Genomic DNA, 251,806 nt, shown 5'->3' with positions numbered 1-251,806 from the left:
AATGAATGGAGTGGGGGCAGCTGTGGGCTGGCACTGAGCTGGGCACAGGCAGGGTGCTCCTCCAACAGGATTGGCAGAGCCTTGTCTGGTCTAGGGTTGTCTTCTCCTCATGGCAAACATGGTGGTTCCAGAAGCTGGGGTGGCTGTTGGTGCAGGGCATACCATGAACCCAGGGGTCCCAACCTGGTACTGCATCCCCACAGTGCTGGGCAGGCGTGTTGCTGGTTGTTGACAACAAAATTCCCAGCTCCTCATTAAAAAAGCAGATTAGTTCCTGTGGGGCAGAGGCCCCATTTCCTCTCCTCAGGAGGGAGAAAATTGATCCCCAGCTTTAATGGGCTCCTGGCCATAATCCCTCAATCCCCCTTTCTCCCAGCTGCAGCTGTCTTTGCCATGGCTTATCTCCACTCTGCCCTCGGCCCTCCTGCTGCCTCCAGACGGTACAGGATCCTGGGTGCTCGCTGTGGGGCTGTGGAGCTGCTGCACCCTCGATGAAGAGCAGCCAGGACAGGTGCCCCCAGCCTCCAGGGTGTCCCCAGGACTCTTTGCTGGAGGTTCTCTTCCCCCTCTCCTGCTCTTTCTGCAGTGCAGGGATGCTAACTGCAGATCTCTGCCCTGTGCTGCTTCTGGGGGTGCCTTCCTGCATCCTGCATCTTGGGGGAAGAAGAGGGAGGAGGGTCCTGGGATCAGTGCTGGCCCTACAGCCAGCTGTGGGTGCAGAGCAGGGATTCTCCATGTCCCTGTTGGGGCTGTCAGGGAACTGACCCAGCACAGGGTCAGGACGTGGGGCTGTGGCCAGAACAGGCAGCCCCCCGGGGTGTCAGGATAAGGCCAGGTGGGCTGTGCCTGTCCTGGGGATGGATCTGCAGGCACTGCCAGGGTCTGGGGGACAGGAGGGAAGCTGCCAATGTTCCCAGCATACAGTTCCAGCTCCTGGTGTACTGCCAGGTGTCCCACATCCCTGCCACACCTGGGGCTTTCTATTCTCTCTCACTCCCCAGCCCGGCCTGGGCTCTGCCCGGGCAGGGAGGAGCCTTGGCACCGGCTGCCCCGGCTGACGGTGCTGCTCTGCCCGCGGCAGCCAGGCCTGGCACATGCTGCCCCTGGGCACAGCCTGGCCCTGCTCCTGCTTGGAGCCAGCAGCTCCTGGGGCATCTCTGTCTCCGGGACTGCTGGAGGCCGCTGGGACAGCAGGTCTGCTCCTGCGGGGCCAGGGGACACGGAGCACCGCGGGTCTGTAGGTGTATGTAGGACACGCGGGCACCAGCCCCCCCAACCCCTCTGTGGGCGTCTGGGGGTGGTTGAGAGCAGATACAAACTAAATCCCTTCTCCTGCACCGCTGGAGAGAGCAGCGACCCCGAGACCTGCAGGCTTTAATCCACGGCTTGATTACAAACCGCCGCCACGCCACATCTGCTGCGGGAAGCGCTCCGACCCCCCCTGCGCGGGGCTGCAGGAGCAGGGGAGGCTCGGGGAGCGGCGAGCACCAGGCACCGCCGAGGAAGCGACCGGGGCCGCCCGGGGAGCTCCGTACCCGCACCCACAGGAGCCGCGTCCCGGTGCAGCCCGCCGCGGCTCGCCGTGCCGAGGAGCGGGGAAATCGAGCTCCCGGGCGGAGCATCTCCCGGGGGCGGGGGTGGCCGGGACTCTGCGCCGCTCCCGGTCCGGCCCGGCTTCCCCCCCGCCCCGTGGGCGGAGCCGCCGGCCCCGCTCCGCCGCGCGGCTGCAGCACCGGGAGCGGCGGCGCCGAGGGCGCTCGGGGCGCGCAGCATGGGCGCCCGCCGCCTCCTCGGGCTCCTGCTCGCCGCCTGTGCCGGCTTCCTGCGCCCCGGTCCCGGCTGCCTCGCACGTAAGTGGGGCCGCAGTCCCGGAAGCGGCCGCTCCGCACTGCGGGACCGCGCCCGCCGCCCCGTCCCCGCATCCCCGAGCAGTCCCCGCATCCTCCGTTCTCTCGGGCGTCCCCCCTTCTTCTTCCCCGGGCAACCCCGGCATCCCTCGGTATCCTCCGCTGCCCCTATTCGCATCGTTCCCAAGGTCACCGCCGGACACGGGAGCCCGGGCTCTCCCGCCGACCGCGCCCCGCCCGGGGCGGCCCCGCCGCAGCCCCCCCGCCGGCAGCGGCCCCGCGCCTGGCCGCAGCCTCTGGGGACCCGGGACAACCGGAACGCCCCGAGGATGCGGGGATGCCCCGGGATGCCCCGGGATGCCGAGGAGAGCGGGGCCGCCCCGCGGGACTTGCCGGGCTCCGCCAGCACCTCGGCCAGCGCCGCCGCCCGCCGGGCTGGCCCCGCCGCGGGGCTGCGCTGGGCCCGACCCCATACCGGGGCTGGGGACAGCCGCTCGGGAACGGAAATCGGCGAGGCTCTGGTCGCACAGGCAGCTCCCCGTGGCCCCTTGAGCCGGCGCCCGGAGTCCCTTCCTCGGGGCCGGGCAATCGAGGCGGGGGTCATGGTACAGGGGATGTCGGCGGGCGGTGGACTGGGGGTTGATGCAGCACGCTTCCTACAGTGAGAGCTTGGGATGCTCCTGAGCGCCCCAGGCTCTCTCTGACCTCTTAGGAGACCCCGAAAGCGGTTCGGGACCCCGGCCCCTCCGAAGGGTCTTTTGCCAGTGCCGCGTGGGTTTGCACGGGATCCCCCGGGATCCCACTCGGGATCGTTCCCCCCGGGGCGGGGCAGAGCGGGGGTCCCGTCGCCCACGTCAGTGCAGAGGCGGCTGGTGCCGGCGCCGGGGCCCGCAGAGGTGTGTCAGCTCCGCTGCAGTGGGAGGGGAGAGCAAAGCGGGCCCGCCGCTCCGCCGGCCCGCGGGAGCCGCGGGTCCCCAGAGCCCTCAGGGTCCGCAGGGCTGGGGAGCTCCCACAGGGGCACTGCCCAGCTCAGTGCTCCGAGGCCGCCCCCAACTCCATTCTCCCCTCAGGACCCTGCTATGATGAGCTCGTTGCTCCCCTTTACTCCTACTCCATCGGTGCCTCCTCCAGATACAGCATCTTCTACTCGGCCAGCTTCGCCCGTCTGCACAGTGAGTCCCCCCGCTGGACTGGGATGCAGGTGGGGCAGGGGAGGTGGGCAGGGGGTGTCCCTGGCCGGGTTTTGCCTCTCGCGGGGCTGAGGGGTCCAGTCAGGTGCTGTGGTGGGGCCGAGCAAGCAGCCGCCGCTCCGTCGAGAGCCGAGCCGCTGAGCTGCTCCCCCCGCAGGCACCAGCGGCTGGTCCCCCGACCCTGCGGACAAGCAGCCCTGGCTCCAGATCGACCTGATGAAAAAGCACCGGATCAACGCAGTGGCCACGCAGGGAACCTTCAATACCTATGACTGGCTCACACGCTACATTGTGCTCTATGGAGACCACCCTACGAGCTGGAAACCCTTCTTCCAGCAGGGCAGCAACTGGGTACGGGGGAGCCCAGGGTTCCCTGTGGGAGGGGGCTCTCTGAGGTGGGTAGAGACCCCTGACTTGGAATAAGGTGTTGACAGTGACCCTTCATCCTCAGACATTCTTTGGGAACGTGAATGAGAGCGGGGTGGTGCGGCATGACCTGCATTACCCCATCCTTGCACGATACATTCGCATCATTCCTGTGGCCTGGAACCCACGTGGGAAGATTGGACTGCGCCTGGGCCTCTATGGCTGCCCCTACCGTGAGTACCTGGCCGGGGGCTCCTGCAGCCCTGCGTGGTGGAATGCTGGCTCTGGCACACCTGGAAAACTCTCAGAGGGGGTTGTGCCCAAACAGTTTGCAGCCATGGCAGAGCCCTGTGCCAGGGCACCTGCTGCTGCAGGCACTGACGTGGGTGGGGCTGCTTTGCTCTCCCCAGGGTCCCATGTGCTCTACTTTGATGGGGATGATGCCATCTCCTACCGTTTCCGAGCCAGGAGGGTCAGTACCTTCGAGGATGACATCTCCTTCAACTTCAAGACACTGGAGCAGGATGGGGTGCTGATGCATGGGGAGGGCTCACAGGGTGACTACATCACAGTGGAGCTCAAACAGGCCCAGCTCCTCCTGCACATCAGCTTAGGTGAGCCGGGGCCAGGGGCTGGGGGCGTGGGGCCAGGGGGCCACCGGCTGATGCTGGTCCTCCCCAGGCAGCAGCCCACTGCACGCCAGCGAGGGCCACACAACGGTGGCGGTGGGCAGCCTCCTGGATGACCAGCACTGGCACTCATTGCACATTGAGCGTCTCGGCCACTACGTCAACCTGACGCTGGACGGGGAGGTCAAGCGCTTCCGCTGCCGTGGCACCTTTGACCAGCTTGACCTCGAAACTGAGGTGGGTGCACTGGGCAGGGGGCTGCCAGGATGTTGATGGTGTCCTCCAGAGAGGGGTTGACACCTTCTCTCTGCCTCCCAGGTATTCTTTGGAGGGGTGATCGACCACGACAAGCAGCACCTCACCTACCGGCAGAACTTCCGGGGCTGTGTGGAGAATATCATGTTCAACGGGGTCAACGTCGCCGAACTGGCCCGGCACCGGCGGTCCAACATTCGCTTTGAGGTCCAGCCTGGGGGGTGGCCCCTACTCTGGGAGTTCTCTCCCTGCTGTGGGGGCACCCCTTTCCTGGCTGTCCTTAGCCCCACTGGGGGGTAACCCCTTCCCTGGGGCAGGCTCCCTGCCTGCTGCAGGGTGACACGGGGCTGGGCAGCGGCCGTGCTCAGCCAAGCGGCGCCGGATTGACCGTGCAAGGTTGTCCCTGGCCTGGGGCGCCTGCCTGGCTCTGCCAGGCATTGGGATCAATTGGGCACGACTGAGGCCAGGACTGTGGGGATGAGAGGGCCTTCCCTCTATGGGAACATTCCCTTCCTCACCCCTCCCATGGTCACTCCCAGGGCAAAGTGGGCCACTACTGCCAGGACCAGCTGACCAGCCCCATCACCTTCGCTGGCATCAACAACTACGTGCAAGTGCCAGGGATCCCACGGAGGAACCGCCTGGCTGTCAGCTTCCGCTTCCGCTCCTGGGACACTGTTGGCCTCCTGCTCTACACTGGCTTTGCTGACCGCCTGGGCTCCCTCGAGATGGTGCTGAGTGAGGGGCAGATCAATGTCTCCATCGCCCAGCCTGGCAAGAAGAAGCTGGAGTTTGCTGCAGGTGGGCTGGGGAGCCAGCGTGCGGCTGGGGGGCCAGTCTGGCAGTGGAGCGTCCCATGCACCTTCCTCTCTGCACAGGGCATCGCCTGAATGATGGCTTCTGGCACTCGGTGCACCTGGTGGCACGGGAGGGCTCAGCTGTGGTGACCATTGATGATGATGATGGTGCCGAGTTTCGGGTGGCCCACCCCTTCCAGCTACGCACTGGCAGCCAGTACTTCTTTGGAGGTGGGCAGCAGGGCGGGGTCCGGGGCAATGGGTGCCTGAGGGCTGCTCACCCCCATCTGTCTTGCAGGCTGCCCCAAGCCAGCCTCAGTCACTGGCTGCCGGTCAAACCAGACAGCTTTCCACGGCTGCCTGCAGATGCTGAACGTAGACATGCAGCCCGTGGACGTGGAGCTGCTGACACTGCAACGGCTGGCGCAGTACCACAACGTGTTCTTCAACGTCTGTGGGATCACAGACAGGTATGGACCAGGATGAGGGTGGTGCCTGGGAGTGGGGGGCATTGGGGAGGTCTGCTGGTGCTGGGACAGGAGCCCTCTGTGTCCTCAGGTGCACACCCAACCTGTGTGAGCATGACAGCCGCTGTATCCAGTCCTGGGATGACTTCATGTGCATCTGTGACCTGACAGGGTACAAGGGGGAGACCTGCCACAAATGTGAGTTTGGAGCCTCGTGCGTCAGGGACAGTAGGGGCACCTGCAGCTCCTACTCCTGCCTGGTGCCTTCCTTGCACTGACCTCCACCCCATTCTTCTCTTCCAGCCCTTTACAAGGAAACATGTGATGCTTACCGGGTCAGCGGGAAGACCTCAGGCAACTACACCATCGACCCTGATGGCAGTGGGCCACTCAAGCCCTTCACGGTGTACTGTGACATCCGAGGTGGGGGTAGCAGCAGGGCAGAGGGGACCTCTTTCTCTGGCATCACCCTGGGAACCAATCCTTGCCTGTGTATTGGAGCTGGAACAGGATAGAGGGAGCGGGGGTGTCCTAGAGGTCAAGTCCTAAAGCTCCCCTTTCACTGCAGAGGACCGAGCGTGGACCATCATCCGGCACAACCGTCACTACGCTACGCGGGTGACGGGCTCCAGTGTGGACCAGCCCTACCTGGGGGCCGTGGACTACTGGAACGCCTCCTGGGCTGAGGTCTCAGCCCTGGCCAATGCCTCTGAGTACTGCGAGCAGCGCATTGAGCTCCACTGCTACAACTCTCGCCTGCTCAACACCCCCTGTGAGTGCCAGGGAAGGGGTTTGGTGCTGCATGGCTGCGCTGCAGGGCTGTGACACAGAACAGTGTCCTGACCCTCCTCTGTGCCTGCAGCCGGGCTGCCCTTCAGCTTCTGGATGGGTCGGAATGATGAGCGGCACTACTACTGGGGGGGCTCACGCCCGGGCATCCAGCGCTGCGCCTGCGGGCTGGAGAAGAACTGTGCTGACCCCCAGTACTTCTGCAACTGTGATGCCGACCATGCAATTTGGTGAGTGCTGGCAGATGTGGAACAGGAGCTGTGGGGTGAGGACTGCAGTCATGGGGGGCACAGACTGGGGTAACAGGGCTGCGGGCTGGCGAAGGGACAGAAACACCTCATGGCCCCTCTGATGCACTCACGTTTGCAGGAGGACAGACAAGGGTCTGCTGACCTTTGTGGACCACCTGCCCGTCACCCAGGTTGTAGTTGGAGACACCAACCGCACTGGCTCTGAAGCCCAGTTCGTGCTGGGGCCCCTACGGTGCTATGGAGACCGTAAGTGACCGTTCCACAGAACATCCCCTGCCTGCAGAGTGCCTACACCTGCCTGTGGTGTCCCACATGGAGGTACACTGTCCATCTCTCATTGCCCCTCCTGTTCCCCACAGGCAACACCTGGAACACCGTCTCCTTCAACAGGGGTGCAGCCCTGATCTTCCCCACCTTCCAAGCCAACCACAGCCTTGACATCTCCTTCTACTTCAAGACCACTGCCCAGTCTGGAGTCTTCCTGGAGAACCCAGGCTACCGAAACTACATCCGCATTGAGCTGAACAGTACGGGGGGGCAGAGGGTGCAGGGCTGTTGGGGGCAGAAGGGCTGGGGCCTTTTCTCAGCACCATGTCCTTGCAGCCACTAGGGACGTGGCATTTATATTTGACATTGGGAATGGGGATGAGAACCTGACGGTGCGGTCGGTGGTACCCTGGAACGATGATGAGTGGCACCAGGTGAAGGCTGAGCTCAACGTCAAGCTGGCACGGCTGCGGGTGGACAAGCTGCCCTGGGTGGTGCGGCCATTCCCCCCACAGAGCTTCGTCCGCCTGGAATTTGACAGGCCCCTCTACGTTGGTGAGAGCCCCTGGCCACATCCCTGCACCTCCAGGTCCCCACGTGCCACACGCCCCACAGGGCACTCAGTCTTGGCCCCGCTGCAGGCGCAGCAGAGCACAAGATGCGCCCGTTCTTGGGGTGCCTGCGGGCACTGCGGATGAACGGGGTGACGCTCAACCTGGAGGGCAAAGCCAACGAGACCGAGGGTGTGCGGGTCAACTGCACCGGCTACTGCCAGGACCCGCCGGTGCCCTGCCAGAACAGCGGGCTCTGTGTCGAGCGCTACAGCCACTACACCTGCAACTGCAGCATCTCGGCCTTCACCGGGCCCTTCTGCAACCACGGTGAGTGGCAGCGCTCTGCGGGTGGGAGGGGCCGAGGAGCCGGCGCTCCCCTCACCCCGGAGACTCTCCCACAGACATCGGTGGGTACTTCGAGGAGGGCACCTGGGTGCGGTACAACATCCTGCCCATGTCGCTGTACGCCGCCCGCGAGTTTGCCAGCATTGTGAGCAGCCCCTGGCAGCCCCTGCCTGGCTACAACCTCACCAGCGAGGAGGTCAGCTTCAGCTTCAGCACCACCTCAGCACCTGCTGTGCTGCTCTACGTCAGCACCTTTGTCAAGGACTATATGGCCGTGCTCATCAAGGATGATGGTGAGGGCAGGGTCCCCCGCCCTGGGGCTCACCCAGAGCCTGCATGGGGACCCCTATCTGGTGCTGGGGCTCCACGTGATGCTCCTCTCTGTGGATGCCACTTTCCAAGCCTATAGATGGGCTGAATGTGCCCACTGAGAGGTTCAGCCCTGCTGACAGCCCTGTGCTGCCCACAGGGAGCCTACAGCTGCGCTACCAGCTGGGCACCAGCCCCTATGTCTTCACTCTCACCAACAAGCCAGTGACGGACGGGCGGCCCCACCGTGTCAACATCACCCGCCTGCACCGCACACTCTACACCCAGGTTTGGGCTGGGACACCCTCCCAGTGGGGCCTGGGGGCTTCAGGTCAGGCTGGGAGAGGTGACTCTCCCATGGGCAGGGTGACTCTGTGGGCACTAATGCTGTGCACCTACCTCCCAGGTGGACTATCTCCCCATCATGGAGCAGCAGTTTTCCCTGTTTGTGGACAGCAAGCTGGACTCACCCAAAAACCTGTACCTGGGTCGTGTGATGGGTGAGCTGGGTCCTGCCCTCAGCTGGGATCCCATGTTGGGGTGTCCTCTGCACAGCATGGCCCTTGCCCTCTGAGAAGGTGAGTAATCTCCTTCTGTGGCCCTACAGAGACTGGCGTGATTGACCCCGAGATCCAGCGCTACAACACACCTGGCTTCTCAGGCTGCCTCTCAGGGGTGAAATTCAACACCCTCGTGCCCCTCAAAGCCATCTTCCACCCCACCAGTCCCCTGCGGCCCTACAGCATCCGGGGAGAACTGGTGGAGTCGAGCTGTGCCTCAATGCTCCCCCTCAGCACCATCCTCATCCCTCCTGAGATGGACCCCTGGTACATGGCCACAGGTGGGTGCTGTGGTGGGACCCTGGCGGGGATGGAGCCCTCGTCAAGCACCAGCTGCAGAAGGGAAGCTCCAGCATGAGACCTTGCTGCAGCCTGGTCTCAGCTGCCTATTTTGTCTCTGCAGAGTTCCCCCATGTGCACGACGACGGCTGGACTGGGATCATCATTGGGTGTAAGTGAAGCCTCTGGCTGGTATTTCACGCTAGCACGGCCCTGTGGCCCCTCCCCAATCCCTCACTGCTGTCTCTTCCCCGCAGTCGTGATCTTCCTGCTCCTGCTGCTGGCAGGGTTGCTGGTGCTGCTCTACTTCTACCACCACCGCTACAAGGGCTCTTACCACACCAACGAGCCCAAGGCCATCCAGGATTACGGCGGTGCGACCAAACCGCCATCGGCACGCAAGGAACAGAACCTGCCCCAGATCCTGGAGGAGCCGAGAGGGGACTAGTGGGGCCGGGGGTGGGACGGGCTCACAGCCCCCACAGCCCCGAGAGCCGCCCGGGAATGAGCGAGCGTCGCGGGACCAAAAGGCCGAGCACACCTGAACTGCCAACACCCGCCTTGAGACTGACCGGACCGGAGCGACCGCCACCTCTTCCCCACGGCCGCCACCGACCGGCCCCGGAGTGCGGCCAGGATCCGCCGAGCCCCAGCCTCGCTCGCCCGGATAGGCCGACAGCCCCTATGCCAGAGGCAGGCTGCTGCCTCTACAGCTGCCAAATCCTGCCTGGCCTCTGTCGGGGAGCCCCAGGCCTGGTGCCCACCCTCCCTCTGGCCGGGGGCACCCGGCTGCTGCCGCCCGTTAGTGCTGCCCGCATAGATGACCCGCTGCTTTGCTCGCTTCGCCAGCACCGCGCAGAGCCACGAGCGCCGGCCCCGCTCCGCCGGGCTGCCAAGCAATACTCCACACCGGCACCGCGCATGCCGCCACCGCACCTTGCTGAGATGCTGCTTTCATAAGATCAGGTACAGATCCTTTCTACCATTTTTGTTGCTGGATATTCTACTACACTCTGGTTTTTTTATTCTCTCGGTTTGTATAAAAAACCAAATGGAAGCTCCCGCGGGCGTGACGCCCCGCGTGTCGTGGTATGTGGTCTGTAGTTTGCTACTTCTCTGTACGAAGTGCCAGTCCTGCCAATTACCTCCAGCCCAGGGAAAGCTCCTGTTCACTTGCTGTGTTGTGGTAAGACAATGTTACAGAAATGCATTTATCTACCCAAAGGCCTGGCTCCACTGGGCACTTTATTTTTAAAAAGTCTGTTCTTTTGAATGAGATGTGAAGATAATCAAATAAAGGCAGAATGATGGCATTTGACACTCCCCAGCCTTCACCTTGGCAGCCTGGGCAGATCCTCTCCTCCCACCCTGGCTCATCCTGCACCAAGGGAGGCACCACATTGACAACAGCAATTCCTGGTCCCGGAGTGAGATGCAGAGTGTAGTGAGCTGGGGCTAGAGGCAGCTCAGCTGCTTCTGCACACACACATCATGGCCTGCTCTCCCCACCACGCACCTCTGCCCCTTCCCACCTTGAGCCAGTGTGATTCAGGCAGCTGGCAGCACCGGGTCCCCCGTGATTCCCCTGGACCCTGGGAGCCAGGCTGGGGACAGCCGGGCAGAGCCCAGCAGGCAGGGGACAGTTTGGGGACAGGCTGCTGCCCAGGGTAACAGAGGCCAGGAGCAGGGGAGGGTCTTTGCTACCACTTTATTATGACAAAGGCTACAAGCCATGTTATTTAAAGTGCATTATTATTACCATTATTCACCGTCAACAAACCACAGATACAAGCCTGGCATAGTGCAGATATGGCCGAAGTGGCAGAAGACGCTTAGGCAAGAGCAGGGTTGGCAGGAGCTGGGTGGAGGGAGGTGGCAGGGAGCAAGGCTCAGGCTGGTGCTGGGATACAAGCACTGCTCCAGACAGATCTAAACACCTCCATGCTCCAGGGAGCCATCACAGACAGTGGGAAGGACAGACAGAGAGCCTGGCCTGCCGTGGCAGGGGACTGGGAAAGCATGGTGAGGCCTGGGCCAGGGAGGGCTTGGCTCCCAGGAAACCCAGAACCTCTGTGTGTTCCTGGACTAAACAGCTGGGAGCAGGCTGAGGCCCTGGAGCCAGGTCAAGGCTCAGTCAGGCTCCCCATGTCATCCTGGGAACCCAGCCCTGGACATTGGGAACACAGCCCAGCACCCAGCACCTGGCCAGGCAGGAGGCTGGTGGCATGTGTGGCTCTCAGGGGACAGCCCTGACCTTCAGGTCACCCCAGGCCCCATCCAGCCTGCCCCATCCCAGGCCTGGAGCACCATCCCAGCAAAGGTGCTGACAGATGCAGGACATCTGGGATGCCTGCAGTCCCTCCACCCCAAAAATACAGGGCCCAGCCACTAGTTGAGGATTAGTTTAAAGTGCTTTTTTCTTTCCTTTTTGCATGGAGTGCAAGGCTAGACCTCACCCTGCCAGAGAATATTTCCCCTTTATTGCCAGGGCCAGGGGGTCACAAAGCCCAAGGAAGGTTTCTGAGAAGCCTCCCCTGGGTCACAACAGTGACTGTAACATCATTCTCTACCCAGCTCAGTGGCACCCCTACTCAAAGTATCATGTTGCATAGTGCTGGTCTCCTATCCCCAGGCATCCCTTGGTGCCACTCCAGCCACAGCTGGGCAGTCCCCCTTTCCCAGCCAGCTGGGGCAGAGGGGAAACCACCCTGGGACAGTCATGACCCAGGGGCTGCTTACACTCCTGCCCCAAATCTCTCTGGTGTCTGGATGGAAAGTAGCACTTGTGACACACACAGCAGCAGGAACAGCAGCAGTCATGTCAGCGTGAAGCAAACATGGCATTGCTTACAAGGTGCAGCAGCAAGGTGTGCCAGAACCACCCCAGAGCTTAGATGATGTCTGTCTCCCTCTCTATGCCGACATACTTCAGGGCATCTGCCTGGCTGTACCTGCAGGACAGGAAGTCATGGCTGCAGCGATGTTCCCCCCACAAACCTTCACAGAGGGTGGGGTCAACCCTGCAGCCCAAGGTCCCCGCTGGCCAAGGTACCTGTAGTCAAAGAAGAGCTCCTCTCCTGCCTGGATGGCTCTCTTGGCAAAGATACCAATGCGGTGGTCTCCGTTCACCATCACAACTGCAAGCAGAGATGCAACATCAGAGATGCAACACCAGAGATGTGCAGCCCCAGCCTGGGCTGGAGCTCTCACAGCACCATGTCCTGCCTGGCCTGGCTGGGCAGGGGGACCTCACCTTTCGCATAGCAATTGGGGTTCACTGAGTGGTTGGCAAAGCGGATTTTATTTCCTTTGCGAGTAGCGTCAACAACAAAATCTATTTAGAAAAAAAAAAAGAGAAGGAAACCATGGTATAAGGCCAGGCTTGTCACCCAGGCAAGAGGTGGGCTGAGCCTGCCCACCTGGCCAGCAGCCCTGGCTTCTCTACCCCTGGCAACCTCAGGAAGTTACCATTGTTGAGGTTGAAGAGGAAGCTGGACATGTACTTGTCGTAGACCTTTCCTCGCCTGTCAGCCTCATCCTGTGAAATGAGCTGTAGAGGGAGAACATCTTGAGAGACTCAGCAGCAGAGGGTTGAACCAGGTTCCAGGGCTGCCTCCTGGAAACACCCTCCTGCTCTCCCACCTCATGGGCAGGAGCTTGCCAGGGCTCCCAGGGATGGGGCAGGGCCAGAGCAGGGCTCCCAAGCAGCAGCACACACACAACACATTCCTCCGCAGAGGTACTGAGATGTGTCCCCACACAGCACGAGGCTCCATCTCCAGACCTGGTCAGAGCGAGCCCATGGGCACAGCTGAGCTGGGAAGGCAGCTGACCCCACAGCCAAAGGAAGCTCTCCCACCACACACAGCCCCCATGTGCCTGGCCAGCAGCTCCAGCACAGGCACAGCACTGACCTCCCCACAGTACTCGGAGATGAACTCGTTCTTCTGCACAGCCTCCTTGATGAACGTCCCCCAGCCAGCCACGTCTGATGGGGCCAGCAACAAATGCTGGAACCAAAATGAAAGGAAATGGGGAGAGTTGGCAGGTACAGCACACAGATCATGGGGGCAGCAGGGAGTCAGTGTCCATCCAGCATCCCCTTTTTATGGTGACACACAGCGCCCTACAGACTTACAGCACTACATGGAGCTGCACAGGTCCTGACACACACTAATTCGCAACTTTCTCTGAATTTCCTTTTTTTTTTAATGCTCAGTTCCTTGCTCTGACCAGCCGAATTAAAGATTAAATGTTTCTCTAGAGTCACTTTACACACTCCCTTGCTCTCACCATTCCTCACTCCGGTCTCCTGATTTTCACATCCACAATCCCTACTCCAGAGTAAATGCTGCAGAGGCCCAGGGCAGAGCAGCTTCTTTTCCAGACCCTGGCAGGTCCAGGGAAGCCTGCTCCCCCCACACAACAGCAGCAGCTGTGTGTCAGCTCTGCCCCTGCCAAACTGCTGTCAATACCTTTTTGAGGCCTCGCTGGATGCTGCAGTTCTTGCAGGACACCACCTTGCAGTCCCAGTGCTCTGAAGCACCGCAGGTGAGGCAGAGGTCTGGGTCACACTCCCGCACTGCCAGGTAGCAGGGGCACTGCTTGGTGTTGCACTGGGTCTTACAGCGGCAGCCTGGGAAGCGGTTCTGACCTGCAGCAACACAGACCATGGGTTTGCACTGGGAGGTTTGGCAGAGAACAGAGGGGCCATGCAGGGTCTCTGCCCCAGCTGCTCCTCCCAAGCCCTAGCAGGCCTTGGGCAGGAACAGAATAAAGACTGGCTGTTTTCTCCACTGCAAAGCTGGGAATGGAAGCCCAGACAGGAAAAACAATCATGGCAGAGCAGTGACCCAATCCCCACCCTAAACAGGGACATCCTGCTCACAGGGGACCAGCAGCAGCACCCACATGATACAGACACAGGGATGTGCACTAACAGGAGTGTCTCCCAGCTGCCAACAGCTGCATGGCAGCACAGAACCATTTCCTTTTGGAATTTAACAGGTTGCTAACAGAACTGCTGTGGATGGACAGAGCAGCAAGTGCAGGAATAAACAGGCACTCAGCAAGCCCCAGCTCTGCACCCTCCCTGTGCTTTGTGCCAGGAGAGCTGGCTGCTTTCATTCCCAAGAGTATTTCACTTCTTCTTACAGTCAGGATTGCACTGGCAGAACTTCTCACAGAAATTCTGAGTCATGATGCAAGGGCAGGAGCTGTCACAGGGATGCTCAGGGTGGTCACAGGGCTGGTAGTTGTACACCTGGGTTGGTGAATTATCTAGAACAAGAAGAGAAATGCCAAGATTGGAAGCTGCATGTTGCAGGAACCTTTTCAAAGCAGCAAGTACAGGGCCTAGGAGGCGAGAAAGTACAAGCTGCCCGTCTGCCTGCACTGGGCAGGGAGCCTGGCAGCACCCAGCTCCCACAGACACACATATGGCTGTGCTCACTGACAACAGCCCAGCCCACAGCAGGGCTGCACAGCGGCCCTCAGCCTCCCCTGGCTGCAGCAAACCCTGCTGCACATGCAGCCTCAGTGGGCACTGGAATGGCCATGATGCCCCTGGCTCCCCAAGGAGCCTGGCCAGGGGTAGTTACTCCCTCCATGCTGCTGGACATGCCAGGCTGGTGAGCAGGACATGGCCACCCCACTGGGGAACTCAACCCTTGCAAACCTCCCATGACACAGCCACAGCCAACTCTACCTTTTTTCAGCTGGATCTTCCTGCAGTGTGCAGCCCACAGCCTGCAAAAGGAGCAGAGGAGGTTGAGGGGACGTGTAAGCCGTCAGGGAGAGCCGGCTAGCACTGCGCAGCACCAGGAGCCAGCACAGCAGAGATGGGCCTGGCAGATTCATGCATTAATGATCAGCAGCACTATAAACTGGAGAGATATGACAGTGATGCAGCTGCAGCAGAAGTTCTTTAAGCCAAACACCAGAGCCAAAATAACACTGGACATATTGAGATCAACACACAAAGTGGGCTACAGGTCAGGGAGCTGAAGCTGAGGCTGCTGTTAGGGAAGCAGCACCAGGATCATCAGCCAGCACTGCCCTATCCTTGAGCTGATCCTGGGGCTGCAGGGCCACTGAGCCCCCAGACAGAGCAGCAGCCCTGGAGCTGAGCCAGGGCCAGCACCCAGCAGCAGCACCAGCAGCCCCATGTGACAGCAGGACGTGCACACAGATGGGAGCCAGATGGGGATTACCAGGAATGTGTTGGCACAAAAAGCAGCGGATCTGGTTGCATTTTAAGAACAAAACAAGCTTGTCCAACACTTGCCTGTGCTTCCTTTTCTTCTTCTGGGATGGATTCATTAACTCATTTGTTGGCAGTTTCGTTATAAGCGATTCCTTCACTGCAAACTGAAAGACCTACCAAAGAACACAAGCAAAAAGAAGAAACAAGTTCAGTGCACTCAAGTTGTTTTATCAAAAGCATAAGGAGAGTGTGAGTAAGCACAGCAAGGCTCCCAGGCCTGGGCCCAGAGAGCAGCAGCTCTGCCCCATTTTCCTGCCTATGGCACACTGCCTCCTCCTGCCTGGAAAACGAGTGCCTGCACAGCTGGTTGTGACACTGCACATGGGAGGGAACCCACAATACCAGCACACAGGGCTCATTCTGACAACAAGAACACTGCTGCAGAATAACACCCTGAGTTCCAAAAGTGTTGATGTGGCACCTTCCTTGGGGAGATTTGTGGCAGAGAAATAAAACCAATAGGCACTGGCTCTGGCCTCAGCCCCTCTCTTGCAGCTGCATTGCTTGGTCTGGGCACCCACCTGCTTGCAGGTCTTTGTCCCCAGCAGCCTGGCAATTGAGCAGAAGTTGTTGAAGTAGGTCCCATGGAAGACACGGAAGAGTGACTCCTCGGCTCCTGTCCACTCCACGGGCTCCTGCGGCGTCTCCACCGCAAACAGCTGGGAGGAGGCTGGGCTCAGCTTCTGCTTAGTGGGGGTCTGGCAGCGGGAGTTGGCCTCTGGCAGGAAAGGCAGATGTTAAGCCAAACACACCCTGGAAGAAGGTACCCGGTCATCATGGTTCTGGGGGGCAGTGGTCATCCCCTAGTGCCCTGCAACCCTGCACTGCACTCCCGGCCACACACTCCTGCTCCTGGCCAGTCACAGTGCTCAGGAGCTAAGGGCTCGCTCTGGCCTTTGCAGATCCCAGCAAAGCTCTTGCTTTGCCTGGCAACATTCCTCCTTCCTGGGAGAGGACAGTGAATCCCACAGCAGCAAGGGCAGGGCTGGTGTCCCTCAGGTTGCTGGGAACACTGACTGCTAACTCCAAATTCTCCAGCTGTACAGGAAGCAGAGGGGAGCCTGGGAGAACTCCAGCTGCGAGGAGCTGCCTGCCCCCAGAGAGAGGAGTGGGGTGTCTCAGGACTGGCACCATACCCGAGGAGCTAGAGGCCCACTCGTTGCCTGTGTCCCGGTCGCTGTCGCCCTCCCTGGTCTCAGTGACAGCCGGGGTGCTGGAGCAGGATGCACCCACCACGTGGTGCCGCCGGCGGCGACGGCCTGAGCACTTGGATCGAGGGTTGTGCAGTGCAGCAAACTCCTTGGCTCCTTCCTGCAAGCAGAGCAGAAGACAACACAGGTGGCAGATGACCAACGAAAGCAGAAAGGCTTTTCCACAGGCCCTGGGACAAGCCCTGTCCTGCCACCACCAAGAGCAGGCAGAAGAAGCTGGCCACGTGTGGTCCCTTCAGCAAGTACCAAACCAGCTGTTTGTGTTGCATGTTCCCACTATGTTCCCTTTGGCATCGCTGCCCAGTCAGACCCTGAACCCCCAGCCCACTCCTCTGGATCCTCCTGACTTCTTGCTCTGCTCCTTTTTAGCATGGACTTAATTTCTGTAACACTGCACTGAGTCTAGAGAAATCATCTGTCACACAATTTCCCATCTGCCAGCTCTAGAATTAGTCTTTGTAGGAGATGTGCTATAATATGCATCTGGTAAGGTCTGCATTTGCAGTCATGCTCCTCTGAATCCAGCAAGGACCAGAACTAATTCTGAAAAGATCATCCAAGTTGCGAAAAGATCCACAGAGCTCTGCAGAGCAGAGCTGGCCAGGGCACTTCTCTCATGGTTTCTAAAGCAGTGACACAGAAACATACCAGCCAGAGGAAACAGTCTGCGCCGCAAGGATCTGGCTCAATCTTGGTCTCTCTATTCTTTCGTTTGTACACATTAGGAGTAGCATGAAAAGCTGAAAAAGTAACAGTTATCTTTACTATTAGCAGTCTCCAAGAGTCTCTCCCCACTCTGCAAGGGACAAGAAGCAGGAGCCTGTGTGCCTGAGGGTTCCCCTGGCAGTGGGGCCTGAAGTGACCAGACCCACAGGGTAACCCTGCTCCAACCCACAACGGGGACTAGGCAGCTTGGGAAGGAGATGCCAGAGGAGAAGGATCAGCTTTCACACTGAAACAAAAAGACCACATCATATTAATATTATATCTTTTAATAAATAATTCATTGGAAAAAGTCCTGTGACTTCCCAAAGAAGCCCTTAGACCTGGAGAACAGCAGGTCCAGCAGCTAATCAGTATCCAAAAGGCTTTGGCAGGACCAACCGCAGGAGCATGACTAAGACGAAGCTGTAAGTTCCAGGGAGGCAACAAAACACAGGGGCATGTCCAGACTTTGGCAGTGAAACATTCATGCCTTTCACTGACGAGCTTCTGCAAAGCAAGAGCAAAGTCTGGTGGTGGCAGGACTACTGCACAAACTGCCAGGAGCTTGGACGCGGCGTGCTGAGCGTGGAGAGGGGACGGCCACGCGCGTCGGTCTGCCATCCGTGGGAGCAAAGAGCGGAGCCGTCTGTGCAAAAGGCTTCTGGGCACCTGTCAGCTCCTAAGGCCTCACTGCAAACTCATGAGGCACCACCCTCCAGAGACTCCAGCATGGACTAAGCAAGGTGTGCAGAGGAAAACTGAGGAGAAAGGGCTCTAGGGAAGCGTCCGGCTGAGATGGCACTTACGATGCAGAAAGCAGTCGTACTTGAAGCAGCGGCGGCAGAAGAGGGTGTGGAAGGAGTGCAGGGACTGCTCCCGCTGCACCGACTTGGCGCATGGCCCATCGATATTGGGAGTGCACTGCGGCGGCAGCACGTTGGGGTCTGACACCTCCGTCAGCTCCCGGTACCTGTTGACAAACACAAACACCCAGGGATGTGCTTTCCCCATCTGTGACAGCTTCACGTGCCTGCAGCACCATCTGGGCCCATCAGGCTCTGGCCCAGGTAAGTCATGGCCAAATTGCAGTTTGTAACACTCAAAACACACTCTGCTCACACAGCCTGCAGGCACTGAGCTTTGTGGCCCAGCCAGCCCACAGTGCTGGTCTCTGAAATAAAGATTTCAACTCTTGCTAAGAAAGGGAAAAGACAACCAGTGCAGGGATTTTCTACCTTTCTTTCATATCCTCTGGGAAGCCATACTCTGGAAACATGGAAGAAATAGCAGTGAATATCATGTCATTGGGGAACCTCTTCTTTGAACACTTCTTGTTTCCTACAAAGAAGAGGAGACACAATTCTTCAGCAAAGTTGACGTGGATGGGTCTTCCCTTTTTGCACAGAGCAACTCCAGAGATGCTCAGGATTGTATTTTAAGACAGAAATGTAATCCCATGCACAACAGATAAACTTTGTGTCCTGCAACCAGGCTGAGGTGACTGAACAACCCAGAAGCAGTGCTAGGACACTTTCAGTGCAGCACGATGTACTGCTGGAAGTACCAACTTCTCTTAAGTGCTATTAGTATTTATTTCTGTAGGGGAGAATTTGCAGACAGTTTTCTACATCCACTAAAGTGCTGGTGTTTGTGCTGCCCGCATCACTACAGATCAAGGACAAAGACAAAATTACCCATCAGCATTCAAAAGGTCATCGAGGACACATGAAAATCCCACAAACCAGAGCTTCCTCTAGGCAACAAGAGCTCCAGGTGGCACAGGAGAGGGAAGAGGAGCACTAATACATAGAAAGCAGGTCTGGAAGGGATTTAAAAACATCCATCTCCCTGCCTCCCACAGAAACAGATCCACCCACACCTCCCTGACAGGTGCTTGCCAGACCAGCACTTGAAAACATCTCATAACTTCTCAGATAACACCCAGCTCTGCTAATCTCACCAGGAAGTGGGTTTACAGATGACTCATCTAAATTACTCCTCACCACACTTTCAGATGGTGATTTCTTCTCCTGTCCACAGCAGACAGTGAGAACAAACCATTTCCCTTCTGCCACAGAACTTGTCAAGCTGGAACTGCTCTTGGCACATTAACAAGAGCAGTGATGGTAGGATAGCAGTGCCCAGTGCTCAGGCGGGGCAGGACAGAAATGTGACCAACATCATCTTCACTTCTCTGGGGGCCAAACCCACCTTCCACTGCAATTCGCTTTCTTTTCCTTGTCACTGGCAGCTCCTCTTTTCCATCCTCCTGTTTCACCTCAGAATCGTTGTGTCCTTCCTCTTCCTCATCTGAGTACTGATTCAGAGCATTCACTAGCTCCAGGAACACGGCATCACTGATGAGGACTGACCCTGAGATCATTTCTGAAACACACAGAAGTGGGAGTGCCACCATTTTTCTTGTTTCTTGCCATGGCAAACCACAAGCCTCCGTGCTCTGCTACCCACCAGAGCCCTTCTTTCAGTTTTTTTGGGGTAGGTGGGATTTTAGCACTAAAGTCAGTAGTGGTCTATCATTTTCAGCAATCTGGGAACAGGCCACACCAGTTTTCCCTGTCTTCTTCCCCACTGGCAATTTTATGATGGGGCAGGCAGCGCTTTTCATTGATTAAACTCTTGGCTGAGGCAACAAGCAGAACAGGGTTGCTGAGCTACTCCCCCTCTAGCAGATTTTCAGCATCCCAGAGGACACCTGTGAATTCCCTGTACACAGCAGGACTGGCTCCAGGGCACTCCAGGCATTAAAATGGAGTGAGGTACCCAAAGGCAGGAATGTCCAAAGGAGAATGACAGGCACCATCCTGTTTCCCTGCTCTGAGAGCTTCTACAGAAAAGCTGGTTGCTGCTGCCACCTTTTGACTTCTGAACTACTTGGATATGTTATTTGCAAGAGACTGAATCACAGAACCATAGGAAGGTTTGGGTTGGAAGGGATCTTAAAGCTCATCTTGTTCCACCCCTGCCATGGACAGGCCACTAGGCCAGGTTACTCCACGCCCCATCCAATGTGGCCTGGAGTGGACAGAGCTGGTTGCTCCCAGGTTACCTTCCTCTCCATGAACTTTCCCATCATAGTTATTAATAAGTTCTTCAATGAAAGTTTCATCTTCTTCCTTCACCTCGTCGCCCATGTAAGGGATATTGCACAGAACTGTTTCATCCTCTACCTGAAGAGAAATCAGACACAGCTCAGAAAAGCAGAGTTTGCTGACCCCAACGAGGCTGTGCCCAAGGCTGCTCTGGTCCCTTAGGTCTGCCAACAACACGGTGCACAGTAAAGGTTCAGATGTCTCATCACTGACACATCAGTGTTATCCCATTGTAACCCAGTCACAAATGAAAGAACCTGCCTAAGAAATAAAACTCTTCATATAAAGGGAAATAAAAATCTTAGGAAAAAAAACCACAAACAAACAAACAAAACCCCCAAAAAACATATTTACTCCTTGATTTCTGTGAAACAATGGTGACTCTGTCAAGAAGACACATGTAAAGGAGACTACCTGGTGAGGTAGTGTGGACACAAGGCTGTCTGGGATTCTACAAAACAAGCAACTAAAGAAACACTTCATCATCTCTCAAGCAGATGTTGCCTGAAACAAGTGGGATGAAGAACCACTTCCCAGCTGTGTAACAATCAGATGCTGACCTCGCTGAGACCCCACGCTTCCCACGTACCATGAAATTCTGCTGAAGAGGGGACCAGGAGTACATAATGGGCACCAGTGCCACTGTGTTCAGGGTCCTCATGTACAGTGTCTGGCTTGAAAATCCTGGGAAAATGCTCTCAACAGTGCACTGGAATACAAGTACAGAAAAGGTCAGTGAGGAACCACTCTGGGAGGCTGCCACAGCCTGAGGAAAACTGAATTCAGGACAAATACAGAAGCCCCACATCCACTCTGTGGACTCCATCCAGGGAAAAGCCTTGGGGGTACTTTTTGTCCATTTCTGCATTCCAGAAGTGTGAGGCATGGCCTGACACTGATCTAGGACAACACAGACAAAAACTCATCCATATTCCCAAAGCTCCCTGCAGTCCCCACTTGCTGATGCTGCCCCTTTTCCTCTGCACACCTGTTTCAGGAATGGGTGCCCACTGACTGGCTTCATCAGCTGCACTGGCTGCACTCGAAGCTTCTTCCAGTCTTCATTAAGGATTTGAGTCTTTTCATGAACCTTTGCAAAGTTGGCCACAAAGAGAGCCTGAAAGGAGAGAAAGGAGCTCTCAAAATTTAAGAAAACCCATTGAGAACTCTCACAGCACTGAAACAGTTCAGCAAGGAGATCCTGTAAAAACCAGCTGGAAATCAGCTCTCCTGCTGCAGATACACCAGTGCTTGTTCAATGGCCTCGTGCATGTGCCAGCTGCTGCCCACAAGCTCAAGGCAGAGCACGAGCAGAAGTGGCATCTCTTCCCATTGATCCAGCTTGCAAGTCAAGTACAGCTTATCAATTCATCTTGCTGACACCCTCTGGCACCATTCACTCTGAGCTGAAATGAAGCTTTTTGGTGCATCTCAGCCCAGTCCTTGCTGTGGCTGTACCTTTGCTCCCATGTTTGCCTGGAACCTCTTGAGCTGCCGCAGACGCATGTACTCGGACTTGACTTTCCTTTTCCAGTACATGATACACTTGGATGTCGGAGGAGTGGTAATTTCCATTTTTCTGTAACAGTACAGAAAGAATAAGCATTAAATAATGGAGAGCTCAACCTCGAAACAAGTGGTATTAGAAAAACGCCCCTGTGGATGGGAAAAACACTCTATGCATCACAGACCTAAACCAAGCAAAATAACGCCGTAGCTCTGCAGTGCTCCTGACTGCGGAACACCTCCAGCCCGAAACAGGCCCGGGACAGCAGCGAGGGGCGGTGCTGACCAGAACCGCCCGTCCTGCTCCCCGAGCCCCCGGGGCAGCACGTGAGCCCGGGGCTTGCTGCGATCCCCGCCCTCCCCCGGGACACGCCGCCGGAGAGCCGCGGCTCCACTCCAGCCGGGCCCGAGCGCTCCCCACGCCCGCCAACAAGAAGCGGAGCGAGCCGAGGCCGGCCGCGCCGCCGGGCCGGGGGAGCGGGTCCGAGTCCCGCAGCTCTCCGCCCCCGGGGCCCGGCTGGTCCCACGGGGACCCGCTACCCCCGGGACCCCCGGCCCCGCCCGCACTCACTGTTCGGCCATCGCGACAGGGGGAGGCCGCGCGCCCCCGCCGCACTGCGCACGCGCCGGCCCGCCCCGGGCCCGCCCCGAACCCGCCTCAGGCCTCGGCCCCCGGCCCGCCCCGGCCCCGGCCCGCCCCGGGCCCGCCTCAGGCCTCGGCCCCCGGCCCGCCCCGGGCCCGCCTCAGGCCCGGACCCCGCCTCGATCCGCCCCGGGCCCGCCTCAGGCCCCGGGCCCGCCTCGACTCGACTCGACTCGGCCCAGCCCGGCCCTGACCCGGCCCGGCCCCGGTCCCTCACACACCAGGCCCCACCCTTCCCCGCTCATACCCAGGCCCCGCCCCTCACATTCCCCAGGCCCCGCCCCTCTTATCGCCAGGCCCCGCCCCTCACACCCCAGGCCCCGCCCCTCACACCCCAGGCCCCGCCCCGCCCCGCGCCGCCGCCGGTGCCGGTGCCGGTGCCGGTGGGGCCGGGACGCGTGGCCTGCCCCGGCGGAGCGGACCCGTTCCAGCCTGGAGGACACCCCTGTCGGCCGCGGGGAACGGGCTAAACGCGGCGGCTCGGTGCCGTGCCCGCCCATTCCCGGCGTGCCTGGGCCCACCCGGCCCCGGCCCGGTCTTGCGGGAAGCACTTGGCGGCAGCGCCGTTCCCGCCCGGTTCCACCGCACTCCGAGTCCCGGGACAGCCCTGCTCGGTGTGGGCGCGCTGCCCGACGAGCCGTCCCGGTGGTCCCGGGTCCCTCTGGCCCCACCGCCGGGCCTCCCAGTGGCGGCGCCGGGCAGGAAGCGGCTGCTGGCGGCAGCTTTCCTGCCCCGGGGGCCCCGGCGCTGGGGAGCGGACGGAGCTGGCTGCTGCCCCGGCGCGGCCCCGGCCGTCCCCCGCCGGCTGCCGGCTGCCCCGGGGCACCTTTTTGGCAGGGTGACTGCGGGGGACGAGCAGGGCCGGCCGCGCCCGCAGCCCTGCACCCCGCCCGCATCTCGGAGCTCCGCCGGGTCAGGCGGGGCGGGGGCCCGGTGTCCCCCGGCCCTGCCGGGCATTGGCTCGGGAGCGGGTCGCCAGCGCTGGGACGGGCCGGGCTCCGGGATAGGTGACCGGGTGAGTCCCAGCCCGGGCGCTGGGATCCCGCTGTCGGTAGGATGAGGATGCTCCCTGGGCTATGGCTGCTCTGCTGCCCGCTCCTGTCTGTGCTCCCCCGGGTGCGGCACAGGCAGCCGGGGGTGCTGCACGGAGGCCCCAGGGGGTTGGGCACAGGGTCTGGCACACGGCGAGTCCCCACAGGGCACCTGGCGTATTTCTCTCCTCTCCCAGTGCAGCTGTGCTGGAGGACAGCTTGCCTGGCCCCTCCTGGCCTTCTTTGGAAGGATCTCTGAGCAGGGTTTGCCACGAACTTGTCTGCCCCCAGGGCTGGTGTTGGCTCAGAAACTTCTCTTCCAGGTTGCAAGGACCAAGGCAGAACCAGGAGCCCTCTGCTCCCTTAGCCCCTTCACCTCTACTGTGCTCAGCTCAGCCTGGGAGGAGGAGGAGGGGTCTCTGATGTACTGGGACCAGCAGCTGGGCACCGGGGCTGTTCCTGGCTGTGCAGCCCTGGCATCCTCTGTCTCCTTGCTGCAGGCCATGGGAACACTGAGCACGGGGATCTCAAAGATGAAGGTAATACCCTGGTGCCATATCCACTGTGGCTCCAGCCCCCTCCAGCAGTGCTATAGTGGGGGGCTCTATCACTGGCAAGGCAATGTCCAGCACCCCTTGGACCTCACATGGTCCCACTGGTCCCACCTCCACCAATGTCCTTCTGGGTGCCTTCTGGATAAGGATGGTGAGTAGAGCTGCCCTCTTGCCATCCTAGCTGTCCTCCCCATCCATCGCAGACCTTGGTGAGACCCGTGCAACCTCTGCTGGGCTTGCAAGTGCCTCAGAGGCTCCCTCCTGTCTAGGCTGATCCCATGGGACCCCTAGGGCTGTGTGTTGAACTGCACAACAAACAGGAGTGCCTGTCTCATCCTGGGCAAAGTCCAGGGGTGACCCCAAACAGCCCTCCTGAAACCACAATTAGTGGGGGAGAGCTGGGAGTGGGGGAACATCCTAGGGTCTGTCTGGTGCTCTGCAGGACCTCTGGAGGTGCTGCTGGTGCCAGCCCACTGCCAGGACACCTACCAGGGCTGGATCTCCTTCTACTGCTGGGCCCCTTCCATGCCACCCTCATGGCTATCCTCAAGGGAAGTCACTGCCACTGGGACCAGATCAGCAGGTGGGTCAGCATCAGCCCCAGCAGTGCCACATGCACCCTCGGAGCAGGGCCATCGCAGGGATGTGTCCCCAGCCCTACAGGCTGGCCTCATGCTGTCCCCTCTGCAGCACCTACAGTGAGCTCTCCAGTGGCATCCAGCTGCTGGCCAGCTGCTCTCCTGCCTGGGCCTGTGGCCATCCTTGACACCTTCTGTCCACTGAATACTTCACCAGCTGCACTGAGGCCAGGCTCCCCAGGCTGGGCAATTGGCCCCCAGCGTGGCTGTGGCCAAAAGGCTTGGCTGCCTCGTGCCCCTCGCAGCTGCCCTCACACTCAGCAGAGCCCAGACAGGGGTTCAGATCCCAGGGAGAAGCTGCCCATCTCCTGAGAGCCCCCAGCTCTTTGAGGGGCCAGTGACAGCCTCCTTCCCTCGCAGACCTGGCAGCTAATGAGTGGGAGGAGAGGACTGAGGGTGAGGGTGACAGGTCAGAGCAGGGATGGAGAGCTTGGGATTCCCTGGGAATGGAGTGGGTCCCATGGCATGAGAGGGGAGGCTGGGCATGGGGTTCCAGATGCCTGCATCTGCCCGGGGGAACACTGGGAAAAGAGTGTCAGGCAATGGGCCGATTCCCTTCCTCGGCACCCCAGATGAAGGCTGGCAGGGAATGCCGGGGATGCCAGGCTGGGTGGGGAGCCCAGGCCCTTGGCAGGCAGCCACCGTCCCGTCCCTGCCCATCCCCTCCGGACGCCCCGGGAGGGGGGCGGCCGTCCCAGCCCTCGGGCTGCACTGAGATCATTGGGTGTCTCCCTGGCAGAAGCTCCTGCCACCCGGCTGGAGGCTCCGCCGGCTCCACCAGAAAGAGCAACCAGTGGCTCCAGCCCTGCAGCCACTGGAGTGCTGGGGATGACTTCCAGATGTGGCCACTCGCCCGCAGAAGGTGGCTGCTGCAGCCTGGGAAGCATCAGACAGCTCTGCCAGGACTTTTGCTGGGGAGCTGAAGCCCAGTGCGATCCACAGCAGGGAGGGTCCCTCCGAGCTGCCAGGCACTGCACTCCAGTCCCTGCTCTGCGTGCCTGCCGGCGGCTCCTAAAGGGGAGGCTTTGGGCTGTGCTCTGCCCCGGCCAGGCGTGAAAGGTCCTGCGCAGGAATGCCGCAGAGCCGCGGGCTGAAATCACCCTCTGTGCGGGGGACACGGGCCCCTGGGCGGGAGCTGCTCCAGGAAGGGGGGCTCTGGCAGAGTCAAGCAGGCGCCAGGCTGGACAGTGCAGGAGGAAGGCACCGGGGCCAAGGACTGGCAGGGTCGGCCAAGTGTCTGCCCTCTCCCCACCTCCTCGGCCTCGTGCCTGGGGGTAGGTTGTGTCATCACCCTTCCCTCCTTGGCCATGGGCAGGAGCTGGGCTGCCCCGGCAGTGCCGCCTGTGGGGCAGGTGCCCGGCTGAACCAGAAACTGCGGTTTTGGGGCCGTGGGTCCCCCCGCCGCCCCCATTCCCGGGCGGCAGCACCCGTCCGGGGACATTGTGCTTTCCCGTCCACTCCCCCCGCTGCTGGGCTGCCTGCCCTCCACGCAGGAGACGAGGGATTTCACAACCCAGCCCAGACAGGATTAAAGAGAAATACACAAGTAAACAAATCGCGGCCTCGTAACGCTGGACGTGCTGTGCAGGGAGCGGATCCTCCAGGCCGGTGGGTGAGGCGCGGGCGCCGTGGGTGCCGGGGGTGCGGGAGCGATGCCCGCGGGGGCCGGCACCGCACGGGACAGCGCAGGGTCCGGCCGGGAGAGCCGCTTCAGAGCAGCACTGAGCAATCTCATTTTTCACACGTCTCCTGTAGTCAAACTGCCCCTGTCAGAGGAAAGGAGTTGCTTCCTGTTATTTCCATTGAAATCCTTGTCCCGGTCGTTAGCCGGCGGGCTTTGGCAGGATGGCACCGCGCGCGCACATGAGCTCCGGCCGCCTCTCCCGAGGGCTCCTGCTGCTCTGCGGTAAGTGCGCGGGGCGCGGCCCCGGGGGCTCCGCACCCCGCACCACCCCGCACGTGGCCGCCCTCCCACTCGTGGGGCCCGGGGCCAGGGTCTTGACTCAGCCCGCCCCATCGCCCCACCCCAAAATGGGACCAGCCTGTCAACGCTGAGGTTAGCTGGGGCAGCCGTCGCTAGCATGGCCGGGGGGCACTGGCAGGTGGGCACCAGGTGCTGTGGGCAGCTCCCACCACGCTCAGCCACGATCTGGCAGGGAGCCCTGCGAAGACCCGGGCTGGGACAGGAGCTGTAGCACCACACATGCCCAGGCAGGGGGGTGGATGGGGCCATCAGGGACAGAGATCGGGACAGGGTGGGCTACCCTTACCACAGCCAGTGTACCAGCCCAGGAGCACCCCGTGGCCGGCGCCCAGCTGTGCCAGAGCTCCCCACAAGCAGCCCAAGGAGGGCCCAGTCTGGCAGTTCAGCGTGGAGCCAGCATCAGTGCCCCACACTACGGGCCTGCAGCTGAGGGCAGAAGATGGATCAGGCAGTTTCCGTGAGCCATGGGGCTCCCGTGGGCCAGGCGAGACGTGCCCCACGCCCTTGGCAGGCTGTGCTGGGTGTGGAACTGATGGCAGGCGGAGGGGCTCTCCAGCGGTTCTGTGCTGTGGCCAGTGCTTCCTCTTCCTGCCCCAGCCCTGTCCGGCTGACACGCAGCACTACGCTGGCTCCCCATGGGTGGGGGTCCCAGTTTGTCCCCATGCTGTGACAATGGCCCGGGGTTTGTAGCCCCTAAACAGCCCCTCTGAACCTTTGGATAGCTGCCTGCAGCTCCCACAGCCCCTGCCCATATGGGGGGCTGGACGCCTTAGCTCCAGCTTGTGCCAAGCTCTGTTTCCCTGTGCCCCACCTGCTGGCTCTGGTGCCCCCTGAGGGACGCCCAAAACCAGTTATTTCCTGTAGACCCAGCCTCTGCCAGGGCAGCTCCTGCACATGGAGCCCTGTCAGCACCCTTACGCCCCCCCCCACCCCCAGACCCTCTGTCCCCTCTCACCCTGTGTCCCTCCCTCTGCAGTGCTCCTGGGGACTGGCCTTTGTCACACAGACGCCGTGAACGTGAGCTTCATCCAGGACACTGTGACAAGCCCACCCACGGCCATGTCCAACTGGGCAGACCAGTCCATGGGTGAGTGTTGGGGTTTAGCGAGGGCTGGGCAGCACTGCAGTACAAACGGTGCCCTGGCCAGGGCTGGCCCTGTGCCACAGAATGACCCCTTCTTTCCCCTAGCCATCCCAAAAAGAGCTGGCCCGTGCTATGAAGCTCTCCCTGCCACTGCCCACAATGGGGGCAGTCAGCAGCAGCCCGGCCTCCCTATGTGCCCCTGGCATTGCCCTGGGCTGCTGCAGGCTCCAGGCAACATCCCAGGGCTGCTGTAGGGTCCATCCCTCACTGTGCTGATGTCTCTCCCACTGGCCTGGGCAGTGCTCCAGATGCCAGGTGTCACCTGGCAGCACGGGCAGGCAGGGATGCACTGTGGGCAGAAGCACGCTGCCTGTGCTCAGCACCTTTCCTCACAGAGAGGAATTATGCCGACATGACAGAGGAGTGCTGGAAATACTTCGTCTCCCTGATGGGGAACGTGATGACATCGGAGTTGTGCGAGTGGAAAGTCATCAGCAGGTATGTGGCAGCAGGACCTTCCCCTCTGGCAGCAGGGGCGGGGGCTGGGCAGTGCACAAGGGCGGTGCTGCTCCGGGCTCTGTGCCCCCGGTGTCCCATCCCCTGCCGCTGTCCCGGCTCTCTTCCAGGCCCTACAGCGCGCTGCAGCGCTGCCTGGAGGACTGTGCCGAGAGCTTCAACTACAGCTACCCCAACGCCCTGGCGGAGCAGTACATCTTCCAGAGCCACCACCGCTACTTCCACAACTGCACCCTGGAGCAGCCAGTGTACTTCGACCCGCCCGAAGATGTGCTCCTGGCCATGATCATCGCACCCATCTGCCTCATCCCCTTCCTTGTCACCCTGGTCATCTGGCGCAGCAAGGACGGCAAGGCGCAGGCCTAGAGCTGCCCTCCCGTCCCGCCTCGGGGCACGGACGCGCGGCTGCGGGGCCGCCCGGCCACCCGAACCGCCCGCGGGGCTCTCGGGGCCACCAAGCCGCGCTGCTGAGCCGGCCGGTTCCTCCTGCGCCTTCCCCCCGCCGCGGCCCGGGATTAAACGCTTCTCCCCCCACGCCTGGCGCTGGTTCTTCGGCCGCTCGAGCCCTCCACGGCCCCGGCCCGGGCCAGCTCCCACCGCCGGCGCCCCGGCAGCTTCCTGCCGTAGGGAACGCTCCGGCGGGACACCGGGGCCAACACCGGCGCCAGAACCGGGGCTGCCGACCGGGAGGGGCGGGGCTATAGGAGGGGCGTGACAATGCAAATGAAAGGGCGTGGACATGCAAATAGGATGTGTGGACATGCAAATAAAACGCGCGGTCATGCAAATAGAGGGCGTGCTCATGCAAAAATAGGGGGCGTGGTCATGAAAATAGAGGGCGTGGTCACGCCGGGAGAGCGTGGCCCGCGCGGGGGCGTGGCCATGGGTGGGGACGTGGCCCACGGCCGGGCCGGAAGCGGGGCGGGCGGGGCGGAAAGCGGCGGCGGTTCCGGCGGTTCCGGTGGCGGCGATGAGCTTCGTGTGGCCCTGGCAGTACAGCTTTCCTCCCTTCTTCACGTGAGCACGGCCGGGGCCGGGACCGGGAGTGTGGCTGGGGGAGGCGGGGCGGGAAGCGGGGGAAGCGGGAGCGCGGGCCGGTGCCGCCGGTGCCCGCCCGCCGCCGTGCTGACCCGGCCCCCGCAGGCTGCAGCCCAACGGCGAGACGCGGCAGAAGCAGCTGTCGGCCTGGTGCGCGCTGGCGCTGGCGTACAGCCAGCAGCACCGGCTGCCCGCCATGACGGTGCGGGAGGCTCAGGACATCCCGCTCTTCGCCAACCACCGCCTGCAGCGTATCCTTTGCGCCCGGTGCCCGCGGCCCCGCCGCCCGCGCCCCCCTCGCCCCTACCCCCCGCCTCCGTCAACGCCTCCTTAACCCGCGCCCAGGGAAGCTGCCGCTGGAATCCATCCAGGTGGTGCTGGAGGAGCTCCGCAAGAACGGTGGGTGCCTCGTCCGTCCGACCGTCTGTCCGTCCGTGCTCCCGACCCGCAGGGCAGGGAGGGCAGCAGCCACCGGGCAGCTCCGTCCCGGGGCCCGGGCTTGCCCATCCGGGGCTGCTCGGGGCTCCGCGGGACCCAGCCCTGCCCCAGCAGGCAGGGAGGAGGGGGCTGCAGAGAGAAAAATCACTTTCTGACACGGCAGTATTTAGTGTGCAGGGCAGGGGCTGCTCCGTGAGGCTGCCTTTGGCTGCAGTGTCTGGCACGTGTCCCGAAATCTGCATGTTTGACCCTTATTTCTGACTTGTGCTCTGCTTCAATCCCTGTTCTCCGTTGCTTCTAGGGAACCTGGAATGGTTAGATAAGAACAAAACCAGCTTTCTGATCATGTGGAAGAGACCAGAAGAGTGGGGGAAGCTCATCTATCAATGGGTGAGAGCACAGGGGCTGCACACCCAGACCCACACTGTGTCCATGAGGATGGGGGGTCCTGGCTGCCACTTGGGAAAGATCACTGCTTGCTTCCTCACTGCTTTTGCCTTTCTCCTTGCACTTCTCTCTGTTGCAGAGAGGTGAGGACTTGTTAACAGCTTGCACTTGCTGTGAGCTGCAGGGTGAGGGTGGTGTTGTCCACCCTCGGTGCTGGGTGACCTGTGGTGAGGACAGGGCAGCATCACTGCCTGGCCCAGGTCCTCACTGTGGAACACACAGGCAGGAGGAGCAGACCTGTCCTCATTCCCCCAGGCTGCACCTCCTGTCCCCTCTGCCCCACGTGTGTCCAGGGTGCTTATCACGTGCTGTGCACACTCTGTGTTACACTCTCCAGGATGTGTGAGAGATTGGACAAGGATGTTCAGCCACATGGATGAAATTTGCTATTTGTGTTTGCAGGTGTCAAAGAATGGCCTGACCAATTCTGTGTTCACGCTGTACGAGCTGGTCAGTGGAGATGATACAGAGAATGAAGGTAAAGCTGGGGCTCGTGTTCTGGAGCAGGTTTTCAGAGCACGCTGGATTGGAGCATGTAAACAGTTGATTGTCAGATTACACTTCTATAGATTAAATATTTTAAAATCCCAGATGCAAATTCACCCTTTCCCACCATTGGCACATGCTGCTCCAAAGGCTTTTATCATTTTGCAGGAACATCCCCCTGTGTAATTGGATTTTCCCTTCCCCAGTGCCTAGCACTTTATCTGGTGTGGTGAGGGGTGTTTTGTTTTCAAGCCAAGCTCCAGCTCTGTGTGGCAGGCTGCTGTGACTCATCCCTGCTGCCTGATGACCTCTAGGCTCTGTTCCCTAAGCAGAGGTGATGAGCCTGTCAGTGTAGCCATGACTTTGGATTTGCTGTAGTGTTATGATGTTCTTCAGAGCCCTCAGCATTGCTGCCCCCACTCCCTGGACCTCACAAGCCTGTAGCTCATGGTGGCTTGACCTTTCCCTGTGTGCCATGGGGTCATGTGTAAATCAATTCCTTTGCCCTGACAGGCGATGACTTGGTGTGGTGTGAATCAATATATGTCCTGGAAGAGCAACTTTGAAATACATATCTCTTTAATGTGTGTGTAGATGGGGAATTATATCACGTAAATGCTAATTTACACACATTGGAGACATGGGTGAGTAGTTAGTTCATTCCCCGACACCAGAGGAGAGTCCTGGATAAAAAGTGCATGAGCCATTAAAAAGAGATAACACTTAACCTTAGCTGGTGATGCATGTGAGAGTGACACCGTTACTGCCTTGGTGGTGGTGGAAGAACAAGATGTTCAGTGGTGCTTTTGGTTTGTGCTACAGTGTTAACAGGGTGTGTGTGTCAAGGTTCTTGTACCTTAGCCATGGGAGCCCTTTTACTGGTTGGAAATTAAAGAACAGGAAACACAGAAAAGCTGCTGTGATTATAATTGACTAAACTGTGATAAAAGAAGGTCTGTTTGTGGGCTGCCATAGCCCTGCTTCTTATTTGCTTGCTGTGAGGCAGTGGCATGCTCCCCTACAGTATGGAGGGTCATAATGGTTTCTGGCAAGTTTTTCCTTCCAAAAGGAGACTGAGCCAGTGGAAGAGAGCTGCTCAGCTACATGCTATAGAACTGCATTATACATTACATCATTCAGCAAAGTTCCTGATGGGAAACAGGAGAAGTGGGGCTCCATTAATTGGAAAAATGATGTTATTTTTTCTTCCTGTTGATGGGGATCTTTGTCCTTCCCTAGAGTTTCACGGCCTGGATGAGGCTACGCTGCTGCGTGCCCTGCAAGCCTTGCAGCAGGAGCACAAGGCTGAGATTATCACGCTGGATGACGGCCGAGGCGTCAAGTTCTTCTGACAGGAGCCTCCTCCCCTTCCCTGCTGCAGTCTCGGGTCTCCCTGCCAAGCATTCCTCTCTGGGCCTGGCTTCAAACTGTGACTGCAAGTAGCTGCATCTCGGGATTTCTTGGGTCAAGATGAGTCTGAGAACCCTTCCAAAGATTTAGGAACATCCTGAGATCCTCTCTCTGGCTGTTCTCCCTGTTGATGTGTTTGAGAGGCTAAAGCTGCTCTAGGCAGTTCCGAGAGGGACCACCCAGAAGTGAAACTGGACTGCTGCTGGTCCCTGTTCCTGTGATGGCCTCGAAGCAGTCCCAGCTGGCTGGTCAAGCTTGACCTCAAAGAGCCCCCCTGCATCCCTGCCAGCCACGTGTGTGGGTCCTGCAGTGCTGCTGCAGTGCCAGGGGATGAGGCAGGAGCAGGGCACGGGCCATTACTGCTACGCTGTGGAAGCCCTCAGTGGCAGAAGGAAATGCACTTGCTGCCAAGCAGGCTGGGGGAAGCCAGGGAACTAATTTCAGGTGATTAAAATGAGATGTATTTATAGAGCAGCCTGGCTGTTTTCATCTATCTTTATTTTTCCATCAGAGACAAAACAGAGCAGCGTACCAGATTTTTGTCCTTCAGTCATATTTCCTTGCTGCCCCAGGGAAATGCAGTGGTTCCAGGGTGGGAAACACCACAAGAATAAAGGAGAAGGGGACCCTTGCTGCCCTTCTCAGGACAACATTTACTTTAAATTTGCATGTGCAGCCTGCTGGAAGCCCCTGGGTTTGTGCAGAGGTGATGGGGTAAGCTCTGTACCACTGTGGCTCGGAGAGCTTTAGGCTCTCAGTGCTGATAACAAAGTCCCCAACTTGTCAGAAGCTGTGGCCAGGTGCAGTTGCTGACCCTGTCAGCCCTGGGGAAGCAGATGGCTGTGCTGGGGCAGGGTCACCTTTCCCTGATCGTTGTCTGTATGTCACTGGCAGAGGTTGGGGGCAGGCTGGAGTGACCTCAGGTCAGACCAGTGTGGTCAGTCTGGGGGTCCAGCAGAGCAGATGGCACTTGCACGCCACAGGCTGCCCCTGTCTGGCATTCCCTGCCCTTGGGGCAACCTGGCACTGGCTCACCTGCTCCTGACAGCTGATGTCAGCATGGGGGAATTCTCAGTGTAGGTGAGATGCTGGAGTCTAGGGGCTGTGAAATGTGAAAATTTGTTCTGTAGCAGGAGCCCGTTGACCTGTACACTTGGTGGGATGTGCTGCCCTGGTGTGGGCACATTGCTCTGGAACTGTGGCAGGAGCCCAGGCTTCCTCTCCATGCCAGGCTCAGCAGTGCTGTGGGGGAATTCCTGAGTGCCAGCACTTCTGTGCTGAACAAAGGCACCAGCAATGCTCCTGAGTCACTGACATGATGGGCTGGTGGGGTCTCCTTTCTGAGGACCATCACCCCTGGGAGCTCTGTCATGGTCCTGCCACTGAGGGTTCTGAGCAAACCCAGCAGCAGAGGCTGTGCCATGAGCCCTGCAGTGCATCTGTCCCCACAAAACTGGCACAGCCTCTGCTTGATCAGGGATCATCCTCTCTGTCTGCAGCCACCAAAGTCTCTGTGTAGGATTCATGTGCTCCCAGTGTCTGCCCTGGGTTTGTTTCCATGTCCAAGATCTGCCTCTGCTTTCCTCCCCATGCCACCTGCATTGCCCCTTCCCTCCCTGGCTGCTCCTGTAGCCCTGCAGGGAGCCAGGGTGCTGTGCCTGAAGGTGTCTGCCTTTGATCCCAAACAATGATCCTTCAGCAGCCGGGCTGGAGTGTCTGTTCTCACTGCCTGTGTGCACGATGCTGACCTCCCAGCACTGTGTTCCAGGCTGGGAGTGCTGTATGTAACCTGGCTGTCCTTGAGGGAGTCTGTGTTCTTAATTAAATTTGCTCCCTTCTTAGGAAATGGCTGATGTGACATTAGATAAGCCTAAAACCAGCTTTTCATTCCAAGGCACTCCTGGCAGCAATTCCCGTCTCTTTTTCAGCTTCCTATTTAGTTGCTTACTTAGTTGGGGGGGGGGAGAAGGAGGAGGAAGAGTACGTCCCCTTTCCAGAGTGGACATTGTATAAAATTCCTTTTCCACACCCTCTGCTCTGGTTACCAGAGGCCACATCCAGCCATGCCTGTGAGGACCTGTGGGATCAGCTTCCCTGGGCTGGGCAGGGCTGCTGCAGAGAGGTGTCCCTGCTGAGGCCAGGGTGTCCCTGCTGAGGCCAGGGTGTCCCTGCTGAGGCCGTGGGATGGGTCCTGAGAGTGGCAGAGCTGCTGCCAGCCTGGAGGGAGCAGATGTCCCTCTGTGAAGTGCTGTCCAGCCCAGCCACACAGCCCTGGGGAGGGGCTCGCTGGAGGAGGTGGCTCAGGGTGGTTTTGGGGGGGTGGGGGTGGCTAGTACAACCCCCCCCTCCAGCCTGTGGCCCCTCAGAGGCCCTTGCCACATCTGGCCACGGTGATTAGGGCTCGCTGGCCAGGGTGAGGCAGAGCTCAGAGGGGCTGGTGCCAAGATAAGGCACTATCAGGCTGGGCACACTCAGATCCCACTGGTCAAGGAGGAAAGATTCTGAGAAAGATTTTCTTTAATGCAGCTGCTTAGGAGCAGGAACTGTTTCAGTTTGATAACTTTATATGTTGGGAAAAACGTGCAGGCAGGTCCCATCTGTGCCTCTGGGCTGAGGAAATCCTCTGCAGTGATCTGCCCAGGGTTACAGCCACAGCTGAGGTTTCAGTGCCATCGCTGCCTCCCTGAACTCACATGAGTTAGAGTGAGAGAGAGAAGGTCCCGTGGGTATGGGGTGGTGAAGGTAACAGTGAAATAAGCCCTGGGTGTCCCTGGAGCATCCCAGGACAGGCACCCTGTGCTCTGCAGCCCCAGCTGTGCATCCCCTTTGTCCAGACCCATCCTGGCCCCTCTGTGATCCTGCCCCAAGCTCTGGGGTCAGAATGGACAATTCCTGGCAGGGCTTGGCGGAGCCTGGAGCTGAGCAGGGCTTTGATTCATGATCTAATTCTGAGGAGGGTGATTACACAGTGCCTTGTACTCCTGGCAGCCAAATGTAGGCGAGAAATGGGTTATGTTCCCTGATTGTGGCGGTTCCTCAAAGTGAAGCCTGGCACTGGCACCTGCAGCCCAGAAATGTCACCCTGATAATGCTGGGGAGCTGCAGTGGGCGCCTGATTGTGGAACAGGAGCCTTCTGGTTTCAGGCCAAGCTGGCTGCAGATTGGTGTTCCTGGCCAGGTCAGGAGAGGATCTGTTCCCCTGCCCGAGCTGCCACCTCTCTACCAACTTCTGGTGTGGAGTGGCATTTGGAGAGATCATTTAGGGAATTTCTCAGACCACTCACAAGGGAGGTGTGGGAGGGGAGCACTTGGAGCAAACTTCTCCCCTAATTTCCTCCCCTGTCTGCAGGGGCCTCACTGGACCGGGATACTCCCCTGCTCCTCTGGGATCTTCCAAGGCATTTTGTTTCACGATGGAAACCCTTGATAAGGAGATATGAGCCTGCCGGGGACAAACTGAGGTCCCTGCCTGGCTCTGTGTCTCCTGTTGGAGAAGCAGGGCTCCCTGCCAGCCTGAGCAGTGCATGGGCCCTGGCAGGGACCTCTGTGTGGGGGCAGCCAGAGTCAACCAAGAGGGCCTCGAGCAGCTTGCCCCACTGTCTGGCCATGCTCAGAAGGTTCTGGGTAAGGCTCACCTGAACAAAGAGCATTGTTTAACAGAGCTGAGCCAAGCCATGTTGCATCTTACAACCCAAGAGTCACCCATGGCAGGGCCAGTGCAAGCACTGCACCTGTGGCCTCTCAGTCTTGGCTTTTTGGCTCCAGTGGCCACGGGCTCCCGGTGCCCCAGCAGCAGGCACAGCCCTGCAGGGGCTGGACACGGTGTTCTGCCAGCGCTGCTTCTTCACCTGGGACCAAGCCCCTGACATGCTCCAAGGAGTGCAGGGCTGAGTCGGGATGTGGTTGCTGCTCCCTGCTCTCCGGCCAGTTCTGCTCCAGCAGCTCTTGGCAGGGTGGCATCGATCAAACTCCTTGTTGGGAAGGAGGTACCTGTCTCCTGGGGCAGGAGGAGGTGGGTCGGGTGGGGTTAGCAGAGCAGAGATCAGCGAGACGCAGGTCGGCCAGGAACATTTCATTAAATACTTGTCCCTCCCTCTTGTCCCCGCCCCAGCGGGGATTTGTGGGGAGCAGCCGTGCGGGACGTGGCCACAGCCGAGCTGCTGACCGCAGTCACCCGGCATCACCCTGCGGGTGCCAGCTTGGCGTTTGGGAGACCACGACTGCGTTCCCTTTTCGATCCACTCCTTAATGTTTCCGGTATCGTTGAGTAGAAACAATCTGGCCTCAGGGAAAAGAAATCTGCGGTGGCCTCAATTGCTTTGTGTTTTATGTAAACAGCCTCACCGGCAGAACAACCTTCTCCTTCAGCCTGGAGAGACAACACGCTCTTGTCCGGCTGTTGGCTCCCGCGGGGCTGACACACACCTTCGACTCTTCCTATTTGCGTGACCCTAATTTCAGGATTTCGGACCGCAGTGAACCCGAGCGGGATTGTCTGGGGGGGAACCGGCGTCCCGGCAGCGGCTCTCCGCTGCTCCAGCACACGCTGCTCCGGGTCCAGGCTCAGAAACTCCGAGGAAATGTCTGAACCGGGGACATTCCTGCGTTAGTCACAGCAGCCCCGGAGCCCCGCGGGGGCGGCGGCAGGGACGGGGCTGTCCTGCGGGGAGGGGACTGCGAGGAGCCCCGGGGACAGCGCGGACCCGGTGGGCGCCAGGCGGTGACCCCCGGCTGGGAGGGGACATCCCGGGTGCTCGGGAGCGGTGCCGGGGCGCGGGGCCCCGCTCGCAGCCCGTGTCCGCAGCTGCAGCTGGGCGCCGTCCCGGGGCCGTGCCCGGTGCGGTGCCGGTGCGGTGCCCCTGCCCGGCGCGGGGCCGGTGGCGCAGCGCGGGCGGGGGGCGGCGGTCGCTCGGGGGCGGACCCGGGCGGGGCGGGGGCGGTGCCGCCGGGCGGGGCGGCGGCGGTGCCGGGGCCGGTGCCCGGAGCGGGTCTCGGCGGTCGCTGCTGGCTGCGGGGTGTCGGAGGCCACGGGTGCGAAGCTGCGCGGGAGCGGCCGCTCCCACCGGGCCGGAGCCGATGCTGGCGGCCGAGCCCGCCGCTGCCGGAGCCATGTCCCATCCCGAGGCGGAGCGGGCGGACAGCGGCTCCGCGCCGCAGCCGGAGCCGGAGCCGGCTCCGGGGCTCACCGGACGGGCCCCGCACCGTAACCGCAGCCGGCGGTCCTCGGGGCGCGATTCCCGACGTGCTTCCTCCCGCTTCAACCGGCGGAGCTCGGCCGAGCTGGAGCTGCTGGGGTACCCGGCGCCGGACGGGGAGCGCGGGGGGTCGCCGCCGCCGCCGCCGGCCGCTGCCGGGCTCCGGGAACCCGAGGAGACGGAGAGCGAGGAGGTGGAGACGCGGGCGGTCGCCACCTCCCCCGACGGCCGGTTCCTCAAGTTCGACATCGAGATCGGCCGCGGCTCCTTCAAGACCGTCTACAAGGGGCTGGACACGGAGACCACCGTGGAGGTGGCCTGGTGCGAGCTGCAGGTACGGCCCCTGCCAGCGCCTCCGCCCCTGTCTGCCCGCACCCACAGACCCCCGCCCCGGGGCAAGGGGCTGGAGAGAGGCACCTGGACCCTCTTCTGTCCAGTTTCCATGTGCAGCCCTCCCCGGCCCTGACCCTGCTGCTGTGTGGGACCCGCGGGGCGCTTCCCGGGCTGGAGCCTGTACCGGCGAGGGCGGGCACCCTCGAGCCTCTGCTTCTGCCCTGCGCTGTGCCCATCACTGCCCGTGCCTCGGTGCTTCGTGGGTCTGCTGGCCCGCACGCAGACTCCTGCCTGCTTAGTGCCGCCGCTCCTGGCCCTCCTGCCCATCACGTGCTGTTTTCCATTTGCTTTCTTGCTGCCTGCACTATGGAGCATGTGCCCACGTTCTTGATGCCAGTCCCTGCTCTGGCACTTAACAGGTGGATCTGGGGCTGAGCATCCATCCCACTGTCTTTCCGATGCTCAGCAGCTCGCAGCTTTCCCTCCAGGAGGACAGCGAGGGCAGCAGTGCCCTCTCTGCATGCCTGCCTGTGCTTGTGCTGGAGCTGCCTCCAAGGTTTGCTCCGATAGCCCTTGGTGTGCCCTGGGGCAGCGAGCTGGGGCTGGCTGTCAGCTGGGAACAGGGTACAACACGACCTTGGTGCTTTCTGCCTGCTTGACCTTGGCTGAAGTCGTGTACATGGCCACCTGTGAGTGGTTTCTGTGATGTTGCCAGGGGATGGCAGGATACTGGAAGAGCTGGACCTGTGGTTCCAGGTCTCTGAGGAGCATCCCTGTTCTCCTCTCTGCTGCCACACTCCTCCATCTCCTTGGCTGTCCTGCAGCCTGACAGCAGCATGCTGAGAGCAGTGGTGATAGTGTTGCCTCCACAATGCCTTTGCTCACTCAAGTGCTTTTGATGGGCCTGATCTTGTCCATGGAGGTGCACAGGGAGATCTGTGCTGTGGGGCTGCCTTTTCTCCTTGGAGCACCCGGGGAGGGGTTTTGGTGAAGTCCAAAGTCTCCCTCAGGCTCCTGAGCCTGGGATGGCTGCTGTGGTGGGAAGGTCCAAGTCCTTGTTGACACAGAAAAACGTGTCTTTCGAGTTTGTTGTCTTGTTCCTAAAAGCTCAGTGCAATTGCAGGTGGCTGCCAGGGCTGGGTCCTTGGAGTGGCTGCAGCCCAGCAGAGCAAGAAGAGATCCTGAGAGACTGGTGGGTGGTTTTTAGAGGGCTGACTATGGCCTCGTAGTGAGGAAGGTGAAGATTTGCCCCTCACCCCCATGGATTCCACAATTGCTCCTGTTGTTGAGAGTTCAGTTCAGAGCCAGCTCAGTTCTCACAAAGCCTCACAGCTCTGTCCAAAGGCCCCTGAGCTCTCTTGAGTCCTACATCCCTTCAGGTGGCAACCACTGACTGGAACAGGCTCTCCTTGGTGAACTCAGGACCTTCCTCCCTGGATGAGTCAGTTGTGCCCAGCACTTCCCATCAGCTGGCTCCGTGTCCCTCCCTGTGGGTCTCAGCCCCATGGCCCAGCCGTGGCCCAGCTCCCCTGCCCTGGGGCTGGCACACAGCTGGCAGGGCTGGCAGCAGGTCTTGTTCCTGCTCCTCCCTGCAGGCAGTGCTGCTGTCTTGGAGGGGCTGCCAAGGGGATGAGCCTGCACCACTCAGGTGGAAGGGAAAAGGGAGCTGGGAAGCAAAATGCTTCCGTGTTCCAGTCCAGTGCTCCAGTCCAGCAGGCACAGGCTGGGCCCGTTGCTGGTCCTGCGAGCCAGCCAGGCAGGAGTGGCAGAACCACTCACTTGTCCCCTGGGGGTGGCTGTGGAGAGGCTGGGGTGCAGGCTGAGCTCCTGCCAGGGACCCTCCTGTGAGCATCCCATAGTGCTGGGTGCAGACCTGACCCCTCTGGTCCTGCACCCTCCCACGGGAGTGCAGTCACATCCCTGCTCCCACCCGTGCCTGCCCCTGCCCTCCCCACCCAGTGTTTGGCTGAATTCCACTGACTGCTCTTTATCCACTGTCTCTTGTACCCAAATCTGTGTCCCACAAGGGGCTAAGAGCACAGATGCAGACATTTAGAAGTTTGTTTTTTTTCTGCAATCGTGCAAAAATTGGACACTGTGACACAAATACGGGATTTGGAACCACAAATAAAAATGGTTGTGGTTCTGCTATTTTAAAAATAGCTTTGTCGTGTGCACTTCACAGTTCTCCTTCTATTACCTTTCAATTCCAAATGAGTACTTAACCTCAGGCCTGACCTGTTCTGCACCAGAGAACCTGGTTCAGTGCTGTGATGGATCCCAGTCCCCAACCCCAGCTCTCCCTGCTGTCCTTGCCCTGACCTTCCCTCCTCAGAGCTCGGGAGGCAGAGGTTGGTTTTGCCTGTCTTGTGAGACCCCTCGGGGGACCTGCCCATCCCTGTCCCCTGTCCTGAAGGCAGCGTCTGTCTGTCCCTCCCGCCCGTGTGCACAGCCCCACTGTTTGTGCTTTCCAGCTTTAGCCTGGCACTATTTCTGTCCTAGGTGCTGCGGGCGGTGGGGAAAGAGGAAGCAGGGAGGAAACCAGAGGCCCAGAGTGGGGTCGAGCTGTAAATACCTGACTGTGTGATTTTCTTGTGGAACCCCTTGGGGTTCCCCAAGTGGGCAAGAGCATTCTGGGCAGCAGGCACTGCTGTGCCTCCCCTGGCTGGGCAGGTAACCTTAGCCAGCAGCCCCGGGGCTCAGGGCACCTTGTGTGTGTGCTCACATGGCTGGGAGCACACAGGAGTTCCTGCTCGGCGGGGCAGACCCATGGGGAGATCAGCGAGGTGCTGGAACCCACTGCTGCCAGAGAGCTGGCACCTCTGTGGGGGCTCACAGGGGGCTCCCTGTGGCTGTGGGCATGGCTGGAGGGAGTGCTGGGCACTTTCCAGCCCTGGCTCTGTGCCCCACCGTGGTGTGTCTCTGAATGCCCCTCCAGAGTGCAAGTGCCAGTGCAGAGGCAGGGATGCGAGAGCCCTGAGAGTGCTGCAGTGAGCTCTGAGCACGGGCATTGCCAGGCTGGGGACTGCTGCAGAGACAACAGCCGTCCTCAGCCACCCAGCCCCACCCTCCCTTCTCCTGCCTGGCCTCAGCTCCTGCTGCTGGCTGTGCTGGGCTCCTCAGCAGCCAGCTCCTGGCTCACAGGATGGGCTGGACCATTGCCACCCAGCTCCTCATGGTCCCCATGCCACCACCCCCAGCGTCCTCCTCCACCCTGTGCGGGTGCTGTGAGGAGAGGACACGATGTGCCCATGCTGTGTGCCATGTCTGTGCTGGCAGCCCTGTCTGCCCTGCCCCTGCTAGGCCCAGGCTGGGCTTTGATGCCCACACTCAACGGGGAGAGTATCAGCACAGGACTGGGAGCTGCTGCCACTTTGGTCATGTGGAAGGAACGATGCCAAGCAAGCCCACCAGCCCTGGCACAGGTCTGGGGGACAGGCTTGGCTCCCCCAGACCTTACTCCAGGCACTCTGGGAGAGGTGGCCTTGTGTTGGGGCTCTGCCTGGAATTGGGCATGGCACAGTGAGGGCAGTGCTGGCACAACTGCTCCAGTTGGGGTCCAGTCTCGCTGAGCTGGGAGAGCCATGGCCACCTGTGACTCCCCAGTTCACAGCCCGTGTCAGCTTCCCCATGCCCTTGCAGGTTTGTGGGGTGCAGGGAAGCCTCTGGACACCTCTCAGTGGGTAGGAGGGGGCCATGAGACAGCAGGGCAGCTGGTGTGTGCTGCTGGCCCTGCAGGGGTTCGGGTGCTGTTTTCCTCCTTCCCTATGAAAGGTCCCATTCATGCCGCTGCAGCAGGCTCAGGTTCTCATCTGGGCTCAGCCTGTCCCTGAGCATGTATTAAATGTGGGGGGATTATGGAGCAGCTCCAGCCAAGCCATGGGGCCGCCTGTGATGCAATGAAAATGTTACGAAAGCCGACGGGATTGATGGATGGTGGCCACTGGCCAAGAGGCCGAGACAGCTCTGGCAGCACTGGTGGTGGGAGCTCTGTGGCAGCTCCAGTTTCCTTGGCCTCTGAACGTGGGCTGGGCAGGGGTCCCAGCTTGGAGGCCCCAGGCTCTCCAGCAGCTGAGCTCCGCAGGACCCCAGGCTGTGGTGGAGTTCTCGCTGCTCCTGCCCAGGGCTGAGCACTCACATGGGGCTGGACCTGGCTCCTGTAGCTCTGGCCTGTCAGCTCCCCTCTTCCTGCACCCTTCAGCATTCGGGGGCTGTCCCCTCCACTGGCCCCTGCCCCAGCTGCAGTCAGCACCCTCGGCTTGTGTTTCCACTTTAATTAACTCGAGCAGGAGGAACATGGAAAAACCTGGGCTGGAGCCTCCCCCGCCTGCTTTCCCCAACAAAGGCCTCATTGAGGCTGGCCCAGCACTCGGCTGCACAGAGCCCAGTGCTGCTGGTGCCCCGGTGGGGCAGAAGAGCTGTGGCCATCGACTCTGCACAGGGCAGGATGGCAGCAGCTTCTGCAGAGCCTCCACAGCTGCAGGCTGGATTCCCTGTCCCGAGGCAGCGTGGTGGGCTCCAGCTGGGAGCTGAGTGAGGGGAGCAGGGTTGGGTGGTCCCAGCACAGGGTAATGGGGAACTGCTGGGGTTCCTCGGTGCCTCGTCTGTCGTGCACCCAGCCAGAGTGGTGGGTGCACAGAGTGGGGGGACCACAGTCCAGGGTGGCCCCAGCCACGTGTGTGCCACTGCGCTGGGGGACAGCAGGTCTGAGCCGAGCTCTGTGCCACAGGAGCCTCCTCTGCCTCTATGTAGGGAGTGGGGATGGGGACCTGTGGGACTTTTGTGGCCAGGGCACCCCCTGTGCTCGGCAGGACCCCACGTGCCCTCCTCACACCCACCCTGGCCCCCACAGACGCGGAAGCTGTCCAAGACGGAGCGGCAGCGCTTCAGCGAGGAGGTGGAGATGCTGAAGGGGCTGCAGCACCCCAACATCGTCCGCTTCTACGACTCCTGGAAGTCAACTATCAAAGGGCAGATCTGCATCGTGCTGGTCACAGAACTCATGACGTCTGGCACCCTGAAAACGTGATTGGGGCGTGCAGGGGAGGGAACGGGGTCCCTGCTCTCTGTTGTGTGGTCATCTGGGTCTGGATGGCAATGGGAGGAGGGTGGGCTGGAGCCAAGGCTGGGCCGTGAGTCTGAGCCCCACAGGTCTGAGCCCCGCTGGTCCCTGGCAGGTACCTGAAGCGCTTTAAGGAGATGAAGCTGAAGGTGCTGCAGCGCTGGAGCCGGCAGATCCTCAAGGGTCTGCATTTCCTGCACACTCGCTCGCCCCCCATCATCCACCGCGACCTCAAGTGTGACAACATCTTCATCACGGGCCCCACAGGCTCCGTCAAGATCGGGGACCTGGGCCTGGCCACGCTCAAGCGAGCCTCCTTTGCCAAGAGTGTGATAGGTGGGGCTGGGCTGGTGGGAGCCGTGGGGGCTGTGGGGGGTGGGCATCCACGGGGTTCTGAGCTGCACTGCTGCCCCCAGGCACCCCCGAGTTCATGGCGCCGGAGATGTACGAGGAGAAGTACGACGAGGCGGTGGACGTCTACGCCTTCGGGATGTGCATGCTGGAGATGGCCACCTCGGAGTACCCCTACTCCGAGTGCCAGAACGCCGCCCAGATCTACCGCAAGGTCACCTCGGTGAGGCCCGGCCCTGACTGATGCCAAGGGAGGCAGGGCAGGGGCTGGGGGCATGGTCAGCTGGAGCTGTCAGGCCTTGCTGCTGACAAAATGTGTCCCCGTGTGGGTTGTGTGAGCGGCTAAAGATAGTCTGGGCAGTGAAGGGTTGCTCTGCCAGCCCATGGAGCTGTGGGTGGTGGTGGTGGGGCCGTGGCTTGGCCAGACCCCCCCATCCCTGGCTCTGCAGCAGCCACTGCCAGCATGTTAATGGGGTGGAACGGGAGCAGTCTGCTGGGTCACCCTGGCCTGGGGCACTGCAGCTGCCCAGACCAGTCACACCCGGTTCCTGCCAGCTCCTGCCTGTTGGGGTGGAAACTCAGAGCCCTGGGGCATCCTGGCCCACACATGGCCTGGCCACAGGAGCCACTGCAGAGCTCGTGGGGCCGGGGCTGGTTGTTCCCTAGGCCCAGGGAGTCCCACACTGGTGGGTTGGCACAGGAGGTGCTCACTCTCATCACCCCCAGGGCCTGAAGCCCAGCAGCTTCTACAAGGTGAAGGTGCCCGAGCTGAAGGAGATCATCGAAGGCTGCATCCGCATGGACAAGAACGAGAGGTGGGGGCAGAGCGGGGCCTGGGTGGCAGGGTCCCCCCTGGCCCCGAGCCCACGCTGAGCTGTACCCTCTGCAGGTACACCATCCAGGACCTGCTGGAGCATTCCTTCTTCCAGGAGGACACAGGGGTACATGTGGAGCTGGCTGAGGAGGATGATGGAGTCAAGTCTGGGCTCAAGCTCTGGCTACGCATGGACGACACAAAGAAGCTGCACGGCAAATACAAGGACAACAACGCCATCGAGTTCCTCTTTGAGCTCTACAAGGATGTGGCAGAGGAGGTGGCCCAGGAGATGGTGGGTACAGAGATTGGGGAGCCCTGGGCGCTGCGGGGTCCCTACAGCCCGAAGTGACGAGCTCCCTCCCCTGCAGGTGGTCCTGGGCTTTGTCTGTGAGGCCGACTACAAGCTGGTGGCCAAGGCTGTGCGGGACCGCGTGGTCGCCATCAAGCGCAAGCGGGAGAAGCTGAAGCGTGCCCAGGGCGCTCCATCAGCCGCAGAGCCCGGGCAGCCGCCGGGCGTCCTGCGGCTCCTGGAGGAGCTCAAGTCCCCGCTGCCACCTGGTGCCCCCACGCCTGCCCTGGCCACCCCTGGCTCTGGGGACTCGGCCTTCAGCAGCACCTTCCCCCTGGAGCCTGAGGAGCCCGAAGCTGACCAGCACCAGCACTTTACCTACCGGCACACCAGCTACTCCTCAGCCACCTGTGAGTGGGCACCAAGGGGGCAACAGCCGGGTGGGCAGCAGGGGGCCTGGGGTGGGAGGCAGGTTGGGGGTCTGTCAGCTTCTCCCAGCCCCACAGGCTAGCCCAGCCAGGGAAGGGACTGGCTTCGGTTCATGCCTCACTCCTCCGCAGCCGACTGTGAGACCGATGGGTACCTGAGCTCCTCTGGCTTCCTGGACTCCCCGGACCTGGCCCATCGCAGCTTTGTGGCAGTGGACCCCACCAGCCCACCGCCCACCCGGCCCGTGCGCCGCTTCCCCACGGTGAGCACGGCCCCACGGGGGGGTCGGGGCAGCCGTGGGGCCGTGCTCATCCCGTCCTCTCCCTGCAGAGCATCGCCGTGCAGCTGCCCACCGAGCACCTGCCCCCTGCCAGTGGCTTCTCCTCCTCGGTGGACAGGTGAGCCTGGGGGCAGGGGTCAGGTAGGGAGTGTGGTGTTTGGGAATGGCCATGCTAATGCTCCAGAGCTGGGGCTTCCTGCAGCTACACCTCGGATGTGGCATCGGGCATGAGCGACGGCTGTGAGGGGCTCTCGGCCAGCGAGCAGAGCTCCAAGCTGCCGCCCAAGAGAGCCTCGGGGAAGCTGCTGCGGCGCCGAGCCCGCTCCAGGCTGCGCATCACCAACGTGAGTGCCACAGGGGCCAGGCAGGGCCAGGCAGGGCCAGGCGGGGGCCAGGTGGGTTCTCCTGGGCTGAGCCAGCCCTGCCACCCACAGATCTCTGACAAGAATGACCGAGTGGTGGAGTGCCAGCTGCAGACCTACAACAACAAGATGGTGACCTTCAAGTTCGACCTGGATGGGGACAACCCGGAGGAAATTGCAGCCGCCATGGTGAGAGCAGGGGGAGGGTGAAGGTGGGGCCTGCCCGGCAGGGCTGGGTGCTGACCAGCCCCTCCACCCTCAGGTCCACAATGAGTTCATCCTCAAGTCGGAGCGGGAGAGTTTCATCAGCCGCATCCGGGACATCATCCACCGCGTGGAGACCCTGCTTCGCAAGGATGGCCGCAGTGGCACCGAGCTGCCCAAGGGCCCCGAGGCTGACAGTGCTCTGGGCAGCCCCGTGAGTGCCAGCCTGGCCCTGCCAGTGCTGGGGAAGCTGCTGCTGCTGCTGCTGAGCATGGCTTGGGATGCTGCCTGGCCCCAGGGAGTCCGGGGTGGGGGCTGGGGTGCAGGGTCCTCCTGTGGTCACTTGCCTGTGACAAGTCAAGGCGCTCCATAGATCAGAAGAGACTCCAGCTCCTGTCCCCACAGGTGGTGGGGCCAGGGTGGGACCCAGTGGGGGCTTGGCACAGCCTGGCTGGGGCCTCTGCCCCAGTGCTGGGCTCAGCTCACCCTTCTCACAGGTGGACCTGCAGCTGCAGGGGCTCTCGCGCTCCATCTCCTCCTCATCCTCACTCAGTGGTACGTGTGTGCCCCTGTGCAAGCCCTTCCTGTCTCCCCAAGCCCCATGCAGGGCAGGTGATGGCCTCAGAGGGTCTCAAAGGACATGTCCTGCCCTGGCTGAGGCTGGCTGTCACCCCTATGCCACAGACCTGAGCTGCACCAGTCCCAGCCTGTCTGTCCAGTCCCCTGTCCTGCCGCTGCTGAGCCGCTCCCCATCAGAGACCAACCTGGCCAGTCCTGTGGAGCCTCTGGCAGCCCCGGTGGCACTGGGGTCCTCCACAGGTACCGGTGCTGGCAGGGTGGGCGTGTTCATTGCCCTGGGGCTCCTCCTGATGTTTCTCTCCCTGCAGGCTCAGCACAGACCTGGCCCCTCGTCTCGATGACTCCCTCCTGGCTCACGTCACCAGTGCTGACCCCAACACTGACTCCCCAGGGGACCCCAGGGGGGCCTGTCCCCCCGGCCCTGCCCCAAGCCCTCCTGTCCCCCCAGCCTCTCCCCACATCCCCCGTTCCCTGTGAGCCCAGCAGTCCCCTGAGCCCCCCTGTGACCAGCACACCCTTGTCCCCCAGTGCCCCTCTCTTGTCCCTCGCCAATGTCTTCTCCCTGGCAGTGATGACCGTGGCCCACACTGTCTCCTCCATTGCCAGCTCAGGTGGGCACCTCTACCCACCACTGCTGTCACGGCCGCAGAGTCTTGCCCTGGGTGCCCCACGCTTTGTCTACCCTGAGCCCACCAGCACAGACAAGCCAGTCCCACCTGGCAGTGGGACCCTGGAGTCAGTGGGAGCTGATGTCCCCACTGCCAGGGTGCCCATATCCCCCCTTCCCTTGGCACCAGCCCCAGTGTGCCCCACAGGCAGTGAGGCCATGGGGAGCCCTCTGCAGCTGCTGAGCACATCCACATCTGGGGGTCCAGAGGGCAGCACGGTGAGTGTGGGTGCACAAGGGCTGTCCAGGGCTGCTCCAGGTGCAGCTCAATGTCAGCAGGGCTGGGTGGTTGCTGCAGATGCTGCACTGGGCTGGGATGGAGCCTCATGGCTTGTGGAGGGCTGGGATGCTGGGAGGGCTGAGCAGGTGGCAGATCCCAGGGCACAGAGGGGAGGACAGGAGATGTGGCAGAACCTGGGGGGGGGCTGCTGACGGTGCTCAGGTGCCCACAGGTGCTGCCCAGTGCCCCCAAGCCCAGCCACTCTCTGATCATCTCGGAGGCACCAGCCCCCAGCGTGCCCAAGGCCCAGCTCTCGCCCATCAACGAAGGTGAGGTGGGGCAGGGCCGAGGCTGGGCCGTGTGCCCGTGCCAGGGCACCCAATGCCCCGGCCAGCCCCCAGCAGCTGCCCCTGTCCCCAGCAGAAGCCAAGCCCCAGGTGCTGGGCCGGTTCCAGGTGGTCCCAGCCCAGGACCTGGCTGTGAGCTCCGCGGTGCTGGGCGGCAGTGACGGAGAGCAGCACGGCACGGAGCCAGCAGCCAGCGGCTCCCCGCCTCCCGCGATCCCCGACACGAGCCACAGCTCCAGCAGTGACTCGGACGTGGCACCGGAGGCACCGGAGCGAGGCCCCAGGGCTGAGGAGGTGCCAGCCGAGGGGGACGCGGTGCCCGCTGCGCCGGCGGGGAGCGACCCGGGGGAGGGCCCCGGGGAAGAGAGCACAGAAAACGTGCCGCAGGCCATGCTGAGCCAGGTGTGGCTGAGCTACTCCCGCAGCTTGTCCTACGTGAGCAGCGATGACACCGAGAGCGAGGACGAGGAGATCTGGGAGGAGCTGCAGAACCTGCGCCAGAAGTGAGCCGGGGCTGGGCTGCACCTGGAAGGAGACAGATGTTCCCCACCCACCCGGGTGGGAGCTCGCTGTCCCTTCCCCGCGGCCCCGCTGCCAGCTCCTGCCCTCTCCCCAGGCACCTGGCGGAGGTGCAGCTGCTGCAGAGCGCCCAGAAGAAGGAGATCGAGGAGCTGTACCTGCGGATGGGGAAGCAGCCACCGCTGGGCATCGTCTCGCCGGCTGCCATGCTGTCCGGCCGGCAGCGCCGCCTGTCCAAGGGCAGCTTCAACCCGTCCCGCCGCAACAGCCTGCAGCGCCTGGAGCTGGCGCCGCCCGCAGGTGCCAGCCCCGCTGCCCTTTCCCCGCGGGCTGGGAGGGGGCGTGGGCTGAGCTGCCCAGCCCCGTGCCCTCCTCATGCCGCTGTCCCGCAGGCATCATGCGGCGGAACTCGCTGAGCGGCAGCAGCACGGGCTCGCAGGAGCAGCGCCTCAGCAAGGGCGTCACCTTCGCCGACGACCTCGGGCGCCTGGTAAGGGCAGGGGCGGGTCCCGCGGCGGTCCCGGGGCCTTCCGCCGCGCCCGGTTCACGGCCGCTTCTCTCCCCAGTAGCCGGCTGGCCAAGAATGACTCCGTGAACTACCTCAGCCAAGTGCCTGCTGCCCCGGGGCGGGCAGAGCCGGCCCTGCGGAGCCCCTGCGCTCCCCGCAGCAGGGAAGCCGCGGGCCCGCTGGGCTCCCACGGGTGTCTGCCCGCTGTCCCAGCCCCTCTGCTGCAGGACACGTGCGAGGTGTCTCCGTCCTTCGTGCTGGAAGCAGCTGAGCCCGCCCTGAGCACCCCCGGCCTGTGGCAGCCCTGCCGCCACCCCAGCCCCGCTCCGGACCCGCCCACGCTCCCTGCAGCTCCCTCGGCTGCAGAGCAGGAGCCGGGAGCACTTTGTTACGAACTGGCGTTGGAAAAGTGTTTTCATAAACAAGGATTGAATACAAACCACGGGTCTGCGTGTGTGTCTGTCGGGCAGGATGGCGGCTGCTTGCCTCACTGTGTGAGGATAAAGAGTAAACACAAAACCCCCCCTCATCTGCCCCGAACTGGGCTCAGCCCAAGAGATCCGTGACAACGGGCGCTGACGCGGTCTCCAGGGAGAGGATTTATTGTGGGCAGCGGTGGGACCGGGCGCCCCCGTCCTTCCCATGGGCACGGCCCGGGGCGGCTCTGCCCGCGGGGTCCCGGCCTGCGGGGAGCCCCGGGGCCTTCTCCGGGCCAAAGCAGAGCCCGGGGCAGGCCCGAGGCCCTCAGGCGCATCTGCCTCGAGGCCCGTCGTGCCTGGCGAGGGCGGCAGCTCAGTCACGGGCCGGGCCGGGCCGGGGATCCCGCTCAGCTGGCGGCGCCCTCGGCCCGCGCCCGGGCCCGCGCCCGCGCCGCCTCCGCCTCCTGCTCCAGCTCGTCCAGGAACCGCTCCTGCGACACCGAGTAGAAGGTGTAGCCGTCTGCGGGGGGAGTTAAGGAAAAGCTGCGGGCGCGGCCCCGGAGGCCCCCGGCCCCACCGTTCCCCAGAGGATACAGATGCCAAACGTCACCGCGCCGATGCCGAGCGCCAGCAGCACATTGCGGCTGCGGAGCCGGCGCTGCAGGACGCGCTGGCGCTGGGCGTGCTCCACCTGCGCCATGAGGCGGCGCTGCTCGGGGCTGAGCCCCGGCTCCCGGGCCGGGTCGATTCTCCGCGCGAACGCCGCCTGCCCCGGCTCGCCGGGCGCCGCCATCTTGCCCCGCCGTCTCCGCGCGGCGCCGTGACGCCACATCCGGCGGGGGGCGCCGGCCAATCGGAGGGCGCGGGCGGCGCGCGCCGTCGAGCGGTTGGTGCCGGTCGCGGCATCGGCGCCTGCTGATTGGCGGTGCGGGGTCACGTGACGGGCCCCGCGGGCCCCGAGCGCCCGGCCCGGCCCGGCCCGGCCCGGTTCGGTTCGGTTCGGTTCGGTTCGGTGCCGCCTCCCGCGGCCATCGGGAGCTCTCGGAGCCCTGCCCGGCCTCTCCCCACAGCGCTGCTGAAATCATTGTCGCTACAGCTTCGGCCCTGGCCCGCTCCATGGGGTCTCAGGTGCCCCTGGAGCCCCGGGGCCGAGACTCGGGCCCCGTGTTCAGCGGGGTTGCTCCTGAAATCATCGAGGACACGCTGATCCACTTGGCCACGGAGAACGAGCAGTACCTGAGCGAGCTGCCGGAGCAGGCTGGCTACTTCAAAGAGACACGGATCGTGGGTGAGAGTTGGCCACAGCCGCTCCCGGGGCAGGTGATGGCTGTACCGGGAGCCTGAAATGAGTGACTGCTGTGCTTTTTGCAGAATTTATATTCCTTTTGTCTGAAAAATGGCACTTGGACCAGTCGACGCGGTACCAGGCAGTGGAGTTACTTGAACGGTAACGAGTCCTGAGCAGTCAGCACATTTCCCATTCCTTGGTGGGGTTCTGTTGCCCATGCCCTGTCCCACTCTGTCCCAAAACCACACAAGGCCAATATGCGTCTTGAGGGCTTTGTCTCCTCATTCATTTAATCCGAATTACTACTTCCACCTACACTCTTAAGCATAGGTGGAATTGCCTTTGTTCATTTTTCTCAGCTGCCAGAACGTTCTCAGAGCAATTGTGGGTTTTGCAGGTTTATGATCAAGCAGGTAGAACAGATGAGGGATGACAGAGAGAGCACTGAAGGTCGTGACCAGGGGCAGAGGAGCAGCTGGAGCTCTGTGAGGGATCAGATCACCAACACCTTTGTCCTGAGACTCGTGTCCTGCGTTCAGCTCGCCAGCAAACTCTCTCTGCACTACAGTGTAAGCCAGTTCAGCCTGTCCTTGCTCTAGCACTGTGGTGAAATCTGCAGTCTATTAATCTCTCTTAAAAATAGATTTCCTTGTTGGAAGGCAGTAGTGATAATGAAATGCCAAGGACACAACATTCCCTTTAAGGTAGGTAAATTGCTCATCCAGTAACAATTTGCTGGGAAGTGTTCCCAGTTCTGAGGGGATAAAAAGCACAGGAACATCTCAGCCTGTGGTTGTCAAAAATCATGTGTCCACAGGGGTTCACACCTGCCTGGGGAAGGTTTATTGAGGTGAAAGCTGTGGGGAAGGTCAGAGCTGGATTTCCTATGCCAGCTCGGCAGGAGGACAGAGGTGACAGAGCACTTTGTCCCACAGAGTGCCTTACTCCTGGAAGACATTTTGTCTCTCTTTTTTTCCTCTTTAGAGAGTGACCAATGACACAGCTTTAACATTTCTGCAATCCTTAAAATACTCCTACACTAAACAGGAATTGCTGGAGTCGGAGCTTGCTGTTTTAAACACTCTGCACTTCCACATCAATGTGTCAACTCCGTTGGCCTACGTGGAATTGCTTCTGGAGGTTCTAGGTGAGAGTAGCAGTCAGAGAGAAAGGGAAGTTTTTTAGTAGGGTCACAGAGCTCTTCCTGGTCTGAAGCAAAATGTCTTGTATTAATAGATTTTTGCACATGGAAATGTTCGGATTGTCCAGAGATTCACTTTTTAGATGAGAACTTCGCCCTTTTTAGAATGTGATGAATGTTGTTGGACAGCCAACATGACTCGTTCAGTAAAAGATTAAGAGTTTAAAGCCCCCAAATGTGGTGCCAGGCCACATTTTTTACAATCACTCAGCATTTTCTTGGCCCACATCTGACAGCCTGAATTTCAGAATGAAATTATTTTGAGGCTGAGTGATCCTGTGGCATTCTGAGACAGGGCAGTTGTCTCAGAATTCTCTCTCCCTTATGGTATCTAAGACTCCCAATTCAATTTCGTGACCCCAAACGTGGCACTGATGGTGTGATCTCCTCCAGGATACAATGGCTGCTTGCTTCCTGCCAAACCCTTACACCAGCTGTGCGTGCAGCTGCTGGACTTCTGTTACCTGACCAGAGAGACCATCTATGACACTCTGCTGAAGATCGCCATCGAAAACTCCACCCCAAGCAAACTGCAGATGTAAGACCTGACAATCACTTAAAATACCCCTTTGAAATTAAAACCCTTGACAAAAAGCTAATAAATGGCAGCATAGCTCTCATTTTGGGGGCATTAAAAAATAACTAGTTTGGCAGGGGGGCATTCACCATTGACTCTAAACATACCAGTTCAAAGCAACATGCTTTTCCACAGCTGCTTCAAGGGCAAGGAGAGTTTAATTTGGTTAAAATCCAGCCTTGCACTGTCAGTTTCAGCTGCTGGTGTTGGGCTTTGGTTGGCCTGAATAAGCCAACACGTCCTGGGCACTGGCAACTGCACCAGCAGGAGGTTTTGAACTGTGAGGCAGCGTTTTACACCTGAACACGCTTTTCCTCCTGCAGAGCCAAGTTTTTAACAGTGAAGGAAGATTTCATGCTCTTGGCTGTTGGAGTCATCAGTACAGGTGTGTTCATCCTGAGCCCCGGGCACTGGGAGCAGGTACAGTCACTGCTGAAGGCTCCACAGGAACACAGTGCCAAGGTGGTTTATCTGTTCCAGCACAGCAAGTGGGGCTGCACGAGGGAGGGGACACCTCTGGCTTTTTAGTAGGAGGCTTCTGTCAGAGCTGAGGGCATGGGGAAGTTCTGTGTGGTGGCACTGCTGAGTGTCCTCACCTTCAGTGCTCCACAGCCACAAGAAAACCCCACAATGTTTCACTGGCAGGTAGAGCAGCAATCTCGTGGGACAACTCCCTGTGAAACTGCCCATGGAGCAGTTACACTTGTCAGTCTGTAAATTCATAGCATTTAGGTGCTCTATGTTTTTTTTTTTCCAGGTTGTGGAGCATTTAAACTTCATCACTGGCATTACCCCACAAAGCATCCTGGAGTTCTCCTACGCTGTGGTGAGGCGCATTGTTGGCAGCACCACACCCGAGCAGCACCGTGGCAAGTGTGGGACCAAATCTCCTGAGGACAGAATTCCTCCTCAGAAATAGAACCACCCTGTCCATCCACTCACTGGCCCAGCAGCAGGAACTGCCCCACTGCTGACAACTGTCCCTCCCTCTGTGGCACTGCCCAGGCACCCAGCACAGCTCGGGGCTACCTGAATTCTGGAAGAGCCCATCAGTCTCGTGTTAATCAGCAAAGCTCGTCCTGCCAGGCATCACAGTCATGCCCAGGAAGGAGGCCCAACAGCACCATTGTGTTCAGAAATGCCCTAAAAGCTTTATTGTAAAAGCTGCATCTTTTAAAGTTTTGAATCTTAAGTTCCCTTTAGCCAAAGAGACCTCTCAGAGTAGTTGTGTTTGAAAGGTGCTGCCATGCCTGGTGCTTGGCTGGGGCCAGCTCTCACAAACGGGGCTACTCTGTCCCCTGCTGCTGCTTTTGTAAAACCCCTGTCTCAGCTGCCTGTGATTGTCCCCTCTGTGACTGTCACCACAGCAGTGCCCAGGCTGGGTGTCCCTGCAAGTGCCAGGAACTGCTGGCTGCAAACACCTGGAGCCTGGAATAATTTCAGTTTTGCCTCAGCACAGCCCTGTGCAGGAACAGGCTGCAGGAGGGATTACACTGCTGTCATGGTAGCAAACCTTGCTAAGTGCAGCAGCACAAAGAAGTGCTGATATGACTTAGTAAATATTTTATTTTAAACTGTAGTCACTCTTTAATGACCAGGCAGAGTTCTGGCAGTTTTCCCACATTATTCACTGTGTTTGTAATGCCCTGCTTTTCCAAGCTGGCATTAGCTGTAACAGAGCAGCATCAAACTGATGGGTGTTCTGAAGTTTGAAAATTATTTACATGCGTGGCCATAAATCCCAAAAATAACAGTTTTGAATCCATTTAATAGCTGGGTTTTATTCTGTTCAACTCAATGATACAACTTTGCATATTGCTTTTCTATAAACTACTTGTAATAATGGCATTTAAAATAAAGTGTCTTGTGGATTTTTGGTATTGTAAACATTTTGTACTGGTTAATATTAAGAGACATCTTAATTTGCCTTTCTCCAACACAATGCAGACACTCCACAGCCAGGCCAAGTTCTGATCACAGTTACTTGTTATAGAATTGGGATGAGACCCAGGCAAGGCCCCATTTCAGGTTAGTTAACATGAATTTCAGTGCTTTTGTCCACTGCTCTTCAGAGTTAAATTGTGTTTTAATTGAGTAGGAGCCACCACTGCCACCTGTGTCTTCGATCTTTCCTTTCTCCACGTCCATCCTGTATCACAACAGCTTTAATTAGTGTAATCCTATTGCAAATTTAATCTCAGTATGACACCAAGCACTAAATTTTAATTCTGACAGTAACATTATCCTGATTTTAAAGGGACTTGAGCAAGCCCCAGGGCTCCACCCAAGGGGCTGGCTTTAAGTTTCATTGTAACTAGCAAACACACATCAGTAAGAATTCTGTATGATTTCTGAAAAATCTGAAACAGCAAGCAGTGCTAGGGAGAGCATACAGGGCTGAATTTGACAGTTTTGTGGCAACACTTACCTGTAAGGCAAACAAAACCGAGTTTCACCTTTTTCCACTTCCTCTTTAAACTGCTGCACACAGTCCAGGAATGCCACCATGGCGTGATCAAACTTATTGTCCCAGAAGAACCTCAAGCCTCCAGAGCAGTACAGGGGAAGCTCCTGGGAAAGAGATTTGTATCAGGCACTCCAAGCACTTGTTTTTGATATGGTAACTGCAGCTTTTTAGCCTCACATGAGGCTTAAATTTGTCATGGGAAGCTGAGAAATGGCTTGTGGCACAGGGCAAGTGTGGCTGGTATTGTGCAAGTGCCTACCATGTGCACGCACGTGTTCCTGACTTCCACCAATCCCAAATCAGGCCATCTACCTGCAAATCACTCCAAAACATGCCTCTGCCTCTGGCCAGGTGTGCCATTCAACAGTTCTCTCACTTTTAACACTGCTGGCTGGCAGCACCAGTGGCTTCGTGCAGGATGTGAGATGTTACACGTTGGAGGAGTGGGGGCAGCCACCTTTCCTGGACTCCACATCCACAGAGTTTTGCTTCCTGTAGATTTTGTTTCCTGCATCCCCAGCGTGCCCAGGGCTCTGACACTCAAGGTCAATGTCCCATGATTTGTCTGGGATCTCTTACCTTGGATTTGTCCGTGAGAGACTCCAAATAAGAGTGGTTGCCATAGGGAACAAGGCGGTATCTGAAAAAAAGACAGAATTCACAGGCACCCGAGTCTGCCTGTCTTCCTCTGGGTCATAAATGATCTGTGTGAGGTGTTGCAGGTACCTCTGAAACTTCAGGCCCATTTTGTTGGCCAGGGCATGCAGCAGCAGCACAGTCTGCCCCCAGGCAGCGTTGATCTCGTTCCATTCCACAGGAACGCTGGGGAGGCGGCCAAGCCTGAAGTTATTTATTGTGCCAAACTGCCCACTGTGCCTGTGATAAGAATTATAAATAAGTGTGCTAGGCTGGGAAAAGCTCCTGGCCTGATAACCAAAGAGAGGCTGTGTCCCAACAGCACAGGGGACACGGTGCCAGCCAAACACACGGAGAGTTTGGGGCTATTCTTAACAAGTGTCTGTACATACCAAACATTTATTCTCTTTCTGTCATAAAAACACAACAGAAACCCTGACCCAGCCTCTCTTAGCTGCCTGCTCAGTGAACCCCAATGCCAGTGTCACTGCTGGCTGGCACAGGGGTCCCCAAAGTGTTACTGGGGCTGCTGAGGGAGCCATTGCCCACAGCCTGGCATACTTGACTCACCTGCCACCCCTGAGAGGTGGCATTCATTGCTTTGCTGGGAGATAAATGCGAGCTGGCTTGCACCTTTCCTGTCAAATGCAGTGACTTAAACAGCTTCACACTGCAGATTTCAAGAAAATAGATATAATATTCCAGTGTCTACATTACCAGATATGAAAGGTTGCATTGAACACGTTGGTTTTCTTTAATTTATCCAACTGCATCTGGGCATAGCGCATTTGGTTGTCCACACTTTTCAGCTCATCATCCAGCTCCAGCTGCTGCCTCTTGAACTCACAGTATTCCTTCTGATACCTTTGAGCAGAAACGAGACAAGAAGTGCTGAGTGCTGGCTTCTACCTCAGAGTGACAGCTCTGCAGGCCAGTTTGGTTTTGCCACCTTTCCTTCTGCACAGAGCAGAAGAATACACCGAAATACACTGGTATTTGGGCACGTTGACAGGTTTCTCATGTTACCATCTACGTGTTTCTCATTTATCTACTCCTCCAAGCCCTGCCACAGCTGCAGGTGCAGCTCACTCACTGAGCCTCCTCCTGCTCCAGCCTCTCAGCCTCTGCCCTGACTCTCTCGAAGTCCTCAGCCACAATCTTGCGGTTCTTCTCAACATCCTCCAGCTCCTGAATCAGCTGCTCTTCCTCCAGTGCCAGTTCCTTCAGTTCTGTCTGCAGCTTCTCTTTATCATCCTCATTCATCTGTTCCAGTATCTCCAGACATCTCCTAGAGGAGAACAACAGGATTAGCAGAACAAGTGCTGCACTGCCAGTCCCCAGTTCTGTGGCAGCCCCTGCAGCTCTTGTCAACCCCGAGCTCTCCACAGATTGTGCCTCAGGCTACAGCAGCTCTGCCGTGGGTCACTGTGATCACTCACTTGTAGTTCTGGCACTCGTTCTCTGTGATGTTGAGCTGTGTGTCCAGCTGGTCCAGCAGAGTGTCCGTGCACTCCTCACACAGCGGGTGATCCACATCTGTCTGCCCAGACATGATGTCAAAGAGGTCACCAGTGACCTGCAGGAAGGGCTCACATTAGCACAAGTGAACCCACAGGCAGCTGCCTGCTGGTGCTCAGCAGCTTCAGCTAGCAGGAATCTTCTTTGCAGGCCAAATACTGATTGAAATAATTTATCTCTGCTCAACTACTCACCAACCAAGCCCCTGGCAGGCAAATGCCGTGGGAAACTTTGCAGTTTAGTTTTGCAGAGCATCAGGAAAAGCTAATGCTCTGTCCCCAAGGACCCGAGTTTGCCAGCTCATGACCCACTTGCCTTCAGTCTCCGGCTGAGGTTCTCCATGGTGCCACCATCCGAGGCCTCTCCGATCAGCGTGAAGCTGTTGGCACTTTCTGTTGACATCATTCTTGGAGAGAACGTGACTGACATGAGTGCCAAGTGCTGAGGGGGGCAGCCTGAGCACCAGACCACAACCTGGGGCTGGCTCAGGGAAAAGGGAGGGCAGGAGGCTGGGGTAACCCGCGTTTTAGGGGCTCTGTCGGGTCTGGGCTGGCCCACAGTGCCCCGAGGACTCTGCAGTTCTGTGTTTGCACTGCCAAGGAGCCCGAGGGTCCTGGGGATCTGCAGGGGGAACTCTAGGGGCTCAGAGGAGCTATCCAGTGTGACCCTTCCCCATGGGGGGACATTTCTGAGGCGCTGACACAGCGCAGCTCAAGCTGCCCGGAGGGGGAGGCCAGGCCTCCAGCCGGGCCGGGCATGCGGCAGCGGCTGTACCTGGCGGGCGGGATGAACCTCCGGGACACGCCATCCTGCCGGTGCTCCACGAAGGCTTCCTGGCGGCAAGAAAACAACATCGTTACCGGCAGGCCCGGGGGAGCCGCCCCCGCGCCCCGCCGCGCCCGGCCCGGCCGTACCTCGGTCAGGGCGCTCTCCTCTTCGTGCGGCTCGCCGGGCCTGGCGGGGGCGGCGCTCACCAGCGGGGCTGTGCGAGAGAAGGCGTCAGCCGGGCCCGGGCCTAGGCCCGTGCCCCCGCCCGGCCCCGGCCCCCCACCCCGGCGGTACCGGTGAGCTCCTGGATGGTGAGGCGGTCGAGCACCTTGAAGGAGGTGTCGAGCTTGAGCGGCTGGCAGCAGCGCTGGCACACGAAGCTGACGTGCGCGGTGCCGCCGCCCGCCCGCGCTGCCTCCATCGCGCCGCGCGCGCGCGCCCCGCCATCGCCGCGCGCCGGACGTGACGCGCGCGCGGGGCGCGGTCCCGGCGGGGCGCGCGGGGCCGCCCGCGCCGCGTCCCCGCCCCGGGCGGCGCTCGGCGGCCCGGACCCGGCGGCGCGCGTGCGCGCGCGTCACGCGGGCGGCGGGCGCGCGCGGCATTGGCGGGCGCGCGGCGTGAGGTCATTTCCGGTGCGGGCCCCGGGGAAGCGGAGCGGCCCCGAGACCGGACCCGCCATGGCCTCGCTGCTCAAGGTGGACCCGGAGGTGAAGCTCAAGGTGCGCCCGCCCCGCCGCTCGCCCCGCCCCGCGCGGCCTCGCCCGGCCCCGCTCCGGCCCCGCTCGGCGGCCGCCTCCGCCCCGCCGGCCCGCGCCGGGCTCTGCGGGCGCCGGGCCGGGGCGGGGCGGGCTTGGGGCCGCCCCGCGGTGCCTCCCGGCCGTTCCGCCCCGGCCGCCGAGCGCGGCCCGCCCGCCCCGCCGAGCCTCCGGTGTCTCCACCCCCGCCCGGCCCCGCGGCGCCGGGGGGGCGGGGATGCGGCCGGCGCTGGCCGCGGCCGCCCCCGAGCCCAGCCCGGCACAGCGGGGCCGCCGGCCCGGGCCGCCCCGCGGATCGGCCCTCCCGGCGGGGGCCGCGCCGTTTCCATCTCCCCGCGGCGCCCGGAGCCGCTCCGGGCCGCTCCCGCCCGGTGTTGGCGGCTCCTCCCGGTCCCCCGGGACAGCGGGAGCTGTGCGGGAGGGTGGTGCGGGACTCAGCGCTGTGCGAGAGCGACCCTGACCTGTCCCCGTTCCATTCTGCAGGTTGACTCCTTCAGGGAGCGGATCACGAGTGAGGTGAGTGCCACGGGTCGAGCAGCAGAGAGGTTTTTTGGCCTTATCTTTCTGGCACACTCGATTGTGTGTTGAGCCTGCCCTGGAAGCTTCACAACACCCAGCAACACCCAAGTGATGCCCCATCAGTCACCCACTGCAGTGAGATTCCTGAGCCTCGTGGCTTTCTCCTCCCCTGGGCTTTGTTTGGGGTTGGCAGCAGGAAGAACTTGTGTTCTCTCTGCTTCCTGCTTGTGCACAGATGATTTCCCCGGTGTGCTTGCCTGCTGGTGGGAGCCACGTGGCCTTCTTCCACATCACTGTTTGTTCTTTCTTTCTTAGGCTGAGGACCTCGTAGCAAACTTTTTCCCAAAGAAGCTGTTAGAACTGGATGGATTCCTTAAGGTAGGGTGTGCCCTGTGCTCTGTATCCTTTTACAATTTCAGCTGCATTTGAAAGTGTTGTGGCAGGTCTCTTCAGGGCTGCTTTCTGTGCATTTCACCTTGGTGCAGAGACACAAGGCAGCAGCTAGTGGCTCAGCTGCACTGCAGTGCTGTTGCCTCTGGAGGGGTGCTGCCTTCTGCAGTTTGCTTTGTGTCATCTCTCCCGTTTATCTTTCTCCCCAGTGGGCTGTCCCTGGCAGTGCTGGGCTCTCACAGGGACACCATGGCCTGGCATTCCCGGGTGGGGTGTCCACAGCCTATTGCCAGACCTTTTATCTTCATTCAGCCTAATTTTGGACGAGATGGAGTCTTGAATCTTTTGTCTTATTGTGTTTAGTGTGGCAGAATTTGTTAGTTCATGATCGAGTAACAAACCTGCTTTACTTTGCAGGAGCCCATCCTGAATATTCATGATCTTACTCAGATCCATTCGGACATGAACCTCCCAGTGCCTGACCCAATTCTTCTCACCAACAGCCATGATGGACTGGATGGGGTAAGGTTACTCTCTTGGCTGTGATCCCAGCTTCTGTTCAAACTGCATGGTTTGTTCTGTGCTGGGCTAGGATATTCTTATTTAATAACAGGCCTTGGCCCAGAGGCTTTTAGAGATTGATCTCTCAAGCCTGGGAAGTCTGCTGGAGGTAACACTGGTCTGCAGCTCTTCCTGGGATTTAAGGAAGAGTGCTTAGAAACCAGGAACATGGCAGGGCTCTAAGTTTTCCTTTTTTTTCCTTTGCAACGCTTCTACAGCTTACAACTAGTTTGTGAGTAAAACATTTTGTATATTTTAGCCAAATATGAAAAAGAGGAAGCTGGAAGACCATGAAGAGACCTTTCAGGGTAAGAATCCCCGAGTCCTTTGTATTGCTGCCTGCCCCCTGAACTGCTGCACTGAGCCTTGGAGATGCAAGTTGTGCAAGCCCCACTTGCCCTGCCCTGCCAGCAGCTGCTGCTCACACAGGCCAGAGCCTGACCTACGGATGTTTTGATGTGGAGGAGTCAGGTTCCAGCTCTTAGAAGCATAATTAGTACTTCTCTGATAGACATAAGTAGTACTTGGCTGGATCTTGGCCTGCTGACAGAGGCAGCTGATCTCCTGGTGGCTCTGTGCAGTTCCTCTCTTTGCCTGGAAGAAGATTCCAGGCTTTGCATTAAGCTGAGACAGAAACTCCTCGTACGGGTGCACCAGGAAAACCCTCTGTGCTCAGCATCCTCGAGCTCTTCAGTCTCGTCCTGCTCTGTGTTTTCTCTTTTCCTTCCCTTGTGGTCACTGCTTATCCCGTGTCCCTTTCCCCTTCCCTACAGGTGGCCATAGCCTGGCTCAGTCCCTTTCTGGCCTTGGTGGGAGATGAGTGAGGCTCAGGTGGCCCCTCAGTCCGACCCTGGTGCAGCTGCTCCTGCGAGTCCCTGACGCTGGGGGTTTGTCTCTGCCACAGGTACCAAAGTGTTTGTGATGCCCAATGGGATGCTGAAGAGCAACCAGCAGCTGGTGGACATCATTGAGAAAGTGAAACCAGAGATCAGGCTGCTCATTGAGAAGTGCAATACGGTGAGTGTGAGCTGGGAGTAAGGGGAGGCAGCGGGGTGGTTTTACTCCTGGAGAGGTGGAGCTGTGGAAGGAGCAGGTCCCTCTGTGCTGTAGATGAGGAAAAGCAGGACTTTGTCCTGTCTGATGGGCTGGGAGGCAGGTGAAGCCCTTGGGGAACTCCATTGTTCACCTGAAGGAGAAGGATGTCTGTTATCAGGCCTCAAGGCGTTGCTTTGCCCTTTTGCCCAGGCACAGACACCTGCCAGGGTGAGGAGAGCTTTCCATGGGAAGCTGGGCCTGTGCTGGCTTGCATGCACTTCCCATATGGCATCCCAGCCATGTGGGAAGTGATCTTGGAAGTGTTACAGGTGCATAAGGGACCTGCAGCAGTTGATCATGAGCTCTGTTGCAAAGGCGGGGTCCTGGGAGCTTTTGCTGGCATTCCTGAGAGAGGTCTTTGTGCAGATGTTGGCATTGGTCAGTGCTGTGATCTCTCCACTGCAGGTCAAAATGTGGGTGCAGCTTCTCATTCCCAGGATAGAGGATGGGAACAACTTTGGTGTTTCTATTCAGGTAAGGCACTGCTCTGTGCTCCAGGGACATGGATCTCTGCAGCTGCAGTCGTGGGGTTGGCTAGATTTTAAAACTCAAACCTGAACTTGATGTGGTGCTGCTGAGACAATGCTTCCTGAGCCCTGAAGGCCAGCTGCAGCCTAACAGCTTCCTTGTCTCCCCTGCAGGAAGAAACAGTTGCTGAGCTTCGGACTGTGGAGAGCGAGGCAGCATCTTACCTGGACCAGATTTCTAGGTAGGCATGCAAGAGCAGACTTCTTTTTTGGGATCAGCTTGGAAGAAGAATCTGTTAGGGAAGAGTCACCCAGCTGTTGTTACAGGGCAGCTTGGAACTGAAAATAATCGTGGTGCTGTTTATCTGAGCTTTAATCTCTCTCTTTCCCTGCCAGATACTATATCACAAGAGCAAAGCTGGTTTCCAAAATAGCCAAGTACCCTCATGTGGTAAGTCAGCAGGGACATGGAGATTTCCATGTTGATGCTGCTGCTGCTTCTTGGGACTCTTTGAGCTGCGTTGTCACTGTCCCTTCTGAGCTGAGGGTCCTGGGGGAAGAGGGGGGATGAGACAGGGACTGGGGCTCTGTGGAGGGCAGGGTGGGAGCTGGGCTGAGCCGTGTGTGCTCCGGCAGGAGGACTATCGCCGCACCGTGACCGAGATCGACGAGAAGGAGTACATTAGCCTGCGCCTCATCATTTCAGAGCTGAGAAATCAATATGTGAGTGAAAGCACACTGCTCACACTGTGCTCCTGCTGCTGCTCCTCTCCCCTTTCCCCCTGAGCATGGCCCCTCCTGGAGGAGGACTGCCTGCTTCCCACTTTGGCTCCAGTGAAGTGCTCCCCACCATCTCCTAGAGGGGCAGATGGTTTCAGCAGTTTTCACAGGCCCTAGTGCTAAATATTTGTGCCCCCTCTGTGGGAATTTGATCCTAAGCTCTTCATACAGTACAAGCCAGCCCTAGGGTTTCTGAATCAATGTTTTTGGTATTTTATGTACTGGCTTTTGTAAGGGGTGGCTGAAGGAAGCCCATACCTTAACCATGTGTGTGGTTGCACACAGGGATTGAGGGTGGTGGGAGTGGTGCTGCTGTGGTAACCAGTGCTTATGGTGAAAGCTGGATGGCTGGCTTCCTGTCTGAGTCCTGTTCTTCCTTCTTGCAGGTCACTTTGCATGACATGATCCTTAAAAACATTGAGAAGATCAAGAGGCCTCGGAGCAGCAATGCTGAGACCCTCTATTAAGTGTCAACGTTTGAACTTGAGAACTGTTCAGTCAACTAAAGACCGTCATTGCCTTGGTTTGTTACGTGACTATCGAGATGGGAAACTGGCTGGAAATAGTATTGCATTCTTAGTTAAACTTTAAAGAAATTCTTGCCTAGTTTTGTGATTGGTTTTGTTCAGGTCTCAGGAGCTCTCCCTCTTCCTCTAGTCACTGGTAGTAGAGGCCATGCTGCACTGGACACCCCAGAGGCTGCTGCAGCTAGGCAGGGACATTCCTTCATGCCTTGCTTCCTACCTGAGTGGGAACAACACTATAGACCAAGCCCTTGTCCTGTCCCATCTCTTGTCTGGTGGCTGCACTGGGGTTTCTGGGACAGGGCAAACAGCCCAGCACAAGGGCAGCCTGGCAGTGCCACAGCAGGGAAGCTCTGTCCCCACTGCTGGCTGTGGCCAGGTCCCTCTGCCACCAGCTCTGCACTGACCAGGGACCCTGCCCCTTGGCAGCTGTGCTCTGGTGCCACTGAGCCATCTGCACTCCCTTTTCTGGCTCTCTCCTAGCTCAGCAGAGCCTGCCCCACAGGTCTCTGCCTCACCAGTTCTGTCTGGATCAGTGCAGAGCATGAGGCAAATGCTTGGAACTAGAGCTGGTGCTGCCCTGGCTATTAGGAGCTCAGGTGGCTTCTGCCATTTGACTAGAGCCACTTTCTTGGCTAAATCCAATGTTCTTTCACATCCCAGTTGCCCCTTCAGCATGGGTTGCTTTGCCTGGGCTGAGGGAAGGGAGGGGCTGGAGATCTGATGCTAAAGTCCTAAAATATCTCTGCATGTGATCACACTGAGTTCCCCTGTCCCTGGCAGTGCTCCCTGGTGCCTGGGCAGAGCAGGCTGGCTGCCACAGCTGGTGCTTGATGGTGAGGGTGGCTGATACCCACCTGGTACCTTGCAGACCTTGCAGTCTTTCCCCTGCAAAGGGCACACTCCTGTGCCTCGTGACTCCTCGAAGCTGCCAGAACATTTCGTGGTCCATTACAAACCCCTTTGGAAATGACTGGTTGTATTGCGTCAGTTTTTGTGTGTGGCAAGTGGGCCCATAACGCTGCAGGCTTCAAATTTTTCTTATTTATAGTATTTCTACTTAAGTCCCCTAATCAGGGAACATTAAATCATTTGTTTCAGGAACCTCGCTGTTTCCCAGGTCTCGCTGTTACACCTGTATATTCTTATTGTGCAGTAGCCTTAAGAGTTGTGTTAATCTCATTGTAACAACAGTGACAAATGGAATGAACTTTCTTCCCTTATTTTTTTATTTTACTTTGTTTTTAGTTGTTTTTTTTTTTTCTCTGCTTCCACATCTAAGAGCCATGTTGTCTCTTGCTGGTTTCCCAGGGATTTGCCCAGAGTGTGGCGGGCTGCTGGCCCTTGCTATAGACTCTTTTGTTGTTGTTTGTAGTAAGTCAACTCTTAGTCTTCCCGCTAATAAATATTCAGTAACAAACCAACTGCGTTGAGCTGCTGTCTGGGAGCAGCACTTCCCCTTGTGTTTCTTTGTATTGATTCCTTTTAATTTGTTCAGCTTTCTTTGCGAGATGAACGTATGTAAACTTTTACCATGTCAAGAAATTAAAATAAGGTACTTGGAATTCTTTCAAGGCAGCCCCCTGTGTGTGATGCTGGGCTCTCAGGCCATGCAGTTTTAGTGTCCAGTTCTGGCTCTGCCTTTCTCACATTCAGTTACTCCTTCCCTTCATTCTCCTCATTCCTCTTTGTTATAAACTAGTCTGCTGGGTAGGTTGTTTCTGTTCCATCAGCACGCCTCAAATTGGGCATGACTTTGCCGATGGGCTTGGGTTTGATGCAATCTGCTCCATCTCAGCCCAGTGTGGGGCTTGGGCTGTCCCAGTTTGAATAGATGTGGTGTTTCTCTGAGCCTGCAGTTGCTCCAGGGTTTCTCTGCCAGGCAGGTGTCACTGTGTCTATGGGGCACACATCTCTTGCTCCTGGCTGCTCCCTGTGTGTGGCACCCAAGGAGAGGCAGCTGCCCTGCTGTCCCCAGCCACAGTGCCCTCTGCTCTTCTGGGGATCATCCTGTTCCTGCCTTCCCTGCATGTTGGGACACAGAGGCCTCTCAAGGGACACTCGAGGTTTTCCTGAGTGTCCTACCCCTGGCTGCAGCCCCTCAGAGGCAGGCCCTGCTCCCGGGCTTGGTGCCTGTTTGGGGTTGTGCCTGTCCTGGTCACGCTGCTGCCAGCAGAGCCTGTCACACCCTGGGAGCAGCTCCTGCAGCCGCGGCTCCGGCACCTCCGGCTGTCGGGAACGGGAGCAGCCACTTGTGCAGGGAAGTTCCTGCAGTGTGGGAAAGCCCTGCAGGTGCCAGGCCCAGGCAGGGAGGGGGCACTGAGCTGCAAACAGACCTCAGGGCCAAGGCAGCTGGAGCAGAGCCCAAAGGAAGGACTTGCTGGCAGGACTTGGTGTGGTGCAGCACGAGGGGCTCCTCACCACAGTCAGAAAACCTAAACTCCCAGGGAGCCAATGCCAGCACTCCCATGGGAGATGGAGCATCCAGGACAATTGTCTTGGCAGGTGTTGGCAGGTTCATCTGTGGGAGCAGGGGAGGGTTTGTTTTCTGGGAGCAGTTGCAGTGTGCAGTCAGGGCTCCGCTTCACCAGTCCTTGAGTCATCCCAGCTTAAGTGCAGGGGAGGAGAAGAATGGCTCAGCAGCTGTGTGCAGGCACAGGCACTGCCAGCAGCACAGCTGGAAAGGAAGAAGGGTCAGGCAGGTCCCACTGTTGTGCTTTGCATAAGCTGAGCCCATGAGGTGAGGAGTGGGAGCTTTCTAAAGTCTGGGCTCTGGGGCTTGCTCAGTCCTTGTGTTCAGGAGTGTTGGCAGGGGTTTTCCTCCTGTGCCCTTTCTCCAGCTGTCACAGTTACTGTCTCTGAGTTTCCCCAACCCAAACCTGTCTGGTTTGGGTTTCAGTAAATTTCAGATGCTATTTTTTGCCACCTCTACCTTTCTGTGTGCGTGAAAAACAGCACTCCCAGCTCCCTTGCTATGTTTGGGGAATGTAGGCAATTTAGCAAATACAAGATGGGCAGTGCCTAAAAGCAACCACGTAGCCAAAATAAAACATGGGTAGGATGTGAGTACTCCATATGGGATGTGGGTCAGTGATGGGCTGATCACACTGGGACCTGGCATGTGGGAAGCAGTACGTGCACTGGCAGGTCATAAACAAGTTATGCTGCTGTTACGGAGACGTGCAATTTCTTTAATTCTAGGTTAGCTTTAAGCTGCTGCAGGCTACTTTTGGAGAAGGTACATGAGCAATCCCATGGTGTGTGTGGCCCCCAAAGATCCCTCATTGCTTTTCATCAGGCAGCTATTGACACGGGTTCTGGCTCTGCAGACTTAGTTAATTACTCTGCTTCCTGAAATTCCTACTGCAAGATGAAGGTGGATTTAGGGCTGTTTTGCTTCTTCTGAAACAGCTCTAAACCAGAGCTAGAAAAGTCCAGCAGAAACAGACAGTACTAAAAAACCTGGTATCAGACAAGGCCTCCATGGCACAGGCTCTGCAGTGGGGCAGAGGCAGTGCAGAAAGCTGCCATCCTTATCCAGCAGCCCTGGGGTGTGTGCTGTGGTTGGTTTGTCATGGGGATGTCAGTACAGATTAGGGTTTCTCCTTCTTTCCAAGCCCCCAACATGCAGAGAGCCAGGAGTGTTCCCACAGTCTATTTCTGGATGTCTCTCAGCCCAGCTGCAGGGTTGAGTTGTGATTTGTGGGGCAGGAAGGCCTGTGGAGTTCTCCTAAACTACTGCTGTGCTGCTTGGAAAGGGCCCTTCTGTAATTGCAGCCTGTGCCGTGGCTTACAGGAACTGGAAATGCAAACCCAAGGGGCAAAGTCAAACCTGAACGATCTCTTTGTGTGCTTCTTGAAGGAAAGGTCCACAGGAGCTTTGTTGTGCAGCCATGGAGGTTCTGCTGCAGTCTCACCTTGGCTGTGCTGGTGTGTGTGGCAGCAGAAACATTGTCCCTTTCCTGGGAGGCAACAGGCAGGTCCTGGATGTACCAAACCTGCACCAGGGCAGCAGTGCTGCTCCTCTGTGCTCAAAACCTGCACCAGGACAGCAGTGCTGCTGCTCTGTGCTCCAGACCTGCACCAGGACAGCAGTGCTGCTGCTCTGTGCTCCAGACCTGCACCAGGACAGCAGTGCTGCTGCTCTGTGCTCCAGACCTGCACCAGGACAGCAGTGCTGCTGCTCTGTGCTCCAGACCTGCACCAGGACAGCAGTGCTGCTGCTGTGTGCTGAAAACCTGCACCAGGACAGCAGTGCTGCTGCTCTGTGCTCAAAACCTGCACCAGGGCAGCAGTGCTGCTGCTGTGTGCTCCAAATCTGAGCTAGGACAGCAGTGCTGCTGCTGTGTGCTCCAGACCTGACCCAGGGCAGCAGTGCTGCTGCTGTGTGCTCCATGTGAAATGGGCACCATGTTCCAGGCCAAAACCAAAAGGAAATTTTTCTTCCAAGCCCAACCCCAGGTTATCCTTGAAGCCTCGCTGACTTCATGGATTGAAAGACTGACCTAGAAATCAGTGCTGCTTTGCCTTGTTTGGGGTTACTCAGAGGCATTTGACTGTGCTGCTGGGAGCTGGTGAGAACAGGTACTTGCTCCTGCTGTGTCCATGCAGCCATGGCTCTGGCTCTGTGCTGTCCCTGCCCATTGCTGTGTCTGTGCTGCAGCGAGCCCCTTTGCTGGCACTGGGACTCTGAGCAGCCAGTGCTGTGGCTCTGAGGCTCTCCTGGCGTGGTGGCAGGCGAGGCAGAGCCAGCCCTGTGTGCTGGCACAGAGAGGATGAGTGTGTCTCTGGCCTCACAGCTGCAGCCTGCCCTGAAGAAGGTTCAGGCTGCCAGTGGTGGTGAGGATAATGGAGTGTGTCCACGGCAACGTGGCCTTCTTCCTCCCAGCGTGGTGTCTGAGCAGAGGGGACAGAGAGGGCTGAGCCCCAGGCAGGGTCTGCTGCACAGGGAGAACCAGGGGCTGGTGGGTGCTGTCGCCCATCAGGAAACTGATGCAAGGAGAGGAGAAGAGGAGGGTGAGGTGAGGTGAAGCTGGCAGCAGGAGTGGAAATACTGGGTTGAATCTCCAGCCCTGGTTCTCTTGGATGCCTTGTCCTACTCAGCACCAGCTCCGGGACTGTAGCCAGGGTGGTGAGTCTTGTCTACCCCGAGCATCTGCTGCGTGGCAGGAGGGAGCACCAAGCCCTTCTGGCTGCCTTGCCCTGCCAGTGCCTGTGGGCAGCACTGTGAGGCCAGCAGGGACTGTCCCTGGGGTGGCAGAGAGCAGCTGTGGCTGCCCAGCCTGGGCACCATGGCTTGGCAGCACTGAGAGCGGGCACTGCCCTCGGCTGCTGCCAGGTGCAGGTTCAGGGTGCTGTCCTCGAGGGAACCTCTTGGAAGCTGCACCTCAGTTTATTTGTGAATTGGAGGCAGAGACAAAGGTTGGATGGATGATCCTGTGGCAGTGCAGTGCTGGGGATTAATTGGCTCACAGCTGTTCTGAGGTGTGAACTAAGAGTTGGTTGTTCACAGCGCGTTGGGGCCTGATTCTCATCCTGAGCTACATCACCATGCCTGCCAAAGTTTTTCTGCTGCCACACAGAAGGATGTGTTTCCAGCAAAGGCTTCCATGTAGAAGACTGAAAAAAATTAAATAAGAAGCAACTCCAAGCTTGGAATAGTGTTGCCAAGGAGAATGTTTACAAGGAAGCAGCCTGATAAACAAGGAAAATCGGTGAGTTTAAAGAGGTGAAATTGTAGTGTGGCAACAATTCCCAGCTTGTCAGAGCGTCACAGTGGTCACGGCCACCTCAGGCTGACTGCAGAATCTCCGTTTTTACAGGCAGCCTCAGGAAAGCAGGCTGGACTGAAAAAGTAACGGAATTATGTTCAACTTGTCTGAGTCACTGACCCTACATCTCCACAAGTTCTTTCAGGGCACTGCCGTGAAGGAGGACAGAAGAGGCTTCAGCTGAGAGGCGATCTGCCCTTTCTGGTCACCAAGGGTTTCAGATCTCCTCCCCTAGCCTCTCCCATTCTTTTGTACTTTCTCTGCTAATCCATCCAGTGCAGCATACACTGACAGGGGCAGGAGCTGGAAAGCTGCTCTGAAAGCCTCTGACTACTGCTGGACCAGCCACAGGCATGAACTTGAAAACCGTGCTTGTCCTCCTTGGTCTGGCCTTAGCCACAATCTTCGCCTTGGTCTGCGTGTTGCTGACCAGAGAAAGGACCCCCAGAAGCTGCCAGCACCTGCCCCCAGAGCAGGGGGACATCGAGGATGGCCAGAGCCTGGTGTTTGCTGACCTGACACCCGAGGAGATGTCCCAGGTGGTGCGGTACCTGCAGGGACACCTCGGGGTGCCGCTGGTGGACGCCTCCCGTGCCAAACCCTCGGACAACTGCATCGCCTCCGTGGATCTGCAGGTCCCCGCCAAGGCAGAGGTGCTGCGGTTCCTGGACGGCGGCGGGGCTCGTCCCCCCCGGGAGGCTCTGGCTGTGCTGTACTTTGGGAAGCAGCCAGAGCCCAACATCAGCGAGTACGTGGTGGGGCCGCTGCCGGGGCCGGCGTACCACCGGGACGTGACGGTGCAGAAGTACGGGGGCAAGGTGCCCTACCACCGCAGGCCGACGCTGGCTGTTGAATACAAGCAGATTGGAGAATTTCTGAAGAGCCAAGTGTTTCCCTCGGCTCCAGCTTTCATGCAGCAGGTTATGGAGTATGATGGAACCAATCTTGCAGTTGTGACAGCTGCTCCCCGTGGATTCCAGTCTGGCGATCGGGTCACCTGGTTTGTTCTGTTTCAGAACGTGAGCGGGTTCTTTGTGCACCCGGTGGGGCTGGAGGTGCTGGTGGACCACAGCAGCCTGGACATCTCGCAGTGGGCGGTGAGCAGGGTGTTCTACAACGGGCAGTACTACAGGGACATGGTGCAGCTGGAGAGTGCCTACGTGCAGGGCCGGATCAGCGTGGAGAAGGTGAGGAAGGCGCCGCGGGACGGGGACTTCTCGTCCATGAGGCCTCGAGCGCCTGGGGCGGCGCAGTTCCCAGTGCAGTTTGAGCCGCAGGGTCCCCGCTACAGCGTCAGGAAGAACCAGGTGGTGTTCCAGGGCTGGAGCTTTGCCTTTGGCATGAGCGTGAGCACAGGCCTGCGGCTGTTTGACATCCGACACAGGGGGGAGAGGGTTGCCTATGAGATCGGTGTGCAGGAGGCGCTGTCCGTGTACGGCTCCAACTGCCCGGGAGGGATGTCCACGCGCTACATGGACGGCAGCTTCGGCCTGGGCCGCTACGCCTCGCCCCTGGTGCGAGGGCTGGACTGCCCCTACCTGGCCACCTACGTGGACACACACTCTCTGTCGGACAGCCTGAGGCCCACGAAGAGGAAGGCTTCGCTCTGCATCTTTGAGCAGAACCTGGGCTCCCCTCTGAGGCGCCACTACTCCAACTTGCAGGCGCTCTACTACGGGGGGCTGGTCAACTCCGCTCTGGTCGTTCGGTCCATTGTCACCGTGGGCAACTACGACTACGTGTGGGACTTCATCTTCTACCAGAACGGGGCCCTGGAGGGCAAGGTGCAGGCCACGGGCTACCCCAGCTCATCCTTTCTCCACGGGGATGGCCTGAGATATGGCAATAGGCTTTGGGAGCACACCCTGGGTACGATCCACACCCATTTTGTCAACTATAAGGTGGACTTGGATGTCGGAGGTAGGTCTGGATCTTCTTTTAATGTCTGCCATTGTTCTGGTAAGCCCCAGAGCTTTGAGGTTGGCCTCCTTGTCCATACGGTCCCTAATATCTGACATCAGAACTCTGCTTCTTTATTCTCCTAACCTCTTCTTGCATTGCAAAATTATTTTTCACTATATAAAACAGTCTGTCAAGGTCATTGAGTGGAAAGCAGTGGGAATTTCTGGGAGCTGTGTGTTCAGCTCAGGGAAAGTATGAAAGGTAGCGGCTGGAAAATGTTTGTGTTTCCTTGAGGCCTCACGTCTGGCACGGTGTGTGTTGCCATAGGCATGGGCGGGCAGACAGGGAGGTGGCCCTGTCTGAGCACAGACAGAGTGAGCCTGCTTGCGCAGCGCCTGCTGCTGCTCCTGGCACTCCTTCTCCCTTGGGAAAATCCTCCTCGTGTTTCACTGCCCCATGTAAAGCAGGGCAGCTGTCCTGGTGCTCCGTGGGGCTGAGCTCCTGCAGGTCTCTCCCCTTCTCTTGAGGAAACACTCGGGCATTGGATCCCGAGCTGAGAAGCCACCACAGCGACCCAGTGAGCTCCTGTAGTGAAGTCACATTCTGGCACTGGATGTCTGCACAGCGTTATTTGAGCCCAGAGCAGCCCCCTGCTCACAGCGAAGTGCTGGCAGCCCCCCTGGAAGTGCAGGGATGCTCAGCCTCAGGGGCACCTCTGAGTCCCCCGGGAGGCGATGGCAGCACCTGCAGTCCGGGGACAGTGGGGCCACACACGGTGCCTGTTATTGAAAACCTCCTCTGTAAAAGGCAGAGGGAAAATGTTTTACATCTGCATGGGACCAAAGAGGTCGCTGGTGCGCAGTGGCTACATCTGAACCAGCCCAAAGAGAAACACAGCCCCAGGGATCCTGGCTGTCTCCTGAATTGTGGAAAGTAACCTCAGAGCTATGTTGGTCAAGCTGCAGCTAACCCCAGAGCAAGAATGTGGTCCCAGCATGTGTCCTCCTGCAATACAGGGGTTCGTGTGGCCTTGAAAGGTGCTGCTGCTGTTGTTACGGTCAAAATCGGGGCTGATGGTGGTTCCCTCCTGCAAGCAAGGCTGGAGAATGTGCTAAAATACAGTTCCTGTTGGGGGCAAGGCCCTTTCCTGTGACTTCAGTGCTCCTCTGCTTACAGAGCCTGAGCCCTGAGTGCTGTAAAGCTCTCTGGAGCAGGGTTGTGTAAATCTCAGACTTGTTCCCTGTGGTGAGAGGGGAGCCGTGCTCAGGCAGGAGGGCTCGGGGCCGTGCAGGGAGCTCGGGCAGCTCCCACAGGAGCTGCACCTCCAGCGCCGGGGCACGGCTGGGCCACAGCCAAAGTGGCTCATTGCCCACACAGGTTCTTGGAGCCTGATCTGAGGCTGATCTGGGGCTTGCAGGGAAAAGGGGCAATTATTGCCTAGTTGGAAGTGGGAAGGAAAACCTAATTCCTAAATTAACACAGATGCAAACGGAGTAAATGGCAGCAGTGCTGTGGTGGTTCTGGCCCCTCCTGGCTGTGCCTCAGACTCTCCCCAGCAGGAGAGCCCTGATCTCCAAAAATCCACCCTGTCTGGTGGGCCCTGATCTCCAAAATTCCATCCTTGCTGTCGGTGCGTGTCGCTGCCCTGCATGGGGCCAGGAGCCATGGCGGAGCCTTGCAGGAGCTGGTGGCCCTGCAGGGGCAGCTGCCTCACACCATTTCTGTCCAGGGCAGCTCTTGTGCAAAGATCACCTCTGCTGGAATGGGACAGGAGTGGTTCAGCAAGTGCTGCCCTTTCTCACCATGGAGCTGCCTCTGGTCTGCCCACAGCCAGAAGCAGGCTGGAGCTGCCAGGTCCCTTCCTTCAGGGCTGGGAAGGTCTTGGAGGCACCAGAGAATGGTGACAGGAAGAACTGGCATGTGGAGATGCTGGGAGCCAGCAGGTCTCGGGCTGTGCCAGCAGAGACCGGCCCCTCAGGGCAGTGGGGCTGGTCTGGGGGCACAGGGTGCAGAAGGACCAGGCTGGTTGAGCCTTCCCCCTTGGCATCACCATGATCCAAGAGGCAACAGAGGTAGAGCATCCTGGGAGACAGAGAAAGAAACAAAGGCCCCTGGGACAGATGAGACTGGGGCTCTTTGTGGTGTCACCGTGCAGCAGAGAAACCCATCAGTAGCTTGGTGAATGAGCCAGGCACTGGCTGCCAGGCTGGCTCCTTTGGTGCATCTGGGGTGGGGAGAAAACAAGCCAAACTGGCTGGGGCCTGTGATCTCCTCTCAGAGACCCACAGGACCTACAAGTTCCCTCCCCACCTCACAAGCGTTGCCATTACGCCCACGGTTGCAAATGAATAAAGAGCCTGGTCTGCAGGTGAGGGACGTGCTCTGGATCCTTCAGCCACCCTGCGAGTGCTGTCACTGCACCCGGCGTGATGAACCCCAGACTTCCCTACGTTCTCCTGGTCGGGGCCGCAGTGATAATCTTCATTCTCTCCTGCATGCTGCTGAGCAGGGGTGGGCGGTCGCCCAGCTGTGAATCCCAGCCCAGGGTTGAGGAGAAGACAGGATCCGTGAGCCAGAGCCTGGTGTTTGCTGACCTGACACCCGAGGAGATGTCCCAGGTGGTGCGGTACCTGCAGGGACACCTCGGGGTGCCGCTGGTGGACGCCTCCCGTGCCAAACCCTCGGACAACTGCATCGCCTCCGTGGATCTGCAGGTCCCCGCCAAGGCAGAGGTGCTGCGGTTCCTGGACGGTGGCGGGGCTCGTCCCCCCCGGGAGGCTCTGGCTGTGCTGTACTTTGGGAAGCAGCCAGAGCCCAACATCAGCGAGTACGTGGTGGGGCCGCTGCCGGGGCCGGTGTACCACCGGGACGTGACGGTGCAGAAGTACGGGGGCAAGGTGCCCTACCACCGCAGGCCGACGCTGCGCAGCGAGTACGAGCAGCTGCGAGCATTCCTGGAGACGAAGGCGTTTGCTGCAGCACCGACCTTCCTGCGAGAAGTCCTTGAGTATGACGGAACCAACGTGGCATTTCAGACCACAGTCCCTCATGGATTCCAGTCTGGCGATCGGGTCACCTGGTTTGTCCTGTTTCAGAACGTGAGCGGGTTCTTTGTGCACCCGGTGGGGCTGGAGGTGCTGGTGGACCACAGCAGCCTGGACATCTCGCAGTGGGCGGTGAGCAGGGTGTTCTACAACGGGCAGTACTACAGGGACATGGTGCAGCTGGAGAGTGCCTACGTGCAGGGCCGGATCAGCGTGGAGAAGGTGAGGAAGGCGCCGCGGGACGGGGACTTCTCGTCCATGAGGCCTCGAGCGCCTGGGGCGGCGCAGTTCCCAGTGCAGTTTGAGCCGCAGGGTCCCCGCTACAGCGTCAGGAAGAACCAGGTGGTGTTCCAGGGCTGGAGCTTTGCCTTTGGCATGAGCGTGAGCACAGGCCTGCGGCTGTTTGACATCCGACACAGGGGGGAGAGGGTTGCCTATGAGATCGGTGTGCAGGAGGCGCTGTCCGTGTACGGCTCCAACTGCCCGGGAGGGATGTCCACGCGCTACATGGACGGCAGCTTCGGCCTGGGCCGCTACGCCTCGCCCCTGGTGCGAGGGCTGGACTGCCCCTACCTGGCCACCTACGTGGACACACACTCTCTGTCGGACAGCCTGAGGCCCACAAAGAGGAAGGCTTCGCTCTGCATCTTTGAGCAGAACCTGGGCTCCCCTCTGAGGCGCCACTACTCCAACTTGCAGGCGCTCTACTACGGGGGGCTGGTCAACTCCGCTCTGGTCGTTCGGTCCATTGTCACCGTGGGCAACTACGACTACGTGTGGGACTTCATCTTCTACCAGAACGGGGCCCTGGAGGGCAAGGTGCAGGCCACGGGCTACCCCAGCTCATCCTTTCTCCACGGGGATGGCCTGAGATATGGCAATAGGCTTTGGGAGCACACCCTGGGTACGATCCACACCCATTTTGTCAACTATAAGGTGGACTTGGACGTCGGAGGTAGGTCTGGATCTTGTCTCTGCTTTTTAAAAAGTTCTCTCCAAATACCTTTAGACTGAAAAAACTTTACGTTTTTGGTGGTTATATAGGTTTTCCTTTCCATTTGTGGGGCAGGGTGATGTGCTTGTAGTGGGGGGGTGGCAGAACTGCAGGAACAGTGAGAAGGCAGATAAAATCAGACTGTCACTGTTTATTCTGACAGGGAAGGTGTGGGCTTAGAAGTTTAGTTCATGTGAGAAAAAGAAAGGAATTTAGCTCCGCTGTGTGTGGATCTTCTTCTGTGGGGCTCAAGGCTTCACAGATGTCCATAGGTTCAGCTCTGAAATAGCTTTTATGAAAGCTGAGAATTCACATGTTAAAGGAACAGAACACAGAGGGGCTTCATGGTGGGACAGGCAGGAGGTGCTGGGCCATAATCCCTCTGCCAGACCTGCACAGGCACTGGCCATGAAATGCTCTCAGCAACTTTTTGCCACCTTGTCTCCAGACTGATTTGCTCCCATGCCACTCCTGTTGCTCCAAACCTTGGGTCTATGTCTCTTCTTTGTGGCAGGGCCTGAGAACAGCACAACACTGATCTTGTCTGTGATGTGCAAATGTGTGCAGCACCCAGGCTGCTCCAGGTGCCCCACTGTGCAGGATGAGCAGTACCAAAGCTCGTGCTCTACTTAATTAGACTATGCTTGCATGGGAGACAAACCTGTTCTCCTGCCCTGGGGTGAGGCTCATCCCTTGTCCCCTCTTGTCTCTCATAGCATCTGCTGCAGAGTGGTGCTGCCCCGCTTGGACAAGTGTCCAGCCATAGTTCCACACATGGGTGTTGTCATGGCATGTGGAGCTGAGGAGCAGCAACTGCTCCTGGACTGGGTCGGTGCTCAGAGCCCAGGGTGCAGGGAGGGAGAACAGGGGGAGCAGGCACTCTGATGTCCTTGGGGAACAGGACACTGTGGGGACTCTCCTCAGTGACTTTGTTTTGGCTTCGCAGGGGTGAAAAACTCCCTCGTGGCCCATGACATGGCATTTGAGATGACACGGGCTCCCTGGAGCCCAGAGCAGCAGATAGAGCGGCCACGACTCACCAAGAAAGTCCTGGACACAGAAGACCAGGCTGCCTTCCGGCTCCACTCCAAGATGCCCAGATACATCTACTTCGCTGCCAACAGCAAAAACAAGTGGGGCCACCAGCGCGGCTACAGGATCCAGATCAGCAGCTTTGCAGGGGACCACATCCCTGAGGCCAGTTCCATGGAGAGGGCCATCAGCTGGGCAAGGTCAGGCTGTTCTGGCTGGCATGGCAGGTTCTCAGAGACCCCCTCAGCCCTGCCAGCTGCAAAGGCATTGCTGGATGTCCCTTGATGGGAGGCACAGGGAAGCACTCTTCTGGGTTTGCTCCATCTGAGCAGGCCTGTGCTCTGCAGACTTTCAGGAGCTGATTTAGCTCTGCCCTGCCTCGGGGGCTGCTCCCCTCTCTTTTCTTGTCCTCAGGTACCAGCTGGCTGTCACCCGGAGGAAGGAGGAGGAGCCCACCAGCACCAGCATCTACAACCAGAATGACCCCTGGACGCCCACTGTGGCCTTTGCTGACTTCATCAACAACGAGACCATCACCAACGAGGTAAGCTGGGGTCCCTGGGATGGAATTTAACACCCTGCCCAGGCTCAACGGGAACCCCAAGGAGCAGAGAGACTCCAGCACCACCCCTGGGACAATGGGCCCAGATTTGAGAGCAGCAGCCCAGAGGAAAGAGGAAATTTGGTTTGAGCATCCCCTTCTCTGTGTGTCTGCTTGGTACTTTGGTCAGAGAACATAGAGAGTGTGTGCAGAGCAGAAGCTTGTTTCTCCATGTGGAGAAATGCTGGCAAAATGTCATTAAAATCTCTGTGAGACCAGAGTGAGGCCATGGAGGTGAAGGCAAGGGCCCTTCTGCTGGGTGGATATCTGCTGCCATGGCTGTGGCAGGTCTTTGGGGAAGGGAGGAGCTCTTTCCCAGGAGAGGGAGGGCTTGGTGTGTGGGAATGCAGCCAGCTTTTGCCCGTTGAGGTCCCCCTCCTTCTCTTCTGTCACTCCCCACTGCCCCACATGTATTTTGGTCACTGCTGCTGCAGCTTCTGAAGTAATTCTGGGCTTGTGGCTCTTCCCTGTCTAGGACCTGGTTGCCTGGATAACTGCTGGCTTCCTCCATATTCCGCACTCTGAGGATATTCCCAACACTGTGACCGTGGGAAACTCGGTTGGTTTTCTCCTGAGGCCCTACAACTACTATGACATGGACCCCTCGATATACTCCCACGATGGTGTGTTTTTCACCAGTGAGCAGGACTTTACAGCATGTGAAATCAACCCTCTTGCCTGCTTGCCCAAAACTGCCTCTTGTTTGCCAAACTTCCCCCCATTCACCTATGATGGTTTTCGAAATATGAGCAGGCTTTAATGCTACAGGATGGTGAGATGTGGTCAGAGACACCAGGCTGACTGTTCTGTCTCCGATTTTCAGCTTTTTAGTGAAGTTGTCTCAATTTTCAGTTGTCCAGTGACTTCACATTTTATCACGGCTTTTGAAATAGTGCTCTCGAAAAGGGAAACGTGATTTTCCTAGTATGAGGTGAGATGGAAGTCTCTGTTATCTGTTAATTCCTGAATTTGAGTCTATTGCCAGAGGAAAGTCAGGAGAGGATCCTGTTCCTCTGCTGTAGAAGCAAGTGCTGTGTAGTGCATATCTCAGGTTAAAATAATGAAAATGGTGCTGGTCCAACTCTCTCAAGTGTCTCATTCTTACAACTTTCAGCCGCATCTCCTGGGGGATGATGCTGCTCTCTGCCATGTTTGCTGTGCCCACAAAGCAGCCCAGCAATGTGGCTCTGGGTGTTGTCAGGGCACGGGGACGTCCAGCTGGAGTGCAGGAGGGACAAGCTGGGGTGGAGGTGGGCACTGGCACCAAGCCCTGTGGCCGTTTGGGGGAGGCTGGGTCATGGCCAGGACTCTGTGGGTTGTGGCTCTCAGGCCCTCAGTGCTGGGCACAAGGGGGGGATCTGGACAGGACCTTGCAGGGGAAGGAGTTTCATGGCTTTAATGGTTTCACCTTTCATGGCTGCTGGTGATGCAGCATGGCCAGTGCCCCTGCCTGTTTTCCAGGATACTGGCTGGGCTCTGACACCCCTGATCCCCTCCTCGCAGCCCCATCAGTGCTAGGCTGTAACTCGGGAGGAGTGGACACCTTTGCAAGGTGACAAACAGCTGTCCCCTCTCTCCTGGCTGCAGGACCATGGGGATGTTGGCAGCAGCAGTCAGTGCTGCTTGGTGATGGCAGGGCTGTGTCAGTGGTGCTGTGTTTAGCACTGCTCTGCACAGGGAAGCTTTATCTCTACAGCCACTGCTGCCTGCCCAGCATCTGCAGGGTTAAGAGAAGGAGGAGAAGGGAGAATGTGCTTATTTCCCCTACGTGACTGGATCCATCCACTCCAAGCTCTGGGAGTAGGATCTGAGACCAGAGGGGAAGGACAAATGTACAAACACTGAGTTTACTTAAAATTATGGCCCTCTAGGGAAGCAGAGCAATGTTGCCTTTTATAGTTCCCAGCAAATCCTGACATGTGTGAGAACATCCCCTTGCACCCTCCCTGTGAGTAGCTCCAGGCTGTCTCTGCTGAGGAAACAGGGGAGGAAAATAAACCCCAGCCAACCCAGCCCCTTGTTCTAGTGAGTGGCTGGGAGGATTCCACAGCTGGAAACGTGTCCTGCCAGACTGTGGGAGCGCTCAGTGCCCCAGCAGGCATGAGCCTGAAAACCGTGCTCGTCCTCCTTGGTCTGGCCTTAGCCACAATCTTTGCCTTGGCCTGCGTGTTGCTGACCAGAGAAAGGACCCCCAGAAGCTGCCAGCACCTGCCCCCAGAGCAGGAGGACATCGAGGATGGCCAGAGCCTGGTGTTTGCTGACCTGACACCCGAGGAGATGTCCCAGGTGGTGCGGTACCTGCAGGGACACCTCGGGGTGCCGCTGGTGGACGCCTCCCGTGCCAAACCCTCGGACAACTGCATCGCCTCCGTGGATCTGCAGGTCCCCGCCAAGGCAGAGGTGCTGCGGTTCCTGGACGGCGGCGGGGCTCGTCCCCCCCGGGAGGCTCTGGCTGTGCTGTACTTTGGGAAGCAGCCAGAGCCCAACATCAGCGAGTACGTGGTGGGGCCGCTGCCGGGGCCGGCGTACCACCGGGACGTGACGGTGCAGAAGTACGGGGGCAAGGTGCCCTACCACCGCAGGCCCGTCACTGGCAAGGAGTACGCGGACATCAACACCCTCATTCAGAGGGAGCTGAAACAGGCGCCGCGCTTCCTCGCTGCGTGCTGCGAGTCTGACGGCACCAACCTGGTCGCCCTCACCACAGCCCCACGGGGCTTCAAGTCCGGTGACCGCGTGACCTGGTTTGTTCTTTTCCACAACGTGGCTGGCACCGGCTACTACCTGTCCCCAGTGGGGCTGGAGGTGCTGGTGGACCACGGGGACCTCCACGTCTCCCGGTGGAAGCTGCACAAAGTCTTCTACAGTGGCCGGTACTTTGCCAGCACGGGGGATCTGGAACAGGAGTTTGTGGCCGGTGCGCTGGAGGTTGTCAGGCTGAAGCAGCCCCAGGCTGATGCAGTGCTGGGCTCAATGAAGCCCCGGCGCCCGCCCGGGTCGCCGGGCCCGCTGCAGTTCGAGCCGCAGGGTCCCCGCTACAGCGTCAGGAACAACCGCGTCACCTTCCAGGGCTGGAGCATCGCCTTCGGCATGAACCCCAACACCGGCCCACGCCTCTTTGACATCAGGTACCGTGGGGAGAGGATTGTCTATGAGCTGAGTCTCCAGGAAGCCTTAGCCCTGTACAGCTCCAACTGCCCTGGGGGAATGTCCACCCGCTACCTGGACGGCAGCTTTGGCATCGGCCGCTTTGCCTACGAGCTGATCCAGGGCCTGGACTGCCCCTACACAGCCACCTACGTGGACCGGCACTACCTGGCAGAGACAGATACCCCCAAAACCAACCAAAACTCACTCTGCATTTTTGAGCATGACTCTGCCCTCCCTCTCAGGCGCCACTTCTCTGACTCACAGTCCTTCTACTATGGCGGGCTGCGGAAGAACACGCTGGTCATCCGTACCATCTCCACACTCATTAACTATGACTACATCTGGGACTTCATGTTCCACGCCAACGGGGCCGTGGAGGTCCGGGTGCATGCCACTGGCTACATCAGCTCCTCCTTCTTCCATGGCCGAGGCACTGACTATGGCAACAGGGTTGGGCCCCACACGCTGGGGACGATGCACCTCCACCACATCCACTACAAGGTGGACCTGGATGTTGACGGTAGGTCTGGCCACCTTTGTGCATGGCTGTGGTTACTGTGGCCTGGGGTGCAGAGCTTGAGCGGGTTTTCTCTTCTGTTTCACAGGGCAGCTGAACTCCCTGGAGACCCAGGATATGGAGTACCAGTTTGTCAAAGATCCCTGGAGCACACAGAACACCATTGAGCGGCCATACCTCCACAGGGAAAGGCTGGAGAAGGAGGATGAGGCAGCATTCCCACTCAATGTCCCCATGCCCCGGTACCTCTCCTTTGTCAGCCCCAATCCCAACAAGTGGGAGCACCCACGCAGCTACCGGATCCAGATCATCAGCTTTGCTGGGAAGCACCTGCCCACCAACAGCTCCATGGAACGAGCTGTCAGCTGGGGCAGGTGAGGCCTCAGCTGCTCCTGCTCCTGGTGGAGGGAGGCTCTCACCCCTGGGCAGGCCTGCACCAGGCAGGGAAGGGTTAAACAGCAAACATTTGTAGCTTTTGGCTCTGAAATTTCCTTGAGATGTTGCTCAAGAACATCTGCTAATGGCAGTTCACAGGCAGGAGTCTGAGGCCTTTGTTGCAGGGGGTTGTAGGCACATTTGAGCCTGCAGAATGAATTCCCAAGGGAAGCACTGGCATTGCCAGGTTGTGGTATCTTCCCAGGAGGACAGAATGCCTTTTGGAAAATGCTTGGGATAAGCACAGAGCAGTCTCACTGCCAGGGTGAACTGATGGAGCTCATTCTGGGGAAGTCTGTGTGGGGAAGCAGCTGTGGCTTAAGGGAGTGCATTGGGCATTGAGTGGCAGCATTTGCACCTGGATCCATCCATGCTAGAAAAGCCACAGGCAGCAAAGGATCCCCCACAAAGCTTGGAGATGCTGGGGCTGCTGCCCATTGCTCCTCTCTTGGCCCTTTCCCTCCCTGCCCCAGGGCAGACCGGGGATGTCCAGCCCCAGTTTGGCAGCACATCCCAGCTGGCAATGCCATGGCTGGCGTGGACGAGCCCCTCTGACCCCTGTGCTGGCAGGTACCAGCTGGCTGTCACCCGGAGGAAGGAGGAGGAGCCCACCAGCACCAGCGTCTACAACCAGAATGACCCCTGGACGCCCACTGTGGCCTTTGCTGACTTCATCAACAACGAGACCATCACCAACGAGGTAAGCTGGGGTCCCTGGGATGGAGAGAAGCTGAAGCTTGTCAGGCCATCCTGGCTCATGCCCTGGAGAGAAGCTGCAGCCGTCCCAGAGCCAGACTGAGCAGCTGATGGGCTGGCAGAGCCCTGCTCAGCCTGACAGATTCCTCTTCTCGCAGGACTTGGTTGCCTGGATCACTGTGGGGTTCCTGCATGTCCCTCATGCTGAAGACATCCCCAACACAGTGACTGTGGGGAATGGTGTTGGCTTTTTCCTGAGGCCCTACAACTACTTCAACGAGGACCCCTCGGTGGATTCCTCTGACAGTGTCTACTTCAGCAGTGAACAGGATCTCGGGGCATGTGGGGCCAATCCTCTCGCCTGCCTGTCCTCCGCTGCCACCTGTGCCCCCCGCCTGCCTCCCTTCCACTTTGGGGGCTTCCTCAACCTCAGCCTGGCACCGCCTCTTGGCGGGCTCTGATGGGCCAGGGGCTGCTGCTGGCTCTGGGGTGGGCACTCAGGGGGGCTCTGTCCCACAGCAGGACCTGCCCTCCCCCTGCCCAGGGCGTCCAGTGCTCGGGGTTGGGTTTTGGGAGAAGCTCAGTGCACTGCAGCACTGTCAAAGGAGGACTCAAAGCCTCTGAAAGACAGCCCCTGGGAGTGATTTTTTAATTTCATCCTGGATGTCAGCCTGTGTACTGTGGGGTGCCCACAGCCACTTCCCTCCTCTGGGATGGGGCATCCACCACTTTCCCATCATCAGTGCACACAGGGTGACAGTGCTGGCCAAGGCTGCAGCTGCCCTTGGAGCCGTGTTCCACCTGAGGTTTTGCCCACAGTGGCAGGAGTGAGTGGTGTGGTGTTGGTGTGGATGCCCAAACCTCCTCCCCAGCCACGGCACCAAGCCCTGGCTGCTGCTGCAGTGCCAGCTCTGCAGAGGAAGGGCAGCAGGAGCTGCCTGACCACGCAGGCTCCCATTGCTCTGGGCTTGCTGGGAGGCTGCTGGAGGAGCCCCTGGCCGGGGCTCCAGACGGGCACTCCCCGGGCTGGGCTGCCCCTGTCTGCCCTCCCCAGTAAACAGGCACTCGAGTGCTTTTCCTGAACAAACTCACGGGTGCTGCTCTGTCTCCTGTGGCCGGGGCCAGAGCCCAGCACGGCTGAAGTGCTGTTAGGGATGGTCCTGGCTCAGATCTGTGGGGGTCCGAGGGCTGTGGGGCCACCCCAGTGCCCGCCCCGTGCCCGGCATGGCTGTGTGACTTGTCCTGGATGCTCCTGGACCCCGCTGCTGGCAGGAGGCTCCGGCCAGGGAATATGGAGCAAACAAGGGAGTTAATGTTTAACACTTGTTCCGAGCTGTGTTAATCAGTTCTGGGCTTGGCTGCAGCCCAGCCCGCTCAGCCCCCCTGTTTGGGGACCCTTGGTTCTGCTTCCTTAGCTGCATGTGCAGCTCTGGGCTGCAGGATCCCACAGCCCACAGGACCCCTCCCCACCGTGCCAGGCTGGCATGGGGACGCCAAGAAGCTTGGTGAGACCAGTGCCAGCCCTGGCCCATGGCTGCAGATACTAAACACTCACCAAAGTGTCCCTGGGAGCATGGTGGGTGTCCATCCCCCCTGACCCCTCGCTGTAGTGGATGGGTCTGTCCAGAAGATGCTGTGAGGGGCTTGAGGAGCACTAAAGGCTGTGGCACATGCCCCAGGAGCTGGCCCAGCTTGCTGCAGCACATGGGAGAGTGATGGGAGGAGAGGGCAGCTCAGGCCATGGCTCAGTGTGAGGCTGCAGTGGTCCCTGGGTGCCCTGGGGTGACATCAGGGGCTGGCCCAGAGAAGGAAGGTCATGTCCAGCCAGCTCCCTGCCCCCTGTGTGCCCACATGTGCAGCGCTGCCCAGACTCTGCTCTGACGCAGTGACCACGCTGCCACAGCCCAGCCTGGACCTTGCAGCTGTCAGGAACATTCTGGAGCAAACACGGGCACTCCACGTGGCACGCTGCAGCCCCCACGGGTGCTGCACTGGCCAGAGCTGCATCCAGAACCTTGGGAATCACGGGCACGCTGTGTCCCAGGGCCAGCTGCTGCCACAGCACTCACACAGCTCCTGGGCTGCCAGCTGAGCCTGGGCCTGCTGTGTACAGACCAGGGCACAAGCTGGGCTCCCCCAGCCTGGCCCCACTCCTTCCCTGGGAAGGCACATCCCCAGCGGTGCTGCTGGCAGGGCTGCACGGTGCAGGGGACGAGCGGGACCCTGAGCAATTGTCAGAGCAGCCAGAATGCAGAACCCTGCATGCCCAGGCAGCTCCTGCTGCCCTGCCCTGCCCCAGGGCCACACAGTGACTTTGGGGCTGGGGATTTGGCATGTGCAGCTGGCACTGCCCAAACACACTGAGGTACTGGGCTGAGCCCCTCTGTGCTGGGAGGGAGGATGTGACTGCTTCCATCCTGCTCTCACCCCCCTATGGCCCCAGTTATCCTGCAGTGACTTTTTCCTAGGGGACTGGAGTGCTTATCCCCATGGCCAACACTTTTTGCCCCAGTTTCTGCTGTGAAATTTCCTGTGAAGGATTTATTGCTGATAGTTTCAAAATATTTTTGGAGGAGAAGCCAAGTATGTTGCATTCCTTCACGCTGGCCAAAGCCACTCTCAGTTGAAGACCCTGGAATGAACTGTTGGGGAATTTGCTTTGCAAGAGTAATTCTGTTTCTGTGCAAACTTCTGTTTTGTTGGGATGTTTTGCAGGTCAGGAGCTCAGTCCAGGGTCTGGGACCACCTTCCTTGGGTGCAGCACGGCCAGGCTAGATAGGACATGCCTGCAGCAGGGCTGAGGCTGTGGCCTTTGCTGCTTTCCTCCCAGGCCATCCCAGGGAGCAAGGTTTGCTGGTGTTCTGCCTGTCAGACCCCATGGCTCCCTGGGCTCTGCGTGGGCAGAGGGGCAGGATGGGGCCTGTAACTCCTGCTGTTTGTCAGCAGGACTCAGCACTGGACACAGCTCTCACAGAGACAAACAACATAGGGCAGGGGTTCAAGGATCCTGACATGAATTTTCTCAGGAGGGAGATAAGTGATGCATTTCACTGGCTGTTGATCATTAATGCCTTGCTGTCTGCTCAGCTGTGCTGCTGCTGGCTGGGCACCCTGTGCTGCTGCCACAGGGCAGTGTCCAAGCACTGGCAGCTGTGGATGGTAAGGCTGCAGTGCCAGCACTGCTACCAGGGACAGCAGAGTGCAGCTGGGGTGGATGGGATGGCCGTGGGCACCACAGGATGAGTTCTGTGTTTGGCTCTGTACCCACAGCTGGGGTCTGATGGGGCAGGAGGGATTAACCCAGTGGAGCAGTGCTGGGAGAAGAAGTGCAGTCCCTATTTGCAAAGGTCCTTCAGCCCCCCACTAGAGATCAGAAGAACACAATTGGCAGCCAGGAGCATCCCAGGCCTGGCTGTCTGGGACTGCAGGGACCTCCAGGAATAGCTTTGAAAGTTTCCCATTATGCAAAGTCCTGGTTAAATTAGCCTGGCAAATGAGGAGGGGGTGGGCAGTCTGCCCTCTGCTCCATGCACCCACTCCACACTCCTGGGCATCCTCACCATGCTCAGGTGGTGATTCACGGGGGGATGGCAGAGAGAGCAGAGCAGTTGTCAGCCCTGGACAGGGCAGCTCCTCAGGGCTGGCACACACAGAGTGTGGGATAATGGAGCCAGGGCTGCGTGTCAGTCAGAGCAGCTGGGCTGTTGTAGTGGGTAGCTGGAGGAGCCAGGGCTGCAGGATCCCCCTGGGCAAGGGCATGGTGAGGGGCAGGGGATGGGTGTTGGGGTTGGAGCACTGCACTCCACGTGCCCTCGGAACCTGTTCTCCCCTTTTACGTAAGCTGTTCCAAACATGTTTGCTACAACCCCCTGGTGATGTACCTTTGGAAAGAGTGGTTTTGGGTCCAAAGATCAGTGCTGGGACAGTGACCTGCCTGCTGCAAACAAGACCCTGCAGAGTATAAAACCCCAGTGGCACAGTGGAGCACGGGACAGCCAGAGGCACGCCGAGGGCAGCAGAGGAGGATGGAGGCCAACATGAACCTCCTGCACGACGTGGGCATCCGGACCACACACTGGCTGCAGCAGCACTTCCAGGGCTCCCAGGACTGGTTCCTCTTCATCTCTTATGCTGCTGATCTCAGGAATGCTTTTTTTGTCCTCTTCCCCATCTGGTTCCACTTCAGCGAAGCAGTGGGCATCAGGCTCATCTGGGTGGCTGTAATTGGAGACTGGCTCAACCTCGTCTTCAAATGGTGAGTAGCCCCAAGCCAACACTCCCACCGTGTGTTGGCACACCTGGATTAATGTAGGTGCTCTCAGCCCCATCTGTGCTACTCTGCTGGAGTAGAACAAAGAGCAGCTGGGCAGTGACAATGGTCACTCCTTCCCAAGCCATGCAGCAACAGCTCTTCCCCCCCTCTGCTCCAAGCAGAGATGGAGCCTCCTGCAAACAGAGCCTCCTATCAGCCAGGGCTGTGGTGCTGAGTGGGGGGATCTTTACAGAGCCCCTCACCACAGAACGTCATATTGACCTGTCCCAGGAAGTTCTTGCTCTTCCCCCTCAGGGCTGGGGGACATGGACAGGCAGTGTCAGCTGTCAGAACCAAGGAACCAGCTGGGTGCTGTATCTGTCAGGATGCCCTGGACCACTTGTGGGTCTTTTGCTTCTTCCATGTCCCAGGACAGATCTAAAGCTGCAGTTATGTCATGGACCTCCCCAGATCCCTTCTCTTTTCTTTTCAGGATCCTCTTTGGGGAGAGACCATACTGGTGGGTCCTTGACACAGACTATTATGGCAACAACTCTGCACCAGAGATCCAGCAGTTCCCGCTCACCTGCGAGACTGGCCCCGGTAGGGTTCCCCAGGCCATGGAAGGGGCTTGTAGCCAGGGGCAGGGGCTGCTTGCCCATGGTGACCTGAGCAGACAAAGAGGGGGGTGCTGGCCTGGTCTGCCTGGCAGTCTGCAGGGAGCATAAGGCCCTGGGGACACCCTTGCTGCTGTGCTCCTGGGGACGCTGGCTGTGCCTGCAGGGGAAGGAGGCAGCTCCTGCACGGAGCAGACCTTGACCCTTGGCGAAGCTGTGGTGGGTCAGCACAAACCCCTGCGGGTGCTCAGCTCTGGCCCATGCAGACTCTGACCTGGGTCTCTCTTCTTGCCCAGGGAGCCCATCTGGCCATGCCATGGGTGCAGCAGGCGTGTACTATGTCATGGTGACAGCCCTCCTCTCTGCTGCTGGGGGAGAGAAGCAGTCAAGGACACTCAGATACTGGTAAGCTGTGTAGCTGTGTGCCAAAACCACCTGTGCCAGGCAGAGGCAGCTCCAGCACTGACAGGCACAGCCAAGCCCATCAAGGCACAGGGCTGTGGACTGACAGCTGGGGTTTGCATGGAGACAGGCTCAGTGACAGCCAGGCATTGTTTGGAGCATGTGATGGCAGTGCCACGGGCAGTGCAAGCTGGCCCTGGCACTGATGTGGCCACCCATCCCTCACAGGGTGCTGTGGACAGTGCTTTGGATTGGGTTCTGGGCAGTCCAGGTCTGCGTCTGCATGTCCCGAGTCTTCATTGCTGCTCACTTCCCCCACCAGGTGATTGCAGGGGTTTTCTCAGGTTTGTATCAGCTCCCCCATCCCTTTCCTACAGCAGCACAGTGCTGGACTGCAGTACCTGCAGCACTGACCAGTGCTCCCACTTTGTTACTGGCAGGGATGGCTGTGGCCAAGACCTTCCAGCACGTCCGCTGCATCTACCAAGCCAGCTTCCATCGGTACCTGGGCATCACCTTCTTCCTCTTCAGCTTCACCCTGGGTTTCTACCTGCTGCTGTGGACATTCGGCGTGGACCTGCTCTGGACGCTGGAGAAGGCACAGAAGTGGTGCAGCAACCCCGAGTGGGTCCACATTGACACCACCCCCTTCGCCAGCCTCCTCCGTAACCTGGGCATCCTCTTCGGGCTGGGGCTGGCCCTCAACTCCCACCTGTACCAGGAGAGTTCCCGGCTGAAGCAGGGCCAGCAGCTGCCCTTCCGCCTGGGCTGCGTCGCTGCCTCCCTCCTCATCCTCCATGTCTTCGATGCCTTCAAGCCACCCTCGCACATGCAGCTGCTCTTCTACGCCCTCTCCTTCTGCAAGAGCGCGGCTGTGCCGCTGGCGACTGTCGGCCTCATCCCCTACTGCCTCTCCCAGCTCCTGGCCACGCAGGACAAAAAGGCTGCCTAAGGCCGCAGACACCCCAGGGTGCCCTCAGGGGCAGCTACCAGGCCCTGGGTGCACCTCAGCCACTGTTTGCTTCCCCCTGAGTCTGCACAGGCTGATTCTGCACTGGGAGCAGACCATGGAGGCTGGGCTAGTGGTGCTGCTGGGTGGCTCCCACAACAGGGACCCACAGTGCCAGTCACGCTGGGCTGGGCCTGGCTGATGGCACAGAGCCCTGCATGCCCACAACTCCCCTGCTGTCCCTCCTGCACCCACAGGTGGGGGTCACCTGCCCAGGACCCAGCAGCAGCAGCAGCAGTGGGAGGTCCTGCACTCCCTTGCAGCCCGTGGGGACAGGCCACCTCCGTGCTGCAGGGCTGGGGACAGCACCATTGGCAGCAGGGCCCTCACCTTGGCGTGTCTGGGCTCTGCTGAAGAGGCAGCTCTGCCAAAGGAAGGGCAGGCTGTGACATGGAGATCAAGTGCCTGTGTGAGGGACCCCCAGCCCTGGGACGTTTGGTGTTCACCTCAGTGTGGTCAGTGTGGGGTGCACACACCCCTGTGTGTACACGCATTACATGTGTCTGGGAGGGGCTGTGCACAGGTGTTTTATTAAAGCTGAAGGTTGTTTAGTTTGTGAGTTTGAGTGTCCTGCCTGCAGATGGAGGAAGGACATTTCTACTGGGGGCTGAAGACCCTCAACATCTGCAAGACATGTTCAAGCCACTGGGAAGGGCACTGCCTAGTGCCCTGGGTCTTTATCTTTTGCCCTGAGGTGCAGCTGAACACTGACAGCACAGGGGGAGCAATGAGCTGCTTTTTGTGCTGTTTATCCAAGGTTTTTGGGTGCACTTTGTGCCAGGAACAGGGACAAACTTGTGTCACCTCACTGCTTACAGAAACAAGCTCAGCTTTGGGACCAACTGGCTCAGTTGGGGCTGTGCTGAGGTGTAGGGGACAGAAGCAGCATTTTGCCCTGGTGTGGAGTTGGGGTCACGCCCCTCCCACCTCAGGACCCCAGCCCAGTGCTCACCCTGCAGCAGGAAGTCCTGTGGGCCCGCCAAGCTGTGCAGGCTGTTCAGCCCAGCTATCAACCTCCTCAGGAAATATCCTCCCTCAGTCTGAGACAGTCCAAAATACACAGGGAGGTGCAGAGACTTTGTTCCTGCCAGACTCTGTGTGCATGTGTAGGAGTGCTCCCAAAGCACCACCCCTGCAGCTCTGAGCCCACACCCAGTGCCAGGCCTCAGTGGTGGTCCCTGTGTCCTGATGCCATCCCAACAGCTCAGCCAAGGCTGTGGCCATGCAGCAGTCACAGCAGCCATGGGTGGGAACCTGATCTACTGGGGCTGCTCCCATCCCCATGTTCATGACAGATAAACTTCCTTAGCATGGAGGTTTCTTTTATTCTGTTTCTCTATTTATTACCAACACCTGGGGTAAACCTGTCATGCCATTTATAGCAAGAAAGGGGAGGGTAAATTCTCAAATTACCTGTTAAGCCCCGTTGTGGCTCCAGAGTGCCCTTAAGTTCCTCCAGAGGAGACTGCAGCAGCTCAAGGACTTGCCTGGGCAGGAAAGGTGAGCTGAGGGAACACCAGGGACAGCTCTGCCTGATCCTGAGGGAGTTTACAGCTGCATCAGCCCAAGAAACTACTGATGGTCAAAAAACGACCAGAAACAACTGCACCCCACCAAGGGAAAGGACTTGGTATGTGGTGAGGAATGATCTGCATGTTGGGTACCTGCTCTCCCTTACAGCTGCTCTCTGCCCTTGTCCAGCCCAAGGTGCCCTTGCCCAGCCCAGCTGCCTCTTGCTAGAGGGTTCGTGCCAAGCAATTCCTCCTCAGCAACTGGCACAAAACAAAATACCCCAAAGTACTGCCAGCAGGCGGCCCGTTCTGGGTTTGGGAACTCTACAAAGTGGTTCACTAAGGACTACTTTAATCCCTGCACCATTTGTCTTGAGAAATGAGCCCTTGCAGCAAAGCCTTGATGGCAGATCCCCTCCCCATTTCTGCGAGCAGCCCACGCAGAGCATGTGCACACCAGCTGTTGGGTTCAGGTCTTTATTCTCTGGTAGAGAAGCTAGTGCAGCCTATGCAAACAAATGTAAGACAAACCTACTCTGAGAATTGTTTCTTATGCTCCCGGGTTTTGGTTGCTAATGAATTCCTGGAGCAGAGCTTGCACTTCTCCTCGCCGGCTCATCTTGGCTGCCTTGCCCTGGAAGCGGCCGCGCTTCCCAGCTCCTTTCCCACCCAGCAGTTCTGCCACCCTGCAGCAACAACAGCACAGGCTGGAGCCAACCTGCTCCAGACAGCACACATGCATCTGGGCCTGCATCACACTGTGCAGCTGCTCAGTCTGCAACATCAGACTTCTTATTCAAATTAAACAAATCAAAAACCACGTTACCTGGGACCTAAATTTTCAACTGCTTCAACAGGTCCAGCTAGAAGGAAGAGTCCTGCTTCTTTTTCATCTCCCACTGTCAGGAATAGCAGGGTTTCCTGTGGACAAAGATGGGCCTTGCTCCAGATAAGTCAGTGCTCTCCTCATCCAAGAAGAGGACAGACACTGGCCAGAGGACACAAACAGCAAACTGACAATTTGGAAGTCTATGTGCATTACCGAGACTTAGACTGCTTGAAAAAAGTAAAAGGGAAGTGGCATGTGAGCCTTTTCTGCCCAGTCATGTGCTGTTGGGACACAACAGTACTGGGGTATCCCAAGTTAAAAGGATACAGTTGGCAGTTGAACTAGGTGATTGTGACTGAACCCTTCTTTCTCTTCTACTGCTACCTAATCCTGTCCTAACCCATTTCAGCCAGTGAGGCTCTGTACAGCTCTTGGGGGCTAAGGCTCTTCTCCAGTGCTCTGAATTCTCACTGTTGAGGACTGCCCTACAGACTGAGGCTGCTGGGGACAGGTAACCTCAGGTACCTGTCACAGGAATGAGATCTGCAGATCATGACTGTGGCAGGAACAGCAGCCTGGCCAGCCCCTGTCTGTGTATAACTGGGGTGAAAAACCAGTGGTGCCAGTTTAGTCTTCATCAGTGACTTACCTCTGTCCCAATCTCATTAGCGATGATGTTCATAAATTCAGAATCACCCTCTTTCCTGTATGGATGGATTAAAAAAACACTTCAGAAAGAAGCAAAACCCCCCTCCAGAGTACAAAATCTCAATCAGAAACCAAGTGCCTGATGAGGATTTTGGCCTTTTGCTCTTATCTATATATGTAAATCCTCGCTGGGCACTCCTGTGGACACTTTAGGAATTATGCAAGTGTTATTTTTAAGAAATAGAGCTCCCTGGTACTATTTGAAAATATCAAGTGCAGAGGGAATTGGATGGACACAGTAATTTCTCAGCTCCAGCACCAGAAGAATTCAGTGAGTGAATTACAGATTCCTTTAATTGCACAACTTTGCAACAGGCCAAGTCTGTTTAATATTCTATTTACTTTGTTTACACCCTTCCTTGAGAAAACAAACTGCACAAGTGCGAGAAATCCAGCTGCCATAAAACATGTGGGAAACTGTTGGTCCCTCTTTCCTGAGTTCCCCATACCTGTGCAGTACAAACAGCTGCTTTGGAGCAGGTTTGTTCTTGAAGTCCCGGGCTATCAAAACAGCAATGTCTCTAAGCAGGTTCAGGTTATTCTGAAAGAAAAGGAAATGAAATGTACTGCAGCTGGAGAAGTCAGTGTGAACACAGCTGTGTTCCCAGAGGTTTGAGCACTTTTCACAATATCCAGAAAAACTGAAGCCAATGATTTGACTCCCAGTTACCACAACTGGTCTACAGGAAGTAGTGATAACCCACTTTTCCCAGACAATCTTGTACCTTCTGGAGCAGCTTCACAGAGCTCTGCAGTCTCTTCACAGCCTCTACGTGCTCACCTGGTCCATTTCTGAAAGAAATGGAAGACTTTGGATGACTACTCTGAAGGACAAAGGAAGGATTTCCTAAAGGAGCAAAACGGGCAATATCACACACAGCCCTGAGGCTTATGTGGTATCTCTCAGGAGGAAGAGTGAAAATGAAATAACAGAAGTGGAAAAGGCATTACTTGAGCAGGGAGGTTAGAGCCTTCTCAGTACTGTGACTTTGTTCAATTGACTTCAGCACTCTGTTTCCTGCCAAGAAGACCAAGTTGGTTTTGTTCTTTTTCCCTTTTTCCACACCAAGGAGTTTAATAACCTTAAAAAGAAAATCAACCTGGTCAGATCAGCATTTTAGTAATTCACATAGGTGGTCAGTTCCTGCCAGATTATGCCCGATGGTGAATATTGACTCTCTGCTAGTGAAAATAAATAGATCAAAATCAGCCATAAGGTCAACATACAAAAAAAAGGGATGGTGGTTAGGTGGAATTTATGCAATCTTTTAGCCATGGGATGTACTCTACAGGGCATCTGGATGTATCTGCTGGGAAACAGACTCCAACCAATGACTTAGAAAGTACTAATACTTAAAAGCATGTCTAGAATTTTATCACAATTTCCCTGCACAGAAGGATTTCTCATCCATTATATCCAAAAATATCAGAACTTTAAGCAGAGGGAACATGCCCAACACCCCTGGCAGTGCAAAAACATCACTGCTGCATACAGGGCTGAGTTCTTCAACAAGGAAACAAAAGCACCTGTGGCACCCAGCCCGTGTGTGACCCTCCTGGGGCTCCCTCAGCCTGGGACTGCTGCCACCCCCTTCCCCATCAGCACAGTCTGGAGCAGCCTGTGGATCCCAGGGACTCTGGCTGTACTTCATGTGGAGTGTGGCTCCCAGAGGCAGCCCAGCTGCAGCAGCCCACCTGGAGGTCACTCAGGTTGGAGACATGAGTCCCACAGCACAGGTTGGAGTCGATGCCTTTGATGTCCACCACACGCACTGGCCCTACGTGGTCATCGGGCAGCCCCCGGCTCCTCACCTGGCAGAGAAGGGTGACAAAGAAGGTGACATCTGTGCTCAGTTATTCTGTTCCATGAATACCATCAGTTCTCCCCCACTGCTCACCGTTTCAACCTCAGGGTCATCTGCAGCCAGTTCCCTCACTGTCACAGGGACCCTGTCCCGGATTTTCTCGTTCACGCTCTTCTCCAGAGCCTCGACCTGCTCTGCTGTCACCAAGGGGGTGTCCAGCTCAATGACACTTCGCTGACGGCCCAGCTCCCTGCACCATGGAAGAACATCTCCTGCTGTAGCTGAGACCAGCCGGGAGATCCCTTTGTGCAGCACCACCATCCCACTGCTGGGAATGTGGTGACTGAAACAAAACAGACTTCCCTCCTCTCCCTGTTATGTTCCAAGCACCAGGCGTAAACCAAACACTTAAGGAGGACAAGACAGAGCAAACACTTTGTACAGCTTCTCTCCAGGTCAGTCACCTCTCCTGCCATGTCCGAGTTCAAACGAAATAGCCAAATTGCTTATGGTGTTTCAGTGTTCAGGCTCTGTGCTGGGTAGCATGGTGGCACATGCTAAACGGGTCAAAAGGAACCTTTATCCTGCTCACCATGAAGTCGTCTTGAATCCAAACATCTGTTCTGCAATGGCACTGATGAGATGCTGTCCTGGAAGAGATGTGCAAGCACTAGCTCTGAGTGCCACTGGTACTTTCAGTCAGGCCGTGTCTTTCCTGTTGACATTCTCCATGACAGGCGAGTGCTGGGCACTGAGGGGCTCCAGGCAGTGCTCGGGAGGAGCAAGCTCTGGCTTTGTGAGCCTCGGCTCCGGGCACTGCAGCACACGCTGGGGCTGCAAAGCAGGCTGAACTTTCTCCTCCAAACGTGTTTTCAGTGCGTTTGTTTACAAGACAAGGAGGGCTCGCAGAGGGGCACCTGCTGGAACAGACTGTGCACACAGCTGTCGGGGTTCTCCCCACCCTGACAGGGGTGCGGGCACGTCGGGCGCTGACCGCCCCCCTGCCCCGGTGTTACCGGGCGCCCCCCGGTACCGGCACGGACCTGAATGCTGCTGCATGTGGTCGAAGCGGCGCTCCCAGTCCAGCGACAGCAGCACCTCGGCGCCCGGCTCCAGCGCGGCCGGCACGAAGTGCACGGCCTCGGGGCCCCGCCGCGTCACGCGCAGCACCGGCACGTCCCCGATGAGGCCGCGATCGTCCGGCTGCGGGCACGGGACGTCAGCGCCGCCGGCACGGCCCGGTGCCCGGTGCCCGCCCGGCCCGGCCCGGCCCGTACCTGCCCGCCGCCCTCGGGGAAGAGGATGGTGTCCTCCAGCACCACCTGGAAGCCGCGCACCGGCTCCCCGCCGCCCTCGGGCCGCAGCTCCGCCGCCCGGCACGACACCACCCTGGTGGCGAACTGAGACAGAGACGGCGGCGCCGTGAGGGCCCGCCCGGGCCTGCCCCGGCCCCGCGCCCCGCGCCCGGCCCCTCGCTACCTGCCGGGCCCAGCTGTCCCGCTGGCACCGGAACACCATCGCGACCGCTCGGCACGGGCGAGCCGGGACCGAGGGTGGCGGCGGCGGAGGAGCGGGGACCGGCGGCGGCGGCGCCGTGCCGCGAGCGGGCGGGGCCTGCTCGGTGGCGCGCGCGCGCTCCCGCCGGCGGCGCGCGCTGCCGGGGCCCGTGCGGGTGAGCGGCTCCCGGTGCCCGGCGCGGCGGCGGCCCGAGCGCACGGCACACGGCTGCGACGGTTCACGTTTATTGCCCCGTGCCCCGTCAGGGTAACCGGCTACGGGAGACCGGACCGCGTCCGCCGCCCAGGGCCGGGAGCGCTGCCCGCGGCGACGGAGGAGCGGAGGCGGCTCCGCTTCCTCGGAGAAGCCTGCCCGCGCTGCTCCCGGTGCGTGCTGCCGGTGCACCGGCTGGCCTCCTGCGGCGTCCCCAGGGGCCTGGGCATCAGTCGTCCTGCGGAAGGGAGGAGCGAGGTGCCAGGGACTGGGCCGAGACCGGGCCAGCCCCGGTGGCAGCGGGTGGCGCCAGCCAGTTGTCCCGGGGAGCGTTTCCACGCTGCCTCCAGGACAGGCTGCCGAGGGGTGCAGCTGCCGGTGCCCCGGAGCCGGCGGGAGGCTGAGGCTGAGGTTTTGCTCGGCAGGGCATCAGGAAGCAGCTGGCAGGTGGTACTTACATCCAGGTCATCCATGGCTGGCGGGGGACCCTTTTCTGTCACCTTCTCCAGCATCTGGATGGGAAACAAACGTCTGGATCCCCAAATACCCGGCGTCCCCCCATCCCACACACCCATGCGATGTGTCCCACGATCATGAGGCTGGTGGCCCAGCTCACCTCTGCATACTGTTCCACCATGGCCCTCTCCACCTCCTCGTCCCCTTCCCAGTCTCGCCAGTTGTCAAAGTCCACGGAGAGCCAGGCTGGCTGTGGACACAGAGAGCATCCCCTGAGCAGGGAGAGCAGCACTACAGGGACCTGCAGCCCGGGGGCAGCTCCTGCACAGGCAAGAAGCCTTGTCTGATTGAGAGGGGCAGGAAGCAGGATCCCTTTTCCTGCAGGCACTGATGCTGATCCTGAGTATGTCAAGGAAAAGGGGTGCCACGTCCTTCCTGGAGGGCAGAAGTCTGTGGACTAATGGTGATTTATCAGATATGGCTTTTTGGGAGCTCTGTCTTAAGTCCCCTGTGGGGGCCTCTGTGTCTATCCTGGGGGCAGGTTGGTTCCTACCAACCATGAGGTGCTGAGTGGGGATAGCACAAGCACTGAGGCACCAGGCACCACACACACCTTGATGTTCTCCTTGGTGATGCGTGGCCAGGCCACTTTCTCCTTCCACTTCCTCATAAAGCATGTAATGGAGCGGTCAGAGCGCTTCTCCCGTGAGTCCTGCAATGAGATCAGGGGTGCCTCAGTGTCTGCTGGGCTCCTCTCTGCACAGGATTAAAGCTCAGCCCTGTTCAGGCTGTGGGGTCACAGAACCACAGAGACAGGTTGTTTCTGGCCAAGGCAGCAGTGTGAGTATCAGCTCCAGGGCTAGGGCTCTCAGGCTCACCCCACTGACACTGTCAGGATGGGCAGCATTCAGTGTTAAGCAGTATTGCTCAAGACTGCACAGATTGGCTCTGAGCCTGACAGGCTGTCAGAGAACAGTTTGTTGGCGGGAAACCTCACCTTGGAGTTGACTCTGGCATACAGGTTGATCTCATTGTAGAACTCCACACCGTCTGCATTTTTGCAACTGCCAAAATATCACAACAACCAAGCTCAGGAGGGAGCTGAGGCTATGCGTGCTCTCGTCTCTCAGAGTCCTCCCCGTCCTCTGAACTACCCCCAGAGCAGAGCCGTGTCGGTCGGCAGGGCAGCGGCAGCTCACCTGAACACCAGCCGGTGGTCCTCGATGACGACCTTCACGTCCGTGCTGTCCTCGACACAGAACTCCAGGTACACGTACCGCGGCCGGTCGTACCACAGCGTCTTTGCGGGTTGCCTTGGGGCAGAGCAGAGCAGCGGCTATCAGCAGCGGCTACCAGCAGCGGGCATTTCCCGGTGCCCTGCAGTGCTCGCCCAGGGCAGGGGGCCAGGGGCGAGGAAGGGGCTCCGGACACGGGCTGGGCCGAGCCCCGGGACGGGCAGTGGGAGCCGGGCGGGTGCCGACCGGCCGGTGGGTAGCGGACCCTGGCCCGTGACTCTCCTCTGCCGTCCCGCACAGCCCCGGCCGGGCAGGCGGAGGGGCTCGGCCGGCCTGTGTCCGCTCCCCTCTGCCTGGCCCGGCGCCGCTCCCCGCTGCTCCAGGTCGGAGGCTCCTGTCGGGCGGTGCCTTTGCCGGGCACCGTGCACCGTGCATGGGTTCCGTGCGCCGCCTGTCCCGTCCGGCCGTGCTCACCTCGCCATGGCGGTGCCGACCCCGCCCCGCGCTATTTCGGGCGGGGGGCGCGGGCAGGGCAGGGCAGGCATGGCCGGGCCGGGCCGGGCCGGGCCCGGGGCAGCCAACCCGCGGCCCCGGCACCGCCTCCGCCCCCGGTGCGCGGCCCCGGGGCCGCGGCCGCGCCGCGAGGGGGCGCGCTGGCCCCGCCCGTGGCCCCGCCCGCTCCCGCCCCGCAGCGCCAAGATGGCGGCGGCGCCGCGGCGCCGGTAGCGGCGGCTATGGACGGAGAGAGCGGCTCGCTGGGCCCCGGCGAGCGCTGGGCGCCGGTGGGCGCCGTGTCGGCGGAAGAGGACGAGGACGAGGAGGACGAAGAGGCGGCGGCCACAGGGGGAGAGTCGCCGGAGTCGGTGCCGCAGCTGCGGGCCGAGCGGCGGCGGCTGCACGGGGCGCTGCTGGCGCTCGCCTCGCACTTCGCCCAGGTGCAGTTCCGGCTGCGGCAGGTGGCCCGCGCCGGCCCGGCCGAGCAGCAGCGCCTGCTCCGCGACCTCGAGGACTTCGCCTTCCGCGGCTGCCCCGCGCCGCTGCCCCACGGCCTCGGCGCCGCCCCGGTGAGCCTTTGCTGGGCATAGCCCCGAGGTTGGTGTGTGCGCTGAGCCCCGCCTGGAGCCCGGCAGCGGCTGCGGTCCCGCTGCCGGGAGCGGCTCGGCGGCTGCACCGCCTCGGTGCTCGGGTTTGCACAGCGCTCAGCACCAGACGTGCACAGGCTCCTGGTGACTCGGAGCCAGCTCGCAGGGATGTGCCCTGGAGCCCTGAGCGGTGTGTCACCGCTCCACGCCCTGGTACAGCACGGCTGACTCAGAGGATCTGTGATATGTACGTGTTATTTAGCTGCTTTCTTCCTGGATCCTGGGCTTGTGGGACAGGACATGGGTGCAAGCGGTCTGGAGAGGTGCTTCTCTTCCCTTGTCAGATGAGGTGATGTACCTGATACCTCTGCTTGGTGCTCACATTTCTCTCTCAGACTGGTTTGCAGTGCTGGCTAGTGTACATGAGTACATGAGCTGCAGGAGATACTCCTCACGTCATAATCCTGTTCTCTGTGGCTTAGGTATGACAATAAGTCTTCAATTTTATTTACTCGTAACTTTTTTTCAGGGTGAGCGAGAGAAGCAGGAGCAAATTGAGGTCCAGAAGGAGAAGCAGAGAGAGCTGATCCTGCAGCTCAAGACACAGCTGGATGACCTAGAGACCTTTGCTTACCAAGAAGGCAGCTATGATTCTCTGCCACAGTCTGTGGTTATGGAAAGACAACGGGTAAGGCTCACAAATCCTCCTGCTGTATTTCCTAGCCCTTGTGAGTGTCTTACAGACTGTCATCAGTCCGTATTTCTCAACAGCAGCTATAATAGAGTGTCAGGAGTTTGTCTACACGTGTGAACCTGTCATGTGTCTTTTGCAGTTATTTCTGTGCAGCAAACGTATCCTGTTTCTGAGGAAACCTCTGGGAAGGGAGTACTTAAAGCTCCCAGGCAGCAGTGCCACATGATGAAATCTCACTGCTCGCTTGTGTTCTGCAGATGATTATAAATGAGTTGATAAAGAAGCTGGACATGGACTTGAGTGAAGACTTTGCAACTCTCTCTCCAGAGGAACTGCGGCAGCGGGTGGATGCTGCCATAGCACAGATTGTGAATCCAGCCAGGGTAAAGGAGCAGCTGGTGGAACAACTGAAGACCCAGATAAGGGACCTCGAAATGTTCATCAACTTCATTCAAGGTCAGTGATGAGTTTTTGAATGAGCAGACTGAATTGATTTGTAATTCCCTGACATAGTAATGAGGAGGAAGGTCACGGATGTCAGGAGATGCAGGAACAGCTTCTGGGTCACAGAAAAGTACAAATCTCTCTAAACTGATGGTGAGGAGAAGTATTGATAGAGTGACAAAAGAGGTCTGGAGGAGACTGAGGAATGTTGAACTTAATACTTGGGATATGCAGCTGAAATTCACAAGTGTGAAACAATGATGTGAAATCCTTTTTGTAGATGAAGTTGGAAGCTCTGGAAAGGCAGAAGATGGCCACTGTGACTGTGGAGGCTCCTACAAACCCAGCACCCAGCCTTCTGGGAGCAGAGGTGAGCACTGCTGGGCTCAGCACTGTCAGCAAAGCTCCAGCTCCTCCCTGGAGCTTTGATAAGCATGAACCAGTCAGTGTGTGCTTTCTCCTGGCAGCTGGTTTCTGTGCTTTGGCACTCCCTCTGCTGAAGGCCTGTGTCCTGTTCCTTTACCCTCCTTCCATGGGATCCTCAGAGTAGTCACAGAGCTTGAGCATGTGGCATGGAGGGTGGGCTCTGTCCTCAGTGGGGGTCAGGAAGAGACTGCTGATACTTGGTGCAAAACACACTGTAATTTGTGCTCTTCAAGCTCTGAGCTCTGTGAGCTGGTACAGTGAGCTGGGGGGCATCCAGTGTTCTTTAGAGTCTGAGACATCCCTACTTATCCCTTGAACCTGCTGGAAATAAAATAATGTAGCATGATGAGGCATCTGCTGCTACTCAGAATGCTAACCTGAAGAGATTTTCAAATATTTGCTCTCCCTTTGTGCGAATGAGCAAGCAGAGTTGTTGACTCCCTAATGAGAATATGTTTTTCTCTTTTCTAACCTGGTCAGTGAACCCAGAAGATGCCAGAAGGATGCAAGAAACGGGCCTGCAGCTCATGCGCCGTGTGCTGGCCGTGCTGCAGATCTTTGCTGTCAGCCAGTTTGGCTGTGCCACGGGCCAGATCCCTCGCACCCTCTGGCAGAAGGACCAAGACAACCAGGACTTCTCCCCCTTAATAGAGAAACTGGAGTTGTCGGTGGAGCGGGTGAGGCAGCTTGCCCTGAAACACCAGCAGGGAGAGCATGTTATCTGCTCCTCTGAGCTGCAGGACGTTCCCCTGGGCGGCAGGGACGAGCTGACCCTGGCTGTGCGCAGGGAGCTGACGGTCGCTCTGCGGGACCTGCTGGCCCACGGGCTCTACGCCTCTTCCCCAGGCATGAGCCTGGTGTTGGCCCCCATCGCGTGCTTGATTCCCGCCTTCACACCCTCACCGCGGACCATGCACCCCTGGGAACTCTTTGTCAAGTATTACAATGCTAAAAATGGACAAGCCTTCGTGGAATCCCCAGCTCGCAAGCTGTCCCAGTCCTTCGCCTTGCCTGTGACAGGAGCAGTGGTTGCTACCCCCAAGCAGAGCCTACTGGCAGCCATCCACACGGTGCTCACGGAGCACGGCCCCTTCAAGCGCAGCGCGGACTCGGAGCTGAAGGCACTGGTGTGCATGGCGCTCAACGAGCAGCGCCTGGTCTCGTGGCTCAACCTCATCTGCAAGTCTGGAGCTCTGGTTCAGTCTCACTACCAGCCCTGGAGCTACATGGCCAACACGGGCTTCGAAAGCGCGCTCACCCTCCTCAGCCGCCTGAGCAACTTGAAGTTCAACCTCCCGGTGGACCTGGCTGTTCGGCAGCTGAAAAACATCAAAGATGCGTTTTGATGTGTTTTTATTGTACTTCATCCATTTTCCACTAGCAGGCAGCTGTTGGGCTCAAGAAGCCTGGCTTTTGTAAGACCAAGTTCATCTCTTTGGTATTTGCTTTTAGGGAAATTGTAGGGTGTCATGAGGTTGGCAGTGTATTGTCTGATGCTGCCCCTGCAGAGCCGCTGGAGCCCGCAGGTTGGGCAGCACCTCGCCCTGCGCACTCCCTGCTGCTCTCAGGCCAAACTGCCCTGCCCAGTGGCCAGTGACTGTTCGGGGGTAGGAGGCAGAGGCCTGACCACGGGGCCTGCAGGTGGGAAGGCCCGTGGGATGTGCAGCTGAGCTCCTTTGTGATTGTCTCTCACAGTCTCTGCTCTACCTTGCACACACGATCCCTCATGGAGGAGGGAGCTGGCAGGTGTTGAGGCACCGTCACCGGGGGCTGCTCACTCACAAGGGACTTGACCTTCCCCAGTAGGAGAAGATGGGGGCCTGTGCCCAGGGGCTCCTCCAGCAGCTCTGCAGTCTGTGTCCCTTGGGCTGCCGGGGCACTTTGTCCAAGGGACCCAGCTCCTTGTTCCAGGCTTTTGTGGGGGGTCAGAGCAGCCCGGTGTCCCGCGGGGTATATTAAATACTGCTGTACTCTGTGGGCTGAACCCGCCGCTGTCCTGTGTGCTCTGTCCGTTACCGGGGTTTTGACGTGGTGCACCACCATGCGCGGGGTGGGGGCGGCTGAGGCGGACACCGGCACCACCGTGCCCGGGGAGGGGGTGGCTGAGGTGGGCACCGGCACCGCCGGGGCGGGGGTGACTGAGGACTCGGCACCGCCGTGCCCGGGGTGGGAGTGGCTGAGGCGGACACCGGCACCGCCGTGCCCGGGGAGGGGGCGGCTGAGGCGGACTCGGTGCCGGCAGCAGCTGCCGGCGGCGCGGCGGAAGTGACGTCGGGCGGCTGAACAAAATCCGGGCGCGGCGTTCCCTTTGCCTTCCGGCCCGGCGCCATCGCAGCGGAGCCTCGGTGGGTGCGGGCGAGCGGGCGCGGGATCCGCCGCCATCCGCGGGGGCGGCGGCCGGGGCGCGGGTGGCGGGCACGGTCTGACCGCCGGCTGCTGTCTCCGCAGAGATGGGGAAGTTCATGAAGCCGGGGAAGGTGGTGCTGGTGCTGGCCGGCCGCTACTCGGGGCGCAAGGCCGTCATCGTGAAGGTGAGCGTGGGGCTGGGCCGGCGGGGCCACGCAGTCCTGCCGGGGCGGGCGGGAGCCCGGGGGGAGGTACGGGCGCGGGGCCGCGGTTCCTCGGTGCTACCGCCGCCGCGGTTCCTCGGTGCTACCGCCGCCCCGGCCGGTTTGTTTCAGAACATTGACGATGGCACCTCGGACCGGCCGTACAGCCATGCCTTGGTGGCCGGCATCGACCGCTACCCGCGTAAGGTGACTGCTGCCATGGGCAAGAAAAAGATCGCTAAAAGGTCCAAGATCAAGTCCTTCGTGAAGGTTTACAACTACAACCACCTGATGCCCACCCGGTGAGTGCTGCTGCCGGCAGGGTCTTGGCTGTTCTCTGCTGAAAACCGAGAGTTACCAAGGCTGTTAACGCCGTGGTATTAGTGTAGTAAGTAAATGTGAGGCTCAGGCTTTGCAAAAATGGAGTTGTGGTCTGAGGCTGAGTGGAAATATTAATGAACTTTTGGGATGAGGCAGCTGGCTCTTGTTTTAGCCACACTGAATTCCCTATGCTCAGGGAGTGTCAGCCGGTGAGCAGTTTGGGACAGCTGTGAGGGTCTGGAGCTGGCAGAGCCATTTCTCACTGTGCCTCAGAGCTCCCAGAGCAGCTCCCAGGCACTACATGGAACAGAGCTGCATATCCCTCAGAAAGGATGTGGCTGTTTCCTATATAGGCTGGATTGAGACTGCTTGGTTTGGTGATTCCTGAACTGAGGAGACTTTACGAACTGTAACTCCTTGACTGAGCACTAGAATGAGTGTTTGGCAGATCCTAGCTCTGCTTGGTTATCAGCCCTGTGCCAGGTACCATGTCCCTTTTGAATTGTTTTGCTCTCTCCCAGGTATTCTGTGGATATTCCCCTGGACAAAACAGTGGTCAATAAGGACGTGTTCAGGGATCCTGCTCTGAAACGCAAAGCAAGACGTGAAGCCAAGGTGAAATTTGAGGAGAGGTGAGTTGGGAGTTTGACTCTTCAGTGGTGTTGGTGCTCTTAGCCAGTATGAAAGGTTGGTGTCACTATGCTATAGTCTGTGCATTTCCAAGTTGGCACTTCTACCCCGGCTTCTTTGTGTGTGTGTGTTTGTTGAGGGTGTTCTTTTCACCTGTGTGTGTGTATGCACCGTCGTGCCACAGGATGATCTGACAGGATGCTGCCAGTTCATCCTTTCTTTTATCGCTGGGCTGGGTGAGCCAGGGCAGTGCTGATGCTTTGTGTGGGAGTGCTTGGGTGTATGCTCTTTCTTTATGGTTTTCTGTTCAGAAGCTCCTTTAGAGGAAGGAGCTGTGTAGCCTCAGTGGGACACAGAGTCTCAGGCAGCCCCTGAGCTGTTCTCCAAGGACGTCTCCCCCTGCCACACGAGGTGTCCAGTGGGATGTCCATGTACTGTGCTTGTGTCCATTGGGGTGGAAATTGCCACAGTGCAGGTGTCCTTCATGAGAAATCTGGATCTTGAAATACGGCTCTTGCTTCCCTTGGAATTTCAATATTTAAAGTGGATTTAGTTGTAGCCCAGGCCATAGAGACCAGGTGTATTGCCTCTGGGTGAGTTAGGTGCTACAATCTGTCTGTCTGGGACAGCTCAGGTACAGGTTTGGTGCTGTTACCTGCTGGTACACATCCTGTAACCTGTGTGTTTCTTTCAGGTACAAAACTGGCAAGAATAAGTGGTTCTTCCAGAAGCTGCGATTCTAAGGGTGTAACAAGGTTCCATCAATAAATGTTTATTAAAAACCATGGGGTTTTTTTGTTGTTGTTATCTAACAAACAAGCAGTGGCCTTTGTGGTGTGGTCATGCTTGCTCTGTGTCTCTAAGAGCTGAGAAAGCCATTGCAGTCCAGGTGAGTGTCAGTACATTTGTGGAGCCTTGTGCAGCCCGAGCCATGGGTGCAGGTGTCACCTCTGGGACTGCTCCAGGTGTGTCCAGGACTGTGCTTCCCTTCTGCAGCTGCAGTGTGCTTGATGTTCCTGACACAGCAGGAATCTCTTATTCCCAAAACTGGGGTGATCCCTGTGAAAAAAAAAAAGGGTGAGAGGGAGGGCAAATAGTTGATTTGGGTGTTGGATTTCAGCTTCCCAAAGGGTGGTCCTGGCTGCTGCCCACTCGGGGAGCAGGGGCTGGGTCGAGTTTATTTCTTTATTAAGTAGTTGGTCCGTTCGCAAGTTTATTTCTATAGTAGCTGTTCCGTTCCTGGCTGGCCAGGTGGGTGTTGACGGACGGCGAGTTAGGCGGGGCGGGGATGGGGGAAGAGAGGCGACGGAGGTATCGGAGGGGCTGGGCGGGCCCGGCCTTCCACCGCCCCCGGGCCGCGGTCGGGGCTGCGCTCGGAGGGGCCGGGGCGGGGCGAGCTGCCGAAAACGAAAGCGAAAGGTGAGAGCGGGCCCGGCGTTCCTGGTAGCACGGTCCCGGTGGGCTAGGCAGGACGGGGCTCCCCGCGGGACCGGGGCTCCGGGCCGTGCTGCCGCCAGCGCCGCGGGGATGGATTCGGAGGAGGTGAGGAAGAGCCGAGCCACGGGGAGCGGCGGGCGGGGCGCGGCCAGCGCGGCTGAGACCCCTCCTTGTCTTTAGGAGTTCGTCCGGCTGCAGGACGACGGCTCGGAGAGCCCCGAGCAGCTCCGGCAGGAGATCGAGCGGTACAAGGTGGGTCCGGCTGTGCCCGAGAGGCGTTGGCCGGCCGCATCCCCGCTGGCCGGGCTCCCCCGGTCAGCCCTAGCCAGGAGCTCGAGTGTCTTCTCTAGGAGTCAGAGGCGGCAGAGAGGAGTAATCCCATGGAGAGGAGAGCCTGTTCTGGGGTCCAGGCTCATTCCCACAGGCACAGCCTGTGCGGGGGCTGGGTGGCTGGTGGGGGTGATGAATGTCCTTAGGGCCTTGCTGTTTGATGGTGCTTCTCACAGGAGCTTTACAGTGTTCTGGAGCAAGACCATGCAAAGCTACAAATGGCCAAGGAAGCTGCAGAGCAAAGGACACAAGAGATGAATAAAGAAGAACTTAATAATATTTTTGAGCAACAATTGTCTTTAGATGGAGATGAAGAAAGAGCCCAGCAGGTCAGTGTTCAGTAGATGTCTTAGATTTGGAAGAGTGGCAGGGGCTGCATTATGCAGGTCACTGCTCTGAGATCACTTGCTTGAGATCCAGTGGAGATTTAATGGGAAATGTAAGGCCTGTGCCGAGAAGTGAGACAGTGCTGCAGCGAGGGGAGGGCTGTCCTCAAAGGAGAGGAGCCAGGGCAGAGCTGCAGACAGTCAAGAAAGGGAGAATGGGCTGGAGCTGTGTGCCCAAGAACAGTGCTGTGCTCAGAACAGAAGTGTACTGCAGCCCCTTGTGTCCTGATGTTCCCTACTTCCCACTATTTCCTTCTTTCCTTCCTGCCAGATTTCTGCAATAAAGGAGGAGAACAACAAACTGAAGCAGGAGAAGGAGATTCTGAATAATAAACTGGAAGAATTGAAGAAGAGGGCCTTTTGGAATGATCCTGTGATGGTAACAGAGTGTGTGTGGGCACTTGGGTCTGCTGACAAGGGCACAAGCCTGGCTGGAGAAGCTGCAGGTGAATGCAGCTGGGCACTGTGCGATGACTGGCACAGGTCCTCTGCCAGGGCCAGGAGCTCTGCTCATGGCTTTGGGCTTTCAGGCACAGCTAGGAGAGATTGTTGAGGTTTTCCAGCTGTTATTTTGAGCCACGAGTTTTCTCCTAGTCTGTGGATTGGCAGGGACATGCCCTGTGCAGGGTCCAGTCTCCTTCAGGGCCTGTCTGTACTTGCACCTAGATGCTGTCTGCCTTGCCAGAAAAGAAGATGATCTTTAAGGGACTCACAGCAAACAAGGAGGACATGAGCAAGCTGATGCTCAACCCCTTGATCTACTACCCTGTGCCAGGGGGCTCAGCTCTCATCACCTTTGAGGAGGCAGAGGGTAAGTGTGAGAAGAGTACTTCTCCAGCCATGTGTTCTTGATAATTTTGGGACCTGTCCTGTGTTCCCTCCTTGTGCCAGTTTGGCACTGCCCCCCTCCCTGCCTTGTGTGGGGCTGTGCCACCTGCCCGACACCTTTGCTGTGCCGTGTCCTGTCCTGGAAAACGCTGGGAGTGGGCAGTCACTGTGCTCGGGGCTCTCTCTGCCCGCAGTGGCCCAGAGGATCATACAGAAGAGGGAGCACACGGTGGAGCTGAGCTGTGGGGAGCTGGAGGAGCTCGACCAGTGCAGAATGCGAGTGCAGGCAGTGCCAGTGGACATCCTGCTGCCATCTGCCCTGGAGGTAGGGCCCGTGGGTCCCTATGCCATGGGGCTGCTCTGGGCACGCTGTGAACCCCATCTGAGCCTGCCTTAACCCGGGCACTGCTACCAGCCACACCCAGCACTGCTCCCCCGAGCTCTGGGGCCAGTCCTGCCCTGGCACTGACTGACCGGTGCCACCACAGATCAGGATGACTCACAGCAGGAGGAGCATCCTTGTGTCTGACTTGCCCGACCTGGACATTTCCAAGGAAGCACTGCTGGACAAGCTGGAGCTCTTCTTCAGCAAGACAAAGAATGGGGGCAGCGAGGTGGAGAGCAGGGAGTTCCTGGAGAACTCTCGCCAGGTGGTGCTGACCTTCACACAGGATGGAGGTGCGGGGGGTGTGCTGAACATGGGTCGCGGGCAAGGGTGGAGCAGCCTGACCTGCTCTGGGGAGAAATCTGAGAGCAGATGAAGCTGTGTTTGAGAAACAGGGAAGGTAGAGTGAGCCTCAGGCTGTCCTGCCTCCTCCAGAGTGCTTGTGTGGGTGAGCTGAGCAGTGAGCTTGGCTGCGTCAAGCCTTGGTGCCTATGCCAGGGACAGAACCTCCCCTGGAGCTTACCTGGGACCTGGGCAGTTCAGGGCTTTCCTCTCCATATGCAGTGGCAGAGCCGCTAATTGAAAGAGGACATATCGAGATGCCCATTGGGAAAGGGAAATACAAAATCAAAATATCACCGTGCATGAGTGGAGACATCTCTAACCTGCAGGTAAGGGCATGAACCCTGTGCAAGCAGCACCTCCCAGCCTGGGTTGAGGCAGCACAGGTTGGGGGGCTCCTGAAGCCCCTCTCCTTGTGCTGCTCTGCACCTCACCCGCTGCTCTGCCCAGCTGCAGCCCTCCCGCTGCCCCACGACCGTGCTGCTCCTGGGCATCCCCGACGTGCTGAGTGAGGAGTCCATGAGAGACGCCCTGGAGATCCACTTCCAGAAGGCCAGCCGCGGCGGCGGGGAGGTGGATGCCCTCGCCTACGTCCCAGCGGGGCGGACAGGGGTGGCCGAGTTCGTGGAGGACACGGGCTAGTCCTGGCCAGCTACGGGCTAGTCCTGGCCAGCCGGGGCTGAGGAGCTCCGTGCGTCCGTTGACCCGCGGGCAGGGGGGGAATTAAAGCGTCTGTTGGGAGCACCAGAGTGTCTGTTGTGTTGGGGCCGGGGCGAGCCGGGCCGAGCTCCGAGGGGCCGGGCCGAGCTCCGAGGGGCCGGGCCGAGCTCCGAGGGGCCGGGCCGAGCTCCGAGGGGCCGGGCCGAGCTCCGAGGGGCCGGGCCGAGCTCCGAGGGGCCGGGCCGAGCTCCGAGGGGCCGGGCCGAGCTCCGAGGGGCCGGGCCGAGCTCCGAGGGGCCGGGCCGAGCTCCGAGGGGCCGGGCCGAGCTCCGAGGGGCCGGGCCGAGCTCCGAGGGGCCGGGCCGAGCTCCGAGGGGCCGGGCCGAGCTCCGAGGGGCCGGGCCGAGCTCCGAGGGGCCGGGCCGAGCTCCGAGGGGCCGGGCCGAGCTCCGAGGGGCCGGGCCGAGCTCCGAGGGGCCGGGCCGAGCTCCGAGGGGCCGGGCCGAGCTCCGAGGGGCCGGGCCGGGCCGGGCCGAGCTCCGAGGGGCTGGACCGAGCTCCGAGGGGCCGGGCCGGGCCGGGCCGAGCTCCGAGGGGCCGGGCCGAGCTCCGAGGGGCCGCACCGGGCCGGGCCGAGCTCTGAGGGGCCGGGCCGAGCTCTGAGGGGCCGGGCCGCGCCTCCCGCGGGCCCGGGCGGGGCAGCTCCGTTTTCGCTTTCGTTTCCTCGTGGCGGCGGGCCCGGCGCGGAGCCGAGGCCGCAGAGCCGCGGTGGGAGCGGGCACGAGGGCCCGGTCCCGGTGCGGCGGGGCCCGGCAGCCGCCGCCGCGGGCATGGCGGGCCGCACGGTGCGGGTGCAGGGCTTCCCCGCCGAGCTGCCTCCCGACAGGGCGGCCGACAAGCTGACCATTCACTTCCTGCGCTCCCGCAACGGCGGCGGGGACATCGCCAGCGTGCGGGTGCTGCCCGGCTCCCTGCCCTGCGCCCTCATCACCTTCGAGGCGCCGGAAGGTAACGCTGGGGGCCTGGCCTGCCCCACCATCCCCAGTCCCACTCTTCCCTGTCCCACCGTCTCCAGCCCCACTGTTCCCTGTCCCACCATCCCCAGTCCCACTCTTCCCTGTCCCACTTACCCCTGTCCCACCATCCCCAGTCCCACTCTTCTCTCTCCCACTATCCTCTGCCCTTTCTTCCTTGTCCCACCATCCTCTGTCCTAGTGCCCCTGTCCTGCTGTCCCCAGCCCCACCATCCCCTGTCCCACTGTCCCTGGCCCCACTGCTGTCCCTTGGCTGGGCTAACATGAGTCCGGGTGGCTTTTCCCACCAGTGGCCCAGAGGATCCTGAAGGTGAAAAACCACGTGCTGGCAATCGGAAAGACACGGTACCCGCTGGAGGTGACACCACACGCTGCAGAGCTGAGCCCCAATGAGGTACTGAGGGGACGTGGCAGCCCCAGCTGCTCCCACACAGACTCTCTGCCTGGCAGACAGCTTGAGAAGGGGGCCCTTACTCTTGCCTTTCATCTTAATTACACTTAAATCTGTTTTCATTCATATTCAAATGAAGATTTTTTTTTTTTTTTGCTGTGCTAATAGCACAGGGACAGGCAGGCAGGCTGTGCAGCTCAGTCATCTGGCATTTGTGCCTGTCAAATGGAGGGTAGTCAGGCTGGAAGAGAACAGGCACTTTTCCCCAGTCCATCTGGTGCCACATGGGGGATCCTGTTAATGCCTCTGCCGTGTCATCAGCTGGACTTACAGTGTATTGTTCCTCTTTCCTTCTCAGGAAAGCTTAGCATACAGACATGCTGGTGTCTAGGGAGCACAGGAGAGTTCTTGCCTCTTCCTGCAGTCTCAAGAGACCGTGACTGTAGCCATGTGCCATGTTTTCATGTCTGAGTCCCAAAAACAAGGGCATGGGAATTAGCCTGGCCTTGCAGACCTTTTTGCAAGCCTGTGGTGCCAAAACTGCTTGAAGAACTGGAGCTGAAGGTCTGCAAAGGCAAGAGAGCAACTGCATTTCAGATGCAGAAACAATAGTGGATTTCTTGGGTCTGGGCTTTTTGAAGAGCTCTCAGTGTAGAAATGTGACCCTGTCTCTGTGCAATTTCACCCTCTGAGTCCTTGTTTGCAGAAAGCTTTTGACAAGTGCACAAGGTCAATGAGTTGCTTAGTCTGGGTTTTTTGGCCCTGTCTGTGTCAGGGTCCATCTCTCTTGAAAGCAGGGTGCTGAGGGAGAGGGGTGGAAGAATGTGTCATCTCTTCTGTCACAGTGATGCAGGGGCTACTTGCCTTCTGTGCCTTTAAAAGGAGTTGATTTTGGTCCTTGCTCTCTCACTCCCTTGCTATCTACTTGCAGATCTTCACACATGTGAACATGACAATTGACTATGGCAAACTACCCACTGGCAAAACCCTCCTGAAGGACTTGCACAAAGGCTACAGCAATATACACTTCAGCTTCGACTCACAGAATATGCAGTGCATAGTCCAGGGACCATTCACTGAACTGCAGACCTTCAGCAGAGACCTGCTGGGCAGCCTGAACCTCAAGAGAGATGCCACTGGCCAGATCCTCCTGCCAGCTTCCAGCTGTGAGGCCAAAAAGGTGGGAATGCATGATCAGCAGCAAGTTCCTGACTCCACTGAGTCAGTACAAGAGGCAGCAAAGCTGCCAGACTGCGACCAGGTGCATGAAATGGCAGCTAAAGCCCCATCATCTCAGAGCCCAGTGAGTGGGAAAGCTGTGGAAGCTTTGGGGAAGCTGGAGGACTGTTCCCTAGCAGTGGACTCGGACATTTACTTGTACATGCAGAGGTTCTGTGCTGCTGAGTACCAGGGTGTGCTGCACCAACATCACGTGGATGTGGTGCATGTCAGTGGCGATGGCATTGCTGTGTTGTACCTCCACCCATCCGGAGGCGTGCCTGGGGACATGGATGCACTGCGACAGGCCCGCCTGGCCCTGCAGCAGCTCTACCAGCAGCTGGAGGCGAGCCTGTGCAAGGAGAAGATTGCTAAGGAAGGGCTGGGAATGGACAGCCAGGCACTCAGGGCTCTGACGTGTGAGCTGCAGAAGCTGTATCCCCAGCTGCTCTGTGACGAGGATGTGAAGCAGCTTTATCTTGTTGGAAATCGTGTTGATGTGTCCAAGGCCAAGCAGTTCCTTGAGGATTCTGTCACCAGGAGAGGTGCTGCACACACGGTTGACATGCTGAGCAGCTCCCAGCCCTCTGGCACCACAGAACATGCACTACACCTGGCCAAAGCTCCTGTGCATACTTCATCCACAAGGCTTAGCTCAAGCAGACCGGAGCAGAAAGGTGAGTTCAAGCTAGCTGCCAACTTCAGCACCCTGAAAGATGACAGGTCTCAGGCTGGCCAGGGCCTCCTGATGAATCAGGACTCTCCACCAGTGGGACAGGTGCAGCTTTCTGGGAAGCATTCATCAGAGATAGATGCTCCTGGTCAGAGTGACCCAAGGGCACGGACCCAGCAGTATCGGCCTCCCAGCCGTGTGACAGATAAAGTTCTGGGGTCAGCAGCAGAGCCTCAGCAGAACGACCACAGAGAAAGGGGCCATGTGGAAGGAGGTGCCGGACTCACAAGAGAAAAGGTGCAGTTGCCCGTTGAAAGCAAAGCGAACAGCACTTTTCAGCATCCTGAGTACTCTAAAGGCTCAGGTCCCATTGGGTACGACTCCTTCGCTGGCATCAACAGCAACTGTGATGTGACATGGACCTCTTTTGTTTTAGGCTGCAAACCCTCTGCATCCAGGTCTGTGCTGCGACGGTCCAACAGCTTCACCCTACCAAGGTCAAAGGAAAGCAACAACTCTGGAGACATCAGCAGCAGGGTGAGTGAGGAGATAAGCCTGGACACTCTGCAGTGGTTTTACCTGAAAGATGTCTGCCATGCCACTATTGATGAGCTGTGCAGGGCTGGAGGAGTGCACATCTTGGAGCGCCACGCTGGGGACTACACAGTGCTGACGCTGCAGGCAGAAGACAGGAGAAGGCTGCTCCAGGCTAAATGGAAGATGGAAGATCTTGTGCAGAAGTGCCCTGACTTGGTGTGTCAGAGTGTGAGCTACTCAGAGCTTGCTGTCAGTGGTCCAGATGACAGTGACCTGAGTGAACTGTGCAGCCTTTTGCGAGGAAAATCCTTCCAGGTTGGACTCAGCAAAGACAAGTACAAGCTCTATCTTGCCTGCCCCAAGGAGATGCTTCCAGGAGTGGCTGAGGCCTTCCACATGTTTTCTTCTAGGAGGCTCTGTGCCATGAAATCTTTAGCCATGTTTCCTGAACCAGAGAGTACAGGGAAATCAAGTGTCATCCAGCCAATCAGAAGCCAAGACCCATTGCTGGAGGCAGCCCTTCCTGGCAGCCTGAATTCCCTACAGCACCTGAACATTGATAAAGTAGACTCTAAATGTGTGCTCCGGGTTTCCTGGTTGCCAGAGGCAGAGGAAAAGAGGTCCCCCAAACCTTGGAGGTTCCAGCAGGCTTGGGGGCAGGAGGAGGCCAGGGGCTATATTGATTCTGGGTCTGGGAGAGGAGGAAGCAGCCTTCTGAGCCTTGGTGCATGGGATAAGCCAAGTTCTCCTGGCCTGAGGGAGTTCCAGGAACAGCGGAAGACAAAACTGTCTCTGGGGGAGCCTGACAGCACCCGGCTAAAACAACTCTTGCCAGACAGATTCCAGTTTGCAAGAGACAAGAGCAGAGGAGGCCACAATGAAGCAATGGGACAGCAGCACTGTCCAGTCCCTGCAGCTGATGAAGCTCCTCACTCTCTGCCCACCTGGCTATCCAGGGCCGTGGCTGCTGAGCCACCCCCAGCTGTGGCCCACCAGGCACCTGCAGCAGAGCCCACAGATCAGGGAAGGGCCCAGCTCCCAGGGGGCAGGAGCAATGAGCAGGAGGAGCCTGACCTCCCATCACAGCAGAGAGGAGACCCAAGCCTTGGACAGGAAAGCAGCATGATCCCTTTGGACCAGTGTGATTCTTGCAAGGACTCAGGTGTGACCTGCCAGGGCTCCTGTGGTCACACCTTGTGCAGGACATGTTTTGCAGCAGACAGTATGCAGCCAGCTTGCTGTGGATCCTCCTCAGCTGCTGCAAGCTGCAAAATCCTGGGGACACTGAAGATCTCCTCCCTGTCTCAGAGCCTGCCTGGATACTCTCAGGACCCAACACTTCAGCTTGCTTACAGCATCCCTGATGGCGTGCAGGAGGTAGGTACCACCACAGAGCTTCCCCATCCCACTGCAGCCCACACGGGGAGATATCTGTCAGGATGGTTGCGGGAAAAAGAGCAGCCACAGCTCCCTGCCCCACAGGCAAAGCAGCAGAGATATTAACCTATGAAAGGCAAAAAGCTCCACAGCAGGATTTGGAGCAGCTTCCTGCTTCTCAAGAGCATGTGTGACCTGGTTTTAGTTGACAGTGACTATCAGCCCATGGGGATCATGGTCATCAGTGTAGTTTTCAAGCTAGACAAACCTTAGAAATCCCCTCAGAGACAAAGCACTCCAGCCATTGTTTAAAATATCTTATTCCTGTTCTAAGGTTGGGCACCCTCGCCCAGGACACCCTTACAAAGGGGGGAATTTTTGTGCCTTCCTGCCTCATAACAAGGAAGGGCTGAAGACAGCAAAGCTGCTGAAGAAAGCATTTGAATGTGGGCTGACATTCCAGATCAAGTCCTGCAATGGAGAGGAAAGAGTAACATGGGGCCCTATCCCCCACAAAACCTCCTGTGATGGAGGCAAAGCCAGGTATGGCCCAGCTCATTCTAAGCTTCTGGGTATGGTTATGGGTTTTTTAGCAATGGGAGGAGGAGAACCATAGGTTCCGGCTCTACAAATCCTGGCAGGGATGGGTCTTCCACTCTCCCACAGTGGCAGAGTTGGTGCTTTTCTTTGCTTCAGCTTGCAGGGCAGCTATGGCATGGCAGACCAGCCCTGGCACTCTCCAGCTGGAGCAAAAGCCCCTGCCCATCCCACATCCATAAGTGGTGTGGAAACCTGTAATTCCCCATGGACAAGAACTGTGGCCCCTGTTCACTTACAGCCTTTCCCATGCCAGTGCTGGCTGGGTATGAGCCGTGCCTGCAGGCAGCAGGACACCCCAGAAACAGGACTTCCCCTCTCAGCCCCTGCTGACAGGGTGGGACAAAAAGAAAAGGCTGCTTCCCACATCAGCAGGATTTACAGTGCTTCCTCTCTGCCCCACAGGAATGGCTACCCGGATGGCCAGTACCTCTGTGAGGTTGGCACAGTTCTCAATAAACTGGGCCTTGTGTGATTCTCTCACAGCCACAGCCTGTGCCTTCCCCTTTGCCTTCTTCTCCTGCTGAGAAAACTGCAGATTAACAGAGACAGCTCAGGAAAAAGCAGGTGTTTGTCAAAGGAGCTCCTGCTTTCCCCACGTTTCCAGAACTCTGCACATTGGCAAAGAGCAGCACCTCCGTCCCTGCCCCATGCAGGCTTCAGCATGGATCCGTGCTTCCCAGAAACTCCAGCTCCTCTTGGATGCATGTCCTGAAATCACAGAACTGAGCCCCCTTTGGCTTTCAGTAGCAGACACAAACCTGGGCAGGAGTCTACACCTAGTCCAGCCCCAGCTTCTGGAAGTCACTTCCACCTCCTGCCACTACAGAGAGGTTCCAGCTCAGCTGCTGCCAGGGCTGGGGTCAGAGATGAACTGTCTTTACTGTAAGCTCTTCACACTGACAGCTCAGGCCCCAGCAGACAGCCCCATGCTCCAGCACCTGCTCTGAGGCCAGCAGGTGACCTGGTGCTCTCTTGAGAAGAACATTAACAGCTTTCAGCACCCACAGCAGTTGGCTCCCAGGGACAGTCTCTATGCTGACAATAAACAGGATTTATTCTTACGTTTGACAGTGGCTGTTCATGCCTTCAGTCCCCACCTGGCTACTGATACACCCAAATAGGAAGTGCAGAGCCCAGCTAAAGGCTTCACAAACAAAAATCCTCATGGCTGCCCTCCAGGACGAGTGTCGGGAACAACACTCAAGCTAGTAATTAACAGTTGTCACTGAGAGCAGAGGCATCTCCTCCTGCTGGGGGCATTACGCTTTGTCAACTGAATCTGCTGTGGGCAGAGGGTTCACGACAACAGAAACCTGAGCAGCATAGTGTGGAAGGTTTTGTTATGCTTTTAATTAACATTTGAAACACATAAGGCATATGGTAACATTTGACAGAGGAGCAGTACACATTGTAGTCATGTAAACAGCAGTGGCACAGTTGTCTTCTGTCCAACTTGGTTACACGCACAAAGCGAAATATATTTTTTAAACAAAAGATTTGCTATGTGTCTGTAGGATGAGCATCACTCATATCACAAATCTGCAAATCAACACACTTCAGACAGTACAGACCAGACCATATGCTGTAAGAGGCTCACTCAGAGTCTAACACGTTTCACATCATGCTCATGTACTACTTGCCAATAACACTTTGCCATCACAAGGGCTCAGCACACCAGAGACTTCAGGCAACCCGAGTGGTTTAACACCTATGATAGCAGCTGTCAGCAGGCCAGAATCCTGCACCAGCTGAAGCATCACACACACAGTGCTTCTTACTTCTCCCTGGCCAATCAATTCTAGTTTAATACAGGTGTCTGAAACAAAATATAGAGCTGAACTCCTTCCCAAAACACTTGGCAGGGGCCACACTCTTCTGTGCAAGCAGAGGCCACCTCTGCTCCCTTCCCCTTCTGCAGTCAGCTTGCAACACAAGTGAGCTTCAGAGTCAAAAAATGTGGCAACTGCTGCCTGGTGACAGCGAAGGAGTTACACTTTGTCCAGAAGCAGCAGCACCAGGCTGGGAGGCCACTACAGCAATGACAGGAGAGGCACTGGCACCGAGCCCCCTGCAGCGGGCAGGGCTGTGGGTGCCTCCTCCACTCATCATCTCCTTACACTTCCACTTGGACTCCTCATGGCACAACCTTTCAGTCAAGACAATCAGTAAAATAAACATTAAATTGCACTTCTGGAATGGCACACATGATTAAGTACAGGAATCTCCCAGTTCCTCAGTAGCACAACTTTGCCCTAAACAAGCAACATTGAATGAAATGATTTTTATCTTAGGGTTTTGTTTTGGTTTTTATGCTTTGGTCCTTAGTATACAAACCGGCTGGTTAACTGGATTAAGACACTTGAAGTTGTTGTACATAGGTTCTATACTTACTGGCCCATAAAAAAGAAAAGTAAAAAACCAAAACACAACCAACCACACCCACCTAGAGCGGAACTTTGAGCAGCGGCAGAGGATTGCAAGGTTACATTTAATCTTGCTCTTCCTGTAGAAAACACTGTTGCTACCAAGAGACACAAAATAGTCAGTGCTGACCTCGAACAGGCAGTAACTGCTTGGTGTTCCTGCCTTGATAAGAGCTTCAGGAATTTCTACGTAGAAGACATGTGAGAAGACAAAAAGAGCCAGGAGCTAGGATTGTTTCTAAAGAGCCAAGGCTGGAGCAGCTGATAAAGTCTCACTCTGGAGCTGCCCTGGGAAAGACAAGGGCTTTACAACAGGGACTGGGGGGTACAGAAGCACCAGGTCAGCCCCAGAAAGGCTGGAACACCTGGGGAGAGAACAGCTAATTCATGGAAAGTCCAACAACATCACCAGAGTTCACAAAACAGAGTTAATAAGAGTCAAAACCGTGTTTTGGCAATACTTTGAAAGGCCAGAATGGAAAAGGCCCCAGTGACTTCCTAGTCATGTAGCAGAAGGCACCAAGATGCTGTTTGCTGTGGCACACAGGAGGCAGCAGGGCAGAGGGGTCTGATGGGGAGCTGTGAGAGCCCTGCCACACTGCCTGACCCAAGGCCATCCACGTAAGGCACTGAGCACGAGATTGGCTCAGGATAAAGCAGGGAGAGAGAGGATGTTACTATGAAACACACCATAACAGCTTCCCTTTTACAATCTTGCAGAGCCAGATGTGCAGGGTTGTGTGTGCCTTTTGAGCATGCTGCCCTGGCATCAAGGTGAAGTCCAGTTTCTCAGAGGAACAGGTCCAGATTTTCCATTTCAGCAATTTAGACAGTCTGTTTTCACACCTGGTAAAGCAGCATTAGACACTGTTGGATTAAATCTAAATTAGCACAACAGGGCAGGTTGAAAGAAGCAGCAAGATTTTGGATTCAGAAAGGTAAAAAGTTGTGCTTGAGAGTTCCATCAGCCTGTGTTTATGAAGTTCAAGAGATGAACTGACAAGGATCTGTGAGAGGACTCCAGCACTTCTCTGAGGTTGTAGGGAACAGGATTGTTGCAATATTTAAAGTTAGCTGGGGCATGACCTCTGGAAGCTGTGCCAGTGCATTGTTAAAGAACTCTGAGCCCAGGCACCTGAACCACAAGCTGCAGTGGCAGGCAGGAGTCCCACTAGAGGAGGCTGAGGGAGAAGCCAGAGAGAAACTCCAGCCCTGGGCTCTCTTGGGTGGTGATGGGGCTGCATGCCCGGCCCTGTGCCCAGTGGGTACCTGCCCTCCTTGGGCCCTGGGCCCTCCCTTTGGGCTAGTTAAGCAGGATTCTAGTCTCAAGGTTTTGCTTCTGAAGCACAGGTTCTTCCATGATGGGCAGCTCTTCTTAGTGCCCTTGGGTTTACCATTTCAAATCCAAAATGAAGCCCAAAAGCCCACCACACCTACAATCCATGCCAGGTAAGCACTGACAGCACCAGAGTTGCTCAGTGCTGCAGGCAGGATCCAGTGGGAAGGACAGCATCATCCAGGGCTCAAGGTGCTCACAGAGCTGGGCTTGGGTCTCTACACAGCTCTGTTTCCAAATGCACACAAGGAAAGAAAAGAAGAGGAAACAGTTCTGGTATAGAGAGCAGCATCCCAGGCAGCTCCCAAACCCTCAGCGCTTGAGCCCCAAGACACAGATTCAGAGGAAGAAGAGTCAAGCCCTGCTGCAGCAAATGAGCCAGGACACAATGGGAAACTGCTCAGAATTGTGCAGGTCAAGAGGCCTGACACACAGCTGGGCTGTTTACCATCTAACTGCTACCCTGGCAACAGCTTTACTAACCAGTGTGCCACAGCCAGAGCCAGCCCACGCTACTGGGCAGCCAGCCCACAGGAGTGGCTCTTGAAAGTTCCTTCCCAAACTGCAACACCTCCTCAGTGCACAGGGCACTGCACAAAGCATTAATAGGGGATTATTCTGTTTCCATCTCAGTGAAGTCCAATTCAATACTGTAGCCCTTGGAAATACAAAGAGAAGGGTGAAGCCCTAAAAATACCAACTTGGAGCCCAACATAATAAAGCACAGAGCCAACATCAATTGTTCCAGTCGTTTGAGACACAGTTGAGTCCTTACGGTCTCTAAGAATCAGACACTGCTCAGATCTCTCTATACAATTTGGAAATAGAAAATGGACAGCATCAGGTTATCTAATTGAAACTTTTCTTCTGTAGTCAGACATAGCTCAGCCCAGCCTGTTTGGGGATTTTACAGACTGCACAGAGAAGTGACTGCAAATGAAGTATGATCTGCCATACACTCCAAATTGCCAGGATGGTCAAGGCAAAAACAACATGAGCTGTTACTATCTGGCTGTGTTAGTGGCATACAAAACGCAGAAGGAATAGAGCTGGGTTAGTGTGAACAGAAGGACAACCTCTGCTCCAATTAAACTAGACCAGCTGTGGTTTTCCTTTGGCTGTGGAGGAAACATCCTACATTTGGCCAATCCTCTGCTGAACAGGCTTCCCAAAGCTGACAGTGCAAACAATTCAGCAGGGCTCAGTTTCTGCAGAGACACTTGGCAGTTGTTACAGTACATTGTGCTGTGACTTTACAGTGACAGGCTGTGCAGTTGTTAGTCACCAACTGCTTGGAAGCTTCAGCCTCACTGCCAGAGAAAAAGATTAATCTGGAAATTCAGTGGAGTAACAAGTGGTTAGAAAACAGTATGAAATAAACAGGCTGCAAAAGAGAGAGCAGGAGGCATATCTGGCAAAGGGTCAGTCACAACAAGAGCATGCAAACCTCGTCTGAATGATAACCATGATGTTCTTGTACTGGTGAAAGATGGAAGATACTGATCTGTCCATTTCCAGGTCCCAGAGAGATCAAGGAGTTAAACCATGAATTCATAATCTGCATACATCTCTTCTCCTTAGTTCTCTACTTTTTTAGGTTCTTCCTTGGGTGCTTCAGGAACCAGGATGACTTTTCCAACATTCTTCTTTTCTTGCATCTGCTTCATAGCCTCTGCCACCTGGAAGCAAAAGGAGTCTGTAAGGTCCCCACCCACTGCAGAGAGCATCCAAGCCCTTCCTGGGCCCCTCAGCACCCCCAGACCAGTCTGATAACTGGGAGGCAGCTTTCCTGGCAGCTCAAGCAAGTCCCAAGCATTCAGGTCCTCCTGCACAGGTGTGTTTTGGACAGACTCAGGCAACTTCCCCAGAAGGCCTATAGGAAACTGTCCTCAAGAATTCACACAGCCCAACCTTAACACACACAAGGAGGCTCTGCTCACACAAATGTGGAAGTGCAGTGTGTGTCACCACAACTTCCTCCCCAAAGGGAGGAATCCAGCCACCTGCCAGCAGGACAAAGCTTCCACCAGTTACACAAAACAATATATGCACAGAATTTATCATTATTATTTTAAGCACCTAGGCCAGGCCTGGAACCAAAACTTTCCTTAAGCCTTTGCATCAGACTAGTTCTCAGGTATGAACACTGACTATCACTTAATTCTTTGCTCCCCTGCAGCAGATCCTGCCCAGCACAGGATTCCCAAGGGAAGAGCCTGACTCTGCCTGGACACATCAATGCAATAACCCTGAGCAGAGCAGAGCTGCTGGAAAACCTGCTGCTCCCTTCTAATATCCTCATTCTGCTTCACTGCCTGGGCTCTTTTGCACTCTTGGAAGGGCAGCAACAGCCTTCCCATCTGTCTGTTTAATTATGGGGTGCAGACTTCTCAGGGCATGCTGCAGTCTGGTGTATAACCCAACCCCCTCCTGGCTGCTGCTGCCCTTGGAGCACAGCTGAGCTGCCCTGCTCCACAGGGACACTGTCTGGCATTGCCCAGCCCTGTGCATTGGAGCACAATAGCCCAGCCACTTTACTCAGCCTTAATATTTTAAAATAAATAAGGCACTGAATGTTTGAGAACAGATGGTCATTAGACATTTTCAACAATTCAGGCCCCATGGACAAGGTGCTTACTCTGTACCACTGCCTGTATGTTAGCTCAGACTCACCTGGTCAAAAGGCCATACAGAGTCTATTTTGGGCTTGATTTTGCCTTGACTGTACAGGTTAACCAGCTTGGCTACAACACTTCTGAGAAGCTCAACTTCTTCATCCATATATCCAAGATGGTAGCCACACACAGCCTTGTTCTGGTGTAGGAGCTGCAAGGCAGTGATGCTGAACTGGTTCCACCAGGTTTTAGCCATAGCCATGAGGTTCTTCTTCTGCCCAGTGAGCAGGTTTGCTACACCTGAAAAGAAGGCAAGCCTCAGGTGAGCAGAACACAACACAAGAGGCAGTGGGCATGCCATGGAACAGCTCAGACAGGGAAACAGCCACTGAGCAGTGAGGGACAGAGCTGAGAACTGACCACAGCAGAACCTGCCCAGTCAGCCTTCAGTGGAAACAGGCACCTGCCTCAGCCTCAAGATACACAGAATCTGTATTATCAGCACTCATGTGGCAAAAATGCGGAACTACTCTCTTTAGCCCTCCTAAGGCAGCAGCAGCTAGACTGGAGGGCTGGCAGAGGTAAGAAAGGGTTACAAGTGACAACCTGCCAGGCTGGCAGGACAGCTTTCCCCTTCTCCTCCAGCCCTGCTTCTCCAGGGGAATCACACGCTGCAGTGGCTGGGACAACCAAAGCAGCACACTGGTGCAAGTGTCTGGAATCCCACTGGGGGTTGTGTGAGGGCTTTGTCTGTGGGACAAAATCACAGTGTTCCAGGGCTGGGGAATGGAGAGATAAGTATTCAGTAGCCTCAAACCTCATCTCCCACACATCCTCTAAAAGAAAAGCAAGGCTGTGCATTAACTCAGCCTAGACAAAGCAGCTATGCCAGTATTCCTCCCTGAGGACATTCCAGCTTCCCCTGCAGGCCCCAGCTTTTACTCCAAGAGATTTCACCATGGGAAGGAAGAGCCTTGCAGCCTGTGCACACAGCTCTGGGGACAAGACACAAATCTCACTCCCCCTCAGTCTCTCACCAATCCAAAGCATCCTGAAGACCTTAATGAAATAACAGAGCTACAGCACAGGGTGCAGTGAGGAACAGTGATGGTTCCTGCATCCAGACACGGAGCATTCCTGTGTAGATCCCAATCCACCACCACACAGTCCCTGGGTTTGGGCACCTTGCTCACACTCACCGTAAGTGATGAGTTTGCCCATCGGCTTCAAGAGGTTAAAAGCTTTGGATGTATCAGATCCTCCCAGAGGGTCCAGGACAATGTCAACACCTGGAGAGGGAATTGGAAGTAAACACAAGTTTCTGTGTAATTGAAAGAAATACAAAACAGCTGCAGAAGTCCTCCACCACATCATACCTTTGGGAGAGATTTTCCGGACCTCCTCTGCATAATCCATCGTTCGGTAGTCAATGGGGTGAGCAACTCCACTCTCCTTGAGTGACTCGTGCTTGGAGGCAGATGCTGTGCCAAAAATGGTGACATTTTCTACAGTCTTGCACAGCTGGATGGCAGCAGTTCCCACACCACCTGAAAATCCGCAGTAAGAAAGATTTAAAAGCAAACAGCCCCAGCAGTCAGAAAAACCTCTGAACGGGTAAATCATCCCCGCCTGTACCAATCACACAGCACAGCAGCAGGGAAATAGAGGCTCTGCCTGGTGAGGCTGATGCCTGGGACACACTAGGAGGGACTGATCCCAGCTGCTGGGAAATGGGGTCAGCATGAAGCCTCCATCTCTGCCAGGTGACATTTTGTCAGTCTGGCCCCATTCTGATAATTTCCTCACCCATGTCACTCTTATTCAGAAGCTGTGTGGTAAAACCAAGAGTCTCAGCATGGTCTGGCAAGAACTATTTACCTGCAGCCATGTGGATGAGGACACTCTGGTTGGGTCTCAGGTTTCCAAAGTCAAACAGAATCATGTAGGCAGTGATGTAGTTAACAAGAAGAGCAGCGGCCTCCTCGAAGCTCATCCCCTCAGGCATTGGGAAGGTGTGACTGGCCGGCACATTCACCACTTCTTGCCAGAGCCCTGACCTGGCCAGGACCATCACCTTATCGCCAACCTAAAATCAGAGGACAAGGTGGTCTGAAACAAGCCCCCAAGGCTAGCAGAAGCCATCAGACCCTTACCCTTGGTTATGTCAGAGCCAGTGCATACACACTGTTCTCTGCAGAAGTCTGCAGGGATTGCAGCACCCCTGGACTCAGGCAGGAGACCACAGCCTGCTCCTCCTCATCGGGAGGAGCAGCACAGCGCCTCTCACCACAGACCTGGGCACACACCAGGAACCTCAGAGACCACAGGCACCCCAGGCTCTGGCTTTGTAGAGGTACCCAAACCCAAACTGTGGTTGCCCAAACCAACCACTGAATCCATGCTAGACCCCCAACAACACAAGGGGGGGAGGATCATGTCCTGCCCTCCTTGCCCAAGCTGGGAGCAGAAGCCTAAACACCGAAAAATATTATTGCTGCTCCTTGTACGGATCACCCTGCCAAGAGGCGGGAGCCTTTGGGAAACGTTTAGTAGCATCAATCATGCAAAATGCACGTCCAAACTTAAAATCTCCTGGATCTAAGGCACACGGCCGTCCCCAACTCCGCCCCGCGGCTCCGGCCCGTCGGGCGGCAGCGCTCCCGTTCTCCCGGAGCAGCAGGGCCGGCCCGGGGATGCTGCCGGCCCGGGGATGCTGCCGGCCCGGGGATGCTGCCGGCCCTGCCCCTTTGTGCACGGCCTTTGTCCGCCGAATCCCCCGCGGGTGGGATCGCTCGGGTCCCCGGCGGGGGCTCAGCGCTGCCGGGGCCGACCGGGAGTCCCGGGCCGCCGCCAGCGCGCCGGGGCAGCGGCCGGGGCCGCGCCTGCGGGCGGGTCGGGGCCGCCGGGCCGCGCTCACCTGCCGGTCGCGGACGCCGTCGCCGAGGGCGCGGACGGTGCCGGCGCACTCCATGCCGGGGCAGACGGGCGGCGGCGGCAGGCGGTCGTACAGGCCCTGCCGAGCCATCAGGTCGGCGAAATTGAGGCCGCAGGCGCGGACGCTCACCGAGACCTCCCCGGGCCGCGGCTCAGCGCCGCGCCGCGCCTGCACCTTCACCTTGTCGTAGCCGCCGAACCCCGTCAGCACCAACGCCCGGTGCTCCCCCGCCTCCCCGCCGCCCGCCGGCTGCTCGGGGCCGGGAACCGGCTCGGGGGCGGCGGAGGCCGGGGCCGGCTCGGCGGACATGGCGCTGCGGAGCGGCGGGAGCGGTGCGGGCGCGGCGGCGGCGGCGGGCGGGGAAGAGCCGGGCGCGGCCGGGGGCGGAGCGGCGGCGGCGGCGGCGGCGGCGGGCGTGGCGGCGAGCCCGGCCAGCCCCCGGGCCCGCCGTCCCAGCCGTACCCAGCCCCCGCCGCCACCGAGCATCTTCTCCTCCACGCTGCCTTTTTTAATATTTTATATTCCCTTTTCAATTTTATTTTATTTTATTTTTTTTTTTTCTGAATGATTCCTTTCGAGCAAACACGCTGCTTGCGTCCTTTCCTGGCGCATGGTTGAAATGGCAGTTTTGCTGGAGCATCATTTCCCTGAGTTACTTCTACAGTTTATAGTGCGGAAATCCTGACACTTGCGGGGTCTGCGATGGCTGCGGGCCACAGGGAGGAGGCACGGGCTACACGGCGGTCGGAGGGAGGAACAGAGTTCCAGTCCTGCAACTAGAGACAAATAAATTAGGCAGCGGGTGCAGACAAATCGCTGGATCCAGCCTCTCTTTCTGCCAGCAGACATCAGCCTCCTCCGCCAGCTCATTGCTCATGTCCCCCTTCGGCTCCAGATATCACACTGGGAACGTGTGAACAATCCCTTATCCATCAGGAATACCGACTTGGTGCCTTTTTGCGTGTGCAGAGCATAACAGAATTCACACCTCACTTGTCTGGGCTTGGTGAGCCCATCCCTAACATGCCACAGGCCACTGCAGGTGACTGCTCAAGTGAGCAAATCAGAGAGCCCCCAAAACACACAAATATCCCTGCCCAAAAAGAAAACACAAACCACCTAGAGGATAAGCAGTGTGCTGGGAAATTTCTGTGTTATTCCCAAGCCAAGCAAAACCCAGCACAGGGCAGGGCACTGCCAGCCCTGTGACAGCTCTGGCTGGCCCACGGATCAGCAAAACCGGGCATCTCCAGGGCTTTGCTGGCTGCAGGAGCTCTGCATGGCTGGGGCTGTGTCCTGCAGAGCCACAGCTCCGGGCTGGGCTGCCCTGACCCTGGCAGTGTCTGGACTGCTCAGGAAAAGGAGCACAAAGACAGGAAAGGAGGCAGGAGGACAGAGCCTGGGGCAGGCTGCACATGATGTGTGGCAGATTTATGGGTGTTGGAGTGGCTGCAGTGGGAACAAGGAGGAAACTCATGTCCAGTTGCACGGCAAGATTACAGTACAGCTTCAGCCTTTGCTTGCCGCTGGTCAGCTCTGAGAAATGCAGATGTGCCTTCCTGATGTGTGGGCATGTCCCACACCCCAGATTAGAAAGAAGCAATCAAAACAATCCTCTATCTTCTACTGCTCTTCCTAGGAGCTTTCCTAGCCTTCCTTCTTTCAGTGATTTACATTCACAGCTGTCAGGGCGCTTGTGGCGGATGAAACCAAAGGGGGATGCTGGCCCAAAGGGAGCCTCTATGGACCCCAGAGTTCAGGGAATGCTCCCCAGAGACTGAGTGGTCAGTGAAGGCAGTGGATTTGGGAAGTCAGATTCCTCCTCTGTGAGACTGCTCTGGCTGTGTGAAGCTCTGGAGCAGATTGGACAGGACAGGGACATTTCTGCACAGTGGCAGGTGCCTGTGGTAGGGCAGGATGCTCTTCCTGCCTTGGTCTCTTTTTTGTTTCTGAGTCAGATTTTCCTTATCAGCTCAGTCAGTAACATTGTCCCTGTAAATCCTCCCCAGGTCACTCTGTGTGCTGCTGGGGGGGATTTCTCACTGTGCTGAAGCAGCAGGGTTAAGGTCAGTCCTGGCTTGCTGCTGCTGTGGAATTGGTGTGAGTGAGGCTGTTTTGGGGAGCAGCCAGGGAGGTGCTGGTGTGCTGGTGCTGGGCACTGGCAGCTGGCACACTCTGAGCTGCAGCCCAGCACCTCAGGGCACTGCCCACTGGGGACAGGGCACTGCTGCACATCTGCAAGGGAGCATGAGCTAGACAGAACTCTTTCCCAGTGGAATTGCTGCTCACTGCTCTAGCCCATTTCCCAGCAAGCTCTCCAAATGTGAGCTTTTGCTGCCCAGAAGCACGTGGGCCTTTCTGAATAGTGCTGACTTGTGATTTACAGGCAGAGGTGGGCACAGGCCACCGAGGTAGCTGCTGTCATTCTCTCTCTGCCACACACTCAGCTTTCCAGCAGCCCTGCACCTCCCTGTAAATCTGCTGTCCTGCTTTTTCTGGCCTCTGCAGTCCCCCCAATCCCCTGAAAGGGGTTGAGGAGGATGTGCCACAGTAGGAGCAGCGCCAGCTCCCCTGCCTGGCCCTTTGTTCCTTGTCCTTTTATTTCTACGAAGGGCTCTAGCACTCCCTCTCCTCTGCTCTCAAGGACATTTCAACAATGACCAGGCAGAAGATTAAAAAAAAAAAAGAAAAACCGGCAGCAGTTTTCTTGTCAGCAAGCAGCTGCCTGTGCCAGCTCCCAGGGCTCTCTCAGGATAGAACCCCAGAGGCTCAGGCCCACAAAAACTATCCTGCAGGGCAGGGCTCCCTGAGACCCCACAGGTGGCCAGGGGCTGCTGATGGACATGGGGTAGCTCCACACCAGGGTGAGGTGCTCGGACCTGGGGTTCCCCATTCCAGCTCTGGCCCTGACCTGGTGCCACCATCCCCCTCTCCTGCTCTGCTGGTGCTGCCCACGCTCCTCGAGCCCCCTGCTCTCTGTTCCCCCAGCTGCAGGCCAGGGCAAGGGCTCAGCCTGGGCAGCAGCTGTGGGGCTGCAGCCAGCCCCCATGGGGTGCTGGGACCCACACATGCTTTCAGGGCTCTGCACTTTGGTATCCTGGCTCTACAGCAAGTGTTGGCCTCCATCCATCTACCTGGATTTGTTGGGAACTCAAGAGAAAGATTCCTCCTGCCTCTGTTCTGCCTTTTCCTCACCCATTTATGCAGCATTAGGATGCACAGAGAGGGAGACACAGACAAGATGTCCCACCTGCATCACACGTACCAGGAGTGCTGTGCCTCCTGGTGACACTTACTGTGCCTGGATCACAGTAAATGACATTTCCATTTGACAGCTAGAGCAGCAGGTGGAAGAGATCTGACACAACCCCTCAGACAAAGCTGCCACTCACAGCTGCAGCTCCCTGCGCTGCTGGTTTGATCACAGACAAATTGAGGCACTTGTCAAGTGCTGCCTGAAGCTCAGTGGATGGTGCTCACTCCTCACACTGGCAGCAGACTGAAGAAATCCTCTCAGCACAGAGCAACATTCCCACAGTGCATGGGCTGGAATTCTCCAGCTTCTTCCCCTGCACAGCCTTGTGGGAATCCAGAGCTTCCCTCTGGCTGCCCTGGGACCCTGGCAGGGGTCAGGAACCCCCCTGGACAGAACCCCCAGAGACACTGGCTGTGATCTCTGGCCATGGAAAAGAGTTTTCAATCCTACAGGATGAATCACAAGCTCTGAGTGTTTGATAGAAGTAATAATTAAGTGTGGCATGGGTGCAAAAGTAAAATTTTAGGATTCTAGATAAGGGGTCCAAAGGGGACAGGATGCAGGAAATTGGGTGTGTCTTCTTCTTCTCCTTCTTCATGCCCTCCATGTTTCACTGTGGTGTTGGCATTTTTCTGTTGGTTTAGGCTGGTGACACACTGTTCAACGTAGGTGACAGATATTGGCATGTTATTGTAAATCCAGCCCAGGGAGTTTCTGGTATTTAATGTTTGTCACATCCCACTGAGGGCAGAGCCCCACACGCTGCCCTGCAGGACAGAGCTGGGCAGGGCAGCAGAACATGTGAGAGATAAACAGAATAAACAACCTGGAAACCAGCACAGATGAATTATGACTTCTTCTTTGGCAGCGGGGCAGAAAGAGACTTTTACAATCTTGGAATCATCAATACCACAGATTCTGACAGAGCCTCAGCAGCAGAGGCTGCGGATGTGCAGCACGAGCAAATGGCATGAGGCCAGTTCCAGGTGTGCACAGAACAGCATCCCACCGTGTCCCCCTCTGGAAGGAGGCACTTTCTCCACTGCAGTCCTTGGAGAAATCGTGTGAAATGAGAATCAGTCTCCTTAGCTTCAACCTTATGCCACAGCATCAATAATTTACTGACAATTCTAGTCCCAAAATCACAGGCTTAGCACATCCACATGCTGTGCACACACGAGAACACCGTTATCTGCTCAGCTGAAAATGCACACACTTGCCTCTGTGTGCTGGGGCTTTCTGGGGTGCAGGGGCAGGAGTGGGCAGCGTGGCTGTGCCTTGGATCCAGATCTGGGTTTCTCTGCCCCACCAACACCTCTGCTGCTGTCTGAGGGCTCTGGCTGCTGGAAGGTGCTGGCACTGCTTCAGCAGCACCAGCTGCTCGGTGCCTCCCTGCCTCACCCCAGGAACAGGAGCAGCTCTGCAGAGAAAAGCGAGGCAGGCACTGACACATCAGCAGTGGGTCTGCAGAGGCAAAGCCCTCACCTGAGCCCAGCCTGCCTGCAGAGCCCCATCCCTCCGATGCAGCAGGGACCTGCCCAGCACCCTGCAGCCCCACAGGCATCCACAGCCTGGAGGATGCTGCCTCGCTGTGCTGGGCCTGCAGAAAGGAAGAGTTTCAAACCTGCTTTTTCTCCAATTTATGTTTAGCTTATGCAATTCATTATTTAAATTAAATTGAAAAGAAACAAAAGGTTTGAGGGTTTATTTCTGTTCATCCCTTGTCCATCCCACCTCCACCACTCTCCACATGAGAAATAATTGCAAAATGGTATGATTTCAAATATGAAGGCAGTGAAGATAACTCCTACTGCTGAAGGAGCCATTTCCACTGAGCAGAAAGGAAGAGTTTAAAACCTGCTTTTTCTCTAGTTTATATTTAGGATATGCAATTCATTTTTTAAATTAAATTGAAAAGAAACAAAAGGTTAGAGGGTTTATTTCTGTTCTTCCCTTGTCCACCCCACCTCCACATGACAAAGAATTGCAAAATGGTATGATTTCAAATATGAAGGCAGTGGAGATCACTCCGACTGCTGAAGGAGCCATTTCCAGTGAGCACCGCTGCCAGGGGCCGCTCAGCTGGGCATGCTGTGCCAGTCTCACAGCTGGTGCTGCTGCTGGAGCTGCAGCCCTGGCAGAGGGGAGGGTGGGAACGATGTGTGGGTGCTGCACGGCTGCACCCAGAGCGAGGGGAGGGCAAGGCCAGCACAGCTCTGGCAGCTGCAGCTCAAGGGCTGGATCCAGCCCAGGACAGGACGTGTGTGGCGAGGAGGTTCCCACATGCAGCAGAACAGAATCAGTCATTTTCCTCCTCACATCCCGAGTCTGGTTTTATGCCTTCATGCTGCAGTGCCCTCCAAGGAGCCTTCTGTTCCCTGGAGAGAGAAAAACCAGATGTGGCTGCCCTACAGAGTCCCCCAGACCCCCCATTTCTGTCCTGCTGCTCCTGGGCCTGATGAACCCCGAGGAAAGATGTCTGGAGAGAGAAACTGGGAGGCAAGGGAGCTGCTCACCTCCAGTGAGTGCTTCAGAAGCTCAGACCACTGCCTCCACACAGAGAAATCCGCAGCAGAAACGGAGGCATTGTGCTTCCTCAGCCTCCAGCACACACGCTCCCACTGCAGGCTTTCCAGCAGAAGCCTTGGCACTTGAATGCCTCCTTCCTTTAATCCCTGAGATTGCTGAAGGATGCTGCTTTCATCTGATAGCATTTATGGGCTGTTCTAATGAGCTTTGGCTTGCTGAGATAAATTAAATTGCTCACCCAGAGGTGCAAACTTCATTAATGCCAGCGGTGAGTCAGATCAGCACTATTCTAGCCCAGAATGTAAACAGGCTGGACACATGAAAGGGGATTTGGCTGGGAATTTTTTTTATCTTTCTTTTTTTAACCTTCCTAATTGCTGCTGACTTGTATTCTTTTGCTGCATCTCTATTGTAGGAAAAAATCAACTGAGACTCCATTTTCTTCATACAGAAAGCCAATTCTTTATTCACCAAGCTCATATTTGTAGGAAATATCAGAAGTCACTGTGTTAAAACTAATTGGTCAGCAATGCAGTGAAACTCAGTTCATTAATATTGTGTATGTCTATCAAATTTTCTCTCTCTAGATACGTTTACAATTTATCTTTGTGGGTTCTCATGGGACAAATCTCATTGTTTACACAGGTGCATTTTTTTCCACCCTCAGAATAGATTGTTGTGTTAAATGAACTTCTCATTTGCAAAATAGCTGCACATGGCAACTTGCAAATTGCTTGTTAGCTGCACTTAGAAGAAATGACAGGCCAGCTTTTAGCAATTTTAGCAGAGTGATGCCTGATTTCAGGCTTCTTTAAGGTCTTTCTTTTATAATTCTTCTACCTGTCTATGACATCTCACCCTTTTTGTTAATTTTAAAAAGGCTCATATGTTCTGATGTTAAGACTATCACTGGTTATCTGTTAGATATGGGACAAGATACATAAAAGTCTGATTACAATCACCAAAACGTATCAAATTCTATCATGTCATTGACACAGGGTTTTGCAGCATGAGCAAACAAAAGAATAATGCCCAATATCTCTTAGGGAAAAGGAAATAAATGACCATTGTTTTAAAATCCAAATAGTTGAGACTCAGGAGAAAGTCCATTAGCTGGAAATGTTGATCTTCGACATCGCTGATTGTCCTCCTGGATCCTGGAACAGGGAGTAGCTGAGGAAGGTTAGCAGGAGCACGACACCATGATGGTGAGATCAGGTTTTGTTGGCAAATTGCCTCTGCAGTTTGCAGACACAGTTGTTTTTTTTAAAACAGGTGACAGCTTTGAACTTGCTGCTGATAAAACACAAGCACACCCTCTCTTCCAGTCAATGACTCCATTAGGCCTTGCTGTGGCACACTCAATTGGCATTTAGATTTGATATTTTTTCCAACTTTCTAATGCAAATATTGCATTATTCGAAAGGATTTGTTGTCTAAATTTCTAATGTACATATTACATTATTTGGATGTTCTTAAGGCACTAAATTCCCCTTCTTTTTGTGTTTTTCAAATGAGATGCATGTCTTTGGTTATGAGCATGAAGAAACATCAAGGCAAAATATTACATGTAGTGAGCAAGAAACTGAATCAGGAATAAGTCAGGTACAACAATTAAGAGTATTTCAGATAATACACATAATTAATAATACATGTGAAATCAGGTAATTAGGAATCTCTGAATTACTGTACCATCATCCCAGAGTCTGTGAACAGTTGACAAACCTCAGTTTAGTGAGGGCTTGGAAAATTATTTCCAGATAATAATTCCCAAGCTAAAAATAGGTTCAGCTGTCATATATAAAGGGTCAAACTGCCAAGTTGAAGTGACCTGAATCTAGTTTTGATGCAGAAAACACCTGGGTTTATTGGCAAATTCTCCATGAAGGTATAGGCAAGGCCTGGCTACCTTCAAAGCTCCAACTAGGAGGGAATTCCCTAAACACATTTTAAAACAAGGCTCTAAAAATATCAGTTATGAATAAAAGCCTTGGGATTAAGGACTAATCAAACCATCCAGTAGTTGGATCCCTCTGAAGTTTCCTTCAGGATAGAGATGCTTCAAACACAGCAAGCTGCTGCAGTGCTTCTGCAGTAATAACTGGAAAAACCACCAGATTAGTAGTTCAGAGGAGGCTTTCAATGAAGCTCAGGTATCTCTTCTTGGCACTCTGAAAAATACTTAAAATTGTGAGACAGCATTGGGTCAAAACACAGAGCCAGTGCAGGGACCAGACAGAGAGCCCAGCTGGTCTAAGAGATGCATAAACAGCTAGAGAACAAAAAAGAAGGATCCTGAAATGACACATGTCTTTTAGATAATTACACAAAGAGATGTTAAAGCCTACAAGAAGCTGGCTATAAATACAGTAATAGCATCTTATGAATAATACCTTTCATAAAATCAGTAAATTCACCTCATGTAATCAATATATCAGCAGTAACTGTCTTAGGAAGTTGAGATAACACCTTTCTAAGCAGTCATGTAACTATGACAGCAAAATGAAACAGAGGAAAACACTGAAACAACTTACAATCAATAACAGCCATAATGCAGACTCATAACTGACTCTCCTGGGTTATCTATGGAGGATAAAACAGCAGAGATGGTGACAAGCAATAGAATGTTTGATAAAACCAAGGGTGAACACGCTGTATCTTCTTTATCCACAAACAGGTGTTTACCAGTGTTCCATCACAGCTGTTTTAGTCAGACTCACCTCTTAAAAGAAAACAACCATATATCTAAAAGATGTACAACTATACATCTTAAAAGAAAACATCTATACATCTTACAATGTAGAAAAGTGATATTTAACTGTCTTGCATTGCAATGCAAGATGTAACCAGGAGTATGTCTTCTATCCCCAGCTGTTAAAACCAGCTGGGGCAGTTTTCTTTATCTCCTGCACAACCAATCCTTCCTCCAGGAGATATCTTCTGTTCATGGGCCATTAAATGTTAATTATCTTCTGTTCATGGCCATTGAGTGTCCCTGCATGGCTGATAAAATTCCATCATCCCACTGGGAGATGCTCTGCCCAGGGGGAGGAGCCAAGCATTCCTACCTGGATATAATCTGGCATTTGGAACATCACAGTCAGCCTTTTCCCACAGATTCCCAGAGGAAGACTAGACTCTTCTATGCCTCCACTGGACCTTCAGAGGAAAACTCCACCCTTCTACAGGATCCCTGCTCCAAAAAACCCCACCTGCCACTTCAGGAGGTTTGCAGCCACCATTTATTCAGACTGCTACCAACACCTGACTCACAGGGTGTCAGGCTGTATGCTGACTTCATCTGCTTCAGCTGTAAGTGAGTTAATTATTTCTAAACTTGAAAGAACTGCTGCAGATAAAAGTCAAGGTCATAGGAGTTAGTTAAGATCTTGAAATTAATTGCTGCAAATAATCTTGGGAGAAGAGGAGAGTGCAGGCACACAGGGGAGTGAGGTGTTGTGGGGCTGTGCTGTGGCTGGGCAGGAAAAACCCAAACGTCCTCAGGTGCAGGAGTGGCAGATGGTGTGAGCCTGGAGGAATCAAAGAAGATGACAAGGGAAGATTGGAGGAAAAAGAAAGAATTAGAAAAGCAGAGAAAACTAGGAAATGCACCTGCTGAAGTGGATGAAGAAGGAAAAGATATCAACCCTCACATTCCTCAGTACATCTCCTCAGTACCATGGTACATAGATCCTTCTGAGAGACCCACACTAAAGCATCAGAGAGCTCAGCCAGAGAAGCAGAAACGGTGCAGCTCCTCTGGAGATTGGTGCAAACGAGGAGTCCAGGAGCACGCTGTGGCCACGAGGTACCGCAAAGGAGCCCGTGAGAACTGAGGGGCACTGACACACAAAAAGAAAGACTGCATGGAGAGGCCCAGGAAAGCTGGAGCTAAGCTTGAATATTGCCCCAGATGAACTTGTGCAGCCTCAGCTGATGTTTGATTACGATGGGAAGCGAGACCGGTGGAATGGTTATGACCCAGAGGAGCACATGAAAATTGTTGAGGAATATTCCAAGGTTGATTTGGCCAAATGTGCACTGAAAGCACAGAAGCTCCAGAAGGAGTTGGCATCAGGAAAGCTGGAGCAAGTGAACTCCCCAAGACACCAGTGGGGAGAAGAGGAATCAAATTCACAGGCAGAAAGAGATGATAGCAGTGAAGATGACGTTGATATGCCTGGGCAGAACTTTGGCTCTAAAAGACACAGCACAGTCCGGAATTTGCATATTCGGGAAGATATTGCTAAATACTTGAGGAATCTAGATCCAAGCTCTGCTTATTATGATCCCAAAACAAGAGCAATGAGGGAGAACCCTTATACCAACACAGGCAAGAATCCAGGTGAGGTTGGTTATGCAGGTGACAACTTTGTTTGCTACACAGGCGATGCCATTTCAATGGCACAGACTCAGCTCCTTGCCTGGGAGGCTTATGACAAAGGCTCTGAAGTTCATCTTCAAGCAGACCCTACAAAATTAGAGCTCCTTTATCAATCTTTCAAGGCAAAAAAAAAAAAAAAAAGATTTCAAAGCACAGCAGAATGAAAGCATCCCAGAGAAGTATGGGGGACAAGAACATTTAGATGCCCCCCCAGCTGAACTGCTGTTAGCTCAAACAGAAGATTATGTGGAGCATTCTAGGCATGGAACAGTCATCAAAGGACAGCAGAAAGCTCTTGCTTGCTCTGAGTATGAAGAGGATGTGAAGATCAACAACCATTCATGCATTTGGGGCTCGTACTGGAAAGGCAAGTGGGGTTGCAAGTGCTGTCACTCCTTTGTCAAGTACTCCTACTGTACAGGAGAAGCTGGGAAAGAAATTGCTGATACAGAGGCAATTTTAATGGAAGAGCAGCCTGAGGAGGAAGAACACATGACCAAACCCAAAACACTGATGGAGATCCACCAAGAGAAACAGAAAGAGACAAAAAAGTAGAAGCACAAGAAGAGCTCAAATTCCAACAGTGAGGGTGAAGAGAAAAAGAAGCAAGAAAAATAAAAAAGGCCCTAAATGCTGAAGAGGCTCGACTTCTCCACACCAAAGAAATCATGCAGTTAGATGAGAGGAAGAGAGTATACAACAGCCAGTGTGAAGCCAGGGAGCCAACAGGAGAGGAGAATGGAAGCCTACAGAATGAAAAGACAGAGGCCTGATGACCCCATGGTCTCTTTTCTTGGGCAGTAATCACAGGAGGCACCATTCCAGTACACAAAGCTTTTCCCACTGTTATTTACAACTCTCTAGACACTTAAATTTGCACCCATCTGAAATGGTAGAAACCTTTTTGTGCTCTAAAGAAATTTGTGGAAGCTTCTTTCAGCAGACACAAGCAGCCTAGTAGTTACTGGAGTTTTGTAATTGTGTATGTATACAAACACAGAAACGTATGTACACACACATATATTGTGGCAAGCACATTTTTCTCCCTCTCAGGATTTTCATAGAGGTGCACAGAGAGAAATGAAAGAGAAAACAATTTCTATTTCCGCTCCTTGTTTTTCCTATGTGGAATGGGTTTGGAGAAATGTTTACCTGGAGTGACTGCTTGGTTGGATTCTGATGAGGATTGTTTGAGCCTGAGAGTCAGAGAAAGTCCTATGTAGTTTTAGTATCCTCCTTTTACATAGTTTATTAATGTATTTTAGCATAGTTATAATAAAGAAATAATTCAGACTTCTGAATTGAGTCAGACATTGTCATTTCTTCCCATTGGGTTCACCTGCATTTACAATAACATATGTATAGATAAAATACATACACCTACTCTGTAAGCTCTTGAAGGAGATCTGACTGAAATCCTACATTTATTTGGCCAACTGATACACATATATATATTTGACCAAATAGTGCATAAAGTTGTGATACAGTAAAACTGACTAGTCAGCAGGTATCAATATAGAACATATATTGTCAAAAATAATTGACAAAAATTGCCACAACTACTACTAGAGCTTCTTACTTGTAAAGCCTGTCTCATGACTGTAAAAGAATACCTAGTTTCTTGATCACTTTGCAGTGGAATATCCCTGTCAGAGATGAAAAATGAAATTTCACAAACACAGCAGCAGCATGGGGAAGCAAACGAGGAGAACATCCAGCAAGACTTTAGTGACTTAATCCTGACTTGTCTGGATAAAGACATTTTTGTGCAGCATGTGTTAAAAACTACAAACCAGAAAGTTTGGAGATGCTGTGCAGACACCTCTAGCTGCAGTTGTTTGAGGTGGTAAAAAGGTATTTTTGTAGTTTCTTTTCCTTAAGTTCTAGGAGGAGGTAGGGTGGACTCAATGTTAAAATCCTGTTTAAAAGTTGCACAGGCACCATTAAATGTACAGTGAGATGTTTTGCTTTTTTGTATAGCTAAACCAGGAGCTCTCGTGTTGTTGTGTTTTCCCCCACGCCTTTAATAAATCTTGTTTTGCTAAAAAAAAAAAAAAAAAAAAAAAAAGAGGAACAGAACTGCAGCGGCCGAGTCATATCTACAAGAGGTCTCTTAGATGAACAGCAATTAAATATAAATCAGCCAGTCCCAAGTGGGGAAGGGAAAACTCTGGGCACTGTCCTGTGCCGCTGCACCTCTGTTCTGCCCCCTAAAAACACTTGTGGTTGAAAAAGAGGGCAAAGGCAATAAAAAACAAACCCTAAAAACTGCACAGCGTAAGGGGGAAAATACCAAAAGACCGAAGTAGAAAACGCTAGGACGGCACAAAGCGCCCGCGGCTCTCCTGCTCCGGAGCCCGCGAGTTCCGCGGGGAGCGCTGCCCGGGGCCCGGCCCGGGGGGCCGCTGGTCCCCAGAGAAACTTCGCTAAAAACCCTCTCCGGCCCCGCTGGAGCCGCAGGACCGAGCTCCGCCGGAGGACGGGACCCGCTCGGGCGCCGCCGCCCGCGGTGGCCGCGGGACCGGGATCTGAATCCGCCGGGGGTAATCCTGCCAGGGCACGCGGCTCAGTTCTGGTCCCGAGGTCCTGGTGCGTTCTTTGTTTCTCCACGCGGTTTGTCTCGCCGCCCCGATCGCCCCTCACTTTCCTTTCTGTCCGGCCCCGGGATAGCGGGGAAGGTAAAAGACACGGGGCTGTGTGTCCGTGTGTCCCGCAGCAGGGACACACGGACACAGGGACACAGACGGACACACACACACACACACACACACACACAGACACACACAGAGACACAGAGACACACAGACGGACACACAGACAGATAGACGGACACACAGACAGACACACATAGACACAGACACAAACACAGACACACACACACAGACGGACACACACCGACACACAGACACACCGACACACAGACCCACAAACAGACAGACACACACAGACAGACCCACAGACAGACACACACAGACACACACAGACACACAAGCGCTGTCCCGGAACCGCTCCCCTAAATGCATTTGCCGAATCGTTGACCAGCCCCTGGACCACACAACAGAGTAACAGAGGTATCAGCCCATACTTACCGCACTTTCTTTCTTTTTCCCCAACATATTTTGCCACTTCTAACTCACAGCTGGGCTTTCTTTCCGTCACGCGGACGTTTCCGCGTGCCATTTCCACGGCACGGCTCTACCCGCGATTTGTTCCCCACGCTTCAGCAGTGACCGCGCACTCACGGCTCTCCTTGAGCCCCGGTCCCCAGCGCTGGCTCTTCTCAAAACCTCGGCAGCTCCGCCTGCTCACCTCCCGCCGCTCTCTTTTGGCCGCGCATCTCCCGCGGTTCAGGAGCTCAGGACCGCGCATCTCCCGCGGTTCAGGAGCTCAGAACCGCGCATCTCCCGCGGTTCAGGAGCTCAGGACCGCGCATCTCCCGCGGTTCAGGAGCTCAGGACCGCGCATCCTCCGCGGTTCAGGATCTCGGGACCGCGCATCTCCCGCGGTTCAGGAGCTCAGAACCGCGCATCTCCCGCGGTTCAGGAGCTCAGGACCGCGCATCCTCCGCGGTTCAGGAGCTCAGGACCGCGCATCTCCCGCGGTTCAGGAGCTCAGGACCGCGCATCTCCCGCGGTTCAGGACCGCGTTTGCAGCTCGCAGCTCTACTCTCACCGGCTGCTCGCTCTCTCCCGGGCGCTGTGTTCATTGCCCCGAGCATTCCCTGTTCGGTCCCGCTTCACTGGCCCTTGCCTTTGCTTGTTCCCTGATCCCGCGGCTGATTCAGCCTTTTGCTGCTTGGCATATTCGCTGCTTGAATTTCTTTCCGTGCTGATGCTGCGGCCAGTGCTGTGTCTGCTCTCGCTGAGGCTGCTGTTCGCTGCCGCCTCGGCCGCACTCGGCTGCAATCCTCCTTTTCGATTTCGTGTATTCCGGCTCTAAATCCCGTCTCGCCGCCGCTCCTGTGGTCGCCTGGCTCATTTTACCACCTTTTGTGACAGGATGTTCGTGCGGCGTCGATCGCGTCTTCGGATCACCGTATGTTGGAATAAATCAGCCGAGACTCCATTTTCTTCATGCAGAAAGCCAATTCTTTATTCACCAAGCTCATATTTGTAGGAAATATCAGAAGTCACTGTGTTGAACCTAATTGGTCAGCAATACAGTGAAACTCAGTTCATTGCACAGTAAGGGCTAGTGTGTCTATCAAATTTTCTGTCTCTAGACATGTTTACATTTTATCTTTGTGGGATCTCATGGGACAATTTCATTATTTCCACAGGTACATTTTTTTCCCCGCCCATTGTTGTGTTAAATGAACTTCTCACTCGCAAAATAGCTTCACATGGCAACTTGCAAATTACTTGTTAGCTGCACTTAGAAGAAAGGACAGGTCAGCTTTGGCAATTTTAGAAGAGTGAGGCCTGATTTCATAAGGTCTTTCTTTTATAATTCTTCTACCTGTGTATGACACTCTACTGCCTTTTTACCTTTTTGTTTTCTAGGGGAAAGCATCAAATAGCACCTCTCTGGGCTGAATTATGTAACTCCAAGTGTTCATAGTTAGCAATACTCTGCAGCTTGGCCTGGGTGGTTTCTTTCCCATATTCGACAAGTCCAAAAAGATCTGGTGAGACACTAAAGAGCATCCCTTATTTCTGTCCCAGGTTGGGAAATAAGACATTGCACGGTGAGAAAAATGTCAAAGAGAACAATCATAAAAATGCAGGAAACTGTCACTGCATGGTGTGAGGAGCAGGAGCTCTGTCCCTGATCCCAGGATGACACCAGGGCATCTCTCACCAGGTGTGTCTGGGCTTCTCACAGGGACCATGGCCATGGAACAGACTCCAGGACATTTCTCACTCAGTAATTCACTTGCTCACCACGTTTGAAGTTCAGTCCAGAGTCTCTGATTTGCTGTACAGGACCAAACTCTGGGGCTCTGCAGACCAGAACGAGATTTCACAAGCTCCAATTTTCAGGCTGTGGGTCCTTCAGTGAAAATTGGCTTCTCACAGTATAATTTCCCAGTGCAGAATATATTCCAGTTTCTGTATAGAAAATGGCATCAATATAGCACAATAAATGTAATCCATATTAGCAATTAAGACCCCGAGAGGGTGGACCAGCAAGGGAGGATCCAGGCGCTGGGGAAGCTCTTCCAGGAGCAAATGTGTGAGAGCCATCTGTCGCCTCTCCACACACAGTGACAGTCACAGCGTGTCTCTGCAGCCTACTCAGAAAATTCACACCATGAGGAAGGGTTGGTGACTATATTCTGCAAGTGCTGCCTGCCGAGGGGTGCTCTGCACTGAGGGGATGTGAGGCTCAGCCATGATGGTGCCCAGCAGCTCTGAGCAGGAGGGGCAGCTTGCTGCCTCTCCCTCTCCTGAAGGAGAATGTGGCTGCTGGGTTTGCAGAGCTCTGAGTACTCCCTGCAGAGAGCGTCCTGCCTCCACTGGAGCAGGGTTTCAACAATCTGATGGTTGAGAGCAAAAATCAAATTCCTATTGAGAAACATGGTGAAGTGCTGTCAGAAAGGGGAAAACCTTGCTCCAGGTGATGCTGATGGATACCCTGCACTCCTTTACCTGCAGTCACAAGACAATGAACTTTTATTTCCATTCTTCTGCATAAAAATGGAGTGACATGCGCACATATAAGAAGGCAAAAAATCACTACAGGCCTTATAAAACCTGTCAGTGCTGCACAGGCTCCTTTCCCCAGGGAGAGTTGGAGGAAACAAGTATGAGAGAGTCACTCATCATTTTGCTTAAATAAGGCTGGGAGGCCCAGGGATGCTGCAGCAAACCCCACAGCAAAGCTGCAGAACAAAGAACTGACTGAGCCAGCTCCTGACCCACAAAATCCAGGAATTAGATCAGTTGAGGACAGGAGCTGCAGGGATTCCAGGACTACCTTTGCAGGGATTCCAAGACCGCCTTCTCTCCTCGGACCACCTCATCCCTTCAGCTTTCAGGTCTTCTCTGGTATGTGAGGATGAGGTGAGACCTGAATTCCCGTTTGGCCAGCTGAATGTGCTTCAGACACACCTTTAGCCCTCCTTGCACTTGGCTGCTGTCCTAGGGGTGCACCCTGAGATGTGGAACCTGCATGGTTTGTGACCACGGGAGGCATCCAGCTCACCAAAGTGCTGACTGAGGCTGGTGTGTGCCTGGGGGCTCAGCTGGCAGGGGTGTCAGAAAGCCAAGAAGCACCTGAAACCACAGGGTACCTGCATGGCAACCCCCCATGCCATGCACCCTGGTTTTGCTCTTTACTTGTTCCAACACCATTCACAGCACCAGTATTTATATGCATAATATGCCTGTGATTTCAGCAAAAACAATCTGCCCCCTCAGTCCATTAATAATGTTGTTTCGCTGCCAAAACATTTTCATTTCCTTTTCTCCAGGCCTTCTTTGTCTTCCTTGTGTCTATTTTTACTGCATTTTGTGACAGCCAGTTTGCCATTTAGGTGAATCTTCCTGCAGCGTGGCCAACAAAATACTAGCAGCAGAGAAGCCTGCTAATTAAAATATCTGCCTGTAATTTATAGATGTGCTGTCAAGGAGGGATGGAGAGCAGAAATCGCTGCCCTCTCTGCAGAGGGCTGTGGGGCCAGCCTGGGGTCACGCAGCTGCTGCAGACACTGCTTCCCTGCCCCGCTGATGTCCCTTGGCCGCGGCCATCGGGGCTGCGGGGTTTTTGAGCACGCCGGCTGTCCCCGTCCCTGCCGAATTCCCCAGGGAACAGCTCCGCTTCCCCGGGCAGCACCGGCGCTGGGGGCGCCGCTGAAAAGAGCATCTCCCGGGCCAGGGGAAGCAGCGCGGGGCCGGGGGCAGCCCCGGCGGTGCGGGCGCATCCCGGGCGCGGACCCGCATCCTCCGCCCGCCGTGCGCGGGGCCGCGACGGGCGGCGGCGGCAGCGCCGAGGGGACGGCCCGAGGGGCGGCGGGGGCGGCTCCCGGGGCCGCGGCCGTGGCGGCGGGGCCCTGCCCAGCGCCGGGGCCGCTCCGCGCCTGGTTGGTGCCGTCGGGGCCGGGGGCGCGGCCAGGCCGGGGCCGGCCCGGTAAAGCGGCGGCGCGGGCGCGGCGGCCCCGCACCATGGAGGGGCACCTGGAGCGCTGCAAGATCGTGGTGGTGGGGGACACGCAGTGCGGCAAGACGGCGCTGCTGCACGTCTTCGCCAAGGACTGCTACCCCGAGGTGCGGGAGGGCTGCGGGAGGGCGGGCCGGGCTCCGCATCACCTCAGCTCACCTCTGCTCTCCCTCCGTCCCCCAGAGCTACGTGCCCACCGTCTTCGAGAACTACACGGCCAGCTTCGAGATCGACAAGCAGCGCACGGAGCTCAACATGTGGGACACCTCAGGTGGGCCGGGGGCTGCGCGGGGGTGGCGGCGCCGGCCGCGTCCCTCCGACCCGTGGGATCCCCGTTCCCGGAGCCGCCGGGCCGGGCCGTGCCTGGGGCAGCGGCTCCGAGCCCTGCGAGCCTCCCGGGCAGCGCCGGTAGCGCCGGGCGGGCGGGCGCTCCCGTGTCCCGCAGCTCTGCGGGGCTGCACCGGAGACGGCGAACGGCGAGAGAACCGGGAGCGGCTGCGGCGGGGCCGGAGGCGAGCGGGGAGGAGGGAGGCCTCGCCTCGGGAGGGATGCCCTGGCGCTGCCACAGAGCCTCTGGGGCTCGCTGGCGGCTTCTTGGCTTGGTTTGGTTTTGCTGCTTTGTGTCCTCCCTTGCGGTTCCGCTCAAAGCGCCGGGAACAGTGTCCCAGCCCACCGAGACCTGTCCCAAACTTCGTGCCTGCTCATGCCTCAGTGAAGGCATGAGTCGGAAGAGAAGTGCGTGATGCAGAGCTAATAGAAATATTAGCATCCCACAAAGTTCGCATGCACTTTGTAATTTACCTTTGGATCCTTTTGTACAGGCAGTGCAGCTGAATGCTGTGCTCTGCTGATGAATATACATCGTGTACTTGCTGAGGCTCTTTCCCCACATTCTCATAATTTCTGGAATCCTGATGACAAATAAGTTCCTCTCAGTGTCCAAGAACAGGAGTAAATGAAAACATGACGTAGGACTTTCTTTTCCTCTTGTTCATTCAGATTCCTTGCTGTAATTTTGCATTCATTAAATGACAGCTATAGGATTAGCATAGCTCTACCTAGAGTAGTGCTTTACTGAGTCTTGGACTAGCCCAAACATGTAAAATATGTTTGAGTCTTCTTCTGGAGCTTCCTGACCCGGGAGACCTTGCTTTGCTGATTTTTATTCCCTGAGACAAAAAGGGAATTCGATTCAGCTTGCTGGCAAGCTGTGAGCTGTGATGAGCCGTGAGGACACTGGCTCCTGGGGCAGGGCTGGGGATGAAGCGTTGGCTCTCGGTGTGTGAGCAGGAGCTGTGCTTGAAGCACACAGTGGTGGTTACATGGAAACCCTTGCAGAGTGGTTGCTGCTGGGCTGGTGTGTGTTTGGAGATTCTCAGATGTGGCCACAGTGAAACCATCCTGGCTGGTCCTGGGCTCCTTGAAGCTGCTCAGGGCGTGCCAGGACTCAGGGGTGGCCGACCTCACGTGTCACTGGGGTGCTCATGAGTGTTCACCCACATCTTGTTCACCCCACGGCTGGGGGAGTTCAAAACTTGGGCTTGGGGATGTGGTGGGTTATCTTTGCTAGGCACTGAATGGCTTTGCTCCTGAGTATCTGTGTTTGATAGAAAAAATGTCACCTTTGCGGGGTGTAGAAGCATGTTTGAAGCATTGCTTGCTTTTTAGGAATCCTCCAGAATGATCTGCTTTGGTCTTACAAATGTTTAAAGAGAAGGACATGATAAAAAGTCCTTTAAGAATGTATCTGGCACCTGCATCTGATGCTGTCACACGTTCATTTTTCCCCCTTGCAACAAAAGATGTTTTTCCAATATTTGTCTCTGCAGCCAAAAAATAATGGACTTTGATTTTTTCTCTTTTCTCCTGTGAAAAATGTCAGACCTTTTTAACAGCTTTGCTGTAGATGGAGTTCATCAGGTGGTTTTCCAGATAAATTCCCTTTGATTTGAAATACACAGGAGCTAGTTCTTAATAAACAATCCTGCAAAGCACTTCACAGCAGTTTTCCCTGGTAATCAAACTGAAATTTTTAGCTGTAGACTGCAAACCTGTATTAAGTTTCCACTAGCCTTCAGAGGCCCTTATGAATGGCAGCTTTGGCAAAAGAAGTTTTGCATCATAGTGAGTTGAACCAGCTGAGCTGAAGGATCAGGAGTAGCTCATTGCCCACCCCCCCATGAATGACAGGCATTGGTGGGCACTTCCCTTCTCTCTGGGCTACCTAACTCTTTATTTTAAGCTGATTTTCATGTAGGGGTTTATTGTTCATGATAAATTCCATCCTAGCAAGAGTGAGAAAGGGCAATCCTGACATGAGGAGGGGAACACTTTCTATTTTAAATGCTCTCCATCTCTTAGATAAGTGATTTGAAGTGAAATTCCCTGAGAAATCAGCAGAGACCTGGAGAGAGGAGGTGGATCTTGTTTTTTACTTTTTAATTAATTTCCCTTGCCCCATACTTAGTTGAGGAAGCAGTTGGAGACTCTGGAAGCTGCACAGAGGGAGCTGAGCATCACTCAGCAGTGGGTGATGGGGAAGTGCAGGCTGGCCTGGAAAACTCCTTTATGATGCCTGAGTGTGGCTGCAGCCTGCCTGGCCACTCAGCCATCCCACTGGTCAGCCCTGTACAGCCCAGGGTGTTGCCTTCTCCCCGTGTCCTGTCATCCTGGTGACAGCAGAGTGCTGGAAAATGCAGCCTTTGGAGCTGAACTGACCCCTCCTGCTAAGGGGCAAACACAGGCTGTGACACTGGCAGCTGGCAGGCAGGAGCTCTCATTAGAGGAATATTGACATCGAGTGCATGGAAGTGATGGAGAACTGAATGGCCCCCAATTTGTATTGTAACCTCTGATTTTCTTTAAATGTCTTTTAACTCTTTGTCCATTGACAAGGTTTTCTGGGGCTGGAGGGTGACTCTGGAGAGTTTCCAGCTTTGAGAATTGCGGGGTGAAACCTGTGGTGCTCTGGCAGGACAGATGCTGGGACTCTGCACTGTCTCAAATGTGCCTTAGATCCAGGGATGTACCAGGGAAAAAATCCGCTTGTCCAACATATTCTGGTTGAGTTTTGTGTTTGTTTCCATTTTTGTGCCAGCTTGGGACAGATCATGGGAGTAAAATTGCTTCAGGTTCCTTTTCACAGCATGTCAGGGATGTCCCATGCCTCCTGTTCCCAGTGCTACGTGCTGTTTGCTAGAGCCTCCACAGAAAAGCAGTTTGACATCTTTGTCTGTGAGGGAAGGGCTGCAGAGCCTGGATGGGGTAGGCATGGCTGCAGCTCCAGGGATTGACTCGTGAGCCTTCTGGAGGACACGGTGCTTTGCTGCCTTTCTTGTCCCTGTTCCTGTTCTGGCAAATTCTTTTGGCTGAACACGCTCAGCGCGGAAGCAACTCCTCTGCACAGGGCTGGTATTTTGTGGTGGGGGAAACTCCTGTTCAGTGGGAATTCTGCTGGCTTGGGAGTGCTGTTCCCAAAGGGCTGGGAGCCTCCCAGACCCGCAGTGCCTGTGCCGGGACCCAGCAGGAAGAGCTTTGTTCCTCGCGGCAGGTGGAGGATGCCTGGTGATCATTAGCGATGCTCCGCAAGGAGTGGGCGAGTTTCGAGTTTCGTTTGAGTGCGTCAGGTCTGGGAGGGAGCATTGTTACCCCCAGGCGTGCCGGGGCAGGGAGCTTCTCCTCAGCAATGCAATACTTCTTTCCCCGTGGGATCAGGGAGTGTCCCCGGGTCTGCCCAGCTCCGGGAGGTCTGGAGGTGGAACCACTGAGGTGCTCGGCAGGTGTTTGGCAGAGAGAGCCTCCAGTGAGCAGGGTGCCCTGCTGCCCAGGACTGCCCTGCTGCCCAGGGACCAGGTTGCCCAGGACTGCCCTGCTGCCCGGGGACCAGGTCTGCCAGCTCCAGGAGATCTGGAGGTGGAACCATTAAGGTGCTCGGCAGGTGTTTGGCAGAGAGAACCTCCAGTGAGCAGGGTGCCCAGGACTGCCCTGCTGCCCTGGGTGTCCCTGTGCTTGGAGTGTGTCCCACCACTGCTGGCATTGCCAGTGCCCCCGCTGCCCACGCTGGACTGGCCCAATGCCCTGCCTGTTCTGCAGCATTTCCCTGGCACTGAGAGCAAGAAAGGGGAGAGGAGCTCAAGCCATGCTGCTGCCCACAGTGCCTCAGCAAGGCCTGGGTTGGCAGCACTGGTGCTGGCAGGTCTGAGGCTTTATCCTGTATCTAGGTGGACTTTTTGTTCTGTTTTCAATAATGATGGTGAAGAGCCTACACTGTACCTTGCAGCTTGGACTGAGTTTTTTGCTTTTGGCTCAGCCCCTCTATGCTGGGAGGCTCTCCTGGTGTGCCTGTGGCCTCAAAGTGCAGGCAGTGACCTGAGGCCTTGGAGCTGCTTGATGCATCTTTTGCTGATGCAGACTGAGCTGCAGAGTAGAGCTGCCTGCTTCTGGTTGGGATATCTTTGCCAGTGCTCAGTGGGAGACCCAGGCTGGCGTTGTGCCTTGCACAAGGTCATTGTTGCCTTGGAAAGCTGCTGGAGGGGACTGTCCTTTGTGGCCCATCAGGATGCAGCGTGGTGGAGAGTCGCAGTGCCTGCTGCAGCCTGCAGTGTTGCAAGGGTCAGTGCTCGGGTTCAGCAATGCCTGCTCAGCTCAGAGCAGAGGAGCTGCGTGGCTGCCAGCCCTCCACAGCCGCTGTCTCTTCAGCAGATGTGCTTTCAAGACAAGAATAACGCTGTGAATTGCAAACCCCCTCCGCCTCCCTCTTTGCCTGTGCTCAGCAAACAGTCTGCCTTGGAATGGCCTGTGTGGGAACCCACAGGCTGTGATAACAGATCCTTCTTTTAAGGGAACTACTGAGGAATGTTGATGAGATTAGAGAGCTGAAAGGGGCTGAGTTTAGCAATGGCATCTCCATGGATGCTGTGGCTGTCTGTGCCTGGATTCCCAGCGTGCAGCTCCAGGATTGCCATGGCTGCCTCTCCCAAAGTGTCAGAACAAGCTCTGTCTCAGAAAGACTTCAATGCTACTTGCACTCTGAGGCACAGAGAAAACGTGGAGCTGCCCTTTCCATACCAAAAGAGCTCCTCCCATGCTTCCTGTTCAGAGAGCCTAAAACCAGCATGCTTGTGTTGTGCCTCAGCAGAAATATGTAGTTAATCCTAAAAATACGTGCAGCTGGGTCACATTCTCACGCAGGTCAGTAACCAGTCAGACAGAACTTGAAAGGGTTGCAGCAGAAATGCTGATACTGAAGTGGGTGGAGGATGGACCTTGAGGAGACATGACAGGACAAGACAGGGCAGGGCAGTGCCCAGGAGAATCATCCCTCTGGGCTGTGCACAGTGTGGGGGGCATGCTGCAGTGCTGTGTGGCTCAGGGATGGAGGCTGGTTCTGCTCTGATGATCCCTGTGGCATCATCCATCCTTTGTCCCCTACACCACATCCATCCTTTGTCCCCTACAGATCTGAGAGGCTGAAGCCTCTGTGGGGCCATGAGATGTCCTGGGAGTTGTGGGAGTTGCTGAGGAACGTTGCCTTTAGGGACAACTAGCTGGCCCTGCTGGCTGCTGTGACCTTGTGGCCAAGGAAGGATGTTCTGTGGGGTGGGTTTGTTCCCATCTCAGGTGCAGAACCCTTTCCCACAGCCCAGAGGTGATCTGCTCCCTCCTATGCTCTGCTCTCCCTGCTCCTTTTGCCCCAGATTCTGAAGATAAAATCTCCACTCCATTAAACTTTGCAAGTGTACAGGCCCAGCCTTCCCTGTGGGAAGAAACCTTATCTGGCAGCCAAATGCTTGGGGAGGGATCTGATGCCTGTGAACAGTGAACCTGAAATGTGCAGCACTGCACCAAGGGAATTGTGTTCATTCAGCCCTCAGCCCTGCTCCCTGAGGGCAGAGTGTGTGCTGGCTGTGCTGCAGGAAGCTCTTGCTGCTCTAGGTCTCTGTTGTACCCTGCAGAAAGCATGACAGGCACGTTGTGGCGATGCCAGCTGTCCTTGTGACATGGCAGGAGTGCCAGGAAGGGGCTTGTGACCCCGTTTGTCTCCCTGATCAGCTGCTGCAGGCATGAAAAGGCTGGGAGAGCTCCTCAGCTGCATCTGCAGACACAGTCCTGCCGTGCCAGACACCCCGTGGTGCTCCCCCAGGAGCCAGCAGGAGCTTCCAGGGGCTCCTCACAGTTGCTGGAGGGAGGTTTGCACCTGAGCAAGCTTCTCTGGACCACAGGTAGCTGCATATGTGAGGCAGGACACAGGAGTACCTCAGTGCCTGCCTGAGCTGGGGATTCCTGCACTGGTAAATCCAGCAGAACAGCCTCCTCCTGAGGGGCAGGCTTCAAGTGATGAGATCTGGAGAAGGGCCCAGAAGTGCCACCTCAGCCTATGCAAATACCATTCCCTTCATCCTGAAGGTGTGCCAGCTGGGCTCTTTAGTAATTCACTGATTTTTGTACGTGCACTGTAAGAATTAGGAGCAGAGGTTAATTGTCCAAACTGATGAGCTGTTTTTTTCAGTTGTGCACCTCCCAGAAGAGTGTTCATTCTATGTCACAGAGCAGATTCCTCCTTTCCTATACTTCAGGGGTTTGCAGTGATGTTGCACAAGCAAAAGTTCAGCCAGGACAGAAGGTTGTGGGAGTCCTGGGGCTGTTGACAAAGCTGCCAAAGCAGGACCAAGTCCTCTTAGCCAGAGCTTGGCTGAACCCTGGCTGGGATCTGTCTGGCAGAGTGGACATCCTCTGTCATCTCTAGGGGCTGGTGCTCATCTGCCACCTCTGTGTGGGGAGGTGACCCAAACCTCTTTGTTTTGTCAGTGTAGCCCTCCAGAAAGCTGGGATGAGTTTGTGTTTCGTTCCATGAAGGCTGCTCTTGGCAGTCCCTGCAGAAAGCAGCATTGCTGCCCCTTTGGGGAGAGTTTACAGTGAGCCCCCCAAGACAAGTGTGCTGCTGAGAAATGGAAGTTTTGGCAGTGCTCATCTCTGTTTTATGCCAGAGCTGGGCTGTGGGAGCCCCTTGCAGAGCAGATCATGGCTCTGCAAGCAGTCTGGCTTTCCTGGTGTGTAAAGCCCTATTGTTGGATGGAGGGTGTCTGTGTGAGGAGGCTCATCATCTCTAGAACAGCTAATAAAGATCAAATGAAGATTAGCACCCTGTTGGTATAGATGAAACAGCATATTTCTGTCCCCTGCCCAAGAGTGGCATTGAGCTGCACTGCCGGGCACTCCAGGATTTACCAGCCAAGGGGAAAGAGGAGCTACTCATGCTTGTATCCACCCCTGAATTGTAGACAACAATGTGGATTTTATTTTTAAGCTGGTTGTAGGCTTGCCCCAGTTTTCTCTTTAATCATGAACAGATGCACTTAGGTCCTGTTTCTTGCAGACCTGGATGCCAAGTGGGAGAATGACTCATGCAGTAAAGGAAGGCTGAATCTGCAGACACACCAGCCTTGGGCTCCTCTCTGTGTTTGGAATTGCCAGACTGGGTCTCTGGAGTGTCTTGCTGGAGTATCTGTACGGTGTCAAGTGCTCATAATCCATAAAACTGAAGAGCTTGAATTGAAGGCTCTGGCTTTTTTGGCTTGCTTAGGTGAGGTTTTGGGGGGGTGTTTTGTTTAGTTTTTGGTGTTTTTTTTAATTGTCATATGCAATGAAAAAGTAATAGATGCAAAACCTAGAAGATTAATCACCCAAACAATTCCCTGATTCAGTAGAGATGTCTCCAGAGCAAACTGGGGATTACCTTGGCTGGGAGCAATGCAGATTTCCTGCCCCACAGAGCAGCGCTGGCTCTGGGTCCCCAGGGGTTTCTCTCAGTCTCCTGGGGCGGGCAGAAGCTGCTGCCTCTGGCTGGGAGCTGAATGCCAGCTCAGGTGCCAGGGCTGACTCCTGCCCTTTGGAGCTGGAGCAGAAAGTTAATGAATGTGAAGCAAATTTTGATCACATTTAAAAAGAGAAGGTTCTTTACCTCGTGCTTCCCTCAGCTCCTCCTGCCAGCGCAGGAATCTCTCCCGCTGTGGTCCCAGGTGATGGGAGCAGGATTGCTGGCAGGATTGCTGGCACTGGGTGACCCATGGGGGTCCTGTGGGGTGCTGGGGCTGCAGCAGCGCTGTGGGCTCTGTGCTGAGGGGCTGGCTGGCTGCTGAGGAGCAGCAGGTTGCTATGATACAGTTTGCTGTGGCAATGTCTGTGCTGAATGAGCCAAAGCTGCCCCTACAAAAGGAGCATTCCTCGGCTGGGAGGGGGTAGATTTATCTGAAGTGTTTATGTAAAACTGAGAAGCTGCAGGGAGAGGATGTGCGTGGGAACGTTTCCTCCAGCACCAGGGCCCCTGTCTGGAGGCAGACAGCCCAGTGTGCATGGGGGAGAGGGCAGGGCTCAGATAAAGGACCGGGCTAATTCAGGCATGCAGATCAGCCCTGGATCTCCCGTCCTGTGCTGTGTTGTTCTGTCAGCCCATGGCAAACGTGAGACTGAAAAGATGTTCAAAGGGGAGCTCAGCACTGCTGTGCTTGGTGCTGCCTGTGAAAGCAGCCCCGGGCTGTGCTGGGCTGGCTCATCTGGCTGTGACTCTGCCCAGGTGTGACTGACTCTGCCCAGGTGTGACTGACTCTGCCCAGGTGTACCTCTGCCAGGTGTGAGCCTGAGGCGAGGTCAGAAACTCTGTGCTCTGGACACTGGGTCACCCTGGCTCACCCTGCCTGCCTGTCTGGCATCCCTGTCCCCAGAGCTGCCCAAGATGCCACAGGGACTGACTCCTTTCCATTATGGAGCACGACTTTCCCTCTAGGAAGAGGGCTGGGCTCTGCAGGGGTCAGGGTCTGTTTCTTCTGTGCTGATCCCAACCCTTTCCCTTCCCAGTGACTTTGCAGGGACAGAGCCCCATCTCTCCCCAAGAGGAGCAGGGGGTGCAGGTGCCTTTGCTCTCCTGGGCTGGCTGTAAAAGCTGGAGACACCTGTAGCCAATTTTGCTGGGAATCCAATTGCACATCAAATCCAGGGCACCTTCCCCTGGCTGCCTGGGAGTGGCAGGGGCTGGGCTGGCCCTGGAGCTGTGCTGTTGTTGGTACCATGGTTTGAGCTGGATGGCCAGTCTCTGGCACTGGGCAGGGTTTGGGAAGGCTCCACAAATCCCTCAGCCTGCCCCATGTGGGCTCTGGGCAGAGGCAGGAGCGTCAGGCTCTGCTCCCCAGGTGTTTGCAGAGCTCCTGCTGTGCTGGGGACTGTGCCCCACTCTGCACCTCAGCTGGGAGCCCCTGTGCACACAGGACCTGGGGTTGGAGCTCCTGCAGAGCATCAGCCCATTCTCCTCTGGTGCCCAGCCCAGGCTCATTTCCATCCTTCCTGAAACACAAGCCACCTTCATCCATAATTCATCAGGTGCTGAACTTCATCAAGGAGCCACCTGACACCTGGGCTGCACCCTTCTCCCGGGGTGGGAAAGTGCCAGGTCCAGACATCCCGAGGAGCTGCAGCAGGAAGCAGGTCTGGCTTCCTCAGCCTAGGGTGGGCAGTCCTGCTTTTGGAGGAGGCAGATTCAACAAGGACTCTGGTGTCTCTGTTTCCTCTTTCCATAAATAAAATCTGCTTCTCATCCCTCCAGGAAGTTTAAATCATTTGTCTTTGCAATATAAAACCAAAACAGTGTTTTTAAGCAGCAGTGAGGCTGATTGCTCCATGATTGTTTGCTGAGGTGTCTGCACTTGCCAACAGAGTGCAGTGCAAATAAAAACGCTATGGCACTGTGACTTTCCTGCCCAAAATTTGCATTGAAGGGGTGTGTGTGTGCTCATGTTTGTAGCAGAAGCCATGCAGGATTCAGGCTGGGCTCTTTGCCGGCTCTCAGTTCCTGTGGAATGCAGAATCATCCCCTTCCATTTATAGCTCATTCACCAAATCCTGTCACTTCTTTTATATACCAAAAAGAATCTGACTTTTCCCAGCACAAATCCAGAAAGAAGGCAACTCATTTTTACCTGCCACAAATTCTCACAACCTCTGTCAGCAAGCTGTCCTGTATAAAGACAGCAAGGGAGGATAAAACCCAGCAGCAGCATTTGCTGTCTTTTCTCAGCCACACCTTTGCACTGCGAGGGATGCAGCAGTGGCATGACAAGTGATGGAATCCAGGCGTGAGTGGTGAGCCAGGCGTGTGCGGTGCTGAGCCTCCTGCGTGAGCAGCATCCCCAGCAGCACTGCTCCACCAGGGAGGGAGAGGGATGCAAAACTTGCCTCTTCCCTCTGTCAAGGGGCAAATATAAGAAAACAAAGGCAAAATATCCGACTTCCATGCCTAAACAAAGGAACTAAAATCCTCTGCCAGTCCAACCCTGCTGAACCTTCTGGCGTGTGGTCACCGCTCCAGCAGAGCTGTCTGTGGCGTGGCAGTGTCTCCAGTGAAATGAGCAGGGCTTATGCCTTTATTAATGTTCAGCTCTTTATTAAAAAGATCAGCTGGGCAGGGGGCTTGACATGGAGCTCGCCCCTGCTGTTGTAGCTTTTTCCCTGGTAGCTGAAGGGGAGAAGGCTGCAGAGTCTGTCCCTGGAGTCTCCATGGCACGCTGGTAGCTGGAGGTGCAGAGCTGTGCAGTCTGTATCTGAAGTGACCAGAGGTGCAGAGCTGTGCAGTCTGTATCTGAAGCAGCCGAGGTGCAGAGCTGTGCAGTCTGTATCTGAAGTGATCAGAGGTGCAGAGCTGTGCAGTCTGTATCTGAAGTGACCAGAGGTGCAGAGCTGTGCAGTCTGTATCTGAAGCAGCTGAGGTGCAGAGCTGTGCAGTCTGTATCTGAAGTGATCAGAGGTGCAGAGCTGTGCAGTCTGTATCTGAAGCAGCTGAGGTGCAGAGCTGTGCAGTCTGTATCTGAAGCAGCTGAGGTGCAGAGCTGTGCAGTCTGTATCTGAAGTGATCAGAGGTGCAGAGCTGTGCAGTCTGTATCTGAAGCAGCTGAGGTGCAGAGCTGTGCAGTCTGTATCTGAAGCCCCAGCACACCGTCCTCTCTCCTTCCCTCCTGGCTCACTGGTAGCCGCAGGGTGAGGGGATGTGCAGAGCCTGCTGCCAAGTCCAGCAGCAGCTCTCCCTCTCCTTCCCTCTTGCTGACACCAGGAAGAGCTGAAGGGTGAGGGGATGAGCTGGGATCTGTTGCCGAAATTCAGCAGCAGCTGTCCCCTCTCCTTCCCTCCTGCTGTTCTTTTGTGCCTGCTTCCCACAGCCCCGTCCAGTCTGGTCCCCTGCAGGCTCTGGTGACAGGTCAGACACAGACCAGGGATGTGGTTCCCTTTTCCCCAACCAGCACACCCATCCAGCCCCTCCACTGTGCCCAGCCTTCCATTTAGGGGTGTTTTCATCCCCCAAACCCCCTCCCACGATTCCACTGGTCTCCCTATTTTGCATCCCAGCCTTAGAATGGTAGCGAGGGTGGGTGGGGGGGGTAGGTGATTCCCAGGAGCAATTAGCTCATTAACATTGTGTCCCAGCAAGGCTGTTTTGTTCATCACAAGTTGTTACTGGAATTAAAGCCTGCTGGGGGTTTCGGGCTGCCCTTGGTCCTGCTGACCCCTCTCCTCTCCGCAGGCTCGGCCTATTACGACAACGTGCGGCCCTTGGCCTACCCGGACTCGGACGCCGTGCTCATCTGCTTTGACATCAGCCGCCCCGAGACCCTGGACAGCGTGCTCAAGAAGGTGAGTCCCAGCAGGCAGAGGCTGCTCTGCCCCAGCACGGCCGCCCTGTGCCCTCGGGACCCCGGCAGGGCTCACAGCTCTGTGGCTTGCCTGGAGCTCTGTGCTCTGCTTGGGCTGCGCATGTCGGAGCCCCGGCCTGGGTCAGGGGCTCCGTGTGGTGGGAAAGTCTCTCCTCCAGCCCGTGCTTCCAAAGGAAAACTCTGCAGCCTCTTGTTGTTCGGTGTCAAGGCAGTTTATTGCAAGTTATCTAAAAGATTTTCTTCTTGGGCTGCTGTGGTTTGCTCACAGCTCAGGCAGAGGCACACACACACCCTGACATCCTCTCTGTCTGCTGTCTTCTTCTTCTCCTTCCCCGCCCAGGGCTGCTGCTATCTTTTATATGATATATTACATATTACATGTTTATAGTTTTCCCCCAATACCTACTACCTTTATTACAAAGTGCTTTTCTACTCTAAACCAATCCATAAGTGCCAACATCACCAAGAACATGGAGGCAAGGAAGAAGAAGGAGGAAGAACAGGATCAGCCCACTTTCCTCCATCTTAGAACTTCTGACCCCCATGTACAAAGTAAAAACCGCCCTGTACAGGTGCTAAAACCCCCCTGTACAATACTAAAAAGTTTTCCCCTCTACTTTGCAACTACTTCTACTATATTATCTAACCCTTTGTGACTGCTTGTTCCACCTTCAAAGTTGGTAACTCATTCCATGGCTCAAACTCAAAATCACAGCTGTTTCCAGCTGCCTGCCGGGGTGTAAAATACTTCTGACCAAGGTATGGAACCTCTAAAAATGTCAGAGGGGCATTTTGAGTTCCAACACGTGCAGAATGCAAAATATTTCCATTTGGAAGGAACCTAGGGAATGGTGAAGCTCACAGCAGCTTGCACCATGTGTGTGGGGTCTGGCTGTGTTCACATGTACCAGTGTGAGCGCTCAGAGAAATGTTGGGCATTTGTTCTGTTTTCCATCAAGACCTTGGAGGGTACTATGGATCTCTGTCAGCAGAACAACCAGTGCCTATGGATTGCCTGCAGCAGCTGGGAAGTAGCCCCTGGTGCTTGTTTCCAAGCAAGCAGTTTGCTGTTTTTTGGCTCTCCCCTCAGTTCAGCATCTGCATAGCAAAAAAGACAGCAATCAGTTCTGTATAGCTCGTCAACAGAAATGATGAGCTGTGGTGCTGAATGTGAAGTGAATTAATAGGATGAGATGGCACAATGCCACTGGCCTGGAGAGCAGGCAGGGCCCCAAGCCTGCCCTGGCACAGCTGAGCGGCCGTGCTCTGTGGGAACAGCTGAGAGTTCTCTACCTGCACCTTAGTGCCTTTCAGCACAGCTGATATTCCAGCTGGCAGGTCCCAGAGAGCCTCACAGGGCTGGGGATCTGCTTGGAGCAGCCCTGGCTGGTCTCCAGTGGGTCTCTTCTGCAAGAAGGTCCCACACAAGGCTTTCCTCTGAGGTGAAGTCCAGCAGCTTGGAGTGCTGCTCAGAGGAGTGAGGCTCAGTGGCTTCCTCATCGCATCCCTTGGTCCTGGCTGTGCCCTGCTTCCTTCCCTGCATTCAGGGAGCTGTGGTTCTGCTGTGCAGGAAAGCATCTGGCAGCTGCATCCTGTCCTGGGGGGCTGGCATCTCATTTGTGACACTCGGAGACACCAAGGCATGAAAAGCACCACAGAGCAGCAGCTCCCGTGGCTGTTCTCCTCAGAGAGCCCCAGGGCTGGGATGGCCACAGCCTGAACATGTCACATTGTGCTGGCTGGCCTCTTGGCCTCTCCACATTTTGCCAAATGTTGTGCTGAAGCAAGTGCCTCTTACTCAGCTGCTGGCAGGGCTGAGAAGTGGATCTTTGTCTCAGGAGTGTCCTGGTGAGGGGACAAAGACCCTTCAGATAAATTGGTCAATGGCTCAGTGTTGGCTTCCAGAGCAGGTCCCGGGTACCAAGCAGGCTGGGTGGAGGGAGAGTGTTTCATGTAGACTCAAAGAATTCACTGCTCAACTTGGGAGTCAGCAGAATAATAATTCAAATGAATCACTTACACCTTAATGAAATATAAACCTCTCAATAATTAGGTGGGGCTGGAAATTATTTGTCTCTCTGCACACTCTTCATGTGAGTCCACCCTACTCAGTGCATGCCTTTCCCTGTACAGCCTCACAGATGTTTTGAGTGCTGCTAGGCAATGTTTTTTTGATATGGTAACTTAAAATAAACCCTAAATCCCAGGGGATTTCTTAAGTGCCTCTGAGTTGATGCCTTGTTTCCTTTGGTGCAGGCTCACAGCCTTATGACAGTGAGGAAAATTCCTAAGACACCATGAAGTTGAAATGGGTTTTAGCTTGTGATATCAGGCAAATAAGGAAAATAACATTTCCTGTTCATGCCTCAGGCCAAAATTCAGCAGAGGAAATCTTTATTAATGCCTCCCCTCTGATGCCTGGGCTGCTGTACAGCATGTACAGTCAAAGGAGCAGAGGCATCTGAGGGAGGGCAAGCAAGCAGCTCTGCCTTTCATGCTGAGCGAGGTTTCATGGAGTGGTGCCTTGCTTCTGACAAGTCTTGATAGCACAACAGGGTTTGGGCTGCCAGAGGTGCAGTCATGCAGGAAGAGGGTCACAGCTCTCTGCACAGACTAGAGAGCCCTGTGTCACCACAGAGGTTGTGGCCTCTGCCAGGTGTGAACAGACCTTGTAGCTCAAATCCCTCACGTAAATTAGGGTGCTTGAATTCCAGCTCCAAAAGAACTGGATGTGTTCACTGGGGGGTTGTGTAGGCCTTTGGTGCTCTGTGGCTGCAGCACCATGATCTCCAGCACGCTGCTCAGGGGGTGTTTGAGTCCTTGGCAAGCAGATACCTGAAGATACCCAAGATAACCTCCTGATAGAAAATAAGATTTTTCATATTTTGCAGTTGCTTTGGTCTGATACTGGTTGAATGACATTTGGGTGGTTCTTGGCACTCCCTTCCCCACGAGGTTGTGGACACTGGGTTTGGTGGCTTGGCTTCCTTTCTGCTTCTAATTGCCCAGGGTATATGCTTAACCCTGAGTTATCATAGCAGGAAATTGCTAATTTCAAGTGACACTTCAGTTGGTGTAATCTCTATTTATTATCTGCTTTCTACTTCAGCACCACTAGATAAGTAACTGGAGCATTGACATGCTGATGGAGCCGTGCAGGTCTCCCCCGGGGGAGGTCACAGGTGATGGATTTATTTACTGCTGCAGACACAGCTGACATCAGGCATTCACTTTGGGAGCTCTGAAAGGAGTCATTTATATGAAGGACATGGATGTTTGCCCTGGCCTTCTCTTTCCATTGCTTCAATTCTTAATTTCCCTGGCTATAGCTACGCTCTGAATATCATAATGTCTCTAACAGGTGGTTCCCGGTAATAAATAGTGTGTGAGTGTGCAAAGAGCTCTCCACTGGCCATGTTGACCCTTGGGGTCCCAGATCTGAGCACCAGACTGTGTGGCTGTTGTTTTCCCACAGCCAGGCCTGGCCTCCTGTGGCCTTGCAGAGGGGACCACACTTGGATGGGGCAGGTTTGCAGGGCATAACCTGGAACAGGTGAGCATAAAGTAGTCCAAGGGGAACTCTGGCCATTCCCATTCTTGACCTTGGCAGTCATTAAAGAGCCCTGATATGCTAACCAGTGTTTGAAGAGTTGTGACACCCCGTTTGGAAAAGCCACACACACCAGAGGCTCTCCTTTCCTCCGCAGTGGCAAGGGGAGACGCAGGAGTTCTGCCCCAACGCGAAGATCGTGCTGGTGGGCTGCAAGCTGGACATGAGGACAGACCTCAACACGCTGCGGGAGCTCTCCAAGCAGCGCCTCATCCCCGTGACCCACGAGCAGGTGAGCTTGGGCAGTGCCCAGGGAGGGGAGGCTCTGCTCTGGCACCCACTGCACCCAGGACTTGCTCTGCAGCTGCTTTGATCGTGGCTCGGGGGCTCGGAGCTGCTCGTGTTTCCACCACTCTTGTCCCCAGCTCTGGAAGACCCTGACTTATTCCTGATGCTCTGCTGAGCAGCCAGCCAGTTAGTAGCCAAAAAAAGTCATTCCTCAAAGCAGGTGGAAGTGCCTGATTTGGCAAGTTGGACTGGCTAAAGGGGATTGTTGTCCTTCTGCATCTCCAGTTCAGTGCAGCTCTTTCTGCTCCCAGTGATTCCTGCTTGGGTTCTGCGTAGGGACAAAACTGCAAGAGGGAAGAAGCCATGGCTGAAGGGCTGAGGGGATGGTGCCAGTGACCTCCAGAGGAGCCAGCAGTGTCTCCAGGCTGGCAACAGCCCCAGACTCTGGTGCAGGGGCAGCTGCACTCTGAGCTGCTGCTGTGCCTGGCTCTGTGCTGTGCAGAGCAGGTGACTTCAGGCAAGGGGGGCTGCCCAGGTGTCCCAGCTGCAGGGGTGGCACCGTGTGAATGACAAATGCCAGTAACCCAGTGAGGAAAATAGCACGCTCCTTGCACGGTGTGGATGAAGGGAGGCAGAGATCTCTGAAGTTTGCTCTTGGGGAAAGAGGTTTATTGGGGGTGCAGGAGGGTCCTGCCTCGTGCTCCCAGACACAGCACGTGGCTGGGCCTGAGAGGATGGAAGAGGGGAGAGACAAAAGGAGGGTTTAGGAGAGGGGAAGCTCCAAGGGATGGGAAGTTCCAGGAGAGGGGAAGAGGTTCCAAGAGGGGAGGAAGTTCCAAGGGACCGCGTGGCCCCTCGAAGCCTCCTTATCAGGGGGGCTTCGAGGTGGGTTGGGATAAGGCATATCCAATGGGGTTGCATGCACTAATGTTTTAGGGGAGAGTACAGAGGTGTGGGATGAGCCATACATCCCATCACCCCAGGACCCATCCAAAGGCAGGGGTGTCATCCAGCTAGCTGGGAGAAATGTTCTCATCCTAGCTGTATTATTTATGAACAATCATATCTATGTATCATCTGCAACAAGCCAGGGCCCAGGGGTCTGCTCAGGAGGCTGCCCTCACCTCTGGGGCTGTCCCAGAGCCTTGCAGTGCTGGGGAGCCGCTGTGTCCCCGTGGTGCCGCCGTGCTCTGGCAGGGCTGTGGGGGAGGCCAGCGAGGTGTCCTGACCCTGTCCTGTCCCTGGTGTGTGTCTGGCCTGCAGGGCAGCGCGCTGGCACGGCAGATCGGGGCGGTGGCCTACGCAGAGTGCTCCTCCAAGGTGTCGGAGAACAGCGTGCGGGACGTGTTCCATGTGACCACGCTGGCCTCGGTCAACAGGGTGCACAAGAACTTGAAGCGCAGCAACTCCAAACGGGGACTGAAGCGGGCGTCACAGATGCCTGGCAGGACAGACTTACTGAGTGACACAGAGATCAGGAAAGACCGAGCCAAGAGCTGCTCCATCATGTGAAAAATGGGCTGTAAATAATGTGTGTGTGTTGTCCATTTGTACAGTGACCGGCTGAGACAAGGGCGTGGTGCTGGCTGCAGGAGCCAGCCTGCCTTTCCAAAGCCTTTTTCTCAGTCTCCAGGGCTGAGCAAAGGTCCCAGCTGCACGCAGGGCTGCACGAGTCGCCCTGCACTGTGGAGAATTCTGGGCTGGCTGCTGCTGTGCAGATTGCTTGGGATGAAGGAACCACTTGGCAGAGGAGCATTCGGGTGCTGGAAGGTCTGTGACTGGGTGAAACAAAGTAAAAGGGAGTGATACCCCTGTGTGCCACTCTCCTGTGCCCACAGCCCAGGCCCTGCCCGTGTGCAGCTGTGCAGCTCACAGTGTGGGGTGGGGGCTGCGTGGGACCTGGGCTGGAGGGAGCAGGGGCACTGTGAGCAGCAGAGTGCAATCAGGAGAAGGTATTCTTCCAATCTTCCTTGAGAAGGGAAATGATGTTTGAGGTGATGCTGCTCAGCCAGGTTGGACAGCAGATGCCATGGAAGGTGCAGGTCTGGGCCAGAGCTGGGAGGGAGGGCAGGCTGGGAAGGAACCTTACCCTGATGAGACACCACAGCAGTCCACCTCCTGCAGAGAGAAAAGACAGATGTCTCTTCCCACAGCATTTCAGATACTCAAACTGCATTTGAAATGCAACCAAGTGGATCTGGCTCTAAGGGAGAGGTGTGTCCCACTAGATGCATCCTGAGAATCGTGGTTCCCTTCAGCAAGCAAATGCCCCTGGGGAGCTTTGCTGACACCTGGGCACTCCCTGGGCTCTCCCCTGTCCTGCACACATGGCTCCCAACAATAACTGCAATAACAATCCATATCCTGCTCCTCACCCACTCCCAGCTGCAGATTGTGTTGCATGGTGCTGTGTTTGTCTGGTATCAATGAGAAAAAATGACTTTCTGCATATCTGCACCCTGTCTCTGCTGTGGCAGTGGGAGAGGAGGTGCTCCCTGCCCTTGTGCCTTGCTGTCTGGCCTCCTCCCAGCACCTCCCATTGCTTCTGCTGCTGTCCCCTCTGAATGCCTTTGATGACAGTATTAGCCTGGGCTTAATGTCACATGGACACTTTATGGAAAAATAGAATCTGCTCTGTTGCCAGATCCAGCTGTGTCTGTGGGCTACAGGAAAAATAAACATGATTGGAAAATCTGTGGTGCTTGGCTGTGTTTGTTTTTAAGTCAAACCACACATCCTCTCAAAACCTCTTACTGCCCAACTTACCTTTGTATCCTAATGTCTCTCTAGCTCTTGAAATACACTTGTGCACCCCCTTCAGTGAAAAACCCAGAGGCCTTATCTGCATGTACTCATTTTGGAGCTGAAACACCTGCCTTGAATAGGCTCTCCCTCTGTCCCGACTCCTGAAATTTTGTGCAGCATTTGCAAGTTGTCTGTGCCTGATTCAGCAGCCTGAGCTGCCAGGAGCTCTGTCCTCACTACAGAAATAGCTTTTGACTCAGTATTTTGTGTGTGCTCTCACACCCAGGTCTTAGGCTGCAGCTGCACGGTGAAGGAGTTTTGGGGAATGGGAACTGCTGATTTATCAGGACAAGAAAAGCTCCATCAGTGACTGGACACTCGTGCTGTGTGCAGGTTGCAAGAGCGCGAAAATTCCCAGCTGCAGTCTGAGAGGAGGAGGAACTGAGCAAGGCAGTGTGTTGAGAGCAACCCTCAGCATCTTGGTGCTTTTCTTGCACGCTCTAGGTTCCCCAGAGCCCTTGCAAACATTATTGAACAAAACCAGATCCCTGCTTGCATCGTAGCAGTCAGTGGCACACGAGAGTCACTGCCTGCTCCTCAGAACCTGTTTGCATTCTCACCATCCCCATGTCACACAGCCACTGGGACTCCCTCCTTTCCACACAGCAAGTGCATCCCCTTTTACTGTGCTCTAGCAGCTTTCAGGCTTTTGAATTTAATGTGGCAGTCTCTACAAAAGCAGGTTGAATTTAATGTGGCAGTCCCTACAAAAGCAGTTTCTGGGTCACTGATCAGTTTAAACTCGTGCTGGCTCTACCTTAACTTGTTAGCTCGCCCTGTAAGCAAATCTTAGTTCCAGGATCCATCCCGAGGGGCTGTGGGGGAAAGAGGGCAGAGGAGAGTTCATGGAGCCCTGCAGCTCAGTGGGGCACTCATGAGCAAGGCTGGTTACAGTCAGGGCAATCTCCAGTGCCACAAGATGCTCCCCAGTAAGGGGAGTAGGACATGGAACCCTAAATTGCCTCAATGAGGAGGCAGCTGCATTCTCCATGGTCTTGCCTCTACTTTCCATGGCCACATGAGCTCTCCCATGCACACCCAGTGCCAGAAAAGCAGCTGTTGTTTGGGGTTACACAAAAAGGATGGGATCTTGAAATCTTGGTCTGATTTCGTTAATTTATTTTCTGTGCTGGAGGGAAGTGTCATTTCTACTCACCTCACACCCCCTCAGCACAGCTCTAACTAGCTGGAGACCTGTGGTATGAAAATAATGGTGTTGGAGTGAAAGTAATTTGTGCCCAGCTGCTTCAAGAACAGCCAAAAAAAAGATGAAAAAAATTTGTATCGGCCAAAAAAAGTGCATTTTGCCAGAGCGAGCAGGGCCAGACTCAGATGCAGACATGTCCAGAGTAGGTTTGGACACAGAAATATGCAGCTCATGAGTAGCTAATGAAAGCCAAAATGCAAATGCTGCCACAGCTGAGCTGAACCCAAAGCATTCATCTGTCACCCTTCTATACAACCCAGACATGGACTGTGGGAAGCCTTGGGCTTGTGGCTTCAGAGTGGGACTGAATTCTGGGCAAATGGGTGTCCCTGTCCCCTTGTCTGCCCCTCCTCAGAGGAGTCCAAGGCTGCTCTCTGCAGCCACAATTCAGCACGCAGCTTAATATTCTGGCACTTGCTTCTCCACCAGCTTTCTTGTCTAATAAAGAGTGCTTGGACTCCCACAGTAGCTCATTTAACCAGACTTTTCAAAGGAGCTCCTCTCCCTCACTCTCCGTCTCTACAGAGGAATAAACAAGACAAAACAGGAAGCAAAATCAAAGGAAGAATAGAAAAGGCAAAAAAAGAATAAAGTCTGAAGCAGGAAAGGAGAGCTACAACCACAGGAGAGATCAAATGAACCCATTGTTGGGTCCCTTCTCCTCCAAACCTAGCCAGAGCCTGCTGGGAGAAGTTTGGGAGTCTTTTGTGTGTGTGTATACATACATACATGCATACATACATACATACATACATACATACATATATATATACACATAATGTGTGTGTATATATATATATTCTCCTATATATATGAGAATATATATATCTATATAAAAATATACATATACATATAGATACACAATATATATAGTCATATATCTATATATATTAAAATATATATAAATAGGAGTGGATAGCAAAGTAGTTAATAGAAATTTTGGGATTGTCAGCATGGGAACAGCTCCAAAGCACCAGCTGAAGTTAGTGGCAGGTAATTTGGGATAAAAAAAGCAGCAGTAGATGTGTGGGGGATGTAGCCCTGGCCCTCACTCGAAGCATCAGAATTCTGTTCAAAAGCACCAGGTAACCCAAGAATGTCACCCGGGGCTCCCGCTGCATCCCAGGGTATGGGACTGTGGCTTCTGCAGCCACGGAGAAGGCTCAGAGCCTGCTGGGGGCAGGGAAGGTGCCCAGGGCAGCCCCTCTGGGTGGGAGGGAGGCTCCAGCCTGCCTGGAGGGGACAGGGACTGTCCTGCTTGCAAGAGGGAAACCTCAGGGTCAGCTGGGGATGGAGTTTCCCGGGGAGTCTGGATGCCCTGAGCCCCTGCATCGCCAGGGGAGGGGCCAGACTCCCCAAAAGAAGCCCAAACCAGCTGCTGGTCTCAGCTCCAGCTGTGCTCAGCTGGCAGTGCTGGAGCTGCTGAGAGCTGCCTGTGGCTCACATGGGGTCAGTCCCTGCTCCCTCTGAGCTGCCCGGATGCCAGCTGCACCCCGTGGCTGCCCGAATGCCAGCTGCACCCCGTGGCTGCCCTGGCGTGGGGCAAGCCCTGGATCTGCAGGGATGGAGGAGCTGCTGCTGCAGAGCTCCCAGAGGCACAGCCAAGGATGCCTGGCCCGGGCAGATGAGTCAGCACAGGAAAGAGAGAAACAAAAACAAGCAGATGGAAGAGATGGAGCTGACACATGAAACACACAGCAAATGAGGAGGACTTGAGGCCCCTAATTAGTGGCTGCAGACAAATGAATGAGCAGCGCTGCCAGTGCAGGTGTCCTGCCAAAGAAAGCATTGCCCATCCCTGGGGAGCAGGGCAGGGACAGCCAGGGACAGCAGCCCCTGTGGTCTGGGACACAGCAGAAATTGTTCTGCTCCCAGGAGTGGTAACTTGTGAATGTTCTTGCAGTCCCAGCGTGTGTGCAGGCCTGGCAGGGCAGCAGGGGCTGAGCATGGGAGCTCCAGTGGTGATAAAATATATATATACACACATATAGATACACAATATATATAGTTGTGGCAAGCACATTTCTCTCCCTCTCAAGGTTTTTCATAGAGGTGCACAGAGAGAAATGAAAGAGAAAACAATTCCTATTTCTGCTCCTTGTTTTTTCCTATGTGGAATGGGTTTGGAGAATTGTTTACCTGGAGTGAGTGCTTGGTTGGATTCTGGTGAGGATTGTTTGAGCCTGATGGCCAATCCAACCCACCTGGGGCTGGGCTCTCAGAGAGGGGCACGAGTTAGAATCAGAGAAAGTAGTATGTAGTTTTAGTATCCTCCTTTTATATAGCATATTAATGTATTTTAGCATAGTTATAATAAAGAAATAATTCAGACTTCTGAATTGAGTCAGACATTGTCATTTCTTCCCATTTATATTTACAATATATAGTAATATATCTATATAAATAAATAAATAAATAAACACACAGACAGACACAGACACAGACACATATATATATATATATATATACACGTATGTATATATATATATCCTGGGGAAGCAGGGGCAGGGCAGGGGCTGAGTGATGTGAGCCAGCACCAGGGCTCAGGGAAGGGCTGCAAGGCCGTGGCACTGGGTCACCAACTCCTCAACAGTGCTTTTACAAGGTTGCTAAATGAGAGATAATCACTATCATTGTCACTGCTGGAAATGAAGGGATGGGACTGTTTTCAAGCTCAGAAGGATTTATTGCTCAGACAAACATCACTCTCAGGGGCTGTGAGGTTTTAGAGGAGCAAGCATTCAGCCACAGCTCCAGAGCAGTCACAATTTCTCTGTTACAAGGCAATAGAGAACTTTCTAACCCAAAGGACAGCTGCCACAGGGTTTATTTGGCTTTTCTAACCTACCACCTTTACTCACCTCTGCTGCACTGGGGGTACTTTTGTCCAAAGGGCTTTGAACTCACGTGCACACATTGGCTTCTGTGATAATTCTGAACTCTCAGCTTATTCCACACAGCCACACCCTGACACTGTCACCCTTCACCATCTGCTCAGCACAGTTTGGCACTCACTGAAGGCATATTCTCACCTACACCTATAGAAACATAAATTTATGATTTTTCTTCTTAATATCTGTGTATTGTATTTTTACACCAGTCTAAGCTTCTTCCAAGGCTGCAGATCAAATCCTTCAGTGTCTGTGGAGGTTTCTGTTTTTCCATTCCCACAAATCACTATATGTGAGATGGCAAGAAAAAAACCCTTATTACTCCAACTTGGGCTTTAAGTGTTAATTAATGGACACCTTCCAAGTCAGGATAACAGTGCAGTGACAATTCCCTGTCAGCAATCCCATCTGTACTAACTGATCTGGTGTTTAATGTAATAGCTTTGACCATAATGAGTTTAAATTATTGAAAAGAAATACATAAAGCCTTCATTAATAATTAACAATGTCTTCCCAGTGTGTTATTTTAATAATGCTCCATGACCTGTAAGATTAACAATCAGGGGACCCAAGGGAAAAGGAAGGAGAATGGATGATCAAATCAAGAAAGAAATCAAAAGCAGCTAAGAGTTCATTTCTTCTGCAACTGCAGCAACAGGAGTTAGAACTGAATGTCTGATACATGTGTGTGTGTGTGTGTGTGTGTGTGTGTGTGTGTGTGTGTGTATATATATATATATATATATATATATATATATATATATATAATGTATTTATATATTGCTACATACATAACCAAATGTAAGTCCTCCCTCTGACTTCACCCCTGTAGTTCTTTATTGCAGATCTGAAATTTTTAGGCATGTTATTCTTCCAGTGTAAGAATGCAACTTTCTTCAGTGTATTTTGTAATGTTTATATCCACTTCCAGACTGTTTAGACTTCTACCCTTCCAGGAATGACATGAGATCACTTGCTCCAAACCCATCAGCCTGACAAGTTTTGTTCTGATTTGACCTTGCAATTTCCAAACTCTATAATTTAATTATGTATTTTTTAGTAATGGCAGGTGCCCCTGTACCTCTGGGTACGTGCATGTCATGCTTAAAATCACAGAATCACAGAGCTGGCTGACATCACTGAGTCTGTGAGCCTTGGAAAACCAAATGTTCCTGGTCTGGCTTCCACTCTGGTGAGTTACCAGTGATGAAAATCTTTCCAGCAGCCCCCAAGTCCATCACCAGGACCCAGGGGCTCAGCCCTCTCAGAGTGATGCCTGTGCCTGGTTTGTAACTTCAGCTTTGATTTGAGTTACTGGAATGCTATTATGTCAAAAAAAGTCCAGAAATTAACAGACTAAAAGTTTGTTCACAGAACAACTAAATAGTCTCACAAAAAGAAGCGTGCCACGTGTACCAGAAATCCCCAAAAAAACTCAAAATATCTGACTTGTGTCCTGTCTTTATTTTGTTTTCCTTTGGTTATGGAAGAAAAAAAAAAAAAAAAGGTTTTATCATGCCTACTCTCACTTGGTATATGTAATGATTTTAGCAATATATACTTTAAAATTATTTTAAACCTATGAACAAATCTTCATAACATAATTTTGTAGTGACACTGTGGCAAGAAAATGGTGTTGTGCACTGGAAACATCCATCCAGAGGTGGATATTAATTATTGCTGATTGTCCAAGCATGTGCAGGAGCAGTCAAACAGCAAAAATCACAGACTAAGGACTCAGGGTTATTTGCCTGTGATTTTTTGCTCTTCACTTCATGGCAGAACAGCCTTTTTAGCAGTTTTCAAGTGTAAAACACCTTGGTAGTGTGCCTTGGTTGAAATGCAAGAAAATAAAACTGAAGGCAGGTCTCTCTCTGCAGCTCATCTGGGCTCCCCAAGCAGCTCCAAGAGCAGATTTGACCATGGTCTTTGTCTGAAGAAGGAATATCAGTGTGAGAAGCTCTGTAATTGCTGTCAGAAATGGTTTAGCTCATTAAATGTCCACATGAGGAACCTCCTTCAGTTCCTGGTGTTGCCAAGTGAATTTTAGGGAAATTAAAATCCTAGGACTTTGCAGTCATGCTTAGAGGCAGTGGGGTGATAATTTGGGACCACTGTTAAGCCAGGATGAGTTTCCATGAACTGAAATGTTGATGCTGAAGCCAGAATTAACCCCAAGGGTGGCAGAAGGGCAGCACTGGCACCTCTGAGGGAGGAGCAGCTGGAAGCAGCTGAGAGCTGAGCTGCAGAAACCCCATGGGCTGGAAAACACAGAATGATTTCAGCTACAAAGCAGGCAGCTCTCAGTGCTGCTAACCATTGCAAAGCCATGAATTTATCCTTAAAACCCCTCTAGAGGTGTTTCCCATGCCTGTTTCCATCTGCCCTCTTGCCCTACCTACACCCACTCAGTTTGGCAGTAAATGTTTGCTCTGTGCAGCTTCTCAAGCTGGGCTTTTCCCTTTCCACCTGGCCTAGCCTAGGGCTTAATTCTGGGTTTCAGGTCTCTAATTAATCACCAGTCATTTGGTATTTATATGAAAAGTGTCAAATTCTCTTTCAGAAAGAAAGAACAGCAAGAAAGCTCTGCAGGCACAAATAGGTTGAGGTTCTGTTCAGCCAATTCTTTTCAGAGGCTCCTGGAGTGCAGGGCAGTTCCCCCTGTCTGCATCCCCTGGCAGCCAGTGCTTCCCTGTGGAGCACGGCAAGCACAGAGATCCCACAGCAGCTGCCAGTCACAGGAATGAGGGATATCAAGCACTGTTCTGCTTCTTGGCTTCTTTTCTGCCTCTGCCAAGGTCGGGATTGAAGCATTTGAGACAATATTTCATGCTCAGACTCGGGTGTTTATTATTACTTGTCTATGTTCCAAGTCTACAGCGTTCTACTAACAAGCTACAAAATGGGTAACTATCTTTCTATACAAGGTCTTTTAAGGCTAAACTATCCAATTAAGAAATGACACCTAAATTATTTTCACTTTTAACCCAATAACTGATCACTCGAAGTCTGCAATGCAGACTTTTCTGTCCAATTACACAGAACCACCCAAACCCATGGAGAAGAAGGAGGAGAAGAAGGTGGAGAAGGACCAGCCTCCACCCTAAAACCTCCATCTTGCTTTATATCTATTACTATATTCTAAAACCCCAAACTCTACGTTTTCCACCATGTGATGTTACACACTTCTAATCAACTCCACCCTCACAATCCCAGCTCCACCATTCCATTTTGGAAGGTTCCCACGGCCTCAGGTCAATGCAGTGTTCTCCTGGGGGTCAGTGCCTGGCAGCACAGAAAGGCTGAAACTCTCAGCATCAAAAAGTCCAACAGCACAGGACCAGTTTCACCTGTTTAGGCTCAGATGAAGACCAGGTCAGAGCTCTGGGAGGTGCTGAGAGTGAAGGAGACGTGGCAGGAGCTGGTTTTGGTGTGTGGGAGCAGTGCTGGTACTGCAAGGTGGGGCTGCAATTTCCACCTGCATGTGGATGGGAAGAGAGCAGTACAAGAATCCAGCAAGAATCCACTCTGACCATTAAGCTTCCACAGTCATGAGGAAAAGAAAATGTCAGGCAGAGCTGCCCAGTTCAGTGTGGATCTGAGGCCACAAGCACAGAGGAGACACCTGGCAACAGCCCTGCTTTGTTTTTCAGTGATTTCTACCATAAATCTTTTTCCTCTCTCACATCCCCTGTTCCAACCAGGTGCTCAAGCCTCCTACGTAAAAAATGACAAAGAACCACTGATGTAAGGTGAAAACAAGCTGAAAGTGAACCACCTGTCTTTTCCATGTGTTTACTCTGACCCTAGCTGATTTCTACAGCTGTCAATTAATCACTTTATTTCATTTAATCAATCAACCCATTGTAATCAATTGCAATGAATGTATGTATGCAAAATGGCAAATGCTTCCCCCAGAAAGGGCCTCAGGGGAGCGTGCTGTCAGCAGCCATGCTCTGGAAAGCTTGTTTCATTTATATAAGCCAATAAATACTGAGGACTTCAGGACCTGAATATTAATGCAGGTAATTAAACATGTTTTTTCTGGCAGATGATTTTATGCCAGGCCCTGGCCTGGAGAGGCTCCATGAGCAGAACCTCCTCCCTGAGTCTCTTGCCTGCATTGCATGAAGAGATCCTTGGCCCTTGGTTTATCCCCATGGAAAGGTGGGAAGGAGCACAAAGGACATCCTTAGGAAAGACAGTCATGTGCAAAGCACAGATAAAATTTCCTCCTTCTTTTTGACTGTGCTTGTTAATATCAAGGTCGTGGAACAAGCCCAGCGTGGTTTGAGATTGTAACTGAGCCTGAGCCGTGCTTGCTGCTGCCTGTGGTGTTCGTGGGCAGAGCAGCCCCAGCCCTCTGCACTTCACCCTGGGCCCCTTCCCGAGGAAATCCCACCCAGGGCAAGCCAGCAGGACTGGGCTTGGAGCACCTTGGCCACCAGAGTCCTGCTGGGCTCTGCAGTGCCACCTCCCCTGCGTTGCTGCAGTGCCACCTCCATTGCAGCCAGCTCCATTGCATTTCTGCTATGACACCTCCCCTGCATTGCTGCTGTGCCACCTCCATTGCAGCCAGCTCAATTTAATTTCTGCTATGACACCTCTATTGCAGCCACCTCCACTGCATTTCTGGAGTGCCACCTCCATTGCAGCTCTGGTGTGCCACCTCCCCTGCATTTCTGCTGTGCCACCTCCCCTGCACTTCTGCTGTGACACCCGCCCTGCAGCCTGCAGTGGTGATCCCTGGCTGAGAGGAGCAATACAGGCTTGGGCTGCTTTGTAATAATCCTCTAAAATTTTGGCGAGTTAATTGAATGCCCGTCAGGTCAGGGTAAATCTGTCTTTACCCAGGTGTGTTCTCCCCACCCCAGTCAGATTCTCAGCCTCTCCTTTCTAACAGCAGAAAACATTTTCCTTGCTGTGGGAGCAGGGAAACTCTGTAGTCTGGGTGCTAGAGTCAAACTAGGATTAAGAAAGGGTCAGTGGTTTCAGAAAGCTGCCTGGTGATCAGCAAATTAATGAGCTGCTCCCACAGCCCCGAGCTGTCTGTGCAGGCTCTGCCAGCAGTGCTGTCATTAGTATTGCCAGCACACACTTGCACAGATGCACTGCTGCTTGCTTGGCTGAGGGCTGAGACAATTCACTCTCCTTTCCCCCTTCTCTGCAACTCTCAAGAGAAATATTAGCTGCAAGACTCACCACACAGGTCTCTCTTAAATTCACTGTCTACATAGGAACTTTAGTTTATAATTTAAAAATGAAAATTAATATTTCTGTGCTTGGCTGTTCTCAAGGAATGGGTACAGGATTCTGCAGGATGCACCGAACAGCCCGTACCCCTTATGGGGAATGGAACTGAGTTTTCTCCTTGCAACAAGGGGAAATAGGTTTTCTTCATTTGCTAATCTAGAAAAAAAGTCTGGCAAGGAAAAAAGGCATCCTAATGGGCAATGGGATTGGGTGCATGAGCTATAAAAACAGTTCCCCAGAGCAGCACCATGATGCAGCTTTTCCCAATCAGCCTCTGCAATTCTGTGTGTCACAGCCCCCAGTGCAAGTGAAGGCTCTGATTCCCTGCCTTGACAAATAATCACAATCACCAGGTGAGGAACAGGTTATAGAGAATTATTTCATGTTTTTCCTCACCCACACTTGGTTCCAGCCATGATGACAGTCTGCCAGTACTTGGCTCCTGGTGAAGCTTCCTCTTCCTCTAAAGTATAAATTTTGATCTGTTTTTCTAATCCTGAACTGGTTCGAGGTGCTTCTCTCACCAGCACTGGTGATTTTTCTGCAAGAGAATTCTTTACCTGAAATAGAGCCTCAGTAAATCAAAGTCTTTCAAGCCAGGAATGAGAAACATGTCAGAGTGCAAGCAGGGCAGGAAAGCCTCCACAGAGCTCCTAAGAAAGTTTCTGGAGAGGTTCTTATGAACTGGGGAAGAGGAATAAAGGAATTACAAGCTGATGGGAAATGGCTGACCCAGCATCCTACAGGGGTATAAATAGCTGCCCTGATTCACTGCATTCCCTCTGGACCAGCCTGCCCTTTGTCAAACCCTGCCTGGTAAGTGCTTGGAAAGGATCTTGGCAGCAGCTCTGGCAGCTTCAGGAGAGGCTGATTTTAACTCTGGGATTTCTTCCTTTCCTGCACCTTTGCAGCACGGGGGCTCCTGGAGCTGCAGCCCCGGGCCAGCCCAGCCCAGCTCAGGCTCACTGCAAGCTGTGCCCACCACAGCTGGAGTTGAAATGCTCTGACCTGGCCTCCCCTGGCATTTCAGCAGCATCCCCCAGCAGGACCCAGCCACGTGCTGGTGGCTTTTCTGCCCCTGAAAGCTCCTGAAGGTTTTCTGGCACACTGAGACGCATTTGGCTTTCCTGCCCACACAGATGCCCACATCTGGAATTTGCTGTGGCTTCCCTGCGTCCCCAGGGCAGGGCACTGCTCAGAGTTTGGAGCCTGCTGTGCAGGTGTGTGTGCCCTGTGGACACAGCTGAGTGCACTGCACACACCTGCAAGGGCCATGCCTGGAGATGCTTTGGGAATGAGGCAGAATTTGTATTTCTGGACTTTCTGGTTCACAGGGAAGGGAATCTGGAGGCTGCTCGGGCACAGTCTCAGATTTCATCGGCTGATCCAGGCTGACAGAGCAGGCTGCAAACGAGGTGAGGGCAGTGACTGCATCCTGCCAGATGGAAGCACAGCACACCTGGGACAGCTGGTTCTCCAGAGAGGCAGAACAATTAATTACCTGTGCACCTACACAATTTTTTGTTGAGCAGTAGCACAGTCCAGCAGCTCCAGGGCAGCCATCTCTCACACTGCATCCCCACAGGGAGCAGAAGGAAAGAACTGATCCTCTGCGAGCACAGCCTTTCTTTTGGACTTTTCACCCATGGATTAGGTACTGACCTGGGGAAGAGAAAGAAATCCAGTAAGATCAAAGGTACGTCATTAAAAAAAAAAAAAAAAATCTATCAAAAGTTTATTCTTCAACCTTTTAACTTCTGACAATTTCAGTACTGGAATTGTTCCTCTGCAGCTGGGTTAAAGCATAAGGATGTCACCCTAACATCCAAAGCCCATGCCAAGACAGATGAGTGCCTTGAATTCTACTCAGGCCTTCAGCCCCTCCAGGAGCTGAGTGCTGCAGGATTCAGCAGGGATGGCAGTGAACAAGGAGGAAGAGAGAGCCTGGCTGCTGAGCTGATGGTGTGATTGTGTCACCTCCTGCTGTAGAGAAAAGGACTTGGTGTTCTGCTGAAAATCTGAACTTGACAGTAAATCACCTCCTGAAAGCTTTATTTGGTTATTTTTTTTGTTGTTAATTAGATGTTACAGCAGCCCTTGACACATGAATAAGCCACAGGCTGTGGAACATGCCCTTCCTCAGGTGCCTGTGAAGATAAATACTCATTGCCTTCCAAATCTTACCAGCATTCTCAACATGAAAGGCTCAGAGCCTGATGGGTTTGGATGCCTTTGCTTCCCAGCAGAACCAGGAGCTGCCCTGCAGAAGTGCTTTTTACATTAAATAAACAAGGAAACAAGAACTGATGCTTTTCCAGTCTGAGCTGAGGCTTGGAAGGGGCTGGCTGGCAGCTTCACCACTTGGCCTCAGCTCACACCCCCTGTCCTGTGAGCCAGGTGGGGTCATGGGCATCTCCTACCAGGAGGGATCATTAGGGATTATGCACAAGTGTTTTATTCATCACATCAGCAGATAAAACTGACAGCAGGCCCAAGATGAAAGCAATCCCACAGAAACAACAGAATTCACAAAGCAGGGACAGCAAACCCAACCTCAGTCAGGAGGGAATGATCAATCCCACCTGGAAAGGGTTTTAGTACCCACCATTCACTGGGATTGCTGTGTGCTGACCCTCACAACCTGGGCAGTGCCAGCTCAGCTCCCTGCCAGCATCCTGACCCTTCACTCAGCTCACAGCAGGGCAGAAATGGCTCAGGCACTCTCTAACTCAGGGAGATCTCCTCAGTCTGTGCTCCACTGCGGGGCTGTGTAAAGATCCCAACCACACAGTGCAGCGGCCCTGCTGGAACCCAGCTTTCCCTTCTGCAAGTTCTGTGCCACAGCAAGCACACACCCCAAATTCTGCCACCCATCCCATGAGCAGGGAATTCCCTCTCACTCCTCAGAGGGAATGAGGTAGGAGAGTTGGAGTTCCAATAAATTAAAGATGCACTTTTGCACTTATTTCCATTTCCAAACCATAATGGCCTGTGCAGTGTCACAGCAGGGAGTGGAGCAGAGAGAGCTCCTCCACCAAATCCCTGAGCAGGGAAGAGAGCCTGCTGTGGGAATCCCAGCTGCTCCTTCCTTCCTTTGCCTCCTACATGAGAAATGGATTTGCCACTTTCATATTCTTTTAGAGCAAGCCTCACTGCTGCTCATTTCCAGTGCATAATGCTGAGTGGATGTGTTTAAAATCTCTCCATTACAGCAGAGAGACCAAGCCCCTCTCAGAGAATTCACAGAATCACTGGGTTGGAAGAGACCTTCAAGATCATTGAGTCCAACACCTGAACCAAGCCCTGGCACCCAGTGCCACCTCCAGCCCTGTTAAACACCTCCAGGGATGGTGTCTCCACCACCTCCCTGGGCCATTCCAGAACTTTATCACCTTTCTGTAAACTTCTTCCTGATAACCAGCCTAAATTTCCCTTGGGGCAGCTTGAGACTCTCCTGTGAGCAGAAGCTGCTCTCCATAACCTGTCAGGGATGTTAAGGGTTTCCTGCCAACAACCACAACCACCTTTACCTTGTGTGCTGAGTCTGTGAATCAGGATGCAGAGTGGGGAAAGTGTCCTGGATGTTCAGGCTGTATCAAAAACTGACATAATTTGGCAGAGGTCTTACAGATTCTCCATTATCCCCCACCCCCCAGGGCTTTATCCTTCTTCAGGCCAGGTAAACCAGCATGTGGGTTCTTGCAGCACATCTGTCTCCATGTGCTGTGCAGATGTTTCCAGTAGCTGCAAACTTGAGAGTTCTGAGCAAGGAACAAGGAGGGCAAAAGAGAAGCAGCAATGTGGTTCAGTGTCAGGCAGAGCAAGGAGAAAGGCAGGGAGGCACTGCTCAAACATTTCAGGCACAGATGTGCTCCACCCTGGTCCAGGAGAAAGCCTGCTGTTTGTCCTTCTAAAGGTCACAAACTCCCCTTGAGAAGTATTAAAATCCTGTGACAAAACTCAATATTGCCAAAAGCAAAGGGCTATTAACTATCAAATTGTTTTTACTTTGCTCTTTAATTACCCCCTCAGCCCACAATCTTCTCCCCATTGCTTCAGTCTGCAGCCTTCACAATAGGAGCAAAATCAAATATTGAGCAAAATCAAATTTTCAAATATGAAAATATGGAGGTTATGAACAAAATCAATTACAAATTTATCCCAACAACACAACTGGAACCCAAGTGAACTCTCAAAGCTTAGCAGCAAAACGAAAAGGACAGTGTGAACTGGGAACAGGCTGCTGACCACATCATCACAGCTCAGAAGAATGCAAGATAAAGTTACGCCTTAGTTTCTAATTAATTAGAAAAATTCGTGGACAGCTTCTGCCTCCCTGTCCCCACAGCTTGTTAACAGATTTTGGTAGGGTAAGACAGCCCCAGAGCAATACTCAAACTCATTTCTGCTGCTGAAAAGGCAGAAAAAAAGCCCCAGAACATCTCAAAGGCTTTGGGCTGTTCCAGAACTCAGGTGCTACACCAGACGAGGTCCAGGATAAATATTTCTGAAGAGCCTGCCTGGTACTACAGGTGATTGTTCCTCTGCACAGCTTGGGGAAGTGAAGGACAGCAGAAAAGGGCACAGCCCAGCCAGGTACAAACATTGTGGGGAGGATCAGGTGCCAGGGGTTCTGAGCAGCACCCCAGGGGGAGGGAGACAGGGCTGCAGCAGTGCCAGGCAGTGGGTGCTACACAAAGGCAGCCCTGCCCCGAGCAAGGCTCACTGTCATTAGCTTGTAGATATTCTCAATTCAGTCAGAGAGAAAACAGAAGGTTTCTACCCAGGCAGGAGCCTGGGAAACAGTTGAGAAAGAATGTAAAGAATTCTTTATCTCTCTTCTTCACATGGTTTATAGATTGGTTCTGCCACTGAGCATCATTCACTGCACACCAATGGTGTCAGATGTTTTTACCCTGAGACCAGAATTGGTCTGGATGATGCTCTCTATAAAAGAGAAATATATTTGAAATAAATCAGAGTTCTACTCTCATTAGCTCAGGAGGGACTTTTGTGCAGAAAAATCAGGCTAGGAAAGGGCAGTGCCCATAAAGGGACAGAGCAGTCCTGCAGCTTTATCTGAGTGCAGGGGAGGCCAGCGGGGCACATGCCCGCGGGGTTTTCTCTCTTTTAGCCCAACTCCTGCCTGGCAGCTCGGTGCCCTGCTCCTTTCCCCATGGCTGAGGTACCTGGAGGCTGCAGCCTTCCCAAAGCACCTAGCCCATATCCTCCCTTGAGCCTGGAATTTCACCCCAAAGTTCAGAAACTCAGTGTCTTGGTTTGGAAAGACAGGTGTCTGCTAAGGAAGGCAGGAGCCTCCCCTAAAATGGAAAAAAAAAAAAAATAGACCTCCCTCTGAATTGATATAAATTTGAAATTCAGGGGGCTCTCAGGCAAAAATATGGGAGAAGGAATAACAGTTCTTTATTAGGGAAGAACATAAAAATATAAAATAAGCAATGCAGTAAACCAAAACAACACTGACGAGTCAGAATACAACCTGACACCCTGTTGGACAAGGTGTTGGCCACAGTCCAATTGGAATTGTGGCTGCAGTCCTCCTGGAGTGGCAGGTGTGGTTCTGTTGGAGCAGTGATCCTGTACAAAAGGGTGTCATCTTCCTCTGAAGATGCAGTGGAAGAGGCAGCTGAGATTCCCAGAGATTTCCTCTGGGAAATCCAGCGCAGGAAAAACCGTGCTGGTATTCCACAAACTCAAGATTATATCCAGGTAGGAATGCTTGGCTCCTCCCTCTGGAGGGGTTATATCAGGATTATATATCATTATATACCAGAAACTCAAGATTATATCCAGGTAGGAATGCTTGGCTCCTCCCTCTGGAGGGATTATATCAGGATTATATATCATTATATACCAGAAACTCAAGATTATATCCAGGTAGGAATGCTTGGCTCTCCCACCTCACAAAGGGATGCTGCAATTTTTCTCAGTCATGCAGTGACATTCATAGGCCATTAACAGCCGATGTCTCCCCAGAGGGAGGATTGGTTTGTGGAAGAGATAAACTGTCCAATTAACAGAAGATAATGGCACACCTCTGACAGATGGTAATTGAACACATCCTGCCGTGCAATCCAGGACACTCAGCCTTGTGCAGACCCTTGCCTGTGCCAGGAGTCAAACTGAGTAACAAACCTGCTGAAGTGGATAGAGACACACCTGGTGGAGCTCTAGATACTAAGAATTTTAAACTTTCTGTGCTGACAAACTCTTAACTCCCAAGAGAGCACTACATTTGACCTAAAGCCATAGAAAAGGCTTCCAAAATTAATTAATAACACTGGGATTACGAGTATGTAGTTAATTAATATCACAAAGTAAAAAACTTAAGAGTTTGACATTTTAAAATATAATAATCTATATAAGAACTAAAGTAGACGTTTTAGAGCAGTGGCTAATCCTTCTTCACAAGTTTAAATACTTTTTTTGTAATTAAACAGAAAAGTCTGCATTGTGGACTTCAAGGAATTAGTTAAGTTAAAAGTAAAAATAATTTAAATGTAATTTCTTAATTAGAGAGACATTAACAGCCACTTCTCGCCCATCGAAGTGTTTGTAGAGACATTAGGACACATCTCTGTTGTGCCTAAGTAGCCAATTCCTCTTCTTTTCTTTAGAAACGAGTTAAGCAATTAACAGCTTGGAGAGAAGGCAAGGAAAGAATTCAGTGTCCCGGTGTAGGGACCTGCCCAGCCAGGGAGAGCCCGGCAGGAAAGGCAGGGGCCAGACCCCGCGTCCCTCACCCCTCCTGCAGCTGGACCCCAAACAAACACCAAATCAAACAGAGATCTCAGGCTTCTGCCATTCCACCGATGCAGCTGCACGGAGGAAAGCTCGAGTTGCAAACCCAGAACAGTTCTGAACACAGACCCGGTGCTTATCTGATGGCAAAGCCTCAGGCAAACACAGGTTTCCTTCCCAAAGCTGGAAATGTGACTGCAGAAGTGCAAATGGATTCCAGGACAGAATCAGCTCCCCTGACCCTCCCTGCTCCCCTGGAAGCATTCCTTGGCTTTAGCTCTTTGGAAGTCATTTCACTGCAAATCCTACACCAGATGGAGATGACTAGGAAAGTTCACTGATAACTCTTTATAGAAACAGAGTTTCCACAGCTCTAGTCACCTCCAAGGAGGAACAGCAGCACCGTGAGTGTCATTCCTGGAGACAATTATCCAGCTGGAGCTGGTACCTGACCTGATAAAAAGAATCTTTGCATCGATACCTGGGGGACAATTTCACAATGGCCAAAGCAAAGCAGTTTTACTTGGCCTTTTCCTTGCATCCACCAGGCAGTATTTAGTCCTTGCCTCCAGCTGTTCTTTGAAATGTAGATTATAAAATACCCACTGCCAGCATGGGCTGTGGAGATAAGAGCAGCAGGCTGCAGGCTGTGCTGAGCAGCCTGGCAGATCTGGAATATTGTCACACAGGAGGGAACAGCAGCGTGTGGCAGCTGAGCAAAGGCTCCCAGCTCTCCCACTGCCAGCAGCAATGCCTGATCAGCCCACCTGCACCTGGCAGCTGCAGGAAAGTTGATAACACTTTCACTTCTCAGGGTGATAGCAACTGCAATGCTGATTGCATCTCTGAAACTCTCATTTACATTTTTACTTTCTCTACTTCCTTCTCCATTTCAGCAGGCTGAACTAAGGTATTTTTTCACATATGCTTCAATGCAGAGACTGAGTGACTGGTTCACATAAAAGCTAAACATTTAGGTAAATATTTGCCAAAATAATTTTATTTCTTTTGTGCTTTCAAATATTTATAAACATACTTTCTCTGTAACTTTCCAAGACAGCAGCATCTTATCACAAAACAATTTTCTGAACTTAGCTACATTTTATTTTTCTTTTTAAACAAACAGTTCTGCCCCCATAAGTACAAAATTAGGTATGAAATAGAATTGCTTGGCAACAGAAACAAGCAAGATATTTTCTTTCATAAAAAGCCAATTTCTTTGCAGCCTCATTTTACAAGCAGGGACTATTAGGAGCAGATATTTTCGGGCTTATCATGGGTCACCAGGATACTAAAATGCATCTATTCATTATCCTTTCACAGTGCCACATACACTCCTCAAAAATCAGCCTGACAGCACTGGCACAGGCTCCTGGGTTTAAGCCTTCCATTCTGTTTGGATTCAATCATTGCATTTCTGGGGACCATACCTGTGCTTCTGGTTGGCACTTTGATGCACAACAGGAAAGCTGTTTGTAGAGCTTTCAACACAACCATCATCAATCAATGGCCAAGGCTGATGCATTAATAATCACAAACCAGTATTCAGGGTTTGTATTTAAGCAAAATGAAAATATGGAGGTTACTCCAGAGTGCAGGTATGTTTTAATTGAAACCCTGAGCCCAATATTCCTCTTTAAATGACTGTCCTCAAGTATTTAAACAGAAACTGGCTGCAGTGGCAAATAATATATCACCATTTCTTTGAGGAGACCATATACTACATTCTTTAACTTTTAAAATTTGTTTAACATTTATAATCTCATAGTCCTTTAAGCGAATGTAAAGTTTTAAAGGAGAGTGGGTAATTCCACCTTCAGATGGTGATGTTTCAGCAATTTTATTACTCCTAAGAGCTGCTGTGCACCCTCAGGACACGAGGTAAGCACTGAGCTCCTGGCACTGGTAGCAAGCCACACTGTCCAGGACCCACTCCCGAGTTACCACGGCAACGCTGCTCTGCTGCTGCATTGCTGCAAGACAAAGACACAAATAAATAAATGATGCAGCTGCTATCAAAGAGTCCAAACAAGCTTAAGGTGAGGCCACTGATGGCTTTCAGAATAAGCTGTTTGCTTTATCTGTGATGTTTTAAAAGGTTTGATAAAAGCCAAGAGTGTAAAAGCAGAGATGTGGCACTGCCAGTCCCTGCAGCAAGGCAGGTAAAGGTGCTGCCCCAAGAGAAGAGCTCTTTGGCAAGTGGTAAGTAAGAAGCAGTGAACACCACAACATAAACACTAAAACAAAGAATGCAATTGTTATCTTTTCATTTAGGATCTCAGAGATAGAGCTTTGGTTCCTGTCTGTCCAGACACACTGAGTGTGTGACAAGCAATGAGTCTCATTAAGACAGAAGCAACAGAAAAATTACTGAAGTGTTTTCAGACTGTTCTTCCTCATTCCAGGATCTTTTTATTTTCTCCTTTTTCCAGTGCCATGGAAACAACTGGGGTTTTAACATCATCATGCTGCTCCACTGTTTTGTTGGACTTCAGTGTAGCCTAACTAGCTCCCATTCCTTCCAGAACCTCAGTTGCACTTCTCAAAGCCTCATGGTTTCTCCTGAGCATTTTGCTTAAAAGAAAAAAAAATGCAAAGCTACATCTGTTAAGGCTTTTTAACATGACCTTTTCAGACTAAGGGAATCTTGTTCCATCTGAGGCTGTCTCCTAGATTTTACTGGTCCTCCAAGGACACCCTACCCCACCTTTTAAAAACTATTCAATTAGAAAAGTTTTTGTAAAGCTGATGGTACACAGAGGACAACTGAGGCAACAGCCTTCATCTGCCAGAGTAGCTCTTAAGACTATTGCTGGTTCTTGAGACAGTATACTTTGACCTTCTAGATTTTTCTTACAAGACTTACTTCCATCTCTAGATGCAGAGTTTTGATTTCTCTACAATGCTCTGATATTTAGCTATTAAAAGGACAGGTGTGATAAAGACACAGAAAGCAACTCAGTATTGCTTTACCTCTATAATCCACGTTTTTCTTCCAAGCATCTGGCTGCACAACCACAACAGCAGCAGAATTCTAGGATTTTAAGATAAAAACCAAAAATGCTATTGTTGTCTGTTTTTACATAATTCTCACATGTATTTACAGAGAACATTAACTGGGTTAACTTCACAGTTTCACTTCAGAGAGGAATTTAAGCAGAGGGAGAAAGACATTAGTTCCGAAGATTCTTCTGTGATTTCCCTCCAGAAATTCTGTGACTACACTCAGTCACTAAAAGGCATTTGAAGCTAGAAAGGAAAGGCTAAGTGCTAATTTCATGACAAATTAGTGATCTGGCCAGCACTGCCAGGCTATGCAGACAGCTCTAGAAACTGTGGGAGGGTAAAAACTCCTCAGCACTTACTGCTGTGGGTGTGAACAGGTCAGGCTGCTTCACCACAGAGGCACCACAGAGCTCCACCATCCACTCCAGATGCTCTGAGGAAATCAGATGAAATCAGTCAATCACTTCAGTGTTTTCTATCACATTGAAGCTGACACTGTTCCCTAGGCCCTCGTGTGGTTGTTCCAATTCACAGGCCAGCATCATTTGAAGGAGATGTGAGCTTCAGTAGAAAAAGAGTCCTTTCACTTTCAAACCTGCCAGGGAACATCAACTCCCCCTCCCTCACCCCCCAGACAGGTCTGCACAAAACAAACCCCTGAAAAAGTCACAGTTTATTTCCTCTTATCATAAGGATGCAAGATGTGAAATGGAAATTAAAAATGAGAAATTAGAACTGTGATTAACTCTCATTAACAAAAGTAGCCAAAGTACTTAATTTGCACCAATTTGTTGAATTGGTAGTGAAGAAGATTAAGTCTCTCAAGTATAAGAGCCAAAATTGAGGATCACTGCAGCAGGTGAAAGCACTGCATTCTTTGCAGCAATTACTGTAAATGTCAAGAAACCTGAGTATATTTCACTCAGTCAAAAATAAAGTTATATTGGACAAACCAGAAAGTATCTGCTGAAGAAGCCACAAAAATGGAAAGTCAGGTACAAATATTTGAAGTAGAAAATTTATAAGTTAAATTTTCAAAAACTCGTAATATACTTTATTAAATTTTAAAGGTAAAAAATAAAGCTATCCTGAACAATTTTTCTTTATATATTAACTTCTAGCTTTGTTAAAGTGTTTCACTTTTAATACTTGCTCCTACAGACAAGGATGTGTCAACTGCTAGGAAAAGGATACTTAGGAACTGCTTACTAAGAATAAAAAAAATGCTCAAATATGAGTGATCAAGAGCATCAATAACAATTACCAGACAACATGACATTAATGCTTTTCCTAGATAATTTATCCAGAGATAAATTAGATAAAAGGCCTAGTTTGAAATGCAGCAAAATTGCCAGGGGGTTGTCTGAGGACATCCAAATAGAAGAGAACACCATTTCCACTCCATTTGGAGATAGAACTGGATAAAATCATTTATCTACACCTTTCCCCATGTAGGTATTTTAAAAGTTACAGAGCAAACGAGGTAAAAAATTATCCAAGAAGAGGTCAAATGTACAATTCTGGTGAATGCACAGTGCCCCTCCAAATATTTTTTATGTTAACCATTCATCCAGCTCCACTAAAATGACACACCTGTAGTCATATCAGTGAAGGGTCCACAGCAACAGATCTCAAAGTCTTTAAAGATCTGAAAAGCAAGGAACATGTTAGAGTTCATAGAGGTTTTTAAAGGACAATGCTTTATATGCTGTTCTCATTGCACTTCCAGGGCTTGTTAACATGTTATGACTATTTCACAAAGCTCTTTGTAACCCAGAAACCAAAATAATTTAAGAATAAAACTAAAACAATATTAAAGACCACTAACTCTGTGTTATAAAAAGACAGCATTCACTTCAAGCTTAGTGAGCCCCTACAGATTATCTGCTCTGCTGCTGACAGAGCTCACCCTTCCTGTATAAAACTGCTCAATTTGTACAACTCTGTGTGTACAGAATAGCAGAGAAACTGGAAGAGGTTCCAGATACTCAGCCAGCACAGCCACACATCTGCAACAGCCAGAGCAGGACAGAATTTGAACCCCTGAGGTGCTTGTACCTTTCCAGTCAGGGCCTGTCTGGCCCTTTTGGGACCTTGATGGTTTCTCCCATTGATTACATCTCCTCTGACTTCAAATTTCTCCTGGAACATAACAAAAAGAGACTGAGAACTCTTTCCTGTCAGAGTTCTGCTTCAAAACAGGAAGGTGTCAGATTTCAGAACTGAAAATCTATGAGTGTGTTCAGAATATGAATGAAAAGGTTTTGCAAGAGACATGCTGGAGTAATAAAACCCCTGCAGCATCAGGGAATTTTTAAAGAAACAAATTGTACTCAAATTGTATGGTAATCTAGCAAACTAAATAAAAGAAGCAGCACACTCCAAGACTATAATTGTCTTATCAGTAAAGTCTTATTTGATAGAAATGATCTGTATATAACATTATTTCCTTAAGCAAAGAATAGATCTTTTGCTCTATGCTATAATCTATTAATACCATTAGGAACACTTATAAAAATATGTCTATAATCTGTTAAAAAATAATAGGGATTCATTATGTCTTCAACATCAATGAGTGCATGGAGCCCAAGTGTGACTTTTGGTCCTAGCACTTGGTAAAACTAGAACCCCAGGTTTCAGAGCTAATATTCCACATTAAATGTTTATACAGTATCTGTCTGTACAATACAAATAAGCTCATAAGGCCATCATGTAACAGCATTTGACATTTGACTCAAGATAAAAGACCTACCTCATCCAATATTCTTCCTTCTTTAAAAGACTGAATTATCCCTAAATAAAAAGAACACAACAAGAAAAGTAATTTTATCCAGCAAAATGGCTCTTCCACTTCCAAAATGGTTCTTATCCTGACTTCAGTGCTACATTCATGTGAAGGTATTTGTACTAAAGGAATACAGTATAACATTGAAAGTAATTAGAGAATTTATTACCATTTATTACCATTTTTTTACCCTTTAGAAAAAATACTCATTTTACACTAACTGATACCATGCAATGCAAAGGTTTAAATTAAGAGAGACAAAAGGCTTTTGCCACGGTGGGGCAAAAGTGTGGCTATCTGAAAGCAGAAAAAGAAAGAGTAAGAAGCTTGATATTGCTGTGTTTCTTAATTCTAATGTCTTTTAATGTATTTAGAAGAAACACTGCACAACATCAGATGGCAAGGCACGAAGGGATCCCTTTTCTTTACTGTATCAATGAAGGCTGCATTCATGGTAGAAGGGCAAAAACCACCATTTCTCTCCAAAATCAGGATACACACACTGATAACTGATAACTATACACTGATAACTATACACTGATAACTGTCAATGATACATACACTGATAACTAACAACCCATTTTCCTCCTGCAATGCCCAGGAAATACTTCAGTGTCCGTTCACATACCAGCTCCTCATCTGCAGAGCAAACAACAGGAAGAGCTCTTTTAATTTTGTCATTAGCAAAAAAACCTAACCAAACAAAAAAACCAAACCAAACCAAAAAAAAAAAACAACACAGGTCAGGGTATCTGTATGTAAAAGCAAACAATTTCTGCTAAGTGCAGCAGCAAAATATCAGAACTGTACAAAGGTTCTAAAAGCCCACTGTCATGATGATACTAAACTGAAGGAAATGAGCAGAAACTAATCACATGTACCAATTGTGAGCCCTTTTTTAGATTATTCAATAAAGAAAAGAGGCAAGAAAAAGCATGACTTCTTTGGGAACTATCTTTTGTTTCCTTTTGGTTGGTTCTGAACTACTTCACACTAGTGTGCTATCAACACCTGAAAATTATGAGCAAACAGCTGAAGAAACAAATAGCAAGTAACATTAACTTTGAATTACACAAGGGAAAACATGCACTCACTCTGATTCCGTGAAATAGAATGAGAAAACTCACAAGCTTAAACAAAAAACTTACAATAGAGAAAACTTATTAAATTTATTGCTGACCTGTATGCTTGTTTAAACTGAAGGTAAAATTCTATACAGTCTGTCAATACAGGATTTGGTCCCCTAGCTCCCAACAAACCTGTTTTCATTATGACATGGGTTGTTCCTTCAGTAATGTGATTAGATAAAGTGCTCTGAGTTTTTTTCACAAACTTCTGGACCACCAACTGAAAAGTAGTTAAGAAAATAATAGTTACCAACAGTTTTAACCCCCTCAACAGCCCCAGTTTGTAGGAGCATAATGTAATAGGATAGTTAAAGTACCAGTTTTATGTGTTGGCACATAGAATGTACATTTCCCTAAGTCAGTTTTGGTACCATTCAACAGACTGAAGAAATGCAGAGCTCTTGGTGTGTGTTTTATAATCCAAAAGCCAAATCCTCTTGGAAACTGAGTGCAGAAACAGGTTTATTAGCAACTCAGAATTACTATTTACAGAATGCTCCCTATGGATCAGAATTTGGGTGAAGCAGCATCATCTGAGAAGAGTGACTGGACCAAACACCCACACAGCCCCTCCCCAACCCCAAGGCTTTCTACAAAGCTTTGCAATATAATGTGTTTTCCCCCCAGACATCAGGGATTGTTTAAAAAGTTCAAATTTCACTAAGCTTAACAGTGCCATTACAGGCAGCACTGTTAATCATTGTTATCACTGTTTTAGGAGTGATATAGTTTGAAGGTGCTGAATTACTCACCTGCAATTCCTGCAAGATTAGTTTTATTATACTTAGAGATCTCTAGTTTTATTATACTTTGAGATCTTTATATTAAGGACTATAGTGGTAATCAGGAATTATTAACTAGTGATCTCAAATTCCTGAAATCTACTTACGTGCTCACTGTGATTTAGACCTGATACTACAATTGACATTTTTTTCCTCTTGGTCACCACTGGATTTGTAGTATTTTCTTTCCCAGTTGCATTGTGCAGAACAGGTGCAGGAAAACATTCACTTCTCTTCAATGTCTGCCCTGGGCCACAGCTTTTATCAGTGTTCTGAGCCAGAACAGGCCCAGCTGTGGCTTCTGCAGTTTGAGGGGTAAAAAGCCTTACAGAGGAGGAAGAGTTTTCTGGACTCTCATTTCCAAAAAGATCTGATGAGACAGATGCACTGTTTTGCCTGGTCCCAGATTTCTGCTCCTCTGCATTTTCTGAAGGAAACAAAAAATTACTCTTTGAGAAAACTGCATTTCTTTCTTGCAGTCATGGTAGAATGTTGTTGCTCTCTCTTTCAGGTTTAAATTCTGCAGTTACTTCCTCTCCTTATGTGTTTATTACTTCATCTTTGCCTCTATCATTACTTTTTGCAGATCTATAGGCAAGACACTAGAACACCTGTGGAACTTTGAATAGTATATTTGTCAGACTGTCTGAATTTAGAAGAGAGATGGAAAAACTCCTATTACTGTCAAAAAGCTGCCACACCCCTTTTGATGGGCAGCCATACAGCTGGGCTACCAAAGCAGTAACACCTTTTTAAAATGACCAGGAACATATAAATAAAAATACAGGGGAAAATTGCATCTTGCTGATACGTAAAAACATGAAAAGAACAGGAGAAAATCACCAGAAGTCCAAATGTACTGAATTTCTTTTAAATGTTACCTGCTCCAAGCTGACACTGCCCATGTTCTTGCACTGCCTCTTGCACAGGTTTTGTCTTTTCAGAGGGAGTCTTGTTCTTTAGAACACTGTCACACTCAGGGCCTTTCTCCAGATCTGATTTCTTTGTTGAAGAGGATTTAGAAGATGAAAGCAACAATTCTGGAGACCTTGAGAGAGTGAAATTGATTTTAATACCCTTTTCACTCTTTTAAGCATCAGAAAAATGTAGCAACAGTGAAACTATTGTAATTTCCCAGAAGCTCAGAGATAGTTAAGATTTTGGTTTTTAAATAAAAATTTAGAAATAAACAAAAAAAACCCCAAAGCTCTAAACAAAACCATTGACCTGTTATTTTCTTTTCTCATTTGATCCATTTCAAATGCTCCTTCAGTACTGGAATGTGGCAGTTCCCTGTGGACAGGTAAAACTTCACAGTTCTGACTTCCATTCTGCTTTAGCACTGCTTCAAGTGCAGCCATTTCTTGCTGAAGTTTTTTCAGGCTATTTTGCATAGCATTCTTTTGCTGCAAAGGAGTACAAGAATGCCAACATAAGCAAACTCAGGATTAATTTGTTTAACAAACGTTTGAAAATTAGAAATAGCAAAATGGTTTTGAATTAAGTTTTTGCCACATGTTCAAAAGGTGACTATGGTGCTTTCACTGTAACAAATAGTGAACACATCCCACATCAGAAGCAAAACCACCCAAACAACAACGGACTCATTTTGCCAGTCATGTTATTTCAGTTTAGATGCCTCAGAGTTTAATCAATCAGAAAACAACATAATTCCTGCACAAATTTATTTGAAAGTAATTTTGTCCAAACTCCATTAGTAGCTAAATCCATGATGTTCATTATTAAATTTTAAATAGAGTCTTCATTTTCCACTGTTACTAAAAGCCCCAAAGATTATTTAAGGGACTCAAACATTTCATAATATTCTTCCTTATGTTCCTCCTCAAAAATTATATTACATGATCAAAAACATGCCCTAGGCAGGTCTTCTTAAGAATAGCTCAGAGTTTCAAAAGACCTTTTTAAAAACCCAAACCCTTTACTTTACATGATGAAGCAATTTCCACAGAACTGAATATTCCATCTGTAGCTCCAGCACTGGCACCGTGTGGAGCCTCTTTGTTACTGAACCCATAAAAACTCCCAAGCAAACAGAAAACCATCACCACACCACAAACCCAAATCCCTCATCCACATGCCATTAATCCACTCAGCACCTTTTTTTTGGACATACATAAAGACCATAGGGCTGAAAATGCTGAAGAGAGAGTTGGCATAAGACTTACCTTAAAGTCACATAGGACAAAGGAAAACCCCAAAGCAAAACAAAAAAACCCAAGCCCTTAACCCCCAGCCAAATCACCCAATACATAAAGTCAGGCCACTAAGCAGAATTCAGGATTTTAACAGCAGACAGAAAATTCACTTGTAGACACACCTTTCATTAGACACTGCCTGTTGGGACTTGTATCTATAATATTCTAATATGGAATTATTTTATTTAATCTTTACACAGAGAAGACAAATCTCTGTGCTTCTAAATATCATACTGTAATTTATTGTAATAAATCTACTCCTTATCACCAATCCTTATATATTCCTGTCATTAAGGTTTTTAAATATAGGGAGCTGACATTTCCAGTGTTGGCCAAGTGTGGAGATGCATTAATTAGCATCTCCCATAATTAAGCCCTGTAACCAATAGCACATAACAAGTTGTGGCCATTGCTGTGTAGGTCACCAGGGGAGGAAAAGTTGGACAAATAATGGCATAAAAGCAGCTCTACAGTTCCTCATTAATTATACTTTTGGAAGTAATTTAGTGACAAAGAATTATTATGAAAGAAATTTTCCACTGTATTGACTTCACAGCTTTCTTATCTTCTGGAATGCAAGCTGCTTCTAGCACTCAGTGCATTAACTCACTCACCTGTGTAGTGAGGATTTCACCCTGAGAGAATGGTCCACAGGAATCTTCTACAAGACTTATTTCACTGTCATATCCAGATGCTTCACCTTGAAGAAGGTGGAAAAAAACTGCCTGGGTTAAAGGAAAAACCCCAACAAACAACAGCAAACCAACCAACATTATCCATCATTTCTTAGCATGTAGAGGATTTAGAGAACTAATAATTACAACACTGAAGTGACAAGTTTTGAAAATGTTGAAGTTAGGACAGATCTCCTTTAAGTGAACATTTGAAAGAACAGCATATCACACACATGACAATGTAAAGAGAATTCAGTGTTTCAACAGGGATGAAAGAGTCCTAAACATTTACAAAGGCCATAAAAACGGCAAAATATTCACTACAAAATTCTACAGCCAATTTCAACAAACATTTTGTTTGGGGAAAAAGGTTGGATAGGCTGTGAAATTTTGCTGACAATGCAAGTATCACACTGCAGTAAGAACCAGCATTTCCCTCAAACATTGATTCCCATCAGACAGTCTCTAGTGCCCAGTCTGTTCAGCTATGCTCTGAACAAAGAATAGAAGAACATAATTTTCAGGAAATAAACCACTGAGGGTTTTTTTTTGTTTGATTGTTTAAGATTGATACACTATTCTAGAAGACCAAGCACTCTTTAAATACAGAACAAAGTTTCCATGCAAACACCAAAAACTTTGCTGTAAGAACATTATAAACACAGCTGCAAAGAGAAAAATCTTGGTCTGTACCTAGCTTTGCTCCTATGTCTGGGACTCCTTGGCATTCATCTTTGGTTTCCTTCAGCCCTGCACTAGAATTCTGAGAAGTTTCTTTACTGTCATTTATGCTGCTCATTTGTTTGGACTCATGAGCTTGTGGTAAATGTTTGTTCAGTTCTTGTGCTCCATTGAGTGATTCTTCAGACATGTTGGACTGGGAAGAAAATAAGTTGACAGAGCATTCTGACTCCTGGCTTGGTGAAGCACACACATTACTCAGGGCAGCTTCAGGCACCTTCTGCACGATATTGCCATCATTACTCACACTGTGAGGCAGCACATTTGGGCTCGCTGGACACTCTGCCACTGGAGACTCGACCACAGATGCCATTTGTTTATCAGTCTGCAAAGGTGTGCTTGCTGATTTGCTGAAGATTAATGTCCTAAAGCATGGTAAGTCCTCATCCTCACAGGACTCTTCATCCGAAGATGGCAGTTTCTGCACTCGTCTCCGAGACTTCCGAGTACCTCGAGATCTTGGCTTAGAGCTTCCATTTCTCTTGCGCAGTTCTTTTCCCAGAGCATTGTCACTTTTTACAAACACTGCAGATTGCTCTTTCCTATCAGCTTCACATAAACTGGTGTTCTCCTCAATGTCAGTATCAGAGCACTGTAAGGCATTAGGGGTTTCTGACAAACCTGTAAGATCATGATTCTCTCTGACAGGTTCTTCCAGAGCCTCTACAGCTGTGCTAACAGTTTGGGCTGCTTCTTCTTCATTCCCCTTTACACGTTTTCTTTCTCTTTTGCTACTTTTTGTCCTAGTGACTTCACAGCTGAATTCAGCAGGGCTTTGCTGACAGGTTGCAGAACAAATCGTTGATGTGGATTGAAAACATAGAATTGGTTCTGTGCAATCAACAACTTCAGTCTTTCCTGCCTGATTGCTTCCTGAACTGAAGCTGTTTTCCTGGCCTGTGTTTAAATCATTCTGTCTGGAATCCTGCTTCTCTGTGTTACTCTGATCACTTTGGCTTCCATCACTTTCAATGGGATTCTGTCTCAACTCACTTTCTATCCCTATCTCATCTGACACTGGCTTTTCATTGACCTGCTCTTGTTGTAGCAATCCATTTTTGTGCTCAGTCTGAGCAGTTCCTGTTCTTGCTGGTGTCAGAGCCCGTTCCTCTGCAGCCTGTGAAATGCCATCCCTGTGCTCTCCTGTGCTGACAGCAAAGCAAGGCACAGGATTGACACATGCAGACTCACAGGGCTTAAGCTTCTCTTTCTCAGAAAGCCTGCTCAAGTTTTGAGCAGCTGTTCTCTCCTCTTGCAAGATTTCTGTTTGTAGTTGTTTGCTAGCCTTATTTTCTACCTGAGCAGCACATGATAGATTTCGGGTTTCAGAAGGAGGATCTTCCACTGCACGTGCCTGCCTGGGAGCCTGAAAAAGGCTGAAGGATGAGCGCTTTGAATGCCGAAATATATTCCGCAGGTACTGGGTGTCCAAATCACTGTCTTCAGCTTCCTTAGTCAATTCCAAAACATTTTTAGCCATTGGCAACTTTTCAGTTTTGAAGTCCCCTGGAACATTTTGTGAATCATGCCCACATTCCAGGGGAAATGCAGTAGGTGATTCAGTCCCCTCTTCAGTCTGGTGAGAAGCAGTTTGCTTAGCAGACATTGAAGGAAGTTGTAGGAGGAGGGGGCTACCTAGAATTTTACTGTCTTGAGAATCTGTATCAGGCACAGTGGAACCACAGTTTGAAGGCAGGCATGAAGGTCTGAACAGACTTTTTCCAGTTTCTTCAGTGTGAGATAAATTCTTTAGAGTAACCTGCATCTCATTTGCTTCCAGATCACCTCCCTCCTTATTAGTGACTGGCCTGTAACTCAACTCATCTTGAGGCTCACACACGTCTTGGCATTCAGCAGACTGAGTTGCCACATTCCTTTGGTCTCCAGAGACAGACCTCCCACGACCACTGTTAGTTTTTCTTGCTCCCTTTACTCCTTTCCTTGTTCCTTTTGTTATTTCTTCAGAGAGTAACTGAAGCCTTCTGCTGCGTCTGACTGGATTTTGCTCAGAATCAGCTTGCCTGGGCTCTCCACTGCTTGGGTAGCTGTCAATCTGTGGCTCAGCTGCATCAGGGAAAACAGAGCCTCTGTCCACTACTAACTGTAGAGCACACATAGTTCTACTAAAATGCCTGCATCTTTTTGCTGCAGAACTTCTTTTTTTGCTGCTTTTCTGATCACAGTTATACATTTCTGGTTCCCCATCACAGTGCTTGGTAGTGACCTTCTCAGTACCTTTCTTCCATGTGGACTCTCCTCCTTCCTCAGGTTCTGTTAATGCATTATTTGCTCTATTCTGAGAGAGGTGACTCTCATTAACAGAAACACTTTCATCACTTCTTTTCTTTTCAGCTTCTCCAAGGCCCCCATTAACACTCTGAGGGCCCCCATCTGCCTCTTCTGTATCCTTTTCCTTGGTGAAATCCTCAGGTTGCAGGACACAGGCAGTTTTCCTCTTTCTTTTGAGTCTGTCTTTGCTGAAATCATTCAGGCACTTATCAGCCGACACATCTTCCTTTTGCCTAGTAGGCAAAATATCTCTCAAGGTAGAAGGGGGATTTGATTTCCTCTCTCTCTTGTATGTTTTTCCAAATATTTTGTCTTTGATGTTTTCTGCTGTTTGTTTTGACCACCTCTTTTTTCTTTCCACTGCTGCAATTCCCATGGAATCTGCCACAGGGTCAGTCTTTGCTGAAATACTGGACTCTTTATCTGATGAACACAGGTCTCCTTCACCTGAAACATCAGCTGATGCAGCAGATTCATCCACTGAAGAACTGGAAGACAAAACCTCATTGCTTTTTGAAAACCATTCGTTGACTTTCTGAATGCTCTGCTTCAGTCTCTTCTTGGAGACTTTATTCAGGGTGGCAGAGTGAAATGTCTCTGGCTGAGGTAGCTCCTCCAGAGGATGTTCTTTGTCATAGGAAGAGTCATTTTCAGGTTCAGGTTCATATCCCTCTACAGCTTCTACACTTTGCACATCAGTATCCATGTCCTTGCTTTTACCCAGCCTGCTCTCTGAGCTATCTTCTAAATCAAACTCTTGGTTTTCACTGCTATACTGGGCTTGCTGTTCCTCCATTTCTTCTATGTTCTTAAAGAATGATGTGTCCTCATTCACTGTGGGACTGGCATCACCTGTTCTGTCACACTGCTCTGGGAGCAGGTCTGCAGCAAGAACCTTCAAAGGAGAACTCTGGCATTCAGTCACATTCACTTGGTCAGCTTTGGCACATTCAGTGATGCTCCGAGTGCTTTTTTTGCTCAAATATTCGATTGAGAAATCACTTTCACCTGTTAGATTTACAGGTATAATGAATTATTAACCTCTAGTTTACATACACAACCACAATAACAAGTTTTATGGCTACTTTGCTTTTAAAGAACTGCTCTTATCTCCCCCCTAACCAGAATATTACACTGCAAAAATCTCCCTCTAGAGAAAGGCAGGAGGATCATATTCTAAATTTTTACATGAATTATTAGCCAGTGCTTTTTCATGTGTCATATGACTCATGTAGAATAAATTAAGTTTTGTACTCAGATCAAGTTACTTTTCTTGCTTTCTGTTCCCATGCATACAACATCCATATTTGGTATCTAGGCTACAGGAACAGTCTTGTATTAGCTGTAGACATCAACAGAACTACTTTACACAAAACTGCATATATATATATATATATGTATAGACAATCATGTGAAATAAAAATGTTAATTTGTGATGTCTTTCAGGCTTAATCACCTTTGTCACCAAAATAACACACCTATGACGTCTGGTAGTGTTATTTCTTTGGCACACAACTTGTCAGGCTGTGCATTACAAGAATTTTCATTTCCTTTCTCAGCACTCTCAAGTTCTTCCAGCCTTACTTGAGAAGAACTCTGAACTGTTCCCTTGTCTTCAAACCTGTTGGGAAAGGAAATCTGTTCTCATTACAGATAAAACATAATAGACAGAATAGAAGTTGATACTTATTTTTCCCTTTTTGCTCTCTGAAATAGTTTCTGGAGAAGTCAAGCTGCACAACTGACACTCACCACAACCAGATCTCCAGGCCATTTCTTTAAAAGATTTTCTCTTGTAATCCTGAATTTAGTATTTATTTTTCAAAGCACACTACCTACTTCTCTATGGAAGATCTATATCCACAACAAAACAGTTAGAAAACAGTTTTTAAGCATGTAATATGGTAAACTGTTGGAATTCAGCTATCCATTCTATTCTAATGCCCTCAAAGTTGAAAACCATTTGTCAGCTTAAGAATTATATCCGTCCTATGCTAAGAAACTAGAACACAGGAAATGAGAACATTGAACTACTGTCTGTAGAAAATGTGAATTCCTTAATCACCTTTACTTACCCAGTTTTGCTTGCCTGTTTAAAAAACTCTTCAGATGATTCAGAGCCTGAAAACAAATAATCTGTTACTCTGGTTGGAACAGTTCAGAGAAAGGTGACTTGCCAGATTCAGTGGTTATCATCACATACATACCTACTCCTTTCTAGAGCTAGATGCTTTCAACTTTTAGCAGATGAAACCAAGGTCAATTGTGAAGTATTTTACCTAATTATAATGATTTATATATATAAATATCTACATGGCTCCAGCATCAAACTGTGTTTAAATACAGTGATGGGTAACAGACTGGTAACTAAAAGTTAATTAGCTAAAAGTTACTTTTTAATTTCTAAATTTGTACACAAAACAGCTACTAGTATTTAGAATTATAGAAATGCATTCAAATGTCTCTCACAGATCCTTTGATCCTGGCAGATGCAATAAGGAAAAAAGTGAGGAAACAAACTCTACCCATTGAAAGCAGCAATTCCTTCCTTGAAGGAACAGCATAAAAATAAGCTATGCATGGCATGTGTCTTGTTTCTCACAGCAGTCAACAGCAGATAAAACAAAATTCTGAAAAGCTAGGATAGATAGCAAAAAATATTAATATCTCAAACAGATTTCACTGTCATCTCAAGCACTGGTGACAAGGCTTAGTATTCTTCAGAAAACAGTGGCTACATTTAGCTGTAACAGCTGTAAATACCTTCTCTGGATCATGTACACCAAGGTTTAAGGGTTCACTACAGCAGCATTATTTGCCATTATAGAATTATGTAAAAAGCCCTTTTGATTTACAACTTGGAATTGTCCACAATTTGTCCCTTTGTTGTAATTTTGGGTGTTAAGTAGAAATTAGTGTTTCTAAAGACTTTGAACAGTATCACCTTTCATTACTTTGTAAGCATTGTACATAGGTGTGGACTTACAACAGATCTTACCAAACTCTATATAAATACCCTTTTGAGAGTCAGATTTCTGGGGTTTGTTTCTTGGGCGACACATTTTGCCATCTGTAAGGTGAATATTCACACTAGCTTCCTGCTGACAGGAAAACAGAAAGGGATAGTTATTTACAACAGTGGGGTATTAAAAAAATTCATAGCTATTTAGACTTTAACAGGGAGCTGATACAATTACTTAGTTCATATGCATTGGTAGTTTCTGTGCACAACACAAGTAATGGATCATTTTGACAGCAATAATGAAATATGTCAATAGAAACAATGTATTATGCATTTAACAGATCAAATCATTAAGAGCTTGATCTTGCACTCTGTATTGTCTAACATTCTATTCAGCATTAAGCAGGTGAAAACAGAAACAACATGCCATGGACACTCACAGCAATTACCCCAAACAGGGTAGTGCCTCGTGAATCCTAAGACATAGTTATGATCTTACCCCTAATAAGGTAAAAACCCTACAAAGTTTGGCAGCTTCATGAAACAAGGAGGTGGAGCAAGTTTTCAATCCTAGTTTCAGTAACAGACTGTATTATGCCAATATTATGTTTAAGTTCAGGTCATTTTTTGCAAACATCTTTCTCAAGCAGGTTAGGAAGACAAAAATAATATAGATGTCCTTATCCAGATTACTCAGCTCAAACAGCAACCTGAGATCAGCCCAAAATCTCCTACTTCATTCTTTTATATACATGCATGTATACACATTCCAAATACATTTTTAAACAATCCACAAAAATAAAATGGGAAAAACCAGTTACCAAGGTGAAGTTTTCTTGTCCATTTCCTTTAGCACTTTTTCTCCTGTTTCTGAAGCCCTTGCTTTGGATGACAGAACTTTCTTTACTCAGGGACTCAGCAGTGGCTTCTGTGGATGTCTTAGGAAAGTGACGATTCTTTAAAACTAAATGATGTTGTTAAGTAAAAAAAAAAAAAAAAATTACACTGAGTACAACTCAAGTATTAGATATTAATGAAATTGACTTGTGTAGACTCTGTGCACTTAGTGCAAATACAGCTAAAATATGTTTATCCAATAAAGAAATCTTGTTGAATTACTAGTCTGATTATTCTTTTTGAGCACTCTTCAAGTAATAATTAGGATCTTGATCCTGCCAACTAATTTTCTCAACCAATTTTGGTTATATAGATAATCTATCAAGAGCAGGATCTAATTCTAGTTATTTTAGAATGGGATACCTTATAAATAATCATGATATGTCAAAACCTTATTTAAGAAAAAAAATTGGGGACATACATTCACAACACTTACACTTCACTCCAGTGTCAAGCTCAAAAGCATGAATAGCTTCCAACAGTCCTTCAATTAGTTGCTTAAATCTGGAATTTTCTTTCAGACTTCTGAAATAATGTTAAGTATTTTAGTTATTTTAAGACAAATGAACAGGCTAACTATAAATATTTCTAGAATTTTGAATGAACCAAAAAAGGGGTAAAACTCCAAAGTGGAAGATGAGACAAGAAGAAATTGTTGCCAAGGAATAACAAATTCCCCCAAAGAACCATTACTATGGGAATTGGAATTATCACAAAACTGAGCACATCATTTTCTCATATAGGTTTTGTAGAGGGAAATCAGTTGTAAGGATTAAACACCAATATAGCACAGACACTTGTTGAGAGAGGAGTGTTCACCTGGAAAAAGCTCACATTGAGGTAAGATACTGCATTTTCTCCTTTAGAAATAGGCAGCTTACTAAAAAACCACCTTTTCTTCTGTATATATGCTAAAATATTTTAAACCTATGTTTAAAATATATGCTAATGCTAATATATTTTAAACCTATTGTTAGTCTTTCCTCAGAGTTCAAACACCTCATCCTCCAGCCCCCTTACAAAGATGATTTCCTCACCTCTTGGTAACTTCAGTCTTGCACAGAGGACATTCTACCACACCTTTTTTCTTTTTGTTTATAAGTTTGAACATGCAGAACCTAGAAAGAAAGAACACTTGTGATGGTAACAACAGAAGGATATTACTTTCCCTAAAACTGACTATGCACATTCACCACTTAGTGACTCAAGATGTATTTTTGTTCTGGTCTTACAATGAGTTAATTGATCCCCTTTGACACATTTGCAAGCTGCAGTTCTTTCTTCTACAGAATTGAATTTTCCCCTCATGTAGTTTCACATGAAGTTACCAAAACACAGTATAAATACATGATTAGCACTGAAGAAACATACATGGCAGGTAAAACTGGTATATTTGGAATTAAAAATTATAAACACAAACCCACTATATATGGAAATTAAAAGCTGCATTGCACTTGCAAGTTTTCAAACTTACCTGCAGAATGTGTGATCACATTTTGTTGAAACAGGCTCTTGTACCACATCCAGGCTACAAAGAGGGAAACAAAAGAGCACAAGAGGTTATAGAATTCAACTAGAACCTTTGCTATTTCAGCATCTGTTTGCATTAAAGAAATGCAAAACATTAAATGAAACACTAAAGAACTACAAACCTCATTCATTTTTCAGAGACAAGGGACAAAAACCCCCACAGCTTTATAAACAATTCTCTAATCCAGATACATTTTTTCTATCTGAGAAGGGGACCGACACATTCAGGTTTTAGTAGAAAAGCAAAATATGGAACATAAGAGCAAAATGTTTTTCCTTACAGTTTATCATTTGAGCCTTACAATCATCAATATGTTTAGTCCCAAGCACAAATCTCCTTGCTTTTTGGTGAGCCATAGAACTGTCAAAGCATTTTCAAAGAAATGAGAATAAAAAAATATATCTCTAAAAAACTATCTATACTGATATTACTTCCTGACATACCATATTGGGCACTCCAAATTCTTCTGCATAGCTGAAAGCACATTTTGTACTTGTCCAATAGTAATTGCTGAGAAGTCCATCCTTCACATCAAAAAATAGTCTACAGAAAAAAAACCCCAATATTATCAGCTTTGTTTCTGCAAAAAACTCTACCTCCCGTGACTGCCCTCTCCCACACGGCTCTGCTCAAACAGCAGAACGACATCAAATTGTTTTTACTTCAACGACACTTGACAGTACAGAGTGGTTCTTAATCTGAACGTTCGCAGTTAAAACCTCTGGAGTCTTGTACCCAAAGGAGCGCCCAGAAAAGTGAAACGCAGCAAAGCGCAGAGCACAAAGCAGCGAGAGCGAGGGGCTGGGAGGGAGGGAAAGCGCGCCCAGCCGGGGGCACAGCCGGTGTGAGGGAGCCTGGGCAGAGCCGAGAGCCCGCAGCAAAGCCTGAAACAGAGGGAAACCGGCGGGGCAGCTCGGGACCGGCCCGGCAGCGAGGCCTGGCCGAGGCTGAGGAGAAGTGTCCCGGCACGGGCGGAGGGAGCGCGGCCAGGGCGGTCAGTACCGGTGCCAGGGCGGTCAGTGCCAGTACCGGTGCGGTCAGTATCGGTGCCAGGGCGGTCAGTGCCAGTACCGGTGCGGTCAGTATCGGTGCCAGGGCGGTCAGTGTCAGTACCGGTGCGGTCGGTGCCAGCCCACGGCCGGGCCGTGCCCGTCTCCCCTCAGCCGCTCCGCGCTCCCCGCGCCGCCGTTCGCGCCCTTCCCGCCCTTCCCGCCCCGCCGCGCGCAGCCAATCCGGGGCCGCGGGGCCAGCGCGCGCCGCTGCAGCGCCCCCTGATGGACGCCTTCCCCTCGGCGGGGCGGGGCCGGGCCGGGCCAGCCTGATTGGCTCTGATTGGCTCTGATTGGCTCTGATTGGCTCTGATTGGCTCTGATTGGCTCTGGTTGGCAGCTGATTGGCCGCCGCCGCCGCGGTGCAGTCGCCGGACGTGCGTGGCCGCGGTGCGCGCGCGCGTGCCCGGCTCTGTTATTGTTGTGGTTCCACGACCCGCTTGGCTCCACCCTCTGACCAATCAGAGGTGAGTTTTGAATGAGTGACTGGCAGTTCCGCCAATAGCGGCGCGCGGAGGGGGCGGGGCGGCCCGCCCCCGGGCCGCCATGTTGTGGCTGTCGGCCGGGCTGGCGGCGGCTCCGCGGGAGCGCGCCATGGAGCCGCGGCTCGCCCTGCGCGTCACCCGCCGCGGCGACACCCGCACCTTCCTCCTGCCCGACCCGGCGCGCACCGCCTGGGCCGATGTGGAGGCCATGGTGAGTGCGGGTCAGCTGCGGGAGGCGAGGCGGGGTGTCCGCCGCGGGGAGCCGGCCCAGCCCGGCCCGGGCAGCGAGGCTCTGAGGGCCCAGAGTCCTCCATTCCACAGGCTATTAGAACTGCTGGGTTATACGGCTGCGCTCTTGAGTTTTCATTTTCCTTTAGTAGTATGGGTTACTCTTGCTGTGTGCTTACATTGCCTGGTTTGGAAAAAGATTCTCAAGGGCCATTTTTTCTGTGTGAGCAGCTGGTCTCAGCTGTGTTCTTTGCCTTTTTCTGCAGGTATGGGCGCTCCATAAATCCATTCTGTTCCTATTGTTTCCTGTTCTTGAAGTAGCTGCGGTGATAACCCCCGTCTGTTGCTTTTGTGAAGATTCGTCTGTGCTCTTTGTGGTCACGAATAGATTTTTGTGTGGTCCCTTGGTTCCCGGGGCTTTGTGTGTGCTCGTTTGGGTAGAGCAGGGTCTGGGCGGGCCGTGCGGGCCTGCGCAGCTCCTTCTGAAGGTCTGCGTGTCCTGCACTTGGTATCGTTAAGAGTTCGTTTGCGTGCTTGTTTTCAGGGCTCTTTAGTTACAATTCCTGATTGGCTTAGGGTGAAATTGTGTTGTAAGCATTTCCTTAGCTATGATGAAACTAACATTATTATTGTTATTTTTATTTATTAATTCTGTAGTAATTGTGTTCTAGTTGAGATGGAGACAATACGAAACAACTCTATTTTCAGAAGGCTTCGAACTGTTTTCATTATAGCCTGCATGCTTTTTATCCATTCTTACAGAGCTCATAAGTTTGCACTTTACTCATTGGTCATGAAAGACAAACAAAGTGCTGATTGGAATAGACAGTTGCAGGTTTCTCTTATTTATCCTTCTTTCTTTCTTGGTTTTTATGTCAATGACCTTGGTAGGAAATTCTTTCAGGGGTAAACATGCATTCTCTTATCAAACTTCTCTCTGGCTCACAGAAGTCACTGTAAAACCTCTTCCACGCAACTGTTCTATTTTTTCAAAGTTGCATCTGAAAATATCTTGTTGCTGTCTTATTTTCTGTCTCTCAGCTCTTTTTCTGGCCAGTATATTTCAGTAACCATGCAGGAGGGTTTTGTTTTATGAATTGCTCAAGTTCAAAGTTTGAACTGCATCATCTTCACTTGCTGCATTTCAGTCCTCTGAAAGAGGCACTGGTTCAGTGTTTAAATACTTAGTGCAAGTAGGCCTGCAGGAATGTCTGAGCTGGTCAGAATCCTGCTTGCATCAAAGCTGGAAGCAGATTACTGTGTAAGCACTGTGCTGCCCTTAATCTTAAGTATTCTGAGAGCCAGGGTGTGTTTGTTCAAGGTGTGGTGTTCTATTACAGTATTTCCCTGAGGTAGAGCCAAGGGTTTCTCTGTTCTGTGAATTACTGTTCCAAGGGAATATCAGTTAAACTGGTGTCTTTGTTATATTTTGATATTTTATTCAATGTATTTGATGTTTATAAGGAATAAGGTATTCTGTTATTCTGCTCTGAGTTTAAGGGAACAATCTGTGGTATCAGACTGTGTAAGTACTGACCACAGCTTCTTCCTGACAAAACAAGTGGGTTCTGTCACTGCACTCACAAAATTTGGGATGTGTTGCTGGAGGAGCCTGCCTGGAGCACGTTCATTGCAGAATGTGTCTATGGGTGCCCTGTGTCCACGTGTGGCTCCCCGGCAGCCACTCTTGGCTGAGGCTGCTGTTCTGTTGGGTCTGGCCTAGCAGGACATGTGTCAGTAGCTTCAGAGAGTTTCTGTTGGGAAAAATACAGCTTTGGTAGGAACTTGGTAGAAAAATGAACTGTTATTTCTATTTCCATATCTTTGCCTGAGAGCCCAGTAATTTAAAAATTATCATAATTCAGAAGGAGGGGGTTTACATTTTCCATTTCAAGGGAGCCTCCTGCCCTCCTTAGCAGACACCTGACTTTTCAAACCAAGGCAGAAAAATACAGCTTTGGTAGGAACCTGGTACAAAAACATACAGGAGCCTCAAAGACTCAGCATATGGAAACAACTGCTTTCATTTCATGGTTCATTTGGTGCTGCCCATTCTGCCTTGTTAATGTAAAATGCAATAGAACTGCTCAGCTTTATTCTCTGAATTTTGATAGGCTGAGAAAAGGCTCATCACCTTTGTGAGCTGTCACCCAGGTGCGTTTTAATGTAAAAGATAGAGTTTAGGGATTGTTTGCCTTTGTCTTCATATTTTGCAGTGTTTACCACGACTGAGTTTGTTAACCCTGAGCTTGTCCTCTTTGAATGGGAAGGTTATTATTATTTATTTTGGAGAAAACATTAACTGGCTGAGGTGCAAGAGGAAAAAAATGTGTTTATTCTTTTCATTAGAGAAAGTCAGTAAAGCTTGGAGGGAAGGCACTGGGAAGAGTTCAGCTCCAGAGGAATGGATTTGGTAAAACAGTGTTTGCTTCAACTGAGAAACTGAAAGGAGGGATAGAAGGGTTTTTATGTTACTCCTAATTAAGAATCGTTAACAGAGGTCCTGCATCACTATGGTTTTGTGGTTTTTTTTTTTTTTTTTTTTTCATTACAGGTTAAAGTTTCATTTGACCTGGACAACATTCAGATCAAATACATTGATGAAGATAATGATGAGGTAAAATACCTGCCACTCCACCCTCCCAATAAGTCAACCAAAAAATTGCTGGTGGCAGAAATTATTTTCTGCCTCATGATGATTTGTAGTGGGTCCTTTAGGAGAATCTTTTATGCAGATTGGGGTGGGGGAATGTTTGCCCTTTAATAAGAAAATAGCTGATAGTCTTGTGATTTTACTCTTAATGCAGCATACGTATTTCAAAATACTTTTTTTAGAAACTACTGCCTTTCTTTTTCCCACCCTATTGGAACACGCAGTGGTTCTCTGTGCTCTGAGGGAGGAATGTTTCCATTGAGGAACTTTTTTATTTTTAAACTTTTTTTTTATTTTTAAATTTTTGATAAGGTAGTTGTAACTATTTGTGTTTCCAGCTGTGGTAAAGCCCTGTCTCTTCACTCTAGACACCTGCCGCTGGAAAATGTAGGTCCCCTGTCATTAGCATATGTTTGCTTCAGTGATCTGGTGTACTCAAATCCTCTGCTTGCTTTATGCAATTGCTGTAATCTCCAAGCAGATTACTGACTCAGAAAACAAATTGGTTACTTCTAGTTGTCCTTGTTGAGTAACTTCCTGCTTGGCACAGTCTCACCCTCTCATATTATTTTTGTTTATCTAGAGATTCAGAGGGGAATGTAACTCTCACACAGAATGACCTTTTGCAAATACAATGTTCCACTGCTTGGATTATAGCTCTACTAAATGAGATGGGGGCTCTTGTCCTTACTTCTTTTTTCCCTAAGGGAAAATATCAAGAGGCTTTTAACAACCTTCCAGAGAAGGATTTTCCCCTTATTTTCTAGCCTGTATAATATATAAATATATAGATGTATCTGTGAAAGCTTTTCTTCTGAAGCACTGAGCAAACATTGTTCAGAATCCTGCAATGCTGTGGGGAATTAAATAGCTCCTTGTGTTAGTGACTTCTATGTACAGAATTGATAATTGATTTTCTATAGAAGAATGGCTTTATGGAACACTTAATTGGTCTTTTGAAACGCTTAACTGGGCATTTAAAGCAACTGGGGTCAAGCTCTGGACTTGTGCAGTGAGCCCAGGGGTACAGGCAGTGACTTTCTGAGGAGAGCAGCAGTGCCAGAACTGCCTCCTGTGCCAATCCAGTAACAAACATGGGCTGCTTCAGAGCACCACAACTTTGGGTAATGATTAAACGTGGAACAACAAGTGTCTACAGGACTGCTGTTTTAAAAACTGTGAATGAAAGTATGTTTATTCTGATGTGTGTTGATTTTAAGAGAATTGCAAAAATGTGTCTGTGGCTCATGCTCACTGTTACTTCTCTTTGCAGGTCTCTGTGAACAGCAAAGGTGAGCTGCTGCTTTATTGAGGTGAAATCAAGATAAGAGACCCCAACTGTTGCTTGTGTTTTTTGAAGATGCAGTTGAGAATGCTTGCTTTTTGATTTTTGTATTTTATATATGATTTGGCATAAAATTCTTCCCAAAGGAAAGAATTCTTCATCCACAGGAAAAATTAGAAGTGACTAAATTAGTGGTGTGTTGTGGCTCTTAGCTGTGAAATTATGTGCTTGTTCCTGTATATACAATTTCCTGCAGTAATTTAAGAAAATTTACAGGAGGTGGGGGAGGCCCCTTTTCATGTGAGGGTTTCTCAATACTGTGTGATAAACTTACATCTGTTGTGTGAGATAGGGGCCATTCACATTTCTTTCTATTTTTCTTTAGAGGAATATGAAGAAGCTCTGAAGGTAAATGTGCTTTTTGACTTTCTTCAATATACTCATCCTTTTCCAATTCAAATTGGCGTAGCTGAGAAAAAAATGGCATTACCTGGCCCAGGAAATCAGAATTGCTGTTTTCCAGCTTTGGACAGTAGCTTGAATGTCTTACTACATTTTTCTTCTATCCTTTGTTTTTATAAGTTAGTTGAATCCTTTGTTTTTATAAGTTAGTTAAATATATATATTGGCAGTTAGGATTCAGGACCCTGAGCAGGAGTGGGTTGGTTAAGGACTGATTTTCTCAAACCCTTCAACAGTAATCCCATATTTGGAAATATTGAGCTTTAGTGAAACCCTTCAAAAATCTTGCCACATAGACTCTGCTGCCAGAGTATATTATTAAAACTTTAATTAGAGCAAATGCTTAGTTACTTTATAAGCAGTTGGACAAAATAAGAATTGCATTTCTTTTCATTTCTGTTTTACATTATTAAGTCTTTCAGAACTTTTTTGCTCATGGTTTGAATTTCAAATCTGATAATTTCAAAATAATAATGAATTCCTGGACAGAATCTATTGTTTGCTGTCTCCTGTGAACACTTTATTGTGGGCTGAAAAATTCCAGTAGGATATTTGCATGACTATCCTCTGGCTTTTAATAAACTTTTGTAATAAGTATATTAATAATCTTTCAGAAGTAGAGTATCAGCTGACTCTACCTTGGCATCTCTCTCAGTTTTTCTTTTTGTGTCTGTTAGACTTTCCCCACTCTTTTGCCAAGCTCTCCAATGTAGTGTAATACTGTATTTTTACAGATTGTGTATGCTGATTATAAGTGAAAAACATGGTGTGTGTATGTACTATTTAGATTGCAGTTAAACAAGGAAATCAGCTTCAAATGAATGTCTATGAAAAGAACCCTTCTCATGCTTTGCAACTACATGAAAAAAATATGACAGAAAAGCTGGTGCTTCTTAAAGATGAGAAGAAACCACTTTTGCAGTATTCCACGATAGCTCAGGGATTAGAGGAAGAATTAAAAAATAACCAGGAGCTGACCATTCAGGTAAGAAGCTGAGCTGCATTAAAATAAAGAATTAATAAATGTAATTCACTTTGTACACTGATTGTCCTCTTCAGCCATATATAAAAACTGAGCTCAGAAGCTGGTCTCTGTTTTCAGCTACCTGCACCTGTTGAAGCTCACCAAGTAGTTTTAATGTCTTCAAGAGGATAATTTGATGCTGTCTTTAGAAATACCAGTGCTTGCATGTTGACCATTCTTAAGTATTTTGATAAACAGAGCAATTCTTCTCCTGAAGTAGTCATTGCCATCTGGTAACTTCTGGCTGACTTGACTTCTTTGGTGTGTAATTACACACAAATGCTAACGAAGCAGAAATGTTTCAGGAAAATGCCAGTGGCTTTGTGTTGCTTCTCCACTGTTTTCTGAAAAACTTTAAATATTTTTCTATGAAGACACTTAAAAGCTATTTCAGCAGTTAACTTGCTGTGTTGAGGGTTTTTTTACAACTTTGCATTTTTTTTTCCCCAGCAAAAGTCAAAACAGACCGGAACAGAAAGCACAAATGAAAATCCTCCAGAATGGTTTACTAGCTACTTGGAAACAGTAAGTGTATGGGCTTGCAAGTTTTGATATACTTAAATACATAAAAAGTTGTATTGTTGTTGGAAGAGATCTTTGTGATGCCTGACTGCACATCTGAACACTCTTGAGATCAGCACTTGTGACCAGGATCTTGATGAGGATTAGACATTTAACTGTCTGCAGTGAAAGGGATACCTTAAAAACCCCAAAACCATTAACTTGATCCATACCACTTGTGAAAAGTGGAATGTTTATGTATTTGATTTAATTTGCATGTAGTTTTAAGTAGCTCCCATAACAGAATCCTTGTGGCACTCCAGCCAGCCATAGGAATTCCAGACCACTCATTGTGGGAGAGCATGAACAGTGTTGCTCTTGACTGCCCAGTTTCACCAGGGCAATACTTTGTGTTCCTGTGATTGAATGCAGAGCATTTGATGACTTTACTTTTCTTGGCTGGTCAGTTTGAGAAAATACTTCCAGGAAGCCATTGACAATAAGCTACAGTTAAGATATGGGTGTTAATTTGTTTTGAACAGCTCATAAGCATCACTGAAAAGCAGTTTGATATCACTGCAATGAATTAATGAGCTAGCAAATTCTTGAAACTATGTGCATTTTATCTTTTTTTTCCTCTAGAATCTCCTTTCCTTTGCCACCTATTTATACAAACTAAAAATAGGAGAAGTTCATGGTTATGTTTAAGACATCACTGATGGGCAAATCAGAACTTAGTGGCAGAGAGTCCAGAGGGGTTTGGGAGGTGTGGTAATTGTTTTGGAGATGAGTTTCTTTCCCTTCATATAGGCTTGTGGAAGAAAAACAATATTGTAAACACAAATATGTGATTTTTAACTTGCCTTCTTAAAAGCTCTGGGTTGGTATTTTCTAAAATACAAGTCCTTTCAGAGGAATGCAGTATTTGCTTATATATTTTATATATTATATATGTTGTATATAATATATATGAAAATATTGTAATATTATGACAATACTATGATATTATGTGATATAATATGATAATATTATATTAATATAATATATTATGTATGTTATATGTATTATATATTATAATTTTATGAAGAGTGTGCTGAGGGTAGGGGAAATGATTCTGAAGTAGTCTATGGCTACTGACAGATTGGGAGACTTGTGACAGTGTAACTCAACATTTCAAACTTAATAGCTGGATCTCATTCATGACTGCTTTAATTTCTTTCCAGTTCAGGGAGCAAGTGGTTAAGGAGACTGTTGAGAGGCTGGAGCAGAAGCTGTATGAGAAGCTCGTTCACTGCAGTCAGCCTGCAGATGTTTGTGAGAGCTCCTTTGCAGCAGCGCCTGCCGAGAGCCCGTCGGGGAGCGGCGGCAGCAGCCAGTGTGACTGGCTCATCTCCTGCTGCAGCTGCCAGGCTCGCATTGTCGGGGTGCGCTACCAGTGCAGGTAGGTGTGCTGGGAGTGGGAACCTGCCAGGCACAGCCTGGCACTGACTGAGAAGCTGTCTTGGGGTTAGCTGCTTCTGGGTTCCTGATCTGTAGCCTGCTGGACGTTTTAGTGCAGGTAGAGTGTGCTGGGAGCTGGGTATGTGGGGAACCTGCCAAGCACAGCCTGGCACTGACTGAGAAGCTGTCTTGGTCTTAGGTGCTTCTAGGTTCCTAATCTGCAGCCTGCTGGACATTTCAGTACAGGTAGAGTATGCTGGGAGCTAGGACTAGGGGAGCCTGCCAGGCACAGCCTGTGAGTGAGAAACTGTCTTAGGGTTAGGTGCTTCTAGGTTCCTAATCTGCAGCCTGCTGGACATTTCAGAATGTCTGCTATGTGGACAGCTGATGTTCTCTTCTGTGGTTATTAGACTTTATATGAAGAAAAGCAAGATTAATGCTGTTTTGAGAAAAGGTGATTTTTAAAGTGATAGAACTTTATAATGCTGTATTCTCAATGAACACAGTTCGGAGAACTTTATAGCTGTGTCCTCAAAGACTCTCTATGTTATCTATTTTGGACATGCAGTAATTGTAATGGAGAAGGTTTTGTTTGATTAGCTAAACAAAAAAGCAAGACTTAGTCTCACTGACTCAGAACTAAACATCTATTACAGACTAGTAGTTCTAAGGCAGGTCATATTTTTCTTAATGATTGCACTGTTGTCTGTCTAATAATATGAAATAGATTTTGATGAATGTCTTAAGTGAGGTGTTTTATTTGAATGAGGCAACTGCTGTAAAGATCAGCATTTTGGGACTAGGCAGAAGCAGTGGATGAAATGAAATCAAGAGTTTTTATTTGGATTTTTTTTTTCCTTGCTGGCAGGAGGTGACAGTCTGGTTTTTATCAGCCCTGTTCCTGGAGGAGCAATCTGCTTTGCATTCCTGAATGCTTGTTGACTTTGCCTCTGTATTTTCATAAGTATGGTGCTGTTTCTGGCACTGGATTTTGATAAAATGTTCTGCCCTTTGTAGTAAAAATTTTAGTCACTTGTGCTAAAGGAAGCATCAATTTTTTTTCTGATTGTGTTCAAATAAGTGGGAACTGTGTTGCAGGTTTGCCAAGAAGAGCGATAATCATGTAGGTATTCCACATAGCTCCAAATACTGATCTGTGAGACATCCAGCTGCTGTCACTTGGGAACTGCTTACAATGGTAGCATGATAAAAAGTTTTTTGTCTGCAGAAATTCTTTGCCTCTTGATGACCTTCTATCTTTTCTGCTTTGCAGCCTTTGTCCAGCCTACAATATCTGTGAAGAGTGTGAGGCAGGAACGTATGCACATGACCCAAACCACGTCTTGTTAAAGCTGCGCAGACCCATCCCCTGCAGCGCTGACAGTTACAGCCTGGCAGAGCTCACCCCACGCCTGCCTGCCACTCTGGAGCAAGTCAGGTAAATGCTGGCACCTGGCAATGCTGGCAGGATTGGCCTGATTGCAGGTGGAAACACCTGTCTTGGAGTGAGGTTCAGCTTTTATTTTAGAGATAACGAGAAATGGAAATGGTACTCTGTAGGAACTCAAAATGTCTCTCAGACATTTTTAGAGGTTCTAGGTCTTGGTTAGAGGCATTCTAGACCCCAGCAGGCAGCTAGAAACAGCTGTAATTTTGAGTTTGAACTATGGAATGAATTACCAACTTTGAAGGTGGAACAAGCAGTTACAAAGAGTTAGATAGTATAGTTAATAATTACGAAGTAGAGGGGAAATTTTTTTAGTAGTGTACAGGGGAGTTTTAACACATATACAGGGGGGATTTTACTTTATACATAAGAGTCAGAAGTTCTAAGATACAAGAAAGTAGGCTGAACCTATCCTCCCTCCTTCTTCTTCCTCCATGTTCTTAGTGATGTTAGCATTCACAGATTAGTTTAGAGTAGAAAAGCACTTAATAATATAGGTAGTAAGTATTGAGGACTAATTATAAACATGCTATACGTAATATATCTTATAAAAGATAGCAGCAGCCCTGGGCGGGGAGAGAGAAGAAGACACCGGACAGTCAGGGTGTCAGGAGTGTGTGCGTCTCTGCCTGGGCTGCTGATCAAACAGCCACAGCCCGAGAACATAATCTGTTAGATAACTAGCAATAAATCGTCTTGAGACCGAACAACAAGAGACTGTGGAGTTTTTCTTTGGGAGCACGAGTTAGAGGAGAAACTTTACCACCACTCAAGACCCCAAACCAAACCTGGGGTTCTCACAGTACTCAGACTTTGTTGTGAGTAGCTAGAAATAGCTGCATACTTATAAAGTCATGAATCTTAGTGTTTTTAATAACAGAGACAGAGTTTTGTGTCATAGATGTGTAGCAAACTTTGAGAGCTTGCTTTTTCTTTGAGCATTCTGTGTATGTCTTTTTTTGTTCTTTCAGAGACCATTCAAAATGGTTCCACAAGCAACTGTGAAGATGTTCTTTTAAAACAATTTGGTATCCAGCCTAGAAGCATGGGACATTTCCTGAAGGGTTCCCTTGAGACTAAGACTGTGTTGGCTAAAGATAAATTCTGATCAGTTCAATGTAATAAGGTGTGTTAATTGTTTTACAGGCTCCAGAAACAGATGGACAAAAGATTTCTGAAGGCAGAAAAGCAAAGATTGCGAGCAGAAAAGAAACAGCGAAAAGCAGAGGTCCGAGAGCTCAAAAAGCAGCTAAAATTGCACAGGAAAATTCATTTGTGGAACTCTATCCATGTATTGGAAACAAATGGCTCACCTACTCTGAAATCTGAGAGTGTTCAGCCTAACACCTTCCTGTAAGGCTTGTTCTTAACTGAGCATCTGATAGTTCTGCTGTCTGACTTTTTGTTATGAGACCAAGTTAAAGTAACAGGAGGAAAGTTATGGAATTGCTCATTTGAAATGTGATTTGTCATTTGACTGGGTGAGAATTTTGTCCAGATGCCATTTGCAAGATAGAGTGTTTTTAATTAAGAGGAGAGTAGGAGAAAGGAAAAAAAAAAAAAGTGACTGATGGTTATTACCAGAAATTTAGTGATTTATGTAGATTTAGGAGGGAGTGCCTAGGATTATGCATACACATGCATGCTCACAGAGTGTAAATTAACATTTACTGCCAGTTTTAAAAAAGTCTGTATCTTCCTGTTTTATTGTGTCTGCATAAAGTCAAATACATTCTGTATATTTATGTTCAGTGCTAGGTTTTTTATGTGCTCTTAAGCTGAGGTTCATTAGACAGCAGCCTTTGCAGGCAACTGCTCTGCATTTCCCACTCCCTTTGAGTTTATGAATGTGCAGTGTAAAACTTGTATAGTTTGTTTATTTAATTAATCCCTTCCATTTAGGGCATTTAAAAGCCAAATTAACATCAATCAGCAGCTGAACGTCAGTTTTGGTGTATTTTTTTTTGTTTCCTCTCTCCAATCCCAGGAGTCCTAATCAACCCTTCCAAGCAATTGTCCCAACACTAAGTGCAGTATTTGTGGATGAGAATTTGCCTGATGGTACTCACTTGAAACCAGGAACAAAGTTTATTAAACATTGGCGAATGAAAAATACTGGCAATGTGGAATGGAGCTCAGACACAAAGGTATCTTGCCTTTGTTCTTCCTTCTACACACTAAAATCATTCTGGGAGATAATATTTGTTAGGTGAATTCTCTTTTAGGACCTGTTTAAGATTTCCTTTGGCCTCTTGATTCACAGCTGGGAATTCTGGGGCAATAAACTGTAGCTACTCTTTACAAGTGTAGACTAGAGGAAGGAAGGGATTCAGAGGAACATCACTGAATGTGTTTCCCATTAATAGTATGTCCCTCATGCTATAATGGTACAGTTTGACCCTGTTTACAACTGCTCTGTTGCTTTTCTGACCTCCAAAACCCTTTGTTCTGAGAGTGGCTGCCTTTGTGTTGAAAGATGAGGGTATCTTTGTGTTCATAGTGACTGCTGTGAGGATGTGTACTTGCAGCCTGTCTTCTCCATGCCTGGTACCTACAAGACCTTTCAGCAGAGGAACTGCCCACACTTTGCAGAGAAGCTTGAGAAGTTAACTTTTGGCTTTTTCTGTTGTATATTTCAGTTGAAGCTTATGTGGGGTAATCTGACCTTGGCATCTGCTGAGAAGAAAGATGTGATAGTGCCATCCCTTCCAGCTGGACAAGTAGGAACTGTTTCAGTTGAGTTTGTAGCTCCCAACATAGAAGGAACTTACACTTCTCACTGGAGACTGTCACACCGAGGGGAACAGTTTGGGCCAAGGATCTGGTGCAGTATTGTTGTGGATCCCTCTCCAGCTGCTGACTATGTAGAAAATGATTGGAAGGATTCTGACTCCTGTCAGAAGAGTAATGCTGCCAGAACCAAACAGGCAAGTCACTCATCTGGTATTTGGGGCAGCTCAGAATTGCCTAGGGAGAAGGAGCACTGTGTATTATTTGGCATAGTATTCCAAACTGACTCTTCAAGGGGATTCTTTTAGCTGTTTGCTTTTAAATTTTGTTTTTAATAGGAAAGAAATACAACATGTATTGCATTTATAAGTTCTAAAGTAGTTGTTCTTTTTGACAGGCATGACACTAGTCTGTTGCAGCTGTTTGTCTACTTTGAACTGAACCACTGCAGCATTTCTTTTTGTTTGTCCTTTTGGCTTTGTAATGAGTTGATTTAAAGGTCTTTCAAATTACTTGTGTGCTTACACAAAATGCAGCCTTTAGAGTTCATGTGATGTTTTCTTTACTGTGGCTAAGGTGTGTTTTTTTTTTTTTTTTTTTTTTTTTTTTTGTAGGATGCTTCCTCAGAGACAGAAACAGGTGCTCAGCTGATAGGTGAAATTGCAGAGCAGACTGAAATATCTCTGCCAACTGTTCCTTTAAAGATCAAAAATCTGCCAAGTGAGAGAGAATTTTATATCCCATCTGTTGATCTCCTCACTGCACAGGTAAAGTGCTAAAATTCAGGTAAATATAAAACAAACCACCTTGTGTTTGATGTCTAGGTAGGTAGACATCTGTAAGAATAAAGCTTTTGAGCTCTAAAAATGGCCACTCTATTTTCAGAAAGAGTATATTGCGTTTTACATAGCAGAGCTGTTTTCTCAAACTGGTATTAGGCACTGTCATTATGTGGAAGGTATGTGTAGGCAGTTTAAGGCTCTCAAACAAGAATCAGCATTGAGTCTTTCTCTGGCCCTCACAAGGGAGTTCCTAGCTTTGTCCCTTGCTGCCTAATTTGTGCACCATATTCAATGATGTAAATATGTTGTGGGAAAGCTGCCCCCTGAGATTGTGTTGAGGAGCAAAGTGATATTTGTACATCAGTGGGATCTGTGCTGCCAAGTACAGATATGATTCAGTTTCAGAGTTTGCTCATGTAAACTGTGTCTGTTTTTTCCTGTAGGATTTGCTGTCCTTTGAGCTGTTGGATATCAATATTGTGCAGGAATTGGAGCGAGTGCCCCACAATACTCCTGTTGGTAAGGCTCCTGTGTTCTGTGTGCTCCCTTGAGCACAGACAGCTATCCTTTGTGTCTTTCAGTCTTGGCTTCTTTTCACCATCATATCCCCAAGAACATAACATTTCCAGATGTTGAGGAATGCTGTCATTTTCTTTGCACAGCCAGTGGCAGAGTAATGCAAGGCTAGTTGTTTATTCCACCAGATCATCTTTTTAAATAATATAAGTTTATTCAGTCTTGAAAGAATGTCCCTTAAAAAGAATAACTTAAAAATGTTACCTCGTGGAGGCTCCTTCTCCTTTAGTGCCAATTATCTTTGCTCCCTGTGTTTTCCAGACATGACTCCATGCATGTCCCCTTTGCCACGTGACAGCCCCTTGCTGGAGAAACCTGGCTTAGATCAGATAGAGGAGGAGAACGAGGGGAGTGGATTTAAACTAGTGCCTGGTAAGCAGCAGTCCTGAGGAGCTGGGGGGTGAAGGGAGGATATTGTCACTTCTCTGTAGTCAGCAAACCTGATGTCTAAAAGGAATTCTAACTACTGTCTTCCCCTTCTTTGGAAGAAAAAAAAAAAGGTTGTTTGGATCGTCAACCTGGAGTCTCGCACTAGTTAGTGATTATAGAGGTTGGAGCATAATATATATAGATATATATAGATTGGAAATAGAAATCATAGAATCACAGGATGGTTTGGTTTGGAAGGGACTTTAAAGATTATTCAGTCCCACCCTTTGCCATGAGCAGGGACAGCTTCCCCTATCCCAGGCTGTTCCAAACCTCGTCCAGCCTGGCCTAGGACACTTCCAGGGATGGGGCAGCCACAGCTTCACTGGGCAAACTCTGCTAGGGCCTCCCCACCCTCAAAAGGAAGAATTTCTGCCTAATATCTAATCTAAATATACCCTCCTCCATGTTAAAGTCATTCCCTGCTGTCCTATTACTGCATGCCCTTTTATAAAGTCCTTTCAAATGCTTCTTTTGATTTTTCTGACCACTAGAATTGTTGGGAGAATTAACCATCTGCCCTTTATAGACTAGGTTATACTCCAAACACTCCAGGTGTGCTCCCCATACTTCTCAATAATTTTTGTGCTCAACTTGAACTGAATTCAATTTTTAGAAAGAACTAACACACAGAATCAATATTAGCTGAGGCTGGTCTAAAAAATTTTTACAGTTATATTTCTTTGTTGTGATGGTAAAATCTGTAATGTTTCCCTTTCCAAGGAATGGCAGAAGCCTGCCTTTCTGGGGACTCTTCTGTGGTGAAAGTCAAAGCTGAGCATGCATTGAACCAGGAGGAAGGGGAAGAAGACATGAGTGGAACTCAGTTTGTCTGTGAAACAGTAATTCGATCTCTGACCCTGGATGCTGCACCTGACCACAAGCCTCCACAAAAAAACCCCAAAATCCTCCAGAGTAAGCACTGTCATTAGCTGCCTTCTCTGGTTTGACTTGTTTGTAGTCAGACATGAGACACAAATTGCTCAGCTCAGGTGGTTGATACCATTTAATTGTTTTTCCTGATTGGTTTTGTTAGATTCTTTACAAACACTGCAAGACACCTTCAGCTGCAGTACAATAACTGAAGAATCCCCTATGATAAATAGTAATTCCAAAAAGGAAGCAAAGATTCATCAGTTAGAACCAGTGACAGAAAATTCATGTGGTAAGTAAAATGGGCTTGAATGTAAGATAAAGCTGTAAAAAAATCATGTGTAAGACCTGACACTGTTCTAGGAAAACTGATCTTCATTAGATGAGGAGAATTGTTAGGTTGTCCCAGTTGTGAGAATCATTACATCAGAAAATCGGTGTCAGTACTTTAACAAGCAGCTAGTTTAACAGCTGCTTTTTAAATACATGAAATTGAGACCAAAGGGTTCCCCTTGGGTATTCAGATAAGTGCTCATAAGTTATACATGGTGCCTACATATTTTTTACATGGAGCTTGCAGTGTTTCTGACCATGTTTCTAATGTGTGTCACTTAGGAGCTGAAAACTACAGTTTAAATCCTATGTGTAGCTCTTACTTCAGTTTTTACTATGAGCATTAATACCAGCAGTATATTTGCAAAGGCTTAACATTAAGATCTATTACACTTTCACACTACACCCTCCCCACAACAGGGAAAATGACACCATTAATGCAGCAGCTAAGATTTACAGTTGTTTCTAAATACTTGTCTCTTACAGCTAGGAGAATTGTGTCTCTGCTGTTGTCCATACAAAATGGACAATGGTAATACCTCACTTTTTTTCCTACTAGGGGACCTTCTACTGTCTAATGAGAGCACAAGCCCCCGTAGTGGTATTAGCAATTGTGATGAAGAGGAAGATGATAAGGATGATGTTCAGAGTCAGTGCTCCTCTGCTTCCTCAGAGGAATACATCATTATTCTCCCTGAGTGCTTTGACACCAGTCGGCCATTGGGTGACTCCATGTATAGTTCAGCTCTTTCTCAGCCTGGTTTGGAAAAGACAGGAGAACCTGAAACAGTAGCAGAGAACGCAGAAGGGGGAAGCCAGCCACAGATCCAGAGGGTCAGTGATACAGTGACAACTTCCCAAATGGCTGCAGTACCATTAACCCCAGCAGATGTGGACAGCTTACCCCAGGCACAAAGGTATGACTTGGGGACAAGAACAAAATGGTGATGCTGGTATTGCTGTAGAGTCTGCAAGGTCTAGTGCTTTGCAAGTAGGAATTGTAACAAAAATTTTATCATATACTGAGTTAAATGTTCTTAAATCCTGCAATTTTATAGAACTTGATTTAGGCTCTGTATTTTAGGTTCTATATTTTTAACTCACTGATTTAGGTGAGTGCAAGAGAGGGAGAGATGGGAGCATGTGAAGTTTTTTCTTTTTTCTGTTATCGTGACTTATTTATGTGTGTACATGTGGAAAAAAAGTAGTGATGTTTTTGCCTTATGTTCTCAGGAATCTTTCATCTCTTCAGAATTCTATCTTCCAAGAATCAAACACACCAGCTTCAGAGCGTATCTCTTCTGCTTCTCATGATCACATACAAAGAGAAGGTATTGACAGTATTTAAATGGTGCAGACTATTGCTATCATCTATTCCTTATGCCTAGTATTGAATTTGATGTCTCCTTTCTTTTGAGGAGAGCAGAAATCTATCAAGTAAAGATTTTAGTTTTTCTCTAGGTGTTGAACTTTTGCTATGTGGATGTTGCAAATAAAGAAATAATTGACTTTGTAGATCAGTTAAGAGCATCTATTATGAGAAATGGTAAGAAGATACTCAAAAGTACATACAGGCATCTGGAAAAATCCCTTGCTATGGAATTGATGAGCTATGTATTTAAGCTGCTGTTACAGTCACTGAGACAGCATTTCCTCTTGTGTTAAACACCACTGATGAATCAGTCATATGGTTCTGAAAATCTTCTGACTGCTTTCACTGCAGTGAGAATCCTGGATACCTGGTCTACATAACTAAACTTAGAGTATTACTGTTGTACTGAGACACACTTTTTTCTGTTTATGTATGTGTGGCATTTCTCCAGCTTAATTGTCATTAACTGGACATGTTGACATTTTGTCTTCCTCTTCCAGAACCCAGTGGTGAAGATACTCATGGGCCAGGATCTTCTGCATTTCTCACTAAGTTCACAGAATACCCGAGGTAATGAAGGTGAAGCTCTGACTTCACAAACACTATTTTAGACTGAGAACAGCTTAATTAGACACCTAGGAAAAAGCTCTGGCCTACAGATTTCATATAGTCACTAATTTAAGAGAGGCCTCCCTTCTTAAAGCAAACATGCTATGTTTTCACAAGATCTTGGTTTCTATTTGGGCACAAATCAAAAGGATGCAGAACTGGCAAGCCAAAGTTAATGAAGAGCTTGAGTTGAATGCTTCTAAAATTCTGTGGGTTTTTTTTCTAGAAAATCTCAGCATTCTTAGGATGATGATTTTACAAGCTAGCTATAAAGTAGTCTTAAAATACTGAGATTGGAGAGGTAAGTCAAAATGTTGAGTAGAATATGAAGTAATTTAAGTATTCATAGAAAACAAATAGAAGTTAGCCTACCCTGAATGGATGTGTCAGTGCACAGCTTTTATGTAGGTGTGTTCTCTTCTAGATGAGAGCACTGAACTCTTTACAAAAGGTCCCTTCATGGAAAGCATACACCCACAATTCAATAAGAGGTGTCAAGAAAAAGGAATGAGCTTCTTGCACAGCTCACTTCCCAAACACTGCTGATTCCTTTGGATCACGGGCTGTTGTCTCCAACAGTCTTTGCCTCAACAGGCAGCAATTTGCCTTTCACTGATACAAACCCTTGGCTTTACTGACCCTAAAGCAGCACCTGGTCTCCTCACAGGTACCCTCAAGGCAGCAGCATTGCAGGAGAACTCGTGAAAGGAGCTTTGTCAGTTGCTGCTTCTGCCTACAAAGCATTATTTGCTGGACCACCCATTATTGAACAGGTGAATGTCTTTCTGTGTGCTGTGTGAGTACCATAGAATGATAACCTTCAATTTACAGGTGTATGTTTTTTAAGTGTATCAATATTCTATATTGGAGTTAATGTAAGAGTAAAATGTTAAGTTTGATGGTGTCTCTTTGAGGTTTGCTTCTCTCAGCAGACTGGGAAATCCTTGCCCTAGGGATGAAAGCATGCCTCTTGTAGCATTATGTAAGAGTAATACCTCACTTTCATAAGTGAGCAGTGAAAGGGATTATAAATAGCTTAAATGGGGCCAGAAGAGCCTCTGTGCCTCAGTTTGATTCTAGTATAATGCAGGGCTGCTAGTTCAAATGGCAAAAAATAAATTAACTTTTTAAACTAACCTTACTCCCTTTTGTTTTCAGCAGCCTGCAGCTCCAGAAGAGCAGACTGCCTCTCTGCTGTCCAGTCTGTGTGAGATGGGATTCTGTGACAGGCAGTTAAACCTGCAGCTGCTGAAGAAACACAACAATAACATGATTGAAGTGGTGACTGAATTGCTTCAGATCAGTAACAGAGACTGGTGCAGTAGGTGCTAAAGCTGCCTGGTGGAGAGAGGAATATTCTTCATTGAGTAAACTCTGATTAAAGATAGCGAGAGTAGCAGGCTGCTCCTCAGCTGCTCTGTTTGGAGGTTTGACTTAAAGCTTCAGCTTTTCTTTGAGCATTTGACTTCTTTTTCTTTTTACCCTCATGGAAATGTCAAACAATCCTTGTGGCATCTCTTGAAATGGATACCAGAATTTCAGTTATGATTTGGACCTCTTAGTTAAATGAGTAGTCTTCAAATCTCTGATTTCAGATCAAATCCTTTTACCAGGTAATCATGTAGAATTAAATGTTGTACCCAGATGAGAACTTCCCATTTTATTGTGTATATACTTTTTATTTTAGGCAGCTGGAAATTTGTCGGCTTAATTAGCTTTGGAATAGAAACTGGTGTAAAATGCTGCTCTAAAATGTAGTCCTGCTTAATTTACAAGAGATGCCTGCAACTAGGAGGTTGTTTCTTCTGAGGATTTAGTAACTGGTTTTCCAATGTTTGATAGTAAAGTGACAAATTTAAATCTTAAAAATTATTCTAAGAAAAAGAAGTTGCTCATAAAAGAAAGCCATCTTGAATCATCAAATGACTTTTGAAAAGTCTAAAAGTGTAACTGCAGTTCAACTGATGAATTCCAGTAAAGTTGTTGCTTCTTGTAGCAGAATGAAGCAGGAGAATTACCACCAGCAATTGAACCTCTAATGATAGTGCACACCAGATCCCTAATAGTAGAAGTATAACCTACATAAAACATTTTGTTAAAAATGGAGTGTCAGGGTAGGAAAGCATTTTCTAGGAATCTTTACAGGCTCTTAGTAAAAATATAAAAAATTTGACCATTATCTTTTTTCACAATAGTGCAAACATTTTACTCTGTTAATACCACATTAAAAAAATGCAAGAATGTGTAGGAACCCAGACCTGAACTGGAGTACAAATTTTGGAAATGTTTAGGAATGGAAAGAATGGGTGAAGCAGGGATCACATAACTTTACATTAGAGTTTGAAAAATGCATTAACTTAAGCACTTTCAAATGTACAGTCTCCTCTGATGGTTTTAGCTGGTCCTGTGTTTCCATAGCCACATCTGTAGAATTCATTTTCTTATAAGATTTTTAGATACCCAGATTTAATTTGGAAATCTAAGAATTTCCTTCTAAATATGCTGAGAGATTTGATTCTAAAGAATGACATAAATGAGCACCAGCCACTGCTGTGCAGTGGGGTATCCAGATAACTCCTCAGAGTTCAGTCCCTCAGCAGGTGACAGTGTTGGCTATGTTCTTACTTTCGAGTAAACATTTTTTCCTTGCTGCAGTAAGAGACCATTGATTCTGAAGTATTTTATATTGCTCCTGCTTCAAACTAGTATTCCGTTTTGTCACAGTGTCAGTATTGTGCTGACCAGGTTATCAATAATTTTTAAAAAGACTTTAGTACCCATAGAGATAAAATGCCATTGAAATAGTTGAAGAAAACAAATGTATCATACCACTTCTGTTTTAAACCTATTTTTATAGATTGTGGAAGATATACTCTTAAATGTTTATTTTGAAATACAGTAGAAGTATTTTGCAGTGTTTCCCATCTCTCTGTACACCAGTACAACTATGTGCTGTGGACCAGTTAAAGATCCTTCTGTAACTTTCCACCTTCGGTGTGTTGTTTTGAGTATCTTTTTACTAATGCCAGCTGTAGAGCAAGGAGGAGGACGGACAGGGGTGAAATGCAGAAGCTGATGAGACTTTGAAGCACAGTGTGGTTTTATATTTGCTGGGGTCTGTCAGGCCCAGCAGGACCCACGTTTGCCATGTGTACCTTTGTATTTGGGATGTTCATATGTTCTATAAAGTACAAAACTAAAGCATTTGAAGTGGAGCACTTCACTGCAGATTGAAGTGGCAGGTGTGAGATGCTGTTCTCTTTAGGCTCCTTTTTCCTAGAGTTTAGATGCTGTATGCTCAGGCTTAAGATAGCTATATTTCTGTTGGCTTTGTATATTTTGCTAATGGATGCATGATATAATTTATAATATATTCTACAGAGCAGATGTGACCTCTGTGTCTCATTTCGGGCGAGCACAGGCGCTGGGGTGGGGTTCGTAGCCGAGCTCCTGCCGCGGGCGGCGGGCGCGGCAGCCCGGCCGCTCCTCGCCGCTGCCTGGGGCGCACTCAGCTCCTCGGGCCGGGGCTTCGGCCGTGCCCGGCGGGGTCGGGGACAGAAGCGGAGCCACAAGTCCCGGGCTGGCTCTCCCCCCGCCGTTCTGCTCCGTACCCGGCGTGCCCCGAACGCGACACTCGGGCTACCGCAGCTCGCCGGCCTTCGCTGGGGACGGAAGCGCCTTTCCGCTTTGGTTTAGGGAAAGCCTTTGCACGGCCGCGCCGATTCGCCCAGCAAGGCTCGGTGCCCAGCAAATCCCGCCCGCTGGCCCGGCACGGCTCGGTCTCATCATCCCGGCAGGGCCCGCTCCGCTGTCCCGGCCCCGCTTCCGGCCCGGCCCCGCTTCCGGCCCCGCTTCCGGCCCCGGTCCCGGCCCCACTTCCGGCCCCACTTCCGGCCCCGCCCCGCTGTCCCGGCCCCGCTTCCGGCCCCGCCCCGCTGTCCCGGCCCCGCTTCCGGCGCGTCCCGGAAGCGGCCGCGGCGGCCATGGCGGAGCTGGCGGCGGCCGAGGAGCTCGCCAAGCTCGAGTACCTGTCGCTGGTGTCCAAGGTCTGCACCGAGCTCGACAACCACCTGGGCATCAACGACAAGGACCTGGGTGAGCGGGGCGGGCGCGGCGAGCTCCGCGCACGGACAGGGCGGGCTTGCTCAGGGCCGCAGCAGCCCTTTCCGCGCGGCCGGGTGCGTTTTGTGAAGGTGCTTTTCGTTAAAAAACAGTATTTTTCTTAAAAAAAACCAAAACCTGTGAGCCTGAGGGAACGCTGCGATGTGGGCTGCCGGGGAGAGCCGAGGAGCAGCTCCCCGGGCCCGGATGGTCCCGCACCTCCAGAGCGGCTTCTGCCACACGTGCAGTCCTTACTCTGCTTTTTTACGTTCTTGCTTCAGTTTACTTTGTGCTTTTTCCTCACAGCCGAGTTTGTCATAAGTCTTGCCGAGAAAAATACCACGTTTGACACATTTAAAGCAATTCTTCTGAAGAATGGTGCTGAGTTCACTGTAAGTGGCGCCTGAACCTTGTTTATGTGTTATTCTTGTTGTGCCATATTTTATAGAGCTTTCCGATTTAAAGAGAGTTATGAGCAGTTACTATTGGTTTTCTTCAATTGGAAAACTGCATACTAAATAGCTTCTGATATTCCTGTCTCCTCTGCCTTCCCCTTCCTCGTATTTTTAAAAAATTTTGTAGTCTTTGAAAAGCCTCTTCCTGAGGACTCAAGCTGCTTATTGTTGTGTTGAGCATATAAAATACGGAAGAAACAACTTTTCATGAAGGCAGATATCATAAGTCTTCTTAGGATGCTTATATGCTGTATTTATTGATGTCTCAGGAATAATTGTGCTTGGATTGAATAGTTGATTAAAATTATTAACAGAAAAAGACAATTAGGATAATTTCATCTAAGTGACTTGAGTTCAACTTACGCCTTTTTAGGGCATACACAAAGCCCAGTGATAGTTTCTAAAAATCAACCTGCATCTTCAGAATTGAGCATATTTTGTTCTGCGAATAAACCCCCACTCGTGCCTTGTAATAATGAAAGTGTTGCAGTCATTTCCTGAAGTATTTTACTGATTTTTTTTCAGGATTCCCTCATCAGTAACTTGCTCCGTCTCATCCAGACGATGCGGCCTCCACCAAAACCATCCACGAGCAAAGGTAGGTGGGGTGAGACTGGTGCAGCTCCTGCTGTAGTCTTGTAAGGCAAATCCTCTTGCACCATGCTTGCTGCTGCTGTTATTCTGAGGGTGCTGCTCAGAGTGGTCAGTCTTTCAAATATTCACTAATAATCAGAATTTTCTCTGAAGGAAGGCAACACGGTATTCCTTGAATTGAATCTCTGTAAAAGCTGTATCAGCCTTTGCGTTCAGACAAAAATTAAACTTTATATTCAATTACAGAAAAACGAAGAGTGAATTGTTGTAGCAGTTCTGAGTTTTGTGTTTCATTGTGCTTTTTTTTTTCTTCTTTTTGAATCTCAAAATTAGAGGCAGTTGTCAAACCCAAATCCGAGAAAGAAAAGTTGAGGGAATTGTATCCAGCCCTTTGCAGGCCAGACAATCCCAACATCAGGGTAAGGTTGTAATTTCAGATTTCTTTTGTGACTGTGTGAAAACTTTTTTTTTTTTTCCCCCAGTCAGTTTCAACCTTTTTTCTCTGTCTAATGCATGAATAAATGTGAACTTTGAGAAATAAAATACGGAAGAGGTAGAAGGCTGGTGTTACTGCACATTGTTGCAAAGAATAGGTGTTAGCAATTGCCATGTTCATACTGTTTTGCAAAATATGTGGAGGATGAGACTCTTGTGGCATGAAATTTGTAGCCTGGCCTTCCTTACATAATGTTCAAAGTAATGATGTGTTGCAAACTAATTAAAAATGTTGTATATTCAGATGCTATGAGGGACTTGCATTTTGTATTTCTGTAACAATCTGAGGCATTGAGATGGAACTTTCTATTGTATAAAAGCAGAATTGTCTCAATATTTTGGCCATACAGGGAGAGTGCTTTATTATTTTCTTTCTTTATCACATATTGAGTCTGATCTTTTTTTATCTTGCATTCTTTCTAAATAGGTACACATATGATGATAATTCTGTAGATTAATTCTTTGTGACAATCTTTTTATCAGCCCTTTTGCAGAAAGGAGCATCAGTTTTTTGTTCTTGCAGAATATGCTGGATGAAGATGATGTGAAAGTGGCAGCTGATGCCCTGAAAGAACTGGAAGCTCTGATGCCCAGTGCTGACAGGCAGGACAAGCAGAGGGACAGCGACCATCGGTAGGAGTCTTGGGGAAGGGGGAAGGTCTTGGCTGCTCTCCTTGCCTGAGGTGAAATCCACTGCAGAGATCTAAATTTGGTTTGTTAGGGCGAAGAAAAGGAAGAGGAGCCGAAGTCGTAGCAGGGACAGGAAACGAAGGCACAGATCTCGCTCCAGGTCCCGTTCCAGGACTTGGGACAGGAACAGGGGAAAATCCAGGTACCGGTCGAGGAGCAGAAGTTGGAGTCCCAGTAAGGACCGCAGGGATCGGGAGAAGTACCTTGAAAAGAGCCATGAGAGGTGGAGAGACAAGCACATAGACCGGCCACCGGCTGAGGAGCCGTCCATCGGGGACATCTACAACGGCAAAGTCACAAGCATAATGCAGTTCGGGTGCTTTGTGCAGCTGGAAGGACTAAGGTACCCTTGGCTGTTTACTGCAGATCTGTTTCAGCTCAGGTCTCTTTTCTGCTGGTACCTTAAAGATGTGATGAAGCTACCAGCAGTTGTTCTGGGCTTTGAAGGGCTGTTTCAGGAAAGTGAGTTTAACAGTAGAGAATTAGAAAATTCTTGTTACTAAAACTAGTTTGTGGACATACACAATCTGTTGACAGCAACATATTTTAATGTAGTTTCTGAGTGATCTGAAGGGCTGTCAGAGCAGTAGTGTGCCCCTCTCATGCCCCTCTGTTTCACTCCTAGGAAGCGCTGGGAAGGCTTGGTGCACATCTCAGAGCTGCGAAGAGAAGGACGGGTTGCCAATGTTGCTGATGTTGTGAGCAAAGGACAAAGAGTGAAAGTCAAAGTGTTATCTTTTACTGGATCCAAAACAAGCCTGAGCATGAAGGTACAGAGGTGCTAAAATTCTTAAAATGATTCCTCTTCTAGCTATTTTTCACTCTTTTTGATGAAAATTAATACATAGCCATTCAGTTGGGAGTTAAAAACTGAATTACTGTTCTGTATTTAAATGATCTATTACTTTTTACACATTTTCTCTAGTTTTGATGTAGTGTTCCTAACAATTTCTTGTCTTGATATGATATCAAAGAGACAAGGCAAGGCAAACCTCAAGCTGTTGCTGTTTGTCTTCCTTTTTCAGTAGGAGAGAAACTTTTAATTTTAAACGAAATCACTACTATTGCCAAGACAGAGTAGAGTGTTCCATGCCTGAGGATGTTCTTACCTGGCAGTACCAGGTGAAAAAAACCAAAAAGCTAAAAACCAGCATTTTCTGTGAACAGGATGTTACTGCCACTAGAAATCACCAGAGTTAATAGATGAGAAATGCAGAGCTGATTGATTAATCAATCCATCTGATGTAGGATGTTGATCAAGACACTGGGGAAGACTTGAACCCAAACCGTAGAAGGAATCTAGTTGGAGAAACCAACGAAGAAACCTCCATGAGGAACCCGGACAGACCCAGTCACCTGTCCCTGGTGAGCGCCCCCGAGGTGGAGGACGACAGCCTGGAGCGGAAACGCCTCACCCGCATCTCTGACCCAGAGAAGTGGGAGATAAAACAGGTCTGTGCTGCATTCAGGGAAATAAGATAAAGGTGATAAAGTTGCCAGGGAGTTTAATGAGCTAAAATACAGCTCCTGGATTAATTGATTGTGTAACTTACTCATTAACTCACAATTGCTGGCTTGTGATCTGGGATTGTTTAGTTGCTATTTGGAGTAACAGAAGGAGTGTTTGGTCAGAGGATGGGTGAGTTATGGGGAGGATACAGGATACAGGACCATTCCTTTGTTCCTGTTTTACAGGAATGGGGTTAGAACTGAGTCATAGGCATGACTTGTGTTTGTTCATGGGGACATATTCATGGTGTATTCATTTTGTTCCCAGATGATTGCAGCTAATGTGCTTTCCAAGGAAGAGTTTCCTGACTTTGATGAGGAGACTGGGATTCTTCCTAAAGTTGATGATGAAGAAGGTAGTATTTCTCAGCAGTCTTACTATTCCATGTCCTTCTGGATGTATTTTTATTCAAAAATATATTGATGATAGAAGTAACTATAAAACGTCTCACAATTTGCTGTCAACTGGGGTTCCTCTGCCTGTATTATTAGTGGCATTTGGGTGTGCCCTGTCTGTGCATTTTTATTTGTAGTGTTTTCACATTTAAAACTCCTAAGTACCTCATATTTAAGAATACACAGGAAGCGTTATTTGAAGAGGCACTTTTATGTACCCCAAAGATGTTTAACTTTTCTGTTACAATTGTCACTTGTGAATTTTAGATGAGGATCTTGAGATTGAGCTAGTTGAAGAAGAGCCACCATTTCTTCGAGGTCACACTAAACAGAGCATGGATATGAGTCCCATTAAAATAGTAAAGGTAAGAGATTTCCAAGGCTAAAAACACTGTACTTGATTAAATAATATAAATATTTGTGAATTTAATAACCAGTTTTCTACCTGCTTATTACTGAGAGCCCTGAAAAACATAACCACTGAACTCCTTCCAAATAAAGCTGGGTTCTAACTTAACTGGTGACTTGTGAAGTATAATAATGGAACTGAAATGCCATTTTACATAGGTGTGTTAGAAGAAAATTTCTCTGTTCTGCTTTTTCTTGTCTTCTGAAAGTAGAAGGTAGTAAATAAATACTTTTCATTGGCTGTGCCTATAATGGGCACAGTGTAAAGATGGGCAGTGTAAGGATGCTCCCTATTAGTTATCACTGTGAAAGTTGATGAGGCTAGCCTGATGGAAATACCCTGGAAATCCAAGAAACAAAATTTAACATTTTTAAAGCATTTTTAGAAGGTGTTTCTGAAAGGCAATGACAGCAGGAAAATAATTGAAGGTGAAGGAATGGTAGTGTTGAAGTCTGTTCCTTCTGCTCTCCAGAATCCAGATGGTTCCTTGTCCCAGGCTGCCATGATGCAAAGTGCCTTAGCTAAAGAGAGGCGTGAACTGAAACAAGCCCAGAGGGAAGCAGAGATGGATTCCATCCCCATGGGCCTCAACACACACTGGGTGGATCCTCTCCCTGATGGTATGTCTGAGCACAGACAAACTGTGCTTTTTTTGTGCTAAAATGTCTTCATACTGTCTTTGTCTGCCACACTTTAAAAGTGAGCCAAAGAAGAAATGCTTTTCCACTGAAATGGAAATAGGAGTGTCAAGAGAAGTGTACAGGTATTTCCTGTAAAAGTGGAGATAGCCACTTGAAAACTTAAAAAAAAACTTAACTTAAAATTTAAACACACAGAATAGGCCTGGATGATAGAGCAGTTGGAACAGGATCATCAGGGTCTGTGCTGTGTGAATCTGGATGTAATGATAAAATTGTTTCTTTCCTAGTGGATGGAAGACAAATAGCTGCAAACATGCGAGGCATTGGGATGATGCCAAATGATATCCCAGAGTGGAAGAAACATGCATTTGGTGGCAACAAAGCTTCTTATGGTAAGAAGACCCAGCTTTCCATCATTGAACAGAGAGAGAGTCTCCCAATCTTCAGACTGAAGGAGCAGCTGATACAAGTAAGACTCATAAAAAGGCATTCTGGTTAGAGCAAGCAGTAATTTAAAATAAAAATAGTCTTGGTTTAGCTTTTGGACAGGTGAATAGCCAGCTGATAATTTTAAGTGCAGAACTTCACAATATGCATTTTAAAGTATATATATCTGTATACTCTATTGAAGTTCCAAACATTTGTTGATGTAAGTCAAAATTGATGCTAAGATCATGTGAGCAAGGGATAAACCAGCTGAGCAGTTAAACAGGTTGCTGACATGATCAGTAGGAATACTTAAATGATTTTTGGTCTGGATCAGTTGAAGCAAAAGCAAGAGCTGCTTAATCTAGTCCCAGATAGCCTGTGCTGATTTTGTTTGGTTTGTTTTGATTTTTTAAAAAAAATTTACAAGGGTATGTTTTCTGATCTTTTCTAGGCTGTGCATGACAACCAGATTCTGATTGTTATTGGAGAGACAGGATCTGGGAAGACAACCCAGATCACCCAATACCTGGCTGAGGCAGGATATACCTCCAGAGGAAAGATTGGATGTACTCAGCCTCGCAGAGTGGCTGCAATGTCTGTTGCAAAGAGGGTGTCAGAGGAATTTGGTTGCTGCTTGGGACAAGAGGTGAATTTCCATGTTGAAGAACATGCCAAAATAAGCATGAAGAGCAGGAAAAATCAGTATTGGAGCTAGTTTTATTGTTGTCCGTGTGTCTGTTCTCTTGTAGGCTGTAAAGTGAGTTTGTGGAATAATCAAACTGGGAGTTAATGAGGCTGATCACTGTGTAACTTCTGTTTCTGTGCAACTCTTCCCCTCCAGGTTGGCTACACCATTCGTTTTGAAGACTGCACCAGCCCTGAGACTGTCATCAAATACATGACAGATGGGATGTTACTGAGAGAGTGCCTGATAGACCCAGATCTCACCCAGTATGCCATCATCATGCTGGATGAGGCCCATGAGAGGACCATTCATACAGATGTGCTTTTTGGGCTTCTGAAGAAGGTAATGTAGCACTGGATTTTTACTGCTCTCAATGTCCTCTGTGTGGGTAGGAGGGCACAGGCAAAGGTGAAGTCAAACAAGTTAGGTTCATACATATGCTTCAAGAGCAAATGCTCTTAAGGGTTTATAGTCTGAATCTTAGTGAAATGTGACTCTGTGTGAAGGCAGAGCAAGCAAAATGCAGCAAAAACAATGAGAATTTGCCATCCTGTATGTTGATAATGATGGATGAACAGGGGAGTGTTCTTGTTTTGCTCATCCTGCTCTGCCAAAAGCTTTCTGGTGATAATGTTGCTAAGGGAGGCTTCGAATGGGACCTCAGTGGTCAATTTTCTGAAATCCTGAGTACTGGGATGAGCTGCCCCTCTACTCAGATTTGAAACACCTTTTATTACTGGTTGTATTTATCTAGCTTCAGTCAAGTGCAATATTTTGATAGTTCCAAAGGCAATAAATGACTTGAGAACTTTGTCCTCCTGCAGACAGTGCAGAAACGTCAGGACATGAAGCTGATAGTGACATCAGCAACACTGGATGCTGTGAAATTCTCTCAGTATTTCTATGAAGCACCAATCTTCACAATTCCTGGCAGAACATACCCAGTAGAAATTCTATACACAAAAGAGCCTGAGACAGATTATTTGGATGCCAGTCTGATTACAGTAATGCAGATCCATTTAACAGAGCCACCAGGTGAGTAGAGAATGGTTTTGGCTTATTGGTGATTTAAAGACCTCTGAGCAAGGTCTTTCTGTAAGACATGGATTATGTTGGTAATGAGAGCAAAATGCTGTCGGACTGTTCTTTCTTGTTTGCAAATACAGTAACTAAAATGCTGGAAAAGTTGGGTGAAAGACTGAAGTTTGTTGCATTTGGCTAAGAGTTGCTAGCAAAAGTTGGAAATCCTCACCAAAGGAAAACATGAGGAATGAAAATATGGTGATGCAGGAGTTGTAATGAACAGAACTGATTCTGTGGATGTTTTAATTTACTTCCTGTGTAGGTGACATTTTGGTCTTTCTAACTGGCCAGGAAGAGATTGACACTGCCTGTGAAATCCTCTACGAGAGGATGAAATCTCTAGGACCTGATGTTCCAGAGTTAATTATCTTGCCAGTATATTCAGCTTTGCCCAGTGAAATGCAGACCAGGATCTTTGACCCAGCCCCACCAGGGAGCAGAAAGGTAATTTCATCTATGAGCCCTTTCATCTTCTGCTGATACATTTTACTAGTGGGGTGTATTACACTGCTGAAAGGATACAGTTTTTGGAGAAAAGATGATCTACAGCTTAGAGCATATTTTTTGGTTGTATACATATCAAGTTATCTAAGCCTTTGAACACGTGTGAAAATATCTGGTGTGGCAGACCTCTGTGTGGAGAGTTCTTGGTGTGTTATTTACTGCCATCTTTAAGGATGCTAACTTAAGTTAATCTCAAAATCTAAATGCAGTTCCTATTGCATGGAAGTAAATTTCCTACCAAGCAGCTAGTGAATATCTAGAGATAAATTCTCAGAAAGATTTTTCTCTGCATACAGGCTGTGTCTGAGTTATAGGTAAAAATCCCCCTGAAGTCAGTGCAGTCTGCTTACAAGCTTTCTCTTGCTTTTAATGGTGCATTCTATCACGCACTATTCCTTTTTTGCCTAGACTTTAAACAAAGGTAGATACTTCAAACCTGTCCATCTTTGTAGATAACATCTCCTTCTGTTCCCTGTGAACACATTTCTGCTTTCAACCTTAAGTGACAGCGGTTGCATTTGTAACAAACTGCTCATATTATAGCAGTGGATGAAGTTGAGTGGTGGAGTTGGCTTGGCAGCCTGACACAGAACTGGTGCTGACTCAGACTGTGATTTGCAGGTTGTCATTGCCACCAACATTGCAGAGACATCTTTGACTATTGATGGAATATATTATGTGGTTGATCCTGGCTTTGTGAAGCAGAAGGTTTATAACTCCAAGACTGGAATTGACCAGCTGGTGGTGACACCGATTTCCCAGGTAGATATTTGGCTCTCCCCATGGGTATTTTGTGTCTTGCCAATGTGGCATCCAAGCACAAGTGAGCAAAATGAGGCAATGATAAACCCACATTTCTGATAGCTCCACGTGCCTCCTTGAGGCTGTACCTACAGAATACATACTTCCCTGTGTTGTATTGAAATCCTTTCTATCAGTACAAGTAAAATTGCGAATAGCCATTTTATTTTCCTTGTTTCCACCTGTTCCAGTTTGTACCTGTTCACTGAGATGCCTTGTTATCTTTAGGCTCAAGCCAAGCAGCGTGCAGGCAGGGCTGGCAGAACAGGCCCAGGAAAATGCTACAGGTTATACACAGAACGTGCATATAGAGACGAGATGCTAACCACCAACGTGCCTGAAATCCAGAGAACAAATCTGGCCAGTACAGTGCTCTCCCTGAAGGTAGGTATTTCACCAGTTTGTAGCAAGCCAGTGTGGTGTTTCAACAAATGAGTCTCTGCCTTTGAGTCTCAGGAAGCAGTGCTATAATCTCAGATCCTTCTAGTGAACAGAGGTAGTTTGGAAGGAAGACTTCAACAAAAGCAATTTTCAGGCACTGGGCTTGCTCCTCTGTTTTTCTTTTGAGGGCTAGAATAGCTTGGATATCCAAGCTAAATTATGAGTTTCAGCTGCACAGAACAGCTAATTGTAAAAGGTAGGAGAAACACAAATCTCAAGCAGTACCATTTCCTATGCTGGGGACATTTATATTGTTAGCAGATGAGATGCATTGTTTTAGAGTGGGTTTAGAGCTGCAAACCTGGGCGTGTTTAAGTGTGTACCATCCCTCTGGAAGTCTGTGACCTGGATTAACCCAGTCACAGCTGGGAAAGTGCTGCCATTCCCCTTTCTGGGAGCACACTTAAGGTCCTGTGGTGCTGTCAGGCCACACTGCATTAGAAGACACAAGTCCCAAAAGCAGCATTTAGCTTATGTTTCTCCTCAACTGAATCATCTTGCTTGAGGGATGTGTGGAACAGTCCCAAAAGGACAGAACAGAAAGCTGAGTAGTGCAGGAATGCCATGGGGAAATGCTCATTATTTCAAGTGCAGGAAGGCAGCTGTGTATTCAGGGCTGCAGTCAGGATAAGACATGAGCCTAGGGTTGCCTAGTTTTGTAGTGCCTCATTGTTTGGTGTTGTATCTCTGCCTGGAGTTTGTTTCCTTCCTTCTGAGTGTTTTAACTTGGCTTTTCTCCAATCCCTCCCAGGCTATGGGCATCAACGATTTGCTGTCCTTTGACTTCATGGATGCTCCCCCCATGGAAACTCTCATTACTGCCATGGAGCAGCTCTACACCCTGGGGGCTCTGGATGATGAGGGGCTGCTCACTCGACTTGGGCGCAGGGTAGGCAAAATAAAATTCCTCTTGCCACTGCCTGGGTTGCCAACATTCAGGGCATGACACGAGAGCAGTCATGGCAGGCCTTGCTTAGCATTGTTGGTTTCCTTTTGCTGTCATTCTCTTGTGGTTTTTGATAGCTTTTCATTTGCCACAGTTCTGCTGTACCTTCTGCTTTTTAAGGTACCTTAAAAAGGCCTGTTCAGGTACTTTCTGCTTTTTAAGGAGCAACTAGTGTTTCTCCTTATTCATATGTCTACATTTATTAATGCTAAAAACTTTCTATAAGTATTGGGATATTCTTGTGATTGTGAATACAGACAAATACTTTGCTCCATGTTGAGTGAAGTTATTCTGGGTTAAGCACACCTCTTTGCAAAGTAAATATGTGAGAGAGGGCATTGATTTCTTTTGCACTGAGAAGACTGAAGATTTTTCACAGAATGCCTTGAAACATGTTTCTTGCAGATGGCAGAATTCCCCTTGGAGCCTATGCTGTGTAAGATGTTGATCATGTCTGTGCATCTGGGATGCAGTGAGGAGATGCTGACCATTGTCTCCATGCTGTCTGTGCAGAATGTGTTCTACAGGCCAAAGGTGAGGAGCTGAGCCAGAGGCAGCAGTGTTACAGTCTGGGTGGATTTGGTCTGAATGCCTCAGGGGCTGAGTGAGCATATTTCCCAAAAGAAACTTGTAATTTGGTCAGAACATTTGTTTGTGCATTACCTCTCTGATGTTCCTTTTCATTTAAGGGCCTGTAGCTGTGCTGTTGGTAGTTTCTGTGCAGATGGGAAGGTAGAAGTGGAAAGTTATACAATTGCTCTTGCATTTGCCAGCAAACACATAAACCCTAAACCAAGTTAGTCCCAGCTCTGGAGTTCAGACTGCCTTTGCATTTTCAGATACACAGAAAGTATTTCTTCATGGCACCTCTATCGTGTGCTGATTTCTTTTAAGTCAGTAAGCAACAGGCTCTGCTGTGGTGGGATCATGTTTGTCTTGGATCCTTTACTTCTTCAGGATAGTTAACTTCAGTTTTGATCTATGTAACTGCAGTATTAGATTAATGGTTTATGTGCAGATGGGAGAGGTGTGTGGATCACCAGGTCAAGCCTACTGCTTCAGCACATTTCTTGATGAATAACTGAATTAATTTGTAGAGCAGAAAGAAAACCAGTTAGTGCAGTGTGTGCATATGCTTCCTGCAGTATGAGCCATTTACTTTGATGTATTCTTTCAAAAATAGGGACTGCAATTGAAAAAAACATTCTGTGTCTTAATCCTGTATCATCATGATAGATTTAAAATGTCATGATGGGAATGACAAGGAGCCTGTGTCATTCATATTGTCCAGGGATTTTCTCTATGATGTAGATATCTGATGGATGTATGCTTTATGTGTTAGGATAAACAAGCACTTGCTGATCAAAAGAAAGCCAAGTTTCATCAGACAGAAGGTGACCACCTCACGCTGCTGGCTGTGTACAATTCCTGGAAGAATAATAAGTTTTCAAATCCCTGGTGCTATGAAAATTTCATCCAGGCCCGGTCCTTACGCCGGGCTCAGGACATTCGCAAGCAGATGTTGGGCATCATGGACAGGTGAGCAGGTCAAGGAGGACAAGCACTGACTCTGTCTTCTTATATTGTAATAGCTAAAGAAAATTTGCTAAACTCATCTTGGTAGCTGCATCCACATCTGGAGAGCTCTGATCTTTTTCTCTCTAACTCTTGTCTGGCAGGCATAAGCTGGATGTGGTGTCCTGTGGGAAGGCCACAGTGCGGGTCCAGAAGGCCATTTGCAGTGGATTCTTCAGAAATGCAGCCAAGAAGGATCCCCAGGAAGGCTATCGGACACTCATTGACCAGCAGGTTGTCTACATCCACCCATCCAGTGCTCTCTTCAACAGGCAGCCTGAATGGTAAGGCATGGGATTTCCTGTTTCTCTTCAGACTATAACAGAGAAAGTCATGCTGTGTGCTGTTTGGTGAAGGTCTGAGCAGAGGCTGCTGATTCCTTAGCAATGAGAAAAGTTTCAAGTCTACTTTTGTCTCTTTCTGCTGCTGAACTTTCTGTCTGTGCAGAGATGAGACTGATTGTTGGAGCTAAAGCCAGGCCTGAAGTTGTAATTGCATGTTTCTTTATTCTGGAAGTGGGTGTTAAAGAGGGAGAGAGAATTGTTTTAAATGGGAGGAAGGAATTCTGTGCTGAAGAATAGTTGTGAAGTAGGAGGGGAAAAATAGGGATAACTCTTCTGGATGGTTCTTCTGGAGCTTAAAAGGAGCAAGCTTAGCTCTTCCAGCTTTCCCTGTTGCTTCTTGCTTGAAAAAGCCGACTTGCAGAATTGCTGTCTCTTTTCCCAGGGTGGTGTATCACGAGCTGGTGCTGACCACCAAGGAGTACATGCGGGAGGTGACAACCATCGATCCTCGCTGGCTGGTGGAGTTTGCCCCAGCTTTCTTCAAGGTCTCTGATCCCACCAAGCTGAGCAAGCAGAAGAAGCAGCAGCGGCTGGAGCCCCTCTACAACCGCTACGAGGAGCCCAACGCCTGGAGGATCTCCCGCGCCTTCCGCCGGCGCTGAGCCCAGCGCCCTCCTGGGCTGCTGCTTTCACATTGCTGGCACTGGGACCTCTGCACTCTGCCAGGGGGCTGGCAGACAGACATTCCCCTGCAGACAGACAGACATTCACCTGTGCAATGCACCTGCAGTCAGCCTTGGGGCACCCCAGATGTGCTGCAGCTGCATGGGCCGCTTCAGCCTCTCACAAGTGGGTCTTGGAGCACTTTAGTGATTCCCCTTTTAAGAGACAAAATCTAAGACTCAGGAGTCTGGGTTCTGAGCTGAACAACACCAAAAAATGGTGGTTTAAAACTGGTTGTTCACCAGCCTGACTGGGTTCTGAGTGACCAGAGAAACAGAAGCTGGAATAGTTGGTGTTTTTACCCTGCTAAAAGGGATTTATTTCTGCTTAATGTTCTTGGTCAGTGACTGCTTTTTGGGAACAGCCTGTTCTCTATTTTATGAAGTTTATGCATTTTCCCATGTAATGTAACTACTTGTATTTTATTTAAGCCATCTGTGGTGAGATATTTAGTATCTCTGGCTTTGGGATAAGGTAGGAAAAATTCATGAAACCCAGCTAGAATATATTTGGACAATGGCACAGGTCAGACTGCACCCTTCGTCCCCATCTTCTGGGTGCTGAAGGGTTTATCAACCAGTAATCCCCTCTACAGCACAGTTCCATCTGGAAGTGGTTACAAATGTTTAGACTTTTTATACAATGTGCCATATGCTTTATTTTCACTTAAAATGTTTGGTGACATTACAGCTCTTGGGGTTTTGTAATAGAATGAGCTCTGTACAGCCAAAATGTCTGTAAAAATTGTATAACAGTTTTTTGTTTTAAAAAGAAGTTGACTGCGCGGTGTGTGCTATGTCATGCCCAAACTATCTGTAAAATATTTTTTTGTTGGTAACAGATGAAATTTATTTGACTCCATAGCTTCAGAAACCTTATTTTTTCCAAAGCTGGGACACGTGCTAAACTTACAGTTGAAATGAAGAGAAGTAGCTTGACTGGTTGTTTTACACAGTGAATTGGAAGAATGTTTCACATTGAAAAGTAGCTATGTTGGAAATACCTCTCTGTACAAAGCTGGGCAGGGATGTTGTTAAATGTCCTGAGCTTTCCCTCACATTATATCATCATAAAATTAAAGGGAATAACAAAGTTTGTAACTTTGGACTCGGAGGATCAAAGAGAATCAAAGCAAAAAGGACAGGAATGGAAGTGCCTCCAAAACATGCCTAAAGCAAATTTAGGGAAATGGAAACAGGTACCTGAGGTGCCATGAACTCTTTCAGCCTCCCCTGAGGCACCTTCCTCTCTTCTGCTTTGCTTTCTCACCTGATACTTTCCATGGTTCCCTAGGGGCCAGGAGAATTGTTGTGAGCATCCAGAGCAGAGCCTGGCATGCACAGTGGTGTGTTGGTGCACTGCAGGCAGGCACAGCAAAGCTTTCAGGGCTTTACAGCTCCAGCAGAAATGGTGTGGCTCTGTGCTGGGCACTGCTGAGGCCACAGCTCAAATCCTGCATCCAGCTCTGGGCCCTTCACTACAAAAAGGACATTGAGGGGCTGAAAGTGTCCAGAGATGGCCAGTGGAGCTGGGGTTATGATCCAGTTGTTAGATGCTTCTCCTGAATTAAGGTGCAAATGAGACCACATCCTGAAGTCCATGTATGGATTTTATTTAACTGCAAATATGAGGTAGAGAGAGAGAGAGAAATAAATAGGAAAAGGAGAAATGTGGAGAGAATGAAGAGAGAAACAGATGAAGCAGAAAGCTGTTCATCCTGTGGGTCCAGTGGTGTCCCATTCTCTTCTGGTCTTCTTGGTGGTGGGGGTTCCATGAAACAGAGTTCGGTGGGTTAATAAACATGCAGGTATAGATGGGAATGCCCACTCACCTTCCTGCTGGGGGGCAGTTCTGCAGTGTCTTTTACAACAGACTGGTTCTGGTGCAACACTTGTGCATCCTGTGCACTCTTCAGAAGTGAGGCTGGGGCACTCTGGGGGTCTCTGATGACTTATGATCCCTTCCAGGACTGCCTCTCACAGGAATGGCCCTGGTGAATGTGGTGTGTTTTACACCAGAGCCAGTTTGTGCAAGGGAGGACTCTGCAGGGTCTGATTCTTACCGGTCTTGTAGCCAGGGGATGTGTTCACCCCTCTACCACCTTTGGAAATCACACCCAAAAACTCCTCCTCACCCTTTGCCTGGGGGGAAGAATGTACAAATCTGGCCACAGCAAATGAGTCTGGGCCGTGCACCCCTGCTGAGCCCAGTGAGAGCAAATTTCCAGCACAGCTGCTGGGTTGGGTGGATACATTCTTCTCCCAAGCTTGTTAACTTCTCCTTAGACCTGAGATAATTGGGCAATAGTGCCAGCTTTATTTTATCTGAAGTTCCTGCCAGAAATCCTATTAAGGGGAGTGGAGTGGGCTTTGGTGCAATTACTTCTTGGCTACAATGGGCAAAGCCCTTGGGTGATTTTAACAGTTTGAGCCATTAACTATTTTAATCTCTCTCAGAAGGGTCTGGAGCACAGGTCTGATGAGGAGCAGTTGAGGGGCTCAGGAGGGACCATCTCACTCTCTACAACTCCCTGACATGAGGTTAGAGCCAGGTGGGTGTTGGCCTCATCTCCCAGGCAACCAGAGATAAGCCAAAAAAATGGCCTCAAGTAGTGCCAGAGGAGGTTTTGACTGGGTATTAGGAAAAATTCTTCGTTGAAAGGGTTGTCAGTCATTGGCACAGGCAGCCCAAGGTGGTGGTGGAGTCACCACCCTGGAGGGGATTTAAAAGGCAGGTAGATGGGTGCTTAGGAATAGGCACAAGTTCTTCCTTAGTCTCTGACTTATGGAAGCTTCTTATGGAGTGTTTTATGGAGTTTTATGTGAGCTGTTTATCTCCCTCCTGGAAGCTCCTGCTCATTTTCAGGAGCAGCAGAAAAACTTTTGGACTCTTGCCTATAACTTCCATCCCAGCTGCCTCTCACTCCAGCTGAACTGGAAATGTCAGTGTATTTATTGACTTCCAACTCTCTGATCTGGTGATCATGAATCTCTGAGCTTTGGAGGTCACTGCTCCTCAAGGAGGGGAACCTTACCTTCTGATTGCTGGAGCTGCTCTGTGGCTGTTCATCTGTTGCCCTGACTTGAGAAACCTGAATGAAATTGCACTAAAATGTGTGAACTCACTCCCTGAATTCCTGTTCTGGAAGGAAGGGCAGAGGGGTGGCCCAAAGGATAAATGTCAAGTCCTTGGGAGTCCAGGTGGAAGTATCAAAGCTGTGAGCTGGTGCCAAGGGGAGGTGCAAAGCAAGGTCAGCAGGTAAAGGAGGAGCACTCGGTGAGCTTGCACTGGCCAAAGCCAGGCCAATTTATTAATGATAGTATTTTTACACTCATAGATAGTAAAGGCAGCTTATACCAGAGTAAGGGTTCCCCTTCACCCTTCTGGGACCCCACAGGAGCTGTGCTGGCCAGGGAGGTGCAGGGCAAGGCAGGAGGGTCAGGAACTGTCAGAGCACCAAGTCTGCACAGGGCCTGCAAAGGCATCAGCAGAGCAATCTGCTCTGAGTGCCTGGCCTCTCCTCAGGCAGGGAACGCTGCCTTCCATGGCTCTTGCACTCAGGGAAGAGGCTGGGAGGGTTGGCATTAGCCATGCAGGGGACAGTCATCAGGGGAAATCAGGCTTTCAGTCAATATACAGGATTTTTTTCTACAGGCTATCATGCTGGCAGGATTGGCAATGCTCTGTATTCAGCAGCTGAAACATCAATCTAAAGCAATGGAAACAGACTTTTTCTGTATGGGTACACTGTACTGCTCCTTGTCTAACTGGGAGCACGGTAGAGCTGCTAATTAAAAAATTAAACACCTCTTAATAAGGATGTGGTACCCATTATAAACATTTACTGTTGTGGAAAACCTGCCAGTTTACTTAAGTTGCAGGTGTTGCATTGGACTGCAGATAGAGCTGCCTTTTCAACACATCTGAATTCCCCTCAAACATGCAAATATCTGTGGAGTTTAAGTCTGAATTCCTATATTAATAGATTAGATTACTTTGTACATTTTTAAATCACACCTTCACCAGGTGTGATTAAATTTAGTCACACTTCTTGCCTCAAACAATTCTCTAGCCAAGCCCAGGATGGGCACACTCAAGAGCCTGGCAGCTCTTCAAATATCCTGAGACTGTTTGTTGAGGAAGATTTTCAGCTTGGCAAAGCCACACCACTGCACTGAGCTGTGTCTCAGGCCTTGCTGCTTCCCACAATCCCTCTACCTGAACGAGGCAGTGGTTTGACCTGTGCCCCAGCCCAAGCTCCTCTGTGGTTCCCCTAAACGCCTTTGGGCCATGTATCCTGCTCAGAGCGCCTGGATCCCAGGAACTCCTGGCATGAGCAAGGAGGTGATAAGGCAGGAGCATGCACAAGACAATGAGTATTCCTCAAGGAAGGCACAAGATCTGTGACCACTGTCCTGCAGCCATCCTGGGAAGAAGGCTTGAGTGGCCTTTCAGAGCGAGTTCCTCTGGTCAGAGCCGAAAGCAGGTCATGCACAGCTTCTGGACATGTACAGGAGGAACGGAGTCAGCAGCAGCATTGTAGCATTCTCATAATTTTTCTCATTTTTCTTAATGAAAAAAGCCCTGGTGGGACAGCATCCCCTCCCTCTGCAATGAGGGGATAGCGACAGGTTTGGTACCTCTAGAGGCACCAATCACCTGATCTGCTGCTGAGATGTCTGCACAGCTGAGAACGAGCTCCATCCTGACACAGTGAGAGTTTTATCACAAGCACACAGGAGCCCTGTCTGCTGTCAGGTGATTTTCCACTCGTGCTGCCCAAAGCGGGGATGCAGAGCTCGGTGCCGGCCCGAACAGATGCTGCCACCAGCAGAACACCAACCAGCCATCTCCCAGTGCTCCCAGCAGTGCTAGTAGGTGTAGCCTTTGCTGTAGAGCTGTGGAGGGAAGCTGCCAAGCTCTGGCAGGTAGGAGCCATTGTCCCCCAGGTGGGACAGGGGCACTGTGTCCTCCTCGCTGAGCTCCGCCTTCAGCGCCGGCCGCTGCTCGGGGAGGGCCATGGAGAACAGGGCCTGGGGCTCACACACAAACTTGTACACGTAGCGCTCCCCGGCCACCTGCAGGGGTGAGATCAGCCAGCTGAGTGCTGCTGGCCCAGGGGCAGCACCAGGGAAGGCTTGCAAAGACATCTGCCTGCCCTGAGATGTCCTGGCTTGTAAGATCAGCATGTATTCTATTTGCCATCTCTTGGAGGTGGGGCAGTTTTCTTATCTCTTCCAAGAACAATGTCTCCCTCCGGGGAGATATCTTCTGTTAATGGGCCATTAATGACTCACTGCATGACTGGTAAAGTGACATCATCCCATTGTGAGATGCTCCACCCAGAGGGAGGAGCCAAGCATCCCTACCTGCATAAAATCAGCATTTTTTAGGGCATCAGAACAGCCTCTTAGCTGGATTATCAGAGGAGCAACTTCTTCCCCGCTGGATTCCCAGAGGAAGACCAGGCCCAACTACTCCATCACCAGACCTTCAGAGAAAACTCCACCCTTCTCCAGATCCCCACTCCAGCAGCATTCCATCTGCCCCTCCAGGAGGAGCAGCCACCATTTAACTGGGCTATTACCAACACCCTGACTCTATCACTAGTTTTGTTTGTACTAATTACAATTTTTTTTAAATTTAGTTTTTCTCCTAGTAAAGAACTGTTATTCCCATTCCCATATCTTTGCCTGAGAGCCTTTTAATTTTAAAATTGTGGTAATTCAGGGGGAGGGGGTTTACCTTTTCCATTTCACAGGAGGCTTTTGCCTTCCTTCACAGACTCCTGTCTTTTCAAACCAAGACAGATGTGTCAGAGCTGTACATTTTTCCCTGTGCTGTCCCCTTGCTTCTCTGCTGCTCCGACCTCCCTTGGAACAGCTCCTGGGAGCTGAGATGCTGCCAGCTGACACTCTCTGTCCAGGTAACAACAGCAGCAGCAGACCCTGAGCAGTCTGTACTGAGACAGTTCCGCTCCCAATTATCTCTCCAGGGCCCTGGGTGTGCCACAGACCATCCCCACCACACAGGACCAAGTTCCAGGCAGCCTTTCCCTCACCAGAGGAAGGACTGATTCTATCTCCTTGAAGCTGCATAAATTCCAACTCTCCTGACTGCAGAAATACACAGAAAAAAGAAAGAAACCCTAATTCCTCCCCCCCACCCCCCATTTGTTTTATTTCTCATGCTTTGCCTAAATTCAGCTCCTTCACAGCTTCTCCACTGAACTACAGCAAAGAGAAGTTTTGGGGAAAGCAAGCCTGGGATGCCTGGCTAGTTTGTTTGGAGTTTGTTTTCACTAACAGGACAAGACTGCTGGGGGATATTCCCTGAGCTTTATTGCAGCATCAGCCTCATTACATGGCTGAGACAATGGCAAGATGGCAAAAGCTCATGTACAGCTACCAGCAGCCAAAGATGTCTTTGTTACATAACATTTAAAGAACTTTCTAGCCAAGAGCATGTTGCTAAAGCTCACAGACAATTGTTCTAGCCAATCACTAAAAGCACATATTCACCTCCTTCACAAAATTCTTGCTGTTTGCTTTCTATTAACAAATACACAATACTCCACTATTAAGCTTAAAACCTCCTCCTCTCTTGCTAAGCATATTTTCCTGCAGGCTTAAGGTCTAGCCTAAAACTCAAGCTATTGTTTCATGTCCTTGCTTGCTATACACTGTAATATGATATAGCATATTATTTTTCATATTCTTCTTCTATTTACTGACTTTGCAGTTGCAGCTAGCTCTAAGTATTCTGTTCTTTCTGTTTCTAAGGCCTGTTTCCCCAGCTTTCTAAAAATCCTCTTACATTTACCATTTCCCACAGCTAGCTCAAGGACATTCTGTCCAGGACTTGTCTCAAACGAGAGGAGCATCACAAGCATAAAGTTTTCTCCTACTTTGCAGACTGACCTTCTGCATGATCCCTTTCTCGTAATAGTAGCGCAGTGAGCGGCTCAGCTTGTCGTAGTTCATGGCTGGACGGTTCTTCTGGATGCCCCAGAGCCTGGCCACCTGCAAGCACAGCACCAAGAGGCAGTGCCAGTGAGCCCAGCTGACTTAGGATGAAAGATTTAACTGGGGGTGTGTGCTCTATCACCATCTGTCAGAGCTGGGGCAGGTATCCTCTGTTATTGGGCAGTTTGCTTTATCTCTCCCACAGCCAATCCTCCCTCCAGGAGATCTCTGCTGTTAATAAGCCATTAATTATTAATTATCTTCTCTTCATGGCCACTGAGTGTCCCTGCATGGCTGAGAAAATTCCATCATCCCATGGGGATATGCTATGCCCAGGTGGAAGAGCCAAGCATTCCTACTTGGATACAATCTGCCTTTGGAACACCCAGCAGCCTTTGCCCCCTGCATTCCCAGAGGAGCAGCTTCTTTCCCACTGCATTCCCAGAGGAGCAGCTTTCTTCCCCCTGCATTCCCAGAGGAGCAGCTTCCTTCCCCCTGCATTCCCAGAGGAGCCCAGGCCCATCTCCCCCAGCCCTGGAGCTCCAGAGGAAAACTCCCCCTTTGTGCAGGATCCTGCTCCAGCAGAAGCACAGCTGGCACTGCAGGAGGGCTGAGCCCCCCTGGGATGGGGCTGAGCCACCACCTTGACCCACAGGGGACAGGGCTGCTCTGACTCTGGCAGTGGTTTGTTTTCTTTTTTTTTTTTTTTTTTTTTGTACTATTGCATTTATATTTTAAATTTTCCTATTAAAAAACTGTTATTCCTATTCCCATATCTTTGCCTGAGACCTTTTAATTTAAAAATTATAATAATTCAGAGGGAGGGGATTTACACTTTCAATTTCAAGGAAGGCACCTGTCTTGTCAAACCAAGACTCCAGCCCAAGAGAAAAGAACATCATCCAGCTGGTTCTCTTTTCACTGATGGTACCATGACACATACAAACATTTCCATAATAGACTCATCAATAATTGAGCAGCTTTGAAGCATGACTAGAACTCAAGCATTCTGTATCATGGAGAAATTCTTCCCACTACAGAGCTCATTTGGTGTCACCACTGCTCCTCACTCTCCAGTACTCTGAAAGCTTGAGGATGCTACAGGGCTGCTTTTTCCTATGTTACACTTAGTTTTCAAGGGTTCCATGTTTATCAGGAGACCAAGCATGAGGGAGCACACTGGAAGAGACCTGTGCCTTTCCACTCCCAGACAATTTTCAGCTTTATCCATAAGACTCAGAAGTCTGTTGTAAGCCAATGTCAATCTGTCAAGACAACTCATCTGCACTGAAAATGCCCATAAATTTTGGTATGTAGCAAGACCAGTGCTAAATGCAGCTCTAATTAGAACAAGATATGAACAGATATTATGGATACTTCTCCCAGATACCAAAAAATCCAGTATCACTGGATTTTTTGGAACATGGCAGCATTTGAAATTACACTTCAGTGAAAGTAATTTTGAAATAAAGATAGATTAGGGCATATCTTATGAAAACTTCTGCAATCAGTAGGGTTTGAAACTCCAAACCTCAGTGTCAAGTATGGAGCATGACAAGACAGCACAGGTCACTGCAATCTTGAGAGTGAAGTACCCAGGGAAATGAAGGCTGTGGATAATTTGACACACTGCATAGCTGAGGTTCTAATCTTACACACAAGCAGCCTTTCTTAAACCTGATATTTGTGTCACTCAAGTGTTTTGACCTCTTTTAAAATCCTTGACTTGCTGCAGGGTCTAGTGAGTACCACTGGCAAGCAAAAGCTTCAGAGGGCAGAGGAAAAGCCACTTGAGAGTTTGCAGCCCCAGAAACAACAGGTGATTTCCCTGAGCCTGTAGAGAACCTCAATGGTTTCACCTCCTCTGGCTCAATGAGCTTGAACTCCATTCCTCTGCCAGTCCAGGCAATGAAGTGGGAGTTGGTGGGGTTGTCCAGGAGAGCCACGAGGAACTGCCAGAGCTGGAGCGAGCCCCGTCTCTGGTAGGGGGGTCCTTCCCGGTACCCTCCACCTTCCTGCTTGATGTCTCCTGCTGAGAAGAACAAACAAGACATCTCCAAGGAGAACAGTGCTAAAACAACCGGGGGAAAAAAAAGAAAAAAAGCAGCACATTTTACAGTTTCAAAATGTTTACCTGGAATTTTTAAGTTCACATACAACAGTGCCAAATTGACAAGCAGCTCTTCCGAGAGCAGCTCTGGTATAAGTCACAACTGAGCTACTTATGCTAGGCCTGGTTGCTGCTAAGAAACTCAAAAAATTGGGATACCAAAAAGCTGGGTACCAACACACAGCAAGAGCACAGTAATGAACTATGTAGGCGCTAGTCAAGGGGCTGGCTAAGGTGATGAATAACCCTGTCTTACACCAAAACTCCAAGCCATACTTTCTCCAACCTTCAAATTTTTCTGGAACAACACAGACATCATCCATAAAGGACCTCATCTGTTTGTCATAGCTGCAGCCTGAAAGAGAAAGGAACATCAGCAGTCAGAGCAGCCAGGGTAGCAGCAGAGGGTGGTTCTGTACAGGGAGGAGAAGACAGTCCCTGCATCTCTTACCTAATGGATCTTCTGTATTTGAATGGCTTGGAAAACTCTCAGCATTTATGTACATGGAAGGACAGTCAGGAACATCTACAGAACAATTAACAAACTCATTTTTTTGAAAAGCACAGGTGGCAGAATTATCTTGCTCTGTAAAGGTGGATAGGTGAGTGCAGCTGTCTAACCAAGGTCCTCTTAGAGCCCTCCTAAAGGTGACTGTCAGACTGCTAACCACAGCTTCATTGGCATTATCCTTCCCGTCATGAATTAGAGCAGTCAGTTGCTGTGGCACCATCACACACCATCCTTCAGATAGCCAGGAGAAGCAGCCAGTCACCTCTACCTCACTTGTATACAAAACCATGGACAGTAGGCTAAACTGGAACCCCTCTCTCACCTTAGTTTAAGATAACTACACACTTTGCTGCTGCTTTCCCAGCTAAGAAGGCTTTGCATTTTCCCAGGGGTACTGTGATGATGATGGTGACTGGAGAGCAGTAGCATCTGAATGTTTCTGCAGAGTCTCACAAATGTCATTTCAGATGTCTCAAGTCTCCCTGGCTTTTTCACATCATGGGGGAGCATTCCCATAAACAGTTTAGAAAATATAAAAGAAAAATCAGGCTTTTTTAAAAACAAGCAGGAAGTCTTTTCCTGATTCTCTGTGTATAGTGCTGTCTGTGCACTGCAATTTGTGTCTTCTGTACCTTGTGTTTTCTGAATCAAATTTATTTACTGTACAGAGCTGAAACAGAAGCTGTAACTGGGAGCTTTGCAAAGGTTTATGTTACACTTCCCTCTCACACCTGTGCCTGGCCATTGCTGCCAGCAGATATTTTGCTGATGCTCAGGGAAGAGAACTCTCAGCTGACAGACTGGGTGTTATTACAGCCATAAACTACTCTCACAAAAAGCACATTCCCAGCTTCTGGGCTTGCACATTTTCTGAACAGAAGGACCCAGTGAAATTGTAATTCCAATATCACCACAGTGATACCCTCATAGGAGCTTTTTATTCTTGTGTTTATTTCTGCTAAAGGAAAAAATTCAAGATGTCCTTTGAAATACCAGGAAACCAGAAGTATCACTCCCTCTGGAAAGAGGGTACTGTGATCTCAGGGTAGTGAGTCTTTGGAGAGATTTTCCAGAAAAATAAGATTTATCCCTTATGGAAAAATAAGAGGATCACCTGGTGGAGATATCTGGCATCTAAAGAGCTATTTTTGGCACCACTAACGTTTTTCTCTTGTCATCCCCTGACATCTCTGTTCTCTGAGCCTTGTTTCCATGGGAAGTAGCAGGTCTTCAGAGGATAACAAGCAGCACCCTGGCACTGAGCTGAGCCCACCCAGAGCCCCTTTGCTCTGTGCTCAGAGGGGCTTCTGCTGCAAGGATCCAGGACAGTTTTTCTGTCCAAGCTCCAGCATATTTGATTCCTTCCTTTCTGCTGCTCTTTTTGGTATGATTTCTTCAAAGCTGACCTCACTTACTTCCTACAACCTTCCAGCTCACGATTACCCCTGAAAACAAAAACTCCCTGTGAGACTGGAAACAGCCTTTTCCTCATTTCTGATGTTGTGTGTGGGCTAATCACGAATTTTGAGATTCTCATTATTGGCTACTGACTCCCTTGGGGTGGGGATGCTTTTATCTCGTTTGCATGGATTGAACATCCCCTTCTGCCTCCTATCTTGCTAAAGCTTTCAGCTCTGTCCCAGAAAGTCTTTTTCAGTTTGGAATACAATCTGACACCAGAGCATGGTGAGTGTCCCAGCCTTATTTTGGAGGCAGTGAACAGACAGAACTGTTTTAGCTGCCAGGTACCCAGGCAGCACGTGCTGCTGACAGTGAGCAGTGCTGCTGCAGAGCTCAGAGAGCAGCACTGCATCCAGCTGGATGCTCCCCAAGGAGCTGCTGACCCCACTGATGGTGTTCATGCAGTCAGGAAGGGGCAGTTCTGCCTACCTGGCTCGTACAGGTAATCCAGCTGCTCCTGCTTGACCAGCCCAGCTGCTGGGAGCTGCTGCCTGCTGCCTGCCTGCTTTGCTTGCTCGTACTGGGGGTCGTGCTGCTCCTGTTTGAAGCCCTGCTGGGGGTACTGGAGGCAGGGCTTGGGCAGCTGGCACTGGTAGGCAATGGAGTCTTCCTGGGAGGGTGGGAAGGAATGGCACATCTCCAGAGGTGGCTGATAGGCAGAGCTAAGAAGGGAGAGGGTGTGAGACAGCTGCTTCCCTGAGAATTTGCAGCCCCAGAAACAAAGGGTGATTCCCCTGAGCCTGTGGAGAACCCTCTGGTCTCAGCCCTGGTTTCTGCTGTCTGGGCCCTCTGGTTTCAGGAGGGACAGGCACCTCCTCAGCCCCTTGTGCAGCTGCAGGGGTCCACGGTGGCTGGCACAAGGAGGGTGACACCCCAGGGGAGGATGGTGCCAGGGGAAGCTGCCCCACAGCCCAGCCCTCCCAGGAGCTGGCAGGGTGAAGGGCATGGACCTCACAGCCAGGCAGCAGAGGTGGGAGCCACAGGAGGGGATCCTGTGCCCTTCACCTGGATGCTGCAGCCCTTCCTCCTTCCACCACCAAGGAGGGAAATCCTTGCCAGTGGCTGCCTCCTCCTCCTCCTCCAACTCACCTGTTCTCACTGAGGAATCCACAGCTGGATGTGGAGCGGGGTGGCCCTGCAGGGCTCAGGAACCTCCTGTCCTGTCTGGGGAACTGCTGCAGTGGTGGCTGGGTCAGGACTCCGGGGCTGGGGGACTCTCTGAGCTGGTCATAGGCACTGGAACAGCCAAAGAGATATTGCAGCATTTCAGTTCTCCAAGAGGGACTCGTGGCAGCACCTGGAACATCTCAGTCCTGGGCTACAAGATGTGGCTGGGGGTGTGTGCTCTATCACCATCTGTCAGAGCTGGGGCAGGTGTCCTCTGTTACTGGGCAGTTTGCTTTATCTCTCCCACACCCAATCCTCCCTCCAGATCTCTGCTGTTAATGGGCCATTAATTATTAATTATCTTCTCTTCATGGCCACTGAGTGTCCCTGCATGGCTGAGAAAATTCCATCATCCATGGGGAGATGTTCTGACCAGGAGAGGAGCCAAGCATTCCTACCTGGATCCACTCTGACCTGGGAACAGCACAGCAGCCTTTGCCCCCTGCATTCCCAGAGGAGCAGCTTTCCTCCCCCTGCATTCCCAGAGGAGCAGCTTCCTTCCCCCTGCATTCCCAGAGGAGCAGCTTTCTTCCCCCTGCATTCCCAGAGGAGCCCAGGCCCATCTCCCCCAGCCCTGGAGCTCCAAGGAAAACTCCCCCCTTGTGCAGGATCCTGCTCCAGCAGAAGCACAGCTGGCACTGCAGGAGGGCTGAGCCCCCCTGGGATGGGGCTGAGCCACCTCCCTGACCCACAGGGGACAGGGCTGCTCTGACTCTGGCACTGGTTTATTTTCTTTTTTTCTTTTTTTTTTTTTGTACTATTGCATTTATATTTTTAACTTTTCTAATAAAAAACTGTTATTCCTATTCATATATCTTTGCTGAGAGACCCTTAATTTGAAAATTATATTAATTTGGAGGGAGGAGTTCTACACTGTCCATTTTAAGGGAGGTTCCTGCCTTCCTTAGCAGACACCTGGCTTTCCAAATCTGGAAAATATCCAACGTGCTGTGCCCCTGTGCAGCCCCCTGGGCCAGAAGCCCCCAGCTCAAACCTTTGCTGCCTCCCTGCTCACTGACAGCAACAGTGGAGGAGCCACAGCTCAGGCAAGGGCAGTGGGACAGATTTTGGAAAACAGTGGGCACGGGCATGTGGTAGATATCAACATTGCTGAGCGTGAGGATGGCTGAGGGCCAGGGAGAATAAACAGGGAGAATAAAAAGGGAGAATAAATGGAGGCAAAGGCAGAGCTGATGTTCACAGGCCTGAGCTGCCCCGTGGGCAGTGGGCAGAGCTGCTGGGCACTGCTGGGCAGTGCTGGCACTGCTGGCACTGCTGGCACCCCTCCAGTGCCAGGGATTGCAGAGCCCTGGGGTTCAGAGCAGCTCCTGCCCTCCTGGGGCCGTACCTGGCATAAAGGCACTGCTGGCTGCTGTGGCTGCAGGACAGCTCCGAGGGGCTCTGGGGCTCCTCCTTGATCTTGGCAGGAGGGCTGTGAAAAGCCACTGAGGAGAGAAAGGAAAGATCCAACTGAATTGATGGGGAGCTGTGATTGTCAGGCATTTCCAAATGCAGGGGTCCCTTTGCTGAGTCTCTGCTGTGCCAACAGTCCAGCACCCCTGAGAGTGGGACTGGAGGATCCCAAAACCACTCTGCTCATCCAGAACATAGGGACAGCCCAGGGAAATAAAACCCAAAAAAACAAACCAAGACAAAAAGGTTTCTTTCCATTTTCAGTGCACTGATCATGGCAAGAGCCTGATGCAGACAGAATTTCATGAATAACAAGTGTGGGCTGCAGTTTACAGCACCAGGAAGTAGGATGTGGGTGTTTATGAAAATTTTTTTTGTCTGTTTCTCTGAATGCTGATGCACTTCTATAAATTATTTGGCTTGAAGCTAATTCCATGCTGTTATCATTAAAGGAAAAATGGGAAGGATGCTACTGATTGATGAATGGAAAAAGATATTTGCTTCTTCAAGCAAGCTTTCGGTTTGTTGATAAATGAAATTAGACATTGAAAGATGAAAGAAACAATGGGGAAAAACCCTAAATTCCTTAAGAATTGAAAATTAAAAAGGGAGGGTTATACATTAGAGGGAAATCTCTGGTATCAGGTGTATTGGGAAGTCTGAACCTCTCAAGTACATCAGGCAATGGGGAAAGAGAGAAGGAAAATTAGGAGAAAAGAGGAGGCTGTGTCCTCCAAAAAATTGGAGAGACCCCAGGGGAACGGCCCATGGCCTCTCCCTTTATTGGAATAAAGTAAAAGGACTCCTCTGTCTCCTTTTTAGACATAAACCTCTGATATTTGTGGATTAATTTTCCTGACACAGCCCATCTAAAAATGCTGATGGGTCAGCTGAGTCTCAGGGGGGAAAACATTTTTTTCCCTCCAGTACACTGAACTCCATGGGGTTGTCAAGAAGCTGGATGTGTTGGGAGCAGCCAATTCTTTCCAGCCCCCAATAGCTGGAACAGACTCTCACATTACACCTGACTCATTGATTCACTCCGAGTGAAACTGGGCCCGTCCCTCTCCTCAGTTCTAGGTCAAAAAGAGAAAGAAATCAGATATATGGCTCAGAGAGCAAGCTCTGAGAGAGGAGGGAAACAAGAGCAGCCAGTGCAAGTGTTTAATTCCAGTTTAGTGGGGGAAACTGCCTGGGGCAGGGAAAAGGCAGCAGAATTTGGATTTGTCTTTCCCCCAGGAGGTGTGAGCATCCCCATGGTACTTACAGTTTTCTGAATGGAAGTCAGGCACAAATTGCTCATCATTGTCTGGAACCTGAGCTGTCAGGAGAGAGAGAGAGGGAGAAAAGGAGGCAGGGAGGAGTTAGTTTTGGCACTTTGTACAGCATAATTAGCACTGAGGCAGAAATAAATCTCTGCAGGAAAGATCTGAGCTTTCTGCTGGGATGGTTTTAGTGACTAAGGGCAGTTTCCCTTTGGGATTAATGAATACATGTGAGTCCTGGGAGAAAACTTACCCATGTTTTATAACTTCTAACAATTACTTTTACATCCCTTTTACTGCAGGGAAGGGAGAGCTTGCAGCAGATTGTTGTCATTTCATAAAGTCTGTCACTGCTGCTGAAAGAAATGCTGCTGCTAACAGACAAACCTCCAGCTTTTGTTATTGCAGAGTGGACAACAGATTGTGATTGCATTCTCTCTGCTCTAAACCAGAGGTGATGTAGTCAAAATTAAGGGACATAAAGGATGGAAGCCCACTAATCTCAGTCAGTTGAAACTAAACTAGACTGGACATGCCAAAAATAAACTTCAGGGAGTAACACTGGACTAACGGGTGGTGAATCAGAATGGAACTGGCCAAACCCTTCACTCTGCAATTGCTGTTCCTTCAAATAACCTGTGTGACAAAGTGGAAATGTAAGCAAAAAAAACCCCAAACAAAACAAAAACCCAAAACAAACAACAAAAAAAAAAAAAACCACATGGGGAACAGAGGGAAAAAAAACCTAGAAAATTCATTCTCTGAATTATCTTTGAAAAGAAACGTGGAAATAGAAGAAATTCAGGGGATCACATTGCATGAGCAGAATTGGACTTCTCAGCGCACAGCCTTGAGGCTCTCCATGGCATCGCTGGTGATGTGACAAGAGAATAAAATGCTGAAAGCCACAGAAGAGATGTGAAATGAGGGGCAGGGCTGGGCTGGAACCTCCACCCTCCCTGCTGGGCAGTGATGTCTGCACACAGCTCCAGGCTGTGCTAGGAGAACCTGAAGAGACAATTCCAGAAGACAGTTTCAATTTCAGTCTCACCCTGCCCCAAGGGAAATTTAGGTTGGATGTCAGGAAAAAGTTTTTTCCAGAAAGGTGATAAAGTTCTGGAATGCCCGGGGAGGTGGTGGAGTCAGCACCCCTGGAGGTGTTTAACAAGGCTGGAGGTGGCACTGGGTGCCAGGGCTTGGTTCAGGTGTTGGGGCTGGCTTGGACTCGATGATCCTGAAGGTCTCTTCCAACCTGGGAATTCTGTTCTGTCCTTTGTACTCACAACATCTCCACGAGGTCATTTCCTCTGGAGTGGCCACCAGGACAAGAGGACACAGCCTCCAGCTGTGCCAGGGGGCGTTTGGGCTGGATTCAGGAAGGAATCCTTCACAGCAGGAGGGACTGGGCACTGGAATGTTCTGCCAGGGAGGTGGGCACGGCCCTGGAGGGGTTTAACCAGGGCTGGAGGTGCCAGGGTTTGGTTGAGGAGTTGGGCCTGGCTTGGACTCGATGATCCTGAAGGTCTCTTCTAACCTGTAAATTCTGTGAATTTGGGGGAATTTTTGGAAGTCCCAGGGACTGGAGAGGTGGTGGAGTCACCACCCTGGAGGTGTTTAACTAAGGCTGGGTGCCAGGGCTTGGTTGAGGAGTTGGACCTGGCTTGGACTTGATGACCTTGAAGGTCTCTTCCAACCTGTAAATTCTGTGAATTTGGGGGAATTTTGGAAATACGCAGGGACTGGAGAGGTGATGGAGTCACCACCCTGGAGGTGTTTAACCAAGGCTGGAGCTGGCACTGGGTGCCAGGGTCTGGTTGAGGAGTTGGGGCAGGGTTGGACTCGATCTTTAAGGTCCCTTCCACCCTGGGGATTCTGTGAATTCTGTGAATTTTTACATTCACTACCTACCCCACAAGGTTGCACAGATATTTTCCTGTTCTCCCCAAAGCCACAGTGGCTCTTGGAAGCAGTGGGATAATTAATGAGAGATCTAAACCCAGCTCTGCTCTTGCAAGCCTGACCCCAGCATTTCCCCACAGCTTCCCAGAGCTGGAGCTCTGGAACTTCAATTTTCTGCCCGAGGACACCTGGAGATGTGAATGTGCTCCTTCACAGCACCTGCCTGTGCCACTTTTCTCCAAAGAAATCTGGGTTTTTTGTTTGTTTCTCTGAATGCTGATGCACTTCTATAAATTATTTGGCTTGAAGTTAATTCCATAGAGTTACCAGCATCCAGGTTCACCAAGTGCAGCAGATCCTGGTAAAAACTGCAGAGGAAAACTGGATTTTTACTAACCAGGCCCAGGATGTTTCAGCGTGTGTTTCTTTTAAGGGCCTTAAAAAAAAAGAGCCTTTATATTCTGCATATAATTATTTTTGAATAATTATATGCAGAATAATTCTTTGACTCTCAAAATAAGATATCAAGTGTTAATTGACACTATTAGAATACTTTAAAAATATAACAAACCTATGACAGACATCACACCAATACATATAGTGACACACATAAACACATTTATACAGATAGATATCTGCTTTAAATTCATGACCATTTTTGGCTGATGCCTTATTTCTAGTTTGCTTCCTTCCTAGGTTTGTTTCTCTTTCATTTCAAAAGTAACACCAAAACCTGTAAGTAAATAAATAACTTCTAAAATAAAAGTAAATGTGGTAAAGGAAAATAATAAATAACATAGTTAATGTTTTCTCTTTCTTCTGCATTGTTTAGTATGATACTCTTTATCTGATGTTTCCATCTCATGAACAAATGTTAACATACAGGACATTAGTAAAAAATATTTTCACCATTCAGGAAAATATTTTGACATCCTGGTGAATAGAAAAAAGCAATACTTTTCTTCAGAGGGTTATTTTTTTTTTTTTGTTGTTGTTACAAGTCTGGACATGGGAGCAACAATGGGAGAAACCAGTTCCCTGATACACAGACTAAAATAATAAAATACATTATTAAAACTCATATTGAATATCTCAGGGATTTCACTTGGACTCTGGTTAGATGCTATGAGCCATGAAAAATGATAATTAAAAAAATCTCCGCCTATATTCCAGAAACATGCAGTAAGCTTTGCATTATCATTTACTAATCCTGGGTGGAGCAGAGCACCTCTGTCCCTCCAGGGCTGTGAGTGACTTCCAAACTCACCCTGCAAAAACTCTGCTAGTGGCAAATATATTGTGAGAGATTCCATGGAAATTCTTTGATCGGTTTAGCTCAAACTATTATCAGAAAATCCAAAATTGAAAGTCTACCAAAAATCAGTTTTGAGGCAAACTTATTGGCAACTCACGTTCTTTTAAGATTTAAAAGAAATCAATCTCAGGTTAATTATATGACCAGCAATTCGTACCAATTTTCCTGTTCTGATAAAAGTTACATGGATGTTTCCATATTGAAACAGCCTCCAGGTAATTCCTGCTGCATCCTTACAATCCTGGAACACTGCCTGATTCACAGCACCTCATTTCAGTTCAGTTTGGAATGAACATTAAACTTCTGATTTTTTTTTCCTTAATAATAATCTTACTTAGTTGGCAAATATATTTTTGAAGGCTTAAAAAAAGAATTGTTTGACAAGATTGTCCCTCACTTGTGGTAAAACAAGAGGAAATAACCCTGCTCAAAATGCCATATATATTTTTACATCATTATATTTAAATATTTTTATGTACCTAGATACAATAAGTACTTCAATATTTGTCAAGAGTCTGTACTTGAGGATGTGTTTTGAATTTTCTAGAAAACGGACCATCTGTAGTACTGGAATTGGAGCAAAATCAGCATGTTTAGAAATAGTTTCACTTGGAATTAATGTGACTCCCCGGCATTCGAAGTTTTCCTTGAAGTTCAAAGTCAAAACAATTAAGACACCAAACTGAAAAGTATGTAAATTCCAGCAAGGTCCCCACAAGTAAAAAAAAATAGAAAAAAAAAAAAAAAAGAAATAATAGAAGCATTTTGTTCCGCAAATTAAAAGACTACTTTGTTGTTTAAGAAAATATCAACGTTCTGGCAACCTACAAAGATAAGTGACAAATTAGCATAAAATTGAAGCAGCTACAAATCGCCCGAAGCGAAAATTGTAGCCAGGAAATCGGGGCCGGCAGCCAAGTCCCATTCAGAAGCAAATGCCCGGCACAATGGTGTCATTCAGTCTGAGCTGACACAAGGCAGAGGCTGGCAAGTCTGAGAAAACCACTTTTGTTTGGAGCCCGGCAAACACAGCGGAGGAGCGGGACAAACCCCAAAAGCAACTCCGAGACAGCGGAACCGAGCGGGGGACAGAGCCGGGGACAGAGCCGGGGACAGAACCGGGGACAGAACCGGGGACAGAGCCGGGGACAGAGCCGGGGACAGAGCCGGGGACAGAACCGGGGGGACAGAGCCCGGGGGGACAGAGCCGGGGACAGAGCCAGGGACAGAGCCCGGGGGGACAGAACCGGGGGGACAGAACCGGGGACAGAGCCGGGGACAGAGCCGGGGACAGAGCCGGGGACAGAGCCCGAGGACAGAGACCGGGGGGGACAGAGCCCGGGGGGGACAGAGACCGGGGACAGAGACCGGGGACAGAGACCGGGGGGACAGAGCCCGGGGGGACAGAGACCGGGGGACAGAGACCGGGGGACAGAGACCGGGGGGACAGAGCCCGGGGGGACAGAGCCGGGGACAGAGCCAGGGACAGAGCCCGGGGGGACAGAACCGGGGGGACAGAACCGGGGACAGAGCCGGGGACAGAGCCAGGGACAGAGCCGGGGACAGAGCCGGGGACAGAGCCGGGGACAGAGCCAGGGACAGAGCCCGAGGACAGAGACCGGGGGGGACAGAGCCCGGGGGGGACAGAGACCGGGGGACAGAGACCGGGGACAGAGACCGGGGACAGAGCCGGGGACAGAGACCGGGGGGACAGAGCCCGGGGGGACAGAGCCCGGGGGGACAGAGACCGGGGGACAGAGACCGGGGGACAGAGACCGGGGGGACAGAGCCCGGGGGGACAGAGCCCGGGGACAGAGCCGGGGACAGAACCGGGGACAGAGCCTACCTTCAGTCAGCCACGTCTCCTGGAGCTGCCGCAGGTCCTGGAACAGCTCTGCGGGGAGAGGGGCCGGGCTGACCGCGGGATGCTCCGGGAGGAGCCGGCCCCGGTCCCGGTCCCGGCCCGGCCCCCCCGGCCCCCCTCACCTTCCGAGTCCTGCTCCGGCGGCACGTCCGGTTCTCCGGGAGTCCTCGCAGCGCCCAGCGCGGCTCGGCCGGCGGGCGGCGCCGGGCCCGGGGGCTGCTGCGGGAGGAGCGCGTCAGAGCGGGGCCGTGGGAGGAGCGGGACCGGCCCGGAGCCCCGGGAGGAGCGGGACCGGCCCGGAGCCCCGGGAGGAGCGGGTCAGAGCGGGGCCGTGGGAGGAGCGGGACCGGCCCGGAGCCCCGGGAGGAGCGGGACCGGCCCGGAGCCCCGGGAGGAGCGGGACCGGCCCGGAGCTCCGGGAGGAGCGGGTCAGAGCGGGGCCGTGGGAGGAGCGGGACCGGCCCGGAGCCCCGGGAGGAGCGGGTCAGAGCGGGGCCGTGGGAGGATCGCGGCCGGCCCGGAGCCCCCCGGCGGAGCCGCCACTCACCTGCGGGAAAGTGAATGGCACCTGCTGGTCCAGGTACCCCTTCATCCTCCTCGGGCGCTACCCGCGCTCCCTGGGCATCCGTGGGGTACCGGGGCCGGGCCGGCCGGGCCTGGCGAGGCGGCCGAGATCCGCAGCAGCGGCGGCAGGACCGCGATCGCTGCCGCTGCCCGGCACCGGCGGCGACCGCGTCGCAGCTGCCGAAACTTGGAACGCGAGGCGGGAGCGAGCCCGGCAGCCCCGGGCGGGACGAACCCCGGGACAGAAGCCCCCCTCGGGTCGGGTCCCGTCCGGAGCCGTCCCTCAGCGCCGGTATCACCGGTGGCCCCGGCCCCCGCGGAGCCGCCCCGAGCGCGCCCCGAGGCCGCCGTGGGCCCGGGGCCGGTCGCCCATTGGCCCCGCGCTCACGGCCCCGGCTCGCCCACTCCTTTGTTTGATCGAATTTGTGAATGAAGCTCCGCGTCGGGGCACGCCCGCCAATCAGCGCCCGCCTCGGCCGTCACCCAGGGCCGAGTGGGCGTGGCCTCTGCCCCGGCGGACCAATCAGATCGCAGAGCTGCGCCGTTCATTCACCGCGGGGCTCCCATTCATAAAGAAAATGAAATTCCGGCGGAGTTCATTCACGAGCGGCTCCCGGCGGGTCCGAGCGTCCCACCCGGCCGGCACAGCCCTGCCCCGCCCCAGCACATCCCGCTCGTCTTCAAACCCTCTTCGGGGTCATTTCCAAACCCTCTTCGAGGTTTTCCAAACCCTCTTCGGGGTCATTTCCAAACCCTCTTCGAGGTTTTCCATTTCCAAGCCTTCTTCACCTTCGTTCAGTTCCGCTCTGAGCAAGTTTCAACAAGAGTTGGAAGAAATTTCCCTCATCCAACAGTAGGGAAAATAACTAAAATCCTGGCTGTCAAAATCCGTTTGACTCGTGCAAATGTTAAGGGATGGCAACATGAAAAAAAAAAAAAAAAAAAAAAATCTAATCTTGGGATTTGCACACTAAAAAAAAGTGGATTTGCTTTTCCAGATGCCGGATGCTATCTCCTGAGCCATGTGCTTGCATCCAGTTATTTCCCCCCAAATTTCTCCTTTAAAATTCCAAGATGCTATTTAACATTTATTAATCCTCTTTATCCTCCAAAAAATATTGGTGACATGCAGGACCTGGTGATAATAAGATAATAATTCATGGAATGTTATGTCCTGGAAGACATAATAAGTATTTATTCTTTTCTCCCTGGAAGAGAAATAAGTACTCAAGAGAAAAAGAAAAGGGGAAATTATCCATAAGGCTAAATGGAACTTTGTATTTTTAATGTTTTCTCTATATCTCACCCCTCCCAGTTTGCTGTACAACTCTGCTGGCTGTGAAAGGAGTGTCTGTGAAGTTTAATTATCTAATTAATGTCTATTTTGATATTTCTGCTAATAGGCTACAACTGGCCACTGTGTCAGGGAGCCTGACTGACCCACAGCCCTGACACACCTATGGGAGCAGAACCACATGTGTGAACTTCCAGAAAATTCACATCAGCCCACCTGCTCCCACTGCCCCAAACATTCCAGGAAATTCACATCTGCACACCTGCTCCCTCTGCCCCAAACATTCCAGATGTGGAATTCCAACTGATTCTGCTTTAAGAAAATCACCGAAGCATGTGAGTTAATCTGATTTTCAGTTTTACCAGATTTGTTTCTGCTCTATAAGATCTCTAGCAGTCTATTTGGGCTTTTATCTTAGTCCAGTTTTATTTGACAGCTGTGGGACAATATTTCCCCTGGTAAGATTGTTGTAAAATTTATACTTTAAATGTCTTACAAAGTCTAAGTGTCAACACACACTCATGTTTTGCACTTTTGCCCAAAAATACCACAGCAAAAATAGTAGTTTGACACTTACTTATCTGTTAGTTAAAGGATAATAGAAATTTTGTTCCTGAGAGCTGATTTTCATCCCTGGCTGAGCTCTGAACTCTGACCAGGCTGGGATTTTCTGCTGTAGGATCTGTTTGCTCTGTGATGTTCTAATTTCCCATCCAAGTGCAGGAACAGGAATGTAGATGTCTGAGGAGCCTTGACTCTCCCTGTGTTGGAACTCAAAATGTCTCTCATACATTTTTAGAGGTTCCAGACCTTGGTCAGAAGCATTTTAGACTCTGGCAGGCAGGTTGAAGCAGCTGTGATTTTGAGTTTGATCCATGGAATGAGTTACCAACTTTGAAGGTGGAACAAGCAGTCACAAAGGGATAGTATAGTAAAAGTAGTTACAAAACAGAGGGGAAATTTTTTTAGTATTGTACAGGGGGGTTTTAGCACATGTGCAGGGGGGTTTTTACTTTGTACATGGGGGTCAGAAGTTCTAAGATGGAGGAAAGTGGGCTGATCTTGTTCTTCCTCCTTCTTCTTCCTCACCTCCATGTTCTTGGTGATGTTGGCACTCACAGGTTGGTTTAGAGTAGAAAAACACCATTTAATACAGGTAACAGGCATTGGGAAAAACTGTAACCATGTAACACATAATGTACCATATAAAAGACAGCAGCAGCTCTGGGTGAGGGGAGAGAAGAAGCAGTCGGGGTCAGAGAGGATGTCAGGGTGTGTGTGTGCCTCTGCCTGAGCTGGGAGCAAACCACAGCAGCCTGAGAAGAAAATCTTTCAGATAACTTGCAATAAACTGCCCTGAGACCCAACAACAGAGACTGCTGAGCCTTTCTTTGGAAGCACAGGTTGGAGGAGAGACTTTCCCACCACACGAGACCCCGGACAAGCCCGGGGTTCTCACATCCCTGCAGTTGCCTTTTCACTGCTCTGTCACCGTGCAGAGGCACTGGAGGCTCCAGAGCACAAACCTGACAAGGAACAGCTGAGGGTGGGCTGGGCTCATGCTGGGGAAAATGAGGCTCAGGGAAGCTTCTGCCTCCCCAGCAGTGCCTGGAAGGAGCTGCAGAGCTGGGGCCTCACCTCCTCTGCCAGGCAGTGACAGGACAAAGAGCAAAGGGCCTCAGGTGGTGCAGGGGAGGTTTCCATTGGATATTAGGAAAAATTCCTTCCTTGAAAGGGCTGTCAGGAACTGGATCAGGCTGCCCAGAACAGTGGGGGTAAAACAACTCCAGCTTCACCCTATTTGCAAACCTGTCCGTGGGGGATGGGGAAGGGAGGGATTCACACTGCTTTTGGTGCTGGGTAATGCTGAGACCTGCCTGAGAGTTCCAACTGGAAGCTGAACATCCTGCCAGGGAGGTGAAAACGTGGCAGAGCTGGTGAAGAACCCGAGGAAGGAAGCCCCAGGTGACATTACAGATATTTACCTGCTGAGCTGACAATTTACCCTGTAAAAGCCCAGTCCCACTTTCTGACAGAGCTCTTCCAACACCTCCTTAGAATGTGTGTGGAGAGTCCTCCCTGGAGTGGGGATGGCTCTCAAGCTCTCAAACTCCTCAAAGCCCGAGTGAAAGAGTTGTTGGTCTGGGTGAGTAACATCAATCTCTATAATTGTTTTGGCTAGCTTTAATGTAATATTCAATATTGTTTCAAAAATAGTGTACTACACTACCAGTAGCTATAGCTATCCATATTATGTATGTAGTAAAAGCTATATGTAGTAAAAAACTCTGGTTAAGGTACCATGTAGTAAAAAACTATGTATTATGTAGTATATATGTAGTACTATGTAGTAAAAAAACTCTGATTAAGGTCTTTTAGTCTATCATTATCATAATAAATAATTTTATATTACTATATTTGATTGACTATCATTAATCCTGTGGGACAAAGCTGTATAAAGTTTTAATTATATCTATACAGTCCTTTAGATAAAAACTGCTGACAAAGTCTTGGACCACTTGATCCAGCAGCACCCAGAGTCCTCTCTGAGGAGTTTGGAAATCCAAGTGATCCTTTCTGCACCCCACTGCCATTTGTACTAACCAGGCAGTAATGCCATTTTAAAATTTTGTTGGTTGTTTTTTTTTTTTATTTTCCTCTCTGACAGAGATGTTCTGTCAATGCTATCAATGGCTTTTTCTATTTCTGTCACATTTGTTTTCAAAGGCTGGCTAATCAAATGTGAGCAATTAATGTTCAGGGTGATTAATTGCCTTCTATTATTATTTTTTTTTTCTTGAGGTGTGGAATGTTTGAAGAGTCCAAATGTGATGCATAAACCAGAATGCTAATTCTTACTTATAAAGTATTAGCAACAGATTTATTCCATCATTGGAACACACATTGCCTGAGGTGTTTCTTCCCTGGCTTTACAGTTTATTTTTCTTAGTCACCAAGTGAATTTTGGTGACTAATCTTTGTGCCTAATCCCCTCCCGTGTCCGCCCCTAAGATTTAGCTGTTTCCATTTATTGTACTGGCTTCAGAAAACCCAAGCCCGAATTTCAGATGCATCCCCTGCAGTCCCCAGCAGCTGTGGCTGGGGTAATGTAAAGCTCCCAGCCAGAGCTGCTGACACAGACAGGATCAAATAACAAATGGCTTAGAAAGTGCCACACGGAAAGGTGGAAAAAAACCTCTCTGTACTGTAGAACGGAGCATGAAGAGACCTGCAGTTCTATAAAAATAATGATAAACAGCTGGATGAAGAGCTCAGGTTTCTTAACATCAGGCATGAAATCAGCCCAGCTGCTCTCAGTACCCGGTTGTTCCTTGGGCAGGAATATGGGGAGTGAGGTGCTGAGGCTGGAACTGCCCATTGTTCCCAGCCCTCTCTGCCTGGGAGGGGATGCAAACACAGAAATCCCAAACTGGCAGCTCCTGCCTGTCGGAATCTGAGCTATTGATGATTCTGAGATTGTAAAAGTCTCTGTCAGCCCCGCTGCCAAAGCAGAAGCCAGAATTGGTCTGTGCTGGTTTCCAGGTTGTTTATTCTGTTGATCTCTCACATGTTCTGCTGCCCTGCCCAGCTCTGTCCTGCAGGGCAGCGTGTGGGGCTCTGCCCTCAGTGGGATGTTACAAACATTAAATACCAGAAACTCCCTGGGCTGGATTTACAAGAACGTGCCAATATCTGTCACCTACGTTGGACAGTGTGTCCCCAGCCTGAACCAACAGAAAAATGCCAACACCACAGTGAGACATGGAGGGCATGAAGAAGGAG

At 51.8% G+C, this 251,806-nt stretch overlaps 24 protein-coding genes and 2 pseudogenes across 33 annotated transcripts; 18 read left to right on the top strand and 8 right to left on the bottom strand.

The window, feature by feature from the left end:
* Positions 1-1,712: 1,712 nt before the first annotated feature.
* On the top strand, positions 1,713-10,218 carry CNTNAP1 (contactin associated protein 1). Its single transcript, XM_021532828.3, has 24 exons — positions 1,713-1,850; positions 2,918-3,019; positions 3,195-3,388; positions 3,489-3,636; positions 3,814-4,017; positions 4,085-4,269; positions 4,351-4,494; positions 4,827-5,088; positions 5,166-5,315; positions 5,383-5,554; positions 5,643-5,749; positions 5,855-5,974; positions 6,120-6,323; positions 6,414-6,570; positions 6,710-6,837; positions 6,951-7,118; positions 7,195-7,413; positions 7,500-7,739; positions 7,814-8,050; positions 8,227-8,354; positions 8,473-8,566; positions 8,674-8,907; positions 9,030-9,077; positions 9,163-10,218. The coding sequence occupies exons 1-24, from the start codon at positions 1,772-1,774 to the stop codon at positions 9,351-9,353; spliced, it is 3,915 nt and encodes a 1,304-aa protein (XP_021388503.2). The 5' UTR covers positions 1,713-1,771; the 3' UTR covers positions 9,354-10,218.
* Positions 10,219-10,599: 381 nt separating this feature from the next.
* Positions 10,600-22,350, bottom strand: EZH1 (enhancer of zeste 1 polycomb repressive complex 2 subunit). The gene is made up of 20 exons (XM_021532834.2): positions 22,274-22,350; positions 21,655-21,775; positions 21,185-21,313; positions 20,786-20,905; positions 20,154-20,274; positions 19,298-19,471; positions 18,322-18,424; positions 17,893-18,056; positions 17,030-17,121; positions 16,307-16,481; positions 15,692-15,888; positions 15,192-15,283; positions 14,613-14,653; positions 14,060-14,185; positions 13,381-13,559; positions 12,820-12,915; positions 12,374-12,455; positions 12,159-12,239; positions 11,958-12,042; positions 10,600-11,856 (listed from the first exon to the last, which is right to left on the bottom strand). The coding sequence occupies exons 1-20, from the start codon at positions 22,282-22,284 to the stop codon at positions 11,796-11,798; spliced, it is 2,250 nt and encodes a 749-aa protein (XP_021388509.1). The 5' UTR covers positions 22,285-22,350; the 3' UTR covers positions 10,600-11,795.
* Positions 22,351-26,122: 3,772 nt separating this feature from the next.
* RAMP2 (receptor activity modifying protein 2) lies at positions 26,123-28,944 on the top strand. 2 transcript variants are annotated; one of them, XM_021532851.2, is made up of 5 exons: positions 26,123-26,176; positions 26,324-26,474; positions 27,529-27,639; positions 28,032-28,134; positions 28,263-28,944. In XM_021532851.2, exons 2-5 carry the CDS (start codon positions 26,414-26,416, stop codon positions 28,516-28,518), a joined length of 531 nt encoding a protein of 176 aa, XP_021388526.1. In that variant the 5' UTR covers positions 26,123-26,176; positions 26,324-26,413; the 3' UTR covers positions 28,519-28,944. The 2 variants fall into 2 exon arrangements, with proteins under 2 accessions (XP_021388526.1, XP_021388527.1); XM_021532852.2 differs by having other exon boundaries at positions 26,138-26,180.
* Positions 28,945-29,067: 123 nt separating this feature from the next.
* Positions 29,068-32,445, top strand: VPS25 (vacuolar protein sorting 25 homolog). Its single transcript, XM_021532853.2, has 6 exons — positions 29,068-29,169; positions 29,296-29,441; positions 29,536-29,589; positions 29,930-30,018; positions 30,478-30,553; positions 31,801-32,445. The coding sequence occupies exons 1-6, from the start codon at positions 29,123-29,125 to the stop codon at positions 31,911-31,913; spliced, it is 525 nt and encodes a 174-aa protein (XP_021388528.1). The 5' UTR covers positions 29,068-29,122; the 3' UTR covers positions 31,914-32,445.
* Positions 32,446-37,032: 4,587 nt separating this feature from the next.
* Positions 37,033-48,220, top strand: WNK4 (WNK lysine deficient protein kinase 4). Its single transcript, XM_031507022.2, has 19 exons — positions 37,033-37,500; positions 42,352-42,524; positions 42,677-42,897; positions 42,978-43,135; positions 43,639-43,727; positions 43,802-44,021; positions 44,098-44,428; positions 44,579-44,709; positions 44,778-44,845; positions 44,930-45,071; positions 45,162-45,278; positions 45,352-45,507; positions 45,791-45,848; positions 45,978-46,112; positions 46,181-46,758; positions 46,992-47,088; positions 47,183-47,609; positions 47,723-47,925; positions 48,018-48,220. The coding sequence occupies exons 1-19, from the start codon at positions 37,048-37,050 to the stop codon at positions 48,218-48,220; spliced, it is 3,960 nt and encodes a 1,319-aa protein (XP_031362882.2). The 5' UTR covers positions 37,033-37,047.
* A 499-nt stretch (positions 48,221-48,719) lies between these two features.
* Positions 48,720-49,449, bottom strand: COA3 (cytochrome c oxidase assembly factor 3). The gene is made up of 2 exons (XM_021532856.3): positions 49,147-49,449; positions 48,720-49,072 (listed from the first exon to the last, which is right to left on the bottom strand). The coding sequence occupies exons 1-2, from the start codon at positions 49,382-49,384 to the stop codon at positions 48,960-48,962; spliced, it is 351 nt and encodes a 116-aa protein (XP_021388531.1). The 5' UTR covers positions 49,385-49,449; the 3' UTR covers positions 48,720-48,959.
* Positions 49,405-53,489, top strand: CNTD1 (cyclin N-terminal domain containing 1). Of its 3 annotated transcripts, none has more exons than XM_021532846.3 (7): positions 49,405-49,840; positions 49,924-49,999; positions 50,238-50,409; positions 50,888-50,987; positions 51,435-51,579; positions 51,942-52,038; positions 52,376-53,489. In XM_021532846.3, exons 1-7 carry the CDS (start codon positions 49,669-49,671, stop codon positions 52,535-52,537), a joined length of 924 nt encoding a protein of 307 aa, XP_021388521.2. In that variant the 5' UTR covers positions 49,405-49,668; the 3' UTR covers positions 52,538-53,489. The 3 variants fall into 3 exon arrangements, with proteins under 3 accessions (XP_021388521.2, XP_021388520.2, XP_021388523.2); XM_021532845.3 differs by having other exon boundaries at positions 50,825-50,987; positions 51,942-52,003; XM_021532848.3 differs by having other exon boundaries at positions 49,523-49,840; positions 50,825-50,987.
* BECN1 (beclin 1) lies at positions 53,380-57,457 on the bottom strand. Its single transcript, XM_021532838.2, has 11 exons — positions 57,302-57,457; positions 57,154-57,221; positions 57,014-57,072; positions 56,555-56,645; positions 56,161-56,297; positions 55,815-56,009; positions 55,439-55,585; positions 54,812-54,961; positions 54,665-54,725; positions 54,047-54,189; positions 53,380-53,767 (listed from the first exon to the last, which is right to left on the bottom strand). The coding sequence occupies exons 1-11, from the start codon at positions 57,426-57,428 to the stop codon at positions 53,599-53,601; spliced, it is 1,347 nt and encodes a 448-aa protein (XP_021388513.1). The 5' UTR covers positions 57,429-57,457; the 3' UTR covers positions 53,380-53,598.
* A 141-nt stretch (positions 57,458-57,598) lies between these two features.
* On the top strand, positions 57,599-62,180 carry PSME3 (proteasome activator subunit 3). The gene is made up of 11 exons (XM_021532849.3): positions 57,599-57,726; positions 58,246-58,278; positions 58,597-58,659; positions 59,089-59,193; positions 59,492-59,540; positions 60,137-60,249; positions 60,733-60,801; positions 60,969-61,036; positions 61,191-61,245; positions 61,431-61,517; positions 61,961-62,180. The coding sequence occupies exons 1-11, from the start codon at positions 57,685-57,687 to the stop codon at positions 62,039-62,041; spliced, it is 765 nt and encodes a 254-aa protein (XP_021388524.1). The 5' UTR covers positions 57,599-57,684; the 3' UTR covers positions 62,042-62,180.
* Positions 62,181-68,073: 5,893 nt separating this feature from the next.
* On the top strand, positions 68,074-69,884 carry LOC144247517 (amine oxidase [copper-containing] 3 pseudogene; annotated as a pseudogene).
* A 2,209-nt stretch (positions 69,885-72,093) lies between these two features.
* On the top strand, positions 72,094-76,247 carry LOC144247516 (amine oxidase [copper-containing] 3-like). Of its 2 annotated transcripts, none has more exons than XM_077788418.1 (4): positions 72,094-73,770; positions 74,756-74,959; positions 75,255-75,385; positions 75,918-76,247. In XM_077788418.1, the coding sequence occupies exons 1-4, from the start codon at positions 72,201-72,203 to the stop codon at positions 76,200-76,202; spliced, it is 2,190 nt and encodes a 729-aa protein (XP_077644544.1). In that variant the 5' UTR covers positions 72,094-72,200; the 3' UTR covers positions 76,203-76,247. The 2 variants fall into 2 exon arrangements, with proteins under 2 accessions (XP_077644544.1, XP_077644543.1); XM_077788417.1 differs by having other exon boundaries at positions 74,756-75,041; positions 75,256-75,385.
* A 1,271-nt stretch (positions 76,248-77,518) lies between these two features.
* LOC110471837 (amine oxidase [copper-containing] 3) lies at positions 77,519-80,701 on the top strand. Its single transcript, XM_021532858.3, has 4 exons — positions 77,519-79,112; positions 79,198-79,483; positions 80,115-80,244; positions 80,399-80,701. The coding sequence occupies exons 1-4, from the start codon at positions 77,543-77,545 to the stop codon at positions 80,699-80,701; spliced, it is 2,289 nt and encodes a 762-aa protein (XP_021388533.2). The 5' UTR covers positions 77,519-77,542.
* A 3,533-nt stretch (positions 80,702-84,234) lies between these two features.
* G6PC1 (glucose-6-phosphatase catalytic subunit 1) lies at positions 84,235-87,079 on the top strand. The gene is made up of 5 exons (XM_021532842.2): positions 84,235-84,495; positions 84,986-85,095; positions 85,406-85,514; positions 85,740-85,855; positions 85,952-87,079. The coding sequence occupies exons 1-5, from the start codon at positions 84,266-84,268 to the stop codon at positions 86,461-86,463; spliced, it is 1,077 nt and encodes a 358-aa protein (XP_021388517.1). The 5' UTR covers positions 84,235-84,265; the 3' UTR covers positions 86,464-87,079.
* A 758-nt stretch (positions 87,080-87,837) lies between these two features.
* On the bottom strand, positions 87,838-92,948 carry AARSD1 (alanyl-tRNA synthetase domain containing 1). Of its 2 annotated transcripts, XM_077788281.1 has the most exons (13): positions 92,853-92,948; positions 92,651-92,773; positions 92,417-92,576; positions 91,966-92,023; positions 91,467-91,623; positions 91,264-91,380; positions 90,520-90,650; positions 90,294-90,360; positions 90,018-90,109; positions 89,510-89,564; positions 88,858-88,952; positions 88,567-88,717; positions 87,838-88,058 (listed from the first exon to the last, which is right to left on the bottom strand). In XM_077788281.1, the coding sequence occupies exons 1-12, from the start codon at positions 92,889-92,891 to the stop codon at positions 88,582-88,584; spliced, it is 1,230 nt and encodes a 409-aa protein (XP_077644407.1). In that variant the 5' UTR covers positions 92,892-92,948; the 3' UTR covers positions 87,838-88,058; positions 88,567-88,581. The 2 variants fall into 2 exon arrangements, with proteins under 2 accessions (XP_077644407.1, XP_021388515.2); XM_021532840.2 differs by lacking the exon at positions 87,838-88,058 and having other exon boundaries at positions 88,495-88,717.
* A 151-nt stretch (positions 92,949-93,099) lies between these two features.
* PTGES3L (prostaglandin E synthase 3 like) lies at positions 93,100-95,357 on the bottom strand. The gene is made up of 7 exons (XM_021532854.2): positions 95,249-95,357; positions 94,739-94,852; positions 94,537-94,603; positions 94,153-94,251; positions 93,700-93,789; positions 93,542-93,595; positions 93,100-93,321 (listed from the first exon to the last, which is right to left on the bottom strand). The coding sequence occupies exons 1-7, from the start codon at positions 95,317-95,319 to the stop codon at positions 93,313-93,315; spliced, it is 504 nt and encodes a 167-aa protein (XP_021388529.2). The 5' UTR covers positions 95,320-95,357; the 3' UTR covers positions 93,100-93,312.
* A 99-nt stretch (positions 95,358-95,456) lies between these two features.
* RUNDC1 (RUN domain containing 1) lies at positions 95,457-99,406 on the top strand. Its single transcript, XM_021532835.2, has 5 exons — positions 95,457-95,838; positions 96,386-96,544; positions 96,808-97,006; positions 97,275-97,364; positions 97,901-99,406. The coding sequence occupies exons 1-5, from the start codon at positions 95,509-95,511 to the stop codon at positions 98,764-98,766; spliced, it is 1,644 nt and encodes a 547-aa protein (XP_021388510.2). The 5' UTR covers positions 95,457-95,508; the 3' UTR covers positions 98,767-99,406.
* A 307-nt stretch (positions 99,407-99,713) lies between these two features.
* RPL27 (ribosomal protein L27) lies at positions 99,714-101,705 on the top strand. The gene is made up of 5 exons (XM_021532855.3): positions 99,714-99,765; positions 99,869-99,951; positions 100,102-100,271; positions 100,812-100,922; positions 101,615-101,705. Exons 2-5 carry the CDS (start codon positions 99,871-99,873, stop codon positions 101,661-101,663), a joined length of 411 nt encoding a protein of 136 aa, XP_021388530.1. The 5' UTR covers positions 99,714-99,765; positions 99,869-99,870; the 3' UTR covers positions 101,664-101,705.
* Positions 101,706-102,301: 596 nt separating this feature from the next.
* On the top strand, positions 102,302-105,372 carry IFI35 (interferon induced protein 35). The gene is made up of 9 exons (XM_021532841.2): positions 102,302-102,462; positions 102,538-102,609; positions 102,864-103,016; positions 103,345-103,452; positions 103,740-103,884; positions 104,096-104,226; positions 104,390-104,579; positions 104,851-104,957; positions 105,079-105,372. The coding sequence occupies exons 1-9, from the start codon at positions 102,448-102,450 to the stop codon at positions 105,268-105,270; spliced, it is 1,113 nt and encodes a 370-aa protein (XP_021388516.2). The 5' UTR covers positions 102,302-102,447; the 3' UTR covers positions 105,271-105,372.
* A 746-nt stretch (positions 105,373-106,118) lies between these two features.
* On the top strand, positions 106,119-112,179 carry LOC110471881 (uncharacterized). The gene is made up of 5 exons (XM_021532933.3): positions 106,119-106,296; positions 106,613-106,716; positions 107,645-110,518; positions 110,853-111,061; positions 111,521-112,179. The coding sequence occupies exons 1-5, from the start codon at positions 106,119-106,121 to the stop codon at positions 111,588-111,590; spliced, it is 3,435 nt and encodes a 1,144-aa protein (XP_021388608.2). The 3' UTR covers positions 111,591-112,179.
* A 262-nt stretch (positions 112,180-112,441) lies between these two features.
* VAT1 (vesicle amine transport 1) lies at positions 112,442-120,736 on the bottom strand. Its single transcript, XM_021532932.2, has 6 exons — positions 120,410-120,736; positions 119,371-119,578; positions 118,869-119,039; positions 118,692-118,781; positions 117,551-117,792; positions 112,442-116,556 (listed from the first exon to the last, which is right to left on the bottom strand). The coding sequence occupies exons 1-6, from the start codon at positions 120,734-120,736 to the stop codon at positions 116,455-116,457; spliced, it is 1,140 nt and encodes a 379-aa protein (XP_021388607.2). The 3' UTR covers positions 112,442-116,454.
* Positions 120,737-127,414: 6,678 nt separating this feature from the next.
* On the top strand, positions 127,415-131,400 carry LOC110471879 (pre-mRNA-splicing factor SLU7 pseudogene; annotated as a pseudogene).
* Positions 131,401-137,641: 6,241 nt separating this feature from the next.
* RND2 (Rho family GTPase 2) lies at positions 137,642-155,920 on the top strand. Its single transcript, XM_021532850.2, has 5 exons — positions 137,642-137,804; positions 137,881-137,968; positions 149,261-149,370; positions 153,098-153,232; positions 154,492-155,920. Exons 1-5 carry the CDS (start codon positions 137,703-137,705, stop codon positions 154,738-154,740), a joined length of 684 nt encoding a protein of 227 aa, XP_021388525.1. The 5' UTR covers positions 137,642-137,702; the 3' UTR covers positions 154,741-155,920.
* A 17,822-nt stretch (positions 155,921-173,742) lies between these two features.
* BRCA1 (BRCA1 DNA repair associated) lies at positions 173,743-192,336 on the bottom strand. Its single transcript, XM_031507067.2, has 22 exons — positions 192,159-192,336; positions 191,600-191,699; positions 191,100-191,153; positions 190,663-190,743; positions 190,062-190,150; positions 189,550-189,692; positions 188,765-188,867; positions 187,842-187,887; positions 187,245-187,387; positions 183,430-186,774; positions 182,677-182,762; positions 181,074-181,252; positions 180,728-180,894; positions 179,954-180,273; positions 179,197-179,284; positions 178,499-178,576; positions 177,905-177,945; positions 177,211-177,294; positions 176,746-176,800; positions 175,512-175,585; positions 175,120-175,180; positions 173,743-174,119 (listed from the first exon to the last, which is right to left on the bottom strand). The coding sequence occupies exons 2-22, from the start codon at positions 191,677-191,679 to the stop codon at positions 174,016-174,018; spliced, it is 5,421 nt and encodes a 1,806-aa protein (XP_031362927.2). The 5' UTR covers positions 191,680-191,699; positions 192,159-192,336; the 3' UTR covers positions 173,743-174,015.
* Positions 192,337-192,754: 418 nt separating this feature from the next.
* Positions 192,755-212,819, top strand: NBR1 (NBR1 autophagy cargo receptor). Of its 4 annotated transcripts, none has more exons than XM_021532832.3 (21): positions 192,755-192,901; positions 195,473-195,535; positions 196,845-196,863; positions 197,242-197,264; positions 198,106-198,303; positions 198,793-198,867; positions 200,067-200,284; positions 201,557-201,721; positions 202,877-203,083; positions 203,718-203,877; positions 204,370-204,657; positions 205,075-205,227; positions 205,686-205,761; positions 206,080-206,190; positions 206,971-207,162; positions 207,284-207,412; positions 208,013-208,370; positions 208,687-208,784; positions 209,326-209,395; positions 210,102-210,207; positions 210,596-212,819. In XM_021532832.3, the coding sequence occupies exons 1-21, from the start codon at positions 192,800-192,802 to the stop codon at positions 210,764-210,766; spliced, it is 2,982 nt and encodes a 993-aa protein (XP_021388507.3). In that variant the 5' UTR covers positions 192,755-192,799; the 3' UTR covers positions 210,767-212,819. The 4 variants fall into 4 exon arrangements, with proteins under 4 accessions (XP_021388507.3, XP_021388506.3, XP_021388508.2 ...); XM_021532831.3 differs by having other exon boundaries at positions 210,593-212,819; XM_021532833.3 differs by lacking the exon at positions 192,755-192,901 and adding an exon at positions 195,272-195,331 and having other exon boundaries at positions 210,593-212,819.
* Positions 212,820-213,370: 551 nt separating this feature from the next.
* On the top strand, positions 213,371-227,288 carry DHX8 (DEAH-box helicase 8). 2 transcript variants are annotated; one of them, XM_021532829.2, is made up of 23 exons: positions 213,371-213,529; positions 213,842-213,927; positions 214,516-214,588; positions 214,918-215,003; positions 215,603-215,712; positions 215,801-216,112; positions 216,395-216,539; positions 217,018-217,221; positions 217,547-217,634; positions 217,942-218,039; positions 218,556-218,703; positions 219,012-219,193; positions 219,605-219,799; positions 219,995-220,180; positions 220,663-220,873; positions 221,184-221,365; positions 222,047-222,187; positions 222,455-222,610; positions 223,419-223,556; positions 224,019-224,147; positions 224,956-225,152; positions 225,293-225,472; positions 225,915-227,288. In XM_021532829.2, the coding sequence occupies exons 1-23, from the start codon at positions 213,418-213,420 to the stop codon at positions 226,132-226,134; spliced, it is 3,579 nt and encodes a 1,192-aa protein (XP_021388504.1). In that variant the 5' UTR covers positions 213,371-213,417; the 3' UTR covers positions 226,135-227,288. The 2 variants fall into 2 exon arrangements, with proteins under 2 accessions (XP_021388504.1, XP_021388505.1); XM_021532830.2 differs by having other exon boundaries at positions 213,391-213,480.
* A 3,759-nt stretch (positions 227,289-231,047) lies between these two features.
* ETV4 (ETS variant transcription factor 4) lies at positions 231,048-246,757 on the bottom strand. The gene is made up of 12 exons (XM_077788327.1): positions 246,713-246,757; positions 246,288-246,381; positions 246,148-246,195; positions 241,090-241,143; positions 239,758-239,854; positions 238,332-238,478; positions 237,672-237,904; positions 235,722-235,796; positions 235,557-235,625; positions 235,020-235,192; positions 233,116-233,217; positions 231,048-231,273 (listed from the first exon to the last, which is right to left on the bottom strand). The coding sequence occupies exons 1-12, from the start codon at positions 246,755-246,757 to the stop codon at positions 231,067-231,069; spliced, it is 1,344 nt and encodes a 447-aa protein (XP_077644453.1). The 3' UTR covers positions 231,048-231,066.
* Between the last annotated feature and the right edge of the window lie 5,049 nt (positions 246,758-251,806).

The sequence above is a fragment of the Lonchura striata genome, chromosome 25 (genome assembly GCF_046129695.1).
Source record: "Lonchura striata isolate bLonStr1 chromosome 25, bLonStr1.mat, whole genome shotgun sequence".
NCBI classification, from domain to species: Eukaryota; Metazoa; Chordata; class Aves; order Passeriformes; family Estrildidae; genus Lonchura; species Lonchura striata.
This window is presented reverse-complemented; position numbering and strand designations above follow the sequence as displayed.

Excerpts from the sequence above, each read along its gene's own strand:
- VPS25 (XM_021532853.2), top strand. The coding sequence starts at position 29,123 with ATGAGCTTCGTGTGGCCCTGGCAGTACAGCTTTCCTCCCTTCTTCAC. Across the intron at positions 29,170-29,295 it reads AGCTTTCCTCCCTTCTTCAC|GCTGCAGCCCAACGGCGAGA; the intron begins GTGAGCACGGCC and ends CGGCCCCCGCAG. Across the intron at positions 30,554-31,800 it reads AGATGATACAGAGAATGAAG|AGTTTCACGGCCTGGATGAG; the intron begins GTAAAGCTGGGG and ends GTCCTTCCCTAG.
- VAT1 (XM_021532932.2), bottom strand. The coding sequence starts at position 120,736 with ATGTCCGCCGAGCCGGCCCCGGCCTCCGCCGCCCCCGAGCCGGTTCCC. Across the intron at positions 119,579-120,409 it reads ACGGCGTCCGCGACCGGCAG|GTTGGCGATAAGGTGATGGT; the intron begins GTGAGCGCGGCC and ends CTCTGATTTTAG. Across the intron at positions 116,557-117,550 it reads CTGTATGGCCTTTTGACCAG|GTGGCAGAGGCTATGAAGCA; the intron begins GTGAGTCTGAGC and ends TTTTGCTTCCAG.
- BECN1 (XM_021532838.2), bottom strand. The coding sequence starts at position 57,428 with ATGGAGGCAGCGCGGGCGGGCGGCGGCACCGCGCACGTCAGCTTCGTG. Across the intron at positions 57,073-57,153 it reads AGGAGAGCGCCCTGACCGAG|GAAGCCTTCGTGGAGCACCG; the intron begins GTACGGCCGGGC and ends TCTTGCCGCCAG. Across the intron at positions 55,586-55,814 it reads CTGGAGCAGGAGGAGGCTCA|GTATCAGAAGGAATACTGTG; the intron begins GTGAGTGAGCTG and ends TTCTGCTCAAAG.
- IFI35 (XM_021532841.2), top strand. Across the intron at positions 102,610-102,863 it reads AGGAGATCGAGCGGTACAAG|GAGCTTTACAGTGTTCTGGA; the intron begins GTGGGTCCGGCT and ends TGCTTCTCACAG. Across the intron at positions 103,885-104,095 it reads CACCTTTGAGGAGGCAGAGG|TGGCCCAGAGGATCATACAG; the intron begins GTAAGTGTGAGA and ends CTCTGCCCGCAG.
- AARSD1 (XM_077788281.1), bottom strand. The coding sequence starts at position 92,891 with ATGGTGTTCCGGTGCCAGCGGGACAGCTGGGCCCGGCAG. Across the intron at positions 89,565-90,017 it reads CAGCTGTTTGTACTGCACAG|GAAAGAGGGTGATTCTGAAT; the intron begins GTATGGGGAACT and ends CCATCCATACAG. Across the intron at positions 88,953-89,509 it reads CTAATGAGATTGGGACAGAG|GAAACCCTGCTATTCCTGAC; the intron begins GTAAGTCACTGA and ends CTTTGTCCACAG.
- DHX8 (XM_021532829.2), top strand. The coding sequence starts at position 213,418 with ATGGCGGAGCTGGCGGCGGCCGAGGAGCTCGCCAAGCTCGAGTACCTG. Across the intron at positions 217,635-217,941 it reads TAAAGTTGATGATGAAGAAG|ATGAGGATCTTGAGATTGAG; the intron begins GTAGTATTTCTC and ends TGTGAATTTTAG. Across the intron at positions 223,557-224,018 it reads TCACTCGACTTGGGCGCAGG|ATGGCAGAATTCCCCTTGGA; the intron begins GTAGGCAAAATA and ends TGTTTCTTGCAG.
- COA3 (XM_021532856.3), bottom strand. The coding sequence starts at position 49,384 with ATGTGGCGTCACGGCGCCGCGCGGAGACGGCGGGGCAAGATGGCGGCG. Across the intron at positions 49,073-49,146 it reads CGCGGTGACGTTTGGCATCT|ACGGCTACACCTTCTACTCG; the intron begins GTATCCTCTGGG and ends CTCCCCCCGCAG.
- RND2 (XM_021532850.2), top strand. The coding sequence starts at position 137,703 with ATGGAGGGGCACCTGGAGCGCTGCAAGATCGTGGTGGTGGGGGACACG. Across the intron at positions 137,805-137,880 it reads CCAAGGACTGCTACCCCGAG|AGCTACGTGCCCACCGTCTT; the intron begins GTGCGGGAGGGC and ends TCCGTCCCCCAG. Across the intron at positions 149,371-153,097 it reads TGGACAGCGTGCTCAAGAAG|TGGCAAGGGGAGACGCAGGA; the intron begins GTGAGTCCCAGC and ends TTTCCTCCGCAG.
- NBR1 (XM_021532831.3), top strand. The coding sequence starts at position 192,800 with ATGGAGCCGCGGCTCGCCCTGCGCGTCACCCGCCGCGGCGACACCCGC. Across the intron at positions 197,265-198,105 it reads AATATGAAGAAGCTCTGAAG|ATTGCAGTTAAACAAGGAAA; the intron begins GTAAATGTGCTT and ends TGTACTATTTAG. Across the intron at positions 205,228-205,685 it reads TTGATCTCCTCACTGCACAG|GATTTGCTGTCCTTTGAGCT; the intron begins GTAAAGTGCTAA and ends TTTTTCCTGTAG.
- CNTD1 (XM_021532848.3), top strand. The coding sequence starts at position 49,669 with ATGGGGTCTCAGGTGCCCCTGGAGCCCCGGGGCCGAGACTCGGGCCCC. Across the intron at positions 49,841-49,923 it reads CAAAGAGACACGGATCGTGG|AATTTATATTCCTTTTGTCT; the intron begins GTGAGAGTTGGC and ends TGCTTTTTGCAG. Across the intron at positions 50,988-51,434 it reads ATTGCTTCTGGAGGTTCTAG|GATACAATGGCTGCTTGCTT; the intron begins GTGAGAGTAGCA and ends GATCTCCTCCAG.
- RAMP2 (XM_021532851.2), top strand. The coding sequence starts at position 26,414 with ATGGCACCGCGCGCGCACATGAGCTCCGGCCGCCTCTCCCGAGGGCTC. Across the intron at positions 26,475-27,528 it reads AGGGCTCCTGCTGCTCTGCG|TGCTCCTGGGGACTGGCCTT; the intron begins GTAAGTGCGCGG and ends CTCCCTCTGCAG. Across the intron at positions 27,640-28,031 it reads CTGGGCAGACCAGTCCATGG|AGAGGAATTATGCCGACATG; the intron begins GTGAGTGTTGGG and ends CTTTCCTCACAG.
- EZH1 (XM_021532834.2), bottom strand. Across the intron at positions 18,425-19,297 it reads AAAGCGAATTGCAGTGGAAG|GAAACAAGAAGTGTTCAAAG; the intron begins GTGGGTTTGGCC and ends TCTTCTTTGTAG. Across the intron at positions 16,482-17,029 it reads CAGACTGTTTCCTCTGGCTG|GAAGGAGCCAAGGAGTTTGC; the intron begins GTATGTTTCTGT and ends CTCTGCTTGCAG.
- CNTNAP1 (XM_021532828.3), top strand. The coding sequence starts at position 1,772 with ATGGGCGCCCGCCGCCTCCTCGGGCTCCTGCTCGCCGCCTGTGCCGGC. Across the intron at positions 6,571-6,709 it reads GATGCCGACCATGCAATTTG|GAGGACAGACAAGGGTCTGC; the intron begins GTGAGTGCTGGC and ends TCACGTTTGCAG. Across the intron at positions 7,414-7,499 it reads TGACAGGCCCCTCTACGTTG|GCGCAGCAGAGCACAAGATG; the intron begins GTGAGAGCCCCT and ends GCCCCGCTGCAG.
- LOC110471881 (XM_021532933.3), top strand. The coding sequence starts at position 106,119 with ATGGCGGGCCGCACGGTGCGGGTGCAGGGCTTCCCCGCCGAGCTGCCT. Across the intron at positions 106,717-107,644 it reads CAGAGCTGAGCCCCAATGAG|ATCTTCACACATGTGAACAT; the intron begins GTACTGAGGGGA and ends ATCTACTTGCAG. Across the intron at positions 110,519-110,852 it reads TCCCTGATGGCGTGCAGGAG|GTTGGGCACCCTCGCCCAGG; the intron begins GTAGGTACCACC and ends TCCTGTTCTAAG.
- G6PC1 (XM_021532842.2), top strand. The coding sequence starts at position 84,266 with ATGGAGGCCAACATGAACCTCCTGCACGACGTGGGCATCCGGACCACA. Across the intron at positions 85,515-85,739 it reads TCAAGGACACTCAGATACTG|GGTGCTGTGGACAGTGCTTT; the intron begins GTAAGCTGTGTA and ends CATCCCTCACAG. Across the intron at positions 85,856-85,951 it reads GATTGCAGGGGTTTTCTCAG|GGATGGCTGTGGCCAAGACC; the intron begins GTTTGTATCAGC and ends TGTTACTGGCAG.
- WNK4 (XM_031507022.2), top strand. The coding sequence starts at position 37,048 with ATGCTGGCGGCCGAGCCCGCCGCTGCCGGAGCCATGTCCCATCCCGAG. Across the intron at positions 45,849-45,977 it reads CTCCTCATCCTCACTCAGTG|ACCTGAGCTGCACCAGTCCC; the intron begins GTACGTGTGTGC and ends CCTATGCCACAG. Across the intron at positions 47,610-47,722 it reads CTGCAGAACCTGCGCCAGAA|GCACCTGGCGGAGGTGCAGC; the intron begins GTGAGCCGGGGC and ends CCCTCTCCCCAG.
- RUNDC1 (XM_021532835.2), top strand. The coding sequence starts at position 95,509 with ATGGACGGAGAGAGCGGCTCGCTGGGCCCCGGCGAGCGCTGGGCGCCG. Across the intron at positions 97,007-97,274 it reads GTTCATCAACTTCATTCAAG|ATGAAGTTGGAAGCTCTGGA; the intron begins GTCAGTGATGAG and ends TCCTTTTTGTAG. Across the intron at positions 97,365-97,900 it reads CCAGCCTTCTGGGAGCAGAG|TGAACCCAGAAGATGCCAGA; the intron begins GTGAGCACTGCT and ends TAACCTGGTCAG.
- PSME3 (XM_021532849.3), top strand. The coding sequence starts at position 57,685 with ATGGCCTCGCTGCTCAAGGTGGACCCGGAGGTGAAGCTCAAG. Across the intron at positions 58,279-58,596 it reads GGGAGCGGATCACGAGTGAG|GCTGAGGACCTCGTAGCAAA; the intron begins GTGAGTGCCACG and ends TTTCTTTCTTAG. Across the intron at positions 59,194-59,491 it reads GCCATGATGGACTGGATGGG|CCAAATATGAAAAAGAGGAA; the intron begins GTAAGGTTACTC and ends TGTATATTTTAG.
- PTGES3L (XM_021532854.2), bottom strand. The coding sequence starts at position 95,319 with ATGCCTGCCCTGCCCTGCCCGCGCCCCCCGCCCGAAATAGCGCGGGGC. Across the intron at positions 94,853-95,248 it reads GTCGGCACCGCCATGGCGAG|GCAACCCGCAAAGACGCTGT; the intron begins GTGAGCACGGCC and ends CTCTGCCCCAAG. Across the intron at positions 94,604-94,738 it reads GACCACCGGCTGGTGTTCAG|TTGCAAAAATGCAGACGGTG; the intron begins GTGAGCTGCCGC and ends ATATTTTGGCAG.
- BRCA1 (XM_031507067.2), bottom strand. The coding sequence starts at position 191,679 with ATGGACTTCTCAGCAATTACTATTGGACAAGTACAAAATGTGCTTTCA. Across the intron at positions 190,744-191,099 it reads TGTGATCACACATTCTGCAG|GTTCTGCATGTTCAAACTTA; the intron begins GTAAGTTTGAAA and ends CTTTCTTTCTAG. Across the intron at positions 179,285-179,953 it reads GTCTAAATCACAGTGAGCAC|TTGGTGGTCCAGAAGTTTGT; the intron begins GTAAGTAGATTT and ends ACTACTTTTCAG.
- RPL27 (XM_021532855.3), top strand. The coding sequence starts at position 99,871 with ATGGGGAAGTTCATGAAGCCGGGGAAGGTGGTGCTGGTGCTGGCCGGC. Across the intron at positions 100,272-100,811 it reads AACCACCTGATGCCCACCCG|GTATTCTGTGGATATTCCCC; the intron begins GTGAGTGCTGCT and ends GCTCTCTCCCAG. Across the intron at positions 100,923-101,614 it reads AAGGTGAAATTTGAGGAGAG|GTACAAAACTGGCAAGAATA; the intron begins GTGAGTTGGGAG and ends TGTTTCTTTCAG.
- LOC144247516 (XM_077788417.1), top strand. The coding sequence starts at position 72,201 with ATGAACCCCAGACTTCCCTACGTTCTCCTGGTCGGGGCCGCAGTGATA. Across the intron at positions 73,771-74,755 it reads GGTGGACTTGGACGTCGGAG|GGGTGAAAAACTCCCTCGTG; the intron begins GTAGGTCTGGAT and ends TTGGCTTCGCAG. Across the intron at positions 75,386-75,917 it reads ACGAGACCATCACCAACGAG|GACCTGGTTGCCTGGATAAC; the intron begins GTAAGCTGGGGT and ends TTCCCTGTCTAG.
- LOC110471837 (XM_021532858.3), top strand. The coding sequence starts at position 77,543 with ATGAGCCTGAAAACCGTGCTCGTCCTCCTTGGTCTGGCCTTAGCCACA. Across the intron at positions 79,113-79,197 it reads GGTGGACCTGGATGTTGACG|GGCAGCTGAACTCCCTGGAG; the intron begins GTAGGTCTGGCC and ends TCTGTTTCACAG. Across the intron at positions 79,484-80,114 it reads CGAGCTGTCAGCTGGGGCAG|GTACCAGCTGGCTGTCACCC; the intron begins GTGAGGCCTCAG and ends CTGTGCTGGCAG.
- ETV4 (XM_077788327.1), bottom strand. The coding sequence starts at position 246,757 with ATGAAGGGGTACCTGGACCAGCAGGTGCCATTCACTTTCCCGCAG. Across the intron at positions 238,479-239,757 it reads CAGCAGTGCCTTTATGCCAG|TGCCTATGACCAGCTCAGAG; the intron begins GTACGGCCCCAG and ends TGGCTGTTCCAG. Across the intron at positions 235,797-237,671 it reads GGATTACCTGTACGAGCCAG|ATGTTCCTGACTGTCCTTCC; the intron begins GTAGGCAGAACT and ends ATTGTTCTGTAG.